The 243,793-nt window shown below is 39.1% G+C and overlaps 2 protein-coding genes across 4 annotated transcripts; one reads left to right on the top strand and one right to left on the bottom strand.

Moving 5' to 3' along the window:
* Window positions 1–79,266: 79,266 nt before the first annotated feature.
* On the bottom strand, window positions 79,267–188,470 carry OTOG (otogelin). The gene is made up of 56 exons (XM_040559560.1): window positions 188,360–188,470; window positions 188,216–188,276; window positions 188,030–188,084; window positions 184,168–184,258; window positions 175,577–175,669; window positions 175,209–175,363; window positions 174,703–174,821; window positions 174,100–174,305; window positions 172,359–172,489; window positions 171,411–171,517; window positions 170,414–170,523; window positions 169,466–169,591; window positions 168,377–168,485; window positions 167,488–167,534; window positions 166,417–166,562; window positions 161,589–161,721; window positions 160,435–160,612; window positions 158,826–158,950; window positions 157,189–157,401; window positions 155,548–155,713; window positions 155,017–155,091; window positions 152,677–152,720; window positions 151,116–151,269; window positions 138,480–138,587; window positions 132,984–133,122; window positions 132,592–132,726; window positions 131,415–131,561; window positions 130,666–130,785; window positions 129,731–129,847; window positions 128,121–128,277; window positions 127,013–127,039; window positions 123,434–123,592; window positions 120,983–121,261; window positions 111,419–111,536; window positions 110,451–110,530; window positions 106,179–110,029; window positions 105,396–105,564; window positions 104,252–104,388; window positions 102,716–102,805; window positions 102,140–102,323; window positions 99,093–99,313; window positions 98,037–98,175; window positions 96,250–96,444; window positions 95,171–95,383; window positions 94,316–94,420; window positions 93,845–93,955; window positions 92,504–92,605; window positions 91,966–92,064; window positions 91,269–91,309; window positions 90,047–90,122; window positions 88,929–89,107; window positions 87,711–87,815; window positions 87,168–87,287; window positions 85,561–85,606; window positions 80,796–80,875; window positions 79,267–79,506 (listed from the first exon to the last, which is right to left on the bottom strand). The coding sequence occupies exons 1-56, from the start codon at window positions 188,409–188,411 to the stop codon at window positions 79,306–79,308; spliced, it is 10,746 nt and encodes a 3,581-aa protein (XP_040415494.1). The 5' UTR covers window positions 188,412–188,470; the 3' UTR covers window positions 79,267–79,305.
* A 5,579-nt stretch (window positions 188,471–194,049) lies between these two features.
* Window positions 194,050–239,272, top strand: USH1C (USH1 protein network component harmonin). 3 transcript variants are annotated; one of them, XM_040559476.1, is made up of 24 exons: window positions 194,050–194,190; window positions 199,124–199,191; window positions 201,181–201,324; window positions 201,758–201,896; window positions 208,563–208,671; window positions 208,776–208,800; window positions 209,413–209,470; window positions 210,216–210,319; window positions 211,374–211,458; window positions 211,885–211,944; window positions 212,224–212,280; window positions 213,416–213,558; window positions 214,144–214,209; window positions 215,686–215,810; window positions 216,230–216,306; window positions 222,762–222,998; window positions 224,948–225,004; window positions 226,538–226,657; window positions 233,274–233,315; window positions 233,625–233,678; window positions 233,825–233,924; window positions 235,255–235,364; window positions 236,060–236,115; window positions 237,866–239,272. In XM_040559476.1, exons 1-24 carry the CDS (start codon window positions 194,155–194,157, stop codon window positions 237,876–237,878), a joined length of 2,085 nt encoding a protein of 694 aa, XP_040415410.1. In that variant the 5' UTR covers window positions 194,050–194,154; the 3' UTR covers window positions 237,879–239,272. The 3 variants fall into 3 exon arrangements, with proteins under 3 accessions (XP_040415410.1, XP_040415411.1, XP_040415412.1); XM_040559477.1 differs by lacking the exons at window positions 222,762–222,998; window positions 224,948–225,004; XM_040559478.1 differs by lacking the exons at window positions 222,762–222,998; window positions 224,948–225,004; window positions 226,538–226,657.
* The last annotated feature ends 4,521 nt before the right edge of the window (window positions 239,273–243,793 follow it).

Below are 243,793 nucleotides of genomic sequence, written 5' to 3' on the forward strand. Positions count from 1 at the left end.
CTTACACTTCATTTTAATGAACACCATGAGGTTCTTACTGTGTTATGAGCTTTACACTTCCCATACTAGAATAATTCTTGACTAGGTCCCTGGTGGACTTGACAAAAATATCTATTTTACTGTTGACTTCACGCTAGTCTTTTTCATAGGGTATTCTCTGAAGCCTTCCTGTTAAATTGCTGGAAGAAAGTAAGCCTCTGACAGGAATGACTAGGATGCTAAGCCACTGGGAGTCTCCTGTTGCACTTACTGATAATTAAGCTGATAGTAGTCTGCTGACAGTACTGATGAGCCCAAAGGACATGTGTTGGGGATGTGACAGTGCTGTGCACCTGTTTGGCTGGGGGGCGTTGGGTCTTCCCCTCCCTGGCTGTGCTAATCACTGAGTGACACTTGCTGTGCTTGCCCCACGGACTGAGGCACTTAGCAGGGTGTCCCGAGTCCAAATACACAGCTGCTTCTCCACTTGTAATGCCAAGGTTCAGAGGTCAGTGCAGTAAAAGCAGGTAAAATTTTGCTTCCTGCCACATCAAAATGCTACACTGTTTGTTTTATAGTAGGTCTGACAAGCTATTTGTCTCTAGCAAACATGAAATACCTTTAGATTAGTTTTAGTGCTTTGAAAAATAAAGGGTTTGTGTTTCTAAATATCATGTTAGAGAGATCTCTGGCTGCTGCTGGAGAACCAGACTTCTTAGGCTTCCATGCACTTGCTGTACAGCCAGCCTGGAGCAGGGCTGATAATTTTGAGGTCTGGGGCTGGCAGTGCCATGGGGTCTGTCCCCTGCAGCTGTGCTCTGTATGGGCATGGCAGCCTGTGGGCTCTCCCTCAAGTATCTGGGGCTTGAAGCTGAGCTGTGGACAGATGGTTGTACATGTAATAAGCTATCTAGGTTAATTACCAGGGCAGTGACGTCAGCAATTCCGTGCACAGCTATGGCTTTAGGATCCTTCTCCCCCGCTTCTGTTTAGCAAATAGGGCAGACCTTTATCACGCGTGCAGCATCCTTTCACTTTTCTCAGAGTTGAATGTTTCTGTTTCCAGGCACACCTGCTAGCCCTCTGCCTCTGCACTCCCCTGTCGTTTTCAGGGGAGCTGCGTGTCTCTCTTCTTCCAAACTGAATTGCAAAATTAAGGTGCTTTCTTCCAGAGCAAGTGGTCCTGAGGCAACTGGGCGATGCTTCTTGTAGATTCAAGGTGGTGCTCTGTGTCAGGCAGGGCCCAGAGTAACTTCTGAACCTCTTGATCTTAGGTATTTGTCCAAGGTGGCTCTGTTTGAGCATGCATATCTTGGGACAGTCCTTGTCCAAGCTGGTGTCTGTATCCTGTGGTGTTATTTGTGTGAGGAGCTGAGACTCAACGTGAGCCCAGGCTGCCTGCAGATCACACCTGCTCCTCTGAGGAGCACGTGGGGATGCTTGTCAAACCGAGATGGGAGATAGCTGGAGTCAAGATAGGATGCTTAGGGGTGCTTTAATCCTGGGAGTCCTTGGACGTCCCCCAGCAAGCTTCAGCAGGTGAGAGGGTGAGGATGCCTGCTTTTTCCTGGCTGGTCTAGGGGGCAGTGTAGATATAGCCAGAAAATTGAAATAAGCTTAGTCAAACCACCTAGAACTACTTGTTTAGCTACTCTGTCTGGAAACTCAAGGGAAGAGCCTCTCATGTGTCACTTCCACTCTGGAACGGGTGATGAACAAGGGATGGGGCTTAAACAAAAAACCCTCCGAGGGAAGAGTGAAAACCAGTTGGAAAACATAGGAATACAAATGCATAAAGTGATGGTTTTTATAGATCCCTGTTTTTGTGACTTTTGGTTCCTTTTTATTGTGAATTACTTGTTAATTTTTTGTTAAACTTTGTTTAACCATAGCTGTGACCAAAGAGGAATGCATTTGACAAGTGTAATAAAGCAACTGTTCCATGTTTATGGCAAGTGCTATACTTTTATGCTATTAATTTAAGTTGCCTGGATTCTTATAAAACTGGGACAGTGTAGGGTTACCTACCTTGCTTGGAACATGGTTGAAATGGATCATACTACAAAGTAGCACATATCTCCCTATCAAGTCTTAGAGGAAAATCTTGAAATAATAGGGTAGGAGTGTCTCTGGAGTGCGGCTGTTTTGGATGCACTTTGTATCCAGCAACTGTTGGAGACATCCACAGGGAAATAATTCAAAAGAAAAAAACTTTAATAGAGTAGCTGAGTGGGGGGAAAAAACCACAAAACAAACAAACAATTGAAGTGCATGGAAAGTAGTGGCAGTTGCTGTGATAAAGACATCTTCAAAAGATGTATTTTATTCCAGTATTGTAAATAAGCAGTGAAGACAGCTGAATTAAGTAGTCATTCCCTCTTAAAGAAGAGAAGTATCAAGAGAAACGTGTAGGGAAGCTCTTGTGGTGGGCAGAAAAGGCTACTGCTGAAAGTAAAGTGGTGAAACCGCCTTTGACCAGACTCCTGCTAAAAATCAGCTGTGTGAATAATTGTCCAGCCACCAAACCGCAGAAAACAAAGGCTGCCAAAGGAAAAAACTACTGGGGGCCAGTCAGACCTGTTAGACAATGAAGAGAGCATTCTTGTGTTCCAAGACTATGATGCTCACTTCAAGGACTTCTAAATCTTTGTCTAAACAAAAGCAAGTTTCTGCTCTTACAGGGCAAAATTCAGAAGCTGTGGGAGGGCACGGGGTCTTTTACTGCCCTGCATGCAGCTGGGAGGGTACCTCAGTACCCAAGTTCCCCCAGACAAGTTGGAGAGGTTCTCCTAGTTAAACCTTGCACAACATTACTTGAGTTTAGGGTGAGCTCAGGTAAGTCTCATTCCTCAAAAAAAACATTCGGTTAAAAATTGGCACAACTCTGAATCAAATGAAGGAAGCTTTTTAGACTAAAGGTCTTAAATATAAGTCTTGCTGTATAACGAACTGTGGAATTGGCACATAGCTATGTCTGCTGTGCATGTTAATTCTCTGAAGCCTGGCCCTAAATATTACTTTTGGTACTGAAACAAAGATAAGCTGCTGTGCTGTCAGTGTCTCCTTCCAGGGAAGGAATACATGCTCTCTTCTACTTGATCTTGCTGTCTGTGGCTGTCACTTCTGCTCACAGTTGAAAATAGATACTAAGGACTTAGTATGCAAATGCACAAGAGGCTTATTTAACTGCAGTATTTAAGACTTAACTTGACCTTGAGGTCAGCAGGCCTCATTGTCCATCTTAGCCAGACATGTTACCAAACTCCTGTTTGGGAAATGCTGTCATGTTCCTTGCTGTCACCCTCCCTGGTGACAATTGTGAGGCAACCAAGTGGGGTTTGTCTCTAATCCTGTGAAACTTCATAATGTTGTTGATCGCTGAACAAGTAAACAGCTGGGAAGGTAGTGTAAAATACCTTTGTGTGGCTTGTGGCCACTGTCTCCTATTAACAAATTCATTTTCTCTTATGATACTGTTCTTGAACTCTAACACTTCATACCACCATCTTAATCACTTCAGTGCCATGGTATTGGCTCAAGACTTCAGGTGGTTTTTAGCACTAGTGGCACAAAACAAACCTGTTAAGTACTTTGTAAGCACAAACCTGAGGTTACCAGAAAGGTCTGTGGTATGTGTTAGCCTCAACCAGAGAGTATCATTCCCTGTTTGTCATTGAATTGCCATTGTGCATGAGAAACAGGCTTATCTTTAAGGCTTTGAACTTGCACTTGCATCCCCTCTTCTGAAAGCAATGTCCCTGCCAATATTTAGCAGTTCCCAAAGAAACTTTCTTCCAAGATCTCTCTTGATCTTTTTGTCTTGTGCTTTTTTGAGATCTATCTTCTGCTTGTGCAGACTTCCTTCCATATGTGCTTTCCTTTGAGTCTGCTGTTAAATGCCCTGTGGAGCCTGGGATGAGCAGGTTATCAAATGCTGTGCATTATTCTGTAGCTAACGCCGACTACAATCTCATGTTCTCCACACTAATCTCTTCCCCTCACGCATTACTTCCTGGTGCAACATTAGCAAGCCCCATGCTGATCCACTGTTACTTCATGGATTTAGAAAATAATCTGCAGCCCCACCATGATGTAAAACATTAAATATTGTTTTAAGTATTGGAGGCGCCATCCTGCCTACACGGTGCTTAGGGTGGGCAGCGTGCCAGCGCGTTTGCTGGCATGTGGCTGAGAAGCTGAGCATGCCCGCTCACAGCGAACGAAGCAAAGCCCAGGACAATAAGGCAAGAATGATGACAGACAAAAGAAGGCTGGTATATGGGTTGTGTTATTTGGCTGTAATATCAGCTTTGGAGACGATACCGTCTGGAGGGCTAAGAGTTTCTTTCTGCACTCCTGCCTTACTGCCTGCACCTGCCCATCCAAGGGCAAGAATGAAAGGATGCTTGACAGATCTTCCATGAGCTCGCTGGAGTTGCTTATTGCATGCTAGTTCTGCACTAAGTTCTTAATACATGTGCTCTCACTCCTGGCTTTGCCAAGCACTGGGCTGAATGCATTTCTTATTTTGCTTCTCTCTTTTCACAACAGCAAAAATACTGTGTGCCTGGCGTGAGCTGGGGAAGCCTGTGCTGTGTGTGACTGATGCAGGGGAAGCCACAGGCTAGGGTGAGCATAACCATGGGACTTGTGCTGTCTCACCCCATCTTGGGGAAGGCTGCTTCAAGGCTCCGTGGTCTGCAGGAAGCACAGGCAGGGTATCCGTGCCGAGGCTCCCCTGCCAGGTAGGACCAGCTGCAAGGGGATGCCTTGTCTTTGCCTTGTGATAACTTGGACCACGGAGATCTGAGTGCACACAAGGAGTCATCCTGCTCCCATACTTGAGAGCTGTGGTCCCACTATATCACCTGAAGCATTGCAGAACCTCTGACAGTGGCAGGTGTGTGGTGCTGCTCACCCTCCATGTACAGCCTGCCTGCCCAGGCACATCCTTCAGGTTGTGGGGTTTTGTGCCATGCCGACTGCCTGAGCACTGCTGACTGATCCCTACCTGGTGTTTCAGAGGTAAGAAACTATCAGTCACTCTTAACCTCCTCATTACAGGAGCTCCTGGCTTAGCTCCTAAATTTCTTGGGAGGCAGAATACTGGGCCTTAGCAAGGTGGTCCTGCACTTCTGAACTCAGCACAGGGATATTTTGAAAGGGAAAAGCTTCAGCTACTCTGGTGGAAGCATCTGCCTATAGACTAAACTTTAGTACGGCTCAGTATGTTGCACCATAGAAGAGATTGGAGAAAAGGGTTGCCTGTGAACGCTACTGGTACTAATGAGCATGGTATTAATGCAGCCAAAGATAGGCTCTATTTATACATCCACCCGTTTAATGCATGTGGATGTGTTAATTCTGTGAGAATGTGCAAAGCCATGAGCTATATGAACTTGGATACTATGCTCTTCTTAATGTGTTACTTCTCCTTTTGTCTGTAGGTCCTTCTAATGCCAAATGGCCCAAGAGTTTCAGGCCTAACGAACTTAAATGTCTGTAATGCTTTCACTTTGCTTTGCTGCAGGGAGATATTGAACAATCTTGTCACTGGCTCTAGATTCAGGCTTTTAAATATAAGCCTGGCCCATCTGGGCTAGAAACAGGCACATTTTCTCATTAGAAAAGCAGGCATCTCTCCTGAACTCAAGCCCTCTTAGCCTTGAAGAATTTCACTGCCCCTTCCCGCCAGGTTACAGCTTACATGGCCCAACCTGTTAGCCCTTATTTCCAGGAGCTGCTACATCTCAGAGGGCATCTAAATTGCTTACAGGTATGACTGTAGTAGAGGTAAGGTACCTGGCCTGATTTCCATGTTTTCAGCCCAGTTAGTTGCTGAAGCTGCTGTCTCTGCTAAGAGAGGAAAGCAAGCCTTGCAGGGTGTAGGTGTGCAGTCCTGGAGCACTTCCAGGACACAGATGACTCTTGAATCTTTCTCCTCACTAACACAGAGGTGTTAGTCTGTACTTGCAAGACTGGAGGGTTGCTCTCTCCAGTTAGGAGATGAAACAAATGCAATTTATTTAGCTACAAATCATTAAGCGCAATACTTTTAATTTCTAACCAAGCTGCCTGGTCAAGGAAGCAGGTATGTGAGCAGTTTTTGGCACTTCTGGCTGTCCCAGCGTGCTCTTCCTTTCCTTGCTGGTCAGCAGCAGGCAATGGACTCCTGCTATGGTCAGGTGTGTGCTGGGTTTATAACCTGAACTGCAGAGCTCAAAGAGATGAGCTCTGAGTTTATGCAGTAGGTTTCACAAAACAGGAAGGAAGACATTGGTGTAAGGCAACGTATGTTGTCTGTAAGCATAGAGCGCAGAGCCACTCACCTCTCTCCCTTTAGCTGAGCTGTGAGCAATCAAGATCCGTGCCGTTGGAAAATGTGGTTGTGTGTATAATTGCAAACTATACGGGAAAGACAAGAAGATGCACAAAATGATGAAATTCCATGGGTAGAAGGATTGTGTTAAAACAGACTTAAACTTTCATCAATATCCACATTCTCACGTGGTTTGGTCCCCCCATGTCCTATTCACATGATAACAAGATGTTTGTTCCACCAACAAAACAGAGCGTGAACTTAGAGTGCTGCATTACTCACGGCAGAAACATGGCTGCTATGTGCAAGCTTCCTGTGCTCTGCCAAGGTCAGTCTGTGGGGGCTGAGGTGAAACAGTTTCCTCAACTGTGAAAACGATCCCGGGTGCTCAGCTGCCTGGAATGTGGGGGGTTCACGGGCTCCTTCTCCTGTAAGCCCACCGGCGGCACGTGGGCAGCACAGGGGCTATTCCTGCCTGCCTCACTCCTGAGACGACTCCTAAAGGATAGCACGGTGTTGTTCGGTCTCTTCATTTTGCTTTCTGCCTCCTCACACGCCCGCCCCCCGCCCAGAAGGATTGTTAGAACAGCCTTCACGTAGATAACTAAGACAAAAGGGACTTCAGGTATTGGAGAAGATGAACGCAACCAGCTCACGTTTGAACGTGACACCAAACCCATGGTGGGCATTGAAGGGTGTTGGTTACACTTACATCTACTCTTGCAGCACCTCTCCTGGGTGTGATGTGCTGGCAGCACCTTGGTGGTGGTGCTGCCCTGGGTGAGTACCTCACACAAGGTCCATGGTGCCCAGGGGCCCAAGGGGACATGGGGTGGCCAGGCCCAGGGAGCCCAGCTGCCTGTGACCGTGTCTTGGCAGTGACAGGCTTGTGAGCCTGTAGCCATGCCGAGAGGCACCTATCTTTTGCTTTGTGTGAAGTAACCCCTTAAGGTCTCTTAATGCAGCTCCTTGATGTTGGCTAGGAACTAGCTGGACTTCAGTCCATGACTTGCATGCTGTAAAATGTGAAAACCATGGGGAATTTTACACTTCTTAGGACAGTGCAGGAACAATCCTTCTCTGTGGGGGAAGGAAGGACTGGGCACGCAGAGATGGTCCTGGTGATGTGGCATGAGAGTTGTCTGTGTGATTTTCATTGATTAGAGGGAGCCTAGATAATAGAGATACTGGTCCTCCAAGGGCAGGACTCACCAGTGGATCTTAGGTGGTGGTCTTAGCCAGAGAACCAGCTCATCTTGGTTTACAAGGCAGGTAAAGCTGGAAGCATGTGCTGAGGATGAAGTGGGTGGAATCTTGCCTGATGTGTAAGACACATTTGGACTTGTACGCTTCATTTATCTACCTATTTTAAGTAAGTCATTCGTTGCCTGTGGTATACAAGATGTTTATTCAGACCTTAAAACCTAGGGGATGTCTGGCTCTATAATTCCTGGGCTTTCAAAATGTAGGCGGCAGACCCGAATCTCTGCTCTGCCATAGGTGAGGACCTGAAGATGAATCTTCTGTGTAAGCATAGAAAATATTGCAAAGTTTCAATTAGATCCAGGAAAAAAAGACTAATCTCAAGGAGACCCAAAGCTAATATCTGAAAAAAAAACAGCCCATTAATTTGAGGGCTATTATTCTCAGTTTGGGGATCCAGAATGCAGCCTGGGCAGCAAGCTAATGAGAAGAGCAGAGCTGTGCAGGCTTGGGGGGAGCGGAGAAGAAAACAGAACAAATGTTTCTTGTAACTTGGAGCTAAGGGGATTCAGCCAAAGGTTAATTGCTTTCTACCCTTAGATGCTGTGAAGTGTTGGTGCATGGTGTCATACAGCTGCTCTGTTCCAGCCTAGAGGTGTCTGTTTCAGTGGTGGGTGGCATGAGCCAATGCCCTTTTCTTAGCTGCATGGGGGTGTTACGGTTTCTTGAGTTAAGACTTTGAAAAAAATCTGCTAGAGCTCTGGTATTGTTTGGGATGTTAGTGCACCATGGAGGCAGTGAGCAAAAATTCCAGGCAAGCAGCCCCTCTGTCTCCTTGATTCTCCCTTGCTGGCAGGAATGTGGAAATAAGTGGTAAGTCCCTGATGGGGGAGTCCTGCTCAGCCAGGAGGAGCTGGGGACTCAAGGAAAGGGGCAGGTGTGCTGGTCACCAGCTCCATTGTGCAGTGAGCATGTTGGCTGCCTTCACAGCCAGCTAATTCTGGGAACCTCAGAGATGAGGGAATGATCCCTTTGGGTCCTGACCTTAGGTACAATCCATCCTCTTCTTCCCAAGACTTCTTTCTGCATACAACCCCATCTGTCATGAAGCTTTCACACTGCATGTTACTTAAAGCAATAAAATAACTTTTCCCTGCATTACAGCTAGGAAGTTCCCTGCTCTTGGTGGGAAGCCTAAGTTTAAAACCCAGGAAGATAGATACAGTAAAAGAGGAGGGAGAAGTTGCCCCATACTGATAGTCACTGGTACAAGACCACAGAGGTTTCCCGGTGCAGGGATCATGCTGGAGGAAGAGAACTGAAATGGCAATGTTACTGACCCCTGATACAGTGGTGGAGTGAGCAAATCTTTGACTTCAGTGTGTGTAGGTTAAGCACCAACATTGCAAATGATTCTGCCAGTATCGCTTCTGTGACCTGCTTGTTGCTCATTCACCTGGCCATTCGGCTCATTTCCTTGTGTGTAAAACCAATGTAGCTGAGAACTACAAGCCTGAGCTTCAGTTCTGCTACAATGCTGCATGGGTGGGGAGGATGCACTGCAGCTCGGTGGGAAGGGATTTTAACTTCCACTGTCCTTGCTGTGCAGGTGTGAGCACAGTGCCGGTGTTTGTCCTGGCAGCAGCAGGAGCTCCCTTCCCTGGGGTGGCCGGGAGCCCCTCGGCTGGGCACAGCACCCCCTGGCTCCCTGCTGCTGTGGGGGTGGTGAAGTGTCCCCCCGTCTGCAACCAGAGGTAGGAACACCTCTCTGTAAAGGTCTAAAATCTTAATGTTGTCTAGTCAGAATAGCATTACCAACAGCTGCTCTGCGTGAAATTCCACGTGGCACCCTATTCAGTTGTTTCTGATAATGTCACAGATGACCATATCAAATGAGTTTGGATATTATAACATTTAACTCTGTATTAGAAGTCTTGTGCAAAGACTTGGGGTATTCAGATGGCACTTACAATTGGCAAGAGGCATTGCTTGGAAGAATCAGCCTTCTACTGAGAAAACCTGTTTTTGGTCCCTCTCACTGTGGCTGAACCTGCCTTGAACAAAGGAGTACAAATTTTCCTAACACACCTCCAGCTTGGTAACTGTAAAACATACTTTCTTCTCTGGTCTTGCTAGCTTTTTCCAACTGAAACTGGGTGCCAATATAATGACCACCTGGCCTACTTCTGTGCTACTAACTTTGTGCCCAGGCAAGTGTTTGTTAATTTAATGTTGGAGCTTGACTGACCACTTTGAGTGCCCAGCTCAGGTAAGTGGGCTGTTTGCTCTGTGATGCTTACGCTGGGTGACAGGTTGCGCTGAGAAAGCCCTGGGGGCTGCAGCAGCGTCTCTTCCTATCTCCGTCATGTCCTCACAGCTCACCTCACAGCGCCGTATGCCCTGCTTCCACCTGGCTGCAGACAAGCGTGGGATCGCAGCACAGCTCCAGTTTTTGCAGCATCTTCTTTCCCTGCAGTAAGGGGAGGATGCAGACAGTGAGGGAACTGGTCGTAGGTTTGCTTTAGACTCTCATTTGTCCTCTGTGTAGAGTACCCCTCTCTTTACTGACAGCGGGGGGGAAAAATGTGGCAGAGTTGGTCTGCTTCTAGAGAATGGTCTTGGTGTGGTGCTCAGGCAGCAAACGATCAAACGTAGAGCACAGACTGCGCTTACCTTTTAGCAGATGGGATAAATTGCTGTGGGAAGCTGCTGTTTTCCTGACAGCAGTGTGCCTTGAAGCCTGTATATGCGTGTCCTGATGCAGTGCAGAGCTGCTGGTCTCCCTGCTGTGTGTGTAATCCCTGGGAAGGCTCCCAAGAGCTGCCTCAGTGAGGGCTGCACCTCTGGCTGGTATGGGGAGGAAGGGCCAGGGCCAGCAGGTGCTGGGCTGACTGGGGATGCTTGCAGGTGCTGGGTCTTGGGGAGCTTTGTCTTCAGGCTGGTGCTCAAACCCCTCTCTCCCTGTCCGAAGTGGGGTTGAAGTGAATTGGTCTCTGCAGGTTCTGCGTGTGAACGGGATAAAGGATCCCCGACAAGGTTCTGGTCTGTGTTCTGCCTCTGAAGTCTCCTGTTGCAAATGGGCTGCTGTGCATTGTGCTTTTTCCCTTGGTGGAGCTGGGTAGTGCAAATAGGATGGGCTGTGTACTGCATGTCAGTGTGACTGACTCTTTGTTGGCAATCCCCAACCAGCAGCCCTAGAAGCTTGTGGCTGTCTGCAGGATTGCCTGGGCTTGAGCAGCTCTCAACAGGGCTGTAACTTTATCTACTGATGGTCAAGTTGTATGGTATCTATCGCATCCTGGTTTTCCTCTTCCTTCTTGCCTTCTGGCCTTGCTGAGGGAACTGAAGCTGTCTTGTTCACATGCAACACAAACAGCCGCTGAATTTGTAGCAGGACTTGGGAGGGGTTAGGCTGTAGTATTACTTTTATAGCTCTATCAGCAGCACTTACGGTGGGTTGGATAGTGTTGCTCACAGCCCGAAAATGTGCTTTAAAGTCAGTTCTAGCAGCTTTGTGCAACAGAACTTGTTTGTTCCCAAATGGAGCATGAAGTACCAGCACCCCGGATCTCCTCAAAGTGTGTGGGAAGCCTGAAAGACTCCTGCAGGGTGTAAGAGCTCCAAAGTAGCTTCAGACTCCTACAGATATTTCATGGGAAACTTCTGTACTTGCCATCCTTTTTCCACTCAGTAGTACTGTTAAATTCATTTTCTGCACACCTGATTTCAACTGTTTGGCTAACTTCTACTGGAAGTAATGGGACACACCTAACAAAGTGTGGTGGAATTTTGCCATGACCTGCAATGCTCTCTTCAAGTCACCTGTCTCTTCCATTAGATAACTGTTGTAACAGCAGTTACCTTACTTAACTTCCCATTCCTGTGGCTAAAGCTTAAAAGAAGCTCACTAAACTGGCTATTCTCTAAAGCTTTCTTACCAAAATAACACTTGTTTCTTGATATCTTGCTCTCTAACACTGGGCTGCTGCCCAGGAAGGGTTCAGAGCTCTCACTGGAGTTGTGAACCATGGCAAGGGCTTTCCATGACTCAGAGCTGCTGCTTATCAAGGGGATAATTAATGGGGATCGTGTTGGTTTTGACTGCAGTCCCCTGGTACAGAGACTGTGGTCATCTACTCATACTTCTGTATTATATTAATGTGTGTATCTGCTTCTCTGTGCTGGGATCATGGTCCTTGTCCAGAGCTGTAATGTTTATGAGCGATAATGGTACTTGGCTATTCCAGCCACAGCTCTCTTCCTAACGTGGCAGGTACCATGTCTGTAGCGCAGTCAGTTCTCTCCACCATTTCACAGGGCTCGCTGAATACTGGTGCTGTGCTTTATGAGGGGGGCCTTGGTCATGTATTTCTTTCCAGCCTTCTGCTAGGCTGTGGTGACATGTTGAAGCCCATGGGTGGCTCTTGAGCACAGGAGGCATGGCAGAGCTGGCTGAGCATGTGCTACCTCGCAGGTGGCAGTGACAGGGAACGCCTGCCGTGTGCAGTGAGTGCCGTAGGCTCGTCCCAGGCTGTGTGGAGACATGCCTGCCTGGGGCCTGTTCTCTGCACTGGGTTCCTTCTGGTCTCCGAGGCTCCCACTGGGGTGTGTGTCTGTCCATCTGTCCATCCCCTGCCTACTTGGTAAAGGCTCTCAAGGCCGAAGCATCTGAACACTCAGTACAGAGCTGTCTGCTAGGATTTTGTCCAAAAGAATCTTTGCTCTACTTCGCTATGAGTTCTTGGTGTCTCTGAAATGTACAGCAAGTCTTTGAAGCTGATGGGAGAATCTGAGGCTGTAGCTAGGTCTGACAGCGGCTTGCCAGGCGGTGGGGCCAAGTACCTGCACTGTACTTAGGTGTAACCATGGTGAGGGTGCTGCTCAGCTCTTGCCTGGCTGGGGGAGCACATGCAAACACCTGACAGCCTGTCTCAGGCTGCCACCCCCTGCTCATGCCAAAGCAAAAGCTCAAGGGTAGACCTAGCTCTGGAGGATTGCTTACAGCAAGTCAGCCCTTATAGTGTAGGAAGTGACTGCCTGTCACATGCTCAGCCCTGCCAGCAGTCTGCGCAGGGCCTGCATTGGGACCTCCCCATGGCTGGCCTCTCACTAAAAGGAACAGTGAGGAGATGACGCTTCTGAAGAAACATGTTGTCTACCTTCAGAGGTGGGAACTTGGTCCTTGACATTCCTCTTCCATGCAGTTGGTTTGCTCCCCGCATGTGGCCGGTGTTGGTTTCCCAGTTCAGGAGGCAGCTGAAGCAGGGCTGACACTAGCTGAAGGAGCTTCTGGTCTCAAGAATCAGACTTGGGAAGGAAACAGATGCCCAAACTCACCTCTTGACAGAGAAACCAACTTTGTCTATAAGTATGTGTAAAAAGAAAATGTGTATGTAGTTTTGGTGTGATTTTTTTTTTTTTTTTTTTTAAACCTGTCCCTAGCTAACATAAAATCTTATGGGGCAGACTTCCTTATGCTGAAGGGGCTGGTCCCAGCAGGCTTTTCAAGCCATGCAGAGGGCTGGAAGGGATGTGGGATGTGGGCTGCTGCAGTGCAGCCTGCTCCCAGCAAGAGCTTCTGTTCCATGCTCTGTCCAGTGAGGCTCATAACCCATCTTGGAGAAGACATGTAATGGTATGAATGATTTCTTATGGAAATCTAGCTATTGTGCCTATTGGGTTTACAGGAGCTTTTTGTCTGCTTTTAATGTATTCATGTTGGTGGGGATTCTGATTTGGAATTACACACCCAGGCTTTCAGATGACTGCTGTAAACACAAATCCACTCTACACTCTCTTACTTCACAGTGGCAGCTGCTGTGGTGTTACAGGAACTTCATAGCCTTGACTGCGTCTTATTAGTTCAACATGCTATTAATATCCCAGAAGCTTTTTGTATTACTTTCCACATTTCATGTTGCTGCTTCTTTTCCCCCCCCCTCTCCCCATGTTCATCCACATGTGGTGTTGAAACGAAAGCTGCATCTTGGGGCAGGGGCGGTGTCACTTACGGTGCTGTAGCTGCCCACCCCAAAGAAGGGAGGCAGACTGGAAGGAAGACACTAGCGCTAATAGTCCCAGGTATATTTAGCGGTGTCATCTGACCCGTTTATGGGTCAGAACTAGTGTCTTTCTGCTTCCATACGGAGTGTTGGTAGTGCAGGGAAAGATTTTTCCAGAGAAACAGCTGCTGATTGGCTCTTCTTGTCTAGGAACTATTTGGGGAAGGATCCATCCTTAAATACTTATTCCATGTGCTAAAAATGGCATTGAGTACTTGGCACTATTGGGATGGACTTGAAACTTTACTGGGATGTACTGGCTGCACTGCACCAAAGCCTCGCAAACCCATAGCTCCCTGGAGCAAGAAAACGAGTGGGTGTAGGTGCTTCTTGGGCAAGGCACTGCGTGGGGCTCCAAGATGTGAATAACCTCCCCTAGCAGGTCTTAAAAGAACAGATACTGTTTTTGTAGCTAAGTGGTAATGTTGAGAAGCATGCAAGACAGAGGTGCGTCTCGGCTACTCTTTCTCATTAACATGAATAAATTGTGTCCCGGGTTGTGTCAATGCCTGCATAGGTTGTCCTCTGAGTAGAGTGGGAGCCAACTTACCTTGGCCAGTCTACTAACGGAGCAGGAAGGTAGTCTTCATCCAGCACCTGGCACGACTTCCCCAGACCCTGACCCGAGTACAAATTGGTCTGACAGGTAACTCTGGGGCACAGCTCCTGGAGAATTTGCCAAGGAGAGGAAAATTAGTCTCTTCCTGTTCTTGATGATAGGCAATTGCCACTTGTCAGGAAAAAAGTGACATCCAGACAGCTGGCAGAGTATGGAGGGATGGGTCTTAACCCCCAAGCCCAGGTGGCTTGCTTACCTCAGAGATCTTGCTGTGATGCTTGACCCAACTGATGGGTGAGTGAACTCATAAAATATCACCTTGAAACAGAGGCTGGTGTAGGGCAGTCCAAGGGCCTAGGGCACTGAAATACCTTCCTGCCCAAAATAGTTGGAATTAGTTGATCTGCACGGCGTGCCGCCAGCCTTCAAGGAGAACTAGAGAGGCCTGGCTACTGGTCAGCAAGCCGTGCTGGGCAGTCGGAAGGTATTAATAGCTGCTCTGCTGTGGAAAGAATGAGTTTGGCTCAGGTGGAAGTCAAGGCTGCTAGCCGATAGGGCAAGGGGATGCTGGACTCTGGTTATTGTTATTAACACCTGAAGGAGTTATGCCCTATGCCTGAGGTCTCTGGGTATTGCCTTGGCTCTGAGCTGTATGCTTGTGCTGTATAGGTGCGGGCCTTCAGGGGCCTCAGCAAGAGCAAGAGAGGCTTCCAGCTCTCAGTTGGCCTCCGGGTGCAGTGGGTGTTTGGTCTGTTCCTCAACAAATGCAGCTTCCCTCAAGTTCCCCTGTGCTCCCGTTCTCAGCTGTGAGAGATGGTGCTGTGCCTCTGAGGTCACTTGATTTAAGGGCAGAAGAAGGATGCTTTTCCACACACACAAACTTAAGCCAATAAGGTTTATCTAGATGAAAAGCCAAACCCAAATGTGACAAGGGTGGTGAGGCTGAAGAACTGCCATAAATAAGAATTCCCCTCTACCTCCGGTGTAATGGCAGTAAGGGATTCCATTCAGAGCGAGGAGTCAGCTGGATCAAAACTTAAAGTAAAGCACACATTTTTAATTCATTCGTGTTTCTAAGAGGCATGCATATCAGCACAGCGTGAATACATGTACCTGCTATGAATTGCTTAAACTCATTGGAAGAGCAACAAAACTTTGCAGCCATCAAGGTCTGGAAAAGCTGCTCTTAATGAAATCTGAGCCCAGTTTTCAGGTTGCTTTGGGCATGATCTATGTAGGACTTGCCTTGGCGTGTGATGTGGAAAATGCTGTAAGGTGTCTGTCCAGGTAGAAATCCACCTCTGGCAGCGTGCAGTCACCACAGCCTCCAAGAGCTGCTCTTGCCATGCTTTGGGGACAGCTGAAGCCACGTAACGGCTCCTGGTGCACAGCAGACAGCACACCCTGCCCAGCTGGGATGGGACCGGCTCCCCTTGAATGGAGAGAGTGGTACAGCACTTCACAGAGGTGCTTGGCAAGCTTCTTAGTCACAAGCTGCATCAAGACATTGCTTCCTTGGTTTCCTTTAAATGGCTTTTGGGCAAGTGATCATCAGAATAGCTTTATTGATATTGTCGGTATCTGTTGGGTTCCCTCTTGTGTCCCTGAGTGGAGTTTGCTGCTTTTTTATGATAAACCAGAAAGAAGTAAGGACACTAGGAAAGTAGAAATTGTATTGTCTTCTGACGCTTGTATTTCCTGTCATGTCCTTCATCCTTCGCTTCTCATCCCTTATTTCCCTTCAGGAATAGCTGTCACTTGCACAAAACTAAGGCTCAGGCTTAATACAGAGGTCTCCAGGCCAAGCCCTGTTCCACTGGGACTTGTTCCATTGTTCCATGCCTCTTGTAATAACCGGTGCTAGTTACAGGAGCTGCCGTGTCCCAGAAGAACTCTAGACTGAGTTTTGGCATCTTCCTCATGAGAGCATCTCCCTCATGAGACATTCACACCTAAACTGTCCTGTTTAGAAAGCAGGCTGCCAGCAGAAGATGAGGGCTGATGAGCAGAACTGATGCAATACCCATTTCCTATTCTGAAAAACGGTTCTTGTCCAGAGTCTTGTAGACAATCTGTTTCTTTGGTGCTGGTTCCTAATTTGTGGTGGTGTCTGTTTGACTTCCATCCTGGAAAACAGGTGTAGAGATGCTATAAGTAGCAAGAAGTCTAATGCTTGCAGGGAGTTCAGTTCCTCACAGACTCTAAATTACAGTTTTGCTTCCTGTGCCATGACCTCAGGTCCCTGACCCGCAACTGCAGCATATTTTCTGTGACTAACAGCTGTAATTCCCCAATTATCATGCTCTGTTCTCCTGCTGGGCTGTAGATTTGGTTACCAAGGAGGCAAACCAAGTTTCCTCATTCCTATCCTTGCTCTGCACACTTCCAACTGTTTTAAATCCACCATTTGATGCAGCCTATAAAGACAAACGATTATCTCTTGTTTCAAGTACTCATAGGCACCAGAACATATTATGTATCTATGTGTGGGGAAGGAAGAGGGCAAAGTAAATCTTCCAGCTTTTCTTTTAGCAAAAGCAGCTGGTCCAAAGCTATTCCTAGGTCAGGAAAAGTACCTTTACTAGCCACAACACAAAGCATTGGACTAAAAGCGGTCTTGCAGATGGTGGACCAAGGTACGTGCTAGCTTAGTTGACCAAACAGCAAAACTCGTGTACACCCTGGAAGAACAAGGTGCATTTAAAGCTCTGAAAGCAGGCTCTGTGTGTGCTGTATAAACATCTCAATGTGTATGTGACACCTCATTAGAAGAAATGCCAAATAGAAGTCCAACATCTTATTGCATCAACAGCTGTAATGCTTCGGCTAACTTAGTACCTCAAGTTAAAGAAATACTTTCACAAGGGCACTGGGCGTGAGATGTGATCCTCTAATGAGGGGGTGGAGGTTTGTGGGTGTTGCTGCATGCACCTTAGGTACCGGTGAGGCTCAAAGGCTTTGGGGAGCTGGTACTGAGGGACAGCAGGCTGCGGTGGGTCTGTTGGGAGGGGGTCTTGGGAAAGGGAGTCACCAGTGCAGGGGGTTTACTCCTTCAGTGAATACCCTTCACCAGCAAGATGTCAGGCCCCCACGAGCACCATCATTCTGGCTCAGATGTCCTGCCTAAACCCAGAGCTGGGGCTTAGCTTATAACTTCCTTTCCAGGTAAGATAAATGCTCCAAGGTGTTGGTTATTTTCTTCCCCTGTCCTCAACACAGCTTAGGGGAAATGACCTTGTCCTGCTGTATTACTGTAATGTGGGTTTAACTTGTAACTGTACTGCTATGGCGTGGAGGTAGTCTCAGGCACTGAAGCATGTACTCCTTACGGGGCAGCTGGTAGTTGTTCAGTGAGTCGGTTTTGGGGCTCCCTAAGTGAGGGCCTGGGCTTTCCCCCACCTGCAGCTCCTATCAACAGGGCCTGCCGGTGCCTCAAGCTGTGAGTGAGCAGCTGCTTAGGGACAGGGCCTAGTGGTGGACTGGGTCGTGCTAAGCTGAGGGGTGGACTTGAGGAGGGGGAATTTCTCTGACAACCTCAAGGATGTTACGATTCTGGACACGTGCTGGGGACTAGAGCAGCTTTATGATGAACTTGCAGATGGGAGAACGGTGAACTCTAATACTGAGGTGAGACGATGAAAAGAAAGTGGGCGTAGACCTGGTGTAGGAAAAAGAGTAGGCTGATAAATGAGATGGGTGATGGTATTATTGTGACAAAGGTGGTAGTGTACTTAGCTTGTGTTAGGTAGGCTAAGCAACTTCTTAATGGACCAGGACCAGTGTGATGGCCTTGACTGGGATGACTCAATTGGGGATGCAGGCTGCAGAAATGGGATGAGAGCAGAGAAGAAAGCATCCAGGCAGCAGCTCCTGCTCGAAAATTAAGATGTGGACATCAGCTGGGGGATGATATTTCCCAGGGCCTATTCCTCAGTCTGCTGCCTTCAGGCATGTTTTGTCACATGTGTACCTCAGACCAGGCAAACAGAGTACAGCAGGCAACTTGTGTGATGCTTGGGTAAGTACAGAGTTAGCTTTGCAAGTACAGATGGTTCTGGTCACTCTGACCACAGTACATCAGGGCCCAGGCCTGCACCCTCCTGCAGAACACCCAGAAGCATATATTAATTAGGGTGCTTGCCTGGTTTTATTCCTACAGCCTATCCTATGGAATTGAATGTTTTAGGCTATGGGTCACAACACCATTCTTGTGCCAAGCTTACTTTGTCAATAACCCTGACAGAAAAATCTGGGGGTTTGGGCGCTTTGTCTGCTACGTGCATGTGCCCAGCAGCAGTGTGAAGATGTTACGTGACCAGCCTCTGAATCGAAGCTATTCTTAGCAAGAATCCTGCACCACCGACCTCCTGGCGGCTACAGCACATTTGCAGCTGAAATAGCTGAGCTTTGTCACCAGGGAGTAAGGTTACACACTCAACTTGGACTTGACTTCCAGAGCTGACCATGTGCTGCTCAATAGTGTGAGTGCAAGGGGAGACACCTCATGCCTTGGGTGACGTGGGCCAACGGCTGGCATGGCGTCTGCTAGGCGTTGCTGGATTGCAGCTCAGGTTGGCCTGAAACGGTGGGTTGAAACCAGGCGTGACTGAACTTGGGAAGTACTCAACCCTGATCAATAAAAGTGGGAGCAGAAAACTGACACATGTTTAGGCAAAGCACCAACTGCACAGTGGGGTTGGATATACAATCAGTGTTGGGGGTATACAAAACTCCTCAGGGAAGCAAGTCTATGAGTAACAAGCTTTATTTTTGATAACTACAAAATAAAAGAGAGAGGGTGGGGGAGTAGGAAACAGAGTTGTCAGTATCCAGCTTGGTCCAGAACACGATTCAAGTTTGAGGGTATATATCTATGTGTAAAGAGTAAAGTGAACTGAACTATTCTCTCAGAAGATAACATGAGCTGCTTGTGTCACAGGACTAAATTTCTCTGGAAAGTTAAGAGAGTCTAGAGCCAACAGTTTAAGAATAGTACTTGCTATACCCATGAAAACAAACAAATGACGGGATGAAAGCTAAAGAATATAAACTATGATTATGTATACTGCTTCCTACTATGACAAACAGCAAGGTGGTAATATGTTAAACAGATGTCAGCGATGGCTGGTTTTATTCTTGGAGGATGTAAATAAATTGAGGAAAATGATGCTGGGAATAGAAAATACGTGTACTGATGACAGGAAATTTTCACAAGTATAGATGAGGATTGACATGGGTCAGTGGGTAAAACTGCTGACAGATGACTGTACAAAGTGTGTGAAATTGTAAAACTAGAAAGAAGACGGAAAGGAAATGACAAAGGAAAAAATAACATAATGCAGAAATAAATATGTACCCATATTTGAATGTGGTTGAGATGTGACACATGAGCTGGTAAGTAACTAGCACAAGGCACACAGGGGGTGCACAAGGGGCACGGCACCCCTCCCATGCCCATGTGTCTCATGTCTGCCACATGTCATGAGTGCTTCATGTGTCTTCCAGTCCTGTGCATCCAGTTGTGTCATATGTTGTTTGTGGGATGGTGCAGTGTGTCCTGTGTCTGTATTACGTGGCCTTTCAGTGTTCCACACCTGGGTGTAGGATGATGTGACGTGTGGTACTTTGGGTGGCATCCCACATACCATGGCATCATACATTTCTCATGACATGGGTGGTATCAGGCATCATGCATGTCAGGGCATCACACGTTTGGTGCTGTGGGTCAGCATCCTGTGTCTGGTGGCATCATGCATGTCTCATGGCATCAGATGTGGGGTGGCATCATGCATGTGGTGTCATATGTGTGGGCTGTGTCACACATCAGGCACCACGTGTTGCAGTATCAGACCTGTCTGGCAGTGTATGCATGAGCTCTGGGTGTTTCTCTCAACTTTGCACTGTGTCACGTCTATGGGCTGTGCATCATTGGTTAGGGCATCACCGGTGTGTGGCACAGTACCTGTGGGATGCTGCCCTGTGTGTACCATGTATGGTTCATCATTTCTGTCACACCCATGGTGGCATGTGTCACATGCCTGCAGTGCACAGCTCAGGGGTACAGGCTCACGCTGTGTCACACACATGGTGGGGCAGGTGTGCACCCCATGGCTGATAGGTGGGACACGTGTGTTACATGTCCTGGGTGTGCCCCTTGGGGGCTGCTATGTGGCATGCTACTTCTGTGGGGTGTGTTACACATGGTTGGGGTCACTTTCTGGCTGAGGTGGCTTAGTTTTTGCACAGCTCCATGCTGCATTACTCCTCTTTTCCTCCTGCTCTTTCTCTGTACTCTGCCCCCAGCCCACCTTCTCCCCTGCAGATGGGGCCACCCCAGCTCCCTGCAGGCCCTGGCCGTGGCTGCAGCCCACAACCCACTGGTACAGTGTGTGCTGTCCCTGGGGGGGCTGTGTGCTGTCCCTGTTGTGCTGGCTGCTGGGTGCTGGCAGCCCTCCACCGGGGCTCTGTGGCTGCTCCCCTCCAGCCCCCTTGTGCCTGGCTGCGTGTGCCGGCGCAGCCTTGCTGCAGCTGTCCGCAGGATGAAGAAGCCCCTTCTGGGGTGCCAGCCAGTCTGACTGCTCTGCAACAGGAGCCTGCCCAGATCCCTGGTGGCTTTTTGGACGACTGGAGTGGTGTTGTTTGTCCCGTTTGTCCCCCTCCCCCCCGTACCGTACTGCAATTTGCGAGCTGAGAGGTCATTAGTGGAGGTGGTGGGGTGTTGTCCTGCAACTACTTCATCTGGACGCCTTTGCACGTGTTGTTGCTATGGCCTGACCCAAACCCTCAGCCACACTTCTGCAATTCAGGCTGGGGGCAGGGCTGGCCTCAGCACTCTGCTGAGCATGGTGCCAGCTGGGGGTGAGCCTCAGGCCGTGCAGAACCAGGGCTGAAGTGGTCGAAGGGAACCGCAGCACAGCTGCACGCTGTCTCATGGTCACATCACCTCCTACAGAGCACCTTGGTGGCAGCATGGCTGTAACAGCCTACATGCACAAGGGTGATAGCTGCAACCTTCCCTCGGGTGTTTATACCCCAGTGGAGACAGAGGCCAGCCTTGCCCTGACTGTCTTCCTCCCCACACCCAGAGGCCCCCTGCTGCTCCCCCGTCACAAGGATCACATATGATTGCAGTAGCCCATCTTGTCCTGAAGCTGTCATTTTTATTTGACCTAGAAGTAAGATTTATTACCTTTTGAGTGTAAGCAACTAAAACCGTTTACAAAAGCATGAATAAATCATCATGGTCGTGTTCAGCTGCGAGCTAGCTTGGGGACAAGTCCTGAACACATCTAAGCCAGTCAGGAGCCCAGGCCTCACAGGCACTTTGGCTCAACTTGCTTGGACACTTTTGATTTTAATATAATCAACTATAATAGCAGTTGATGTAAAGACAGGGACAGATTGTCGGGAAGCATGAGGGGTTTTCAGCCCTATCTCATCCATGTGCCCGTTTAAGTGGTAAAATACCACTTAAACGTCTGGCCCGCACTGCCCTCTCCATTTTGGCCATTTTTAACTTGGACAAAAGAAAACCAATACATATTACAATATGCTGCATCTCAAACTGTCTGCTGTTTAATTAACAGAGCAGCTCTTGCCATCTGTGACCAGTAATAACATTTACTTCAAATACTCACAATAAATCCAAAACCAAAGGCACCTGTGCTGCTGTTATTCATGCCCCTCTCAGACAGCAAGACAAACCACTTGCTCACACCTTCCTTACCTTCTTTACAGTCCTTCAAAGCTGTGTCAGTGCTGCAGCATCCACCAGAAGCAGCTGATTTGGGCTACTGCATCCCTGCAGAGGGGATTTCTTCAGACAAAATCCCAGCAGAGGCCGTGGGCTCAGCTGCCACCTGAAACAGAGTCCAACGTCAGGTAAGCTGCTAAGCAGGGGCTGTTGGGCCAAAGCATCTTCCGTGTCTACTGAAAGCACCACAGCCCTTTCCCAACCTTGCAAGACAGTCAAGCTTTTTTATTTTTTTATTTTTTATTTTTAAATATATGCACATCTATGCCTATATAAATGCTTTTTCAAACCTATATACAGAGAGATGAAGTGTGTACGTACATACATGCATAGATAGAAGGATGGAGATAGATGCTTGACTGCAGAGAAGATGCTTGGAGTAACCAGTTAACAACTGAGAGCTTCATTTTCCAGTTCAGCAGTGGGTGTTTAGGACAAGCTGCCACCCTTAGTGCCCCAGAATCCTGGCTAGTAAACCAAAATACAACGGTATTTTGTTTACAGTCAGAAGACCAAGGACACAGGAGCTCAAGCTACAGGCTGCTGGCAGCGTGCAGCCAGGCACCAAGCACCGTTCAGAGACATGTTTCTGCCTCAGCAGTTGAAACCAGAGCCCAAGGTCCTCGTTTCACAATTTTTAAACAAGGAATAAAGTGAGGCTGGGAGACAAGACAGCAGGAATGAGCAAAGGGAGCCCAGAAGGGATGCCTTGAGGGGAGCCCAGGCGCTTCCCAGTGGCAGATGAGAGATTTTGCTCCCACTCTGTGGCATTAATTCAGGGTGCCAGGCTCCACCGCCTCTCAGGGATGTAGGACATGATTTACATGATTTGTGCCACCCAGCTGAAGCCTGGGTCCACGGCCCAGTGTTTCTTCCTATGGCTCACCCCATCCCAGCATCTTCCTTTCCTTGACACCGTCTCAGCTTCTTAGCCCCTCTGTGAGACACAGGTATTAGGTAGGTTGCCAGGTACTGGTGGATGAAGCATGTTCAACATCTGCTGAAACTACTACAGCCCTTCCTCAATCAGGAACCGGAGAAGCACCTTTTACCAATGTGTGTTTGTCTATATATCTGTATAAAATACCTATTCTGACCTGTATGAAGACATCTGCCATAACCAACTGACCACCCAGTCTTTCCCTACACCATTCTGTCACCTGTGAGTAACTGCAGTGCCATGTCACCAACTGACCCAGATCGAAACGAAGAGGCACCAAGAAGGCCCCCTCCACATGCACACCAAATGGTGTGAAGCACGTCCTTGCACACACGGCAAGTGTGCGCACACCATGGCTATGCTTGTTAGTCTGTTTCTTGGAAGTGAAAGTATAGGATAAATTAATCTGCAACATGTGTCTCTTCACAAGAGAGGAAGGCATTCAGCATTTACAAAAAAATTCTGTAACAGGATCTTGTACTGTACGTGATATTTACAGCACTCTTTTACCAGACTCATACTATAGAGACCTCACTGTTATCTGCAGAGGACGTTGTCTAACTGGGTATTTTATGCATCAGCCTTTGCATTCCTCTTATTTTTACTAACGGTCCCTTCCAAACAAAGACTCTTTTTTCAGGAGAATTAAGGCACAAATCTTCATATCTGTTCCAAGGGTGGAGTGTATCGGCCTTATTTACTTTGCTAGGACCACTGGCATTCATGGGACACCAACAGCTGGATCTGAGCATTTCCTTTAATTGAACAGGTTTACAGTCTTTCTGCACCGAAGCAATTCTCCACATCACACAAGGCTGCATACCAGAAGAAAATGAAAATTTAAGAGCGCTGGCTAACAAGACCTATAAGCTCATTGTTTAAACAAGAGGCCGATTGTCTGGGCACTTGAGCGCTCTGCTCCTCGAACATTAAACCCACAAGAGGGACAACAGTCTAATCCACAGCTTGCCGCCAGGTGGTATAGAAATTAATCTTCCACTTACCCAGGCTATTAGTCGCGGTATTTATAAAGGTTTGCAAGCAAATGAGGCGAGCGACTGAAATTTTCTCCCTGTCATGGAGGGTTGTGGCAGCGTGGTGAAATGAAATATCAGCCTTCAGGGATGGTCCTAGCAGGAAGGAAAGCACGAACAAAGTGCCCTTCCTGGGGAGTCGGGGAATGGGCAGTTCTTGCTTCGTGACCTGAGCCTGGGGCTGCACACCAAGTGTGCTGGGGGGGGCAGCGGGTGGGTGGGGAATAGCCACAGACCCGGGAACCCTCCAGCACCCATAGGCGCAGGGCTGAGCTCATTCTCACGTAGGGGAACGGCCCTGAGCTCGGTCCCTGCCAAAGCTGCCCGAAAGCTCATGCCCAGCCCTGGAGGTGAGTGATACCAGCTTGCTACCCAAGTAACGAGGTATCAAACCCAAGGTTTAGCTCCTCCATGAGCCACTGCAGGGTGTTTAACTCACACCTTCCTAAAGGGCTATCATCAGCACTGATGGGGAGAGGAGACAGATGACTTTATCAGACTGCTGCTCCGTTACAGCTGAAGAAGCACAGGAAAAACACCCAGCAGAAAACAGGCCATCAAAATAGGGACAGATGCACAGTGAGACTTCGGCACAAAACACCAACAGGCCCAAATGAGCATTTGCGACAGTAAAATCTCATCCATGTTCAGCACGATCCCTTCCAGCTTTCCTTCCCTCCCTTCTCACTGCAGACCTCCCTCCTGGCAAAACCACGTCAAAGCTTCCCGTGATGTTAAGGCACGTTCAGCCTGGCAAAGGCAATAATATTTCTAACTCCTTTTCCCCATTCTTCCCTTGTGTCTTCCCAGCCGCTTACAGACCTGTCTGGCTATGACTTGTTAAGCTGAGGCAGGGGAAGTTTAGGCTGGACATCAGGAAGTGGTTCTTCACTGAGAGGGTGGTCACACACTGGAACAGGCTCCCCAGTGAAGTAGTCACTGCACCAAGCCTGTCTGAATTTAAGAAGCGATTGGACTGTGCACTTAGTCACATGGTCTAAAAGTTTGGATAGACCTGTGTGCTGCCAGGAGTTGGACTTGATGATCCTTATGGGTCCCTTCCAACTCAGGATATTCTATGATTCTATGATTTTCCTAACCATCTTTCCACCACTTCCCTGGCCTCAGGATCTCGGGGCTGACCGAGGGAGGCCAGCCATGAACCTGCCAGCACGGGGCCCACAAACATGCTGTGCAAGTGGAAAAGGGAAGTGCTGAGGCCAAGCACGAGCCAGCTCCTCGCCGCGTGTCCGCACCTGACTCCGACCTGGCACCCAGCTGCGTCTCCAGGGCACCCCAGGTCACTCCTCAGCATGGGGAATGCTCTGCAAAAGGCTTTTCCCAAACTCTAACATCGCAGTCACCTTTCACTTCAAGCAGCCCTTCCTGGCAGTGTCTGAGTGACAGCAATCTCACCGCCTGTATGCCATCCTCCATCCTCCTCCGACACGGGCAGCATCCTTCGCCTTGCTGCCCTACGAGGCATTTACATCTGAAGTTTCCTGGGGGTGGAAGGTTCTGGGTTCCCACTACACCAAATTCTTATTTTTCCTTGGTTAAATTAGACTAAAAGTCCAAATTCTGCAAGACAAAGGAAGAATGGAGCAGATCTGAAAGGTGTTAATTATTATTATTTTTTTTAATGGATCCCATGAATAGTAGCAGAGCTTGGGCTTAGAGGAACTTGAATCCGAATTATTTTTGTTCCCCATTTGGCTTGCTTTATGAAACATACAGCCAATAATTCCACGGCCTCAGTCAAACTCCTTACTATAAATAACATTTTGCCATTGAAAAGAAATGTAAGGGGTCAGAGCTGTTCTCAGGGATTCATGTATCACCCACAAAAGGAACTTCTGAGTGGAGTGGACACAGACTCAAAAGTAAATTTCCCAAAATGGGAAACAATGGGAACTATGAACAAATAAGGTGTTTAATTCCTTCTGGCCCCATGTTTTTACTTAATCCCATGCTAATCCCACCTGTAACCAGTGCCCCAGAGAGTGTCACTAGACAGCCACACACTGAGACCCAGCCTTTGCCTGATCCTGAAAGGCAGGGCAAAGGGCAGAAGCGAGTCTGCAGTCCCACTCCTGACCAGCATCGGTAGCTGTTGCTGCACCTATCCTTCAGTAACGCCGTCTTGAATCAGAACTAGAAAACCAGTTATCTGGACCAGGTGGAGTCCTGGTATCTGGAGCTGCAAGGCCAGCAATAAACCTAACCCACAAGTCTGACCCAAAGTCAGACATGACAACTTTAGGCTCTGTCATGACATCTCAGCTCCATCCATAAACATTTTACCTCTTACCAGTACTAGCCTTGGTAAGGACAAGAATTCCTGCCTGCTAATTTCACCAGATTTTGCCCTTGCCACAGATACAATGCAGGGTCCACTAACAACACTGAGGCAATCACAAATACATGCCCTCTACGTGCATTAACTCCTACCTTACCTCCCCAAAATGTCAAGTATCGGGAAATGAGTTTACAGTTCAGGTTCTGCTTTCTTGCATCCTGAAACTAATCCCCCCACCCCAATAGTGCTAGCCTGGTAGTTAGATCCCACTCACTCAGAAGGCAAACTAACAAAAAAATATATTTTAGTTAAACTGTCAACCTCTCTTCTCCAGGGCTCACACGACCCAGCAAGTGGTTTGTTTCTTAAACCTCTGGTTTCCTGAGCGAGGTGCTAGCCACAAGGTGCTGATGTGATCCTACTTTGTCTCTGGTTTTCTGAACTACAATGTTAATCCCATGCTAATGTTAATTGAAGACTAAATTTCATTTAGAAGCCTTGCCCAACTCAAGACTTCCCAGTGCTCTGTCAAGCTCTACCTTACTGTAAAGTAATGACGAGGCATCAGCCTTCCTAGCTCTGTCCCTCATCCAGTCTCTCGGAGACTCCAGCAATGAACTTGACTCCTCCATATAGAGTGCTCCCAGTGACACCGGGTTCAAGGGTGTTCAAGGGTGCACTCCTGGTTTTAATGCCTCAGTACTAGCAAAGTGTTTAATTCAGTTTAGGAAGGCTAAAACTTAGCCGTGCTTCAAAGTGGAGTGGGTTCTTACAAAAAGAATTAGTGTTAGGGCTATGGCTAATAACATGGGATTGTAAATACAACCATAAACAGTAGCACCCCCATGAAAAAGCTCAAAACAATCCTCTCCATTCCTCAGTCCTAGCCCCCGTCTTAATGCCAGACCTAGTCGCAATCATCACAGGTATTTCTGGCAAATGCTCAACAGAAGCACGTCCCTCTGCGAAGGTTAGCCTTTAGTTTGTTGCTGCACATATTAAGAGACATGCTAGTTATGTAGGCTCAACTGCCTCTGTTTTTGTGAAACAACCTTTTCTCTCAACTAATCTAAAATCAACGGCAGCCTACAGACAAGAGGGGAGGCCCACACACGTAGCAGTTGATGTCTGCTCTTCAACTCCCTGACCAAAGCAGGGCTGAGGCAGCAGACTCACAACTGGCTTTCACCTCAACCACCCTAAGCAAGCCCCAGCCCAGCAGACAGAGACAGCCGATTGTCCCTCAGCTGTTTTGAAACAGCAAGAAGGCATTTAGCGATGCTGACGCCAGCTCTTGTTTCAGAAGGATTAGCTTTGTCACGTGTCCTTTTATTTGGGGGAAATAAGCTCTGCATTTCCAAACCAAACTTCATCCCCAAACAGCAACCAAAGGCTGCTCTCAATTCCTCCTCACTAAACGTGTGGAAAATGGTGTCTTAACTACCATCCCTTCTCCCCATGACCAACATCAACTGTAAATAATGAGGCTTCTTTATTTCTCAAATCAGACCTAAGCAAAGCCCTAACCCCAGACTTCACCTTATAAAGCAATAGTCATTGATACTTGGTATTGTTTTTGTTAAGGTTAAGAAGGTATTATTTTACAATATCAGCATTCACCACAGAAGAATTAGTATTACCAAATACACAATACATCTGCTTCTTGGCCAAAGAAGGTCTCTTCTCTTAAACCCTAATCTAAAGCAAACTCAACATTTATCTTAGAACAAGTTTTTTCACTTTTACTGGGTGAAAATGCAGAGAAAAAAATCTGAGTGAGGCAGCTAGCACTGGAGTGTCTTGGCTGGAGGCAGGCTTTGTTTTCGAGATCATTTTTTGCCCGTGCAACAGACCAAGCTCAGTGCAGCCAAAACCCTACTTAGGACTTGTGCACATGCTATGGGATGCTGGATAGGCGGGGTTGGCATTCGCACCAGGGGAGGAACACACAAAAGAGAGACATGGGAAACCAAACTGCCACCAATTCACCATTTACTGAGACAGAAGGGTGACGCCACGTGTGACTTCATTTGGGGGTCAGAGAGCTAGCAATGGGTTCAGCATAAAGTGAGGGCTGAGGTGAGGGATCCCCCATTGCATGAGGCATGGCAATATACCTTTTAACATGCAGTAAACTCAGAGTGTGAAGCCAATGCCTTTCTCCATATTAGGATGGTTTCAGAGCGACTCTGATGAATATGACACAGGTAAGAGCTCAGTTTAGGGCTGGAAAACTGAGGCCTGAGTTATCGCTAATTCACAGGCTCTGGGTTGGATGGGAAGGAGGCTGAAGGCAGCCGGAGCATCTGCCTTCCCTTCCATCACCAAAACTGGAGCGAGTGGCAGCGCTGGCTCTGGCACGAGGCTAAGGGTTAGAAGTTTAGTTTTGCTATAAGAGAACATATTTCTTTTCCCGATACTTAATCTTGCAGGAAGCTGCCTGGGATTAGTAAAGCTGAATCCCTGCCTTGGCTGAGCTCTTGGGACAAGCTGCAACAAATGCAAATATGTCCAAGGCTAGAATATGTGTGAGGGTTGCTAAAGAGAGGGGCTGGAGAGCCTTCAGCATTTCTGAGCTGTTTTCCAAAAGAGAAAAGTGAGGCTGGAGGGCAGTCCTGTTTGCTTTTCATTTTTCATCAGACTGGGATCAGATCACCAGCATTTGAGTTGGATTTTGGCACTAGGACATGTTTTGGGGTCGAAGATCACATTTTGCCAGAATTGCTACTCTATTTCATCAAGTCTTATCCAGAAAGAGAACAAGACTACCCAATAACTTCTCTGTATTTTTTCTGTTACTTGGAGACATTTGGGGAACACTATGGTAAAGAAGAGCACCAGGGTTAAGTAAACAAAACAGAAGGGTGGAGAACGCCAGATAATCAGTAATTTGTGTTGCTCCAGCAGAGTGCTGGAAACGGCGGGAAGAGGTGCCTTCATGGGGTTCAGCACACTGGGATGGAGAGAGAATCATTAACCTCCACTTTTTTTTTTTTTTTTTTTTTGGTCAAAACAAAATCTCTGAACCACACAACTTATTCCAAACCTAAGGGTCCTGCATTTAGGAAGGTTTGTCCTTGCTTCAGTGGAAGCTGACCCAGCTCTGTGTTGCCAGGGTGTTTGGAGCAGGATGTCAAGGGCTAATACAGAGAACAGAGAAGCAGGAAAACAGATTGCTGCAGGTTTATCTCCATCCTTGTATTTCAGCTGGCAACATTCAGAGAAGAGGCTTAACATTGAAATTGCTAAAAATCTTTCTCCAGCCCTAATCTAACTCCAGTGCTACTCCAAAACCCAAATTTTCACTAAATTTATAAACACCTCCATATTCAGTGTATAATACACATTTCTCCAGGAAAATGTGAGACAAACATTCATAGGAGAATAGTGAGTTACATTTGATAACAGCTATTAAATGAAGGGAAGTACTTTTGGGAAAAAATACCTTACAACTTAGAGGAAGACAACCGCAAACTTTTGTCCTGACTGTACTTCCTGTACCAGGAAGACACTGACAATAAATTTGTTACTCATCCTAGATATGTTGTAGAGTACAGGCAGAAATGAGCCCTCAGCCCACCGCAGCCCTGAAACTATTTCATCTTATGTGCAACGGATGGGGATGGCATGATTAATACAACCATACCTGTATCTAGCAGCACACCAAAGTAGCTTACCACAGTAAATTTGCATACTTGCAATCCTACTAATTTAACATCCTTGAGAGGATGCTAAAATATCCGAACAAACATTCCTCTACACGTTCCACTGCTGAAAGCATGAGGTGCAAGTGGAGCACATGGATGAGAGGGGAAGATGCAACGGGCAGGAGCTGATTAGAGGCAGCAGCCCTAGATTTCAGTTTTGGTAGAAGTAGGAACTTGGAGTATGCCTACTCCTAAACATGCACCCCTGTCATGCCAACCAGCAAGGAGTTCTTTCTCTTTTAAAACAGATTGATCTCCAATTGTTTCCACCACTCTTTTTATACACTGACTGCTTGAGATAGGATGACAGCTTCTTTGAAGTAGCCATCCCTGACACTGTTACCTTACAGTTTCCTGTTACCTTACAATATTCCCCTTACACAGCCTGTCTTCAGCAGACTACAGTGTCACTGCAAGCTGTTTGCTCCTGGAGAAGTTTTTCACTCAGTATTAGAAAAACATTTTGTTTGATACTAAACTTTACCTTTTCAGGTAGCTGTGTTATAAGCACCAAGAAATTAAAAAGTTGTCTCTCCCTATCAGAAATATATTATTACTAACCAACATTTTACAGCTGGTGGTGGAATAACACATGCCACTCATGGGCTTTACCCAGTCATTTGCTATCAGATACAACTGAGCAGAGGACGACTTACTTTGTTCACAGAGCATTTTCACACCACAGTTAAAACACAGCCCTATGAGGGCTACAGGCAACACAGCCTAGGAGAAATACTTAGAGCCAAATTCTGCCTTTTCAGAAATCCACTTGCTTAAGTCTGAAGTTTTTAGGGCCACCTGTTGAGCACACACCAGCATCACTTGCTAGGTCCACTGCCCCAGCTCCCTGGAAGACACAGCCTGGCAAACATTTCCCCTTGTGCACGCTGCTGTGATTCACTGTGGTCTGTTATGTTTTTCCACACTCAGTCTCCCTTGCTCTGCTCACACTTACACACCAACACTTCCTGATCTTATCTTCCAAAATACAGTTCCAGTCTTGCAGATATGAACTCCTGTCTGCACACACTTGGTGCGCATGTGATGAGCTCTTCATAGGGGACTACCCCACTGCCATCACGGCCAGAGCCTCCCTTCTCTCAAAACGAGTTTTGAAAATGCAGCACTATCTTGCAGGCAGCTCTCCTTTAGGCAGGAGAAGCCAGGAAAATCTTTGAAGCACATTGTCACCATTAACTTTTTGGTCAAAGGGAACAACCACCAGTAGATGGCATGCAACCCAACACCCATCCACAGACACAAGGACATCCAACTACCATTAATTCATTTCTGCGGTCCGCAACACATCATCCAACCTACTGGAGATACCTGTTTCAGGAACAGATTGATTTTTATTTCTGTTCACTGACTACCGAGTAGCTCTGAGGTCGATACCTCGAGTTGTTTATCAGAAGTAGGTACCACAAATTGTTTAGGAGAGCTCCCCCTACCCCACCACACACACCCCTGAAGAGGAATCAGTACTTCAGTAGGGCTGTTTAGCACTACTATAAGCAAAATATCCATTAACAGTTACCCAAAGCTGACTATCCCCAAGTACTAAGGCATTAGTGGAAGTGGATTATGCATTGAAGACTGAATTTTGCTCATGCTTCTAATGAGAAATAGGAAGCTCTTTGTGCCTGATACCTTGTGCTTCATGTCTAGATTTGTCATGTTCAGGGGGATTGCTGGGATAGGGGAGAAGTGGGAGAAGTGAGTCTTGGTTTTCTCATAACATATCCGTTTGGGTATACCAGAAAAAAAAATAATAAAATAAAATTTGGCAGAGCCTGTTCAGTCCTCTAGAAAGGAGGGAGGCAGAAAGCTTCCAAAATGATCCATCCTTGACATTCCACCCAATAACATACGCAATGCATTTTTCATGGGAATGTTACAAAGTCAGCTACTAAATGGAAATGTTTTGTCTTAAAGCGCAGAAGAACTTTAAAAGTCTCTCTGGTGAATCTGATTATAGCTGCTTTGGACTGTTTAAGATGTACTATACTAGAAAAGAATTATATTAATTTTCAGGACACTACAAATAATGAGAGAAATAAACAAAAATGAAATGCAATTTAAGGCTCAAGATTTCTTTCTGCAATGGTTCTCCATTGCAGAATATTCTTTATGTCCTTCATCAGTCTTGTACTTGGTTACAGATGGAAAATATTAGCTCTGGTTTACAAAACATGGCCCCGTTTCCTGTAACACGGCACAGGTTGGACAAATCTGTCATTTGAGTAGTGTGTCTATTCTGTGGCCAATTCTGTAATCTACAAGCAATGTGATCCTAAACAAGGAATCTCATGTTAGCAGCCAAGATTGGAAAATCCCTGTTTAGTGTGATTGCTGCCAAAACCATCTCACTTGCTAAGGACAAACTAATTTTCAATCTGCAGTATGGAAGCTGTTGCTTTTCTTTTTTAGATTTTATTTTTAAATGAAAACATCTCACTAAGATGACATACAATTGATTTTAAGATGTGTAAAACAGATTTTGAAAAAGTTTCTAAGGTCCATGAAAAATATCATATTGTCTGTAAGAAAAAGTAGTCCATTTTGCATACAGTTTGAACAAATGCCATTCTGCAAATTTGAAAATTATCTTGGAAAAAACAGCAGCAAGACTACTGTGTAAAAATAAGAGAACCCAGGGAGGGAGGGAGCAAAAAAAAAAAGGGGGTGTGTGCCATACAATACAGATAGGACACAGATTGAGGATGATCTAGGTACAGCTTTAAATGAGAATTTGATGTGAGTTTTCAAGATGAAACAGGTTGATATAGATAACAATGAGGATATGGGATGATCACAACTAAGATGGCAGCAGAACTCAGAGGATTAAATATATCGAGGCTGGCAGAAGCAGAAACAAAAGAAAGAAGAAGCTGTCAAGTTGCGGATGACTCCAGCTGACCAGAGACCAAGAACATAGTGCCAATATTTAAAAATAGCAATCAGAGAAATTACTCCAAACAGTTACATTTAGGTAATTACTACTTGAAAAGAAATCTTGAAGGAAAGGAAAGAATGAAAAACTTGAGGAAAATGGAAAGCAAGTTTATATCCTAGACAAACTTAACAGGTATTGCGTGTGCCCAATGAAATTACTTTTTCTTCTAGAAAAAGTATCAAAGAAGGTTGATGTAATAGATCTCTCATGGCTGGACATTAATAAACCATCTGAAATAGTAACACCAGAGAAATGTTACTCAGAAGATTAAAGATTAGCAGGGAAACTGCATTGTACGTTGCATGAGAGGTTGAGCCAAGACAAAATGGAAATAAGTATTCCCGAGGAGTGCAATACCAAGTTGGAGAAAAGTTGCTAGCAGAAATTGTAAAGAAAAGGCACAAGACAGTTTTTTCTAAGTGTTTTAGTTCATTATCTTGAGACACAAAAACTAAATACTCCAATTAATTAAGATGAAGAGTAACACAAAGGAAACTGAGTGGCCCCTGTATGTAAGGAATTAACCAAACTTCAGAAAAACATGGAAAAGATTATGACCTTTTCATAACATTAAATGCTATGTTATATGTATGAGACTAATTGAAAGGGTTTTTCTTTACAATTTGATAGCTCATTACAAGCTGCTAACAATTGAGAAGCTGTTGTGTGCCTGAGCTGATCCTGTGATAGCTATCAGCATATAGCAGAGTATCACAGAAGGTGTACTCAAGCAGGCATGGGGAAGTAATCATGCTGCTATGCAAGCATCAACGATATTTCATGTAGCACACTGTGCAGTGTTCAACTCTCTCAGAAAGAGGAATTGAATCGGAAAGATGTGCAGAGAACAGTCACAAAAATGATCCCAAGCCAGACCTGGCTTCGTACAGTCTCACATGCCAGTTTTCCAGGGTTCAAATTCCATTTCTTTGCCCTGTAGCTTTCTGTATGAAGAGCTTCATTTTGTTTTAATGAAGCTGGGGCAAAAGTTTTTTTTTTTTTTTTTTTTTTTTTAACACCACTAGTGTAATTTTTCTTGCCTTGTCACTCCTTGCAGGAACTTGAATTTGAGTGCACTGCAATATCTCATGCTTGCTGCCAGCCTACTGAGCTCATGGGGATGATGGCTTGAGGTAGGAAACAAGCGGTCAAAAAAGAGGAGGTGGGGGAGGTCACGCTGTCAGACTAAGCAGTGTCTGGAGCAGTTACAGGACAGAAACCCTGATTTTCCACATTATCAGTGTGGCATCCTCTGAGCAGAGAATCCTGTGCAATCTTCAAGGCCTGTCCAGCAGGTCTTGTACTTAGCGACATGCCATCAAACAGACACTCACCTCCTGCCCAATTTGATAAACACAGCACACAGAATGTTCAGTTTTCATCCTCCAAGCTGCTTCAACACAGCAGAGCCTGGTGGGAATGCCAGCCCTGAGAGCCAGCCTGTGGGAGAGGGGTATGGGAGGCTCCGGGAAACTTCCTCGGCCTCCTAACGAGCTTCTCGCATTCCCTGGATCTTCCCTAGCAGAGTGCAGGAGCTAATAATATCCCTTTGCTTCTGTAATATAGCATTTCCTCTTCTTTATTTTAACTTTTATTGGTCACATTTTCAGCTGCTCCTCTGCTGCTTGACTGGGTCAAAAGAAGATATAAATCAACTTTTGCTGTTTGCTGAATAATGAAATTGGTGCTTTCTCCCCTTATGAAGGATGAAAATTTTAAAACACAACTTTTATATTTACTTTAAGATGTGATTATTTTAGTTAATATTTAAAAGATTTTTACAAGACAACATAAATCCAGCTTTTCTTGGAGGAGGCAAGCACTTTCCTTAAGAGAGTCACAGTCACCAATAGGCATGAGAGGGACAAATCCAGAATTCTTGGTCAGGGATGGGCTGGGGACAAGGGTAACTGCCACAACAAGCGCAATCATTCCCTGAGCCCAGGAGCCTCAACACGAGACAACCACCAGGAAAACAAGGGATTTCCAAACAACCCGGGAGCTGCTGCACTTTTTGCTTTCAATAGCAATTTCTAATAAAACACACAAAGTATTGATTACACTCAATCCTAGGCTTCTTGAACAAGTGCGGAAATTGCACATTAAAACAAAACATACAATTCTGAATATATAAGATGTATTCCTCTTAATTTGATAAATAATTGTGCTCTTAATATAAATATTAGAAGGCTTTGTCCAGATAGGTTCCTGAAATATTTTCTCAGCAGCAATAAATAGGTATCAAAAGATAGATAGCAGCAATGAGTGATTGGCGAAGGAAAAAACTTGACCTGAACATTTTTCTGATTCAGCAACTAATTTTGAACAACCGAAATTTAAGCTGCTTGTTCATCTAGGAAATACTATTAGCAGTACTTATTTGCTCTCTACTAGCAATCCATCTTTAGTTTCTCGTGAATGATAATCCAGGCTGCTTTTGCCTTAGGAACCACGGGTTATGTTTCCCACTGACCTTCTCCAGACATCCAAAAATAGGGAACCAGGAGAGGGATGGCTCCGAGTGCCTGCAGAGCCTGGGGGCACTGGCTGCTTTGCACAAGAACTGCAAAGGAGGATTTCAGTTTTCCTTTTCTTGAATGCTTTTTCACCATTTCTGTACAAAGTTGACCATGAAAACATGCACTAAGTCAAATGTTTTTTTGTCAAACAATTTCTCTCTTTTCTTCTAAGGGAATTGTTTCAATAGATTCCCACAAATACTCAGGAAAGATATTTGGAGTTGTCAACTAAAAGAACCTTCTTTTTTACCTTCTCCCTTTCTCAAGGTACATATAAACTTTTTTCCTTTGGTTGGTTGGTCTTGGTTTTCCTTTAACACAGAATTTAATGACATCCATTGAATATGAAAGTGTAGAACTGAAGTGACCAACACAGAGCATTTTTTCCCCTTTGGATAATCAGAAGGAACACCTACACAGCAAGGACAGGACAAAGTGAACTATATATTTAATATAAAAACATGAATGGAATCCCCTCTTATATGCTTTCTTTCAGCTAGAACATAAGTAGAAATACAGACAAGCTATCCATTTTTAAGATGACTTTTAACCCCATGCTACTTATTTTCCATTTTCAACCAGAAGACCAAACTTTTTTTTTTTTTTTTTTAAACAAGCAAAACCACAGCTCCCTGTTACCATTCTTTGAAAGCAAAAGCCTTTTACAAGGAATATTATGATAAATTCAGCCTTGCAAATGCCACTCACTCACAAACTTACTCAATATTTAATTTCTGGAATGAAAAGATGTGTCAGAAAATCTGACAGTACATTTTCCATTATCGCACGTTCTGTTTTACCACATTTGCTTTCACTCCTGCAATAAGCTTTTTGCTAAAACACAACAGACATCTTCTGTTCAGAAAGAAATATTAATTGTTTTAATTGTTTGGAATTTCATACCCTGTGCAGGTGTGAAAGGCTCCAGTGACTATTCCTCCAAGTGGTGTACATTTCAGTGGTAAACCACCACTAATTATCTAGGCATAAGTTACACTTTTCCCTTATTCTTTTTAAAAACAGTCCTGCAGGGGTTTTATGTAGCACTGCCATTTTTGTCATTTTATACAGCAAGTTCTGGTTTTCGTTTTATTATTTCCACAAAGAAAGCTTCACAAGGAATTTTACTCAGATGCCCACTTCTTTAGGACGTTTTCATACTACAGCCCCATTCCTTCCCACAAGTAATGGATTTGAACAACATAAAACCACTAAGAGCATGAGATGCAAGGCACTAGGAGCCACTCGGAAGTCATAGCTCAGCTACAGCACAGCTGTCTGTCGAAAACTACGCCAGTACATAAATTACTCAAAACTCTTTAAGCATGCTCTTTATTACAGCCTTATTAAACCACTCTTTGTCTTACCCTACAGATTCACTTAAGAGGAGTACAAACTATGTTGAATCCCAACTGCAGGTTTGGCACCACAGGTGAGCCACATAAGAGAAATCTTGTCTAGAGAGATAGAGGCACAAACCCATTACCATTTCCTCCCCAAATGAGGGGATGTTTTTGTCCTGCTACCCCAGCACAGTATTCATGGAAATGCTTGTTCAACTATCTATCAAACTTGCATATGGTACCAACACAGACATTTTCCCAATAAGAATGCATGCTAAAAATCAGTTGCCTCCAAATATGTTGATTAGACACAGCCAACTGAACCACCCTGGGTATGCGACAAAGGCTGCTGATAGGGAAAAATGACTGCACAGTAAGAATTACAAGAAAGGCTTCAATTTTTTCCAATTAATTTACAAACACGTGTAGAGATTCATATTAAAGAGAAACCTGCTTTTAAATCACTAAATCCATTTCAAGATTATGTGAATATCTTTCCTTACCTAATGCTTATCACAATTTAATAGGGAAATTTGCCATTCTGGTGAAAGATGCAAACACTGTTTTGGTTCAAAACATTTTGGATAAGGTGTTTTCTGTATTTGTCTGAGAGCTGTTGGGCACTGGGGGTTATTCCAATTCTAATGTTATCCAGATGTTGAAAGTACTGGGACCAAGAAGGTGCACGTGAACACCAGCATGTATAATGGTATTTCAAGGTGATGGAAGAAAGCTTCAAAATTAAAACAGCAAATTTAATTAAATTCCTTGTTTGTCTAAAATAGACCTGAACATACAATATCAGAGTATTCAGGACTGCAGGCTTGAAAGAACATTAATCCAAGCAGAGGATGATACCCACGGGATTTCTGCAGGAAAGGTCACTGACAATATGTAAGGGATAACTTCACATGTACGTGATCTCCAAGAATCATTGATATTGTGAAAACAGAGCTTGATTCAAAGTTAGTCTATCTAATAGCATCTCCCTAAAAATAAAGTAATACAAACGTGAACCGGTAGAAGAGCAAAGCAATTTAATTTCCATGTTTTGAGACTCATGTAGAAAAGTAATTTTGCTTTTCCTGATGGAAGCTTGAGATATTTTCATGAATCTTATCTCCTAATGGGCGGCAGGGGGACTTTGTCACACTGCAGAGCGACTGTAGCAGTGCAATGAGAGGATGCTCTTAAAGAGGGAAAGAGTCGTATGAGTTGCTGCTGGGTTGTTAAACTTGCTGGTACTAACTGATAGGACTTAATGAAGGTCTTCTCTTAAAAAAATAAATGTTGCTTAAAAACCACTGCAATGAGTTATGTTTACAGAATTTCACCAGCCTAGATCTTGCCATTACACTTATAATCTGGGTTGCCTGTAGCAATGTTATTTTGCTAGAAGTATTACTCCTTCTGCCTAAAGAGGTGCAAGAAGCCCCTATAACAACAGTATGGGTCTAGACTAGGCCTAAAACTTTATTTATCTTCCAGGTTGCCTCCAACCCTTCACCCAACCACCGCACCACACCAGCAGCATGGGTCAAGGACAGGGGGATGTCGCAAGCTGCAAACCGTCACGAGCTGTCAACAGCCTCAGCAAATCTCACAGACATCTGTGGCTTATCAAGCCAGCAGCATTTTTCCTACATTAATCTCCACTAGGCCTGCCCCAGCTTTCATTTCAAAAGGCTTGGCATGGTATCTTCAAAAAAAAAATTAAAAAAATTTGCTCAATTTCTTCACATGCAGCTGGTTCGGAGGACCGCCTTTGAAATCTGAGCACATCGCAGAGATGTCGATATGCTCCTTGCAGGCAGCTTGCAGCACAGGGGACAGCACTAAGGGCTGCAAAAGGCTTTTTGGGGCTGCCCTTGTGCAAGCGCTCTCTGGTAGCCGGCGGGCTGGGGGCTCACCCAGCGGCAGCACGCACGTGCCAGACGCCCTCCTCCAGCTCCCAAAGCCCAGGGAGGATGGTCACAGCAGCCTCTTGCCAGTTGCCGTCAAGGCTGGCACACTCCTTCCACAATGCTTGCGTTGGGTGTGGTGCCCAGAGCAAGGTGACAGCCTTTGCTGCCACTACACAATGGAAGCCCAGGAAACCACTCCACCGCCCCACATGTGCCCGCCCCATGCAACCCCCCCACCCCACTGGCTACCCCCTCCTTTCCATGGTCCTCGTTGTGTGGCTGTGCCCTGCTGATCCAGAGCCTCCCAAGGGCACATCTCCCCCTCCTCGCTGCCCCAGAGATGCTCCTGGTTACCACCGCGCCATATTTTAAAAGGCAAAAGAAACCCATCACACCACATCTGCTCGACACCGAAATTTGTCTTTGGCCAACAAAAGTGAATTATTAAAGGTTAAGCTCCTGTTAGGACCAGACAGCAACAATCTGGCCTAATAAAGCCCCTAGATTTTTTTTGAGCTTCATGAAGCAAATGGCAGCAACAAGGTCTTTGTTCCCACCCACCCTGCTTTTCTCAATAATAACCTGAAGGCTCTCTCACAACCTTTTCACAAGGATCTTATGGTGTGAGTGTTCATTTAACACTTGCACAGCCAGAAAATATTAATGCAACCTTAGACATGAAAGCCTAGCTGCCCCAGTTTGCCTGACACCTTTCCATGCTCTGTCACTTGCAGGTGGGGCAGGTAGACCTTACAGGTCTGAAAGCACAGGAGGAAGGGGGGCTGTGATCCACACAGATGGAAAGAAAAAGGACTAATGGTGTTTATAGTTACAGCCTGTCTTCGGTTCCAGCTGTCTCAAAGCAGAGTGACATAAAACACGTAAGTTCATTGTATTTCACAGGAGGATATCCATATGCTTTCATATCACATTAAAAATGTCAAAATATCTTTCTGGCCAGAGCATGCATGCCAGGAAAGGATCGGAGCAGTATTTTCAAAGTTGAGCATGCAGGGCCTGTCACCAGGCTGGCTCCTCTCTGCCAAAACCATCTCAGAAAAATTATCAATAGCTGTCCTCCTCCCCCTCTACAGCAAAGAAATTTGAAAGCAGAATACTTAACAACATATATGCGAAATTATTCAAGTCTAAATACATTTTAAAATCTAATGCAAACACATTGCCTTCTTTGGTCAAGAGAATGCTAAAAATTAAGTTGAATTCCTGGAGCCATTGAAAATAAACTCAACAAGCAGACTGTTAGCACATTCAAGAAGAGAACTGGTAGCTCACGTTCATCTCTTTTTAATGGTCTAAATACATCCAAGGCTAGGTTTATCACATTGTGGGCTTGAAGTTACCCACGCTGAAGCTTAAGGACAGCTTTCAGTGTCAACGTCCAACAGCTGCCGTTAGAATGAACAGGACAGCAAGATACTTAGGCAGCAGGAATTGTGGCTAAATACAGACAAACTTGAAACATGTCTTTAGGTGGAAATTTTCAGCCAATTCATCCCAGTTCTGAAGCAGCTGAACTTTTATAGCTCACTTATTACCTCAGGCGGAGTTATAGTAAGGAGAGGTTGGAGGCCCATCAGCTTTGACAAAGGAATAAATTACACTAGAAGGTCAGAAATTGAATAATCCCAAGGATTTACGAAGAGGACTGCCAGAAACTAACAACCAATAACTCAGAAGAAACCTGGTCCAGGCTCAACTAAACAGCAGTCACTAAAATATAATTCCACACTAATTATTTATCAGTAAACAAAGCAAATCTTGAAGAGGGTTTACACTGCACAACAAACATGTTTCTTTAAACTAGATTTCAATGCAACAACTTTAATGAAATTAAGCTTCAAACAGGCAAGGGACTTTAGCCCCCTGCACTGAATTTACCACGTGTCCCACCTCTTGTGGGTGATAGTTTCAAAGCCTTGGGATACTGGAACCGCTGTCCCAGGATCCCATGCTCTCCTCCAAATTCCATAACAACAAAAAAAATCATTAAAATCTGACAAAGCCCTATGTTGCATCTTAAGCCATAGATAAATAATGCCTAAAATAAATAGTGTCTAAATTAAAGACTCACTTCCCTCAGCTAGATAGTAGCTCCCCACTGACAAACCCTAAGAAAAAAGTCTACTCTTGACAAATTCAAAGGATCGACACTGAAATCAGCAGAATTAAATTAGCACAAGTGAAGTGGCATTGACTATTCGGGGTTTAAAACCCTTGCCAATGGTTAGCAGCTTCTGTCTCTCAGTGCTCCTGCTACTGAACACCAGCACTAGCACAGCCCTGACCTTGGCAGCTTTCCTTGCTGCTGGGTTTGTCTGAACCAATGAAACCCTAGGAGAAATAAACAGGTTTAATTTACATCTCATCTGTTCTCAAGCCTGGTTTTGGAAAACTGTTTAGTATGTTTGCTTCTCATTCATAATACCTCTTCTATATAAACCAGCACCATGTTAGTGTTGTATTCATGCTTTCTCCAGGCTTCAAGTTGACTGGTAATAGTTTCAGGCCCAGCATAAGGGTCTATAAGGGTCTGCTTTTGTGTCCCTAACTCAGGGCACTCCTCAGGGCATCCAACGCTGCTCTTCAAGCTCTGCTGCACTCACAGCACTCTGGAGTTACTCTGACATTACTCAGCTTTATTGACGGGATGGCTGCAAACCCAATGTCACCAAACAGCAGCTCCCACACATAACCAGCAGTTTCATCTTTTGTTTAGTTGTCCCATGTCCTTTAAAGCGACTTTGCTATTCTTAAAGTTAGCTTGTTATCCTATGCATTCATATCACTGCTGGTGTAGAAAGCTCTTTTTCAAGCCCCAGCTCTCAGAAGTGGAGTAGTGAAAAACATTTGCAGGGGCTTCGTACCAACAGTCCCAGGATGTCTTTTTATTTTAAGTTGTATTTTAGCAGAGAGGTATCAGCTTTGTAATGACACAACTGAGGATCAAGAAGCTTACAGTGTTAGGAACACCCAGAGCTGCATCTTACATTTCAGCAGAGCCTGTATAGGTATTGGGGTAAGTGGCATTCAGTATCTTTATAAGGCAAAGGCAAGGCAGTCTCTAAGAACAGTGTTATTGTCCTTCCTGTCCCCCTACACCTTCCCCCACCCCCTCAAAAAAAAGAAAAAAAAAAAAAAAAGAAAAAAGGTTTCCTTCCCCATGTTATATCCCAGAAGACCTGGTACGCCCAACACCACCAAGATCAACTTCAAAGCAGGCTCCTGTTGACGTATTAATGCCACATCACCCCAGAGACTTCATGTGCCAATTTCTACAATAATTAGACTCTGCTAGCAAATAAGTGAAATTATTATTTTAATATTAGGCTTCCTTTTATCTTTGAAAAAGAGCATTTGTTTTGGCACTATCAAGACAAACCTTAATAAACTGACTGGCAAACAGTATGTTTAGCAATGAAAATGATACCCAGGCAGGGATTATAATATAAGTAATAAGAGGGAATAGAGAGATTTAGGAAAGGATGTGATTTATAATGACTTTAAGGAGGATAAGCTTCTACATCTGTGATCGCCTGATTGTATAATATTTTAATTGATTATCAGAGCGAACAGGTTTATTTTTTCATGTGAATAAAAGCTGTTTTACTTGAGCCTTCGTTTGCATTTATTTTACAGTCTGTATTAGCACAGATATTTTTCCATAAATTTTGGCTCCATCATGTTGTATTCATTCCACAGGCTTAGAAACCTAAATTAGTTTGGGCCGGGGGTGGCAGCGGGGAAAGCCTGTGGTTACACCTGTTACTCTACACAGTAGTGGAGGGGGGGATTTCAGGATTTTAGACCAAAAACAGTATCACTCTGCTGACTCAGCCTCCTTTTCTTTACTCTTAGCAGACAGGTCCCCCAGCAATTACTGCTCTCAGCAGTGCTGAGAAATTCACTACTAAAAAATTCACTATTAAAAAGAAAAAAATCTCCCTCCAACTCAGGGAGGCACCTGAAGCCATCCCAACACCCGCTTTTGCACCACCTTGCTGAAGGCAAGAGGTCCTAAGCAGGTAACTCACCCTCCATGCTCTTTGCTGAAAGAACCATAGAATGGCTCGTGCTGGAAGGGACATTAAAGATCATCTAGTTCCAGCCCCCAAGAAGTAGGGGTTTTGGTTGCTTTATCTGTATACTGACCAGTCACACACCGGCTCAAAACTCAGGCAACTCCATAGGCGCTGGTAAATGGACAGGTATGCGCAGTGCCTCTCAGACTGGGCTGCTGCAAGCAGTGACTTAACACGTTTATGACAAAAGAAGGCATTCGGAAATATTTTCATGAAAGCTCTATTTGTAGAATAAATTGCTTGCCCATACATACAAACTGGGTGCAGGAGCAGGGAGGGGAGCACACCCTGGGCTGTGCCTCCTGCCCTCAGCGAGCTGCTCAGGGGGCCGGGAGTGCCTATGCAGCAGCTGCACACTTACAGCATCGGACAGACACATCGGAGGGAGGCATGTGCACCCACTTTTTGTTCAGCATGGATCAGGCACCCTGCAAACAGGCAAGTGACTAACCTTTGCCATTGCAATCACACGCAAAAACTGCCTCTACCCTCTGATTACAAGCTAGCTTAGATACATATTGTCTAGTGTTAGGCAGGATGAATCCCAAGCTATATCCTCTAAGGCAATTAAAAAGCTCTGGATTATTATTATTATTTTTTAATTAAATATTCCAAATCTAGCTCAGAATTAAGGACTTTGCCACCCTGCTGCCCATTTCCCTGAGTTCTGTCGTTACCCCATGAGATAAAGCTACACGGTAAGGCCAGAAGGTTGCTCAGTTCCAGCCCCTGCCTGGACAGCCAGCAGCATGAGTATTCAGCACCTGCTTCTGAGGCTGACAAAAGAATTTAGGATTTGTACACTCCACCAACCTCATTCAGCACATGGGGACAGAGGCAATACAACAGTACAAAGTTTCAGGGTTCCTGAAGGTACAAGACCTGGGAGTATTGGTTGATACTCGGCTGAATATGAGCCAGCAGTGTGCTCAGGTGGCCAAGAAGGCCAACAGCATCCTGGCTTGTATAAGAAGCAGTGAGGCCAGCAGGGCTAGGGAAGTGATTGTCCCCCTGTACTCGGCTCTGGTGAGGCCGCACCTCGAGTGCTGTGTTCAGTTTTGGGCCCCTCGCTACAGGAAGGACATGGAGGTGCTCGAGAGAGTCCAGAGAAGGGCAACGAAGCTGGTGAGGGGTCTGAAGAACAAGGCTTACGAGGAGCGGCTGAGGGAGCTGGGATTGTTCAGCCTGGAGAAGAGGAGGCTCAGGGGCGACCTCATCGCTCTCTACAGGTACCTTAAAGGAGGCTGTAGTGAGGTGGGGGTTGGTCTATTCTCCCACGTGCCTGGTGACAGGACGAGGGGGAATGGGATAAATTTGCACCAGGGGAGGTTTAGGTTGGATATTAGGAAGAACTTCTTTACTGAAGGGGTTGTTAGGCATTGGAATGGGCTGCCCAGGGAAGTGGTTGAGTCACCATCCTTGGAGGTCTTTAAAAGATGTTTAGATGTAGAGCTTAGTGATATGGTTTAGTGGAGGACTTGTTAGTGTTAGGTCAGAGGTTGGACTAGATGATCTTGGAGGTCTCTTCCAACCTAGACGATTCTGTGATTCTGTGAAGTCCTGGGCAGCCACTGGGAAGCGGGCAGAAGCAGGCAAATATTGAATGACTTCAAGCAAAAATAGTAGGAAAAAAATTACATATTATCTGTCACACAGCTAAAAATCTCTATCAGCAATAGCTTTTAAAGCTAAACAATGATAATATTCTGAAGAAATTTTATTTATGACATTAAAAAATTAGAAGAGCTCTTTACTCATAGCAGTTTGGTTTTTTTTGTTTGTTTTGTTTTGTTTTGTTTTTTCAGAAAAATCAGGTCATAATTTCAAGTTATTCCTGAACATTTCCTAGCTGACATTTCCAGCAAGTTTTTTTTTTTTTTTTAACAAATGCTTTATTTTCTTTTTTTATTTTTCTTTTATTTTACAAAACATAGTATAGTTTCTCAGCACAAAACCCTAGAAGTCAAAAGCTTTCAAAGAAAAAAACATTTCATTGGATTTAATTAGCTACTTGAGAGTCAACTCATTTTGATAAAAGCTAAGGGCTATACATGGATGCTGAACTTTTCCTAAGAGGAGAGCAATGCAAATAAGCCAAACGAATAAGTGAAACATTGGCTCTGATTTCCATGACAGAAGAATGCAAAGTCTGCAATATCTAAGGCTATAAATTATTTCAGGGACATTCACACGTGTAGACCAGCCTTAAATCTATCAAGATTTAAGAGAATACTCCTAATATTCAAGGTGAAATGACCGCTTACTCTTCTCTCCCTACAAATCTTACAACCTTTATTGTGCAATTTCAAAGGAAAGCATGTAAATCCCTAACTTATGTTGAACAAGATCTGCAAGCACACAAAATATTTGCTTTTATTAGAACTGTTGGACAAGAAAAAGATGAGCCTTGAACTTGCCACTCCACTTGGTTTTCACTTGGTTTTTAGTTTTTAAGGGAGTGAACATCAAATTAAAATGAAGACCATCCATAAAACATTACACAGCGCTGAGTGAAATCTGTTCCTAGGAAGACCAGTAGGGATTTTGCATGTTTCACCTGTATGAGCTGCTTGTAGAGCACTTTGCTCCTGGCCTAAGGAACATTTTAAAGTCTTCCTTAGCTGCAGTGCCAGTTTTACCTTTCAACACTTGATGGAGCAATTTCCCTGAATTTCCCCTTTGCCTGGATCACGCTTCAGTTTACCTTTGTGCTACCTCAGTAGGTCAGAAGTGTTTCCTATCAGCTTGCTCCCTTGGTGGTCTTAAAAACAACAACAACAACAACAACAACAACAACAAAACTAAAACAACAATGCACAAAACATCTTTCATAGAGCCCTGCAGAAAGTTTTCCAACCAAGCCTTTACTTTTTTGTTGTAAGGCTATGCAAGAGCTTAACGTTCGACTCCTCATATTCCCACTTAATTTTTAAAAATGTGGAATTCCACTGTTGTTGAAGTAGAATCACTACAACATAGTCTGAATTTCAGAGAAAAAAAGGAAATCAACTAGGGATTTAGAGTACAAGTGTTAGGGCTTGTCTGGAAAGTCATCCTCATCCAGAAAAGAATTTGGATCACAGGCAGGCAGTGCACTTCTAGTATCCTAAGAAAAGGAGACCGGGAAGTTTGTTCTTGCCCCACTATGAGAAAGAACAGACTTCAGCACAGGTTCCTCTGCTCATAGTAACACAAGTCTGGTTTTCCCTCCCACAGAAAACATTATGGAAAAAAATGGATTCACAGACAGCTACAGAAGTGGACCAAACTAACAGGTTACATATCAGCAATAGGAGACCTCACATTTCTTATGAAACATGGTCTCCATTTTATTAAAGATATACAGTTACAAGCTAGCATAGAAATAAGGATACAGGATGCTCTGCTGAAGGCTTAAAATCCACTGTAATCAATATACTGGCAAATTACAACTTTAGCAGCAGCAGTTTGGTATCTGGCTTGCTTCCTAATCCTTTAATCTCGCCTGCTACAACCAAGCTGATACTGTCAACAAATGCCATGCCATAAAAGGTGGGTATTCTCACATACTTTCCTATGCTTTGCATGATTAGAGCTTAAATCTACTCATCATGAACTTCCTGAGTGATAATGGGATTTGGGCAAACAGTCAAGATTTCATGGTGACACTCAAACTGTAGTCAAGTCTTCATCTAAGAAGCATCCCTTTAAGCATGTCAAGAATCAGAATTCCCCTTTTTCCTTCCCTTTTCCAGTTTGCAAAATTTAGCTGTCTCACTTTGCAATGAGTGATTCCTGTTCTATATTATTTATGCAATGCTTTGTGCAGCTAATAGAGCTGAGGCTGCGAGCGAGCAGTCAGAGAACTGGGGTGACCCACACGTAAGATGACCAACTGCTTGCCTAGATCTATTTTAAAGAAATCTGCAACAACTTTCTCATATCCTTGTCCTGCAAGGTATCAATTACATATTTTGTTTAAGAGGAAAGACATCCTAGGAACAGGCTACTGTCAGTTCATGCCTCAGGAGCTGAGCCAAAGCTTCTTGTATTTCCACTGGAATTGACATTCAAAAGGAAAACAAGTTGGGAACAAAAAAAAAAATCCCCTTTGATTTAATCTGATGCAATTCCAAAGCTGAGAAACAAAACGTACAAGGGAAGTAGGAGAGATGGGGGGAAAATAGAGAGGCAGAACAAACACAGATCCAGAGCTGTCAGATTTAAGAACCTTTGAATATAAAATTGAGAGAGACTTCCTATCAACATTTCAGCCTGCCATCTTGGACCAAATCCCCAAGTGGCACAGATCAGTGTAGCTTTGCTGAAGTCAGCACCTATTTATAACAGACCGGGGCCTGGCGCTGCAGTCACGCAGAAATTAAGAGCTGGTTTGTACCAACATGGCTTCTACTGATCCCACAGCCGAGAAGGGGACAGGAGGCAGACTTCACATACTGTCATGGTGTCAAAAACCCTTCTCTACTTCTTCCTAAACCACTGTAGCAAACTGTCTGGGATAATCCAGAGAAGCATATCATTTCCTCCTTCACCTCTTTCTCCTACAGCCTGCATACTTGCAAGGACGTTTTCGGAACAACTTCCCAACTGACTGAAGATTAGAAATTGCTCTTACCCAGCAGCAGGAAGATAGATGCATCTCCTTTTCCTCTGGCGCATGGTTTGACTATGAACACAATCATTTGTTCCATCTCTCCAGGGCTAGGCTGGGCACAATACAGTCTGTCCCACTTTAAGTCAGAAGACATTCCATAAACTTGCTTAGCATATTTGCTTTTGTTATGTGGCTTTAAAGAAAAACACTGTGTGGGAACAACAGACCAGTGGAGTTTAAGGTAAACAAGCAAGTTTCTTCCCCCAGCACTACCCAGACACCATCAGGACAGTGGAAACTCAGCCCCTTGAAACTACTTGGCTTCAAGGGTTGTAGTGAAACACAAACCCAGCACTGCAGTCTTGGAGTGCACCTTGTTCCTCTTCATACAGCTGATCATCTGAAAATTGTGCTGTCATAACCAAACACTATTGTTCCCAACTTTACATCCTATGCTACTATACTATGCTACTTTACATCCTATGCTACTTTATGGCATTTTTCCCCATGTTGCTAATGGATTCCCCTTTTCCAACCAGAAATGGCTTCCTAAGCTCATGACCCAGTAAGACCTTATTTAAAAGGAGGCCCTGGGGAATGTATGGAAGAACACAAAAAAATTCACAACAAAAGCTATATCTGGAAACTTCCCAAGTGATGAGCTGAAACTTAGTTACAGGAAACATGCTGCTCCCATTCAGCAACAACCTTGGCACATTTAGATTTTTTTTTCCAGAAATCAAGTCTCATGTTGCTGTGAGACTGAAGTAAATAATGACTCATTAAGTGATCCTAGGAAGAAAAGCGAAGGCTTGCTCCACTCAAAGGTATTTGCACTAGGAAATCTGATAATGTCACCAATCACAGCCGCAAACATGACTTTTCTAGGTGCACCCACATCACTGAATCAGCAGGCGGCATGCTGAAATCACCCCCCTACATGCACAGTCACCTTCATGACAAAGCTTTGTTTTTGCTTCCTCAGAGAAGGATCAATACAGAAAAAGGTATACATCAGAGAGGCTGTGTGAAACAGCATTGAAGCAGTGCCACTGCTAGTCTCACCAACACCAGGGACGCTGAGCCTCACAGACCAACTCTCACTGGAAGCCTTCTTCTAATTCTTCTTCATTTGGAAGAGATAGTACAAACAATTCTTTAAACACCCCTTATCATTGTACTCACAGCTCGTTCCCTACTAAAAACTTAGGCAAGACTCTCAAAGACAAGATGCACCATATTCATTTAACAAATAGAAAAGCACAACACATGAAGCATGATACAGAGAATAGATGAGAAATGTCTGGTTTTACACAGCAAGCCTGTCACAGAGAGGGAGCTGAAGCCAGATCCAAAGCCAGAATTAAAATTAAATCTTCCCTTCATTTTGGAAACAGTGGCAAGACTGATTTGTGCACTGGCACAGGTTAAGCAGGCAATGCATTTATTCTCCCTCTGCTGCCTCACGCCTAGGATGTTGGCTTGGTTGGGATTTCAGGGGGAAAGACGCTAACACCTCTGCAGTAATACTGTTCTTAGCAGCCTCTTTAGTACCTGCAAGAATGGTGTCCTGACCTTTGACAGACTATGGTAACAAAAAGTCATATATACTAGACTCAGAACTAGGAAAGTTCAATTTAAGAACAAAAGAGACCCTTCTATGCATTTTTGCAGCTACTGATTTGTGGCATATTCAAACCATAACCTGGAGGTTTAGGCAGGTCATTAAAATGCATAATACTACTACTAATAATAGAGAGAGATGTAGCTGTCTACAGTATTTGGGATATTTGTAGATTGGCTCTTAACTGCCTTTAGATTTATTACTTTTCTTCCAACTTAGACAGTCCATCCACAATCTTCCTGCAATGATTCCTTCTCACTGCAGGTCTACAACTACATTATTTTTTCTTTTAATGGTCGTATTTTCCTGTGGGTGTTCCTCAGGCACGCACTGGCACTACAAGGTGCCATGTTGTCCAGGCCTTGAGCAGTACATTTGCCAAATGCAAAACCTGGCTTTTATCTGATTTTCATAAAAACATGAGATATTTAGATTTAGGACTGATCCTACATAATAAGGATGTTTTTTGCTTTCATATGCCTTTAGGTTTCTAAACTTTCTGAAATACTTTAAATCCCATGCCCAAAGAGTGATCTTGGGCTGGAGCTTTTGGTTTTCTCTTCTCAAGACCAAACTGCTCATCTTCTCTGTGTGGCTGCCTTGGGGACGTTTAACATGTGTTTGTACACTGTGTTTACTGCAAAAACTAAGTGGTGAGGTATTCATTGGATTATAAATACGGACATGCTCTTTAAAAGCTTTTTACCTTTAAAAAATCTGATCAACAAGCACCATGGTGTCACACACAAACAGATTTTCTGGACTCGCTCAACCAACTGCTTGTCAGCCCTACAAGTGGCTGCACTTTCTTGCAATTTTTTCCCTAACTCTTCCCCGTTTTACAGTCACTAGATCACAAAAGTCCTCCTGATAATTTAAGTGACTAAGCACTGAATGTTGCCAGTGCTGTGACCTTATCTATAAACCAAGTTGCTGCTCTTTTATGGCTCCCTGACACTTTTGCAAGCTGACTTTATCACCACTGCAACCTCTTGAACATATTTTTGCTCAAATCTGCTACTGTCAGTAGTGCAGACAGTAGTAGTTCCTTCTTTAATCCAACGTTTAAACTTGGAGAAGCTCTGGTACTACCTTCTCTTAAGGATGTAGGCAGCCATTTACAGAGAAGAAATGCTCTGCCATTATCAGCGGCTTCAAAGCAGTGCATTTTGTGGCTGTTTCCATCTCAGCAAATATTTTCTTTAAAAAAGCTGCATAAGAAATATTTGTGATATTTTTGTCCTGTTTAGGTTGGATAACATCAGTGGCGTTTTTCTCATCAGTTGCGTGCACAGGGTTTGAAGGCAATATTGTGGGCATCACTTGGCTTTGAATGTTTCTTCTAAATGAATTCCATTGCTTTTTCTCTTTTCTACTCCCCAACTTCTTCCCCATGGCCCACCTCCTGCTTTCTCACACCTGGCTGACAGGCACTCAGTATTCTGGTAAGGGGAAAATTTTGGTAATGGGAAAAAAAAAGTAAAGTTTGAAGAGGCCCTGAATGTCAGAAACATTTTCCTGACATACAAGACTTGTCTGCCAAGACAGTATGTCTTGTGGATAGCATAGCATTCTGAATAGCATTTCCTGTCAAAACAGGTTGTGCCCAGATCCACATTCCTGTCTCACTTCTAACCCCATCCTTCCAGCCAGGCTAGCGAAAGCTGGAAGATGCTGTCCTTCCCTCCCTGCACATGAAGGGCAATGCCAAGCACCTCCAGCTGGCTCCTTGTACTGCAGCCATTTCGTACCCCATGCCACAAGTAATCCATGATTGTTAGAGGACAACCTTCCAAGGGGAAATAAATGGGTGGCTGTGCCTGCTGCTGTTGCAATCATGCTCAACAGGTACCATACACTGCACAATCCCTAACACAACACCAAGCCACAGTGAAAGAGTCTTCAACCATGCTAGTCATCTCCACTGAGGTGCATGGGTTGGTGACAATTATCTCCACCTGAGAACCTGCTTCAAAGGACATCCTGCTGGAACAAATGAGCTGCTCCAAGCTAACATCAGCAAATACATTTCAACCCCTGTACAGCCAAAAGAAATGACTCAAATTCTCATCGGGGGCTGCTCTGGCTAGAAATACCTGGTCAGGAAAGGTTAGAAGGAGGCACGCGGCCATCTCTGACAAAGACGCTACCAGCAGTACTATTAAAAGTTTAACAACTGATCTTTCCGCTTCGTAATCCCTCACTTTCATCTGCAGAACGCTGTTTGAGTGGATTTTTCCTAAGCAGTTCAGGCACGCCCCTGCACTGCCCTTCTCCCAGCGAGCTGTTGTCCACGGCGGCGTAAGGGAAACCAGCTCGGCCCACAGCAGGGTGGAACTATTTTAAGTAATTGTGTCTGATACTGGAGGAGCATGAAATTCAGTCCTGTCATAGCTGAGATGCCTAAGCCCCCCTTGGAAAGGAAAAAAAAATATTGCAAAATCCCTCCCAGAGGCTCATAAACTGAACGCTGGAAATTGCTCTCAAGCTGTAAGCCAGTAAGAGTTTAGTTCTGTGTCTCATAACTTACTGTTTAAAAAAATAATAATAATAGTAAAGCCACAGCTATCCACAGCAACAGTTGCACAGACATTTATACATCTATTGCTTAATGATTTGGTGGTGAGATGAGTTTTCTTGTCTCTATTTCAAGACCTGGTGTGTGCACGAAAGCAGCCCCCACAGCCACAACGTGCACTCAGCAGTACTCCTGGCTGATTTTCCAGTGCAGCAAAAAAGGCAGGGAGAAAAATGCTCAGTCACAGCAAGTATCTGCAGGCATACAGCCCTACACTCCCCCCTCCCCATTCTCTAGTACAAAATCTAGGACCAAAGAGTGCCATTGACTCAGTTTTAGTCAAATCCTAAGATACAGCGTTCCTTCTAGGGAAATTAAATTCAACTAAACCATAAAGGAAGAATAAGATCCATAATTGCTCGATACCATCTTCGGCATCCCACATAAGCAATGAGAAAAACCTCTAGTAAGAAACACTCTATGTCTGCACAGTTTCCCACCAGTAATCTTCCCCCTCCCAAGAAAGCCAGAGACAAAGCAGCCACGGGCAGTCCAGATCATCCCAGCTTTGGTGTATTCTTTTAATTTTTGTTAAACCATCACAGAATTGAACAACCAAACTAAAATGGTGCTATCAGGCCAAGGCAATGATGAAGAAAAAAATATATCATTTGCTTCATCAGGATAAACCCAGCACTGAAGTACCCCAGAACAATAATCAAGCCTATGGCTGGCACAAGACCAGGTATTTTTGTGCGTGGCCCCTTTCTCCAGCTTCTTGCATCATTCTTCCTGATTTAACATGCAATTTTAGGTTCCTGTGTCATGGATTATTGGCACACTCAGCCATTGTTTAATATTCTAAGTGATCTTTACCCTCTGTCCTAGCTTACTAATTTCCTTAACAGATATCCTAAAATATCCAATTAAACACATTTCTCATTCACTGAAAATAAGACAAGTGAAAATATGATTGAAGCTTTTTTTTTTCAGAGCTGCATTCAGCTGATGTTACTAATCCTAATTTGCTGCACTTTTCTGTTGCAAACAAAATGCTTGGTCAATGTAATCTGAGAGTTGTGGAGGAAAGGGCAGGCCCTTTGCTGGGATAAGCAGTCAGAAATCCACTGAAAGACATAGAACTGTAGAGAGACACACCAGCTGAGGATTTGCCCTTAAACACCACCTCATCCATAAGCATAGAAGCAAAATCCTTCTACTGAACGTGTCTTTGCATAATACTGTTCCCAGTCTTCAATATTAATAAAATAGAAGCAGACCGGGCACGTTTTGGAACATTATGGAGAAGCAGGGACACTGCTGTGGTTCAGTGGATATTTAGCAAACACACTGCAATTCGGAACAGGAGGGAAAGACAATTCCTTCCATCAGTCAGGGGTATAAACTTCTACTCCCAGTGACAACCTCAGCTGTCAGTTCGCAGAAGAACAGACCTGAAAATTCTACAACCACGTGAGAAATGGGGAACATCATTTCCTGGGACACTTATTCCTCTTTTGAAAAGCTTACATGATGTCTAACACACTCAGAGGCAGATGTGTTCACAAAGGCAGTGGCAGAGAAGAGCAGCACTGCTGTAACTCCAAGCTGCTGAAAACATTTTCATATCTTCGTCTTAGTATACAAGTTTAAGTACCTGTAACACTGTTGTTCATACTCAAATTTAAAATACCTCGGTTTAAACTTTGCAGTTGTTTTAAAGATAAGGAAAGGCAGAAATACTGGTAGTAGCTAATGGGAGAGGACGAGTATTATTTCGAGTATTATTTCTAAACGTTACTGTAAGGAGGTACGTTGCTACTCCAGTCATAAAACCAATAGCATGATAAAAACAATAGCATGTATTGCTGTTATTCACTGCAACCGAGGCACAACTGAAGGCAGGTTAAGGCAGTAACACCATGCTTAGCTTTTAAAAACTTTTTAAAAACTTTTAGATTAGTATTCCATTTTTGCTATTTCTTGCTTATAAGTCTTGACACATGAGCAGCTCTCTCCTCCCACACCCAGCATTTACCCTCCTCACCACGTTCAAGGGTCAGGCAAAGGCAAAAGAGGCCACCAGCAGAAGAGCAAAATGCACAGCTCCAAGGACCCATGTTAGCACAACAGCAAAGAGTCATTTTGCAGTCCACAGGCTGTGTGTAATATTTTGGGATTTCTGCCCCTATATGCCAGCACAGACTTTAAAACTTCCATGTTTAATGGAAGAACGATGAACACAGGCACCTCAAAAGGTCACGAGGGAGAAAAGCCACCTTCTTCAAAGCGTAAAACAAGCTGCTCTCCCTGCTCCATCAAAGTGAACCTAAATACTGGTGGCTCCTACCCACCCAGAAAGGGATCAGGGGACTGCTTTGCCAGACGCTGTACAGACATGCTTTCCTTATATTTCTTATGAATGAAGAAGCCCTGTTTAAAAAAAGCAAGAGCAGCTGTTAAGCTGAACACTAGGCTCTTTGAGAGTTATGTGACATCTTTAGAAGGAAAAGGCTATAACTACATCCACAGAAATGTGCTGCATATGTAAGTGATGAAATAGAGAAAAGAGTTGGAGGATTTTTTTTTAATTGTTTACACTTTGACAAATGCAAGTCCCTTTTTAGTTACTTTCCACTGAAACAGAGTGTAAAAATCTTATCCACCTATTTGGTGTCTGTTGGAGTAAGTCACTTTGCCTGTGCCACACTATAAATATTAGTGGCAAGAAGTCAACTGCTCGAATCCTAACAGACCCCCAGCACTTCACTTGCTTCGGCAAGGAAACACCAACTCCACACATCTTTTGAAAGAGCAATTGCTGGACACTAAATATTACATTAATAATTTTTGTGGTTTTGGTTTAAGAGTTTTTCAATAATGCAGAGGGAAGAAGAGAATTTCCCATAAGTTTTTTTTAACCAATTCATTTTCTTTCTGAAAGCTTCCCTCCAGCTTTCTCATTCTGTTTTGTTTCATAATACTTTTGCAACTTGATCATAGATTGAAATAATTTATTGTTCCAAGCCTGTAATAAGAAACTCTAGAGTGTTAGTACTATGAGCACAACCAGGTCAAGTCCTATGGAACTAGGAAATGTTGAAAAAAACATTTTAGGAACTGCCTACTGTTGGCCAGTTCTCTTATAGTGAGGGAATATAAAGGAAAAAAAGGTTTTGAAGGTGTCATGCATAGCCCAGTGTTCACTGAAGCTACATGTTTAACTAAGATATTACCTGGATTAAGATAAATAATGGTGCACTCATTTGCAAAACTAACTCGACAATGTTTTTGCCAAGAGCTGCAACATGACCCTTTTCTCTATCTGGAAAGATATGTTAAGTGAGAGCTTTAGGCCCCTGGGGCATTTCTGTGCTTCTGCTTTGAAGCAGAGAAGACACTGAGAAGCCGCAGAGCGCTGGGCAGCACCAGTAGTGAGCAACAGCGGCCCCTGGCATCAGCCAGAAGAGTGCTCTGCCACCAGACACCTTCAGTCAAGTTTCTCCTCCGGTCCCCCAAGTGCTTTTTTCTACCCAACCACATAATACAGGTGCCACAAAAAAAAACAGGGCCTTTGCTGCTTTCTGAGCCTGTATTTTATCTTAACCTGCATCTGTGCTGAGCAGCTGTGTGATAGTAGCCACCGCGAGCCTCTGCTCTACTTACAGCTGTGCTCTGCCACCAGCTGCGCACCCTTATCCGCAGGAGACCCGACTTGGTGCTGGTTTTCCACAGTGCTCCCAGACAAACATTTCATAACACGGATGCAGTTCTTCATAAACTGATGATCTGCCACAGCCAACTGTGGGATGCAGTTAGATTGTTGTTAGACAACAATTATAAATCAATATATATATATATTCTAAAATCTGTATATATATTTTAGTGACGCTTTGAGTTACATAAACCACTTTGGATTACAAGCCTCTGGACGCTAATCCTTCACAGAAGGAAAGGTGCCACATTTGACTGGTCTAATATGTACACTTCCCTTTGCCACAGGTGAGGATGCATTTACACTGCACAGCCTTGAAACTGTCACCACTCCTTGACTAACAGAAAAGTTTCTTTTTCAGGCTTCACCATTTAAATAACTTTTTTTTCAAAAAGGATTTCTTTTTTCTTTTTTTCTTTCTATGTAGCAGCTTGGCTACCTAAAATGCTATAAGTGGGAGGAATAACATGCTTGAATGGCACATACATCCACTTCATACTTAGATTCCCCCCACCCCGACTCATGCAAACAGAAGGAGACTTCACACTGCCTTTGGCTAGTCCCTTTCTGTAGTCCCTGCATTTGGCTCTGAATCCCTAACCTAAGAAAACCTCTTAATACCACAATTTCACATTTCACCTCCATCATTGCTCATTATAACAGAAATAAAAAAAAAAAATCAGAAACACAGGAAACCCATAAAAACAAAACAAACAAAATGCACAAACCAAGCAACCACAAAACCACACACACAGGAAAACTAGCTTCTGTCCAAAGAAGTGACCTAACCTTAATAGTGATTTATCTGAAGCTGCATTAATTCGCAGGGATCAGTTTCATAAAGCTCATCGTTTTAGATGGTACTAGTCTTTTGGAAGAAAGAGTGAAATATGGCTATTTTTCTCCTTCAAGCTGCAGAAAGGGAATTATGGGAGCAGATTAAAAAGTGATCTCAGCGAAAGTAGTTTTAGTTTTCATATTGAACTCAAACTGCTGTCTTCATTGTTTAAACATCACTTATGAAAATCTGAGCAGGCAGACTTGAGGTGAAGTTGCCACTCACCCATATTAGCTATGTTTCTCACGTGTTCATTTATTTTTCCATTTCAGAAGAGATTTTAGATATGTCACTATCTGACGTCCTAAACAATGTATCTGTATTTATAAACAAATCCAATGGATTTTTTAAAATTAAAGGATTGCTTTACATATCTGAAGGATCACGAAAAAACACTGCAAAGTGCGATAATATTCATTTTGCCTACTAATGGATAATACGGTGGTCTGAAGTTTCACCATGCCTCAGGATAAATTAAAAATAAATCCATTGGTTTCTAAATCCATTGGTTTCGGCCTACAACCACACGTCTCCTGCATTTCAGAAGTGCCTCCCCCTAGTCAAGAGGAATTAAACATTTTTGTGGAAAACAATCTGAAGTCAGCCTCGGCCCCATCTATCTAGCAAAGCGCAACACACACCCATGCCACCTTCTGGAAATGTAACCAGAGAGCTTTGCTGGGGCAAGGAGCGGCAGTGTTTCGCCGTCCGTGGTGTGTGGAGGCACCACTCTCTCCTTGCAGCCACAGGGAGGCCCCAGCAGGGAAGCAGTTCCTTTGCAGGGCTGACACGGAGACAGAGCTGTGTACTTTCCAACAAGTACACCCTTTCCCATCAGCCTGTGTTCAAGTCCATAATACCTTCCACGGGTTGAGCTCCCTTTTTCACAAGGCAAAGTTAGGAGACATCTCGTTAGGTAGACATCTCATCATTAGATAGACATCTCATGGTGATAGCCATGAACTCTCCTGTCATTCACAACCAGCCTCCACCCCTCGCACTACCGCTGAGCACTCAACTGCGAGGCACTGCCACTCGCCGAGCACTGATCAGCTCCACCAAGAGTACAGCCCAGCTTCCTGCCACAGGGCCACCTGCTGCTCCCTGCTCAGCGCCCATCGGGGGCCCGCCAGGCTCCACAGTGTTTCACAAACACTTACAAAATGAATAGAGTGAATTAAGAACTTCAGGCAAAAAATCGAGGCTTTTTCTATCCCCAGACTTCTGAAAATTGTATTTTGACCAGAGGTTTGTAACCAAATCCTGGAGGCTGCATGTTAGGCGATGCTCAGAAAAAAAGACCTGAGAGCATCTGAAGTAGTGCTAGGAGAGGTACAAATTTACATCAAGAAAAAAAGTAAAATAAAACAAGTGTTATTCTCAGACTAGCTGCAAGGCCAGTAAATCCTTCACCCACATGTTTGCAGAGATCACCCAACTGGACATACAGACACAAATAACAATGGACTGAGAATTATTCAGCCTAGTTTTTTCCACCTCACTTTTTATACTTAGGTCAACTAAACAAAAGCTCTTTTCAGAGAGTATTTCTAAAACTTCTGCCACTTCCCAGTCAAGCTCCAGTAAGAACTGAAGGTGTGGACAACTTTTATTTTGTATGTCTATCTTGCAGACCATGAGCATTCATGTAAGCTCCTTCTTGCATTCATGATTTAGCTATTTCCACTCAACAACAAAGACCTGTAATTCTAGCTCTCACATAGCTGAAGGCATACAAAGGAAGCAATGGTCAAATAGGAGAGTATAAAAATGTTGCGCGAGTTTGAGTTTTAGTCTTGAATATAATGGAAACCTGATATGTGAATGTGTACACAGTGTAGCTTTCTATACATAACTTTTCACACCTAGAAATCTAATTACGTGGAAAGGAATTCTGAGAAGGCCGTATGTATTCTAGCAGTTACAGGACCATGGTGCCAATACGCCTCTGTGCTTTTTGGTAAACGTGGAGCATGCTAGTAGTTCTGCATAAACAGTCAAGGAAGGAAGGTACAAATAAGTAAATGGATTTTACCAGGTGGAAAACGTTAACATTGTTATGACTTCTATTGAAAGATTAACCTTGACTCTCAAGGGAACGTTTCAGCAACATAGCCTTTCACTCCAGCACAAAGCTGTAAAAGACTACTCTCAACCTGAACATTTTAAACTACCTCAGCACTAGTTTATGCCCCATCTGGGCATAGGAACAGTAACAACTTAATTCTACAACATCATCATAAACACTGGTTACTATTCTAGCAGTTAGCTGGAATAGCATCTCCATAGACATAAGAAGTACTACTGATGTGAATGCCTGGGAGATTACTGCTTCCTTCATTCAAAAACCCTGCCGTCAGGAAAGCCCAGCACACACCCCAGGTCACTGCCACATGGTAAAGGAAGGACACCAATGCTGCCACCACATGAGCTGCCACAGGCTCAGCTGGAGGTGTCCTGACCACAGCCCATACGCCCTCCAGGCAGCCATGTTGCCTGAAGATGGTCCTCTGCCGTAGAGGTTCAAGGGGCATTTGTAGGGGAAAAGACAACACCTGAGCTCTGCAGGCAACAGAGCAGGTGAACGGGCCTGTTCTCAGGAGATTTTTTAGTGGGTGAAGTGAGAGAGGACCTTGCAGGCTCAGTTGGTGAGGAATTAAGCACCATCACTTGGGGAAAGCGCCATGACATTACCAAGAGGGTTTAGGAGTATCCAGAAGCACCAACGGTGAATGTATTTGCATAAATGCATTACTAAAAATTGCTTAATTTCAAGCTATGAACAAACCAAGAGCTACCACAGAGCTTCTGTGACCACGCTGCCAGACCCAGGTAATGGCTAAATACGACAGTGTAACCACTATCCAGGGTAACAACAATTTCCTGGAAGACAGTGAGTATATCATTACTTCCCCCCCAAAGAAAAAAAATGATTGGGGATTTAAAAAGATAAAGAAATCAGTAACAAAGAATAAAATTATTACTTCTCAGTATTTGCTAGTGTACAGCATTATGATAAAAAAAGTGTCCTTTTTAAAAAAAGGAGAGTATGAGGGGTAGTTGCATCTCAAGTGAACACCAGTGATCTGCAACATCAGCTTAGTTTTACTTTTCATACATTCTCATTTCTTCCCAGTGGTGAGACTGCAGGCACATACGGAGGAAACAAACAGAACCCCTTCCCTAACTTACGAAATCTAACCCCCCTTCCCCAAAATCTAGGGCACACCAGATCAAGTCAAGAGCACAAGTCAATTACAGCACTGCCTGATCCAAAAAGCACCGACTAACCCAAAATAACAAAAATACCAGAAACATTACAGCATGATTTTTACCATTTGTTCCTCAGGTCTATCGGGAACCGGCATAGGGGAAGGAGTAGCTTTAACAAGTACAGTGCACCTTTAGCTATTCCTTTGACTTGTGTGTTACAAATAATTAGATTTGTTCTTCTATTGATGTTAATCCTAAGGATATTAACTATCATGTATTAACTAAAAATTAAGAAGGGATATTAAACATTAGTTAAGTATTAATTTTCCAACAATAAAATCTGTATTACCCTTAATTTAATTTACCCAAAATAATAAAATCCAAGAGCCTTATTTTGGCAGTATACCATACTTTGGAATAATTTAATTAATCTGGTCTTAGTAAAATTTAGAATCAAAGTACAGCTGTTGAGCCATAATGATTCCCGAATCCCTGGTATAACGGTGAAAACTCCTCCTTTCTCGCATTACTACAAGACGGTCCGACATTGCAAAGTTTAAACAAAAAAGAAAACAGCAGTCAATATTTGTCAAGTCCCGTTGCTCTTTAACACTGATAATCAGGACTGGAATATGCTGCCTTCCCCAGTCAGACACTCCAGCAATCGAAGCAGTCCCCTTCAATTGAAGCAGTTTCTTTTAGCGGGCACCCAGACAGCAACTTCTAGTGCTAAGAGCTTTGAAGGGGCATTTCAGTCAATGGTCCCTGATTCTCTTCCCCTCCCTGTTCCCTCTTCCTGCTGCTGTTTGCTTGTGCCTGATGCCCATGTTCCACACCACCGCCAAAGACCCACGCTGGAAACTAAAAATCACCCACAGCACACCCAAGTGCCGAATGCCTGTGTTTGGCACTTAAATCCTCTCTGCACAACCCCTGCATTACAAGTCCATGCAGCAATGTGTTTCCTTCACAGCGGCTTTGAAACAGCCTTCACAGTTTATCTTTACGCTCAATTCTTCGCAGCTGTTGGGGCCGGCAGCGCGCAGCAGCCACGGCTGCACGCGGGACCCGGTGCTGCAGAACCCTTCTGGCATCTCTGCCTGTCCCCGCCTAATCCCCTTTGCTGGCCGCAATCCGACGAGCGCCTCGTGAAAAAACAGATGGCAGTAACCGATATGGTCCGTAATTGTGGCTGGTTAATAGCAGAGGATAAGAGTGAGATAAGGACCAAGCCTTGTGGCCAGCTGCTGCTGCATTAACCCTTCACAGAATCGCCTCAACAGGGCTCAGCTGCTTGCAAAATCCAGGGGTGAATTGTAGTAATATCCACACACACACCCCTTTTAACTTGTTTGTTCATTTCAGGGCTTTCGCGCACATCAGGATAATGATACTTAATTCCTCCCTCCCATCTTCCAGTACAGGATCGACAGCCCCTACCACTTCCAAATTCCTTAGGGGTGCAGGTAGCCCTCCTTCCATCTCAAAGAAGGGAGCTCGGGAACAGATTTATGCTGACATATGCCCAGCAGAACCCAGTTTGAAACACAGAGCAAACTACTGTGTTTAATCACAAAATTCAGCCCTCTAAGTAATTAAATATATAAACAGACCTTCCTTATTCCATGCTGTGAAGGCCAGGCTGAAAAAAAAATACTGGAAAATAAAGCTTAACACTGAGCTAAGATACATGAAGCTCAACCATTTACTGCAAAAGCAAGCTCTACCCTAAGTCAAGAGACTGGGCTATTGCAACTTCAGTTTCTAGTCATGTATTCCCACCCAACAAACATGTACAAAACCTTACCAGGTCCTCATCGTGCACTGCTCATTTTGTCAGCTTCTCACTCCAACGACAAAAGCAGCAACAGACCAGCTATTGCTAAAATTTATTCAAAAACAGTGTGTCTATCTCCCATTTAAACTCACAGATACTTTAAAGTCAAAACTTTTGGAGAATCTTACTCAAAAACAGCACAGACAAGGTGCTGAAAATCTGATCACAAAATCTTGTTTCAACTTCCTGAGAAGGAGAGATATCTAGTTTTATGTGAGAGTTACTTCCAGTGTTACTGATATATATGGTGCAAACAAAAAAACATTACTTAAAATACAGTTCTTTATTTTTCCTAAAACAATATGGTTTTAGTATCTAATTGGAAATTGTCCTTCCCAGGAAGTTGAATTATTTTATTTCACTAAATTAAAACAGCGATTTTCCAAGACCTTTAGTCTATAAAAAAGAGAAACCCTACTGAATTTCCATATTATAATACAAGTCCACAATAGTCCTATTTCAGTCATGCAAAAGGGCAGTGCTGACCACATTCAGTGGGAGACTGCTACATACAGCTTGTAACCATAAACATACAGAGGTTTACAGATTTGATATTCTAATTAAGAAAAATTTTTCTGTTAAAAGAAAGAGAAAGAAGTAGATATGAAGTCATTTCATCATATGACAATGTCACCATTTTAGTCTAAAGCCTGCCATTTATCAAACTTCTTCACCTTTTATAACAAATGAGATTGAAGTATCTCACTTGTACATAGCCCCTGGGCACCCACAGACTGCATTCCAGTAGTTCCACTGTATATTTTTGTTTGCTACTGTGCATATTCTCCCCAAAACTATTTTTCTCAAATACTTGAATGCAGCCTGCTACTGCCATTTTCCTGAGTTCCTGCTGAAAATGCTGTTTGATCTCTCCACTGCAGAAAACATCATGCAGAAAAAGTCTAATGTTACTACCATGTGAGAAAGACTTTCAGAATATTTTACAGTAGCGTTGAACACTACTCAGTGATTTTAAACTAGTAAAGCAACCATATTGTACTAGTTGGTGATAAGGACTGAGCACTCATGCTACCTCTGTCCCTACTGTGGGCCTACTCTCATCTCCTCCTGCACACTAAATGCCCCCAAGCTGTCAGACAGCATTTGGTGCACTCCTACAGAGCATTTTCCCTTTCAATTTGTCTGAAAGGAAACCAGGCGGTGCACTCTGTGACTACACCCTTTCACAACCAAGACAGTATATGGGGACAGTCAAGAGATTTGCTCTAGAGGCACATTCCCAATCCCACCACAGTTAGTACACTAAGGTAGGTGCACCCCTTATGCAGGCAACATCACCTTCAGAGTTATCTTGTTTCTGAGCACGCCTTAAAAGGGATTAGAAAATCCTTTCCCCTGTACTACAAACACTAATAGATGAATCCCTTCATATCTTCTCATGTGGTCTGTATCTCCCTACAAGTGAGCAGCACTCACTGTTTTTGAACATCAAGAGCAAAACCCAAACATCAGACCATGTGGACTTCCTATGGCTGCTCTTTGGGACGTATAGGGCACGTACAGCCTCCCATCTCAGCAACAGTATATGCAGTGACATATCCTATTATTATTACCACCAGCATTCAGGAAGAAAACAGGCCCCAGCTCAAGCACAACAGACAGTGTGTTTGTTGTAATACAGGTCAAAGGAGAAATGACAACACAGAGAGAACCACTGCAAAAAGTACCACCTACAATTTTACCCAACATCTTACCAGTCTAATGTTCCACCAAACATTTTCACTCACATCACTGAAGCACTCTGAAAGCATTTCAAAGATTTCAACCACTCCTGCTTAATAGGAAATTCCCAGAGGGTTTTTGTCTATTAAGCCAGCCTTTTACTGATTAATTAGATTTTAGTTAATACCGAGAATCAGCTCCCAGAACATAATTTTTGCACTTGCCTTGTGCACCGTGGTGGCTCTCTGCAGCAACACAAAGTAGCTCCTGAAAATTACTGAGCTAATTTCTGCAGTGCCATAGAGGTGTTTCTTGGGTATAACATCCCAATGACTATGGTATGAGCCACATGGAGCACACAAAGATTTTGCCCAAGCACTCAGTTGGTGGGATTAGGCCAACTATGAGCCACACGAGCAATAGGAGAGCAACCGTCACTTGAAGCTTTATACTGCAGGGATTGTAACGATTATACATTTTCTAATCCTGCTTCCTTCTGGCGAAACAATAGATTTACTATGACTTTATAGCCACCGTATGTCAATCAGTTGGGTTTCCATCACCAGCATTCCTCCCTTACCGCTGACATGTTGCTTCCACTTGGCTGTAAGCCGCACACTAAACCTTTTCGTGCCTTGGAGTTTGATTCAGGCAGGATGAACAGCCCAGGTCACGTGCCCCTCTTGCAAGTGCAGAAGGCTGCGGCTGAACATCTTGTTTTTTCATTTGCTACAGACATTTGTTCTTGCAGCTGACCATGTGCAGGAGAATTTGCTCATGTTCCAGAAAAGGACAGCTGCACCACAAATTACCTTAAACCTCCTTACTCCAGGGATTATCTGGGTACAGTGAAGTGTGTGTATCCAAGGGCAGGGGTCTTTTCTTACTATAAACAGAGTTATTAACCTCTTATTTACCAAAAGCACTTATAAACTGAGTAATGGAGACCGTTTTGATATCACTTATCACTGCTGCCTGGTGGTGTTTGTTAGGACTGTCCATCAGTCTATGCTCAAGAACTGATTTTCTTGTCTACTTTTTTAGTTTTCCCTCATGAAATGAGTCTTCTGCTAGCTACCTGTACTTAGGGGACAACACACACCTCTTTGGTCTGTGGACATGTGTCCTTCTTTACCACATCCTCTCCTTCATGAGAAAAACCGTGTTACAGTAATCTGTCTGAGCTCTTCCACCACCATTCCTGAGCAATCTCTATGGCAGTTACACCAGCCTTGGCTCCCAGCACACGTCACCTTGGTATTTACAGGGGGAACTACAGGGGGACCTCAGGAACAGAGGTAGTGTCACTAAACCCAACAAACATGTCCGTCTCTAAATTTGTAAGCATCACTTCAGCAATGCTATAGAAGAAAAACTGAGTGCAGGCGGCCTGCTCTGTGGTCAGCAGGATATTGCTCAGCCTCAGGTGAGAAGCCAGATGGGGGCAGTCAAAAAACAAAGCCACTGATGTGGGTCCAAAGAGACTACCAATTTCAACTTCTGACAAGTTGGAATAATAATGAAAATATAAATGTATGGACCTCCAAGAAGTAGCAACGTGCTGACTACTCAAAATTAATTCTTTTAGTCTTGGGTTTTATTTTTTCCTTTTATGTTTTCCATTCATGCCAAAGTTTTCCATATAAGGAGACTTTACATGTGTTTTACATCAAAGTGTTCATACTCCCTCTGGCTGAGATCAGCCTACTACCTCTTGACTCCTGCTCTAAAACCAATACCTGCACTTTGACACTGCAGCAAATTCTCCGCTACTGCAAATAGCTGCAGTGAAGCCCTATCCATTTCTACCAACAGAGGTCTTGGCTCACTCCCCTGCCAACTCGCAGCTCTTCTTCTTGCTATTCAAAGGTTCACAATGGACAAGGCTGACATATTTAACAGATGTCTGCTTTACAAAATGTCAATTTGCAAGTAATGAAGCTAAAACAAGAATGAAAAATAAGTTAGAAATGGAGCTTAATGAGACCCCTCATATAGAGCTCTGTTTTTAACATCAACAATGCAAACGTGTGCAACAAAAAATGTGTCTTCAGTCTAACTTCAGACAGGACTCAAACAAAAATCCTGTACATTCCCCAACTCTTCATTTGTAACTGGATGCCAGCTAAGAGGTGTGGAAACCAAAAACTTGGACCATCAGAGATAACATGCAAATAAGAATAATATAAAAAAAATACCCAAAAGCACACTGCCGTGTAACTGCTTTCTCCAATTAAAGAGTTCCTGCTTTGTTAAGCACAGCAGCCCAGATGACACAGCACCCACTGACAAGCTATGAGGCCCAGTGGCTTCCAGCTCTTGTCACTAGCAGCCAAGTGGCTACGTCGTGGCTTCAGTGCGCGGCTTGGCATTAGCCTACCTGCAACACTATTTTCTGCTGCGCTTCCCAGGTGTTGAACCTCTATGCATGAGGCAGGGAATATACCTGCAATTCCACGAGGCACCATGAACCCCCAGGCCCTGACCCAACAGGAGGGCACTGTCTCTTGAGACAATTCTCAAGGGAAAACTAAAATTTTGACTTGATCCAAAATTTTCCCATGTTTCTAGAAAATAGCTTCCAATTTGAGGCATCCATCTTAGTGTTCACATTAAGAAAAGTCAGGTTTTTATTTCTTATGACAGGATCTCACATGTAGATCCAACAGATTTGGACATGGATTATATTTAGAGAGACATTTTTTACATATAACAAAACCAGTATTGTCCTCAATTAACTTATTATGTTCCAATAGTCGAACAATTCACCACAGTTTTTTAAATTTGTTTTTTAGTTTCATTTTTTTAAAGGTACTCAGCCTCTCACCAATAGAATAAGCTCTCAAATAGTGGTTTTCAACAGTCTCTTAATCAAACCACTCTGACACAAGATCTGTGACCCTCCATCTTCCATGTCATGATGTGATATGGCAATGCACTGGCTGTTACTTCTCAAGCCAGTTAATCACCATATATTTTTATGCCACCTCACAATACTTGGTAGCCACAACTTCAAGCTCTTTACATATATATATAGTTTGAAGATCTTCTCTAATGAAGATATGAATAATATCTCTATATATTAAATATTCATCAAAGCTTTTTCAAGTACATACTGTAGCATCTTTCTAAGAAATGATACCATCTATGCCAAAACTTCGAATCTGAATCCAAGTAGCATTATCACTGTGAGGCTTTTATCAAGGACATAGATTGTATTACACTTCTAGAAGTCAAGGGTTAGATATTGCTGGGAAAACTATGCAACATGAATTCCTGAAGTGTATTAGCAGCCCACAGCCACATCAAGACCAGTCTAAAAATAAGTTAATTTGCTCTGGTCCAGAAAGCAGAGTAGCAACACTGGCTCCTTGAAATCGTCCTCCTTCTGCTGTTACCAAATAAGCCAGAATCACTGTCAAACAAAGAAATCCTGGTAGGAAACACAAACCACTGTTCCTTCATTATGGTAGTAAGTTATGAGCTTCAAGGTACAGTTGAAAAAGAAAATGTCAATGGTGCTTCTGAAATTAGATTTCCAGGCTGTTTTCATTTCATCACACTGACCGTTCTCCCTCCCAGCATCTTGTAGACCTAGAAGAGCGTCTTTAGGCTACATATAAATTTCAACCTTAAGAGGTCGTAAAAGTGCTCTAGCAAGCAAAGAGAAAACAGAAAAGACACCAAGAAATTTGCACATTTGTATCCAAGGCTAGCATTCTTCACTGATTTGTGCTGGAGAAAAAGCTCCAATTTTTCTATCACTACTTTCCACTGTGGCATTTAGACAAGTCTAAGATAACAGAAGCTCACAACCTTGCTACCATTTCTTTCTAATAGCTTCCTTTTCGCTGAGTTTATAACACCAGTTCTTCTGACCTAGTGCGCACACCCCCATGACAAATCTGCCAACTCATTTCTTCTAACAAGGCAGAACACTGCCACAGGAAAGCGAACTGTATCTTATTCTGGCTTTCACCTTTTTAAGCCTTTTTCTCCTCAGTGGAGTTTCAGTGATGTAACATGGAAGAGCCATTGTTTCTGCACCTTTTCCTCAAAAAAAGCCTATTCCTTACTTATTTATTATAAGCCAGCACCTGGGGATGGGGAGGAGAGTAACTGCAACCTGCCAATCCTGCCTTGGTGGGTATGACAATTAGGAGGGGGAAGAAAGAAAAAGCAATGTTTTATACTATGGATACATCTGAACTGGAATTGATAGGAACTGCCAAAGAAAGTGGATGTTGTTTGTAATGTATATTTTTGGACTATAAAAGTTTTTATGAAGCTTAGAAGCCAGGAAAAGGCCCCATTTTGGCAGCAAACACACTATTTCCTCCACCCAATCCAGAAAGGGAGAAGAGCTCAGCAACCATGGGCAAGTCCTTGAGACTGAAAGACAGACAAACCTAATGGGAACGGACGGTTTTCCCCAGAAAGTCTTGTGGGTTGGGCAGGGAGAAGAAGTAGCTCATTTTTCTTCTTTCCTAGAAACTGGGGAGGTAAGAAAAAAAAAGAGTTCAACTGGGATGCTAAACAGTCCTAAGTAGAGACTGCAGGTGCATTTATTTCATTAACAGGCAATTTCACGGTTTAAGGAATAGAAGTTACAGGATGTGCATTGGCTTTTGTTCCCAGGAAGGAGCCAGGTGGTACCAGGATGCTTATGTCCCACATAGATACTGCCAGTGCAAAGAGGTGGTGGAGACTTTTCCCACATGAACCTGTGCCCAGGTGCCCACACCATGTCCCCACACTTAACCAGGTCAGCCAAGGACAGACTTTGCCCCTCTAATCCACCCTGTGGTTGCAGCAAAGCAGAAGATGTGGCATTTATTGCTTCCAAAAGAGCCATTTGAAGGCAACCTGAAGCACAGCTTAAAGCTCATTATAAAATATCTTTCTACATGCAGTCACACCATTGCCACAAGCACCAGCCAGGACCTTCTCAACTGTGGGACCTTTACGCAGAGCATCACAAGGTGTCATCCCAAAGTTTCAGAGCACATCCAGTGCATTCCAGCAAGAGAGACTGGCTGAGGCTCTTCCCCAGCACTCTTAAAGGGTTAAAAAACTAAAATGAAAGCTCACACTTCTACAGTACAACTACACTGTTTGATACCAAAAGAATAAAATACACCCCACTTGCTTTCAGTCTTAACACGTGTTACTTAAGGAAAGAAGGCAACATTTCTGAAATAAGTAACTAGTTTTTACACAAAGAAAAAAAAAAACACCAAACATTCCAACCTGGATGTCTTTTCATCTATGGATGCCAAAAAAATGTCTTGGATTTTTTTTTTGGAGCATCCTCATTTTTCACCTGGGGAAACTGAGGCAAAGAAAAAATGACAGTCAAGCATCAGGAAAGGTGCACAGAGTGGACCATGGTTTTCCTGGCATCTCAAGTCATGCTCCATATTGTTCAATGACTGACAGCACCTTTGTGTTTGTATATCCTCAACAAAGCACTTGAAACCACAAGCATATTTGTATCTAAATATTCTCAGCATAAATCTTCCTGCCAGCATTAGGTCTAAAGCTAAGGTCCATTTTTGTGTTAGATTCTCTGAAGAAAAAAGAATAGGGCTGAAAGAGTTAAAGAGTTTATTGTGCTTTTACACATTTTAAGAGATCATCTTTCAACAATGGCAGTAAAATCAGCATGTAGTCTTAATTTTCTATGGTTGAACCTTGAACGTGAATCATTATATTACAATGTACTTATTGATTTCAACAGGAAGAGGATTAAGCCCAGAAAATCAGGTTAGGAACCTGAAACTGGACTGAGGAAAATGGAATTTTTCTGGTACTAAAAATCTCTTATGTTATGTAAAATACATTAGAATTTTAAATATGAGATTTGACCATTCAGAAAATATTCTTAACATCTTGAAATCCAGAGATGCGACAAGGTCAATGAACTGAAAATCTAATTAGTAACTAGTGCTTTGAATAAAATTGAATAAAAAACCTGCATTATATCACATTATACAGTGATATCTGGCTTGACCTACTTGTATAAACAGATGCATATATAAAATGAAAGGTGTTTTAATGAAACATTCAACAGGTACAAGGAGAAAATATCTGTGACTACTGAGCGGTGTTTGTTGGCCACCAGTACCACTTCTCCCTTGTGTGCCTATACATATACATACATTGTACTACACATAGTGCACACACACTTGCAGTATAATCAGAATATCAAGCGAAAGCTGTTCCAGTTACCTGTTGACTGGAAGCTGACCAGGCTGACCTAGCCCAGGGTGTGGGCACTTGCTCCTGCTCCCTCCCACCATCACTTGCTCTTTGTGGAGCAAGTAACAGGTTTCAGCTAATTTTTTCCTAACTTTGGAATTTTATGGTTTTGACAAGTAATTCAGACAGCAGTTTCCTGTAAGGGAGATATGCCTCTCTGAATTTACTGTGAGTGCTGTCGAAGATCTCAGCTGAAACAGTTATTTGCATGTCCTATATTAAAAAAAAAAAAAAGAAATCTGAGTCATTTCCCTGGGAATTTCTAACACTTATAAGGCTTTGGAACAGAAACTTGGCAAAGGCCAGCCAGAGGACAAAGATGGTCCCTTCAGCCTGTAAAAGTTCCCCTGGTTTGCCTAGATCTAGTTGCTCCCCTACAATCCAGTTCATCCAAGCTCCACCATTGTGTAGCTACTACGTGCCAGCTGGATGATGGAATAAACAAAGGCATAGAGGACAAAGAAGGAGAGGGGGCAGAAGCAGAGAAAGCTGGTGGAGGAAAGCTGTTGTGATTACATGGGGGCTTTTTCATTATTGTCTGTACTGCAGAAGCTTTCAGACTACCCACAAAGGAGACTGGCACATTGTGGCACCACAGACAAAAAAAAATATTATATTCCCTCCACCTTGTCTGTGTTTGTCTAGCCTCTGCTGACAGTGGGGGTCCAGCCGCCTGGAGATGGGGCGCATGGCTTCAGTGGATCTGCACACTGGCACAGCCTGGCTCCATTTCCCAGCCAGTCCCCAACCACCTCTCATTCAAATTATTCAGATGAGATTTTATTTGAATTCCACATCCTATAAACACTTCTTAAGACATTCTGGATGAGCATTTTTTTTCACAGAGAACAGCAGCATCTTATTTTAAAGAATATGTTGCAAACATCACCTACTTGGGACTTCAAATGGCACGGTAACAACAACAGGCTCAGTGAGCAATGAGCAGGTCACATACTTCAGTGAGAAGCATTCAACTCACTGAAATTTCCAGCTTATTACAAATACCCAGGTCAGAATCAGTTGGGTCAGAAAAGAGGGAAATGAATACATTCAACTTTCACAGGAGATCAGGGATGCTGCTAACAAACAGGTGAAAAACATTCCTGTGGTGCTACTACTCATGTTTATTTGAAGAATCTTAGAACAAACAAAAGAGGTTAATATTTTTTTTTGTCTGTGCCAGGTGGACTGAACTAGAATATGGAAGTAATTAAGTGACAAACATTTCATCAAGAAAAAAACAAACAGCAGAAAGGGTGGGAGAAACTTAGGGTAAAAAATAAGTACAATCTATACGATCTATTTTGTTCAATTCCACATCAGTAGGTTTTATTAAAAAATATTACTATTAAAGTATTAAAGTCAGGATTTTTTCTTTGTTTCGCTAAAGCCAAATATGAAAAGAAATGCATCTATAAGAAACGTATGGCCTAAAAAAAAAAAATAAATAAAAAAAGGGAATGGTGCAAGCCCAAAGAAAATGACACTACTGGATCGCTCCCTCCCTGTTACAAGGAAAAGGGGAGATTTCTTGCTAAGCTGCAAATCTTATCTTGTAAGTGACCAGATGGCACTAAGCTGGCGCAGATGACATGGAATTGTTTAGGCTGAATTGCAATCTAAGGTAACTCTGGGCAAATACTTCAATTCTGTTTTAAATAGTTCAGTTGTTATTGGAGTTAATGGTTTCATGATCACTTGGGAATAAGCCCTTTGCACTGAAGTCTAAGGTTAAAAAAAATCCCCTTGTTGAAATAAACACACCATTTCACCAGTCATTTCTGCCAAGCCATACTCTAAGTTTTTCCAACGTTATAATGACAGCATAACCAACAAAAATGCATTTTTCATTAGATTTTGGGTCTCCAAGTGTAATGCGGCATGTTCCAATGCTCTAACACACCACATCTCCCTTGGGAGCCGACACTGGGCAGCACAGGAGGAACATCAGAGAAGCACACCAGGACCTGACACCTCTGTCTTAGCTCCAGTGTGGCCAAGAGCAAGAGCAACAGAGCAAGAAAATGGGTGAAGATCAGGAGCGTTGTGTCTGACCTGGGACAAAAGTCATCAAAATGAAGCTTGGTATAGACAGTCGAATGTTCAAGCTCCACAAAGGTATGCCCTGGGTGCAACATGGCCATCCAGCCTTTGAGCTTTCCAGCATGCATTACCTACCAACAGCATGGCTTCCACTTAAAGTAAAAGAAAGCAATAATGGAGTTTGCCACCAATTATTCAGTCATGCATGAAGCAGAGCATCTGAAAAAAGTTGCTGTGTTCTGGAAACACACTGCCTTACTTGATATTGCTGTATAAGCAAACTATTTTGTTTTAAAAGCCATGGTAAATTTATGAATGAAACTGTGCAAGAGGGATTTCATAAGAGATCCATAGCAAGTGTTCAGTGGTCTGGACATTGCCTGCCACCAGGGTAGCATGAAATCATTTGATAATTAGGCCATGGCTACGCAGGATTAGCATACCATAAAACTATAGGGCTGCCTTATTTTTATTTATATAACAGATGGATCTTTAAAAAGGTTGTGCATTTTTAATGAATGCAACGTCACGCCAGTGTTGACAGAAGATTTAGAAGTGCTATGGTACAGCCAAACAAAGCCTAAGGAATCTACCTTCCCTCCTTCCTGCCCTCCTCCCCCTCACCCTCCCTCCCATTCCTTCTCTCCTGCCAGCCATGGAGCTGAGAAACAAATGTGAAACAGTTCTATGAGTTTAATTCCAGAGATTAGTTTAAGTACAATACTTACAGAGTACTAGGTCTAGGGACATAATTTCTTTTCATGTCCATCATAGGTAATTACAGGACTCCCACTACCAAAGCTACCTGAAGGTCCCATACTCCTTATTTAAGCCCACAACATATGGATGGGACAGTGGCAAGACTACCAACTCCTACTGAACATGCAATGAAGTGCTAAAACTGTATTTTGAAAGCAAAGCAGCATTTGGAGAGCTTTCCATTAAAAACAGGTTTGGAAAGTATTTCTCCCCTTCAAAAATAAAATCTGATAATGAAAGAATCAGTTTGTGATTCCTTAAGTGACATGATGGAAATCACATCTTCTAACTGTAGCCTACAACTCTATTTCGGTGGGCAGCTCAAAGCTTCTCACCCAGGCTGCTATAGATATTGAACTTTGTGGGTGCCCGCAGCCACACAGACGAGTCCCAAACCACATCCCCAAGAAAGCACAGACACAGCCAGATTTAATTCTGGCTATATCTGGCAGAAATAATTCAGAGCCAGAACTCTACATCAAGAATTCCAGAGGCATTCACTGGGGGAGAACAGCAGGAGTCTCCAGCCGCTTCCTTTCTGACTTGATCTGACCAGTTGCATCTTATCCTGGTGGCACCAGCTAAGCACATGGACAGCAGGGACTGGATACACATGGTAAACCCACATCAGTATTACAGTAAGGGCTGCACTCAGGCCCATTGCTACCAGAAATACACATATGTTGCTTTACCTCCATTATCAAGGGAATTTTTACCCCTCTCTCTCTGATGCTCAAACTCACAACAGACCCTTTAGACGCTGATTCTGACTTTTCCCTGTATAACATGTTCATGGGAATTGGACTTGCCAGTCCCCTTTGAAAAGATGAACTTGAAAAGTTTGCCTCAAAATCTCACACCTCATCTTCTTCCTTCCCCTGTTCCAAAGAGAGGGAAAAGGGAGAGGGTGCCATGATCTAAAAATACTGGTATTCCAACAAGATAAGGGAGTTGTTGGAAAATTGTTGGAAAACCACCTTTTTATTTAAATTAAATAAAGTGATAAATTGCAGATGAAGCTGCAAGCCTGGAGAGGCAGACAGTATGACAGGGAGCCTGTGCCACATGCTGCTGCATAGATGGAGTGAAGCTGAAGAGCTCCTCTAGGCTGGCGAATGTCTCCCTGTGGTTATCATAGTTGCTTTGGAAGAGAATGGGAGAAGATATTCCCCATTAGAGAACACCAGAAATTCTATCTGTACCATCATGGCCATCACTTTCAAATATAAGGACAGACCACAGTGACAGTATCCAGTTACACATCAGAAAAGGAGTGTGGAAATTAAGCTCTCAAATCACACTACTGTCCATATGGCAAGGTGAGACAGCAGGTCTACTAAGCTTCTTGATCCCCCCCCAGTTCAGTAAAATAAAAAAAAATAAAAAGTCAACATGGAGCTCAATAGGGAACTTGGTCCAGAAGAGACTGGGAGGATTAAAAGCAAGTGATCAAGAGCAGGCATGCTCGTGACATTAAGCATTACTCCAGCTATTCTGCCTTTAATGTTTCATGCTTAAGATCAGACTTCTGCATTATTAATCAAAAAGAAATCTTAATAAAGTGCTTAGGCTCTGCTATAGTTTTTTTTTCTCCCATCTTTCCGGTTTTCTACTATACAAAGCACATTTTTGACAAATCTTACATATTCAGTTTATGAACTAACATCAGTCTTTAAAAAAACAAACACCAAAACTGATGTTCCTTTCAAGCATGTAACTGAGATCTGAAACTGCTCCTTGGCAACCGTATAAATGAAATGGTCAGTAAAGGCCTGGGTATAGAAAAGCCCTCCTGCTACCTAGAACTCAATTCCAGACACTCTGAAGAGCTAGAACACAAAGACACTTTGTAAACAGGTTTCATAACTTTATAAAAAATCACATTAGTTTAAACATATTGGAAAACACAAGTTGAGAATGCAAGATTGCAAATAATTTCTCAAGATTCAAGACAACACCTACACAACAAAAGGTCTCTAAAACAGAAGTTCTTTAAACTTCACTCACCTCAGAGATCTCTTTCAGCTAGTATAACACCTTGTGATGGTGATAAATGCATCACATCTTCACAAACATATCTGGACAGGTAATGAATACAGCTAGCTGTACCTTCCCATCTTGAAGATTTGGCATCAATGACATCTTTCATGGATGTCGTTTTTCTTCAGCAATATAGACACAGGTACAGTTTAGGTACAGCTGTCATAATAAATGAGCATAGTTAAAGACATACAGGAAAAACTACAGAAAGCACATTACATTATATTCATATTTATGCAATTCAAGTATTTTCATTCCTCACCACCCATCAGGAGGGCAGATAAGATACATCATATATACTTTGAGACTGACTTATGAGCCTACCATGTCATCTCGGACCATTAAGAATGAATTTCATTCCATCTAATTTTAATGACCTAAAAATAAGGTGCCTAACTACATCTTGCCATCCAAGTTCTCTCTACAGCAAAAAGGAAAGTTGGTACATCTGAAGGATGATTCACTAAATCCATCTTAGACCCTTATTTTAGGATGGGATGAGTCATTCCCTGGAAGCACCTCTCTTTATTTGGTGATGGATGGAACCTAGACAACTGAGTTAATTCAGATATCTATTTTTTAAACAGCTGAAGTCAGCTGACATGATCAAAGCCTCAGTCAAAAGTCTGCACAGAAAGCAGACCTGAGGGGATGTCAGTCTGTCAGGTACAATTTCTAAAGAGGTTAGATGTCTTCATAACACTGAGAGGGGACTTTTCCCCAAAATCACCATCTGCATAGCAGCTGTTACCTCATTTTAATTATTCATGGATAGCCACTTGCACTGGGGAAAGAGATGATGATGTGGGCAGAGATAAAAGTAAAGATGATTTTTTTTGAATGTTATTTGTCTGACTTCATGGACTGCATACTTGCAAGGCCATCTGAGGAGAATCAAGTTATTTAACTTGTGACTAACAGTTCACATTAAACTGCAGACCAACAGATGCCAATATTCTAGGTTAATCAATTTACCAGGCAGCAGTATCACTAATTACAGAAAGCATTACTCAAGAGGCTGTTACTCTAAGACCAGATCATGTACTAATAACCCAGACAATGAGAGTTTAGATAGCACAATTGATATCATTATATTTCTTTTTAAAAGGTCTTTCTTAATGGCCAATATTCATCATACTCAAAGTTCCAGCTGCCAAATCATTTATATTGTCCTGTGATTCATGGCTGAGTAAGCTTGCTCGAGGTAATGCAAGTAAAGTATTTTTTAAAGGAGGTACAAATGAGCAATCAGCACCAGAACAAACAAGCTATGTTTTCATATGCAAATCACTGTTAAACAGAAAGTTCTTTATTATTATGCTAGAGATCAAGAAGAAAACAAAACCAAAAAATACTGCTGCCAACTTTTATACCCCACCCCTTCCAGAAAAAGAGTCCACTGCCTACCTTTTTGTTTGTTTCCCTTGTTCAGGACAAACAACTTTCCAGCACACCTAGTTGTATCTGTCAGAAGCCAAAAAAATGTTAAGAAATCATTTGTTCAGAGCAATCACTTGAGCTTCGTTTCTGAGTTAAAGCTAAATTAAGCTGACTCTAGAAATCCATTTCTGCAGATAGCCTTAAAAATCAAAGCTCTACAAGAAAACCAGAGGACACCAGGGGCTGGCAACTGTCCTCGCATAGTAGCTACCACAGCTCCAGACTTACAAAAGCAAGTAAGTCTGCTCTCCCACCGAGACTGACCTCTCCTAGAAGATTTAAGAACCTAAGAAGCTACACCAACATAAGAAGCTACACCAACAAGCTAGTAAAATTCGGTACAGTTTTAAAAGCAGACTTCACAACACCAACAGCATTTTCATTTACTTACTGCTTTCACCTCTTGAAGTTAGCTTTTACAGCATGTTACCTTCTCAAATCTTTCTCCCAGTCCCAACAGGATGGACCAACCCTGAGGAAAGCCCTTAAAACCCCCACCAGAGCCTTCTAAGGCCACACTCCTCCTCTCCCCAGCTTTACATCCCCCTGGCCCCATATCAACAGTCCACTCGTTCGCTTCCAAAAATAGGGTTAGCTCAAGAAAGTAACCCCCACACAGCACCCTCTATTCTTCTCTTGATCACAACACAGCACCCACCACCTCCACCCTTTTTGTGGCATCAGAAGCAGGCTTCATCTAGTGTAGATCAGCATTTTGGGAAGAGGCAGGCCCTTCCAGGCCACAGCCATCAGCGCCTACCTCTCTGAAAGGTGGCAAGTCTATTATAGCAGCACAAAGATGTAATCCCACTTTATCCTGCCATTTGTGAGGGAGCAAGCTCCTTCTCACAGCAGTGTGCTCTGCTTGAGCCTTTGTCCTCATTGCTATCCCAGTAGTCACCCAGATGAGGTGGCTCACCAAACTACCTAGTATCTGCTGGACAGACACCTGGTGGATTAGTACTTTTTTTTTTCTTTTTGAAGTCCAGTGCCCCTCCCTACAGAATCACTTGGTACCAATGCACAGTGCTGCTCCCTCACAGAGGCAAGGCAAGGCTACAGCCAAGGTAGAAAGCCCTGTGGGTGGAAACCCCAGTGGCAGGCACGACTAGCCTGGAAAGCACAGGCACCGCTTCCCTGGAGCAGTCCAAAAGCTCAGAGGGTGCAGACACACCTCCTGGTGAAACCTTCCTCAAGTCCACTGCCAGCAGGGCTGTGCAGGGCTGGCCACAGCAGAGGCAGCCCAAGCCTTTTAAAGCCAAGCTTGCTTTTTCTTTATTATTTTATTTTCTTTTATTTTTTCTTTTAGATCCCTAAGGAGACACTGTTCTTCTACAAAATATTACAGGGCATTTTTGCTGAATTCACTGGAGGACCCAGTTATGGTTTCATCTCTGAATAGCATGCAGCACCCTGCTGTAACACAAACAACTCTAACAATGCAGTATGTTGCTGTAGCAATACTTTTAGAAAGTGATTTTCCTTCCACTGACTTTTTTATGTGCCAAATGCAGGATTAACTTTCATCACTGTGAGAACTTATGTAGAGGCTTTGGTATTTTATTACAGTCAAGTGCTTCCTTGCCTTTAAGAGTAATACAGCCAAGACTAATAGCATGATGGTAGAATGTATTTATCCTAAAGAGCAAAATTTCAGTGCTATATATCTTTTATATTTCACCTACATAACCAAACAGAAGGCAATTGACTTGTAAGAAGGAAAACTAAAGTTGTTCTAGGACTCAGATTTTGGTGCAATCCAAGTGCCTCCTGCAGGGAAGGTCAGATGAAATCGACAGAAAGTTACGGCCTCCTTGGCTTCTGAAGATGTGGAAGTGCAAATAAGGCCAAATCCTTCTCCAGCTGAGTTGCTTTGTGCAAACAGAGAGTAAGGTAAATACACAACAAGGGCTTGGATTGCTTTGAACTAACCACAGACAGACAGGCTAAGCATCTGTGAAGGAATTCAACACCAATCACGGGATAAAAGTGGCTTCCTCTGTCATAGGCAGTCTGGATCTTTCCTCCTGTTTCTCTCCGCATAAGCCTAATGTTTACAAAACCAGAAGCAGGGACTTAACACAATGTTTATTATTTTACTCCTGAAGTAGAAACATATCAGTATTTGATTATAGTTACTGGATATGCCATACTCTTCTTCCTGTTCTCGCTGCATGATAGAAATCGGTATTAACTTGCTCTTAAAACCACGAGTTGAAAGTCTGGAACTTAAATGGCTTTTGAAGTAACTGCCTTGTGCTGCTGGAAGCAATGAGCATTTTCACATTAGCATGAGTGGCAAGAGCAGGGAACATGGCCTCAGCTGAGAGTAGCATAGCTGTGCTAATTCCTGTCTTGTTCAGTCCCTTAATACGGTGGTTGGCACTTTGCACTGAAAACCATCTTGCCTGAAAGCAAAAGAAACAGCTTTCTATTAATTCCTCCTCTCTTGGATGACATCTGCCAGCTGGTATAAAGTGCAGCTGAAGTTCACCTTTGCAAATACAAAAGCTTGCATTTTAGGCACTTGAAGACTTAGCTCGGCTCAATGTCTTGTAAATAGCACTTTTTTTTTTTTTTTCTGCTCCTCAGTTTGTAGTTTTCTGAAGCATATGCACTGCTGAAAAACAAATTAGTACACATCATGCATGGAATCACATGACAGTAAGCTGCTTCGACAATGACAGCAAAATTAATTGTAACAAAATAAGACTCCCTGGTGTTTATTAGATATTGTAAGAATGTAATGTACAGTATACAAAATTAGTATCAAAACTGTTCATGGCTGATTTTAACAACACGTTTTTCTTTGGATTAACTGCACACAAGCAACTTTCAAACAAGTTATGCCAAGAACTATTTTTATATTTTAGGGCCTTAAGCATATATCACTGCTATCTTTAGTTTTGATCTACAAAATTAAAGCGGCAATTTTCGCTGCACCTTGGCATTAGTGAGGAAAGAAAAGGACAGCAACATTAGTTTAGAGGAGAAAAAGTATTAGTTCATTGCAACAAAACGTTAATTAAGTTCATAAACAAAATTGCTTTTGAAATTCCAAACCTTGCAATTGTACATTGTCAATATCAAATGCTTGACATAAGAAGTTACATTCTCTTATATGGATGACAAAGATTTTCAACTTACGTTTTTCTTTATACAGATTCATAATCCTGGTTTTGTTTATTCCTAATGAATTTTCACATCTTTAGTAACAGTGTAAAACAAGGTTCATTCTGCTAAAGAAACAGTTTAACTATGGTGCATTTCATAAGATGACTGTTCATATTATCTATATAAAGGAGTGTAAAGTGGTTTTCATTTGTTAGATCACTGTATTGTCAGTTCATTACATACTGTTTAGCAGAAAGAAGTTACTATTAATGACTAACCTAAAGCAGTCTATCTGTCCCACACATTGCATGTTGGCCATAATGCTTTTCAATACAATATAAAATACACTACAAAAGCCGAAATTATTACCAGGGAGTATTACATACAGTCATTAGTATTGACAATGCTTCCCTGATTAAAAAAAATAATAATAATGTGTAACTTAATTTCCCATTCATATTCAGCTTTTCTATAGGAAGAAGATTTAAACTGAAAATTCTCATATTGTCCAAACATTTTTTCTTAATAGACCCCAAATGTATTTGCACAATTACAATACATTCAAAATAATAGACTGCATTGATACATCTGTGTATCAATGATTTAAAGGAGGAATGGGTTCCTGACAAAGACAGAGAACAATGAGATGGTGTGCTTTCTTTTGTGGTGTGTCAAACATAAATCATGCTTTAAGCTGCCACACATCACAAAAAGTTTTAAAACAATCCCTGTGAAATAAACAGGAAGACAAACCACAATAAAAACAATGCAAAGCCATTCTTTAGAAATTTAGAAGAGTCCAAAAATATTTTTGTTCCTTTATCTTTTAACATTAAGCTATTAAAATTCAGTGGGTTGGATGTTTTATTTTTAACAGATAAAGTATTCAAATTATCTTATGCTGGGAACAGCTGGGCTTGCTGTTTTCTTTCCTTGTATTTATTTATTCTTAAGACCACTGGCAAGAACAGTCTGTAGGCTCTTGGATTGTATAGCTGACCCAGGTTGAATTACTGGTGCAATACAATTGCACAGTTCGTCTCTGTAGTCCGAGCTCCCTGCAGCATTTGCAGAATCTTGCGTATGTGTTGATGTTGTAGTTATAAATGCTTGCAGATGGGCACTTTCCATCACAAGAAACAATGTTCACCTGGTAACAAATATGAAGAATAACCGGCAAATTTAAGCAATTATGAAAGAAAGTTAGGAGAGTCTAAAGAAATTAGACACCCAAATCCAATTGCAAAGCAATTAAAAATGTGGGGATATTTATTCTAGCCCCTTACAAAATTCCACTATGTTTGAATAATAAACACTAAAATATGTTGCCTAGATAAGCTTCAGTTGTTATCTTACTGAGCTTAATGATGACTTTCCATTTTCTCTTCAATAACACAGCAGGTTTTCAGTATTAATAGACACACAGAAACAATTTTGGGTTTGAATTTTCAGGTATTCTTAGCAACCTTGACTTGAACATAACACTGAATGTTCCAACAATAACTCTCTAGTATTAATTTCAGTGGTATACCAATGCAGTGCTACTATACTGGCAACAATAATATATTATTGGAAGAAAATAAAGAAAAAATCCTTTGGAAAGCCAAGGATTGTTATTAATAATTATACACAAAAACTAATACAGACTGTAACAGAAACAGGCACAGAAACTGATAATTTTTTCAAGTCAGGTTTTGCATTGTTTGATGCATTTCTTATTGCTGAAGCTAAATTTTCTGGCTGCACAACAATTCACCCTACAAAACGTACTCAGTGTCATTTTGCAGGTTACAGCTGTTTCCCTATACTCTTCTATTACAGCTTTTTCAGGTGCTCTTAGACATCTCACACCAGACATCTGCACTGTTCTTGCTGCTCACACTGTCTTACTGCCCAGCAGGACATTGCTGGTGTCTTCCTAACGTAAATCATTCAGCAGACATACAGATAGTGTCTCATTCTTCTTACACATTTCAACATTATCCTGCTGCTGTCTAAAGACAAATTTCTGGACCCACGATTATTTTCATGTTGGCATTTAAATACTTTCCCTACACAGACGGAAAATTAAACACATCTACCGTAGTTTTAGCTGCAGTATACCGTTGGCAAGTGTCTGTCATATCAAAGTTAATTTGGATATAATAATTGCACTGTAGGGTGAACTAAGAGCTTGGATTTGCACTAAATTAACACGAGCCTAAATGCATTCAAAAGCAGGAGTCGCATCCTCATCTATCTTATTATTTGAAAAGATGATTGCTGAGAATATAGGGAAACATTTAAACAGTTCTATGAAGCACAGAGACTTCCATCTCCGGGAGAAAAAGAGAAATGCAGACAATACCATTGTGGAATTTTTGTTCTCTTTCTTCCTTTTTCTTTTTCTTTTTCTTTTTTTTTTTCTATTAAAATAAATTGTGGTAATTGTTTACTTACTGGTGTGTTACTCCTGCAGTCATTCTTGCGAATAGTCATCCGAACAGTCACCTTTTTACAGAATTTTCCATCTTCCTTGCCTGCAAAATGGGCATTGATTGAAAAATATCAGTTCAAAACTCTAAACATTTCAGAGGCAAGAACATTCCTGAATGTTTTATGGGGTCAAGAGGCAAAGAAGAATACACCCAATACCATCAATAAATACACAAATCGTCTTTGGCAAAGTGACATTTGCTATACGATCCATTTAAGTGAAAACATTCTTTTAAAACATTCTATTTCATGCATTAAAGTATCTGTCTCCTTGTATCTCCAATAACAATTCTAAAAGGTTCATTCTTCATTCAGAAGCTTTTTAAGAGTAAGCCCCCTCTACCTTTCATAAAATTTTGTAAAACTGATCAACCACTTTGGTGAGACAGCTTGTTAAAAATGTGTAAAATGTATTTTCTATTAAATAACTGTAACAAACATTAATAGTAATAACTGAATTCCAGTTGTATAAGTACTTTTTAAAATGAACACAACACCAGGATCTGTAGAAAACTAGACCTGGGGGGGAACGACGACTTTGTATTTCTGTACAGCTTTATTCGATAAGAAAAAGAACACAAATAAACAATATAAAATGTTTTATTTACATTTTCATTACCTTTATGCCCACATTTTTTTCTCAGAAAAGTATGTACAAAGTATATGGATGAAATAAAAACGATAAAAAATAATTCATGAAATAAAGTAAAAGCAGTTAAACTTGATTTAGGGAGAAAATCCTGGGCATTTTGATGAAAAGCAACAAAGGTCAGTCCAAAGTTCAGTTGTTAGAGGTCAGAATGCACAGTTTCTTCTCAAGATGATCCTCTGTATGCTGAAGAAAACACACCACATTGAAGATCTGTAAGAAAACCAAACCATTCGTTCCATTATAACTGCTTCCACAGTTTCACGGATTTTACGCACAATGATGCAGTCCCACATGACTCTCCACTTACAGAACTGCATTTTCTTTTAGCCAAGAAATCCAAAGATGTCTACAAAAGGTGAATAATGTTAGCTCCCAAAAAGGACAACGAAAGACTTACTGTTTTGACCAGTATCTAACACTGAATTGTGACAGAGGTTTATTACATCTTAATGCTCAATATCCACTTCCCTGTTTTAATTGCTGTCGAACTTCCCTAAAAGAAGCTTTTTTTTTTTTTTTTTTTTTTTAAACAACATAAGAGTCTGCTACTGACTCTGGCATAGCAGAAGTTTCTAGAATATGAAAGAAAGGACAGCAATGAATCTGCTTGTAAGCAAATAAAAATCTACAGTTAGAAATAGCTGGCTATTGCTTAACTATTATTGAATTATGTTTGCTTAGGGAAAAAATAAATTGAGAAAAGAAGAAAAGATCGCTTTTGAAAATAAAAATACTCACCATTCTTTCGTGTTTCTCACAGTCTTATTCATGTTCTTTCTTCTTTTACACAACGTGTAGGATGGGGAATTCAGTGCAACTGTGGCTATGACGTCATCTGGGCTACATTGAAAGCACATCACATCTCATAAAGAAATGAATATATGAAGTATTTCCATGTATGTACTTTAATGTCCAGTGGCTTTTAATGAGCTCTACAACATGGTGTGCTTTGCCCTGAACAGCCTTACAAAGCATGCGAGCATCTTATATTGGCCACGTTATAATGAGATTCTTTTTCACGTTCTCCATGGTCAAAAATCCTTGTGGTTTTTGTGTCGACTCACAACACCCCTGTCACTTGAAGTGATGTCAGTATGAAGGAGCAATCTAGACTTCATAGTAGTATTCCTAGAGTCAGGAGTGAAATTTAATGATGGATGCATCACTCAGCAATGTACAACACTACAGTCAACATTATTTCTCTTATAGAAACATGGAGAGGTGTTTTCACAAAATAAATGCCAAAACAACTGCATTCATACAATGTTACAACTGCAAAAGTTATCATGCTTGATTAAAAAGAACAAAGAAAATCTCAAATTTTCATGGAGTAAACACAGGCTTGCTATTTTCAGTATACTGTCCTAACTATAGCAGGGAAGGGAAAGAGCCACTTCTACTGAATATGCCACTGGAAGCAAAACTATACGATACAGCATTTGCAAAAACACTATTTATTAAATAAGCTGCAACAAGCAAAGCTATTAGTCTCTATGTTCTACAGCATTGTAAACATCATGGAATTAGCTTACATTTTTTAAACACAGCAATTTTACACATGCAGCAAGCTAAAGACTACACAGGTGCTTACTACCAACAGTATATTGTTGGCTAACAACAATGCACTGCCCACGCAGTGCAAAATGAAAAATAAAACCAAACCACAAAGTGAGTCATTCTGAACCATGAGCAAGTTGTACTACACTGCAGCTTTTGGCAGAACTGGACAACATAAAGCCTGATGCTCCTATCAGGGAGTACATTGTTGAAAATCAACAATGATGCTGTTTGGGTTGATCCTACTTATTTACAGAAAATGTACCTGTGTTACAGTTAGCATAGGCTGTAGGAGTGACTGGGCTAACAAGGAATGGGAGGAACATTGACACTGAAGAACCTGGTAAGAATATTACATATTGAACAGTGTGTTACAGAGTATTCCCTATCACTATGAAACATTTTGGAGCTATTGGATTTCAACATACTTGAGAAATGAATTCAACCTAAAAAAGTCTATATTACTTGCATTGCATAATGTCAAAATCAGGAAGAATTCAAACATACTGCTTAGGATGCTGCATTAGATTTTGGGCCAATTATTTTAGTCATTCTTTAATTGGTTCAATCACAGATGTTTTCAGAAAATTATTTCTAACATTGATATAACTAAGACAATCTGGTACCCTAAATTCAAGTTGTTCTTTTGGTCTGAAAGAAAGAAATAGTATAATTTTTTTCTCTGAGCAGTGCAGGTAAAAACTCTCTGGATTTTCAAGGAACTCCTGGGGCTTACACAGAGGACTTCATTTTAAAAAATAAAGCAAAAATCACAACTGTTTCCAATGATAAAGTAAAAAAGAAAAGTTCAAAAGAAAATGACATGCTGATAACTGTTCTCATAAAATGTCTCACACAAATTACAATTGACCGATAGCTCTCACGCCAGATTTGTTCTGAGTCAGACTGAACTACATGATTCACTGACCATGCTATCTATAAAGAGCTGTGAAATCAATGACATGAATGTACTTGTAAATGCAAATTGCAGAAGTCATTGGGTATTTTTAAGTGTTTAATTGTATTCTGCGGTGCATGTCCTACGTTAATAATTTTATTTTGTCTTGAATAATTAAGAGTGTGATTATGATCTTTCTCTAAATATAGAAGCAGTATTCTGCCTTGCTGAAGAGGAGCTTAATAGATTTTAAAGCATCTTAATAAAAATTTGTTCAGAAACTGGCTTATATGGCTGTTAAGGCATTGAACAATAATGTCAGATAATCTCAAAAACCAATCTCAAAGAGCCAATGCAGAATTGGCTACAGAACTAGCAACAAGTGTTTATAACACAGGTCCATTAGAGTGAAAAAAATCATGAAGATATTACCATTCCCTCACAGTGACAGGGAGAAGAAGAAAAAAAAAAAAAAAAGAAAAAAAAAAACAGATCTTCCACAGTTTCAAGAACCTTTGTACTAAAATGTGTAGTAAGTAATGCATAAAAAAATAAAAGTTACATCCTGGCTGGCAATTTATATCGCACTGCAGTAACTCTACAAATGATACCGTATCTGATAGTCATGATTGTTCAAGTGCCATCCCACCCATCAGGAAATACCTGCACCTTTCTCCTGCTCTCTTCCCTACATATATCTCCTACTATCAATAGCTTTTAGCTCACTGCTGCACCCACTTATGCAAAGAGAGTGACATTTTTGCACCTTTTTGTCTTAGATAATATGATACTGCCCAGTAAATTCTCCTTTTCAATTGCTTGTAATGTTCTCAACTTCAGGTATTTGAGCATAAATTTTTCAGGTTAGGTGTCTGCCTTAGGCTAAGTTCTTCACTGAATCAGCCAAAATGTTTCAGCTAAGTACCAGGATCTTAAGAAAAAAAATGTACTTAGCTCATGATGTATGTTAAGAATTAGCATATTTAGAACATATTCTGTAGAGAATTATTTTATTTTTTTCCAGAGCACCTTTACTAGCTCTCACAGATGTCAAAACACATCTTGGTAATCAAGTAAAAGTGGATGTTTTCTTTATAAGTTATTTTAAAAGAAGTTTCCTGAAAGCTTTTTAACTATGTTTATAAAGAGAACCCAAGATAATATTACAATTAGTTAAGTATTTATGGCATTCACTTACAAACTGCATAGATCAATCTCCATTTTTATCAAATACAAAGATATGAATGTAACTGAAGCATGTTTTAAGGCACCTTCCAAAACACAGTAGCTTTTACTATATTAAATGCAGTAATTAATATTTTGAGGAGACTTACATGAGAACTACACCATTCTTAAGGTAGCAATGTTAGTGACTTTGACAGCCACAATCTGTATCAGTGTAGTAAAACCGTCAATGTTAAATCACTTTTTTTCTGGTTTAACTCCATTAGCTTCACTAGCATTCACGTAAGTGAGACTGAAAAGAACATGTCCTTTGAGATCAGTGAGGTCAGAATCAAGCTTCCATGCAGTAAAGCATTAAACTTATTTCTAAGGTAAAAACCAATCAGACAGACCTGTTTTGATGAGTGGAAACTTGTGAATTTCATTTAATCACTTACATGTTTTGCAGCATCCTTCCAGGAATGGTACAACATAGCCTCCAACCTGACCAAGATACAAATAAAAAAAGAGGAAAAAACACTTTTTTTTTTTTTTCAAATATCGATTCCTACATATCTGCACTATTAGAAAAATCTTCCAGATAAAGCTCTGCAATTTACGGTTACATCTTTATAACTTTATTCAGGCAAATGCAACACACCAGTGCATTGATGAAGGTTTACATGTAAATGAACTAACTTGCCAGTTTTAAATACAAATCAGTTATTAAGTAGCTGTCACTTAATACCACTATACGTCACTAGCTAACAAAATGCCAAATTTGGAAAGGGAATTACTTAGTTAAGTTTGACACCATGGTGCTTAGAGCAAAACCTTGACTTCTTGCAGAGGCTATATCAGCAATCACAAAAAAAAATGATTCTGAATTCTAAACAGAAGTCTCATCTAAATGAGAGGCCATTCGCTTCTCATTGTGGAGTGTCATGGCTGTCTTCTGTGCTGTAGCATTAAGCACTTGACAGAGTACTGCAGGAAGAATAGCAGTAGTCTTTGTAAAACTCTCTTGGGATTACATTGAAGAAGAGTCCGATTTTTGATGTCCAACTCAGTATCTCAAGCCATGATGATCACTTTGCTTTAACTCTTCACCATGTCTTTCCTATGCAGAACAAAGAATAATTGCCTATTGTGCCTCAAAGGACAGCTATTCAATTTATTATCATTATTATTTTTTTTTTGATACGTATCTACCTTATTGCAACAAAGAAGGAACAAACTTTTACTGAGCTACTGGGTCCCAGCAGTACACATTACTGGATTCTGGGACAGGAACAAACATGAGAAACTTTATGAGAAGACAGCAGAAACTTTTCTTTTTTAATTTGCCTAGAACAGGAATAAAAAGCATTTAAGCCAGCTGTGTGACTGAGACTCTCCGAAGAACCAACACATTTTTATCAGTGAGGAAGAACTACAGCTGCCTAGTTATTTTAGAACTGTTCCCTGCTTGTGTACCGTCGTTCATTAAGGAAAGTATACTCCCACCTGCATGAAAACGTAGAACTAGACAGAAGAATATGAGATATGCTTCTTGCATACATTCGCTGGTACTTTGTCTAACTTCATTTTACAAATTCAAAGCAACAGAACCTTTGCTTTTCCTGCAAAACTAGTCCACAAAGCCTTATGTCTCACTGTTGAAAAGATTTTTCTGACATTTGGACAATCTTTCATTTTCTTCAATGTTTTTGACCATCATGATAAATCAAATTGCCATACACAGAACTCAGTTATAAAGATGTTATTCAACCCAGAAAATCTTCCAAGTTCAGACAGCTGCTTAAGGAACTATCTTGATATTACAAGCCTCCAGGAAAAGAGAAAATATTTTCTGAGAATAAGAAGTGGCCTCTTCATCTGTGTAACTGGGCAGTCTTGGTGGCACACTGTACATGTGTAGGTAGAGCTTTTCATCTTCAAAGATCAGGCACTGCAAGAATTTGTAATTTCTCCTTCTTGAGGTCAGAAAGTATTTGGTCAATGTCAATCTTTTCATGCAATCATAAATCGTAGGTGGAATGTAAACAATGTATTAAGCACTGACCTTCACACATTCTGTTTCGTTAAAGGGTGGGCAGCCAATTGAAGATGCAACTAGAACTGGTTCTATTGCTGTGTTAATGCATTCATATCTGATGCAGTTTGAAATCCATATAGTACCAGGCTGTTAAGAATTGTAAAACAGAATCTTTACACAGCAACTCAGGAAAAACAATACTACAAATATTTGTTATACAATTCCCTTGAATGCAATCTTGTTTGTAATACTTAGAGCAAAACATGATTTAGATGCAGCTTGAAGTTCTGTTTAAGTACAAAGCTTAAAGTCCACTAAATCACATAAAGAGGTTATAAAATAGTCAGGTTTACTATTATTCTCTGGTATGTCAAAATCCTTTAATCCTCGTAGACAGCTATATAATTGGCTCTCCAAAAAACAATGTTGTATAAATGCAAAACAATTCCTAGTATTTGGCCAAATAAAGATCTTACTTGAACAATTTATACAGCAATGTATGTAGAGTTTTACATGATTTTTTCCTTTACTTCTGAATATTTTGACAGAATAAGACATTTACAAATTTACCTTAAAATTGGCAACTGTCCCATTGTTGAAAGTGTGGAGACATGACACGTTCTTACAGCTACCACAGCAAGTTGTTAAATCTTTTGGAGGTTGATAGACTTGGTTCTGCCAAAATCAAATATATTAATCCTTGTATGACACCATTGTGCAACTTGACATTTTATTAGTGTAATGGGAATTTTTTTTTTTTTTTTTTTTGGGGGGGGTATCTGATTTTAGGGACAGTTTTTAAGTAACTTTCAAAAACACGTAACTAGCTTTTTGTGTGCTCTGTATGTTCAGGAACCTTTTATAAAATACCTTTTATCTTGATTGAAGTAAATGGGAAGGAAGCTCCAACTTGGAGAATGAACTGGTCTTTCTATCATTTTCAAATGTTAGCCTGACAGGTTATATCAACAACCACTGAAATTTTGACTTTTTTACACATTAGACAACACATACATAATTTAGAAAGTAAACCATATCATATTCCTATGATTATGTATCATATTTTCTAGAAAGACACCATTTTCTTATTTAATTAATCTGTTTTCTCTTCCCAGTTCTTACTGACCTCTTATTGAGTCTACCATGTCTGGCACTTGTGCCGGTTTACAGTACAATGCAGCTAAAGCTACAGATGCAAAGTGGCAGTATGCTATTGGTCCTTTAAGGATTAGCACTGTACTCTGTATGGGATCCTGCTGAGCACTGGCTCCCTTCAGTAGATGGTTCAAATGCATGAGATGGTACCGCAACTTGCAATCTGATGCACTGTAGGGGAGAACAAATCTGTCCAGCCCTTCAAACCATCTCTCTATCAAGCTAGTGCAAAACCCTCCCTAAACATGATCTCAACTTCAAAAAATTTAGATCAAATAAGGTCCACTTGTCTTTCTAAAGGGAAGCAATAGTAGGGTTATTACTGACTTTACTGTCAGTAATACTGTTCTGTGTAATACAGTAAACTGTTCTGTGCTCCAGTCACCCAAATTCAACCTTGTATTTTCACAGCAAAATGAGTAATTTTTAGGGAGAATAGATCACACAGTGAAATACTTATGAATTTAAGGCTTTACGAAGAGAGGTAGCACATCATTAGAGGGGGGTCTCATAGTTCCTTTTTCTATCTTGTTCCCATGACTATAGTCTACTAAGGAAAAAAAAAAAAAGAAAACAAAATGTAATGAAGACCAGCAATCACAATATATATGTCTAAAATCCTGAATTTCTTACAGCTTTGCACTTGACAGCACAGGCTACTGATGATGTGTTTATTTGGTAGTATTTAGTAGAAGGATCAATCACATTTGTACAAGAAGAAATACGGCAAATGCCATCTGGACTGTGTTCCACAATTTTCTGTCCAGGTAGCAGCACACCTCTCTCATTACTCAGGCAAACTTTGTCTCTCACTACAAGAAAAAAAAATACATAAAAAAATAAACAGCTCACTCAGGACAATTAGCTTGGTATCAAAATATTTTAAAAATATTTCAAACAGTAAAATGGGAATGGAAAAATCTACTCTAACTCTTCAAGAAATATAAGTCAGATTTTCAAATGTAAACTGTTAATAATAATGAACTAATGCTTCATTACAACTGTCAAATTACTTCAAAGATAACCATGGATGATGAAATCTAAGTAAATAAAATTCTATCAGCAGTACCACAAAAATGACAGTGCAGACTTCAGCTGATTTGAATTGTGCCTAAGGATAAGAAGTGTGCCTGAGAATGGCTATTGCTCCCCATCGATTTCTGAGGGAGCAGAGGATAAATAGCTCAGAAGTATATACCTTTGCTGTAGAAATCTATGCAAAGACAATCCCAACTTCATTGGCCAACTGAGTGCCCCCCAGGAATTATTTTTTCCTGAATTTTCTCAGACACTACTGGGTCAAGATGAATTCTGCATGGTGCTCAATGCTACCTCCTTGATCACGTAAAACACGTAAGCATATCTACCAGCTCCTGAGTAGTCTCATAATGGGTTAGTGGGACTATTCCTGGACATCAAGTATGGGTTTTAGTTTCTTGCTGGAGTCTTCCTTCCAACTCATTAAGGCTTAGGCTGTTTAGTCAACACTTACCAACTTCTCCTAAACTCTGTCTTCTATTTCCCTGCACAGACCTCCTGTTGTAGGAAATAACAGAATCCAAGGACAAGCTATAATCAACCAAATATTTAGAGAGCAGTCCTGTTCTCCTGTCTTTTCATATGCTATCTGTGAATTATCAGTCTTATCCTCTTATGTACCACGTTCAAAGCTCAAATGTACAATTTATAGTTAATTACAATTACCTTGCCAAAAAGGGTGTTTCTTTCAATCAAATTGTTTTCAGACTTACCACATTTGTATTTAACACAGTTACAGATATTTTCTGTACTGTTCTGAAACTGTTCATCTACCTGAAGTTTCTGCCCCTATGGGTATAAAACCAGAAAAAAAAAAAAAAGAAAAAAAAAAGATAAGTAAAATGACAGTGCTTGCTCATTTATATTGATCTTTTTTTTTTTTGTAAACACCTTTCCTCCAGGATTCAAATAACAGTATCTCTTGCCCCTAGAAGTCTACTTTGGTTTCTATTTTGATCACCCACAGTGGCATTAAATTTAGTAATGACAACAAAATGGGATTTTTTTTTTACACCTGAAAAATAGCAGCAGTTGTTGGTGTCAGTACAGGAGACACGTAGAACAAAGAAGACTATGGCAGGCCAACAACATGATGCAATGGCTTGCCTTTATACAGAACTCTCCATACAGTGTGGAGTGTATTTTTTCATGGAGTAACTTAATGGATGTAAATAGTATTGCAACAGTATAGATGTACTTTTTAATTTTTCCTTTCACAGTTTACATGCATGCGATTGAAGACTTTCCTCCCATTCCTGATTCCTTGTGCCTAAGTTTCTTCATCTATAAAATGAATTAACAACTGCAGTTGCAAAGCCATTTGAAGTTTACTGACTAAAAAATCCTCAATGAAAACTGAGTACTATTTTCAGTTCCTTCCTAGGGTTTCAAATTAGAATTTTTATTGATTATTCCCACTGCAGTATTATTTTCTGGATAAAACATCCAGTCCTGACCGAGAACCTAATCCAGCAATGCTAATAAGCATTTTTGCAATGCAGAACAAATCACAGTGGAATACAATTTAAAAAGTTTTGCTGAGTCAATGGTCTGGGTGCATAATACAGATTAACATATGCACTATGACAAATAATATTAACTAAACACTAAGCTTTAAAGCATTTAGTTCTGACAATTGAACAAAATTCTGTCCTCGGATTCATGAAAGTAGTTCTACTCTATGAATACTCCGGGCAGCATATAGTCATAAAAAATTAAGAAATATCAATACCATACAGTCATTTTATTCTACAAGACATTAAAACTTAAATGGCTTCATAAAAACTGAAATAATTTCTTGTAAAACAATTAAAAAAAAAAAGAGAATGACATGCCAATCCATATTTTACTGATAAAACTATTAGTAAGATACTAACAAATATTTTTATTAACAAAATAATAAAAGCATAATGACAAATACAAGGGATTCCATACCAGTTTACACTGAGGTTTAGGGATTGTTTCGCATGCACATTCTAAAACAAAATACAATTACAGAAACAATGAATTAGAAAGTTATATACAATTTCTTTAAAACAGAGCATCACAGAGAACAGAAGTTCCACATTTTCAGGTCATCACTGAAGAAGCCTTGCAGGTAGGTATTTGAAATACACCAGCCTGGGAAGTCCAGAATTATATCTGATTTTTAATCCATCCTGAAAACTATTACCAGCTTCTGTGACCACCTTTACATATCAGAACAATTTACAGCATTTTATCATCTGCAGTCCATCTGAACATGTTGAAAAAAATACGATTATTCTAGCCTCTAGCTATTTTGAAGCAATGATAATCATTATAATCAACATAAAGAAATGGAGAATTGTGTTTAAGGCATCACAGAGAGATGTATGATATACTACCACTTTTGTAAACTGTCAAATTCCTGACTTGTGAACATCTCACAATTTTTTTTTAAAGCCATAAATAATTTACTAACTGTGACTTTACAATGTCTGTTCGTAAGATGTTCACCCTGGTAGAGCTGGCTTGTATGCATGGCAGATAACTATTTGCACAACTTAGAGTCTATGTCTTTCTTAATTTTTAAGACTTAACCCCAGGAAGCCATAGCTCTTGTCAGTGTCTTATTTTCTAAGTCAACTAAAATAAAAAAAAGTCATTTTACCACATGTCCGAAATGGGCAGCACTTCTCTGGGCTCCATACCTCCACCAAAGACATGCCTAGCATACACTTGAATTCGGGACAACGATGTATTTCACAAACTAAAATTAAGGGGGAAAAAAATCCAGTAAACAGAAGGTCGTCATATTTTGTTGAGCGGTAATATGAATCAAGAGATACTAAATGGCTTATTTGTACTGAATACTTTTAGAAAACATCTTACTTGAAAAGACAGATGATCAAAATTTAACTGTTAGCCATCAGGTAATAGTAGTGTTGAGTACAGCTATCCTACGCAAATATTTAAAACAGTTTTAAATCTCCAGAATTTGGGGCCTGAAATTTATCTCCATGATACATATATTCAGATAATGCTTTAGGCACGTCAAGATTTAAAAGGAAAGAGTAAACAGATTATAGTTTGCTTATATACACAGTGGAGCTGTCTCTCTAATACACCATTTTTGGCACTGAACATCCACACTACAAAATTTGCTATGTTCTCTGTTACTTAAAATATCAAAATCAAGTCAAACTTACTACACTGGTATGTAGGGCAACATCTCTCTGTGGTGTTGTCATCCACAATAAGAACTTCTCCTTCTTGGCATTTGGGTATTTGATCAGAGCAAGCCCCGCATGCTGGAGAAAACAATTATTTAAAACTAAAACACGGGAAGAAATTTTACTACTGCCAAGGAAACACATACCCATAAGTTTCTCACAGACATATGAAAGAGAGCAGAGGTACTCTGAAGTCATTCCTTCCCTACACAAGAGGCTAATATTCAGTGCAGCTTGCCTTTTATTTGTCCCTTCTATTAAATGGAATGAATGCAATAACTCTTTGTGAATCAGATCATACCAAACAGGATTTTCTCTCAATTTCTTTTGTTATGATTTTTTTTTCCTAGTTTTTCCCTGCTGCCAAGTCACCCTGTTGTTTTCAGGAATGCTTCTTCTGCTAGGACTATAGAATACCTTTGATCCACAATTAAAGGCATTTCCTGTGAGCCCAGCATTGTCCTCCCACTTAAACACATAGCAAAACCACAGTAGGTACATTCTGGTATTTACTCAAAGACTCATCAAATCAAAAAAGAGACAGAAGGATGTTGTGCGGATAGAGAGAAAAACCAAGTGCAGCGTGCTGCTATCACATGCTCAAAGTGACTCCCTGAATACTGTAAATAACAGAAGTGTATTTAAAGTTTTCTTTGAAGGTTCAAACTATTGCACATGGAAATGCTACTCAACATGACAGCCTATGATTCATAGAAATCTACATGCAAAAATGGAGTCCATTCAAAAGAAGCCTACAGGACATATCATTATCACATTATTATCATACAGAAAACAACTCTATGGTAACAAACAGAGCTCCTAAACTGATACCAAAAGTGCAATTTCATTACTGAATTAAGTTGTTCAGGGTCAACCCCAAGGAAACTGAATAAATTTGCATAATACTCTCATATGTTATATTTCCCATCAAATAAGATTGGCCACACCTGATACAATACCAGGATATAGGGAACAAAAGCACATACAATTTCAGTCTTCTTTCAGATAAAACAGTCTTACAGCCAGTCCACACACTGTGCATGGACAGGCTCTCAAAAGCCCTCAGTTGCTTCACCCATGGACTCCACCATCACTCCTCTACATTACCCAAGAACATTACTCAGTTGCACAAAACCACCCTATGTTTTTCGGTGATTGTTGCCATTTCCTATGTCCTGTAAACCTAAATGCCACTTTCAAGCCTTACTATGCTTGGAGAGCTGTAGAAAGTACAAAGAACCTTAGCTGAGAAGTTATTAGCAGGCATCATTGCATATGCAAAAACACTTAAAGACTCAGCAAGCCAGGATTCCATACCACATATATAGGACATGCAGCAGGTACTCTCCACCCGAGCAGCAATTAATGTTTGATCCTCTTGACAGCTTGGCATCTGCTCCATTGGTTCACATTTTGCTGGATCACATTCTGAAACAAGCACAACAGATTATTTCTTTATGTAAAGTACACCATTCCTCTTTAGTTATGCTATATGTGTAAGAAATGACAACGTAGAGCAGAGAAATATTACAAGACCCTTTAGAAATCCTTTTATTTTGTATCACAAAGTGATACACACATCCTTCCTTGCCTGAACATTAAACAAAATATTCGTTTATGTCCGCACTAAGGCGTAGTCCAACCCTGAGCTTTTAGATGAAAGAAATTTTTTTTAAATTGACATATTAACAATGATGTCTATGCTAACTTTCTTTTGCTAAAAAGTTGATCTATTAGTTTACTGTCTTTTACACACTGAACTGTGTTACCTTTTCAAAAGAAACCTACCGCAAACATAGTTGGGACAACAGGATTCTTCACTGTAGTAAGTGACCAGCTTTTCCAAGCCATTACATTCTGGGATTAGGGATTCACAAAGGCTCTGATTGCAAACTATTTCATAAAGGGAAAGAAAAAAAAAAGAAAACTTCTAAACTACTTTATGCATTTATAAGTTGAGTAGTGTAAAGCAGTATTTGCAGAGCAGTATTTGCAGTTTGATACCCCCACTACAAACTAGCAAAAAAAAAACAAGACCAAGATCAGAAGTGTCCAGTATTTGCCACACTCTCTGTGGAGGCAAAATTAAACAAGAGCTTAATTCTTGTGAAATCTCCACTTAAAAAAATATATATATATATTTCTTGTGGAAAATTCATTGGAACAATATCAACCCAGGTGGCCAAAACAGGAAAACTTGCAACTTGTTTTGAAGATGGCCTTTTTAAGCTAAATATGAATTAAGAAAATATAAAATAAAAGCTTTTAACCTTTTTTTTTTGTTAGTGCTGACTTTGTAAAGTCATCTGATATCTTTTTCTAATAATTAGTTATATCATTGATTTGTGTTTGGACGTTAAAATATATCATTAGACTGTACAACTGCGAGGAACACAATACATACCAAATAATCACAGCTTTTTCAGTTCTTAGAACACTTCTCACCTCCCTCTCCCTTTCCCCCAAATCCCACTAGACATTGAGCCAATGGTGCAAAGATTTTACAGTTTTCTGCACAATCTATAAATTCAAATAATTACCATACACTTCAAAAATAGGATGTGTAACAGGAAAATAAACCACAGGGAAAGGTTATTTGCATATTTCAGTGGGTAATATTTGTAAACATTAAAGAATACTTACTACAGATCTTCTGAGGACAACATGTCTGATCACCAGGAACAAGCAAGGCCACTTCTGCAAATCGCTGACAGTCTAAATTATGGATATCTGAACAGTTGTACTCCATTGGAATAATAGTCTCACTGTCAACACATTTTTCCATACAGCATCCACTCAAAGAAGTTTTCCAGATCTCACCAACAGCATGAGGTGTTCCTGAGCTGTCTGTACAAGCTAGATCAGGACAAGAGAAGATAGAAGCGATTCCTTTTTACTTCCAGTTTTCACCACCATTTTCTTCCACAGAGGGTACAGAACTATAAAAGTTCCAGAGTTTTTAAGGCATCACTTATCCATATTACCCCAACAAAAAAGTTAAAGAGGAGACAGTCTGAGACTGAGTTTGTATGGGAATGCAAGACACTCAATACCCTCCTGAGGATCAGGATCTCCACTTTGTTTTGAGTCTCCACTGCAAAGCTAGGCATTTAAGATCCCAGTCTGAACCTTTGTTTTTAAACCTGTGATCTGAAAAGAACTTGCTTTTGTATTTCATACATGACAAAACTTTTATTAATTTACAGTGCTTTACGCAATCTGTTTTTAAAATTGCATCTTTCAGATTTGTGTTGTTAGTGTTAAGTATTGGTCCACAATTTGGTGTCCTCAGGCAGAAATGTAATGAAAAGAATTATCAATGCTGGCAGACAGAAGATAGGACTTATATAATCCAAAACGTGTAATTAACTGTTGCTGCATGACTTTTGAATTCCATTTAGTATCAATAGGTTGGACTCCTTGGCAAAGGGCAAGGTGAAAAGGAGGCCAAGACTAACATACTTCAAATAATGGAACACATAAGCTTAAGTAAAACCTACCATTTTTAAGGGCATCCTCCAGCTGAGAGAAGTTGAGCAAAGTCATATGCCACAAGGACATTTCTTGCTTGCCCACCTGTAAAGTTAATGTTTACTGAATCCCCAGAGGCCTCAACTGAACAACATATGCAAAGCCTATGCAACATCAGACCAGGCCTGGATAATGAAGCATCTGACCACCAGCTTGCAGACAATAAAGAAGAAAATCACATCAAAACATACCACATTTTTCTTCAGGAATACAGACAGCAGTGTGAGCTCGGTGCAGGATGGTCCCTCCAGCACAGACACAGCCTTCTGTCAACACTGAACAGGTGTTTGAGTCCAGAGAAGCAACTTCGTTATTCTGACAACTATCTGGAACCTCACAGGCAGCTATACAAGCCTGGTAGGAGAAGTTTTCAGAGCAGGGGAAGGCTAGAAATGAAATAAATCAGTTATCTGAAGACCTAATCACATGAGGGTGTACTACCTAAGAGAAGACATGGTTGTCTTCTTGTCAACTTGTTGTTTGCCAACTCAGTAGGATCTACCAATCTAAAACACTGTTACACATCTTCTACATGACAAATTCAAACAAAAAGAAATTTCACAAGCACTTCACTTCTTTGTGGTAACGTTTGTATCAGGCTTTGTTTTGCATTTTGGTGGTAGAGATAAAAAACCATGCAAAAGTGTTGACACAAAATAATTCATACTTGAAAAACATTTACAAATACCAGATTTATAATGGTACACAGATTAATAATGCACAGATTAATACACAGATTAATAATGCAGTGTTTTGAAACACATCAAGTACTTTGCAGTGGATAAAGAAAACAGTGATAACTAAAGAGCAAAGTATAGTCTGTTACAAAAAGATATATGTAAAGGCAAATTCAGCCTTGTTTTATTTGGAACAAAAAAGAATGGCATGAATTCATTACTATATTTAATAGATATTCACATTAATCACTCTCTTGGATGAGGTGTGTTATTTTAAAGTCCATGGACACAATTAAACTTAACATTCTTTATACTATTAATGCAAATTCATTGGTATGTAATGAGTGCATGCTGGAATAGATTGATTTAACCTTTGCTGTCAAAAACTTAACATGATGGATCAAAACTGCTTAAATGTGGGTTACATACAAGCTGCATATGTATGGCAGAAAGAGAATGGCTACGAATGCCAACACTGTGGTTCTGTGAACAGCCAGTAGGATCCTTACCATGTAATGGTAATGGAATGATGGTAATGAGATGACGCCCAATTCACAAAGGGACTGTCTGCTCAATAATAAAGAAGGTTCCAGTTTAGACTTAATTAACTTAAAAGCTAATTGGGAGAGGAGGTTGATTCTGTTCAGCTCCACGCTACTAAAAATGGCTATAGTGCCCCACAGGAAATATCTAGTGGAGCCCTGTAAATAGAGGAACTCAGGCTTTTAAAAAACAGTCCACAGCATGTTAATGCGTAGTGACCACAAAATCCAGCTAGGACTTCATTGTTCTTCCCTCCTAGGTGTGTACCACCAGATACACTGTGGTATAAAACCAAGAGAGTATGCATCCCGTCATGATGGATGGAGTAGTTAACTATATTTACAGATATATTTTGTAAGGTCTCTTTTTAAACGTATATTTGCAATTGAAATTCACACAAACTTGAATATATATATTTTTAAATCTGACTAATTTTAAGCTTTAGACTCCATGACTATTGGTTTTATTTGCAGCACATTATGACATGCCCAGGCCCTGCTGACAAGTATAGGTCCCATTTGGCCATACATTTTAATATGCTTAACTTTTCAATCTGTGAAATGGATATAATGAGCCTGATTCCTTTTGCACACTGCTTTCAATTTAAGGTTAAAACCTGCTGAATTTATTATCTCAATAATAATTTCCAAGGTACCTGAAAACCCCAGGAGCAGTGACATTTTCAACTTACACTGTTATTACTAGGCAGGTTTTGTCTCAGCAAACACTAGAGGTACGCATACATGGAGAATACTTACGGCAGTAATCAGAGCTCCTCCATTCTATACAAATATTAAATTTGTTGCACATTGCCACATAGGCAGCTAGTGAGATGCATGGATTTTGAATGTACTTGGTGTCTTGAACCCATATATCACAGAATAGCTGAGGTGGAACCTAAGAAGGAAAAAATCAAAAATATTGTACTTTGTAGAGACCCTGCTATGTAGCAAAAAGATTGACTTTTTAAAATATCAGCTACAAACAACTACAAACAAAGGCAAAAGTTCTTGGTTCACAGGAAAAAGGGACCATCTGACTTTATTGGTCTACAGAGTGTCTACTGGTATTTAAGGGAAGGTTTCCTGAACATGTTTAAAAAAAAAGAGAGAGAGAGAGATGTGAGAGATGTCCTTATACTCTTCAGTTTCATCTATTATAAATGCCAAGGCAAAAGCTAATATAATTTTTCTAACAGAAGACATAATTACTAACTGGACTCCATTCTTTCTTCCTATGTGCTTTTGTTTGGTTTTGACCTCCTCTTCATCAAACCCAACGATATACAAAAGTTGAAATGGTAAATGAACTCACAGGAGCACAAATAAATGTTTTGTTTGCACAGTTTTCTACTTATGCTTACTTTAAGGGGTCCCTCTCCTCACTGTAAGCTGGAATTCCTGCTCTTTACAGCCCTTTACAGCAGGCCTTTACATTATGCATTGTGATCTGGAATTTGTTAAATTACTGAACACTTAAATATGAAATAAGTCCTAAAATTATTTTACTTTGCTGTACATCCTATTGATTCAATTGAATTATCTGGGACTGATTTATAAATTAGATGCTATTACCAAAACTAACAGAGATATATTAGGAATTCTGAAATTGTCAGTTGCTTATTGCAACTCTCCTATCAATTTGCTGCACTCTTCAGTTATTTTTATCTTGCAACCGAAGATACAAAAAAGTATATATCTCATTCCATAAATGTGGTTACATGTAGTTCCACATTAATGAAACTATCAAGTATACAAAATTCTATCACAACAGCATCTCTCCCAAAATGTAAGCTTCCAAAATAGTTAACATACATAAGGGTGACAGCTGCTGAAGGTCTGGTTCAAAACCAGTCTTAAGCACTCTGAGCAGTCCATGACTGAGCAATTAGTTTCCCGGTGCCTGTCTTCTCCAACATACTTTAATGTGTCTGGCACTTGCCAGCTGTCTATAAAAGTAGATGGAGCATCACTTTTGCTTAACACTGTCCTGTTGGGTAGCATCAGGTCATTTTCCAAGCTTCTATCACAAAGACCTATGTATTACCAAAAGAAAAGAGCAGGTTAACACTGGACAGTTCATTGTCAAGTATGTTTGAAGTGGCATATTCAAACAAGTAAATTGCTTTTAAAAAACTTAAAGTAAATTTAAAAAGTACACATTTTTTCTAAAAAATGTACACAACATGACAGTATCACAACCCACAACAAACATGCAAAGTTTTGCAGGATAAAGATATAGGAACTTCACACAAAGTGAAGTAAAGATGTATCTGTGAATTGCACGTACATTAAACAAGAACTATCACATGTAAATGTGCTGTTCAGAGCCCAGCGATGACATGCAAGCTTCACTGCTGAGTTGCACAAGCACTAAAGAAAAAAAATACTTTTTTTTAAAAAAAGAAAGGTTTAAAAAAAAAAAAAGGTTACAAAGCACCTCCACGTATAGCAACAAATGAAAACTGCAAATATTATTGGAAAAGGCAACTCCCATTAAATGTCAAGATGCCTATCTGATACCGTACTTCAAAAGTGTAACACCTTCTTTTACTTATGCTTCTGGGCAGTGTTGAACATCTTTTGGCTTAAGAGCTAACATAAAAGTGCAGCTTTTGGCACTTCCCGGTACATTTATATTACCACTCAGCAGGAAGAAAGCAATCTTTTATTTAGTTTCTTCACAGAATGCAGCATCACATCTTGTTTCTGTTTAAACTAAGGTAGCTGGCATTTTCAAAACACTGGGGAACAAAGGAAGCAACATAGAGCACATGGAGAGCAATTTGGTTAACACAGAACATCCAAGTATTACAACAGTCTCTGCTGGAAAGTCTTTTAAGAGCCAGCCGGTACAAAAGCAGAATGACAAATCAGTCTACCATTTTTTCTTCCTAATCACAATTTCTGATGTTTTTGTATCAGATTTCTAGAAAGCATTCTTCTGATGTTTCAAGAAACTTTCATAATAATTCTAAAGATATCTGTTCAGCAATTACTGGTGAATTTAACCCTTTTCTAGAAAATTGGTGTTTTAGTATTTTTCACTATGAGCAAGCCACTGAAAATCAGTGATATCGCAATAAGCATTCAAGAGTAAAACAGCTTTTGAAGCTGTAAATATTAATTGACCAAAAATGTTTCTGGTTGAATATTCAGAGGTTGTGAGTCTATGCAACACAAACAGAAAGTACTGACTTGACTTCTGAGAGCTCTGAAAGGGCTGCTACCCTGTCTGACTTAACTTTTTCCAGTTTTCTTGTACATTGACAAGAAAACACAGCAAAACTAAGGTTTCACGTTTGACTTGGCTGGACCTGGCTGCACCTACAATGACATGCTTGCACTGTTTCACCAGTGTTGTTACAGAGATGTCCATAATCCCTTGTGACATCCCTCATATCCCATACCAGCTCTTCACCACTTGCCATGTTTGCCTGATCCACTCACTGTTAAAGGCACTGCTGTCTGATGCAGATACTTCCAAGGGATACTCGCTGCTACAAAACTGTAATGGTGCCTTCAGTTCCATGTTTTACCTGAAGCTGAGAAATTAGGATCTACTGGTACTGCAGATCAGCCTAAAGGCATTCTGAGAAAGCTCAAGAACAAGAAGCAAACAAACACAGAAAGCACGATAGCTCAGTGTAGACTAATTTACCCTGAAAAGGTGCAGGGCAACCTTAAAGCGGGTTCTGGTGAGTCACAACAGACAGCAACGTGCACGCAGGTTTATACAGAGAATCCCAATCAGAGATGAATACCAGAAATACATGGCACATTCTCCAGAGAAGTTGTGCATGGAACACCAGCCACAGGGACATGTTGTCATCTTGCTAATGGGCCATGTAAACCAGGAATGTAATGTTCCTAATTCTCCCTATCACAATAATCAAACAGGTAAAGGCAAAAGAGACTTTCGAGTATAACTTGAATCAGGCCTACTAAAAAATATTATCTTTACATTCTTATTTCTGTTTGATCTAATTACAATTAGCCGTACAGAGAAAGAATGATATTAAAAACAAAGGTCAGAGCAAATTACAGATAATAACCCAATTTCAAAATGGCAGTAAATTCAAACTCTCTTCCTTTGCAAGAAGCATTACTGTCCAGAGGACTTGGAACTTGACTGAGCTATCACTGGTATTTGATACTGATCTACAGCCATTTGCCCTTTCTGAAACTGGCAAGATTTCCACTGTAATTATGAACTCCATAACCCTGGTTTCCAGCTCCAAATTACAGCAGATAAATTTACAGATTCAGGTGTCAGAGCAAGGATATAGAACAACACAAAAACATGCTTGCAAAAAAAAAAGTAACTACATGAAACGATTGAGCAGACCTAATGGAGTGCACTATTGTGGTTATTTAACCCATTACTATTAAAAAATTCCCCCTGAACTATTTCCTCTAACAGATAAATTAAGATAGATTCTCTCAAGTTAACAGTTCCTGTGAATTCTGATCTTTAGAAACTGAAAATAGCACAGATCACTTCCTATCAGATGGACAGCAAACACTAAATCTGTAAATGACCTTATTTGACATTACAGATTCATGTCTGACTTACTTATTTGGGTTTGATTACAGCAATTGTACTTGTGATTCAAATGGGCTACATTCAGAAGCAAAACTGTCAGTAAAAAGTGCTTACATTGATAGGTATTAAACGTTATTTCAACAACCAACCAACTTATTAATCATTTCATGTTAATAGATTTTTGTTTGTTTGTTTAATTTGCAGTGATCTGCAATAACTCTTTTAAACAAGATTCTACAAAAGATGTAATTAGGAAAATGTGGTTCCTTATCAAAGCATCTGAATATCTTTATTTCTAGCAGTACTCTATACTTACCACATAGTCCCAAAGCTTTTGGTTCTCTGGTAGTATTGAACTCTATGATCATCACACCTGTGTTGTGAAACCACTGAATTCTGATTTTTGTTGGGGTCTCAACAGCATACTTGAAGCCTGAATCCTCTATCTTGTATCCATATTTTCTAACAGTAGGCCAAGCAAATCTTGAATTTACTGTTATCTAAAATGCACACAGAGAAGGGTTTAAATGTCAGGCACCAAATGCTGTAGGTAGAAGAACTAAAGTCAGATTTTCAACAGTTTAAGAATCTATCTCCTAACTAATTTAAAAAGAAGCTAGGCTCATCTTCACAAAAATATCTAAGCACTAAAGAGAAAAACAATCACTTTAACTGCCTTACTCTGTGACTTACCTCATTAACTGTCCCTTTATCACAGTTTGACTCTTTGAATTTAAAAGGAGTTTACTAAATTCCCAAGTCCTAACAATAAAATATATTATCTATTGTGTCTTATGCTAAACTTCCATATCCACATGAGAAGATAGCTGATGACTACAGAAATAAGATGCTATCTAGAAGGCAGAGAAAATTAAAACCTCGAAGTACTTACTTTTCTACTTAAACGATTGATAATAATTTGGTTTGATACATAGGTTAAATTCAACATTGCAAGGCACAGGGAAGTTGAATTTGAATTATTCTGTGGAGAAAGCAAAATATATAAACCAGAGTGATAATGTGCAAAAGCTTTATACATTAGCTGTTCATTATTTTTAGATACCAGGACATTAAGGATTGTTTGTGTATATTTTTAAGACAGGAAAGCTGCTGCTGTTTGTACTTTAAAGTTTGGACTACAAAGTTCATCTGGATAGCATTCTTGCAAAATACACAAACAAAATATTATTGTGGTTAGGAACTGTGTTGTATCAAAAAAAAAAGAAAAAGTACAGCAGAATAACTGTTTGGACATTGAAAAATAGGAACTACATATCTGAAGGTAAGCAAAAAGAGGACTGGGAATGATGAATTTATATGAACAATGAACAGTACAGAAGAAATGGATCAGAAATACATGCACACTTATAGAGCTACAAGGTGTTGAACAAAAAAGAAATAGCATTTAATATAACAAAGCAAAAATACGAAAGTCAGAAACAGATCTGCTTTGTCATACCAATCATATTGAACTTGTAGAACTAACTTCGATAAGGTACTACACTATTCATGACCAAACCTTGTGTGAATATTCATATGGATGTCAACATTACCTAGCTTTCACAGAAGAGTCTGGAGTTAAAAGAATTTTGTAAAGGCAATTATTCCACACTCATGAGCACTTAACTCTTCATGACATAAAGCCAATCTCTACACTAGGCAAGATATTCTGTATTTGCTTCTTGTAGGGTTTTTCTCTTCCCTCTCTGAAACAGCAAATACTTGCCCCTGTCCAAGACCTAGAAATGTACAAGGTGGTCTATTTTTTTCTGACAATACTACATTCTTTTAGGGATCTCAAGATTGGTGTTTCCAGTGCAAATTTTTCCACGTGTAAATATATGAAAAGTGATACAATGAAATACATTGCTAGGCTGTGCTAGCCTGCATTCCTTAAAACAAAATTAGGGTTGAATGAAACTTAATAAGGAATTCAAGTGTGTTAATCCTCACTCCGCAAGGCAGTGCCTGATGAAATGCCAAGTGGGCTAATGCAGCTTCAGAAAGTTCTTTCAAATTCTACATATCTTCTCTTTCATGCAGTAAAGTCAAATGAAGCTAGATACAAAAAAAAAGCACTCTGCAATGGTACAATTTACATGCTGGTGGGAGTGACTAATAAATGAATGTCCATTTTATCTCTCACAACATTGCCTGTTTTACACATAAAATAAGATAATATGGATCTACCTCTCACCTTCCAGCTGTTTCAGAATAAACTATGCCCATACAATTCTTGCAAAGTGTTGCAAAGTACAAGTACAATTCATAGATATTGCATAGGATTGAATAATTAAACACAATTGCATACAAATATTATAACCTGTTATTTAGAAAGATGTGCATTAGAGGAATATATAACTCATTCCCAAGATACATCTTATTACCAGTACTGAACATCCTTTGTTAGCTGATAAACATTAGTTACCATTCTACAGTCAAGGACATGGATGCTTATAGTTTCATCTTGAGTTTGACTAACAACGTAGGATGCTTCTTTGAATAAAGCCAAATTATTTCCATCATAGGTTACAACGCTCAGATCAGAGAAAATTGTGCAACGACCTACGAAAAATAAAAATAAAATAAATGTATTTTCTGACTTAATAATGTATTTTCTAATTTATGTTACTTTCTGTAAATACTACAAAATAGGAAGATAAAATAGTGAGTTATATAAGATTAACTTCTTTGCTGTACAGTTTAACATATACAGCACATTTTCAGCTATATGTCATCACCTTTGCTTGCATCTCTGTAAAGGGACAGCAGAGTCAAATCCTTCATATTCTACTGGAACAATCTGCAGTCCTCTGCAATCAGTTACTTTCTTACTGTTCTTGCCAGCACAGTTTTATAATTTTTACAAGCCCTAAACTAACAAAAACATGGATGGCAGTGGATCATGCCAGATCCTTAGTTCCCCTTTAGTCTTGTTCCTGAGGGAGCTCTTGTTGCACGTTCCCTTCTTTCCAGGCTTACTGCTAAAGCTTTTATGTTTCAGATGGTTTGGAGTTCTACTCTTAGTTATTTCGTATTCTAGATTGTAAGTGGAAATTTGCATTGTTTATCTCTTCATTCTTTCTTTGCCATTATGGATTAAATTTGATTTTCTTTAAGGTTTGGATACATCCTGCCTAATTCTATGTAATTGAAGGGAGTGACTACAGTACTGCTATGCTTCTAGAGTCCCCAGGCTGTTAACAGTGATTGTTAATGTACTCTAGGAGTCTTCTCATCCTGAAGTATATATACAATCAACCATAAAATCCACTGGCTATATTGACTATGTCTCCTCTGATTAGACAGAACACAGGTCTAAGTCAGGCAAGTCCACTGCAGATTCCTAAAGCTGGATAAGATATTCATCTCACATTAAAGGAGTATTTTGATTTCATTTAATTGGGTGTAGAACTACATTTGCAAATCACATTTGACAACAAATAACCTGCACAATATGGATCTTCTTTTTCTATGCCATGGTTATAGAAGTGTTAGTTCTTAGCCTTCTTACATATGCGTTAAAATGTTACTTAAGTTCATTTGAAAAGTACTGCAAAATTAAAACTTACATGCACATTCCCACTTTGGGCAGCATTTGTCCCCATTCATTTGAGTAGCAAATCCTAAAACTCCACAGCTGGGTTGAGTTGCATTGTATGGGCAGTTCTGCGACTTATTAACTTGGATCAGCTGTCCATCCAAGCAAATGTATTTTATGCACTCATTCTGTGTGATTGGCTAAGGCATATTTAAAAGACATAGGTTACCATTCTTATCAAGCTAACATTACAATATTGCAGAGTATTTGCTCAAAAAGGGGCTCACATTCTTCAGGTACAGAATACTTATGGTGGAAGATTTAAGTGAAAAGCATCTTTGAAAATCTGACCATTCTGAGGACAGTTTAAAATTCAGTCCTGTTGTAAAGGGCAGAACAGATTTTCTTTTTTAACTTTAAAATAAAAGGAGTTGAGAATAAAAAGTATGGAAGAGCAGAAGTAGGAAGAGTAGGATCTGTGGGAAGGAGGGCTACATGACAGAAAAATATTATTGAACAACATAAAGAACCATATTTGGCAAAAATATTCTTGTAACAATCATACTCAGAAAACTGAGGCCCAAAAGTGCATTATAGCACTTATGCACATTTGAAGCATTATAGCACTTATGCACAATTGAAGTTACCCAGACTTAAAGATATAACTGTGAAAATAACAGCTTGCCCTGTTTAATGCCGATATTTCATATCCTAAAGATCAAAACATGTCTCACAAATAATGATTTTATCAGTGTGTAAAAGTAAGCTAGATATATTCAAAACCAAACAGATAAATATGTGTAATGTTACTCACTGTACAAGTCTGAAGAGTTGCTGTTGCTCTAGGCAGCATAGAAGTTGATGTTGTGACTCCTAACATGGCTTCAGCTGTTGACAATCCATCAGAAAATGTTGTAGTCAAACCATAAAGTGGTTTGGTAGATAAATAGGCAAATGAGGAAACTGACGGAGCTGTTGTGACATTTGAATGGTCAGGTATCATTAACAGTGAACTCACAGAAAGTGTTTGTATCTCAGATGTTATTCCAAGTTTTGAAGTTTGTGTAGTACTGGCCAATGATGCAGTTATAGAAGAAGGTTTTGGTTCAGAGGATGAATGTATGGTGGACAGTACTGATACACTTACATTAGAAGGAGCTGCCGTTATGTTTGTGAAATATGGAGAATAAAATGTCTGAGGTATTTCTGAGGTAATGGTAACACCTTGAGTATGGACCGGTTGCATTTCTGTCACTAATTCCAGCTCTTCAGATTTTTCTGTGTCAGGGGACATAGGCTCTTTTGCTTTTGAAGTAACAGAAAAATAGGTTGGCTTCACAGAGGTTGTGATGGATTCTGTTACAGCTTTTGCTTTGTCTGAGGTTGCTGATATAATAGTGATGTTTTGCTCTGTACTGCTCATCACTGAAGAGGCTGAAGCTGCAGCTGATGTATGGACTGCAGCTGAAAACACTGTACTTGCTAGAGAAGTGGAGCTGTAGGCAGTGGTTGAATGTGTGACTTGCTTTGGCAACACTGCAGTTTTCTCTGTAGCATTTTTACCCATTGATGTGGATGCTGTTGAAATCACAGGGGTGAAAAAGGCACCTATGGATGACTCACTGCCCATCACGATGGGAATTTCTGTTGTCTCTGGTAACAAAAGCGAAGAGGTCGGCTTAAATTCTGGTGAAACTGTTGTTGTTTCAGGTGTTTGACTTGAAACAAGTGATTCAGTAACTGAGGACTGCCATGTGAATTTTACACCAGTATCTGCCTTCTGTGTGGAAAATGAAGGAAAGGCGTCTTTTTGAATGGTTGAAGAGGAAGTTGCAAGCACTTCTGGTGAAGAAGGGAGAATTCTGGTACCAAAAGTCAAGTCAGCTCTTTTTCTAGCTGGGACTGTAGACTGTAAAACAGAAGTTTTTGGCACATACAGCTGTGTAACTGAATCAGTTAAATGTAACTCTTTTTCAGTTTGTAAAATAACTTGTGTAGGACCTAATGAGGTAGGTAACACACTTGAATGAATGCCTTTAGGTAGGAAGGTAGTTAAGGGGGATGAGGAAGTCAATTCTACCACAGCTTCAGTTGTGCTTAATAGAATTTGAGGCTGATCAGTGGATTTTGCTAGAGTTTCTGCAGGATGCTGGTAAATTGGGGTACTGCTTAGGCCTGTCAAGGAAGGCTTAGAAGTCTGATGAGCAAGTTTTGTATCTATTTCAGTCAAAAAATGCGGTATAGTCACAGCCTTTGTGCTCTGTGCTGGAAGTTTATCTCCTGAAGATGTTTGTTGAGGGAAGGAGCCCACTGAAGATGGAGTAAAGGATTTCTGAGTTGTAGAAGCAGTAGATTTTACTGTATCTGTTATACTTTTGACTGTAGACTTCAATGCTGTAGAAACTACTTTAGTTTCTACAGGGTATTTTGGTGTGGTTGTTACTTCCAGTATTATTTGTGTTAAAGAAGGTGAAGAAACTGATTTATCTGCTAGATACTGAGAGGTGGAGAAAGTGTGAGACTTTGTTGATGGAAGTACAGCAGAAGTGGATAGAGCTGATTTTTCTTTGTCTGTCATTGCTTTGGTTGTTCTATGCTGAATGCTGAATTCAGAGGATGGAGAGAACGTAGCGTAAGTGGTATTTAAAATGGCTCTGCCTGGCAATTTGTCATATGATACTGTTATTGCACTTGAATGTTCTGCTATAGTGGATAAAGTAGAGAAAGCCAGGAGTGAGGAGGTCTTTTCTGTTCCTAACATGGATTTTGTTATAGTTGTTCTTGGATATAAAGAGATGGGTTCATGGGATGTACGTATTGGACTGAGAGCTGTCAGTGATGCTTCTTTTCCATATGTGGGTAGTGAAGGAAGAGAAAGATTTAAAGCGATTAGAGAGCTTGATGGTGAAGAAGGGAAAGCAGATGGCTTTCTAGTGGAGATGCTAGCGATTCTTTCCGCTTCTGATTCTTCAGGCTGTGTGGTTAACAATGTGGTTTCAGTTGCACTAAGGAGAGTACGTGGAGATCCAGTGAAGGACGTTGTTTCATCTGACTCTCTTTTTGTAGGTATGAAAGGAACTGTAGTGGTTTCTTTTGATGAGATAAAGGTTTTCTTTGCTGACGTGGTAACATTACCTAAATATGTTGAAGTGCTTGTCTTCACTGTACTTAAAACCAAAGGTGATGTGTATTCAGTAAATGTTTTTCCAGAAAACACAGTTGATTTTGCTACTAATTCAAAAGGCGATGTTATTTTGGATGTTACCTCAATAGACAAAGGTGTCACTCTGGTAGTCTCAGGCAAAGCAGGGTATTTAGTGTACAGTGTAGTCAAGTGCTCTGTTATGTTTAGAACTATGTGTGAGGGATACCCTGTTGTTGACACGGTTTTAAATGTTTTTTTTAATTCACCTAAAGCTGGAGAAGCGGGAGTAGGAACAGACACTGAAGGTCCTTTTGTAGAAAGAGTGGTGGGTTTTTCAGTTTTAGAACTAGGATGCAGTGAATATGGAGGCAAATAGGAACTAGATGTATGCTCCACACAAGATGCTGTTTTGAGAGTTTCCTTTCCATGAGTTGTAAATGGTAACAAAGTTGTTTCTAATGATTTCTCTGGAGTTTGCAGAGTTGTTGTCTTTGGACCTAAGGCTGTAGTGAAAAGTACCCCCGCAGTATCTGTCAGGTGATGAACCATTTCAATAGGAGGTTCTGTAATCGTCTTTCCTAATGAAACAGGCAGTGTGGATGTTGGCAAAAATACAGTCTTTGCACTTTGTTCTGTTGAAGCATGTGCTGCTTTGGTTGTTTCTGAAGACGCTGGTTTTAGCAAAGACAGAGTAGTGATCACAGGAGAAAATGATGTTACTATAACTTTACCTACTGTGGTAGAAGACTGTCCTATGCTTACTTTTGTCCTTTCTGAAGTTCCTGTTAGGTTCACTGATGATGTATAGGAAGGCAGAACCAGAAGAGGTAATGCGGAATATCGGGGCTGATGTGCAGTAGTTTTTTCTGTTCTTGGTTCAAATGAAGGAAGTGTAAATGTTGTCAGCCCTTCTGTTTTTACTTGTGCTTCTTTTGTGGGAAGTGTCCTTGTGGCTATTTCTGATATTTCCATTATTTTAGTTTTGACTGGCAATTCTGTTGTTCTAAGTGTAACTGGTGTCCCAGTAAAAATAAAAGTAGAAATTGGTTTGCCTTCTGATCCTGTGCTTCTAGTCACTGCATGTGTAGCAGTTACTGTGTAAGGTTCTGTAGCCCTTAATAGCTTAGTGGAACCACTGCTGATCACTTGTATCTTTGTGGAGGTTTCTGAAGTGGCAACAAGAGAAGACAAGCTTACATTAGATTTTGCTGTCGCAGACATTCCTGTAGTTCTTCTCCCAAATGATGTCATTTCTGCTGTCTGTGAAGAAATATATGATGATAAAGTTATGTCTGGAAGCGTTATATTAGTTGTTACAGCTGAAAATTTAGTTTTCCCTGCAGTTGCAGTGAATTTCAATTTTGAAGCAAGTGTTGTTTCTATGTCCTTTGTTTCAGGTACAGGAAATGAAGTTACCACTTCACTGATCACTGCCGAAGTTGTACTTGATGTTACGTGTGAAACTGCTGGTGTTTGAATGATGGGTGGCAAGGGTGGACTATCATCTGCAGGTTCAATGCCTGAAATAAGACACAAATAAATGACGGTCTGATATTTATAAATAAATTACAGACATAAAGCCAGTGGAGCTAGAAGGAGTTTACATTAACTCATTTAGCTCTGATTTTTTCACCTGCCTTTAAACTTCTAAACATCATAAAATTCAAAAATTAGTTAATTCAATCATTTTCTCCACAGCTAATAATACTGAAATGTTTTATGAAGAAAGAACATTTTTCTTATTTTAAAAGTACTCCAGTTTTAGAGGAGTGAAACTCTTTCTAAACCAAAATAGATGTTCAGTGAAAACTCAAACTTTGTATAATTAAGGTCATAATTACACAAATTTAAACACCTATATTTGAAAAATTGACAAAAACATAACCTCAGACATTAATAAGCTAAATATCATACATAATATACATAATTTTTCAAACATACAGTCTTCAAAATACACGCATCTTTGAGTGATTTCATCCAGCAACATATTGAGAGGACACACAGGGATGCATCCTTCCACTCTAGAAGAAAAACAATCATTATTAACTAGTTGAAGAGTATCGTCAACTATCAAGCATTTAATTTTATGCAAACACTATTAATTTATAAAGTAGTTTTGAGTAGAGAGACTTGTTCTATCTAAATCTCATCTCAGTGTACTCCTTCAAAACATCATTACCATGGCTTACATTCTCACACAGACCTAAGCTAAAGCATGAACTCAGTGATACTCAGCCTGAATGTTCACGGGTTCAATGGTAACTATTATCACCTAAGAAATGCCAAAGCTTTTTTGCACACCAAAATCTACATGCCACTTTTGCAAAACTTAGTACAACTTAGTACAACAGAAAAGAAAAATGCAAGGACAGACATGGTTGCTGAAATGCCATAATTGAGTGTGGTGAGGCACTGGAACAGGTTGCTCAGGGAAGTTGTGAAACACAACCGGCCCTGGAGGTTTTCAAGGTTAGGTTGTTTGGGGCTTTGGGCAACCTGATCTAGTGCAAGGAATCCCTGCCCATAGCAAGGGGGTTGGAACTAGACGATCTTTAAAGCTCCTTCCAACCAAACCATTCTATGACTCTATGATAATGAAAACACAGGGGTACAACTATCTGAAACAACGTTAACAGCACTTCTTTTTACTAATACACTATAATACCCTCCGGCATGAAAGTTACAAATATACTTGTAATTCCAAACTCTGGCAATACTCATCTAACAACTGCTGTCTAGAGACATCACTTTCATGCAGCTGCCACAGCAATTTTTATATCACTTCTTTTCTCCTTCACTCATCTCCTTCTACACGAACACAGATCTGCTGTACTAAGCCTACGTCTGGTCACTCATATGCTTATTATGCTGTGTATTACACAAATTACATAATTTTCCATTAAACTTACTTTGGTACTGCCTGACAGTTTTTTCCCAAAGGATCCCTGCATGTTTTGAAACAAGGACTTGCACAGGCATCATAATGCCATTCACATGCAGAACGTGATAGATGTTTGTATTTGGCATCTGAAAAACAACCAAGATCTGTTAATCTCATATATTTCTACAAACACACACACATATATATCACTAAGAAGCACAGCTAGTTCACTGCAGCTCTAAAACTTCTACTGTTTCTACCTGTATTCCCTACAAATAAAATTGTTAATATTTTTTGACTGTTTAGGTCTTTGTGAAACATAGAGATACAGTATATGGCAGAGTACTGGCTCTGCAACCTGTTTTGCTCTTTGCAATATAAAAACATGCCATGTTTACTGCATTTACAATCACTTGAAAATAAAGCCAGGTAAGTCAGAGCTGTTGTTTTGAAAAGCTTTTGAAAACCATAACAACAATGTGGTTATTCAATTAAAATGCAAATATAGGATAAAGATTCAGTACAATTATTGCTGTTATGATCAAAAGAAAAAGCACCAGTTGGATACACTGATATAATTTATAACACAATGTGTCATAACTATGGTTTGCCTGGTGTTAAAATTATCTCAGATAGGTGTACTAACTTGTATGATACAATTGCATTTTAAAAGCTAAAATGAACACAAATAACCAAAGCAAATAATCTGGTATTAGACCAATTTAGTCTCTTTACGACAATGCATCTTAAAGTTGATCTTCTCAGAAGCACTTTAAGATAGGCATTCCAAGAAAATAATTGAAACCTAAATCATTTTGAACCTGAAATTCTAACTGGTGATCAAAGCAACTGAGAAATGATCATATTTTGTCTTGGAAATTTTAGCTGAAAATATATATTTCAGCAAACAAAATGCTACCAAAAAATAAAACACACTATGGCAAACTGAAACCCAACAAAACCAACCAACCAACCCACCCACCCACTCAGCCAACTTGCCTTCAGAATATCTATGCAGATAATGTTTATTGAAATGCTTCAAATCTGGATAATTGAAACCCAAAGTACAAATACAGGTAAAGGAAGAGTTAAACTTCAAAGTGAAAATAAACATAAGTAAGGATCAGCTATACAATGATTATTAAATTATGCAATAACTTTACAGAATGAATGTAAAGATGACAAATCAATGGACTCAGTCATAGACTGAATATAAAACATTGGAGAAACAAAGTTTCAGCAATCATACGGGTGGCACACATGGGGGCATATACTTGCATGTTCAAATGCATTACATGCTTTCCTTTTCACTACATCTCTGTCCCATCTACCTGCAGAATGGTTTCCCATATCAATGCTGGATGTACTCCAGTGGCTCTTCCAAGTCTGTGACTTATGCAATCCATCTGGATTTTGGTACCTGAACTACAACAGCCCACCTCAGCTCCTTCCTGTAGCAGCCAGGGTAGGGCATTGGCACTTCCCTTGCATCTATACCTAGAGAAAAACTCCACCATGACATATTTGTCCCCTCTAGACTGCTAAACGTGGTCTGAAACCTATGTGGTTCAGAGCCTGTGAACACTAGCTGCACTTGAACAATGTTTATATTAATGACCAGAAAGAGAATGCTTACTGCTTAGGAAGACTTTCAGTTTTGGGTCCTTGTAAATCTTTTGGCTTTTAAGTTTTGCTGATCTTTACTGATACAGAGACTAGTTGTTTTACACCTTCCTGGTGACACTCATCTTTCCCAGAAGATCCTAAGAAAACATTTTTCCTGCAATTTAGCAGCATCTGCACTTATGGGTAGTTACTCTTCTGCAATTATTAACCATAAATGTCTTCCTTTTTAGTACAAATAATTCTCTTAAATCAAAGGTATAAATCAAACTCAGACATCCACACCCTTATTAGAGTAAGAGTGTGTATGTTGCCATCTAGTGTTTTAACACTTTTAACAATGTTGTCCTACCCAGGGACATGGTGCTGCTTTCAAAAACATGACTCCTAATGACAATAACAAATGTATTTACAAAGTTACTGTCCTATACAGAACTAAGAACACTTCCCTGAATTAATCTGTGAACCCTTCTTGTGAAACTAACTTAAATTATGTAAATCTAATGGAGGAAAGGAATTATTTCCATACATTTTGGAATGTATGAATGACTGATGCATGGGGTTTTGCATTCACTGACAGGTCAGAGTAAAAAGGTTTAAGGACAAATGTATATATGACAAAAAGAACGTATCTGAGACCTACTGGAACAAGCAATCACTACCCATAGTAACAACCAGCTATCACACTATATTCTAGCACAGTCTGGGAAATCTCATTCATCAGACTACCTTAGACCAGGTACGGAGACAGATCTGTAGCTTTTAACTCACCAGTAATCATAACAGAAGTTTCAAACACAGTAAAGGCACAAGCTTGGTAGAACTTATCTGACAACCTGATGAAGAATACCAGTTTCTCAATTTAGCAGAACAATGATCTTGAATTAACACTTACAACTGCTGGGCTTAACATCTTTTCTCTCATTCTTCATATGAACTTCATCTTTTATGAAGTAATTGCCCCATTTCCCTCAAGCATTCCTAGAGATTACATTCAAAGAGTTTGCAGGTGTTGCATGCCTTAATAGGAAATAGCGGGGAACTTGTATATAAAGGCATATAGCATTTGCTGAGTGCATCATGAACATTGCTTTCCATAAGGAACTAACAGAATCATGCTTTTCTGCAAAATTTCTCCCTGATTCTGCAGAACAAAGGACAGACAATAGATGAATTCATGAACCTTGTCATAAAAATGGTTTTCAAAGGAGAGCTGTAGAACCAATGGGCGCTTAATTTTCTATTCAATGGATGTAAACGTACTCAACATGCCATACAAAGCTCTATTAGTTTTTTGTAGTGTGTAAATTGCACAAAAGAACAGACCGGATCACCACAGCAAGAGCTGAACATATTCCATGAATTGGTTTCCAGTATCTCCAAAGTTTTCAGTACATCTCAAGTAAACCCATCAGATAAAGTGAAATACATGCCTTATGAATTATGGGAAAATGCCTCTACATCATTAGACAATTTTCAGCTTATATTAATTTATTTTTATTCATCATATTTTAACCTTTCACTATTGACAACATCACTTCTGGAATGTCTATGCAGCTCAAGGACCTAGCTGATCAACTGTGCTAGCCACCATGAAAAACACACAGCAAGACACAGTTCCTGCTTACAAAGTTTATGCTAAATAGAGATAAGGCAGAAAATGAACATGAGATGAAACAGGCAGTCTTGTTCTGAATTACAATGAATTCAAGACTAAGCCAAAAGAATAATAAAGTATCCCTAAACCAAGGTAACATAATAGATATTTTTGCCTCTTTTCACTACCTTTGTATATAAACTATGACCCTAATACTTACAGTCACTGGGGTAAAAGGAAAAGTAGCAACAATGGGCTCTAAAGCCATTTAAAAATGCCTCTTCCTAAACTGAGGGTAATACTCGTTTCACTCTCTGTATTGATTTTAGACATTAACTTTAATGCCAGACAGAACTAGAGTACTGCTCTTCCCATCACAGAAAATACCATTGCTCAGAAACTGGATTTCACCAGCGCAGGGCATGAATGCTTTATACTACTCAGGAGGCTAATCAGCCACCTCCACTACGTTTCCCATTTTTTTAATACTCAAATTCCCCCAACCAGCAAGCAGTAACACGAGCTTACTGTACTCTGTGCAACTGTACTGTTCACTCACAACAAAAGAATGATACACAGTTTACAGACAATGAGTCAAGATTCTTGTATCAGGTGTGATTGCCTCAAAAGGATTTGCTATGGCATTTGAAAATAACCATGTACCTCCTGGTGAAGTCTCTCAGCATTTGTCTTCTATTTGGTGACAGAGCAAATCCTTAACAAAATGACGAAGTATGCCCTGGATGGCAGTCGTTCCAGTCAACATGCCAGCTGAGCCTACATTTATAGAATCTCAGAATCACAGCATGATTTGGGTTGGAAGGGACCTTAAAGCTCACCCAGTTCCAACCCCCTGCCATGGGAAGGGATACCACCCACCAGACCAGGCTGTCCAAAGCGCCATCCAGCCTGGCCTTGAACACCTCCAGGATGGGGCATCCGCAGCTTCTCTGGGCAACCTGTTCCAGTGCCTCAGCACCCTCAGAGTAAAAAAATCCCTTCCAAATATCTAATCTAAACCCACCCTCTTTTAGTTTAAAACCATTCTTCTTGTCCTCTTAATCCCTGACAAAGAGTGCCTCCCCAGCTTCCCTGTAGGCCCCCTATACGGTCTCACCAGAGCCTTTTCTTCTTCAGGCTGAACAATGCCAACTCCCTCGGCCTGTCTTCATAGAAGAGGTGCTCCAGTGATCTGATCATCATTGTGGCCTTCCTCTGGACATGTTCTATTACTTCCACATCCTTCTTGTGCTGGGGACCCCAGAACTGAAGGCAGGGCTCCAAGTGGGGTCTCACAAGAGCAGAGCAGAGGGGGAGAATCCCCTCTCTTGCTCTGCTGGCCACGCTTTTGGTGCTGGCTCATGTCATCATCATTTTTTTTATCATCAATTTATTCTCATCATTTGTTATTCTCTCATTTATTATTCTAATAATTTATTTAATGGCTTTAAACTAAAAAAGGGTATATTTAGACTGGATATTCAGAAGAAATTCTTTACTCTGAAGGTGCTGAGGCAGTGGAACAGGTTGCCAGAGAAGCTGTGGATGCCCCATCCCTGGAAGTGTTCTAGGCCAGATTGGATGGAGCTTTGAGCAACCATTTTTGGTCTAGTGGGATATGTCCCTGCCTACGGCAGGCTGGTTGGAATTAGATGATCTTTAAAGTCCCTTCCAAACCAAAACATTCTATGATCCTATTTTACCTAACAGGAGCTGAGCATATAAATTGTTATGGTACTGTAGAAAGCTTTTGTATGAATGTGCCTATACACTTTGCCAACCACATATGTATTTCTCTCACATGCTTGGACTTCAGAGAAGCATTTATGATCTTCATTCTCTGTGGCTTTCAAATTTAATTCTGTGGTAATAAGAACAGTTAGTACTGTAGTAGAACTACTACTGTAATCCAATGAAGAATTTTAATTTTATTTTTCACCACTGACAGATTGTGGTGTTCTGTTGAGTCACAATTACCTTTCTTAGTACCTTGGCCACTTTGTGTGTGTGTGTGTGTGTATTGACAGTACCTACTGGTCACAAATCCATCCTGCCATTTTTTAATCCTGCCCACAAGAACAACATTTGCCATTGTCAGAATAATTTCTTGCTATGTTCAAAAAAAATCTGTTTACTTAAAAAGAAAAAAAAAAAGTTTAATTGTACTGACTTCAATAGAAGGTTGTATTTAAAATAAAGGTTTTTAAAACTATGAAAAAATAAAAGTATTTAAACTTTCCTTCTCATCTTGTACCTTTTTATTCTGTTACTTTTCCCAAAGATTTCAAACAATTTAGAAGGAAGAAAAAAATTCTTTAGAATTCACTCTATTTATAACAGCAGCAAAACTCTGCTTAGTAACTCAGATTGCCTATCTCCTCAGTTACAAGTTTAGTAACATGAAATACTATCTACCCACTTAACACATACAAACTACCAATAAACTCTGCCCATGACTTTCAAGTTTCTGCAATGAGAAATATAAGCAAGTATCACTGAAAAGAATGAACTTTGTGCCTAGCCAAAACATCACTGAAAGCAAAATATAATTATCTACTTTTCAAATACTTTAGCTTTAGTTTACTATTATGCTGGTGGATGAATATAATCCTGTTAACGTAACTATCTAATCTCCTCCTATTTATTCACTCAAAAGCAGGAGGTCAAACATTTGTCTTTGTGGTATAAATGGGAAAGATGTTATAATTCTCCAGGAACCTCAGTTTAATTCCAAGAGCTACTCAGCAGATGTGTTTAGGGACATACCCGGAATTTGCAGGTAGAACAGCAGGTGCTCAGCATTATCCAGTCCCAAGCCCTAGGTCATGATATTTGGGACTGGCAAAGCATACAAGCTCAAATTAAACTTAAGAGCAATTCAGCGTAAGTAAAAGAGGGCATTAAAAAAAAAAAAAAAAAGAATTTTATTGATGGAAATGGGTATGAGTAAACTGAAGGTAACTAGTCAACTATATCATGTACAAATCTGACTAAAGACGTAAGAGACTTTTGTAAAAAAAACAATAAAGAATTTTATTTTCAGTTTTGCACTATGTTTCTGTACCATATTATATCTGTATAAGATACATACACTGAAAACCAGCAAAATGCCCTGTATCAAACATTGATAAATACCTCTGTGTGCAGTGTGCATATATCTACTGCATCTTGAGATTTTAATTTTATCTGAAAATTCTGAGACAGCCCTTACACTTAGAGCAAGTTAGTTTTTTTAAGTACATAGCTAACCTTATTAAGAACTTCACCACAGGATTTACATAGTGCAAGTTACTTACATTTTTATAGTATATATAATATTAACCCACAGTGATATTGAAAGAGTAACACATCTTATGATAATTCTGTGAATGGTAAAGGCAACCAGCTTCAGAACACGATTTTTAAAAAAAAAAGTAAGGAAACTGTAGCTATATCCATAAAAAGATCAATTCCTTACTTCCTCTAATTTCTCAATGATTTCAAATGTGAATTTGAAACTTGACATCTCTGTCTCTATTGTTCTGGTCAGACTAAGTGTATTCTTTCAACTGAATGCATAACAAAGCAACCTACTGGCAGTAAAAATTCCTGCAAAGAATGTAAAATCTATTTTCTTGTGACTATAAATATTTCCTTGTTACTATACGTACTCTAGATACTCAAATTCAGTTATCAACTCAAACCCCCAAATGTTTGTGGGAACAGGAGAGCAAACAAATCTAACTATAATGAAACAACTCAATTTAAAAACTGAGGTGACTATTCATGGAAATACTTCACAGTATTAGCCCATCCTATCTGTGTAATTTATAGTCAACGTATTTGAATGTGACAATATTTATTGCTATGAAACTGGAAAAAGTGACTCGTCAGCTGACTTTAAACAACCACGTATCTATTGCTGTGGTGATCAGGTCATTTAAAATTCTTCCTTTTGAATGTGCGTCACAGAGCATGAAGAAGACTCATGAGGAACTTTCTGGCCAAGGGGATTTACTGGGCCTATTATTCTGCTCCCGATATTTATCCTCTGATTCCGCAGGAATAGCTGTTCCCGGTTCAAGAGTTTCTGATCTAATATGCAAAGCATTTACAACAGTCAGCAGGAAATCCAATATGCTTTTGCCTGTGCTCTCTGGAGCTGGTGTAACTTTTCCATTAACTTAAACAAATGCTGCTGTATTTTTAGACCGTGTAATTACCCTACATCAGCAGGCTGGGCCTTGTGAAAGTACACTGGAGAAAGATTCGAGCCCTGTGTTTCTCTGCTTATAAAACTCTGAAACCCAAGCCCTCGGATGTGGTGATTAATGAAATGCCTCTAGATAATTTGATCTGATCCCACTTGCTGAGGTAAATTGTTTTAGTTTTCCATTGGCATAGATAGGATTTTTTGGTATAATGACTGGAAGGTAAAGACTTCACACTTGAAAAGACGTACCACCCTGTGTTAATGGATGACCACTGAGAATTGGAACATGTTTTAACCTTCTTCATTCCTTCCTCAAAGATAAAAGACTAAGGAGATATTTTTGTTATGTCCAAAAAAAGTTCTTTGCCTGAAATACTGTATGAACGCCCTGGTAACAGCATTAGCTCTGTAATTCTGCTGTTCAAAAACCTCAACAGCTCTGCAATTACAAGCATTTGTCAAGAGGCAACAGGCATTTGGCAATGACAAAATCTGTCATTTTTTCTGAAGTCGGAGTGTGCCAGTCAACAGCTGCATTAGGCTGTCATCATAATGCACCACAAAACATCAGCAGATTCACAATGCTACCATTAACACTTTAATTCAGTGTTTTGATAACAAGAAGCTCCACGAGGCATACAGTTGGCCTCTTCTGTCACAGAAGTCAACGCCTGCTTCAGATTTGACTATGCCAAGAGATTCAAAATGGTCACTATAAAACATGGCCAGGCCATGCTTCGTCTGTTACAACATCACGTTTTCTTTTTTTGCTTGTAAAACAAAATTTTGGTTTCAGAGAATGAAGAACTGGTTTATGAAAATTGTGTTACCAAGAATACCTATTAAAACACTTTTGCTACACCAATAAATGAGGTACCGATATATTTAAAGTTACAGCACAGTACAAAGTATTAGAACATAAAAATAATAACACTTATAGTGATTTGGGAATTTTATATACTGCACAAAGGCCAGTAGGTTTCAGCAATTAGTTGTCACTGAGGTTCATAATAAAGTCACATAGATGCTTTAGAAGTATCTGATATATCAAGACAAACTGATAATGCAATAAATCATTAAATAAATCATTAACTAATAAAGCAAATGATAGTTTCATGATCAACCTGCTTTCTTTTATTTTACAGTCCAATATAACTTCTTGTATCTCATTCCTGATCTGTAAGGCCATCTTCATTTCAGCACATGGCTCTCGAGTTTGAGAGTATGTGAAAAGAGTTATTTCCTGTTATTTGTTTCTGTTACTAATCTAAATGAGACAGAGTTTGATTAATTATGGACTTTTTAATGCATGGTGTTTGTCACCAGTCCTTATGGCAGCAGATTCTACATCCTACAGTGTCCTAAGAATGTTGCCAACATTTATGTTCCTTACATCTCTGTGGAATGTGACTACCGTTAGGGAACAGGAATCTCTCAAGAAGGTAGAAACAGCCTCACAGCAGTCTACATTGCATAATCAGAAGCTGCAACTGTCCAAGAAACTTTAGAGAAACAGACATCTGGATCCCCAAGAACAGGCATCTATCACCACTTACATGGCACCTGAAACTCTAGGGGATAACATCACAGAAGGCACAGCCTCTGTGAGTGGGTACATGGATAAGGTCAAGGTGTTTTTCAGGTGAAACAAGGTTTGAGAGGTGTAATCTATAGGCATGTCCTTAGCACTGGATAGCATGACTTATAAGGCCGCAAAGCTTACAATGAGAATGCACTGTACAGAAAACACAGTCAGAAGGAAGGGAAGAGAAAACATCATCCATAGACCTTAACTTATAGACACACATTCAGTTTTTTTTTCTATTCCTTTTGTGAATCCATTATTCATCAGCACGAATTTTCCTTAAGAATTTCCTCACAACCCACAAAGCAAGTATTGCACAGAAACTTTGCTATAGTCTATGCATTTCCAAAACCAGTTGGCAAATACAGTGAAGTTGTGTGGGTATTTAATGGCTTGTGACAAGAAAACAGAATCTCTTCCTTACTACATAGCTCAAAGAAGATTTTGAGCCTGTCACAAACAAATTATCCACAGCTTCCAGTGATGCTGGGGAGAAGTAAGAAATGTAGTCACCTCTGAAAATATCAGTACCAGTTAGCTTATATTTCCATGGGGAACAAACTGATGTTCATAAAATACAACTTTAATTACCTACCTACTAGTTTAAAAAGGATTGACAGTCTGAATTCCTCTGAATGATGGTACTTCAGAAGCTCAACTGAAGATGCAGAAATGTGGATGAAGTATCCTGGTTTTGCAAATGATTCAAAGGAACTGTAACCAGAAAGCCATGTATTCTTGTGAATAACAAATGTCGATTTGTTGTGAAACTCTTCGCTTTTTTCCCATTTAGAAAGAACGAGGGTATTGTTGGAGGACAACTGAAGAAAATAGTTAGGTCTCTCAGCTGTTTCAAATGAAACCAAGTTGGAATCTGAAAAAGACACACAGAACTCATTTATATGCCATAACATACTAAAGTCACTCTGATGTAACATACTGCTATCAGTAGCATGGGCAATGAAAACTGGCAATGGCCTTATCAGTGAAAATGCCCTGAATCTTTTAAGAAAATATAATTATATATGGATTTTAGAGTCCTAGATTCTGATGAACACTTGGTTTTCCAAATACACTACACATTAAAACAGGATTACAAGCAGATTAGGACATTTGCCTACACCAGGACAAAGGAATATAGCCCAGCAGTCAATTAGAACTTCAGTTTACAGCCTTTGCTAACCATTTATTTAATAAAAATGTAAACTTCACCTAATTAGCTTTGCAAGTTATGCTTGCTATGAGGAATTGATAGCTCAAGAGCTCAGCTTTTCATTAAAAATAAATTACAAAAATGTATTTTGCATTCAGCTTACAGATTTATGTATTCATTTCTAAGCAGTCAGCTCTCCAGCCCTTCCCCCAAGAAGGTTTACAGCAAAGCCTGTTTTTTGGCAAATGTATCCACATGATACCTTACCCTTAAAACAGTACTGCTGATTTCAAGCAAGCCCCTGTACGATCAATTGCAGAGAGGCAGATTTTGAGCCTGTTATAGGCATCTGTTTCTTACAAAATTACTTCGTTCTGTTTTGCTGTAAACTCTTCTATTCTGTTGAAAAAAGCCATTAAACTACTGTAAAATCAACTAACCCTCCAGACCTGGATAGCATTTCTTGGAAGAAAAAAAAAAAAAAACGCACAGAAAACAAATGATCTCTATTAAACAGATACTCTACCAGGTTCTTTTATAACACGTACGGAAGATCAGCTTGGTTTTTGAGCATAAAAAATTTGACTTATTTGAAAAACATAGTTGCACTTGTATCTTTTTAATAATTGCCCGTAGCAAGTAGCTATTTGTTAAGTAATGACAGACACTCAGTATGATTTATAATACCTGCCATACAGCCAATCAGTTTCAAGATCTAATACCTGCCATACAGCCAATCAGTTTCAAGATCCAAAATTTTCACTGTCTATGATTTGTCTGAAATTGATGAAACATATCCATTTTTCTGAGGTAGTGAAGAACCAACAGCAAAGATACATAAATGAAGACATGGGTATGAAAAATACAGCATTGATTTTACAAACTCCTCCATGGCCAAATGATGAAACACCATTCTCTTAAATTGAACTATAAGGCACAAATTCCACTTGCCAGGTTCAATTTTAAGACAAAGATTTTATACAGGACTAGAACAGTAGGACTGACCTTCCCTTTCCAAACCTAAAATGAATGCAATGTACAAGTCTCAAAACTATGACTAATACAAGCAATCTGGCCCTGGATATTCTGTTACATGAGTTCTTGTGTCAGTTCTATAGACAACAGTTACATGCTTCTCAGTTTTTCAACTGACCCCTACCCCTTGTTTTTTTTTTTTTGATTACACAAAGACAGACACCTTCAGGCTGTCCAAAGACATGATCAGTAGACTATAAGCAGTAAAATTATATTGAGGCTTCAGTGCTCTGTGGGCAGTAAAATTGGGTGTGCAGACAGCTATAGCATTTAATCAATGTCACAAAGTGCCGAATATATTCTTGTAAGTCTTCTCAACCTGTCTAAAGGTGTGCAAGACTTATTTTGTCTGCTGAATAAACAACAGATTCTTTCACTGGGAAACTTAATTCAGGACAGGAAGACACATTCACAGCACACACCTTCAGCTCAAGTTGGAGCCAATGGCCGTCTCTGTACAAGACAATAAGTGATGGTGGCAGACTGAGTGAATTAGAGAATACTTTTCATATATCACCTCTTTCCCATTCTCTTCCACGTCCCAGTTCTGCCTGGGGAAAGGTGGAAGGAGCAACACGTATCTGAAGCACTGGGCTACAATACTTGTTTGGGGGCTTCTGAAGGTTGGGGTTAGGGAAGGATTGTTAGTTTTTCAACTAAAAGTATCTGTTTCTAAAGCTAACATCATGTAATTAACACCAGCCAAATCAAAACTTTGGCAGTCAACATTAAGGTGCAGAATCAGCTGACATGAAGAGAAAAGATTTTTTGACCCAGGTCTGTAATTAGACATAGGCTAGTATTCAAGGAGAGAATGTGCTCTGCCTTACTTAAGCCTCTACATTACAGGGACTTTACCGTGGGATTTGGGTTTATAAAGTCCTGAAGTAAGCATAAAGCTCACTGCATGTCCATCTTCTTCTCTCACAGGGAAAACAAAACCATCCACCAGTTTCACTGCCAGTACAAATTCCCCACCCAAGTAGCTGACCAGTTTGTATGGGCCCTTTCCCAGAGCTGTGGAGAAAAAAAAAGACAGAATTACCTTTCATGCCAAATATCACACATGCTTGAGTTCTACATAACAATACAGCACATGAAGAGAAATACATCTCTCTACTCTGAAAACTCTAGGTGCTATATGCTAAACTGTAATGACAACCAAAACAAAGTCACACTCTTTTAGAAAATACCCGTTCTCAAAACTATACAAATTACCTAGACTCAGGACTGAAGAGTTGATTCAAGACTCAAGACTTGAAGACTCAAGACTTTTAGACTCAAAACTTGAGACCTGAAGACTCAAGACTTCTCAAGACTCACCATTAGCTTCTCCTTTTTCTCCTTCTCATCCACTTCACTTTCTAAGTTAACTGAGTCATCCGTTAATTGATTTAGAAGTAAACAGTGTTCTACAGACCATCCTGTGATGTAAATTGTTTACTTGTATGTCTCTACCAATTCTTGCTATTATTTAAAACCAATTTTATTAGTGTCCACAGTGTGAGGCATTTTGCAGGAAATAGTTTGTTGCTGTCAAATATCAAAGAACTCCTTGAACAAAAAGCTTGACATGAGTCAGCAGTGCGCACTTGCAGCCCAGAAGGCCAACTGCAGCCTGGGCTGCATCAAAAGAGGAGTGACCAGCAGGTCAAGGGAAGAGTTTGTCCCCTCTACTCTGCCCTTTTGAGACCTCACTTGGAGTGCTGCATCCAGGTCTGGGGCCCCCAGCACAGGAAGAATGTGGAGCTCTTGGAACGGGTCCAGAGGAGGGTCACTAAAATGATGGCTGGAGCACCTCTCCTATGAAGAAAGGCTGGGAGAATTGGGGCTGTTTAGCCTAAAGAAGAGAAGACTCTGGGGTGACTTTATTGCAGCTTTTCAGTACTTAAAGGTGGCTTATAAAAAAGATGGTGAGCAACTTTTTACTCAATCAGATAATGACAGGACAAGGGGGAATGGTTTTAAACTAAAAGAGGGGAGATTTAGATTAGAGGTTAGGAGGAAACTCTTCACTCAGAGGGTGATGAGGCACTGCAACAGGCTGCCCAGAGAAGCTGTGGATGCCCCATCCCTGAAGATGTTCAAGGTCAGATTGGATGAGGCTCTGGGCAACCTGATCTAGTGGGTGGCATCCCTGCCTATGGCAGGGGGGATGGAACTAGATGATCTTTAAGGTCCCTTCCAAGCTGAGCCATTCTATGATTCTATGATAACACTGGGAAGCATGACAGGAAGAAATCAGCATTGCAAGTAAAGGAAAGGGCAAATTTTACCTATAAGTAAAAAAGACAAAAGCATGTGAGGTTATCATTTCACAAATCTCACAATGCCACACTCCTTCAGTTAGTTCCAAGTTCACAGTATTTTGAAATGATTTTTGTAAACTCCTCTGTTAAAACCAGGCATTTTAGACCACACTTGAGCAATTTATCGCACTACTGTTTTACCCACAAACCAGGACACGGCAAGCATCCATCTAAGTTAGACGTCTCCTAGAACTTCTCAGCTGATAGTTGCAGTTAATACCATTGACCCTCAAAATCTGTTCAAACAGGTTAAAAATATGAACTGCAATTTGCAGCTTGCTCTTGTATTCTGTCTCTCCCTACTCTTAAAAGATATTATGAGTTTTGAAATGCTAAGGAAGCTGCATGTGGTATGAACATGTGGCCCATTAGGACACAAGCCCATGCATACATAAATGTGTACAGTGATATTTGGTTACCTTTAGTGCAGGGAGCTGAAAATTATTTTTAAAATTACTTAAAACATATATTATTCTGGATACGTTAATATAAAGTTAATTTAAAATTTAAGTTTTAGATCTCTATTCTGTTCAAAACTTGAGAAAAAGCTACCACCTGAGAATTTCCCCTTATCAAAGACAAAAGCTCCTGCTTCTAGATTCATGAAAAAAAGAGTTACAAAAAATTACATAGACAAAACCTCTCTCTAAAAGAGTTTCTTAACCTTCCTGTCTCCAAAACTAAGTAATTTTTGGCAATGCTACGGTATTTGAGGTAGAGAAGAAATTTTTTTAGCGCAATATTTTTTTTTTCCCACTGGCAGCTCTGGAACATCCTATGTTGAGTATTTATGAGCTGGATTAGCAAACTGTGGGAAGATGAGAAGAAATAAATACATGTTAAGCATGTTTATTGTAAACTTTTCCAATGTACAACCCTCCAGTATTCCAAGTAATTTGTCAGTGAGAATTCAGCAACAAATAAAAATAATACCACACTTCAGAAGTGTATGTTATCATCTAGCTTCACTACTAGCACACGCTACTGCCACAGATGTTAGAGGCACTGCCATTTCCATCTGTTACAACTGCAAGATTACCTCGTCTCAGACTGTATTTCATTTATAAAACAGAACAGAACAGAAACTTAAAACTGCAATCATCTCCTATTCAACTGAACTTTATTTAAATTAATTTAACAGCTTAAATAGTGGTTTAGCTAAAATTCCACTGCATTATCAACTTGAACCTACTAAAATCTTTTCAACAGTATATGTATCAGAAACGGTAACTGCTTGGCCAGGTAGCTTGGGGCTGATATGTTGCATAAGTCTCTCCTAACTTAGACTCAGTTCTTCTCCAAGATCTTTTTTGAAGTAAGCTGCTGCAATATGGAGTCTAATAGAAGACCAGAATATCCTGATAGACATGCTTCTATGTGAGCATGATAAAAAGAGCTATAGAATAAATAGCCGCAGTCCTGATCATTCCTTGTATCAGGCTGGCTTGCAGTGCTTACATCTATGCCATGTCTAACAATGCAGACACTCTCAATATAACTTTAAAATAGTCTGCATAGAGATTCCAGTGCTACCACAGTAGTACAGAAGCACAAACTGTATCCAGTACAAATTAACCACTGAAGTTTTACTCAAGCACCTTGTATCAGTTTTGCACCTCTCTCTGAGATCCATCATAATACACCAGCAATACTTGTTGCTCAGGAATTTAAAGCTAAGTCAGGAATACCTAAATAGATAGTTCAACATTTAGTCACAAAAAGTTGAGTTATATTAATAACTAGCTCTCTCTGGTGGCTGCACAGGGGATGACCATTGGTTTAACAGAAACAACAGGTATCAAGTTTTTGACTGCAGTATGCCTTAAGCAAGGAGTGACACTAGTACTATGGGGCTGAATATTCTATTAATTACTTAATTGTTATCCATAAACACAGAGCAACTGAGATAAACAGACATGGGAAAGACCCATGATCTACATTAAAAGGATCATGAAATTAAAAGCCTTTGGAAAAGCAAAATTAATGGGTAAAACAGATTATTTGTTACTTTAATAATATATCATTTGCAACTGTTTTCATCAACACAGTATTTTTAAACAAAATACCAAGAGTAATATAAAGAAACCAAATATTCTATATTCTTATTATCAGCTCCTTTAGGACTTACCTTTGTTGAAATATTCACAATCATAAGCTAAAAAATAGAAAGAAAAGAAAGAGCAATTGCACGCATTCTGCAGATAAACAGGTTTTCCATTACCCTTTATTTATTGAGTTGTAAATCAACTATTTGGCCAAGCTAGATCACACATAAGCATTTATTCAAACATTTATTATTGCTAAATATTTATTTCACTACACTGATTTAAATAAAACATTACTTTCTATCAGAAATCCTAAGCTTACGTATCTATAGCTGGCTTTTTGCGACCTCTAGTGGCTAAGGCTAAACTTTGCTGTCTTTTCATGCTCGCTTTAAAACACACGCACGCATCATTTCTATCAAAAATTGAGTAATCCTCTTGCTCTACAACAAATTTCATGTGACTCTGAGAAAGCTGCATATTCTCTCTGTGCCACTGCAAAGCCAGAAAGATGGTTGTTTGTTTCCTTCCAGTCTTTCTTTCTTGCCCTCTTCCATTACATCTTTGCAGAAATGACTGTTTTGTGTTAGGCATTTGCACCAGGTGCCATAGAAAAATGTCTCAGATTTTTATTTATTTATTTATTTATTTTACAACCTCTCAGCACTGCTGAATGGGGATAGTAAGGTAATTACAAAATCTTGCTTAAAATCGTTTATTTTATTTTTTTTTTTCCTTCGAAAGACTTATCTTCCACATTTGTGCTGGGGGCAGCACTAAGGCACAGCTATGTTTCCTGGACTCTGTTAATAGTGCAGCCCTCCTGAAGATGAAAATTACATGAACTATTAGCTGCAAAAGTTCAGTTTGAGGAATGTCCTGCATGCCATATCCTAATATCCATTTACCATGACCTCTCTGTTCACATCATGGGACAAGGAAGAAAAGCTAGAAGTGCATCACCCACCAATATGGAAAGAAATATGCAATCCAGCTAGACAAAAATGAGCATGGAGATCAGTGAGAGGCACACACTCATCTTTCTACCCCACAGCCACTCATGCTGTAGCTCTGCTAATTTGTCTTAAGAGTTTCATTCCTGGTTTTAGGGAACTCAGTGTGTTTGATTTTTCAATAAGGGTCTCATGAATACAGTGGCAGCCACTGGCCATGCTTGTTAAGTAAACTTACGACACACTCTAGGGGACCTCCAGTCTACAGAAACTCCATGCTGGCAGCACTGATGGGCATATGCTGACACACTTGTACAGAAACACTCACAGTCACCTCCTTGGTTACAACCACATGTATCTGTCAAGCAGTTTGCGTAAAACCAGGTGACGTCAATCTGGAAATATAAATATCACTAATTAAAAATATTCATACAGACACTGGCAACAATCAGCACAAAGCTGCAATTCCTTCAAAATTTAACAAATAAGACTTCTATTAAAGATTTTAACTTACAAGTCTTCTTGAAATACAAGAAAAACAGTGTATTAGAACGTATCATAAAATCTTGTATAGTACTCAGTAATAATTAAATCAAAGACCCACTACAAACATGCAGGCTGAGATGTTAATGTGAGCTCATTTTGCATGGCTTTGTAGTATTTAAACCATAATAAACTATACAGAAGCTTATGAAATAAGAGAAACTCTTTCTAAACTGACCACAAATAAATATATCCCAGAAGTGTTAATAAAGCTAGATACATGTAAAATGTAAGAACTAATAAAAGAGATGGAAAACTTTTCCCATGAGAGTGGTTCATTCTCTTCATGTAATTAGGCAATTTTATGGGACAGCTTGTGATTTTCCCCTGATTACTCTGAAGTCTTGTCTTAAGGGAAAAAATTTCAAAGAAAACTGTCAATGTTAATTTCTTTATTGAACTGTTATACATTCTACATGGATTTACACTTAAATATTTATAGTCATGTGGAACACAACTGATACCTTTTACAGTGAACTAAACCAATGTTTCATTAATACAACTTTAACATTGCCTTCCCTTTTCCTCCAAAATAATATTGTACAAAACAACCCTGCAAGATTCCTTGTTGTCTTTCATGAAGAATCTCCTTTCTCCCTAGGAACCCCTTTGACACTTACAGTTTCTACACTATGCACACAGTTTCAACACCTGAACATCTTGGGATACGTCACTCTCCATATAACACCTAGCCCTGGAAATCAGATCCCCCCATTCTTGAACTGAGCCTGAGCCTGTTGACTGTCTGAGCAAGTTGCACGGTTTTTTTACTTAGGTGGTTGTCTGAGTGAGGAGATGTATGCAGTTTTTTTCTAGGAATGAGTTCTTCACATATAATACTGTCTAGAAAAAGCTATGAATTTATTTAAACATGCCTTAAAAATGTGCATGTTATGTAATACACTTGAGCAAACTAAAGCGAGTTGTCACAATTACGCAAATTTTTGTGCTTAGAATGAAAAAAAAAGGTAATACAAATCGGGTATAATCTTGTCTCCACTAATTGTAAAGGTGACTAATAGTACTAACCACATTGTAAAAAAGCTAAACAGTGCCGAAGTGGTATTATATGGCACTAACACATGGCTTACTGTCTAAGTTAGCTAAGTGCAGATAGTCCTTGTTACAGGCCCAGTTAAACATTCCCATTTTAGAATCAGGATAAGTATGGGTTAGACTTTCTTCATGTCCTCTTTTGCTACAGTAGTAAAAATTACTCTGTTATGGAAGACATGAGCTGAAGAGTAAGGTTATCACTACTGAGATGTTCACTTTCACATCTTTTTACATGTGACCCCAACTCACCACTGGATGGCAAGCTTCAAATGCTTCACTTAACAGTATTCCACATTCCTTCTTGGCAAATGGCTCTCTAAGTGGATTCAAACTGCATGGATTTCGAATGTCAGAGCTGTCAACACACTTAACAAGAAAGCAAAATGAAGGGGAGAAACTTGTTTCATTAGAACATTTGAACTTACAAAATACAGTTTTGTGTGTTTTTTGTTTTTTGTTTTTTTTTTATTATTTATTTTAAGAAATGTAAAGCACAAAAAATGCATCATTTGAGAAACTTAAGAGAGAATAAGATATGGAATTAAAAGGGTATGCTAATCAGCAGAAATGAAAAACACATAGTTTCATTTGTCTGACAGCAGCAGGAAAACACATATACACTTACAGCTTTAAAAAGGGTTGCTACAAAGTCTGAATCTGTAGTCTTTACTTACCTGAGCGGTCAGTTTAAATAAATAGCAAAGATCATTTAAATAACTTTCATTAGAAGGGTCAGAAATCAGGTCTTTTTACGCTAGCTACGATGAATTTATTTTGCAAGATATTCTAAGTAACAACTTCAGAATTCATGTACATTTCACAACATACTGCTTCACTATTCAAACATCAATATTCATTATTTATGTAAAATATACATTTATATAGATAATGGATTTCAAACTATATTTGCTGATCTGTTACTTAAATAATGGTTATGTTGAATAACTGTGGAACTGTTTATTTTATGTTTTCTCTACAACACAATACTGTTTAGAAACAAAGGCAATTACTTTGTTCTGCTTAATGGATTATGATATCTCTAAGAACCATATATATACTGTCTTTTGCATTGCTGCCTAATTGAGACTTTGTTGAATGAATGTCTTAATTTATTCTAGATATGTTGTATGATGAAACAACATCATATATAGATCTACTATCAAATACATTATTTTTCCGAGCACCTCTACAGATGTCCAGCTGTTTCCAAATTCTTGTGAGTTTGTTAGTTCAAAATTATCTGGAGTCCTCAATTCATTTATTGTTTTCAGATCAAAATTTCCACATAATCCAGTCAATTCACCCTGAAACAACAAAAAACAACAAATATATTTCTTTCTACAAGATATAAAACACTACCAGTCACAACTGCTTTCAAAAGTTGCTTCATACATGTCCGTCTTCTGTTGTTCCGTTATAAATTTGTCAGGATTCAATCCTTTTCAGCTGAATTTCTGCCAAAAAAGTTCAGCTGTTTGTGATAATAAAATTGTGAAAGATACTTTATTTTGACATCAGTATTATTCCCTTTAAACTATGTATCTCTAAGTCTTTGAGAAGAGAGCTGATCTTTTGTTCAGAGAAGTGACCTGCTTGCTAGGAATTTGTTTTTTCACATTTCAGCAAAACACCACCTGCTCCAGTCACACAGGGAATGAGTAATGTAGGAGAATGTTGCCCCAGGAGGTTTATTTCTGCTGTTATAGAAGTTAGACAGTAAACAGTGAATAGGGGGTAAAAGAGATTGTAAATGAGAATGATTAATTTAATTGACAAGGTAGTTGAATACCTTTCTTCTTGACACTGCTATTGAGTTCCTACAGGCTTCATGACATATTGTCTGTTCTCTGAACAACGATGACATAAATTTACTTAATAAGACTTACACAAATATTTCAAAGAAATGGCATTAAGAGTGTTGACTTCCACTTACCTGCCACTGATGACCCATCTGTACGTGAACTGTTGTTCTCTGATCCCAAAGAACAGTGATGTGCTCATCAGGCAAATGAACAACAGTGAAAAACCCAGCTTTCCATAACTGTATTTTTTGTAATTTGTCCATGTAACTAGATGAGCTCTATTCAAAATAAAACAAGATAGCTTATAATGTAAATAATGTCTCCACAAAATGTTCACTTGATAGGAACATGTAAGTAAAACGAATAACACAAATGGTTCTTAGACAGAAGTCCCAAAACTGAAAAAAGACCACACAGGAATCAATGTTTAACCAAAAGTGGTCTGGATTTTGACTGTGAACAGTGTTGGATTTTTATGAATTTATTATTTTAAAAGTTGATTTTATATCAAATTTACAGTATGAGTAATGACAATTAAGATAAAAATGTTAATGGTTCATCAGGAAGGTATAAAATTCACTTAGGTATACAGCACTGCATTCAGAAGGTCTTAGCCAGCTGCTTTTTTGAATATGTATAAGTATAGGTGTGCATGGAGCATCCTCTTGAAATAAGTGATTGTCTAAATATGCACAAAGACTGCCATCTTCCTTACATAAAGCATTTTTACCTGCATACAATATCATTCAGATGCCAAATTATTTGTAGCACAGACTAAGATGTCTGTTTTAATTACAAAATACCTCACACAAAGACACACCACTTTCTTTGTGTAGCTGGTTTGTAAACTATCAGTAGTATTACTTATACTAAAATTACTATAAATACTAAAGATTACAGCAACACAGTTTGCAGTTTGGCCATAACAAAAATGAAATTTTTGTTTTGGAGCATATACCAGGAACTGCAATTTAATTTTTTGCTGAAGTATAAGAATATTCCTTCTATACAACTATACTCCAGAACTAATTAAAATCTTAGTTCTAGTGGAATTAATAGCAAGACACCCACTGACTTCAAAATATCTGTATTTTTCCATAGACGCATCGAGGCTAAACAGAAGAATTACAATTGTCTAGCATTTTCATGAAATATAGCCAAGATTTTGTTTAAGGTTTTCATTCAACAATACAGGTTTGATAAGCATTCACTGTGAAGATGTTTACACCTTGGCTACATAAAAGAAAGAAAAAATACTCAGAGAGGTACATATTCTGCCTTTTAGCAGTATTAAAGACTGACACTTACTGGATTCCCAGTTTCATCATCAAATATTAGAAAAGATTTTCCAACATTAATGAAAATGTGTTTTCTGCAGATGATTCCAGTATTAAAACAGTTAATATTCTCTATAATAACTGAGAAACTGGTTGAAGAAGTACCCTGCAAAGAAAAAAAAAATAGGCACTTTTAAATATACTAATATAATGATATATATTGTTACATAGTTGAAATTAGCAGAAACCTCTGTACATTATTATTATGTTATGTATGACTTAAAGTCTAAGCAACACCAAAGCTTAAATACATGTAGTACTCAGTATAATGTACAAACAGGACACAAGTACAAGGGTAGTTTTTAACAGGTAGTTTTTAAATCCAGTTTTACAAAGGCTTAAAAAAAAAAAAAAAAGTCTCACCTTAACTAGATAAACCTTACAAGCTCCAACAAAGTCAAATGTAAGTCCATCAAACGTTCTGTAATGTCGATCACCATATGCAGTACACATGGAAGGGCAAGGATGGAAGGTGCATTGGAATGATCCATGCTGGCAAATGCTGCAAAATGTATGACCAACAGTGGTAATATCAGTCATAACCACAGACAAATGATTATACCTACTGCATTAAGAAGCAGAACTACTAAGGACGTGTGAGTATGAGGACTATGGACAGAACCATTTTGAAACTTTAACTAGAAGCAGCATAAATAAATCAATTCCCTTTTTTTTATTTATCAGGTATTGAACACACACAGCCTGTGTGTCTTCCTGTTAGACTTTATAGGTTCCAGAACATACACACATTGAAAGGACATTTCTTCTGTCGTAACGAGAAAAGAAAATGCCACCCAAGGTAACATCATTTATTCCTCAGTTACTCATACCAACAACGTGCTACAAGGATAAAGCTATCTCTATCACCTTCTCACAGTACATTTGTTTCTATACTAGCTGATTCTTAAATCCAACAAGCAATGTGTCCTACTACTACCATCCTTATTCACTCTATGATTGAATGGGAATTTTGCGTAAGTAAAGAACAAAGAAAAAAAAAAAACAGTAGTACTCTCCTGTTAGGTTCCTTGAAAGAACCTTTTTGTTTGTTTGTTTTGTTTTGTTTGTTTTGTTTTCCTGATACATTGGTATTGTCACACCTTAGCCTAAGAATAGCTCAGTCAGGTTCTGCCTATGGCTACCTTAAGCATTAAAATGCTTTCACCACACATACAGTAAGTGACTTTCAGGACCTTTCTGAATTACTTTTGCTTTGTAACTACCTAACAGCAAGGCTTTGCAGCACTTAACAGCAAGGCTTTGCAGCACTGAGTACTGTGTCTCCCTGTGCATCAACCCATTGGCATCTGATTAACATTTCCAGAAATGTCATATTTATAAATAATGGATAAAATTTCATTTCCAGTTTCCACAAGTAATTTTTTAAAATGTTATTTTTTTTAAATCACTTGTACACTTAAAAAAAAGTTCCTTGATAAAGGCAGCAAAGTTGGGACCCTGGTAACTTTATTACAGCTATAACAAGATGTATGTTATAAATATAGGTTAAACTAAATAGAGAACATGACATAATTTCAGCACATACGTAAGTTTATTTTCAAAATATTAAATGATGAATTACCTGATTAAATGAATGTTTCATATTTTACAACTAACGTATGAACCTGACTTATGGAAATAATTGATAAATCACTGATGTTTGACATCTCATACTAAAGCACCAATAAAATATTAAGTTTCATATCAGTATAACTTTTCCTTTTCTACTCATATTGCTATGAGATGTGACAGTTTTAGAACACCGTTGTTTGTATAAAGACACCAACAATCAAGCAAATAAAGGTAGCTGCAGTTACCAGCAGCACCATGCTTCCTTCTGCTCCTTTACTACATAACTTGTACCGACCTGAAGTCATTTTCCAGGTTTTCCAACACTCCACTCGGAAGCAAGCTTATATTCCGTATAACTATCTATATACCTACATGAAGCACTTGGTTAGATTAAGTTAAAAGTACATGTTAAAAGTGTTTGCCATAACAAAGCACAAGTAGAGTGCAGTGGGACTCACCCAGCTAAGTCCAGTCATTTTAAAGCACTGCCTAAGGCAGGCACCCAAGCTGATGGAGAGAGAAAGGCAAATGAAGGAAAGTACACATGGATGGAAAGAGTAACTGCGGGTTCTCATGCTCTCTGTGAGACATTCGGTTTCAGTTATACTCTGGTGAAGAAACATTTCTTAACATGTAAAGAGTAGGAAACTCCTTTGCAAGTATTCTCTTTCAGGAAACCTAATATATTTACAGTCCTAAGGAAGAGCTTAAGAGATATACTAGGTCTTCAATGTCCTCTGCTCCAGTCTTTTTGCATATTAAGTAAACTAACATTTCATTATCAGAACCTAGAGAGTCCTATTTGGAAAAGCAGAGCTACTAGCTGCTTTCAGACTTTGACTAGCCTTTTTTAATATGTATTTTTGTGAAGTATTTGTTTAAGAACACAGAAAGCCCAATTGAGCAGCCCATAGAGACTAAACCAGCCCAGCTACCTACACCATCCATCTCACCTGGCACAACACAGCACCCAAATGCTACGCTGGTATGTTCAGTTAGTACCACAACCATTTCTGTTTAATCTCAGAATCATAGAATGACAGGTTGGAAGTGATCTTCAAGGTCATTTATAGTTTTAACACCATCTTCCACTGGACCAAGTTTCTGAAAGCCCCATCCAACCTGGTCTTGAACACCTCCAGGGATGCGGCATCTACAGCTTCTCTGGGCTGCCTAAGCCAGTGCCTCACCACCCTCTGAATGAAAAATTTCTTCCTTATATCTAATCTAAACACACCCTCTTTTTTGCTTAAAGCCATTATCCCTTGTCCTAACCCTGCACTTCCTGATAAAGAGTCTCTCTCCATCTTTCTTGTCCCCTTTAGGTACTAGAAGGCCAATATAAGGTCTCCCCAGTGCCTTCTCTTCTCCAGGCTGAACTCTCTCAGCCCATCTTCACAGGAGGGGTGCTCCAGCCCTCTGATCACCGTGTTGGACCTCCTCTGGACTCACTCCAACAGGTCCATGTCTTTATTATTTTGAGGGCCCCAGAGCTGAACGCAGTACTCAACATGAGGTCTCACAAGCGACAAGTAGAGGGTGATGATCACCTCCCTTGGCCTGCTGGCCACACTTCTTTTGATGCAGCCCAGGGTACGTACAGTTGGCATTCTGAGCTGCAAGAACACATTGCTAGAACACATCAAGTCATTGACTGCAACTCTTGGAGTGCAACCATCCAGCCTATTCTTTATCCGCCACGTGGTCCACCTGTCAAATCCCTGTCTCTCCAATTTAGAGACAAGGATGTCATATGGGAAAGGATGTCATTGGGGAAAGCAGCAAAAGCTTTGCACAAGTCCACGTAGATGACATCAGTTGCTCTTCCCTTACACACCAGTGCTGTAGCCCCATCATAGAAAGCCAACAAAAATGTCCAGCACAATTTGCCCTTAGTAAAGTCATGTTGACTGTCACCAATCTCTTTGTTTTCCATGTCCCTTAGCAGAGTTTCCAGGGGGATCTGTTCCATGATCTTGCCAGGCACAGAGGTCAGACTGACTGGCCTGTAGTTTCCCAGGTCTTCCTTTTTTGCCTTTCTAAAAAGGGGATTTTTATGTCCCCTTTTGTAGACAGTGGTAACTTCACTACACTGCCAAAACTTCTCAAGTATGATGGTTAGTAGCTTAGCAACTTCGTCCTCCATTTCCCTCAGGACCCTTGGATACATCTCATCAGGTCCCATGGACTTATGCATCTTCAGGTTCCTTAGATGGTCTCAAACTTGATAAGCTTGATAACTTGATAAGATGTTTAATCTAGCCGGTATATGTTCTGGCTGTAGCACTGAAAACCAAATTAGTCCACCTCAAAAAATGGCAAATACAGAACTGCAGTTCAGCCATACCCCTGTGATAGATTTGAAAGTCCCTGGGATTCCACTGGTACTTTTTCAATTTAAGAAATTACTTAATTTGCCATTTTACTGTTGGACAAGTCAGATTAATAGTTATGTTGCTCATACTAAATGAGATATGAATGATAATTAACACCAGCATACACTATTTCCGTGCACTAAATAACATTATTGTCATTGTAATTGTTATGACTGTTTAAATGGTCTTGCTGAGTGTTCTCATGCTTTGCACAAGCAAAAATGCACCTTTCCTTTGACATATCAAATATACTCGAGCATACATACACAGCAGTCTCAAAGACCTTCTGCACTTTGTATCAAATGTGTCACTTCTGTAGAAAGCAGAGCTGGTTGCAGACTGCCTGTCAGTGGACAAATGATTGCCAAAAAGTCATTATCACTTCACATGTCTTTGCTTCTTGGATGTGGAAGACTTGAAAACCCATGAGGTTTATACAGGAATTAATGGGCCTGGCCTCAGAAAAAAAGACAGAAGGCTTAATATCCAGTCTTTCCACCTGCACTGCTGCTGCCTTTGGTGAAGTCTCATACAGGTTAAATGGAATATAATAGTTCTTTCTGATGCAAGCAATCACACCAGGTCCAATTGGAGAGGCCTTTGGAAATAAGGGGGTGAATAACCCGGGTCGCTTTACCTGCCTGCCCAGTGGAGATGGCTTGTAAGTCGTTTCACCAGTCGACCAAAGGACTACAAATATCTTCTAGAGCAGATACTGAGGACCTGACGAGAGGCAGAGGTAGGCAGTCAGCACAAGGCTGGAGGGGGCAACGATATCCAGACAAGGCAGTGTCTAGCGCTGACTGGACAAGCCTTCACTGTGCGAAGCTATAGAGAGCTGCACAGGCCAGGAGCAATAGTTTACCAGGTGAGACCAGTTAAATGTTCCTGGTAAGCTAATAAAAGGGGACAAAAGGAAGGAACTGCTCTGCTGATAAGCTGAAGGCTACAGCACTACTACAGGATCTTGATACTTGGCAGTATAGTTGATTTTTCTGAGGCTCTGAACAAACACTTAGTGCCAGGTTGAAGCATTCGACAGTAAACAAAGAAAACAGGTGGCTCCATCAGGAAACAAGTTTGTATGGGGATCATGCAGATGTGGTATGTTTTCACATCTTAGCTTTAGTGAAGCTTATTGAAATGTTGTACCGTGTTCTACTGAGAGCACTCAAGGAAACTGCAGAGTAACATAGCTACAGAGAATGAGCTGTATTTACGACACTGGACAGTGAAAGGAACAGGTCTCTGCATATCACTGAGTGGTCCTATCAACCAAAGTCTAGTGGAACACTTCCTCTAAATGCCAATTCATTCATCAGTTATCTTACCCACACGCAAAGCCAAACAATTTATGTTACTATGCTCAGAAAATGGTATTGCTCAATACTGTCCTGAATTCATCATTGTAGCAGTCTACAGGCTTATATTTTGGGCTCTTAGAATGCTTAGATTCTATGATAAATGTTAAAATGCAGAAGAAGGAAGTTTTGATTTAACAAATGTCACACGGGTGTAATATTTGAAGAATTTTTCCTGTACTCTAGGAACACTGGACAAGGAATATTCATTTAGATTATCTTGACAGAATGACAATCAAAACAGTGATTTTTCTAAATCACGCTTTTTCCAAATGGAAAATTTCCAATTTTTTTTTTCTTTTACAAATTTCCATTCCCAAACAACATATTGCTTTTTTTTTTTTTAATGTAAAAGTTTCCTGAAACAACAAACCCTAAAAAAAGACATTTTAATAGTTCTTTGAATGAGCATAAATACCAAATTAGGGTGGATCATTTATTAGAATCTAGTGTGAAAAGATTACAAAACATGAAGATAAAAAATAGAGCAATAATCAAGTCAGAGCTAAACAACTAAAATGAAATAAACACATAAATAGATCTGTACTTACCATGTATGACAGGAAGAAATCACTTTGTCACCTGGAAAGTATTCCTTTCCTTTCCATGAACATGGACATTCATCTGCTTCCAAGCACACATCCCCATGCTTAACAAGACTAATAAATAATAATTAAAAAAAGATATACATTCAATAGAAGTAAACCTGATATCTACATGCAAAAGTATTTTCCTAAACTTTACAATAATTTTACAATTATAATTGAGAAATAAGCCATTTAAAATCTGATATTGAAAAGGCACACTTTTATTAATATTTATGTATGTGTAATTTGGTAATTTTCTTTCACAGGTATCTGCATATCGTATCTTTAGTAACTACTAGCACTTGGGACATCCAACCCTCCAACCAGCAATCTCACTAAGCTTTTCCAGATCTCCTCCAAACTTTTCCAGATTTCTTTTAACTTAGTCTATTAAGGGTTCAAGGGCAGGTTGGATGGGACCTTGAGCAACCTGACACAGTTGAAGGTGTCCCTGCCCATGGCAGGGGCCTTGGAACTAAATGAAGTTTAAAGGTCCCTTCCAACTCAAACTATTCCATGCTTCTATGGTTCTAACTGAAGCAGGGTTTCCAAGAGATGGAAGAGTCATCACAGGCTTTGCTCTAGTGGTAGACGCCCAACAAAAATCAGTAAGTTATTTATTCTAAGAATCTTTGTTAATTAAATGCATATTAATTAATTAAATGCATGTTTCTTATTCCTTACTAGAACTAGAGAGCTTTCATTTGCTGCATAGTTTTCCTGTATCCATTGTTAACCTCTTGCTTTGTGAATAATCTAATAACTAACAAAAGAGCTATCCCAGATGCATGAAATGAATTAAGTATATATTACTGTATGAATGGCATCTTACCTTCAAGCAAGAAATCATGAATATACTTAGCTTTATTAACACAAATATCCCCACAGACTTCAAAGGAAATTTTCATGATAACACAGAGAACCATATGCATAGCTTTTTGCAGTTCAAGACAAAAAATTTGCAGTTCAAGCTATACATCTGTGTTCATAATTACATCTCCTAAGGTACCAGATAAAAGCTGAAATTAAAAAAAAAAGTGTGGAAAACAATTCCATTAGCAGAGAAAGAATAGAGGAATTCTTGTCCAGCAAGACAACATAAAGCGACTAGTCTAAATTCTAAAGTAATATATTTTTTGCTTTTAATGATACCCAGAGAAATTGAAATATCAGAGTTTGATAAAACACAGATCTCATACAGATTCTACAAATAAATCTCAGGAAATATGCCAGAAATACTGAATGTTTTTATTTAAAAAGCTTTTTTTTTTTTTTTTTTTTTCACTGAGCCTAACAACACAGTTGTACTTCTTCCAAAGCTTGATTCATTTCTCTAAAATATTTTAATGCTATTTGTTAGGCAAGCAGATATCAGGATCAGGTGCAATAACTGACAGAACACTTTTGATGACAAATTTATCTGCCAAACGAAAACTCTGACTTTTACGAATGCGAACTCTTAAAAGCTTACAGCAGTGACTTCAACTTCTGTAGCTCCAACTTATTTTGTGTTCTGTATCTGTTCCTACACAGGATCCTGTTTGATACAACATAAAAAGCTGGAGTAAGTTGCTATATACCATGCTAATTACATAGTAAAAGGATTTCTTAAAGGTGACATACAATCTAAAATTATCCTTGCTTTTAAATGACAAGTTTTGAAATGTATTTCTATTGGAAAATAAACAATCTCTTTAAGTGTTGCTATTAGGTTGATAATCTTTTTTTCTTTTTCAAGCTAAATTCGTTTGGAATTACAGTACCTCTCAGGAATAATATAAATTCTATGCAAGGTCTCCTGTGCTCCTACAGTTTTCTGAAGAAAACAAATTAGACCTCTCTGACACTTAGCACTGCAATTTTGGCAAGACACTGCACCGAGGACAACAGATCACAGGTGCAAGGCAAATCTTTGACAACCAGAGCAATGATGCTGTTTTGTTTCCATGGTGTCCAAAAGGAAAGATCTAAAATTGCATTCAACACAGAACTTTTTATTTACTCATATTAATGAATTTCTGTTTTGTGAACTATGATTTAGATGCTTCTTCAGTGTTTTATTTATATCTGATGGAAACTTACAACTCCATAGCTCTTCTTAATGGGAACAGACAAACATAATTAAGAAAATAAAACTACATTAAACTTAAAAACATCCTCCCAGATATGTGAAGTGTTTCTTGTAATCCATGCTTATTTCAACTGTTGTGCCACTTGAAGACAATCAACTGGGAGACTGAAATTCCCACCAGTTTAAAGGTCAGAACTGAAGAGAGCACATTCAGACACAAAGAGCATCATACTGACAAGGTAACATTAAATACAGTTTCTGCTTCTGGGTGGTTAAAACAGGTGATAACAGCTTTCTCTCTTGTGAAGCCAATCAAGTGGATAGATTTCAGTGATCTAAGAATTCACCACAATTAAATGGCAGGCCTCACATTGCTCTACTTTGAAGTATCAGACATTTTTCTTGACACACTTACTGTCCAACCTGCAGTGAACTGCAAAGATACAAGGACAGCTATCGTATTGCACCATCCTTAGCCAATATTCAGTTTCATTACTATTTCATTATTGTCTGTAGTTTTGTTCATCCACATACACACAAATATTTAAATACTCTCAGTAAAGGCATCATTAGAAGCAACGCGTCTCCTGGGGATGAGCAAAAATCTCTTTGCTTCTGCAAGGCCCATAGATTTGGGCCAGAATTGTAAAAAAAAAAAAAAAAAAAAAAAAAAAGAACTCTTCAACAGCCTCTGCCAGAGCAGTTTTTAACAGGTTGTGCATCATGCAGCTCTTTACCCTAGGGCAATAGCCCACTGCCAACTGATTTATGCAGCCACGAACACTTTTGCCCCACCAAAAAATCTGCTCTCTGAGTGTTCCACAAATCATTCTACAAAGGTCAGTAATACTATACAGGGTAAACAGAATGAAATAAGCAGCAGGACATTTCTAATACCAGAAAGCCACCCCCACACGACTTCCCTAACAAGAAAACTTGATAAACAAACAATGACAACAACAAAAGCAGGTGCTGGGTGCTTTCTTAATTGTTTGGGGAGGTATTTAAAGTATACGAATTCTTATATTTTATTTTTAAATAAAGAAATATTGAGTAACTTCACCAAGCACCAGACATTTTGCAGAATGCTTAAGCGTTTTTATCATACCCTTGCTGTACCTTTCTGAGTTACCCAACTCATTTTGGTGCTTCAGTTAAGATGGTCAGGCACCCGCACTTCTGCAGTTTCATCCTGTGCTGGTAGGACCCCTGCATGCAGCTTCACCACCAGCATCATACTGGTGTTAAGCAGAGGGGGCCATAAAAAGAAATTCAAAGAAACGGAAGTAACAGCTTAAAGACAGAAGGTAGGTGAGAGCAAGAACATGAGAGAGAAGTCGAATGATCAAGATTCATCTAGACTCCTGTATTCTGCAACCTCTTTTGCAGAACCTCCCCCCCCTCCCCTTCAGCTCTTTCTAGAGGCTTCTGAATATTTGGCTCATCCAGTTGCCTGTGTCTACTCTGAAAAATTCTCAAGCAAAACATAGCTCCTGCCTCCATTTGCCTTCTACTGATAACTGTGGATAGAGGAGGGCAAAATTACCTCACAAGTCACCACTGTAATACTCTCAGAACCATAAAAATTGGGTACTGCTTTTGGAAAGAATGCTGTAACTTCAGAGCATGGCAAGAAAGGGATTTGGTGTCAACATCTCTCATTCTAACTAGAAAAATATTACAGGCATTAAGCAGGGTGACTGAAAGAATGAGGGCAGGAACACTTCTATTGGCACTGACTTTTCTTTTTTTAAGCTTGAGTTGTGGAGAAAGAATACAAGAAGAGGGCAGAAAGTGAAGACTATCAGAGAAAACAGACGGTTCAAAGCAGGCATCTCCCCTGCCCTGCTCACAGTTTCTGCAGCGTGATAAGGTGGGACTCATCTCAGAGAGCACCGCAGGAGAAAGCAGTTATACACTTTCTTTTTCAAGTAAAGCATACCCCAAGCAAAGACTGAATGAAAGGAAGCATATTGTCCCAGCATATTTCACAGGTAAGTCAGCCGTGGACTGTGATGGTATTGTTGTGATGTCTGATACCTTTCTACATCATTTCAGCTGTACCTCACCTCTACTAACATCACTTCAGGGCTATGTCCCAATTTTTTTCCAAGTATCTGGAAAACTATAGGTGCAATTCAGTGCTAAATATCATGTAAGACAGGACTCAGGTGAAAGGTGAGATTTTTTATATACATATATATGTGTATATATATATATATATATATATGGAAATGACTAAACTGGTAATATTAGCTGTCCTTGATCTGCCATCACTGGCTGAAGCTTCTTTAGACACACATTGCTTCTGATAAGAAGTAAACTCTTCTACAGGATGAAGGTTTTATTTATTTTTTAAATATATAGTTTTTGAGCATAAATCTGTATTTGAAGATATGTGTCAAAGTATATTCCTGGTTTCTGAGTTCTTAATCTGTAGCAAAAAACATGCTAAGTTAAGTGCCAGAAGACTAACAGTTTTACAGCTGAAGCAGTTTTCAACATGGAAGAGCTGGTGGCTCAGTGGATTTACCTATCTTCCCAGTAAGTACTGGCATCAGCTTTTTAAGAGTCAGATCAAGTACCTCCCTGAATGGTACTGGAAATTAAAAATAAAGCAAAACAAAAAGACAAAGATGGCTTTACTGATTCATGATCTTCTCTTCCTCTCAATGAAACAAATAAGAACAGAAATACTCCACTACTATTTTAATGGTATTTTACTATGCAGTTTTTCTGATATAATGAACAAGTTGAAATAGATAATGCATTTTTGGTAACAAAAGGAATTCAGAAACTTCGAGTGTAACAGAAATCTTCCTTTCAAAGCAGGTGACAAAGTTCAATGAGTGCCTGCTTAAATACATGTGAAAAAAACAAAGTCTATATGAAAAGGTACTCAAGAATCTGAATGATACCAGTAAAGAAATTCTACTGTCAAGTAATTAAAAGTACAGTGAGAAAAAAAATACTTGTTTGCAGCTAATGAACTAGAAAGTGGCAGGACCAAGAGGGTTTTGGAAACATTGCAAGAGGAAATACGGCGCAATGAAATACATTAAGGAAAGCAGCAAGTCTGTCTAACAGAACAGAATAGAAAAAGAACTGGGTTTGCTTGTTATGGCACTGCAACATAGGTACATATACCCTTTGGAAGTGAATTCTGACCCAATACATTTAGCATGCTGCAATTCTATGGCCACCAGAAATACAAGTCAGCATGAAAAACAATGTGGATAAGCATCAGTTTCTGAAGCACCCAAACACAGGAATGTTGATGCAGTCTTTGCAATTGTATTTTCATGAGCAAATAGCAGAGTGCAAAGCCATGACGGTATCCCCACAGGGGTAATCCCTTTATCCTGAAAAACATTAAGTCTTCCTGAGAGATTTCTCTAAAACTCTGCTGAAACCATAAAAAGGAAAAGATTAAAAACATTTCTCACGATGGCACTGCCATCCAGAAGAGAAGGATGAGCAGGACACTCCTTTTTTCATGTTAAGAATAATAAATTGTGAACTTTACTTCTTAAAGTAAGAACCAGTAAGCCTTTTGAAAAAGACTGTTACACATTCCAAAATGAAATAACTTTGAAATCAGGTAAGAAGACATTTTAAAACAAAAAATGGATGCAACAATTTCTTCTAATAAAAGTTAGTTTTCTTACTACCTAGTTCAGTTTGTATTTGAACCTGAATTGCATTCTTCCCTCATTGTTACGTTGGTTTGTCTACAGATGTTTATAAGATGACAAAATTCACTGTTTTCTTTCTGCAAATAAGAAAATGATGATTGTTCTTTTAGAAGAAAACCTTTTGAGAATGTGTTTAAGCTCCTTACGTATTATTCGATACAGCACACCACCTCAGAAATACAGTGACAATTCAGACATTTTGGAAGAAAAACAATACGTCACAGTATCCCTTCCTCAATTACAAAACCTCATTACAACTACAGGACATTAAAGCTTTCAGTTTACTATCTTCTCATAGCTTTGTTTCATGGGAGCAACAACTGATGGAAAAAGAAACAGACCTATTAATTCCCATCAAGTTAAAATAGCCGAAGTGTAATACTGTCTGTGATATGTGAATGACCATAACTCAGTGTGCCAACACTGGTGTGATTGGAATTTAGGAGGGGAAAAAAAAAAGGAAAAAAACCATATAATTTGGCACCAAAACAATGAAAATACAAGCCAACTTCTATTTTTTGATGTGCTAACCACAAATCAAGCCTATAGAGATCCATGGTTGTAAACTTGGTGAAAGGAGAACTCAGGGTTTTGTTTCTTCTTTTTTTTTTTTTTTAATATGGAAAAAAACACCTCTCCACACACATCCTGCTTAAAATATGGCTCACACATTTGTAGATACTTAAACTATAAGGAGTAGTAAAAATACTGATGCTGTCTTATTTTGAGATTCAAAATAAATACATAGACCATGAAAATAAATATACATACATCCAAACATGGAGCACATTACTTCAAAATAGGATATGTGTGCCTTTCACTCATAAAATTATGATCCCCAAATCAGTCTCCAGGTTCTTTTACAATTATGTTGCTTTCTTTTTATATACAGTCTGATGAGACTCTTCATGAACACAGACTTCAGCACTGGATGTTGCCAAGGTATGAGAAGTTAAGATGTGACCATATCTGTACCTACTAATAACCCTACTGCTACCGGCAGTACTTAAGAATTAATTTCTAATTCTCTAACATTAATGACATTGGAAAAAATAAATGTTTTTTAAAAAGGAAGAAAAGGAAGGAGATTGTTACTGAAACAAGAAAGCGACAGCTAATTAACCATGAATAGGAAGAGAATCATACAGTGGTTTTGGTTGGAAGGGACCTTAAAGAACATCTAGTTCCAAAACCCTGCCATGGGCAGGGATACCACCCACCAGACCAGGCTGTCCAAAGCCCCATCCAGCCTGGCCTTAAACACTGCCAGGCACGGGGCATCCACAGCTTCTATGTACAACCTATACCAGTGCCTCATCACCCTCTGAGTGAAGAATTTCTTCCTTACATCTAATGTAAACCTACCCTCTTTTTGTTTAAAGCCATTATCCCTTTTCCCATCACTGCACTCCCTGATAAAGAGACAAGAATGTTGTGTGGGACATTATCAAATGCTTTGCACAAGTCCAGGTAGATGATACCAGTTGCTCTTCCCTTATCCACTACTTCTGTAACCCCATCATAGAAAGCCATCAAATATGTCCAGCACAATTTGCCCTTAGTAAAGCCATGTTGGCTGTCACCAATCACTTCTTTGTTTTCCATGTCCCTTAGCATAGTTTCCAGGGGGATCTGTTCCATGATCTTGCCAGGCACAGAGGTGAGACTGACTGGCCTATAGTTCCTTGGATCTTTCTTTTTTCCCTTTCTAAAAATGGGGCTTGGGTGTCCCCTTTTGTAGTCAGTGGGAACTTCACTAGACTCTCAAAACTTCTCAAATATGATAGATAGTTGCTTAGCAACTTCATCCTCCAGTTGCTTGAGGACCCTCAGGGGTCTCATGAGGTCCCATGGACTTCTGCACCTTCAGATTGCACAGATGGTCTTAAACCTGATCTTCTCCCACAGGGGGCAGTTCTCCATTCTCCCAGTCCTCGCCTTCACCTTCTGTGACTTCAGTGGTGAAGTATGGTTATAGATTATAGTTAAAAGAAAGTGAAATTAATCCTGACCAAGATTTCAAAGAAGTTTAAAAATACTGAAAAGTTAGTAGAGACTCCTCTGTTCAGACGAATTGCATGGCAGTTGGTTTGATTAACACAGATTATAGAGGGGACAAAACCATGAAAGACCCATGAAAGGGAAAGATGTGGAAGATCTAATAGGTAACTAAAACCATGGAGTAGGAACAGAAGTAGTAAAAATAATTACTCTGCATTTGGTGCTGTGTGTATTGCTAGCCATTGACAAAACCCTCGGAATGTGTAGTGGAGGGTCTCCTCATCTCCATAGTAAAATTGATTCAATGAATATTTATGGAAAACATTATTAAATATTTCAGTTCATGGGAATACAGATAGGTAACCCTCAGAAATAAACAGTAATGTATATTATTAAACAACTTAGTTGAATCAGTCCAAATAAAAATATCTGTCTTCAAAAAGAAGTCTTTTTCTTCTGGTGGCTTTTCAATAATGAGATGCTTGATAATGAATGGATAACAAAAACATACAGCACGTGTAGTTCTAATGTTCAGTTTTCTTCTTCTGGGATGGAGATTTAAAAGGATGAATTTAAGAAGCCCAGTTATATACTAAAAAAATAAAAACTCACAGGAAGTAAGAAAATTCCCTTTACAGAAAAATCTGTGAATACCAACTCTTGTAATTTTTTCTTCTTTTTTTAAAGATGCGTAATCAGTTTTAACCCCAAAGTGCTATTACAACATGGTGTACATAAAATAAATCCCTCAGGAAAAAAAAAAAAAAAAGATAAAAAATAGAATACCATAGGTATCAGATGTCACTGGTTAAATTCAAGGTGTGCAGCCTAACTAGACTGAACCAATATTGTTTAATGTTTAAAATATCTTGACAAATCCACTCTGTGACGAGGTAAAGCCATTCATATTACTCCATGTTACAAGTTCTGTAATTTCTAATATTTTTTTATACAACAAATAATAATAATAAAATAGACTCCTATAGTTGTTCAGAAGTGCCCTCTAAGAGGTGTGTAAAATGGCTTTTTACAAGATATAGAATCTCTTCTTCCATGAATTGTCTTTCTTTCATTACATCTAGTATAGCCTGCATGTTTGTTATCATGAATCATGAGACAGATAAACCTGTAATATTGTCACATTCAATCTCTGACCAATTAAAAAATGTTTCAGAAGTGTTATAAGGTAATCCTTAACATGCAACAAAACCTGTCTTAGGTTTTCAGTTCTTTGTCATTTCTTTGTGGCTCCTGGGACAATTCACAGGGAACATCTGTAAATCTGTGCCAGGGATTCTCAGCATTACAGTATTGAGATTGGTTGGCTCCGGCAGACCCAAGAATGATATGTATCCTTTACTACTGCTGGGTCACACAAGTAGCTTAGAACCTGCTCAAAAATGTCGCTGAAGTAGGGTTTCATCACCTTTCTTAAATTTCTGTTCCCATCCATCTTCTAGGAACAGCTGCTTGGTAGGGAGAATGAAGAGAGGGTAGAAGAAAAATTATTTTTTGCTGCACTTGGGTCTTGCTTGCTAGACCCTTGCTTTTTGCCAGGGTTTCACAGACCACTATTGAAACAAGCAGTGAAACAGACACAGATAATCATGTATTAACATGGAAGAACACCAGATTTATAATCTATTCAGAGCAAATATACAGAGAGAAAGACTGCATGTACACATAAACAGCATAGGGTGGATCCCTCCCTTTTACATGCAACTGATCAGTCATCTGTTACTGCTTTTGAACAGTAAGTTTTATTTACATTAACAAAAGATGGAAAAAGGTCTACAAAGCATAAGCAGTGAAGATGGCAAGAGAACTGCACACTTCAGAATCCTGATATTTACAATTTGCTTTATTTTAAGCACAAGATGAGACCATGAAACAAAAGTATATGTCCAAAAAGAAGTCAAAATAGTATTGTAAAAAATAAATTCAGCTTCCCCAAAGTTGCATTCACCACATGCTATGTGGGAGGTGTACCTGAAAGGTAATACCCCTGCTTTGTACAGAAAACTGAGTAGGGAGAGAGGAAAAAGAAAAAAAAAGCAGATCAAATTTCCTTGTAGAGTTTTAGATGCGAGGCAAGTGTGTTTCAGAAAGAAAATAATTACATATGCAACATGACTGCAGCCTCTTTGATGCTGTGATATTGTTAATAAATCTCAGGACATGTAACCACATAAAACATTTACCTTTTTATGGTCTTTAGAACAGTACCACCAAAAATTCCAGTTAGCCTTTAACTATCAGTTTGAAGAGCTATATACAGTGCATATAGTACAGTATTTGAAACTGTAGACTTTATAAGGTATAAAACAGCCAAATCCAACTCTTGATGCAGTCCCAGGTAAAATAATGTCAAGGAGGGAAAGGAGAAAACAGTTAAGTTTTTTTTCATTCACAATAAAAATGACTGTTATCAGCAACACTAAGAGCAGATTATAAACAGATTATAGAAATAATGAATGAAAAGCTGGTGGTTTCAGAGTTCATTATTGGTCTGACTCAAGGACGTGGAAAACTAATAGAAAAGGACAGGCACAAAACAGCATACGTTCAAGCTATGCTTTTTGATACGCATGCCCTTATGCAATGACACTACTGTTTTTTCCTCTTTGCAGACCAATTAAAGACTCTTGTCTTCATATCAGAAGAAGGATAAGTCATTTGAATCATAGCAACCCAGAAACAGAAAATGCAACACCAAGGTTGAACTTACACAAACTGTGTTGTGAACAGAACATTACTTAGTTTTCTGGAATGCAGAAAAATACATATATGTATTATTTAAACCGAGAGGTGAGAAATAATGAGAAAACCACAAATTAAATGCTTATTTTAAAATGCACTGTAGCTCTAAAAATGTTAGCAAAGCAGAGTATAGTAATACTAGAATGTGTCTTTCAGGAGATTTAATGTTCTATCTCAATTGCTTCTAAAACAGAAGAAAACTACATGATCATAATTTTTACATCATAAGAACAGTAACTCAGGAATTATCTTCCATAAATTGAAGTATTTACAGCATAATTACTTGTGTCTGATTTATCCACTATTGATTAAAATGGGGTCATGTGAATGACACTCACAAAGATAACTGCTACTTTACACTATGATATGTTTATTTCGTATTTAATTTCTATTTCATACAAGTTCCACTAGAACATACTCTAAGCACAACAAATGAGTACTGTTGGAAGTATTCTGAAATATTTGAAAGAATATTTCAGACTCCAGACACTTGATAGACTAAAGATAAAAACACTGCCCTGTTGAAATCTTAACACCAAGTTCAGCAAAAACAGGACCTTTCTCCTTCTGTGGATGTATGTGTTAAGTATTTTTCAGGGTACCATGATACAATAATCACCTCACTACACTTCTGAAAAAAAGTGTAGCTTCCTTTAAATGTTTCTTAACTGTGATATATCCACTTTTCTGCACAATGTTTTTCATTAGTTTACCTAAATCAAATAAAGAATAAAACATGCTAAACTGACCCAACTACTGCTTAAGTCATGTTAGCTTACAGATAAATGAATGAGGCTAAACTGATACAAGATCTCAGAAAAGGAACAAAAGCATGAACAAAGGAATGAAACTAATGATTTCAGCTCATGAACTAATGTTAAGATCAAAGAAATTCCATGGCTATTTTTCTCTTGTAAAGTTGACAATGTCAGCTCAGTTTTATATTTAACCAGTAAGAACCAGTTGCCTAGAAAGATAAGTAGAAACAGATACTTGGTCGTTTCTAATTCATCAGTACCAACTGGTATTTCCAGTCCAAATCCTAAGCTTGTGGTACCATTTCCTAGTTCTGCCCTAAGTGATGAGGATAAGGTCCTACACTCATACACCTACTCAGACTTACATTGGCAGAAGTCACAGTAAACTGTAAATACTGTAAATGTCTGCCTCAACTTAATTTCAAAATCTTAGCACTGCACCTTTTCACTATGGTACCATACTTTGAGTTGGACTGAATTACAGGTTCCACTTCATGTGAACAGTTTGAAATTTCATGGTTTTGAACGTTAAAATGAAATACAACAGCGTGCATAGCAATTTTTTAGCAGAGCGCAGAAAAATTTACATGTAAATGAGTGTAGGCCCACAGACTTCACCTGAGCTGTTTCAATTCAGTTTGACTGAGAATCTGGCTTTTATTCTTTGTTTTTGGGATGCTCTCAAGTTATCAATGTTAATTTTAGAGTGACAATAGTCAAAAACTTGAAACTATGTTCTTATAGGACTAAATACCATCCAAAACAGGACAAATACATAATTATTACTTTTATCTTTAAAAATCTCTCAACAATAGTGTTTGATTCCAAAAAACAAACAAAAAAACCAGCTCATTTACACATTTTCAGCATAAATTCCTGAGACTGATTAAATACCCCTCCAAGGGAGACTACACTGCAAACAATGTCTAGGGATGAAGAAATATATCTCCTTTAGTGAAATATTCAAAAACCAAGTTAGAGAAACATCTACAAAATATTATGTAATTCATATGAATCTGCTGTAGTACAAGGCTTGAATCAAATAGTTTCAAAACCCTTTCTATATTCCTGCTGTGTTGTTTTTATTATTGTGAGGTATTAGATCTTTGACTCCCCGTCTTTTAGATTATCATTTCTTACACATTCAATAGCCTGTACCTTTTCTGGTAAGCCTTCACGAGCAGAATGCTCACTCCTTGACACCTCAAATTCTCCAAGTAGTAATGTGGCACATCTTCAGCAGCATTAACTACTCAACCACTACTGAAGTTAGTCATCTATGTTTGTACACTAACATACAACACAAAATACTCACCCTGGTGGGCATACACAACCTGAAACGCACGGAAGGTGTGCTGAGAAAGTGAGGTTTAGCAGTTGATTCTCACAAGTTCTCTCTCTGCTGAGTTCAGCATCAACTTGTGGGTTACTACAGTTAATATAAATCTGTCCAACTGGGCAGCTGCGTGCTGCAGGAAAACAAAAAAAAGACAAACACATTAGTCTTCACATCTGAAATTTTGTATCCAATACAGGTATGAGATAAATTATTTAAACAGATAACTTTATTGCATGATTGCTTTTGCGTTGTGCTTAGCATTATGTGCAACAGGAATATCCAAAGCAGTTGTGGAGCATTAAAGGAGTTTTGATTTGTTGTGGTTTTATTATTAAGATTTCTTAAGGAGAGGGGTTCTGGATAATTGCCAATCAGCACGACTACCACAATTGCGTGGGGGAAGAAATTTCAGCTAATGGCCAAAGACTTGGCAATTCTGGAACTGAAAACAAATAAAAGCCTTTCTCATTGAAGCATAAGGACCACCATCACCATAGTCTAGACAATAGTATGTAACAACATACAAAATATGCTGTAATAGAGAAAGTATTTGTTACATTCTTTTTCTTATGTATGACTTTTTTATATATTTGTTCGGGGTTTGTAGAGGTAAAGAAAATTTTCTGTGAAAAATTACTGCCAGTGTTCAGTTCCTAAAACCATATTTAATTTCATATACATTACAAAAAAAAAAAAAAAAAAGAAAGAAAATTGCTCACATTTAACAGGATTTCGGACAGTTATGCTGCTGCTTGATACCAGCCTTGCTTTCAAGTTAAACATATAACTTCTAAATCAGGGATCCCATCCTGCTAATTACTCATTTGTATATATTGCACAATCTTCTACTACACTGTGTTGGGTCTGTCTAGGATGAAGTCACCTTTCCCTGCAACAGCCCACACAGTGCTGTGCTCTGCACTCGTTGCTGGAACAGCACTGGTATCACTCCAGTGTTGTGTCTATTGCTGCATAGTGCTGGCACAGCATCAGGACTCCCTCCAAGCCCCCAAGAGCCAGCAGGCTGGGGGTGGGCAAGTGATGGGGAGGGGACATCGCCAGGGCAGCTGACCTAAACCAACCAAAGGGATATTCCATAACACCTGATGTAACACTCAGCAATAAAATGGGGGGCTCTCGTGGGGGAGTAGGCTGTCCTCCTGAACAACCGCTACGCGTTTTGAGGCCCTGCTTCCCAGGACGTGGCTGAACATCGCTTGTTGATGGGAAGTAGAGAATAACTTTTTTTTTTTCTTCCTCTCTGTGCTTCCGCGTGGCCTTATTGTTTCTTTTGTTTCTTTTTCTCCCCATTCCCTTTCCCTTGAATTAAATCATTCTCATCTCAAACCTCGAGCTCTTTGTGTTGTATTTTCTCCCCCTTCCTCTTTGAGGAGGGGGGGAGTGAGAGAGCAGTTGTGGTGGAGCTTGGCTGCCCACCCGAGTAAAACCACCACGTACACATAAAGAGTTTCACAGAGATTAGCAGATATATGTTCAGTACACCTAAAGTAATTTCTCCCTCTACTTCTTCACTCACCAATTATGTTGTTATCACAATTCATTACTCCATCCCTGCAATGGCTGCAATAAAAATACATGAAGATGTAATGAGAGCCAGAAAGATGTGAAGTATTGTTGTCTTCTGTATAATAATGAAGCGTGCAGTACAAATCAATTAAAAAAGACTACATGTTTTCACTGAAACTTAGAACCAAGAAGAAAGTACATATTGCATAAGGGTAATTAATTATGTTTCAATCTTTTGCTTTCTGTGCAACATAAGATGCAGGACAAGGCCTAAAAATAGCAACAGTCGCGTAGTATAAGTGTTATTATGAGCAGTTAAAATACTAGGATTGACACAAAAATACCTACAGAAATTAATCACTATACTGCTCCCAAACAGATTGGTGCAGTAATAGCAAACCAAGCCCTGTTCATAATGGGATTGTCATAATCTAGAAAGAAAATGCAGCAATTAATAGAAAAAAAACATATTTATATAGTTACAGCAAGGTACCCTGTTCTGGGCATACACTCTTACGTGAACATTCATGATACTGTTGTAACCATTCAATATTTTTTCTTCACCAGCAGCTTAGAACTCTGCTGGAAAGCAAGCTATTAGCTTAGGTGAAAATGTTGACAATAACAACAGTTGTACATACCCACAGGTAAAACCCCAGTGCTGAATATAATACATTCACAAGCTATTGAGACTGCAACAAATTTTTTGTACTGAACTGGGCTGACTTTTCTCAAAGCAAAACACAGTAAGAGCATTTTGATACTATTGGCTTTTCTCAGCCACTCCTATCACGAATCATTAACAAACTACCCATGTGGAAACATCTTACAGTATCATTAATTTTTATCTCATTTGTAATGAAGTCATTTGAAGAAATTTGCTTCAATTGTTTTAGAATTCTTGGCTCCCAAGAGGAAACTGAATTGCACTTGTTAATTTTTATACACGTCCCAAACTGATCTTGATTCTGTAATATGATAGGAATCTAGAGGAGCAAGTTACTGTGATTTTCTTACCAGAAATAACCAGAACCATCTGTTCATAATCAGAAACCAAAACAACCCCAACAATTCTATGCTAATGAAAATTACAAATAGAAAAAGTAAGTTAGTGTATTATGAAGCTTGTAATAACATATCTTTTACATTGCAAAATATTGCACAGATGAGAACAGACAACAAGTTTTCCCTACACGAGATGCTACAGCAAAGAGAACAAGTGAACTACATAAAACTCAAGCCTTCTAATAAGATATTGTATGCAAGGAAGCATTAAATAACATAATATGGCCCACTCCTGTCTGATTACAGCCACACTAGTTTTTAGTTATACAAAACAGTAGCAAATCTGATAGCAACTACTAGGGAAAAACACAGTAGTAGTGGCCTCAGTTCAGGTCCTATGCTTCACTAGAAGAGGACCTGAGCCAACCAACTTCAACACTATTCTTCCTTTTTTTTTTTTTTTTTTTTTTTTTCCCCCCAATAGTGAAGATGCCTCCAGTACACCTGCTGCTAGTCAGCTAACAAATCCTGAATTAGATTCTGCATGTACTACAGACACTCTGTTGTTACATTCAGGGTTGTGTGCACGCTACAAAGAATTGCAGGTAAAGTGTTCTAGCTCAAGGGCTTGGATGTAACTCAGCCAAAAGACAAAGCAGTACCAAAGGGACCAACAGGGAGGCAACACAAATGCTAGCATGTCAGCATCGCAGTCAAGATGTTTTTAAAACAACTGATTGAAAACAGTCAAACAGAAAGGCTACTCCATAGACAAACAGAAGAGGAAATGACATTTTTAAAGTGGAAGTTCCAGAGCAGAGGCACTTGAGAAGAAAAATGAAGATCATAATTGTTTCTAACAAAATCACTGTGTTTGAAAGCTTTCTTCTCAACGAACCTATATACAACCTGGTTAAAAACATTGCAAGTAAAAGTCATGACTGAATAGATAGAGATTTCTTGTTCTATCTTAAAGCCCAGTAGCTGTATGTATCAGTAGATGTATTTTAATAAACATGTGAAACATAACCTGCAAAATACCAATATAACTCCACTGAAATCAATGCAAAGATAATTTTTGCTTGCAGTCATTTCTTAAAAAAATCCATTTGTGGACAATCGCATGATCAGGGTGCACTCAGACAAATATTCACCACAGCATAATTAATTAGCATAATTAAATCTCAGAAAGTGCTGGAGTTTTCTGTGTCTCTTCATGTTAGCATGGATGCACATAATAGCAGTAGCTTTTCTTTCTACTCTGCACTTCAGTATATCGGACTGTAAGCACAGCAACCTGAAAACATAAGTCCTCAAGAAGTTCTGTCCAAAACAGCTTTCTTACCATTTGCCCAAAGATGTGATAACATTATCTCCAGGGGGATAGTCAATTCCTTGAAAATAACAAGGACATTCATTTCTGGAGTAGAAGAAAAAAAAACAACCAAAAAACTGTTGTGATTACCTCATAAATTGAAAGTAGAAAATTCCCCTTGACTTAATAATTGCTATTCAAATTATTTTTTTTTTTTAGCTGCAATAAATTGACCTAGATAACTGCCAATATATACTGCCATATATCTCATGGCATATCAATTAATAACAAAGCAGAACCTCCGTTATCAATGGACATCTTTGTATTTCTCACATACAGAGGTAGTATGTAACAATTAGGTTTGGTGGCATTGGATGAGTTTCAGTATTACAATAGAACAATTTTTGATCAACATAAAGGTTCTATGTAATTCTAAGATCCTGACAATTTTGCAAATGCGCAGCATCTACAGGTTACACGTTTATTAACTTTTCACTCTGAATTGTAAACGCAGTGGTGTGAAATAGCGACTATGACTATCAGAATTGCAACTTCACCTACCTCTCTACACATCTTTCAGTCTTGGAATTCAAGTACATTCCAGAGGGACAAGCACAGCCTTCAATACAATCACTGCTGCATGTTTCTGGCACAGACAGTGCTTGGCAGGTTCTGCCACAGGTAGATACACAAGTACTGTACTCCTTTGTATTTTCACATGAAAGAGCTGTCCAAATGAAACAACGCTCTCAAATTACTGTGCAAGAGACTCAAATACCTCCCAACTGTTTTCTGATAAACATCTCTACTCTTTCATTCGCAACTACATTAAATTCCACTGAAATTGCTATCTTGGCACCATGCTGTGTAAACTAAACAGATGTAAATCCACAGTAATAACAAGTACAATGAAGTCTGTGCAGTTAATCCAGATTTATACTGGGGAAACTGGACAATTCAAGGTTTTTGTCTCTGACTCTGAAAATGCGTAGTTCTCATGCACAGGCTTTGGAAAACTCACAACATCTTAAAGGGAACATTACAAGCAATAAATAAAATGTTTGCAGCTGTTGCACAGTACCATCATATGTTTTCTTATCTATCCTATAAAGCCCTACTTAAAATAAATTCAAGAGCTTGAAATATTAATAAGAAAACATTTTAAACCCCACAAGCTTGACTTTTTACATATGTTCTTATAAATATCTACTTTTTTTTTAAAGCAAAAGAAAATTAAATGTTTTGAAACAGATTCATTTAGTAACAGTGAACACAACCATTCATGCCACAATGAACTCAAGCAAGCTGTTTTTCTTTTTTTTTCTTTTTTCTTTTTTTTTCCCAGATATATAAACAGATCAGCCAGCTCGGATGAACTTCCCAACTTCCTCTTTATCATGCATTATGACATGGATAATTACACAATGCGATGAAAATTATCAGATGTCAAATTGCTGAACATTCTTTAGAAAAGATTTTCAGCCTTGCTTTTGGAGCCAAGCCTACCAACACATCAGGGGGTTCAGTTAAGGGCTGCTTTACAGGTTCCCTAATTTTATAATTTTTAAAAATGCATAACAGCACTACATCTCCTATCAACATCTTTTGCATCACTTAAAAAGTTCATATAAACTGAAAAATAATATATTCTACTCCTCTACTGGTTATTCATTACAAAGCAGATAACAGAAGTCAGCTTTGGCTATCTCCATAGTATCTGTTGTCCTCCATTCATCTTCAATTAAAAATCAGCAGTTCTCTACGTGTATTTTCAGCACTTTATACTCACCTTAGTTTCACAGACAATGAGAAAATAACCTCTTGGAGATGGTCAGAAAGAGTGGAAATTGAAAACAATACAGAGAGAATTGCTATATACACCAACATAGCCTTTCATCTCTGTCAAGGGTTCATTTAAAGAATTAGATAAACCTAACATCTACAAAAAAAAAAAAAAAGAACAAATGTATTTACGCAGCTAGTGACTAATGGAAATGTGGGTAGGAGAAGACATTTAAAGACATGTTTCTTTGCAAGAAAAAGAGCCTTATCCTACTGTGATAGAATTATCTTATCTTACTGTGATAGAATGACAATCAGAAGATAACATTAGAATTAATCCACTTCTCTCATTTCAAAGTTGATATTAATTCAAAGACTCCAAAAAATAATTATTAAGAGTACAAGTGAAAGGCAACTCACCACAGTCTGGGACACCTCCTCTGAAATCTATTATAACTCCAAATCTTTGGCAATGATGAGCATAATGGGCCAGAGCAGAGCAAAAACAATTCTGTCCACATTTGCACGTGTCTCTTCTGCACTGCTCAAAATAGGGAATGGGACTCAAATAGGGGTAGCATGGAGCAAAAAGTTCTTTCGTAAGGATGCTACAAGCCTCCGCTGCATAAGAAGCTACACAAATAACAGATTAAACACTTTCAGTGGGGGAGTTTAAAAAGACTTGGAAGAGAAAGTGTTTTCTATGCAATGCAATTGTTATTAGTTATGTTAATAGTTATCTACTATTGCCATATATACATCGCTACCTTTCATATCAATACAACTATACAACAGGACAGAAAAAGTTAGCTGCTCATAGCTTTGAGTTTGTTCTTGGAATGATTTTAAGCCATTTGGAAAACTTACAATATGCAGACAGTGCCTAGGTACAGACTCCTATCTTTAAACTGACTCAGTGATGAGGGTTAGGCACAAGATGCCAGATACTAACCACTGTATTTCATAAACACACAGAAGATATTTCTCGTTTCAGTAATTCCCAGTAACTACTTCAAGTATGTCAACATTTTAAAGAATAATCTGTTGTTACCCATTGTTTCACATTGGCTAAGGCTGCAACCACTTTAACTTGTTACACCAACTCCAAACAACACTCATCTTAGTATTTCAATTCTGAATGCATTTCATGCTTGTGCAATAGTGGTCAGGATAATCAGAATGATACATTAACGTACCCAGAAAAAGAAAAATTGACACCTTCTACAATAAAAGGGAAATGAATAAACTAAGACCTCAAAATTTCCTTTCCAGAACTTCTGACTTCCTATACTGACCACTGTTTTTTCTATGCTCGTGTCCAAACCATTAAGAATTTTTGATTCTTAGCACTGCACATTGTATAAATACTCAGAAGATTGGACGATTTCCTAGCAGGAAATACGATGATTTCCTATCACAACTGAAGTTGCAGGCAAAATTGTAATGACCATTTTACTCCTGTATCTTGTCTAGAAGCGTGTACAGTCCAAGATGACAAGTGGTAGTAATTCTGAGAGGAATATAACTGATGATCTACCAAGTTCATCATTATTAAATAATGTTTTTAATGGCTAGATATGGTTTTCATTGCATCAGCCACTATATCATGCTTCCCCAGTCAAACCCTTTCAGCCGAATGTAAAGGCTGGCAGAACATATTGTTCTATTACTTTTTCTCCTCCATAAAACACAACTGGAGTGTTTCATTTTCTCAGTATTTTAAAAATAAGTACTGTAATACTTTTGAGTCTCCATCCCAACTAGCAGCATCACCAATATTAGACATACTACCAACCTTTAATGTCTAGCTTTGCACACTGCAACTGCAAACTAGAAATAAACAGGGTATTTCAAGTGCTTATGCAAGTAGCAGAACATTCTTAAGCAATGCACTACATAATTTGTTAGGGGATTGAGATAAATAAATATTACTCCATTTTTCAGCAGGGAGGACTGGTGGTTACTTTTCCTGATCGAAAAAGGAAACCCAGCACAGATGTAATAAGTAGAAATGCATTTGTCAACAATATTAACAATATTTGACCATCACTGCCCACCTGCCTGTAGATGAATATCACATGGATCCATTTGTGAGCTATCGTGCACAAGCATGCATGCTGATGAAGTTTTCCATGCGTTTCCAAACAGCTGTGGAGTGCTTTCAGTTACTCCAACTGGAGATCTTTTACAAAACAGAAGTCAGTCACAAAAGATACAGTGAATTTACAGAATAGTCTCATTTCTACTACCTTCCTCACCAGAGCTGATTGAAGCTCCCCTTCCACTGCACTTTTCCCCAAAGCACCGTCAGCTAATGTTTCAGGGCTCCTCGCTCTCTTTCCAGGCAAAGGCCCAGAAAAGAAAGAGAAGATATGCTTCAGAACCATTAGATATTCTGTATGAAAGGATGGATCAAAACAGACCTAGTTCCATTTTCACAAGAGAGCGAAATAAAACACTGTTGTCCTCAAAGTCTGCACTCTCTTATTCATAATTCTGCCTCCTAAGTGATACCTGATCTATTCTGATCTCTCCTGTACCTACAAATTCCTGTCTGTTCCTGGTAGCTGACTTCCCAGGTTCTCTACTCCCTGCAAGAAAGAGGAGGGGGTAGAAATCCAAGGGTCCAGAGATATAACTACAAAAGCAATTAGATACCATTAGGCCCGGGTAAGCAGAGGTGCAGCAGAAACTGAACACAGAGACTTTGATCGAAATAACTAAAGGACGGTAATATTCTGTACAGAGAATGATCAAAACTCTGCACTTAAATATGGTGTATCACACACTAGATAAAAGATGCTATTAGACATAAAACCAGTAATACTATTGGTGGATGTGTTGCACAAGACACCACTGTCTGTGGAAAGTCTTTTTAACTTTAAGAAATTGTTAATATATATACATATATATATATATATATTTTAATATGTGGAACTACTATGGAAATTTTTGCCATTTTTCTATCAGTTCTGACAAATTCCAACTTTGAGACACTATCTCTCCTGCTTCTCCTGCTTTTTTTTTTCCCCCGTTGTTAACAAAGTATTCTGTCATGCTCTAAATTCACATTCTCCTTCTCCCCCTTCCATTAGGCTGCTTCATCCTCTGGAGGCCAATTTATTTAGTATCTGCAGGACATGTGCTGCTAGGAAGCTGGGCATAAACTCTAAGATTGATTGTGATGCTCAGGCAGCTCTGACCACCTTTCAATGCATTACAAGTGAAGCTCAGGCAACAGCCAATTCCTGTTGATGGCCTGCAGGCACCGAACAATGGAGGCTCTGTTGGAGAGAGCAGATTATAGCTTGTAGCAGAGAACTGGAGCTGGACAGACAGAGGCTTTCAGGGAGGGGGGATAAAGTTCCTTATATAAACCAGTCCATCTTTTGGACAAAAACAATCAGATAAACTAGTCCTCAGTAACGGTATATATTTCACTGTATTTTTATATTCAAATACTCTAAACAAAACATGTTTTGAAATTGTTTGAAGGTACACATTTTCTTTTAGCGAACCATAACCTACTATCTAACCCACTAACACCAAACTTCAAAATAAGGTATTTTTGTTATCCCCCTATTCAGCTTCAGCATATATTTGATCTACCACTCTAACTGCAAATATTCATGTATTTGCAAATAAAAATCTTGGAATTATTCATACAAAAAGTCATCTTCCATATTTCCATTGAAGGTTCCACAAAGGCCAACAGTATCATCCTTCCACCGTCCATCAGCTTGAAGATAAAGCCTCAGTCCTTCTCTGTCATACAGTATCTGTAATCCAATGTTTGTCTTTACTTGAAGAAATATAGAGGAGAGTTTCCGTATTTCAAATAAATCTAGTGAATAAGAACAGAGATTGTTGAAGGGCAAAGGAAACCTGTCTATAGTTTGCATTTTCTTTCTTGTCACATCACTTTTTTTTTTAATGTCATTCTTATATACGGCACATTTTGTCCTACCCTGGCCCCATTCTCCCCAAATTGTTCATTTATCCCAAAAGGTTATATGGGATTCAGACTTTAAAAGAGAAAACGAGAAACTAATGATAGTAAAACTCTTTGACAAAGCCAAGATACTCCAAAGGTTAACTAAAAGTAAATCAATTTAAACATGCAAACACTGCAGATAATATTCTCATTCACTTTTAGACAACCTACTCCTAGCAGCAGCAATTTTCTTCCTGGATTAAATCCCTTTTGGGGAATTCTCAAGGAGCCAAGTCTCAAAGGACATCAAATAAACTAGAGATTTGCATATATCACACTCACTAAAGCTAACATTGATCCTCACAGAACACAGTCCCATATTCATATGTAGAACACTTGATATAATCTTCCAGAGGGAGAAATTTAAAAACTCAATGAAGAAAAAAATAAAAAAGTTCTTTTCTGAACATCTGCAGATTACATGCAAAGGGTAAGAGAGGGCTCCTTCCACTTATATTCACTCAAGTTGTTTACAAAAAAGGGAAGAGAAATTAGTCAGGAATCAGAAAATTTCCCCTCAGAAAAGAATTAACCAGTCTTATAAATGTGAAGGATGGCATTTGGGCTCGTTAGAAACACAAAATATTCAATCTTAACATAAGAGACACTAGCTCAGTATATGCACAACAATTAACATCAAAGCACCAAGTACATCAGCAGGTAATTTGTGAAACATTTGGTCAAAGATTAACAATGTTAATATTAACAATATATCACTTAGCTTTAGTATGTTAGCAATACCGATGACATCACAACATATACACATGGCATTAAAATACTACTTCAGTGCTTGATAGGCATTATATGCTCATATATTATTCCTTACCATCTGCATAAGGCAGGTTAATTTTGTACTGGTCATATACCAAAACATCTCCTGAATGAGTCAGAGTAACTTGCCTCTTGGGGTCCTGTTTAAGAATAATGCTGATTGATTGGATACATGATCCATCCTGGTTCTACAAAATAAGGTAATTAAAAATATATTTGATTTTAAGTAGGATGCATGTTAATAAGAGTGCATGTAAAGTTACTAGGGAGAAATTAAAACTTATAAGCTTTATGTTGGTTCTTAGCAGAGTGCACTTGTAAAACATACAGCTTTGCAGCTAAGATAAACAAACAAACAAATTTCTGTATTTCAAAAGTATATTTAAATACAACTCTACTATGTTATGCTAACACAGCTCAAGTGGGATTAGGAGAGAGATTTAAACAACTCTTCCATAGCTTAGTACAAATACACCTGCGAATTGCAGGCGAATGAGACCCACTGAAACAAGACCCACTGAGGGTGAGGTCCTACTCACAAACAAGGCTGCATTATCCACATGGCAGTGCACAGAAGTGTGAATTTGTACTTCTCCTTAATTTAAAACATGCACAGATTCTTTTAAAGCACATTTAAGGTGTACTTGTTTTTTAAAGGCAAACAGTAATGGAAGACAGAAGCATCTTATAAATCATTATTTAAAAACAGCATTTAAGTTAATTATTTCTAGGGAAGAGTTGTGGAGTACGCTCATAAGTTCCCTGGATGAATACTGAGTTAAAGAAAGGCAGCATCATATCACAGTATCCAACTGGCCTGACTTGCTTATTTTTATTACCATTGCTTATTCCTACCACCATATCAATTCTCTAAGTCAGTCAAAAACATCATTTAGGAAAACCATGAGAAGGAATACTGTATTTCAGTCAGCATGAAACATTCAGAAAAAAGAATCCTAGATCAACCTCATATACCTTACCTACGCTCATCTTCTTCATTGGCACTCAGTTGTCAGCATTACCAAAACCAGCTAGTCAACTGAAATCCTAAAAGCAAAGTATTGGGACTTACATCCTAAGGTCTCAAAACAGAAAGAAGCTAAATGGCCTACACAGGAAAGTTTCACAAGAGCTTAAAGATCAAGAATCAAATTCAGGTTAAGCGTTTTCATCAAAACTCAAGTCAACTACGGTACGTGTTCTGTGTGAAAATAGATTTCTTTCCATTCACAATTTTAGTGCATTATTTTCACATTTCTAAGGAACTTTAATACCTATGATGGCATACAGACAGATTTTTTTATTTATTTATAAACCTTCAGCTATTTGTTTTAACTTCAAGAATAAGTGTACTTTGGCCTAAAACCACTGAAATTATTTTTGGAGGTGGATAATTCCCAGGATGAAAGCAAGACATGAAAGTCTAATACAGCCAAAAATTTCTAAACTTTAGCAGAGAGAAACATCCAAATAAACAGTCAGAATTGCCTATGAGACAGCCTACGAAAAATCCTAAAGCAAGTCCTGAAACTGGCTGGTACCTAAATGAAATCTCAAGCTACTTAGTATTCCTGCACGTTTCATGTTACAGGAGTGATCTTCAAGTAGACGCCACACAGGTGGGAAGCAGCACAGGTCTGAGGCCTATTGAGTACTGAATGTTTCCAATGTATCACAACAACAAATACACCTGTACTAAATAACATGGCAACTAGCCAGAGAGATGATTAGCACCAGTCCATTCCTATCAGAGTTTCTAGGTCAGGACTTCCACCTTTCAGAATAATTATCTGTACTTGGGCTTTTAGTACCTCTGGGAAAAGAATGCTTATTAATCACAGAAGACCATCAGAAGTTTTTTATTAGAATGAATTTAATCACTCAACAATTTCATGAGAAAAATGTTCTGTCACAGAGGATCAGGCACAGAAGTAGACAGAGATGTCTTGATGTCACCTCAGCATGCTGTAATTTACCTTGCTACATCCTGAAAGACATCAGAATCATTGTCCACCCTTACTTTCTCTTTGCTCCAGGAACAAACTAAATTTCTGCTAGTCCTGTTATATTCTTACCTCTTTGTTCTGGATTCAGAGGCATCATCTTATTTACATTGGCTTAGTCGTTTTGGGGTAGACAAAGTCTGCCTGTTCCCACAAAGCAAAGGGGACAGCACTCAGCTGCTGTTTTGTCTGTTCCAGCTGCCATCACAAGGTCTTGTACCCATTCAAAAGGTATTCAAGAACAGTGACAAAACAAGGCCCCATCACTTTTGGCATGCTATTAGCTCATTTTACTCTAATCTTGATAATCTATCTTTAATGTCTCATAATGTCTTATGTATCAAAACACATGCAGACACATGTGAAACCACTCAAAGAGTGACCTAGGTCTTTCTGCTGGAAATTGTTCATTGGTTAGTTTCCAGTCCTGAGCTGCATTCCAGAAACATCCAGCAGAGCTGCAGGAGGTTGTGCTTCTCAGTCTCACTGCCTGCCATGAAGATGCAACTGTTGATGAAATAGTAAGATGCCAAGCATCTTCAGTACTGAAAAAGGCACTGAGCAAGACTTCCTTAAAAAATCCCTGCCTTTGGACAGTCAAGATAGCAACAAAACTATATTGTGATTAGCACCATTAACAGCACAAACTGAGATAAAGGTTTTCATTTCAAAGATTTACACTCCCACTGACTTGCACTGAGACTTGCATGACATAGGGCAAATCTTGTCCCACTTGAAAACAATCACTACAGCTGCCAGGGTCTCTGAACAATACTAGGTGGCTCAGAGATGCTGAATGAGAACAGAGATCATCTGTCAGTCCTTCAAGTACCACGGGCACAAAATTACACACAGTGGATAGCGAAGAATAAAAATCATTCAAAAATTCCATGTCTCTAAATACTAATGCAATAATGGTCTTTCATCAACAGTTGTAATTATAGAATGAAACTTAAAAATATTGAATTCTAAGAGTACAAAGCTATTTCATCAGCTCAGCCAACTCTCCTAGACTAATGGCAAAGACAACATCTGCACTGTGAAGCCATGCTCTGGCATCTTATCTTGTTGCAGCTTATTTAATTTCTGTGCATATCATTTAGCTGCAGTAACTATAAATTCATAATTTTGCCTACCTTTTAGGCCGAAAATAAAACATACCAGCTCCTACCCACAAACCAGGGCCAAGAGAACAACTCTCCATAGGATATACATTGCTGCACGCTATCGACAAAAGCTTTATTATTCCTTCACACTGAAACTGAAGGAGATATTCCACCTGACAATTATTCTGTGTTCCAATGAACTGCTCCTTTCACAGCAGTGCCCCTGCCAACTTTCAGCAGGTGTTTCCACAGGAACGGACATTTCTCTCACTAGACTTGAAAAAAAAAAAAAAGGCACAACAACAACAAAAAAAATATCTTCAGAAGACTTTCTCATCATACAGACTACAAAGCCAGTGAGGTTGTCACCTGAAACTCAGATAAAGTTAAGCTGTGCTGATCACTTGACCAATTCTCCTTCCAAAAAGTGCTTAAACAAAATTTCACATCGTTTTCAAATCACTTGTTGCCTGATGACTGTTTATGTCATCAGCTCTAAGGTACTAGATGACTGGGTTCTTTGTGATTCAAAGAGCTAAAAATCTCCTCAGCTATTTTCTTTCTGGGTTTTTAATCTTCTTGAATGAGATGGGACTGATAACTTAAAAGAATTTTAAAAGCATACAAATCTCAAACCATCAAGAAATATGAGGTTCTACATTACAAGTCTTTTAGCTTCCCATTTCAATTCATTCATTTTTATAAATGGGAAAAACACATGGGATGGTGCCTAGGGAACTGTGAAGCAGCTCCTCTGCCAAGTGGTTCCAGATATCTGATAGATAGACACTCGAACTGCTGCACTGAAGCCCCACACTCCTGCATTACAGTACACACAAAACTTACTACCCTCTTAACACTCTCACATTGATAACTGAATTAGCAGTATTTAACCCTGGAACAAACCACATAAGCCTCTGATCACCCACCTGGCTGTAACATTCACAATGCTTCAATCAAAGCTCTGTAAAAGTCTGTGCTTACTACAGGTTGACCAGGATAACTTCGTTAAAGGATAGGGAAAATATGAAGCCCAACATGTAACAAAAGCCAAAAGAAGTTTATTTTTTTCCCACCTGCAAGCCACCTGAACACTTTGTCAAAGTCCCTCAGTCAGGACAAAGAACATGCATGCAAGAGCTATTCCGAGACGCTTTGTGTCAGGAGTGCTGCATAAAGCCAACTAATCTGATTGTCACTTTCCTCAACAGAAGCATCACCACAACTAAGCCAAAAGGAAAATTTCTGTCTATTTTGGATAGGTATAAGTAGTTTCTAACAGAAAAGTGAATGAGGCCTACAACACATATCTTGCACGTTGTCATAGCAGACATTTGCTTCAGACCTCTGCTGTCCATTGACAGACTTAAATGTCAGGCTAAAGGTAGGACTGGGCATCTGAAAGAAGTCAGTTGCCTCATCTTTCATTTGAAAAATAAATTGCTTAGAGTGTTGTTGCTTTGTTTTTATTTTAAGGATCCTGTTTTGCTGGTTTTTACCCATGTAAGTAGAGGACACAAACTTAATATACAACCTTCACATGCTTCAAGGACTTTGCAAAGTTTGGAGAATTCTAAGCTGACAGAACATAAGCTGCCGATGTTTATTCTTTGTTTCACAGCTCTTCTATTTGTGTTTCCTTCAGGCTATGATATATAACGTGGTTGCCTCTGAGCCTTCTTTTCTCCAGGCTAGACAACTCAAGTATCATCAGCCTCTGCTTATCAGACATGCCTTCAGGATACAAACATAACAAGAAGGTTCTAAGCCTTACCTGTCCACAAGGAGTATTTTGCAAGGATATGGTAAACTCTCCAGACGTACGGCTTTTTGCTAGAATATATTGGCAGGTAGCTTGGAAAGTGTATTTGCGCCCATCAAAGGTCATGAAATGAATGTCTCCTGAAACTGAACATTCAGCTGGAAAATATAACAAATAATGGATTTAAATATGTTGAAAAGATATTATGCATTCTCAAGAGATATTGCTGTAGAGTTCATACACTGATACATACTATAATTTTTAAAAATGTGCTTGCACTATAACTACGTACTAGGAAAATGGTTAGGAACTGTACCCCATCTTTGCTTTTGTCGAGTTCTTATGTGACACCAGGCCAAGATATCAAAGCAATTCTCCCCCGTCTATAAGGCAATAATACATGTGCTCCTTACTTTCTGGGTGTGATGTGTGGCTCGAAAAATGGATTCGCAGAAATATCAAGCACTCTCTCAGTTTAGTAACAACTCTGAGACCAGTGCTTAAATCTATCCACAGCTATAAGAACAATGAAGCCATGGGTTCCTCTAACTTGCAAAATCCTTTAGACTAATTTCTGTAGTTTAGTTTCCTGTTGGTGAAGTGGGAATTAAACCCCCCCCCATTCCACAGGCAAATTGAGAAAATAATTAACTGACATTTGTGTAATACCTAGATATGACATTGCTAGCCAGCAATACTGTGAGGAAAAACCAAACAACAAAAAGCAATCTTGCACTTAAAAACTCTTGCATGAAACATATCAGTAAGTCTGTCAAGTGAAGACTGAAGAGGAAACTTTAGATGAATGCCAGGAACAATCAGATAGTGCCATCTATCAGAGACGTTACAGCAACCCAAGGGAGACAAATTACTGAGCTAAATCAAAAAGGCAGACATGCCTGCTATTCAGTTCACTTTAATACTTACTCTACTTTGTGGGTAAATGTGTTTATATAGAGATGCAAACAAAAATGTAAATTATACAGTGAAAATATAGTTTAAAATGTTAATATTAACAGCAATATTTTACCCCAATAAAGATTCATAGATATTTAAAAAGTATCTGAGACTTTTTCTACATACCTGGACATGTAAGATTTGTACAAATCCATTTTCCTCCAATGCAAGTGCTGAAATAAAAACAAAAAGGTTTCTTATTTAGATTTTAGTTTGAAACATATATGGCTGTTCCTCAGTAGTTTTTCCTGGACTCCTACTCCATGAAGCGAGCACTAGATGTCTAGAGTCTGACAAAATGGCACAGCAGAGCTATCACATTCACTAGAACGTCTAGCAGCTGTGGCAAGATCTTGTCATGAAGATATATCGAATGAACTCTCACCCACGCATCCAACACTTCTCTTTTTAGCTCCTTGATAACAATTGTAAAATCTTAAGGATTCTTAATACTAGGAAGAATAAATGCATGCCATTTGAATCTTATTACTTAAAAAAAAAACTGTTGAAGAAGGCGTTGCATGTCTGCAAATGCATCCATTTTCTCCAATTGAGTTGATTCAATAAGAGACATTATCTCTTCCTACAAACCTTTCTGACTGAAGTATAAAATTAACTTAAAAATTCCCAGAACAGCAACTTCATGACAAAGATATTAGGCTCTCATGTCCAAGTGAAACAACAAGAGGACAGAAACAGAAGTCAAATAAATTCTCCTGTTAAGGTTTTGAATTCCGTATTCCTTTCAGTCTGGGGAAGAGTTCAAGATGAAAAGAGTACTAAACATTTCAGCATTCTGTAATATGCATGATTTTATCTTCTTTCCCATTAACAGCTCTATAGTTTCTTTAAATTTCTCTTAGTAACATGTCTGTAGAACAATAGTTTTTGTATGTAGAAACTGTAACGACTTGTTAACTTCATTCAATTTTAAGTGAAATAGGCCTTAAATAACTTCTCTGTCTTGTGAATATGAAAGGATTAAGTCCACAGCATTAAAAGAAAAATTACTAACCAGTTATTACATTCCTCATAAACCACAGAGCCTATGTCAAAAAAGCTTCCATGGTAGTCACAAGGACAGTCCATAGGCTTGACACACAATTCATTTTCATAAATTAAACCTACAAGAAATAAAATATCAAGAAAAAATTAAAAATATTTACAAAGAGCTGACAGAGAACTAACAAGCATACCAAAGAACACCACAAATGGACACAAACAATAATAAAAGCGTAGGGTATTTGGAAGTAATTTTAGTAGAAAAAATACACGTCGATTTTATTACATAAATATTACATGACCAAGTTCCTAAATTGCTTGAGATACAGTGAGTGAATAATAGCATGAATCATTAGTGTTTAATATAGTGGGGAAAAAAAACTGCTGTTTTATTTGGGTACCCTTCGCTTCTTTTTTGACACCTTTACAATTCTTTGTCTGTATGTTTTAAGGCATTGTTTGTCCTTATTATACTGTAGTAGTTTTTTTGTTTTCTTTGTTTTATTTTTCAATGATTCCATGATTTAAGAACCAGAAGCTAAAAGAGATTACTATCCCATACAAGATGAAATGTATGACAATGATGACCATACTTTTAAGTTGTGAGTGTATATATAAGAGGCAGGACTTGAAGATCCATGGCGTATCATTTTCTCTAGAATGAACAGATAGGATTACGTACCCAAGGGAAGCCAGTAACAAAAGGAAAATGAGACAAAAATGTTCATATGCACCTGACCTTGCAGACATTCTTCAGGGAAAAAAAAAAAAAAAAAACAGCAACTGTGGGAATCAAGAGGCTGGCTCCCTCTTCTGTAAAACTAACAACAGAGCATAACAAGTTTTTCACTGCACTGCAGAGCTCTACAGCTAGAATACAGATCTGTGCTGAAACCTATTCCTACTTGTTAGATTGATGAAAAGGCTCTTGTCACTGAGGAAAACACGGTCATTCATCCACACCCTGTTTGCACTGTATTTATAAAGAGTTCCTGTTAATGCCTTAATCTAGCCAGGCCATGTAGATATGTAAACCTGAGGGAAAATGATCAGAAAGTTAAATGGAATCAAATAATTCATATTTGAGAATCAAAACTGTTACCATCTGGACAATAGCATCCATCAATGCAGGGAAGCTCACTGCCAACACACTGTGATTGCTGGTGACATGAAACAGGGCAACAGCTGATGCATTCATTGTAAGTCAAGGGTTCAAGACAGGTAATCACTACAAAACAGAAAAAGATAGAGAAATGAAGAGCTCTCAGGCTGCTGCCCACAGTCATAAATAGATTGCACATGTTGATTTTAGATATTTACTCTTTGGTAACTCAATTGAGTATCCTTTTTCTCTAATGATGAAACAATGGCTTTCATAACACACACAGGATAGATGTACATTCATAGTCTGTCCAGTGCAAGTGCATCAAGAAGTAATAATCTTAAATTACTTAATGGGAGGTGTGGGGAAACTTTCTCACAGCAAAACCATTTAAATTCTGAGACCAGCATAAGAAATCATAGAATATCCATTAACCAACATTTTTGGAAACACGTAGAAAATATTCCTGTCATGAATGACAAATCAATTTTGTTTCTGTCTCCAGACTGGTGGACAAAGTAGGTTCTCTCCTTCAAAATTACCTTCTGTGACTTCTAAGATGAGGACTTTTTCAACTGTAACTCAAATAGATATTTGAACACCCACAATACATTTTATATGTCAGAAATCTATGAAGTCTTGGCTAATATTTGAGAGAGTAGCTCCATGAAAAAAACATGATGGTTAATCATCTTAAAGAATCTCTGATGTTTCAGTTAGAAGGTTCTTCAAATCTCCAAGCTTATTAAAATGTGTTTGATATGCTCAGCACAGATCACACTTAAAAAAAAATCTAACCCTTACGTAGCATTGGAGTCCTCGGTTATGCTTTTACTGATAACTGTATTAGTTCTTAATAGGAGGAAGGACAAAGTAAAACTATGAAGAGCAGTCTTTTCAAAATATAACCACTACGCAGTATTTCCAAATATGAAAGCGTCTGCATACCACACTGCTGAAAGTGCTTTCGCCATCCCTGCAGTGGCTTTCCTGCTTGGGCACATGCTCTGGCATATTCAGTTAATGCTCGACACCAAGTTGCATTATCAACTGCTGACCTTACACAAATAAAAAATTACATATTATTTTCTCCCTACATTCAAACACGCAGTCATAACCTCATGAATGCTTCTGCACTGCATACATCACATTGTTTGTATTTACATTAATAATATTTTAATGTACTGTGTTGCTTGAATAGCTTAAAAGCCTTAAATGGATATGACATTCTGCGACACTTGAAGACAGCTGATCAATATATTTGAAATCTGATGCTAATTTCCTGAATAAAAACATGAAAACCAGTGATGCAGCAATGTAAAGAGATTTTCATAGAGATCTTGATTTTTACAAGAGGAGTAGCATCCAACAGGAGACTTGCAAGAAGAAAGCATAAGATTTCCACATCATGGTACAGGAAATTGAAATTTTTTTCAGACCCGTCTGTTAGACAGTCAAAACTGCTTTGACAAGCATTATTCCAGATTGTGAAATGATAGCATAAATTCAAATAGTTTCTGTGCATGCAGGTAATCCATTTCTTCTTTTTGTTATGTTACTGTATACTGTTTAGAGATGCCCAATTCATCTATTCACTATTACTTTTCATTAAGATTAGAAACACTAATGATGTCACACGTTCAGCATGAAAACTGATGTCATATTCAAAGGAATGTAAACTGACAAAGTTATTATGAAAATAGCTGAGCCTGGTTTTGGCCATCCTTACACCAAGGAAAACAAGCAACTCCACAGAAGTCTCTGCCAGTAAAACTAAAACAAGTGAGAAAATCAAGGCATTCTACATTATTACAGGAATTTTAGATATCAGCTGGCATGTAGAAAAAGAATCACATCACTTTTGTTTATCATGAGAATGAATTGTACACGTTAAGGACAATGTTTATTCTAATAGCTTTGGAATTACTCAAAAACATTCACTTACATGCAAAGATCACTGGTACAGCTTGCCATAAAAGGAAGAGGACTCACATATTCATGACATTGTTCAAACGGAGGATGTAACAGAATATTACACAGAGTGTATGCCCTCTGAAATTAAAGAGATTGCTGTTGTGAAAATGCTTTCAAAAAGTAAATCTAAGCAGAAAAATATATTATGCAAAAACAGAACAGACACCTCTCAGGATATGGCTAGGAATTCCTTCCCTCTTATCAGCTAGAAACAGTGGCTAGCAGCGTATTACTGTCCATGACAGAGTAATCTTAACACTGAACCCTTTATCCAAGGTTGTGCCAATGCTACTAAAACATCCCTTCCTAAAAAAGGGCAGACAGTGTTGCAGCTAAGCCTAGATGACCTGAAATAGTCTTTATTTTAGTTAAATCACATAGTAAAAGGCAACAGAGATAAAACACGTCTTGCATCAGCTTTAGCTTCAAAGCATTTCATTTCAGGGTTGTTAACTTCAAAATATTACTTACAAGGAAAACTACTTTGATATGGCAGACTAAAGTAACAAAAATATTTTTTGAACACTAGCAAATAAAACATGCTCTCATTCTGGTTTCAGATGCCTACTTCTTCCTATCCTTCCTAAGAGGAAGCAGTGGGAACCAGCAAAAGAATGAATTCCTAACTTGATAACTTTTCACTCATTTAACCCCAGATTCAAACGCTTCTTTTGGCTGCTATCCAGAGAGTATAACATCTCCAAAACATCAAAAATTAAATTATGAACTCATACAGAAAACTACTTGGGGAGGAAAGAGGGAACAAGGTAAACACTTTTAGCAGCCATCTCAATCCAACTCTCCAAAGGAGAACTGAGAATACTTCCAGTCTCCTTCAAAGCACTGAGTCAAATTCTGGTTCTAATAAGAATCTAATCTACTAAGAATGCTGTAATAATCCTTTTGTGCAGATCCAAACCTGTAAAGATTCATGGCTTTGTGTCAGGCAGGGTGGTTCACTGAGAAAAGAGTTATCCCAACTGGGTGTTCCTTGTGGAGGATTTTCCTGCCAACTCTCTACAAACTCTGTTACATCATCTGTCAGTTTTCCTAAACAAGACACACATACAGTCAACAGTGATTTGGCAGAACATTTCTATAGGCTTTACCAGGGAAATATATCAATAATCATAACACTATATTAAGTAGAGAAAGCCAAACCCTATCTAAAACTAAATGAATCAGGTGCAAGTCTGAAGATGATCTGGTCTTTTAAGACACAGAAAATCCTTTTGAAGTAAATATAGGAGAAGGTTTTAGAATAGCAGAAAGAAACAAACTCAAGTCACGTGATTTGGCAAAAAAAAAGGCTTTACGAAGTTGGACTGTGCCTGTTGTAGTCCTTGAATGAAAGAAAGGAAAGAAAAGTTGTAATAACCTGTATATGCACAGTTCTATGCTGCTCCTTTATATGGAACTTTTGATAGATAGCCTAAAGCCACAAGAATAATGAGGTATCCCTAGGTCACTGCAAGGGTACAATATAATGAACTATATTAACCAAATAAAAGTGTGACCTTTTCATACGAGTAGAAATGACCATGCTAGCTTTAAACAAGTTAAGAAGGGTATTATCCATCATAGAGATGTGGTGACATTGATTAGTATTCAGATTACCCATGAATGCTATCATGCCTTTTCTGTGTTACTACTACTCCCCAACATAGTTGGATAAAGGCAGTAGTATGCAGTGCATCTACTTGTGGTCCAATTACAGCTTTATGCAACTGAGATATCCTCAGAAGGGTGAGAGGGTAGGGAAAAGTCTGATGGCAATGAGCACAACAAGCTATTGATCTTGGTATTAATTTAAGCATTTTGTTATAGTGAGTAAGCTGTTCAGTAGAGCTAAGGTCGATGCTAGTGCAGGGCTGATGCTTTACAAAATTGAGTGGCATGCTTAAACAACAAAGGAAACCTACCATATATTGTACTTTAAGCTTTAAAATAGTACTCTATAGAAATATTCTAATTTTAAAGAGCAGGAGCAAAAAGTTAATCATTCCAAAGCAATCATTTCCAGAAGTTTTTATTGCCTCATTTGAGACACCTTTTAAGGGGCCTGATTTCTTCCCCTGGTTCTTTCTAATTTTATAGAGGTCATCACTCAGAATTTTTTGAAAGCCAAGACTCTTGTAAGTGTCTGAGGTTGGCATCCAAGGAACAGGGACTCCAAGAATCACTGGTCACTTCTGAAAGCATTAACATAATTGAAATGCCAGATCAAAAAGGGATTTGGCAGTCTTCACTAATTAAAATTATTCATTTTTTTTTTCCACTAGTAGCATCATAGGCTTCCACAGGCTGCTATATAAAATTGCTTAGAGGGCAATGAACATTTAAAAGTATAATTTTATCTTTTAGGTCCCAGCAATTTGAAGTATAAATACCACTGTAAGTAACAGAGTACCCAGCTATAAGCATGCTTTAAAGATGACCCCCCCTCAAGAGTCCCATCCGTACTGATATCAGCCCTCTTCATCAACGTTATCATCTACCAGAAGTATTTCCATATCATATTTTTCATTTCAAAAATTCCAAGTATTAAATTCAATTAGCATTGCAATTAAAACCTAAGTAAAATAACATTTAGTTCACCTGGGGAAAAACAAACAAAAAACCCACGGTATTACACAACAGGGATTAGTTCAAATACTCACCATAACTAGTTTCAAGATCATCATGCAGGATAGCATTATTGTTTCCACACAGTCCATGTGTTTTGCCCAGGTACTCTGGTGCCATTTTGATATACACTGCAGATGTACCGTCCCAAGCCAGAGTAAAGGCATATTGGTGCCTGACTAGAAAGTACCCAGCTAGTTTCTGGATGTGTAAGTTTCCAATAATATAAGGTAACCGTAGTCTGTGAAACAGGACAGAATCAAAAAAACAAACAAACAGCTTTTAATGAAGCAATAACACTGTTAAAAATGTTACTTGGCAATTTAATGACTTCTTCATACATCTTAAAACCGCTAATGTAAATATTGAGTAACTGAACTAAAAACGATGAAGTTGCAAATAAGAGCCAAAAAAAATCAAAGGGTGAATGTCAATAGTTGTATTTCTTGATAATGCCTGCTGCTTACTTAGACATTGCCTTCCATCTACTCTGTAGATGGGGAGTGCTTATTACAGCTGTGGTCTGGAAAGTTTTTAAGCTACCAACAAATAAGTCACCTTGTTTACATCTCTGTTATCAAAACTGTATCATGATATTAATTCTATCATTACTGCCTCGGAAACGCAAGTATGATTACCCAAATCCTTTATAGGTCACTTCACTGCTCATCTTTATCTGCTCATCTCCAGAAAAGAATAAACTAATGGACCGCTTGCAAGAATAAGGAGAAGAATGGCATTCAGGATCATTATTCACCTGTCAAATAAAATTATTAGTGTCAAAGTTAAGATTTAATTAAATTATTCATAATCCACATGCTACACAACTAATGCTCACAATCCCACCCTCCGCATGTGAGCAAATAATCCTACTCTTCCCAAAAACATGAGTAAAATTTTCCATCCTTTTGGAGCAGTCTTTTCACAGCAGCAGCAGGTTTAGAAAGTACACATAACAGTTTTCTTCCAGTTATTTATATTTTGTGTAAGATTAATTGGTAGCATATATTACTTTAGAATTGGATCTAGGTTACATTCCAGACTGCCAGACTATCATCTAAAATTATTTTTAATCTCATAAAATTATTGCATTATTTGCATGTTTAATAACAGTAAAAGAGAATCTAGAAGTGCAGTCCCCTACCTGTATAGAAAAACTCTGTTCATCTAATTCAGTATGTCTCACAAGTGCATATGTAGATTTCCCAGAAAAATAGTAATACAGTCCATCAAAAGTTTCAAAATGATATTGACCCCATGTTCTGCATATATGATCTCTTTCAGCACCTGTGTTATAAACTAACAAAAAGAGAGTCACTTGAGAAGTACCGCTGGCTTTTAGATTTAATCTGTAGTTGCAATGTAGCTACACTGTGATGTATCATCACAGAAAAGAGAGGGTAGAAAAAACAGCGGAGGATGAAGTAACGTTTAGGAAAAGGGTAGTCATTCTCACAGCTGTTGGAACCTGCATGCAATCCCAGAAGCCCACTCTGTTTTCTTTCTACACACCTGTCTGACATCTTGGTCCAGTTGCATTAAATCGACTGCAGTTGCAGAGTTCTCTGTAGACACACTCACCTCCATTAAAACATGTAAATGAACCTGAGTGGAAAACCAAGGCACATTAAAAATAAATGATAATCTTCATTCTCAAGACACGGTTCAGCTACTGATTTTAACTCCCAGAATGCCAGATGTTAGCTTAGAATTTAAATGCTGTGCTAGCCCAGGAGAATCCCGCAGGTCACCACAAATAAGAAACATACTTAAAAAGCTTCACCATAAGACACATAACCAGATACTGCAAATTCATTGCATGTTTACAGAAGGCCAAATCAAAATGGCTATGATACCTTTTTGTTAGTTTGACATATTTTTAGTCCATTTATTTAGTTAATAAATAAAGTCAACAGGTATCACAAAACAAAACAGCATGGTGCTTATAGCCCTACATAAAAGAATGCTGCAAACGTTGCATGGGTAAACTCTACCAGAATAAGACCATGCTACCCTAGAAACACAGATGTCCAGATCCCAGCTGCAAATCTTTCAACTGTCTGCCCTCCCTCCAGGTCGCAACTTTTAGGTACGCTAACCACAAACACTCTCCATAAATGCACATGCCTGTACTTGTTTCTAATTTTATTAGACACAAACTTTTAAGAAAATAAAAGAAAAAAACTTCTATTACAGTGAAACTGCTGTAGAGAGAGTAAACTTTGAGTTGCAATGGCAGGTGTGAGCGAGGAGAGAGGCAGGTATCTGTTTTATTGCAGGGAAGGTGGTACAAGGGGGCAAGGTATACGTTTTTTTTCTTTCCCCGGGAAGATCCCCACAAGTCAGCCAAGTCAAGTTTTCACAGTGCAAAGAAAGGTGCACACAAGCAGAAAAAAGCTTCTTGCTACCAAGTTCAGATGTGGTGATGAAATGATTTTCTAATCATTATCATATACTCACTTATTTTGCTAACACTTGACCTTTTAAAGTTTGCTTGGGAAAGCATTTGTATTTTAATAATTGCATATTATGCAAAAAAAAAAAAAACAAAAAAAACAAAACAAACAAAAAAAAACACAAAACTATAGTCCTTCTTAATTTGGAAAATAAATATACTAATATTTAAGGACTAGAACTAAGCACACAAGTTAAAAAAATATTTCAGGAAGAAAAACTGAAGTTTCATCCTTTTTGTTTTTTTTGGCTTTAGAAATACAATATTCTTAAAAATAATCTGAGATATGAATTGTGTTAATGATGTCCTGAAAACCAGAATTTACAGAAAAGGACTTTTTCTTCCACTTCAGTAAAACGCTGACTTACGGAATATTTAATCAACAAAGGTGTACAAAGAAGGCCTAACATTACCTTCAGGGTTTTGAGAAAGCTATACTAAATAGGGTTTAAAGCTTTGTTGATGCAGGCAAACTCATGCAAGCTCCACTTCCGACAAACACTACAAAATCTGCAATTTAAACAGAATTAGGAGGAAAGCCTGCTAGAATACAGACCACTCTTTTATGATTGCGTGGCTCACCACACCTTTAAGTTTTATTCTCAGTTTTGTCTTTCACTAAATATACAAACATCAAAAGTAGATTCTAAACTGCTTTATAGAATGGTTGACATGTTTTTTCCATAAACTGATTGTAAGGTAACAAATGCTTTCAAACAAGGCAAGAGCTGAACACTGACATCCTACTGCTATTGAGTGGACGCTGAATTCCCCACCTCAGCAGGAACAATATAAATCAAAGTGGCTTTTCCTCCCTACTTTTTCTGTCCTCTTGTAGAAATCTTATTTTATTGACGGATTAACAATACCAATATCCTATCAACATATTTTATAGCAAATATTTAGTTTGTCTTGCCAGCATTAGAGAACTTGAGTAGAGACACCATTACAGTAGCCAGTGAGGAGGTCTAAATAAATCTGAAAGCAAGATGCATATGAATAATATCCTGTGAGAGCAACCAACCCTTTAACAACAGTCAGAATTGGAATTTATTTTTAATGAAAACAGGAAAAAAAATGTTATGAACAATCTTGAGTTTCATTTTAAGCCCCTAATTTAGCTTGCACAAGACTTTCAAATGCATCTTTAAAAACTCCCATGATTTGTGTATGTATCTACCACACACAAATCGCTTTCAGATGTACACACCATGTAATTGCGCACCCAACATCTAATTCACACCTTAACTTGTCAGTATTTATGAACTCAAAGCTACTAAAACATTTTCCAAGGCTGCCTCAAACCTCATCATCACGTATTTTACAGAAGTATTACAAGTGCAGAAATTTCATGGGGAAAAAGGTCATATTTAAAGTTTCTTCTGCTTTGTGAGATTGTGTGCTCACAGATGGTTGTAAAGCTAAAATGTGGAAGACTTCAAGAAACTTACATCATTAAGTAAAAAGAAAAAAAAAATCTTTCATGCTCATCTACTTCAGGCTAAACGTTTCTACGTACTATCACCTTCAGTTTCAACCTTACAGAATTCTTGCTTACTGAAGTCTGCCACAATTTGTCAGTACAGGATTTTCTTTTTGGTATTTCCTACAACCATTCTTATTTGCAAAAACATAAATACAATAACTTTCATATGAAGACTTCTTAGATATCCAAATGATTAATTTTGATTCCTTTGTTTTCAACAATCCTGCTGCAACCCCCTCCCCCCCCCCACCTGGCCAGTGTGAGTTCTGTTAAAAAAAATAATGCAAGCACTGTGTATAAAAGTCCCTACTTATTCTGACTGAGCCAACTCATTTACAGACTCGCGGTGACCAATCTTGTCACTAATGCAAGAACCTTACTCCTCTTGTCAAGGAAGGCAGACATTGATCTCTTTCATCTAGAGTGTTGTGAGACCTGTGTAATCAGAGCTCAGGTCTCTGTTCTTTGCTTCTCTAAGATTATGCCCTAGTGCCTGTCCAGCTACAATAATCTGCCATTAGACTGCAAGTCATGTTCCTCTTAGCTGTAGACAAAGTTAGCCCCCTTTTGATGTTTCAGGTTGAATGATTCCCCTTTAAGCACAGCTCAGGTAACCTGCTTCAAGCTACACTTATTTCAATTGTGCATACAGTTAGCTGATGTGGAGACGTTTGCCGCAACCAGGAAGGATGCCTCATGCTCTCTTTCAAAGAGAAAAAGGGAGTTATTCAAATCCAAATTAGAAATCAAATAACTCCGTAGGAGCATTTTTTTTCCTTATGAAGTCATCTTCTATCTGTGCATGTACAATTCTACAAACATGATAAATATAGCTGTTGTATCTACTTATATCCCTTTTTACATCACTGCAGAGTATCTTTCTTTCCACATCATGGAAGGGCTCTGTGTACAAAGATGGGTAATTCTTTAGCAGGTAATAACAGAAACATAGTGTTGTTTCCAATCATATCCACTGATCTTGCTGCTACAAACAGCGTGGCCTCCTTTAATCAGGAACTGGGTGCATCAATTTCTGCTCAATTAACAGAGCTGAGGAAGTATTTCTATCAGCGATAAACATCCCATAACAAAGGGCTCACTTAGATCTTTTTCATTAAAGGAAAATAAGCTCCCTAAACAAGACCACCCATACGATCTCTCTATCACAAGTTGACGTCTCTCTTACAAGGAGATGAAAAGCATTGTACCACCTGCAGAAAGGGAATAAACATCAAGCTTAAGCCAATGTTAAAAATAGGGGAGATTACAGAAGATTTTTGTATCCTTGGTTTACTGGAAAATAACTGCTATCAAGTCTTTAGCACCTTCTTTTTTTTCCTTTGACATTATGCCAGTTGAGCTCGTTGAGTTGGAATCTGAAAATCAGTGAGACTGGTCTCGCATAAAGTGGTAAGCCCCAGTAATAGGATTCTACTCCAAACAACAGGGTGATTTCTAACCAATGAGGCCACTACAACCTCCAGGTCACCCTGATAGCATGGCCATCATCAGCACAAGGAATGTGTCGTAAACTCCTTTATCAATCAGGGTGAAGATGAAGAATTATCTTTTAAAGAAGGTCTGAGCTCTTATCTGCTCTTCTCATTCCTTCAATACTCCCGCGGTCTCATAACTACTGAACAGGCTGCATCCCCACTCAGTATGTGAAATAAGGTCACTTTAGTACCTTGAGTACCTGGGTCTCTTCTTTTAGTTCATCCCACTTCTTATTGTTTCAATGGCAAGCAATTAGTCTCAAAGAGAAGTGAGACTGTAATTTAGCCTATTTGCACTGTGTTTCCTGGAGATCAGTGCCCAAGCTTCAGAGGTGACTGCTCTAAAAAAAAAGATCTCTAAAAAAAGATGCTTGAATGGAATCACACAGACCCGACAACAGTAAGTTCTAAATTCCTTTTTGAAATACTGTATAATCCTTCCCAACTCTGGCTGACTTTTCAAGGGTTCTTCACCTATGCTCTGATGGCAAGTTCTGCTGATTTTATATGATAACCGATTAATGACAGCTTGCATCTTTGTCAAAATAAGCATTTACTTTGCAATATTATTATTGAGCCTATTTATTTTGTGGCTGTGTATATGATACTGTGCCCAGTTAGTTTATTATAGTTTCTTATGCTACTGCTACTCTGATGAGCACACTTTGGTTGCCAGCCAATTATATGTCCGGGTTTTCTCACCCAAGGTTAGTTCTTCTGATTTATTAATACACTTATAGAGAGGAAAAGGATAGCTGAAAGTAATTTATATTATGTAAAGTCCTTTACCATGAAGTGGTATTCATCCAATAAAGAATAGCTCTCTTCTCAGAGCACAAAGATATCGGCAAAGAAAGTTATCTGTGTCTCATGCAAAAGATAAGATACTAACTCAAGGAGACATGCAAATTAAAGCTTGCACAAGTGTAAAAGCAAGCCAAAACATTCAAGAAAATGTCTGACATTCACATTAACAAGCAAATCAACTTTAAAATGCTTTATTTTTAACTATGACAGAGCAACTGGGTTCCTACCATCCACATTTTGACCTCACCATAATACACCATTATCATCACTATACTCTTGATTCTTAAGTTCTTGATTGCTGTGGACCTCCATTTGTCTGCCCTCCCCCCCCACCCCCCCAAAAAAAAAAAACACATTAGAAAGCAGAATTCCAACATGAGCAAGTGCTTGTTACTGTTATTTCTAAGACATGGCATGAAAACTGTTTAATGCAAATCAGATTCACTTCAAAAAATTTAAATATGGAACATTTATTTGGAGGAGATCTCAAAATGAACAAGTTTTACTTAAGCTAGGTAAGGTAAAAGGTCCAGCCTGTTCCTTCACGTTCTTCTAAGTCTGCCTGTTTACAAACTTTGGTCCAAAGATGGCTTAAGAGTCTTCAGAGTCTTCTCTTCAGAGTCACTTGCAGAAATTGTCTAGACAAAGACTATACAGTTTTGGGGATCCTTTGAAATATGACTTAAAAATTCTTATGCAATTGTAGAGAACTGGAATGGACAAAAAACACAGCAGGCTGAGATCAAAAGAAGCATCAACTAAGACCTACTCTCATATCACAAAAAAATAGAAGGCATGCTTAGAATCGAGTACTTTAGCAGTCAATATTCTTGAAACTTCATATTTTGTAACTGCATAATTTCCACTGCACACTTTCTCTAGAATACTTTCAGGTGCCTATGACTATGGGGAACTCTTTCATGCAGTATCTTTTATCCTTCAACAGAATAGTCTTTGAAAGCATCTACCAGTAATGACACAAGTTTCCTGAAGCATATAGGCTTCAGTAGGATGCAATGCAGCCTTGGAATGAGGACAAAGATCTCATTACACTAGGAAGTACAGTTTTCTTCAAGATTCTGAGGTGATTGAGTAGGATGTAATTTTCATCTTTCACTACTCAAAGCCTTCCAGTTAGCTGCAGGTTTTCTGTTACATTACATCTCTCGACATCAGTTTTGGAGCACACATAAGGAACAAGTATCTTCTACAGAAATGGTGACCTTCAACATTAAAGACTCATGCCTCCTGCAGCATTTCAACACAAGAATGTTTGCAGCATTTAACTCATTAGGAGTTTTCAGCAGTAGTTTCAAAGTTACTCCAGAAATAATTTGTGTTGCTCTTTCCAAGGTCTTCATAGGGTTTTTTTGTTTTTGTGGTGCTTGTTTGTTGTGGTTTGGTTTGTTTCATTTAGAATGAAAAACAGATTCATGTGGAAGGTAGTTCCAGCTTTAGCAGCTATGTAAGCTGCATGTTAACTGCTGTCAATTACTATGATTAACATTTGAGAAGACCAATCCCATATTCTTTGGGTACAAGAAACTAACAATTTATCTCTTGATATTTACTTGTACTATACCTTTTTTTGTTCCATTGACAAAAAAAAACATGAGATTACTTCCTAAATTGCCCATATCTGACTAATAGAACACAATAGTAAAGAGACTTAGTGTATAATCAATCATGCACCCATCATACAAAAAGTTCATATGAAACATTCAGTTTTATCTACACAGACAGTTGAAGGAAGCAAGAACGATGTTAATGTAAGAGTGACTCCAACAGGATTAAATAAATCTGGCAATCAGTTTTCCAAGTATGCTGCAGACTGATTTTCAGAGACATCACAAAACTAGAGAAAGAAGATAACTTACCTTGCTGGTTTAAAAATGAAAGAAAAAAAGCTTTACTATTTCATATATCTCCAAATTGGTGCAAATACCAGTCCATGGCCAAAGCTATAGCAGCTTGTATCTCTCTTCAAACTGGAAGAACCAAGATTGATCTACTGTTCTAAGCATTTAGAACACTTTATCAAAATTCTTTCAAAAAAGTAGAATGGATTGTTCTTGGGTTCTGTTTTTCGTATGTGCCTTTCACAAACATGCAACAGAGAATTTACTTGGATTTTAAAAAGTAAACAGTGGAATACCTACACTCAGAAGATTATCAAGTGTAATAATCCTGATTTTCTTTGCCTGCAATTATGGACAATCATCAGTTTTTAAAGCATGCTTAACGTTTTATTGCCAAAGCAAGAACATCAGAAACAAAGTCTTTATGAAATATTTTGACCCATAGAAATATGTTGGAGAGAAGACAAAGTTCATTCCATTGCATTTACAGAGGGCAACAAAACTTAATTCTTTCTGTTGTAACCACATCTTCCTTTAAAAGCCCAGACATGATGATTTAGCATGAAATACTTGCTACTCTTTTCATTCTCCCTACTTTTAGATTTGTTCTTTACTTGCTTAAATATTAGGTCTACTTAAGAAGTGATTTAAACTCACACATGGACCTCCTGCAAGAGTTCTGTTAAAGTAGCATAGCGCATCTTGAAAATCTTTTCTCCAGCTGGTTTGTCTGAAGCAGAACATCAAATCCACTTGTGCCATTAAAAGAATTTTTCACACAGCAAGAAATACAACAAACCAAGTAATTCTACACTTATTCAATTATTGTAGTAACACATCTGGACATTATTTGCACATCTCTTTGGAAGCTGCTTTATTTGCTTTGAAAACACAAACAAAGAAGTAAGCAAGAACTTAACAGAGGCAAGGAAAAAGCTACTTTCTGGTCAACAAGCTGGTGCAATTCAAAGGCAGAGGGAGTTTTACTAGTGTAGACTGCCGTATTTCTAGAGCAATTTTATCATTGCAGATGCATGTACATACAGTATTTGCTCATTGACTATACAGGTTCCAAAGTAACAATCGTTATTCAAATAAGATTATCCTTCTTTAAACCATTCTATTATTCCCCCACATTCCAATACGTGCTTCACAAAAACTTCTGAGAATAGTATTAATTAAGGACAGATATTGAAGCTTTTGGAGATGACAACCCTAATCACAGCTGGTAAGAATCCAGTCCATCCAGTCTTCATAGCATTTTGCACTATAAAGCCTGCAGATGCAAATCCAGATGATACACTACTAGGTAGGTTCTACATCCAGTACAACCAACCAGGATTGCTGAAGAGAAACCTGAGGTTTCTCAGCTAAAGAAAACTACTAAGCTACTCTGAATTGCTGTGAATCATCTTTCTCCTTTGTGCAGGACAAGCATGAAAAAGCTGTACTGAAGAGCTAACACAAAGGATATTTACCCCTGAGCAGAGATATTTAAGCCTGTCCACTTTACTGCTGAAAATAAAATGAACCAAACAAGCAAAATGCAAATTCTTCAAGTGCTCACCACCTGGTGGCTTAGAGGACCTCATCCTGCTGACCTATAGATTGCACACACAAAAAACACCCATAGATTACATCAGCCAAAATATAACAAGAAACCTCGGAGCAGGCAACAGACACAAGACAAGTGATTTAACAGCACCTAGGCAGCAAAATCCACACTTTTAGGTATATCAGTACAAGAGCAGATTGCCATGCTAGAAGCTTTGTCAGAAAACACAGCAACTACAGACAGCCTTTTAAATGATCAAACAAGAAGCACCTGTTAACTTATCACGAGGCTTGACCTAGCTTTAAATGGCCATACTTCTGTAGCCTTTTGAGACCAATCAAGGTAGAGCCTGGTTATGCAGAGCTTTGTTAGTTTTTCTTCATAGGAGTAATTAAGTCATGCAGAATATACATTGAATTTGTTTCATGTAAAAACTTTAACTTACTAGATGGTCCACATTTCATACTGTGAAATCTTCTGTTCTGAGACAAGGATATTGTAGTAGATGAAGCATTATGAACTGCCATTCCAGGCTCCTTTCAGAAAGAACAAGAGAGCTATTTAAGCAGCTATAACCAAGAGTTTAAAAGTCTCTTCATAGTCTACCAATCAATTGACCATTTTTAGTAAGCTCACTACTTGATATCAACTTAACAAAAATTCATGAAAAAACCATATGGTATACTTAAAAGTACAGTCACCCTGTAATGACTCCAGTAAAATAGTATCAAAGTACATTATGCCTGAAGACAGCATGCAGATTCTAAGCCAGTTAAGCCAAAATACCCAAAATTGCCTATAAACTTTCTTCTGTACCCCCTCCATATTCCTTTCCACCCCCAACAGATAAAGGCTCTATACCAGCACACATACTTACCATTATTCTCAATGTTAACATTCTGCTGTTTTGAAAATTCATCCACTCTGTTACCGTTATTTAGAATCATTTACAATATAGGCATGCACAAATCACTAAACATTCTCATTCTAAATTTTTTAGACATTCTTAGACAACACCCAAATTCTTTAGACAACACCCAAATAAGTTTTCAAAAATGTTTCCTACCATCATATTAAACTTTCCAAGTTGTTCTAACACTCCAAAAAATATATGACAAAAAAAAAAAAAATCTCATTTTCTTTCTCCAATGCCTTCAAACTTCAGCAGCAGGGCATCTCAAATTTTCTCGTATGAATTATCAACATTGTGGTGAATAAGCTTTCTTTCTCCAATAAATCACCCCTTCGGAATCCTAATGCTTATAGCCCACTTCACTTTGGAATCACTTCCATAAGTTGTCACGTGACAATACTTGGATTCTGTTCCCACCAACCTCTCCAATACCTCCACTCTTGCCATATTCATCTATTAATCCAACTTCCATTTCATCCTTTCATCTTCCACCTATCAGTGGTGTCAATCACAGTCCCATCACTTTCAAAACTCAAATTATTTACAGTGGCACTTGTATCACTTCTGAAGCAGGAATAGGCTTAATCTCAACCAAGTCCCATGGCAGGAACTTGCATTAATACCTAGGGATAAGAGGGATGAGAGAGAACCCACAGGACAGCTGTCAACAGCTTAACAGTCAGTCATGGTCACTATGCATCTAACAGGTAAATTAGAGGAACAACATTTTTGTTAGACAGCTTTACCCAAGGACAGCTCACAGCAAATGGCATGGCATGGGAAGGTAACAGTATCTTCTTCTCTTCTTACAGGGGCAAAGTTCTAGCACTGTACTTCAAATTTATGACCCTGGCTACTCCACTTACAGAGAAGCAGCACTACATTAAAAGCTAAATATTTATACACAGAGGTGATGTTGATATGACTTTGGAAGGACCTTTGAACATCCATGGTCAAGGAAACTTGTAAACAAAAACAACCCATCTTAAAGGAAACAATTTAACAATGGAAAGAAATAGGACAAAACACAACTATGTAGACATTGTTTTCCTACTTTCAACAACTTTTTTTTTTGGGGGGGGGGGGACACAGAGGGGGAGGAAACTGTATCTGAGAATTGGCACACTACTCCAAACATATTTGAATATCAGCTCTTGTAGAAAATGTGTTCTAAGGAAATAATGTGTTTATTATGCACATAATCACTCCTGCAAAATTTACTAGCCATCATGCAGAATGGAAAGCAGTAACAGCATGGATCTTGCTTCCAAATTTCTTTAAAGAGTTTCTCATAACTTAAATATTTACATCTCCTTTTTAGAAAAAGAAAAAAAAGGACAGGAATACATCAGATTACAGAAGACAATTCAGCCTATATAATCTACTCAGTAAAATGGATGAGCAGATCTACTTAGGTTACACATAATCCTATAATATTCTTGTCATTATTATACTGCCGTGCTCATTACAGGTAAAAGTATGCCTTTGAATTATCATTCCTTAATTAAAAATGCATTACTTATCTTCACAATAACCTCCCATGTTTTTTCTAGAATTGCCTACATCTAGGGCAAGCACCATGTTTCTCAAGTCAATGTGACCATTTCTATCCCTGGAAGATTAAGATAAGACTTAACTTATTAGAGATGCATTTAATTACATTTGTGTAGCTTATTTACTGCAGTAACAAATGTTACTGACATGTCATTTCATTTCTTCGTCTATTTCGCCTGGGAATTTTAAAGAGCAACAGCTACATCCGCACAATGGTTATATTTCAGTGATGTGGTAGTTTATTGAGTACAGATATCATTAACATATTCATCACTAAGTTTTCTTTACCTATTAGTATAGAGCATTAACTGATGTAAAGAGTGATACAAGTAACCAAGCAAATATTTCCAATGAAATCATAAACACCAGCTGTGCCTATGTAACTTCATCTGAGGATGTTAGATTTATTGCATTTAATTTTCACATCCTGAAGTTTCATCACAGTTTCTCAGTCCTGTGCATGACTCTGCAAAGCACTTGTAACACATCAAGCATTTTACATTTTAAATATTCATTTACGTCTTTGACTGAGAACTGATCTTAGAAACTATATCATCAAATACGTCTTCATGAACATGAACTCTGCAGAAGTTGTAACCAACACTTAGTGCTGCTGTGCCTCTTCCTCTCAAGAAAGTTTATGGAATGCAAAATCATGTAAAAACGTGTGAAAATGTCTTACTCTTAGTTTCAGACAGTTCAAATGGCTAGAAAACTACTCTTCATTGTCACTATTATTTTTCCTCTCTCCTAAACGTATTTCTTACAGAAGATTAATTGAAAGATTTATCCTCAGCAGCCCAGCACAGAACAAAAACAGAGTCTACTGCTATATGTTGAATTCTTGGGGGTCCCTCAATCTGTAAGCACTCAGTCTTATCAGTGGTTGATTCTGTTACCCATTTGCAATTATGTGGCACGTTTTTCTCTCCATTGAGGTTTTTCCCTAAAACAGAGGGGAGAAAGCAGAAACAAAAGAGATTCCTCTGCAGAGCCATGAACAAGGGCTACAAAGCAAACTTTCCTTTTCCCACCCTCAAACAAGGGAGTGGGAACCACACACCCTAATTACATTTCAGCAACATACCATGAATGATACAGTTGGGTTGCCAAGATAAACCACATCCAAAAACCAGTACCTGGTTGTAGCGACCCGATACCACCAGCTCATTTACTTTTACAGGGAACTGAAAAGGCTCACACAAAGTAACCCCTGCTGGATGAGCCAAATCAGACCTCAGCTTTCCTCAGAGCAAGAATACATGCTGTGACACACAACTATTTCTGAATGGACTGAAGCTCTAGCTACCTTCTTCCCTCGCTACTTAGCACTTGAAAGCTTAAGTTTTGTTCTGTTCATGACTGACATTCCTTACGGCAGAGATAAAAGATGTTCAATGCTGCTTGAACAAGTCCTGAAGAACCACAAATGGTGAAACAGTCACCAGAAACACTGGAAGCATCATGGTAACGTACATATCTGTCCAGGTAAGATATGAGGAACTTTATCCAGATGAAAACCCAGACATCTCTCAGAGCAGCACTAGTAATCACTCCTCACAGGAGCCTCACTTCACACCAGCGCTAGGTGGGAAATGCAAGGCACCATCTTGGGCAACAAACAACAGCATCACATCACCCCTTGGGCCCTGGTCCCCCTTTGGTTCAAAGCCACCAACCACAAGAGAAGGTTGCTCTATTCCCAGGTGACTTCACAGAGAAAAGCCAGACACCCTAGCAGCCTCAGCTCCCCTGAGGGGCACCGCAGCCCGCTCCCCACCGCCTGACCCCATCATGCCCGCCTGCCGCCCCCTCACGACGCCCGGCCCATACTCCCTACCTGCGTGGCCGCGACGAGGCCGTCCCCCCTCCGAGGCCCAGCAGCGCTGCCTGTGCTGAGGGCAGGAGAAGAGGGCACCGTTTGCTCGGCTCGGACAGCCCACCCCGCCCCGGGCTGCCACCCCCTCGGCCGCGCACAGCGGCGGAGGCGAGAAGGGAGCCCCGCTCCACCCAGGCTGGCTCTTACCTGAGGAGCGGCAGGTGCCCGCCGGGAGGGAGCTGCGCCCTGGCTCCCCACGGGGACAGAGCTGGAAGGCAAAGGCACTGGGTTAGACGCTAGCGATGGCCGGGGTCGCCCCGTCCTCCCTCCTGCCCCCCGCTCGACGCTCACCCGGCGGCAGCCAGGTGCACAGCAGCGCCCCGACGAGGAGCTGAGCCTCCATATGAACAACAGCAGTGGCCTCCCCAGAGCCGTAGCCCTCAGCACCAGCCGCTACCGGCACCCAGGGCTGAGCCCTACCGGGAGGGGCGGCCGGGGGTTTATCAGCCGCCCCCGGCCCGCCCTCCGGCCCCGGCCCTTCCCTGGGCAGCCAGCCCGGTCGCCGCCCCTCGCCCCGTACCGGGGCCTGGCTGAGCGGCTCCGGCCCCGCAGAGCCCGGCCTCTCACGTCTCTTTTCTCTTTCTTGGCTTTTTGGGTTTAGGAGGCACTCGGTGCCTTGGCAGGAGCTGTGAGCGCCGCGGTGGGGTGCGGCTCGGGGCGTCTGCACCACCGCTAGCGCGGACAAAAAGGGGACTCGACACTGCTGCTGGAGGGAATGTCTCATAGCTTAAAGCCCTCGGCTTCCACACAGCTGTCTGCATGTGCAGGGAAGCCAGCAAACCGTGTTAGTACCTAACACACTGAGCATTGGCCCCGGTTCACTGAAAGTCGTGCTAGAACTTGAATAACCACACGAGTGAGACATGGAATGGAGCATGCCGCTAAGGCATAGTGATAATTTCTTTGGCTTCCGATAACTCTTTACTACTACAAATTCAGTCTTGAATGTGGAGCTTTCTGTAGACTTTTTTCCAGGTTTATTCTTTTTCCTTTTTCTAGTGACTTAATTTCTGTCATTGCTAACCTTCCTTCAGCTATTTTTCTTCCCCCTTTCCCTCTTCCCGTCTCTGTTGCCTTGTTTGTTCTTTTCCCTTTCCCATCTGCTGCTGTCTCTCCCCGTCATTCTTCAGGTTTGCATATCTTATAACAGAAGCTTTAGAAGCTGCCCATACCAGGTGAGAAACTGTCTCAGATGAAAAGGAGCCTTTTCTGACTGCTTTGGGAAGTCTGTTAACAGCAAGTCATTAAAAAGATCTCTTTTCTGCCTTTGTAATTTGTCCCTGTGGATTGTATTTCTTGCTGCAACAAGTGTTTCATTTCTAATGAAATGATGGAAAACTAGCAACGTTTTCACTGAGAGTTCTCTTCTCTTCTGCAAAGGCTGGAGGGAGTGCATGTATGAGAGATGAAAAGGGAGACAGAAAAGATATTCTTTAACTCCAGCACAGCATTTTGCAAATAACCTCAAACAGATTTTGCAGATTTTTTCTCTACCCTCACCTCAGAGCAGAGTCTATCTACACTGAATGCACTATGCGCTTGGCTTTGGTGCACTCTCTCTGTTCCAGATTACACTAATGGAAGTAGAGAAAGTAGATCAAAAGCAACAGGAGTCAGTTTACACAACAAACATTTTAATGTATTTCTTCACCTTGTAAATGGGCTGCCCACTGTATTCATTTTCCTTCAGTGACACAAGTAGCAACTAAGAAATTGAACTAGTTTAAACCTAATTTAGATGTAATTTAATTTCTCAACATGATGGATTTCATGACCAAAACTAATAAGCAGTGTAATTGTACCATCTTTTAATATGACATGTTTGAAACAATGGAAATTCAGAACCATCTCATACGTTTTCTGATTATTAAGCTTGCTGTTTTGAAGCACGGGGTAGCTTTGTGGGTTTGTTTGCTTTGTATTTATGCATTAGAGTTCAGGGGGTTGTGTAACAGTAGACCAATAGCTCGTCACATTTGTCATTCTTTCTGTGATGTATCCTTTACCTGATGGTCCCGTGCAGCTCTCACATCTCCACATGAAGTCAATTCCACAATATTTTACTACACGGAGGAGTTTCTGACTCCTGCAAAATGTAGCTATATGTTTAAAAAGTCACTTTCTTTCAAATGTACATAACTTCCAGCTGATAAAAGATCTATTTCTGTAGAAGTCTTCTAGAAGTGCTTGTCTAGCAGTGACTTAAAGTTTGGATGTAAATTTGAAGGAAACATACATGAAATTTAAAAGATGTAAAACACTTTGTATCTCTTTCCTTCTGTTTTCAAATATAAAACAATTTTGTTTACTCCTGCAGGGAAGCAGTAATATAGTGGTGTGTATGAAGCTTGGATAGAATAGCTTTTCAATACTGTGTGGTACTGCAACTTACCTTAGGTAGCAGACAAGTGATTTATGTACTAGTTGTACTTCTGATTTTGTTCCCTGAAAACAGCTGGTGAATGTGTAAGAACACAGGCTTATAAAGCATTCCTCTCTTTCTTGTTCCTGGCACCTTTATGAGAAATGGGTAGTGAATACCATTGACATGTTTCTTTACAGCAAAGCCATCTTCTCAAAGGGGCAGGAGCAAATTCTAAAGGAGCTGGTGTAGCTGAAGAAGGTTTTCACATGGAAATAATATAACAGATTCCAGTTTGCATTTGGCAGTCTGGATTCATTTATTTTTGTCATGGCTTTATATGCATTCATACAAGTTTGCACCCCATTGGAAGGAGGAGCAGGGAAGCTACCTGTGCTTATGTAAACCGTGTTCTCTCCAGTTATGGAGGTAAAGCTGATACTGATGTGAGACTGAGGGACATGGGTTAGCTGATCTCCTCCTCTTGCTTCCAGCCTGAGTTGTACAAGTCTGTATTATCGTGTTAGATTATGGAAAGTAGGAGGGGAACCAGCTCAAGAGAAAATTACCTAAATGACATTAGTCTGAAAGAGGCTTCTTTCAGGCACTCTAAGTTTGGTTCTTATTCATTTACACAAAGCAGGCACTTCAGGGCCTACAGGTGTAAGCAACGCTGGTGTTTTCATGGGAAAGGCTGGTAGAAACAAATCAGCCTTGAACACCCAACCAGCACAAATCAGTCTCACTCAGCTTACCTAAAAATAAAATAAAAAAATGAAAAAATGAGATTATTTGTGGTAGAACAATCCATTGAAGCAAATTCTTTTTTTTCCCCCATCAGATGTTAGCACGCTTTAAATTTCACATCTTCATGTTCTTCTTAAATAGCAGGGCCAGAGACATGTATGTACCTACAGACACAAGAGGGATGTTTGGATGCGAGCTCCTGCTGTACGAGAAGAACCAGGAGTGAATTCACCCCAAAGAGCCACTTAAGAGAGCGGTGTTCTTTTTCTCTTCCTTTTTTTTTTTATTTTCTTTTTTTCTCTTTCTCCTCCTTTTTCTTCCTCCTCCTTTTTCTCCTCCTCCTCTTTTTTCTCCTCCTCTCTCTCCTCCTTTTCCTCTTTCTCCTCCTTTTTCTTCTTTTTCCTCTCTCTCCTCCTTTTCCTCTTTCTCCTCCTTTTTCTTCTTTTTCCTCTCTCTCCTCCTTTTCCTCTTTCTCCTCCTTTTTCTTCTTTTTCCTCTCTCTCCTCCTTTTCCTCTTTCTCCTCCTTTTTCTTCTTTCTCCTCCTCTCTCTCCTCCTTTTCCTCTTTCTCCTCCTTTTTCTTCTTTTTCCTCTCTCTCCTCCTTTTCCTCTTTCTCCTCCTTTTTCTTTTTTTCCTCTCTCTCCTCCTTTTCCTCTTTCTCCTCCTTTTTCTTTTTTTCCTCTCTCTCCTCCTTTTCCTCTTTCTCCTCCTTTTTCTTTTTTTTTCCTCTCTCTCCTCCTTTTCCTCTTTCTCCTCCTTTTTCTTTTTTTTCCTCTCTCTCCTCCTTTTCCTCTTTCTCCTCCTTTTTCTTTTTTTCCTCTCTCTCCTCCTTTTCCTCTTTATCCTCCTTTTTCTTTTTTTTCCTCTCTCTCCTCCTTTTCCTCTTTCTCCTCCTTTTTCTTTTTTTTTCCTCTCTCCTCCTTTTCCTCTTTCTCCTCCTTTTTCTTTTTTTTCCTCTCTCCTCCTTTTCCTCTCTCTCCTCCTTTTTCTTTTTTTCCTCTCTCTCCTCCTTTTCCTCTTTCTCCTCCTTTTTCTTTTTTTTCCTCTCTCTCCTCCTTTTCCTCTTTCTCCTCCTTTTTCTCCTCCTTTTTCTTTTTTTCCTCTTTCTCCTCCTTTTACTTTTTTTCCTCTCTCTCCTCCTTTTCCTCTTTCTCCTCCTTTTTCTTTTTTTCCTCTCTCTCCTCCTTTTCCTCTTTCTCCTCCTTTTTCTTTTTTTCCTCTCTCTCCTCCTTTTCCTTTTTCTCCTCCTTTTTCTTTTTTTCCTCTTTCTCCTCCTTTTCCTCTTTCTCCTCCGTTTTCTTTTTTTCCTCTCTCTCCTCCTTTTCCTTTTTCTCCTCCTTTTTCTTTTTTTCCTCTTTCTCCTCCTTTTTCTTTTTTTTCCTCTCTCTCCTCCTTTTCCTCTTTCTCCTCCTTTTTCTTTTTTTCCTCTCTCTCCTCCTTTTCCTCTTTCTCCTCCTTTTTCTTTTTTTCCTCTCTCTCCTCCTTTTCCTCTTTCTCCTCCTTTTTCTTTTTTTCCTCTCTCTCCTCCTTTTCCTCTTTCTCCTCCTTTTTCTTTTTTTCCTCTCTCCTCCTTTCCTCTTTCTCCTCCTTTTTCTTTTTTTCCTCTCTCCTCCTCCTTTTCCTCTTTCTCCTCCTTTTTCTTTTTTTCCTCTCTCTCCTCCTTTTCCTCTTCTCCTCCTTTTTCTTTTTTTCCTCTCTCTCCTCCTTTTCCTCTTTCTCCTCCTTTTTCTTTTTTTCCTCTCTCTCCTCCTTTTCCTCTTTCTCCTCCTTTTTCTTTTTTTCCTCTCTCTCCTCCTTTTCCTCTTTCTCCTCCTTTTTCTTTTTTTTCCTCTCTCTCCTCCTTTCCTCTTTCTCCTCCTTTTTCTTTTTTTTCCTCTCTCTCCTCCTTTTCCTCTTTCTCCTCCTTTTTCTTTTTTTTTCCTCTCTCTCCTCCTTTTCCTCTTTCTCCTCCTTTTTCTTTTTTTTCCTCTCTCTCCTCCTTTTCCTCTTTCTCCTCCTTTTTCTTTTTTTTCCTCTCTCTCCTCCTTTTCCTCTTTCTCCTCCTTTTTCTTTTTTTTCCTCTCTCCTCCTTTTCCTCTTTCTCCTCCTTTTTCTTTTTTTCCTCTCTCTCCTCCTTTTCCTCTTTCTCCTCCTTTTTCTTTTTTTCCTCTCTCTCCTCCTTTTCCTTTTTCTCCTCCTTTTTCTTTTTTTCCTCTTTCTCCTCCTTTTTCTTTTTTTTCCTCTCTCTCCTCCTTTTCCTCTTTCTCCTCCTTTTTCTTTTTTTTCCTCTCTCTCCTCCTTTTCCTTTCTCCTCCTTTTTCTTTTTTTCCTCTCTCTCCTCCTTTTCCTCTTTCTCCTCCTTTTTCTTTTTTTTCCTCTCTCTCCTCCTTTTCCTCTTTCTCCTCCTTTTTCTTTTTTTTCCTCTCTCCTCCTTTTCCTCTTTCTCCTCCTTTTTCTTTTTTTCCTCTCTCTCCTCCTTTTCCTCTTTCTCCTCCTTTTTCCTCTTTCTCCTCCTTTTTCTCCTCCTTTTTCTTTTTTTTCTCTTTCTCCTCCTTTTTTGTTCTCCTCCTTTTTCTCTTCCTTTTTCTTTCTTTTTCTTTTTTTTCTCTTCCTTATTCTCTTCCTTATTCTTTTTCTTTTTCTCTTCCTTTTTCTTTTCCCCTTTCCTTTCCCCTTTCCTTTCCCCTCCTCTTTTTCTTTTCTCTTTTCGTTTCTCTTTCCCATTTTTCTCTTTCTTTCCCCTTTTCTTTTTCTTTTCTCTCTCCCCTCTTCTTCCCCCCCCCCCCCCTTTTTCTTTTTCCTTCCCCTTTCCTTTTGCCTTAACCAGCCCAAGCCTGGTGCCGCCGGGAGCTCGGTGCAGGGCTGACCGCAGCAGGGCGGGGATGTTGGAGGCGGCGGGCAGCGGGCGCGCCTCCCACCACCCCGGGGCGCGGCCTCGACGGCGGCACGGCCGCTCCGCACCCGCACCCGCACCCGCACCCTCGTCCTTCCCCGCAGCATGGAGCGCCGTGTGGCCCGGGAGTTCCGCCACAAGGTAAGGGGACGGGCCGGGGGCGCTGCGCAGAGTGACAGCGGGCTGGCTCGGGCTCTGCTGCCGGCTCCGAGCTTGGTGGTCCTGTGCCGCAGCCTGCTGCGGGAGGGGCTTGTAGAACTTAGACTCCCCTGAAGAGGGGAAGGAGAGAAGGGAAAACGAGAACATTCCGCGATGCATGAGCTTTTTAGGGTTTCTTAGAAGTGTTGTGGGATTTTAATAAAGTCATGGTAGAAGCGTTGCAGTCAGTAGGGAAGGAAAAAGCGCAGGTGCTGAAGTCCAGGCCGAGGCAGTTCACGTTTGCAGTTCCGTGTGTTACCAGCCCGTGTTCGGCGGCCTTCAAGCCGACCTCAACGTTCCCGAGTGCAATTGTGCCTGGGCAGTCATGTGCAAGTGCACTTGATTCATGGAGCGACTCGATCTGCCTGGCACATCGTTTTATCATGTTTATGCCTGGTTAAATACGTGCTCAGCAGAGCTCAAAATTGTGTGAGAGTAAGCTCCAAAGGCTCCATTTAAGGAAAGGAAGAGAAAAATGATTAACATGTTTAAGTAGTGTTTTTTGTTTGTTTGTTTGTTTGTTTGTTTTCATAGCAGTTTAGTTTCACTCTAGTGAAACTGAAGTTTTCAGTACTGTTTTCAGGGGGTACTGGTTTTGTTTTGTTTTCTTGTTTTCCTAGGGTGTAGAGTTTCTTTTAAGTAGCTCCTGAAAACACAGTTGTATAATGTGTTCTGTAGAAATACCACCTGGTAATAAACCATTAACTAAAGCATTGTTAGAATGAAGTAGGGGGGCTGCAAAGAACCAAAATGAATTCCAAAAACATGAAGGACTTGGATACTGCATAACGATGACTGCAGCTATCTAGCAAGTTATTTCTGTCTTGTTACCTATTACTGTATAACTCACCAATGGGTTGTGCAACATACCAATAAAGACTCTGGTTTCTAGGCAGATGGTTACCACTTTGAACTTTAAACTTCTTCCCTTTAGCTGCTGCTGTAAGTCATAAATTATCCTAGTCCCACCCCTGATAACGTAAGAAAGTCTTATTGTCAGCATTTGTTGGTGTAAATAAGTAGGATGCATAGACAAGTGAAAACCATTTCTCTAAGTAATAAGATACTTGAGCAGATCTTTTCTTTAAATTGGTTTGCATTATCCAGCTTTCAGTGGCCTCTGTGGGGATTTTTACGTCTTGGCTACTTCCTTTTTCTTTGTCAAAACAAGAAAAATGACCTGCCACAGGATCTGAGTTATTTGCCACTCAGGTATTTCCTGCTTTCATTTGATTATTTTTTTTCCCTTGGTAACTTTAATCAATTCTCCCCATCAACCAAGCAGTAGCACAAAATACATAATATATGCAAATATATTATATGGCCTGTTCTTCAATTTCCCTTAATAGTTTTCAAAGCTTAGATAGAAATTGATACTGTTCTGCAAAAGCTGACAGGTTGGGCTGCTGCTACAGCAGTGCATCACTGTAGTCTGAAAGTTACACAGTTACTGTGAAGATTCCCTTAAATAATCAGTCACAGGAAGGTTGAGGTTGGAAGGTACCCCTGGAGGTCATCTCGTCCAACCCTAGTGCTTCAGCAGGGCCACCCAGAATAGGGTGCCCACGACCATGTCCAAGAGGCTTCTGAAAATCTCTAAGGAGGAGACCCCACAGCCTCCCTGGGCAGCCTGTGCCAGTGCCCCATCACGGCACAGTGAGGGGCACACAGTGCTTCCTGAGGGTCAGAGGGAGCCACACGTGTTCTGTTGTTCTCACACTGGGCAGCACTGGAAAGAGCCTGGCTCTGTCTTCTTTACACCCTTCCTTCAGGCGTTTATACACATTGATAAGATCCCTCCTGAGCCTTTTCTTCTCAGGGCCGAACAGTCCCAGCTCTCTCAGCATTTCCTCATATGAAATAATGAGCATATAATACCTCTGTATTGTGTGTCTAACCAGTTAACGTATTCCTTCTTAATGGAAGTTGTCTTCAGCTGTTCTTCACAGCATTTCTGTTACTGCTTCAACGTATGATTCCATAAGACACAGTAACATGAGACTTGACATTTTATATAACAGACAGCAAATACTGGGGACAGTTCTAATTCCTTATGCTAAGTGGTCAGGACACATTTTTGCTTTTTGAATGCTCTTGAGAACTGATTTATTTTTCAGTTGATAGATTCTGCCACGTTCTAAAAGGGCAGCAGAAGTTAGGTAGTTCACATCGTTGTCTTGTGTATCAAGTTCAATGGTGCATATATTGAAGCTCATTCAGGAAACAGTGAACTGGTATACACATTTCTGCACATTCATTTTTGCTTACAAAATCTATCTGTATCAGTTTTCATAAAACCATGTTTGAACCTGAAGTTTGTAATAATTTTGCAGACAGTAAAAGAAAGTAGTAGACTTCATTAGTTGTCTGCAGTCAGCTCTGTGTTTTTCAGTTGCCGGTAGCAAGACATTTCTGCACCTAGTGAAATAAACCCGTAACAGGTAACTTTGTCATAACTAGCTTCTTAAAGTTGTTCCCCTCTTACAGTTGAGAGGGTTTTTATCAGTTGCAGTCTCTATTTTAATCTCAGGTGTTACCTTTTTTTTTTTTTCCAGATAATTGCCTGTTGAATGCTTCTTTATTTTTTATTAAGCTTGCTAGTATGGTATCAGTGTAAGTCTAATGATATCACTACTTTGATTTTGTGTCCTGACAGAATATAAGAAAAAATATGAAGAATTTAGAAAGAAGTCTCTAAAATTCATTGTGTTCAAGTGGGAGATTAGGAGTCTACTTGTTAACCTCATCAAACCCTGGTCATAGTTAGTATGTTAATAGACAAGTTTACAGAGTGCATATGCATATACTTGTGTGACACTGAGTACTAGATCCTCTGCACTCATCGTGCAAATAGCCTTTTTATGTGTGAAAATGACCTTTATGTGTTATCTGTCCAACACAGAGATACATCGGGTGGGCTCTTAACCACTTAGAATCTGTCAAGGTCAGATATAATTAATTTTCAAAAGAGATAGTACAGTTCAACCAGAAGCCATGACCTTGGTGCACAGATCTGTTGATTTATTGAGAGATAAACTAAAATACTTCACTGGTCCAAGCCACTGCACATCACAATAATTTATTTTTTCTTAATATGTGGAGGCATGATCTTTAAGGATTTATGACATTAAAGTCATGTTAGAAGCTGTTGACAAGCCTAGGTAACTATATATCTATAGTAAGGCTCTGTCTCAAGGAGCTCATGATTTTAGGTAAATGGTAAGGTGGCTACAATGAAACGACAGTTGGTGGAATAGAAGGTAGAAGGAGAAGAATGACTTAAGTAGAGTGATGGTCTGGGAAGATTATCCCTGGTGTAGCACTATGAATATTGAAGTAATCACTTGGTTTTGTTAAGGGAGGGGGAAGTTTTTGGTGTTGGGTGAGAATTGTAGGAACCAAACAGGATGGTTAGTCTGAATGTTCTGCAAGAAGTGGTAGAGTTTGGACATGGTTCTCTAGTGTCTGAGAAGTGGTGGGAGACATATCTACCAGCTAGCCTGTCAGGAGAAAAATGTAATGTTGTCACTACTTGCTTTCCTATCCAGGAGAAAAGATGGGGTCTTTGCTGTGTAGTGGTAATGCACTCAAATATTCAGTGCTCTTCATGAGACAATGTAAGCAGGCTCGTACAGTACCTTAGCTAGCAGGAGAGGGTGAGTCTTATATCGCCTTGACTTGAGTCTGTGTGTGGTACTGGTGAACCAGTCAGTTACAACTCTAACCATGTTGTTCCCTGTTAAGGCAGACTTCTTTGGTGTTTTGAAATTTGCTGTAAAAAAAATGGTTTACTTGCTATTGTTACTCAGTGAAACAGTCTTGTCCTGCGTGCAGTGTTTTTTAGCCTTTATATGTTTTACAAGTGTCTTATTCCAGAGACAAGTAATGGAAAACTATCTATATGTAGAGACTTGCTGGATTTAGAGGGTGAAAAGAGACAAAGGGAACATGAAGCATGTATTTAGTTTAGAATACAATGCAAAGCATTGCAAACCTGGAAAGCAAAGACCTTTCTTTAAGTATGCAAATTGGTCCTCAGACTTCACGTCACAGTAATATTAGCCTTTAGGTCAGTTGTAAATTGTTTTCCTAAACGTTAAGGTTGTCCAAACGTAAAACTACTGTGATGTGATCTCTCACTGCAATTAAGATCAGTGGGGGTCTTACCAGTGTCACTGAATATAAGTTGAATTCCTCATATGAGAATTCTGAGTGGTTGTTTTTTTTTTGTTTGTTCGTTTGTTTGTTGTTTTTTTTTTTACTTTATTTTACTGCAAGTATCCAAGAGCAGGCATTGTAATGTGACACTGGTTTAAGTAAACGTACTGTTACCGGGGGAGGAAAGAATAACTGGCAAGTTCTATCAGTTAAGAGCTGGAGCAAAGACGAACAGGAGTGTGGCTGTTTACGTAATGTTACAAATGAGCTACTGCTTGAAATCAGTGGTTTGGAACCACAGAACATAGATTATAATTATCTCAGTGGGGTGTGTTTATCTGTGGCAACATGTGTTATATTAATGAGTGGCCAAAAATGTTTCTGAAAACATTTATTCAACAGTACAGTGATTATCAGGTAAGACTAATGTGCTATTATTTTAAGACTATTACGCTGCTAAGAAGGAATCTAGCATACAGAGTATGAGACTTTAGTATTTACTATTTTGTCTAATTGTAATGATAATAATTAAAAAGAAGTCTTGTTGTAAATTTCACATTGTGAAATATTCTCTGCTGCAAAAACTGGTTAATTAAAAAAAATCAAAACTTTCCCTGTTGAAATATTTGATCTGTGACTTAAGATTTTGTGAAAGTTTTGTACATTAAATGTTTGTGGCTATTTAGTCAGATTTACAGTAATGTCCTTGGATTTTCAGGTTAATCTGCTAATTGACAATGAAGCAGAGAAGGATTACCTTTATGATGTGCTGCGGATGTACCACCAGTAAGAGCTAGTTATATATATATACATCTATAGAGTTTTACTTACTTTTTGCAATTCTAAGAGTGGGTATTCAAGACTTTTTTGCTCTTTCCATAGCTTCCTGGAAAATCAGTTGAAATAATAATTTTTAATTCTTTTTCCTGAAGTCTTACATTTTCACAGTTTCACAGTTTCTGTGGCCAATAAAGGGGTATGTCTTTTGTCAATAGTAAAGTTACTTTGTTTTTACAATTTGACTGTTTTGTAAACTAATTTGGTGGATTCTTTGTGGGGAAAAAAGCACATGGATGTTCTTAGGAAACAGGAAGAGAGTGTTGATCAAATTCATTATTATTTCCAAATGATATTGCTGTATTTCCAGATGATGCGTATTTACTTTCAACAGAGGTTTTCGCTCAGTTTGCTTTTTAAAGATTTTTGCATACTACTCAGATTAAGACTTACTTTCAACTGTTTTATCTGGAAGCTGGGAATCCATTTGGCATGTTTAACAACTGACATATTCCAACATAATGGAAAAAAAATGGTAAAGTGATAGGCCAATCACCAGTCCTTTACTGAAGTGATTTAAACCGTAGTTGCTTAGGACCTATATCATTGCACATGGGATCAGCATCTCATCCATTGTTTCTCAAAGAAAATGAGAGTGTATTTTCCACTGAGCATAGATGAGTGGCTCTAATAGGCATTGTTTCCATTCATATCTTAATTAATAGCATCTCAGCTAAGTGTAATGTAGATATTTTGATCTGATGTTTGCACTGAGCTCTAGTTTGGGGTGTATTCAGCTGCATATCTGATTCAGTTTCACTCAGGTCTGTCTAATTGCTTCTCCATTCATAAAGCCTGTTGTTTGGAAAGGAGGTTGAATCAGTAGCTCTTAATTATTTAAAATCTTCTTGCAGTTACAAAATTAACAATGCATATAGTAACTTTTCCTTGATTTCCAAAGTTGCAATGGCTTAAGCAAAATTTCCGTGATCTCTAGGATTATATATTGATGAAGTATCACTTCTTAAAAATCCTCAATGAAGGGTTCCAGGGAAAAAATATACACAATTGCTATTGGAGATAACATTTAATTTCTGCTTCTTCGCGAAAAGCACTTCTAAATTTAAGTATTTGACCTCTAATGCCATTCAATATGCATCCCTGATATGTATTTTTGGTGGATATGCCTCAGCGATAGTGCATGTCAGGAAATGTAAATGATAAAAGAGGGATCAGTAGTTACTATACACCAAGTTAGGTGGATGTTGTGTAGGAATAGCTCCACTGAACCTTATTGGACTGTTGCACTCTTGCAGCTGGCCATCAAAGAACACTTTCTAGGCCTATAACTACCTCAGTGCTGACAGTATCAAGGGATACTTTGTCTAGCTGTCATTCAACCAAATGTTCATGGTGGTTTCAGTTGTGTAGGTTATTTTTTTCATTGGTTAGTGGCCCTTCAGTTTTTATTTCTGTTCTGGTTTGAAATGAATTTTAAAACTTAAGTAGTCTGTGCTCTAATTACTTAGCGATGTGATTTTTCTGGCTCTGAATGATTCATCCATCCCTTGAGCTCAGCTCAGGAGAAGAGTTTGCAGCCTAGATTCAATAAGAAGGATTGCTAACTAGGAAGGAAACAAAAATCTAGTTGGCAGGTGTGTCTGGTCTGTAAAGTTAATTCCAAACAGTACCATAAATATCTGGAAAGCTCCAAGCATTTAATTACACACCCTCTATAAAAGTGATGTGCATGACCTTAAAAAATAAAAGCAGTGTATAGGATATTTCAGTTGTTTTGAAGGAGGTATTCTTCTTGTTTGCTTACAGAAAGTTTGCTTTCTCAGATGTTATTTTGCTTTGGTTAAACCAAGATTTGCATAAATAACTTTCTTAGAAGGTTGAAGGGGCACACAAATATTTAAGACACATGTACAGCAAGTTATTAAATAGTGCTTTGTGTTGATTACCTGTGCCCATTTTCTCACTGTGTTTTTGTAGATCTATGAATCTTCCAGTGCTTGTGGGGGATCTAAAACTCGTGATTAACGAACCAAGCAGGTTGCCTCTATTTGATGCTATCCGCCCACTTATTCCATTAAAACACCAGGTGGAGTATGATCAGCTTACACCCAAAAGATCAAGGTAAGGGAATATAGAATAACATATAGAATAACTTCAGGAAATACAACCAAGTAATACTGACTGAGTTTTCAGATAAACTCCAAGTAAAATACGAATTATCTGCATAGAGCTGAGCACATTTTTTGACTCTTGCTGTATTTGCTGGAAGTATAGTTTTGAACTACGTGAAATTTATTGCAAGGTAGTTAATCTAGTAAAAGAAGTGTATGGGAATCCAAAAACAACAATTCCCTGTTGAAACAGTCTTTTCTCGTTCTTCCTGCATTTAATAATAATAATAAATTCTTATGGCTCTATTAGTCAACTGTGTTGTTGGTGGTTTTTTTTCATGCCTGAATGCTATGAGAGAAATATAATGCACAACTTGCATATGAAACGCTATTGCAACAAAACTTTATGCAGCTGAACAGTCAGGTATCTTCCACTTTTGCAGAAAGCTGAAAGAAGTGAGATTGGATCGCTTGCATCCTGAAGGACTTGGGCTAAGTGTGAGAGGTGGAGTGGAATTTAGCTGTGGCCTCTTTATCTCCCAGTTAGTTAAAGGAGGACAAGCAGACAGTGTTGGACTTCAGGTAAGACGACTATATTCATGGCTACTGTGCTGCAAAATGCTTTTTGCTCCAATGTTAGGGAAGCAGGCGGTAAGAAATGTCCTTCAGTGTTTAGAGATAGTTGTAGCAAAGGTGCTTTTTGTCTTTTCTAATGAAATTCGTAACATATGTAAGTCTATGCCATAGCAGATACCATTGGTGAATGAAGTTATTAAAATGGTTTACTTATAATTAAAATTAAGTAAGAGAACAGTTTTTTCATGTTTGGGATATGATGATTTGTGAAGATTAAAGGGCTTTCTGGAATCTGTACTTCATGAATAGCCATAGTTCAGTGTAAGCTGATAGAACAAAGTCTTCTCTAACTTTGCCAAAGTCTGATTAAAGGTAGGACGGAGCACATAAATACTAAGAATGTCAATTTCACATTGCATTGATAAGATTTGTGTAATGGTGTGTTTATTTGAACTTCATGTGTAGATCATTTGTGTTGTTTTGTTTTTTTCCCAATGGAAGCACAGAAAATGGGCAAAAAAAAAGGTCATGTCTTCAGTGTCTTTTCTACTGCATAGTACTGCTCTTTCAGTGATTAAATTCTAGCTGCGTGAACTGTAACAAGGCTGGCAAAAACAATTACGTGTAGAAACACTTCTTTTTCCTAAATTGATTCCTCCAATTTGTATTAATGAAGGTTTGTGGGTTTTGTTGGTTTGTGTGTGTGTCCTTTCTTCATATATTTCCTGGTGAAGAAAGAAGTGAGCAATTGCTGTGACAAATGTCTGCATCTTTCTAAGACCGTAGTTGATAAGGTGTATTAAAGGTCTGTATTTCTGAGTAGAAAAGCTGATATGCCTGGCTAATTTCAATTTGTGGAGCATGAGTAGTTGTTGCAAGTGTTGATATTTAAGGATTATATTTAATAATAGTCCAAAATTTGTCAATTATCATGATTCAATACAATGTTTAATTAATCTATGTTCTGTAGATAAGCTTCACTGTAGCCCTTTTCCACAAGGCAGTCATAGTTAGGGATCAATGTTTGCTTATTACACGGAGAGTTTTCTAAAATTTCAATGTTCCTCTCTGTATTTGCTTATATGTACACATGCCCTTTTGGTTGTGCATTCACGCCTAGATATCCCATTCACTAATTCAGAATCAGCATTGAATTAGTCCCATCTTTTGGCAGCATGCTCTGAACAGGCACATGACGAGCTCTCTGGACACTTTTAGAAGCTCCCTCTTAAAACAAAACCACAAACTCAGGGAATACACACCCACAAATTCTGAATTTAGTTAGAATTGTGAGGGAGGCATAGGACACCACAAATGTTGAGCTGTATGTGTCAGCAGGCTACTCATAAGCATGGGATTTGCTGGTGGGTGACTCCAGAAAGGGGCACTGATGTACCTTCCCAGGGTTTGTATTACAAAAGCTCGTGGGCCTTGTGCATTATGTTTGTCTACCCCCTTCCCATTCTCACTGGGTAAAAAGACATACTTGGGTTATGATGAGCTCATTAGAGAGATCCCAGTGCATTCTTCCTCCACTGCTAGAAAACTTAAAAAAAAAAAATTGCTTTTTAAAGCATCTCCTTAAAAATACTGGAAGGCATTAGTGATGCTGAGCAGTAAAGGATGTAACGGCCATTGTCTTATGTTGTCAGGCTAGTATATTCATCTCAGTACTATGTTGCAGCTCTTGTTCTCTGCTTATTTGACTAATGTTTTGACACGACAGATAAGGTTGTGCTCAGTTGTCATGCTACTGTAAAGATGCCAATACTTTGTTTTTTCATAGCATGCAAAAGATACTCCTGGCTTTCTGTAACGAGCTGTTGCGCTACATGTTGGTGATAGTGAATGGGAATGCACAGGATCTTTGGGCTGGGCTTATGACTGTACTGCAACTCAGCTTGGTTGGAGTTCAGCAGACAAAGTAGGGGCAACGAGGGCAAAAAGAAAAATCCACGAGACTGTGAATTTGTTAGGGTTAGATTATATATATGTTAATATGAACAGCTAGCATGACTGTCTGACTTGTGCTTGTTGATGGGGGGTGTTAAAGAGCAGCTTGAAATGCCTTCATAATAGGTGGCACTAGGCACTTTCTAAACCCAAGTGGATAAGCGGAGTTGACAGGCAGCTCATTGTTCTAAATTGCTGTCTCGTAGTAAAGCCAACTGCTTCTGAAATTTCATCCACTTGTTATTTAACTAAATCTCTACACTTTTTCTATCCCAAAAATGCTGTCTGAGAAAGGTATAATGATCTATTATAACATCAGTTTATTATCCCGCTGCCTTTTTTTTTTTTGTAATCTTGTTAATTTTGTATGCTTTTCTCCTTGAAGTAGTTCCCAAGCTACATTAAAATGACTGAGTAATCAGGAAACTTCACTGAGGTATTTGTAGTTTTGGCCCTTTAACTACAATTTCTCTAAAAGACGAGTATATATCTCTTTCATGACAAAATGTACTTAATCTTTTTTTTTCCCCACTTTGCTTTCTCATATACTTTTATCTGTGGAGATTCTGTTGAATACAAAGAGATTGAGATTGGAATGAATGATGAAAGTGGAAGAAGTATACCAAATGAAAAATTTGAAACAGTAATGTCATTATATAAAAACCCTTCAATTTCCTGGAAGCACTAAATACTATATTTCCCATGTTAAAAGTTGAAAATGAGAGGCATTTCACTTGGGAAAAGTTAAGTTTGCAGCTTCTCTTTTAAAAGTCTGTTTTCTCCCTGTTCGTAGGGAAATGGTGATATATAATAACAAAGAAAGCATTACTGTTGTACTCTGCTCATCCTGCAGACTTTTACCTTTACTGCTTCTGATTCAACAGCTTGATATAGAATGACACTAGTACAAAAGCAACAAAACGTATGAAAACAGCTATCAATTACTTCAGTATATGGACACTTTCCAGAAAAAAACAGTTGAAGTGTACTAAAAAGAAGTGATTCATTACATGCCCATGATGTCTGCAGTAGTTTTGGCCTAGACAGGCATCATTATAAAGCAACATCAGTTTTCATTGTCAGCAACAGAAATGTCTTTAGGATAAGTTCAGAGTGCTGAGCAGCTTCAGAAATGAAATGACTACCTGGTAAAGGTGAGCAGTGAAAATATCTGAAAGGGAAACGTTCATTCCTTTATGGGCAGGGAAAATAAAATACGTTCTTGGCTGAAATTATGATTATGTAAACGTGTGCCTGTTAGGGAGATAATATAATGATATAACAGATATGACTAGCTTAGTGAATAATGACATCGTCAGAGCAACACTAGTCTCCTGATACAAAAACTACACGAAGACTCACAAACAACACTGCCATTTGCAGTCTTAAAATGGGGGTGCTTTTGTAAGTTAGAGCGTTGCAATTGATCCCAGTTGGTTGGGGTGCTGAGTTGCATGCAGGCCATTGCCATGGGTGAGATATCGGCTGCCCAGCAGGTGGAGGAGCAGTCTCACATTTAAGAGCTGTGGACAGCAGTTGTTCTGCCTCTGCAAAATGTTCTCTACTTCGGGAGAGTCCCATATTATTATTTTTTTTTTCACTTTGTTAGTCTTTTGAAGCTATGTGGCGTCAGCTGAACTTTACAATCTCTAGTGGATACCACACTGCATGTGATATGCTGGTACAGTAGACATATTTGTAGTGTTTTGTATAGTGTTGCACACCATACGGCACTTCTCAGCGTAGAAGTTCGTGAAAGAAGTGCAAAAGTACAGTGTGGGTTTTGGTGCCTTTTTTCCACCTGAACAGAGCACCGTAGAAAAACTTGATATTTTTTCCATGCAAATAAGAGTGGAGGCAGTGGGTAATGGCATGTTCAATGTCCCATCATCTAAGGGTAAAGGTATCACAATCCAGGTGACAGTCTCTAAGGTACAGGCTGTACTGAGGAATTCATGCTTCCAGTTCCACTTGCTCCTCCAACATGAATGCGGCAAGGCAAATTGTAGCATTTGGTGCTGAGATGCGCAGAACCAGAGCAGGAGTCTCTAGCTATGCTAATTTTTTCCCTAAAATTTTCAGCAAGATACAGGGAAGCTAGTCCTCAGTGAGCTACACTGTGACTTCTTCGCTTGTGAAAAGCCTCTTCAGGTGCAGATACTGTCATTGAACTTGCGTGATGGAAAAAACAGTAGATAGACTGCATGATTTAATCTATGTGGCCACAGTAGATCACTTTCTTGGTATGACTAAGAATGGTGGTGTTACCTTCTGTCTTTCTAGTGACAGTAAAGTTGCCAAGTCTCTGTGGGGGAGACTTGTAGAATTTGGCTGAAAAGAGAAATAGTAGTGTTCTGTAGAAAAACATTTGTATCATAGTTAACTAAGGTAGTGGTTGCTTGCACTGTCTTAATGAACATTGTGTTAAAAATTACAGTGTTTATTGTAATATTTACACAACAGTATTACAATGAAGTCTTTAGGGATGTAAGCAGATAGTGAGGAAACGCGATTGTGCAAAAATGACTTTGTGGTTAAGGCTGAATGAAACTTCTCGTTACTTTCTATTCCCATGGAGACTCTTTGGCCCCCTGGATTCCAGCCAACTTCTTTGCTCTGCAAATATGTTCACAGCTGATCTTCGTACCAAGCAACTGGATGAAAGGGAAGTTTCCCCCAGACCAGAGTTAGCATGGGCGGAGTCATCACATTAACTAACTTTCATTAAATCTGTTACGATGAGCCTGCCTCTCCTCCTAAATATTTTGGGTCAATGATGATGTTCACTAAGACTTCATGTTCTTAATATTCAATCTGTAGCATAAGGACCTTTTCTAAACCTACAGTGAAAGCACAGACCCTCTCAACAAAGTGATTGTAGATATGGTGGGTTTTGTGTTTTTTTTCTGTTGTTCTTTTTCTTTAATGAATGCAAGAATTCATTCCACCCAAGTTTTGTTGTTTAGAACTTGTTCCTTTAGCTTTGCCAAAGTTTAAAATCAGCCTAAAGAGGACACTAGCATGGAGAACTTAAGCCTAAGCAAACAAAATTTTGCAGCTTGAAACTTGAGTCTTAATTGGAAAATGTAGGCAATCATTAACTAGGAATAATGCTGTCATGAAAGCAGATTTATATGCAAGGGACCACACAAAATTTCATTAATTAAGAACAAAATCCTGTTAATATTAATGAGAAAGATCCTGTCAACTACTCATGTGGCATTCTGATATGTTTTACATATAAATATTCACAGTAGAAAATGTTCCTGGAGAACAGTAAAGTCAAGGTATTTGGCATTGTGCTTGTGAAGATCAAAGTACAGAGACAGATGAGGGTAGCATTGATGGTTTGTTTCAGCCATTTCCTGGTAAGCATTTACCTATCCTTCTGTGCAGAGGATTAATTTGGGTTGATTTGCCTAATGGGGGAGAGTTGGCACTAGTTTTCACACAGTCACATCACATGATTCTTATCAGGCAAAAGTGCTTATAATGCTCTGGCCAAGGCCTTGCATTTTTCAGTGTCATCTCAAGCAGCTAGTAAGATATACCTTTAAATGATGTAGGCAGTGTCTAAATCCCTGATTCCTTCTTAGGCTACCTACCTAAGGGGACCATTAGGCAGAGTTCAGAGAAAATAGAAGACGTCCAAGTTGCCATGTATCAAATATGGGTATAAATTAAAGGAGAAGAAGCCTTTTTAAATTAAAGCTTTGCATCCATATACTGTCATTTTATCACCAAATAGGCATGAGCTGCAGCTGAAGCTACTTCTGCTTACACTTGAGTTTGCCTTAGGGATGACCCTAGTATTGTCTCTGCTATTCAGAGTACCCATTCTTGGTCTTTTCTGATCATGCTTTGTTATCCATGGAGCCCAAATATACAGTTGGTGCACACAGAAACCTGAGTAAGCTTGGTAATAAGTGATTGGTTTGCCTTCTGTCTGCTGGGAACTTCCTTGTATGGTTTTTGCCCCAAGTTTTCCCACTTTATTTTTCCATGTTAGGGGCCTAGGGGCCACAATAGTGTGGCAGTACTGTCTCACCAGCCATAGTCTATGAAGGAGAACGGATGGGTTGCTGCTGTGAAAACACCTGAAAAAGCTGTCATATTAACAGCACTCAATTTTGTAACTCATGTAGATGATCCAAGAAGACTAAAACTACTGCACCCCAAAATAAATATTCATTATGCTAGTGCATGACTATTGTAAATAATAAGATATTGCATTTGAAATTGAGCTAAATTCATTAAAACAATGCAGTACTCTGATCAAGAATCTGGCAAGTTAATAAGATCAAGATTAATTTCCTATTGATCAGAAGAGTTAGGAAAGTATTTTAGAGAACATGTGGTAAAAACTTGAATTGCTAATGCATAAAGAAGGAAAATTGCTCCAAAGTTGTTCGAATTGAAATATGGATACCTGTATATAAGATAATCTGTGGGGTTGAAGTCCGGCTCCTCTTTCTGCTTTCCACCATATGTTATTTGTAAAACTGTTATTCTGGACATTTATCTATACTGTTGGTGTTGAGAATTGGTTTCAGGCAAATACAGGTAAATCTTATCTGGCATTTACTTGAAATCCCCAAAATATTGAGAAATCAATGTCATCAAACCTCTGCATCTAAATAATTGCCAGATCACATCATTGCTTAGAAACTTTTTTTTAACCTTATTTTACATTTTTTCCTTCTATTTTTCATTTCTGAGGTTGGAGATGAGATAGTTCGTATAAATGGATATTCCATCTCGTCATGCACACATGAGGAAGTCATAAACCTCATTCGCACAAAGAAAATAGTGTCCATAAAAGTAAGACGTAAGTAACTTCAAAAATCTCTTGTATTGCTAAAGGTTGTTGCTAATCGATAGCTAGTGATCTGTTGAAATGCTGTTACTTAACACTGCATTTTTCTTTTTCAGATATTGGAATGATACCTGTCAAAAGGTAATAATATTTAGTTTTCACACAGACTTTTCAATATTCAAAGAACCACTGTGTTTATCTGTATGTTGGAAAACTTGTGAACAGGCATCTCCTTACCTAGTTAAAATGGTATGTCTAGTGTGATGAGCAGGTAGATGGGGTGTTTAAAATATCTGAGTTGTTAGGCCAGTTGCCTACTTAAATGAACCATTTTCTATGTCTTCTATCTTAGTGGATGCAACCTGGAAATTTCATTACCAATGCACCTTGCTTAATAGATCTCTGCTGCTACTGCAAGCATACAATATCTGAGAACTGCTTCAGAGCTCATAAAAAAAAAAGAGTTCAAACTATTGTCCTTTGTCCAATTTGTTTGAAAAGGCAAACCTTTAAGCGGAATGGTGGACAAATGTTAACGATGATAGGTGTGTCTCTGCATAGACATTTGTATAAGCTGTTTCAGTTTTTAAGATTATTTTCCTGGTTATTCTTAGAGTTTCCCAATATTGTTTCACTTGAGGAGGTTTATTCAATTTTAAGTTTGACCAGCTTTACTAGCCTAAAGAATTGAACGCTTATTCAATGTTCCATTTAAATAGCTCACCATTATTTTTAATCACTTTTTCCTTCCAGTTCAGCAGATGAACCCCTTAAGTGGCAATATGTGGACCAGTTTGTGTCGGAATCTGGGGTAAGAGATCAATATTTTATTAAGACATTTTCTGGGAAGTCTGTAATTGTTCTGAGCCACTCTACCCTCTGAGCTTATCACATTAGTCATTTTATTTATTTTTAAGGTGCAATATCTTGTTACAAGTGTTCTGGGAGAAACATCTTTTGTGATATGAAATGATTCTAGAATCACTAGAAAAGGGCCTGATACAAATGGAGTATCTTGTACTCATGAAATAGTACCCTGTTTTGTTTGAGCCTATTAATTTACCAGGCCAATCTTTATCTATATAAATCTTTAACAGATTATTTGGTCTATCTTTGTTATATTGGTGGAAGAAAGACAGGTATGAATGCAAACGACTTCAATGGGTTGCAGCAATGAAGAGAAGGCCACAATTATCAATCTTTTGCTTTCAGAAAGAAAGGCTTAGTTAAATAGTAATCATTATCAGCTATTTTTCCAGCTCTTTTGTCAAGGAAGATTTAAATGATTATTTTGCCATATCACTTTCTTCTAATTTTCCTCATCCTTTACTGGATAGAAGTTTGATTATTTAAACAATTTTCTCCAAATAGATAAGTTCAGTCTTTCACCTCAGTCAAATTGTTCCACTGTACTTCACATTCATTGCTGGTAGGTCCATCGAGGAATCTTACCTTGATATTGTCAGGGTTTGGTCCTGGCTTTATGATATTTGCAGTAGTCTTGATAGAACTTCAACACAGAATAATGTCTGCAGCATTTTTTAATCCTTCTGCAGGAAGGAAAGGGCAGTGTCGCTGGTCTTGCTTCTTCTGGAGGGAGAGACAATAAAGAGAAGAAAGTCTTCATTAGCTTGATTGGTACAAAAGGCATGGGATGCAGGTGGGTGCTTGGTTCTTACTTAGTATCACTGATTTGTTAAATGAGACATCCAAGGCAGTCATTTCCTTCATTCACTGGTATGATATCAGGGACGTGGAGAACCACACAGGATAAGGAAGACTAACAGCAGGACATCTGTGACACATGATATATTATTACACAAAGTATAACACCTGTGTCCCAAGTTCTGACTTAAAATCAAAATAGTTCTCTATAGTCTTGCTCTTATTGTTAAGTTTGAGTTACATAACACAAGTTGTGTCGTGGAACTCGACCTTTTAAATGCTTTTAAATTTTTAAAATTGTAAATACTTCTAAGTGCTGCTCTGTGACATAGCAGGCTCCAGCATTGCCTATTGTTAGATTGATTCCCTGAACTTAGACTGCTTTCTGTGAAACTTTTCTGAACTGAAAGGCCATTGCCCATCTATATCCATTTCCTAAAATTAATGTTGAATTTTCAACATTTTTAGAAATACAAACAGAAGTTTCTCAGACTCATGTCCTTGCATCTAGTTATGGAGGCTTTATTAGACATGTAGGTACATTCAGTAGTTGAAATTAGCAAGATTGGACTGAACAGAATATTTTCTAAGGCAAGTTTTCTTTTATATTGTGTGGAAGATATCAAGTTTAAAAATATATTTACAAACCTGTAAGGGTGGTTCTGTATCACCTGCTGGAAATATTACCCTCACAAATAATTGCTGTGTTGGCAGCCAACATAGGTTGCATCTCAGTGTTTCCTCGCTAGATGTTGGACCCTGGTTGCAACATCTTTTTTGCTTCTAAATACATAATGAATTGCAGTTTATAACTATGCAAGAAATTACTAATTCATCATTGTATTACATGCTGGCTTTTCAATACCACTAGTGTCCCAGGAACTTAGTGTAGGTCAGTGTACTATGTTAGTTTCAGCATCTAAAGCAGTATTTACAAGCTTGGATGATTTTCTTTTAGGTTTTAGCAGTCTAAGTTCAAGCCTTCTTGCTTACTTTGTGTTAGTGTGTAAATATTATTGATTTATTTTTTTTTTTTAATCTTACACCAGTATTTCCAGTGGTCCAACACAAAAACCAGGCATTTTTATCAGCAACGTTAAGCCAGGTTCTCTTTCAGCAGAGGTGGGCTTAGAGGTATGTATGCCATGTTCCAAGGGAGGTACTACAAGGAAATCTTATTTGGCATTTATATCTTCATGGTTTCTGGATCACTGTAGAATCACTAGCTGTGATTTCCTTCCATAGGAAACAAATGTTGTGTATTACATTTCCAGTCAAGCAAGTTCCCTACATTTTAACAACAAGATGACATCCTGGGTCAGACCAATATTCCACCTAGCTCAGTATTTAGTCTCAAACAGTGGCAGTAAGAAATGCCTATGGGAGGACATGCAAACCTGGCCAGTTTTCCCCTTATACCCTGTCAGTACTGGTAATTATTGTATTTAGAATGTTAGATAGAGTCTCTCTCTCTCTTTCTCTCTCTCTCTCTCCCTCCAAATCTGGTTAGTATATGTATTAAGTCAGCATCCGTACTAAAATATGGATTAACTCCTTTAGGTTGGTGACCAGATTGTTGAGGTAAATGGAGTGGACTTTTCTAATGTGGATCATAAAGAGGTAAGAAATAAGAATTCCTAATTCCATGAATACATAGCTGACAATTTTTAAGCTTCTATCCCATTTTCCTGGCTGCAAAAGCATGTTTTGATACTGGGCTACTTAACGAAAGAGTATATTGAACATGAGAAACTAGAGATCTGAATTGCTACCACCTTTTTTCAGTTCATGTAGGTCTCTTGGTAATTCCAGCCTTAACAATGAACATCTTTCATTGTTTGTATACAGGATGTTTATCATTAAATGCAGACTGGTTTTTTCATTTGTTTTAATTTGCAGGCTGTCAGAGTGCTCAAAAGCAGCCGTACTTTGACTATCTCTGTGGTAGCAGGCGCCGTAAGTAGTATACTTGCAAAAGCACAATGTTTGTGAAAACTACTGTATGGGCAAATAAATAGTAAAAATAAATAAGACGTAAAGCCGCATTTCATTATAATGTTTACACTGCCAAATTCAGTCAAACCAAGGCAGTTCAGAGTGGCTTTTCATTATTTCATTGATAGGATGTTCTACCCAGACATGTTACCGGCCATTAGAAAAGGTGGCAACTGCTCCAGTGTTTACCACTGGCATCCTTAAAATGGTTAATTGTTGCTTTGGAGCTCCTCTGCTCCACCCTACTTTACCTCATTTGCTTCTCCTTTCCTCAGTACACATCTCTGTACTGAAGAAGGGATTGTAATAGAGAAACTATTTGTTTCTTTACTCCTGTTTACTGGTCAAGCAAAGACCTTAATGCAAAGGCATTCTTCACTGCCTGTTTTTGTTCAAGAGCTCTACACTTTGAGCCTCAGAGATGTGAAAAATTCTGCCTTCATAATTAATGGGATTTTAATTTCAGTAATGAAAACTAGGTAGATGTTTTCAAAATGTTCCACAAGCAGCACCACTGAAATATCTTCCTTGAATAGAAAATAGTGCTGGTGTCTTCATTATAAAGCAAATCAAATAGAAACAAAAGCAACTGAAACACATCAGCTAATATAATCTTTTGCAATCTATATTCCCTGCTTTCGTTTTTCCTAAATGATGGTACACTTCCACAGCAGCCAGGCACAGGAGCATTAAAGCACAGTGACTGTGTAGTTGTCTTCACCATCGGGATTCATTCAATGTGCTGCTCTCTAGCATTGCATTGCTCAGTTAGGTTCCAAGAAAGCATAATGTGGAGTTTGTTCTGGGTGACATACTGAGTGTGTCTTTGGCATGACCACTACACTACTGCTGCTGATTTTAGTGGTTGCTTGCCTCTTCTAAGATGTTTAGCACATCATAAATTGGAACAAAACTGGAGTATCTCTTTGGAGTGAAATTACCAGGTCTTTTGGGGGTCTTTCACAAAGCATTGCTCACTGAAAGTTATGTGAGGAAATGACGGATGTGCTGTTACATAATTGGTTTTGAATTATTCCCCAGAAAAACGTTAATGAGACCCTTTCATGACTGATTTGTGTTGGGGTGCTGATTGCAGGGAAAAGAGCTGTTTATGACTGAAGACGAGAGGCAGAGGGAAGCACATCTTCATGAGCAGGAACGCCAGGAGTTAATGCATCAGAAGCGGCTTGCGCTGGAAACTAACAAAATCATCAAAGAGCAGCAAGAGAAAGAGAGATTGTAAGGACTCTGTAGGAGGGTCTGAAAAATGTAGCTTGGATTTGAAAAGGGCATGTAAGACAGGAATAATTGTGAGGAGATTCCCAACTTAGGTTAAATCATGCTTGCCTTTGTGGAGTCTCTGTTCATAATTCCTTATCCCATTGATGCTCTGGGCTTTCCAAGCCAACATTATTCAAATGCATGTCTTCAGTACGAGAGTCGCTGTTCCCTGACTGTCATACCCCTATGGTTTAATGTCATATTTTGTATCTTCTTGGTGACATTCCCCCATCCGTTATTTTTAGCGGAACAGTTACAAATTCATACTCTCACAATAACATGCTGTGGAACTGTCTCAGAAGGAGATAGTGACTCACAGAGTTAAACAGATATCCTTCTTAAGCAGATGGGCTTGAATGTCCTCAGGTTTTAAATAATAGCATGTTGAACTCTTGGTATCTTAAAGACTTTTTAAAGGAGCTTTTTTTTCTAATGTGCATGTGTTTACTGTTTGTATATTAACTATATGCTGACACACTTTATGGAAGTTCTTACTCAGAAAATATTATTTGTATTGTGATGTCCTAATTCATGATGTTATAGAAGAAAAATTGAGATTTCCCAGAAGGCTGCAGAGGAAGAAGAGAGATATCGCAGAGAAATAGAGCAGTAAGTAACAACCTGCATAGGCGATATGCTGCCTCCCAAAAAAAAAGGTGCTTATGTATTGGATCTGTCTGAAAACGTTCTCTATATGGTTTTCTAATAAATTTGTATATTTAGCTAAGCATAGGGCCCAGTGCATCCTGGAAGTATACCACAGAGTTGCAGAATAGGAAACGGATCAGAAAAGCAGCACCTGGAAAACGCAAGGGTTATAGTGATAATAAATTCAAAGTGAGCTTGAAGTTGAATGTTTATTTTAAGAGTATGTTATACTGTGTATATAGTATAGTTAAATAGTATGTATAGAGTAATTTAAGATTGAAGAAGTTCTGTGTCTCTGAACTTGTTTGCTCTACTGGCTACTACATGTAATTTTAACAGAAAAGAAATGTATCCTGGAAGGAAACACATCAAGGACGAAACAGAAGAATAACTAAAGGGATGGAAAATATGCATATACTCAGGCACTTAATGACATATCCACTTAGTTTATTTTTTTAAAAAAAGGCAAAAAACAACAACAACAAAAAACAACAGGTAGCTCGTTCAGCCTGTGAGAGGTACACAGTGTAGTAATAGCCTTTTCAGCCTATCATAGTTCTGAAAACCAAAGCTGAGTGGATTTAGACTAAACTAAGGCTTATGTTTTTAGCATGTGATATTAGTTGTCTTGAGTAGAAATTTTACTCATAAATTTTAAGTAAGCTTTTGCTTTTTGAGGAGAGATTTAATTAAGTGTTGCATTGAAAACAGTAAGTTTTATAACCTATCCTATGCAGGAAATCAGATTTTTATTAAATAGTGCTTTGACCACGTGTGGATATTTTTAAAATTTATCTTAGCTAAACTAAGGATTAACAAGAAAATCCCCATATAAATAGTCATATATATCTAAGACCTGGTAAATTTTGGCACCATATGTCAATATACCAGTTCAGGACTAGCTAGAGCCAAGAACAGGCCTTAGGCCACTTAAAGGCACCATATGTGAAGCTCCGAGTTAATAAATTACATGGCAGTACTGGTGTGACATACCTGGGATTTTCTGAATTTTCCTTCAGACTGCCCTTTTTTTTGGATCATGGTGCTTTTCTAGGTACTTTCTGGGTAATTGTCTTGCTCTATGAACTTCTTTGTCCTGAAGTGTGATAATTTCTCTTTTTCTAGAATACTGAATTTAATGTGTTTTGTGTATCAACTATATTTATACTTCTTTTTCAGGGGAGTCACTTTTTAGTGTAGCCTAGGGCTGTGAATGCTCATTTTAGTGTTTGAACTTATTTCCAATACATCGGAAACAAGTGGTTAAGTTGGTCAGTAAAATGACACTTCATGAAAGGAATATGGTTTGGGAGAAGGGCATTTTATGATGCTTTATCTTAAAGAATAAAATAATTAAAAGTAAACAATTGTAATGATTTTACATTAATGTTGTTATTTATATACTTAGAATTCGTAACTGCATTTTTTTCCTTATAGGATAACAGCAGAGGAAGAAAAATTTAAAAAGGAGTGGGAAGAAGACTGGGGGCCTAAAGAGCCTCCCAAATCTCTAAAAACTGTAACTGCAGAAGTGCACTCTGCCCCTCATTCTAAACACAAAAGTAAGTAATTTATTTCAGTCTGCTTTTTTGGTATTTATTTCAGACACAACATCAATGAGCTGTATGGAATATATCACTATTTTATGTCCAAGCCAGCTAGAGATGATTTAATGATTGTCAAGACTGGAAGCATGTGGATACGTGTGATAAACGCATGTAATGGCTCTTAGTTAGCAAGTACCTGGCTCAAAACAGCTACACCTGCTCTAACTGATGCTTTTTAACAAGAAAGTTGGAAGTTGATTTGATTCAAGCAGGACCTCAGTTCTTTTCAATTATGTGGAAAAGTATCACATTACTAACTTCTTTTATTTCATGGAAACTCCTAGTCGCACATTGCGGATCTCTTTATTTCATGGGAACCTCCAGTTAGACTGTCGTTTCTATCTCCTCACTCCTTTCCTCCTTTGTTTCTCTAGAAGATTTAAAGGGAGTTGCACATGACCAACTTGACACAGATGACATGGATGAAGTGATCATGAAGCAGGACAAACAGGTTTGCTGTTCAGCCTTAACTTCCTATCCTGATTCAGATTCTTCCTGTGTTTCACTTCCTCCTGACAGTCAGTCTTGATGCTGAACCCATCATTTGTATTTGCTAGGTAGGGCAATATGTGTGGTCCTTTGGTAAATGATGAAATGTTACAATACTGTTGCTGTCACTGCTTTCTAGAGATACCTTGACAAGAATACAAAACATGTCAATCCTAAGAAAAGATGGATTATACTTGGAACTGTGTGTGTTGTTAGTGTTTATTATGTAAAATTGTGGTAATGGATTATTTTGTATGATTTTCCTTAGCTTATTCTAGGGAATGGAGCTTTTCTTTTCTACTCAAATGCCACTGTGTTCTGCCACAAGCTTGAATGAGTTTGAATACCTGTTTGATTTTGAGGCAGCTTGTTACAACTAGTGTAAAGTAAGACTGTGACCATAGAGCTGTCAGCAATGCATATGGCTGTATAGTTCTATACGAAGCTTGCTTACTGCATTTTTTTCACTTAACATAAGGTATGTGTATCAGTAAATAAGGATTATTTGTGACTAAGTGTACTAGCACAATTGATCAAGAAGTGATTTAAGATCTTGTCATGTAATATTGAACCTTTGTTGTGCATTCAAATAAATTTTAATCAGTTGTGTATCAGCAGGGATTGATACGAACCAGTCCTTGACTTTTTTTTTTTTTTAAAGAAGAAAAACAAAAACTTTTCCTTTACCTTTTTGTAGCTTTTGGATGGTTTTATCGGTATGAAGGAAAATTTCCCACAATCCGCAAGGTACAAAGTTTGATAAGTAAACTTGTTTGCTGTGCATTTGAATTTTAATTCCTTTTTTCTTCTTTCTCCTCTTCCATTAGAATATATCAGACATTATTTAGAGATAGATGCTTCTTCATTTCATGTGCACACACAAGTTAAGACGCTTTTTGGAATTTTTTCTTCTGAATACTTTGACCTTCTTAAGTCCTGCCAGCTGCAATGGGAATTGTGTGTACTTTGCAGGAGGTGTTCAGCACAAGTGCGCATTGCATTTCTTATGTTTTCCACAAATCCTCAGAATAATGTTCAAAAGAAAAAAGCCTCAATAAGAGGCAAAAATTCAATGGGAGTGAAGTATGTGGTTCCCAATTATACAAATATCCCAGTGAGAGGAGGGCTGAAGGCAAAAGACTTTCAGGCATGTGCATCACACACAGTGAGCAAAAGCAACAGAAAAGCTTTAAGCTTGATCGAATACCTCTCATCTAAAGAGTTGCCTCTAAAACATTGTGATTTCACACTACTTCAATTCCAAATAATAAATTCCTGCTGTTGCTATATTCTCTTTATTTCTTTCAGTGCATCTTATAGACTTTATTATTTATTATTTTGACATTAATAGAGCATAGGAAATGGCAGTGTACTCTGACATTTTGTGCTGCTAGTGACTGTAAATCATCCTGGGTCTGTAATGTGTAAAATTCAGTACACTTAGGAATTATATCTGAAAAATATAAATATATATTATGAAAATTCAGCCTCTTCACACAAATAGGTGATCTTCTCAATGGCTGCTGGCAAACATGGTTTACAGAGCCTCCAAATAACTTTTCATATAGTAATGAAGATCGATCACAGTTCCTGTTGAGCTATACTACACTGTATCGACTAGAAACTTGAAGATTTATTTTTAATCTTTTGCTTTTAGAAATATTTTTAAATATGGAAAAGGTGAATTTTCATCCTACTGCAAATTACTGATCAATTTTTTTCTGTGCACCTATGAAAAACAAAATTTTACTCCCAACTTAAAATGTCTTTGGGACGTGAACAGAATCCATGGGGAAAATGGATAGAAAGGATGACTCATCCTGTAGTAGCTGAATGCAGTGAATGCAACTAAGATTTGTCTCATAAACATTAATGTTCTGAAACATTTTGACACATGTACTGCTTTGTGAGCATTTACATAAAGTAATTTTTCAAATGTTGATAACTAGCAGGTTGACCTGCCAGGTGTTATGTTTCATAGACAGTCCTAAATGTATCTTATAACTCTTTAGAGGATAAAATGATATCAAAAATTACTACTAAAGTATAAACTAATTAGCTCTAAGACATGCCAGCAGAATGATGTTCATGTTAAAACATTAGTGTGAAAAGATGAAAGTGTGACAATTTTAGTTTATCTCCAAAGATTATTGGTTTTCAACAATAGCAACACTTAACCACAAAGCAATAGACAGCATATCCCTGAACTCTATACTACAAAGTTCTAATTACTTTCTTGACTGAAAGAAACTTTTGTAGCTGCCAGGAAAAATGTTTGCTTTGTTATTAATGTTACACATAGAAGGCGGGAGGAAGACGAATAATGGTATATAAGGTAAAGCATGGTCATGCTTTGAATTCCTAAAAACCCCTTTGAAAAGTCATTAGCTGATGATAATGAGCAGAGCAAGATCAAACCTGAATCTTAGCCTCTTTGGGCACTAGCAGTAATTGACAATAAGTGGCCAGGCTTGTTGCCCTTCTGTATTTTTTTCAGTAGAACAAAGAGAACATGGGCTTTTCAACATGAATTAGACCCTAATAGTACAAGTTGGAGAGGGTAGCTGAAATGTGACATCGTTAAAGTAGAAATAAGGAGCAGGGTATATTTCAAAAACAACAGGAACACAGGCTCCTAAAAGACTATGAAGAAGTTTTGCCATTTGGTTGCATTAGACATGTAAAATTTTAGAGTTGCGTTGCGCTATATTAGTTATGCACGAGTAGATTTTATGTATTGGATATAGGGACTGTTTGGTCTTCATGATGCAGGGTTCTTTCCTGGGAGTGATCTAGTTGCTCCACTGATTGAAGCCTTTCCTTTCCATCTAATTTTTTGCATGAAGGCATGCAATGCTGTGTTTAGGATGTATGAAGCATGAAGGTTTTTTAATCATAGAACGGTCACATCTGTGCATACATGAGCATCTGTCACGTGAAAGCAGTCAGTCTTGTATTAATGTAAAAGTGACTGAACAGAGAGATGATAAATCAAGATCTAACCAAAACTATTTGACTATTTGAAGTTTTGTAGTGGACCTATCTGCCCTACTGTTGTAGCTTTGCAGAGGAAAAGTTGAACTGTCTGATCTTGTGTAACTTTAATGACTGTGTACAAGCCCTCCAAATAAGGTTGAAATTCCAGCAAATTGCTGGGGAAATTGAGTTAAGATTTGCTTCTAAAAGACTAGCCCCATACTTGCAGTGTAATTCAGTTTTCAAGGCAGGCACTCATGTACTGAGCTTGAAGTTTGCTGTGTTTTTAGTTTATGTAAAAATTTAATTTAAAAAAAAAAAAAATCCCAGAAAGGGAAAGAGGAAAAGAAGTCAAAAAGTGACAGTTTTTGTGAACAAAAGAAGAATAAAAAGGAAATGGAGTTTGAGCAAAGACTTGCCAAGGAAAAGGAAGGAATGCTGGAGAAGGAAAAGCAACTGAAAATAAATCGTCTTGTGCAGGAGGTATGTTGTATTCTCCTATCAAGTGCGAAATTCTATTGAAAGAAAATGAGCTGCCTCTTTAGTGGAAGTATCTGAGTAGGACATTCATTTAAATTATGTTGTTGTGGTTTAACCCGGCTAGCAGCTAAACACCACACAGCCGTTCGCTCACCCTCCCCCCTCCCTCTCTGGGATGGGGGAGAGTAAACGGGAAAGTGAAGCCTGTGAGTTGAGATAAAGACAGTTTATTAAGACAGGAAAATAATAATAACAATAATAATAATAATGATAATCATATTACTACTAATAATGTGTATGAAACAAGTGGTGCACAATGCAATTGCTCACCACCCGCTGACAGATGCCCAGCCTATCCCCGAGCAGCTGGCCCCCCACCCCAGCTAGCCACCCCTCTATATTGTTTAGCTTGATGTCAGATGGTATGGAATACCCCTTTGGCCAGTTTGGGTCAGCTGTCCTGGGTCTGTCCCCTCCCAGCTCCTGCTGCACCCCTAGCCTGCTCGCTGGCAGGACAGAGCGAGAAGCTGACAAGTCCTTGGCTTTGTGTAAGCACTGCTCTGCAACAATTAAAACATCAGCATGTTATCAGCACTCTTCTCATCCTTATCCAAAACATAGCACCCTACCAGCTACTAGGAGGAAAATTAACTCTGCCCTAACTGAAACCAGGACATATATCAAAGATGATAAAGAGTAGAAAAAATGCATTTCTTGGGAACAGAGTTTTTGAAATGTTTGTTTGTTGCTGTGGTCAATTTTTGTCTCAGTGAGGATACTTTTTATTGAGTGTCTGTGTAGTAATGAGCTTAACGAAAGACAGCATAAGAGGAAATCATTCTTAAAAGCACAATTAATTTTTAAAATAATTTAAATGGCATCTCATACTTTTGAAACATTTGTATTGTAACTACACCTCTAATCTCTTTTTGTGAACTGATGATGTGGTTAAGGTATCTGAAACAGAACGAGAAGACCTGGAAGAATCAGAAAAGGTGCAGCATTGGGTGGAAAGACTTTGTCAGACACGGTTAGAACAGATTTCCTCTGTGGAGAATGAGTCTCCTGAGGTAAAAAAAAGTTGGCTTTCTATATATTGTGTAATCTCAAAGTAACTCACTAGTTTTCTCTTAAAAACAACAGCTTTTACTGGACAGAACTGAGCCAAAACCTGTCTTCCTCTTTCCCTCTCAGCCTTCATTCTAAGAGGGAGGAAAAAAAAAAAAACAACCTGTCAGCAACTGGTGTTCCCATAGCTTACAGGGATGATGTTATTTGATAAAGGTCAGTATACTAGCGTTTTTAGTTTGTCCATTTGAGTATGTTATCACCACAGAATTAACAACTTCATCAGTTTGTGAGCACTGTTAGGGCTTGGTGGGACGTGCCACCAAACAACCTAGAATTCCCGGCTGTGTTTTTTCAGTGCTATATGCAAATAAGAACATTAATAATGACGAGTTCTTGAATGCCTGCTTGTATTGCATGCAATCATAACTAATAAAGGGACAGGTTAAGAGAGTGATAAGAAAAAAAAAAAAGTCCCAAAGAATAGGGGTGCATTTGTTTGTTTTGTTTTGTTTTTATTTTGTGTTTTAAATAGTCCCTTCGAATGAAGGAAGTGGCATATAGTGATTGTGCTTTAGAGCCACGTGACTCTACATGTGGAGAGAGGCTTTCCCACTGTCCTTCTGCATTGGCTTTTTTCCAAGCACAGATGCTTCCAAGAGGAACACTGCAATCTGGTGAATTCCCCCAGGACCCCCAGGCAATTGTAACCACAAAGGGGACCCTTTGGGAACACTCTTAGACAAATTTCCTTCAGGTCAATATGGAGCAGCCCTGAAAAAGCAGATGGTCCTGTGTTCTTCCTGGACTTAGGCTTCAATCCATTTGGTTCTTCGGTGCAGGTCACCAGGACAGTGAAATGTTAACGGTGATTTTTTTCTCACTGCTTAACTTTGTCTGCCTGGGTTGTACCAGATCTTTGTCCTTCTTGAGAAGGAAGAGATAATATTGTAGATTAAAGTCATTGTTCAGAGCTCTACCTTGATTTCAGACAAACACTGTATTTGCTCCATCAATTCTTCTTTATATTACATATTTTTCAATTGCAATTCTCCTACAAAACTATCCAAGCAGTTAAACATGAAGTAAAGCATAAAGATGTAATGCTTCTGAGGGGTAAATACAACTAGACTACCTTTGGGCCTGATCTGCATCTTGGGTACAACAGCACTCCAGATCTGTTGTACTCTGCCAAAGAAATGTGTATGCTTTTTAACACCAAAGGGTGAGTATGACGGATGAGATCTAAATGTCAGCAGAGAGATCCACTTGGGGGAAGTATTGTCAGATGAGACTAAGATGCATGTATCTGTAGAACAGCTCATCTTTAATATTTCCCAAGCTGAGTCTACACAATAGCAAATGAGAGACTGTCAATTGGATTTTCCTAAATACCTAAGTCTGGTCACTAATAGGCATCTAAAGAAAATGTTAGCAACTCTAATATGTACAACAAACGTTAGCAACTCTAATATGTACAACCCTTCCTTAGCCCTGCAGACACTTTCTTCTAACTTTTTTTGGGGGTGAGCTACTTGTTCTGTTCAAACTGTGGAATTTGCTAGCCTCACTGTGAGTCTGGTGTTAACAGAAATTAGAAGGTTCAGACTCTCCTGACAATCTGAACTCCATAGCACCCAAAACTGTATTTGATAACTGCTTAGATTTAGTTGCCCTTCTTCTCTTAAGATCTGGTTATGCTTATTGTAGACTGATCCCCTTTCCTCTCCTTTCACAGGAAAACTTTTAAGTATATTCTGTGTGCAAGAAGGCAAGAGCTTTTGGTGCAGGATCAGTTAGGCTGAGTGGTGTTCTAGGATTTGTCATTAATTTCTTCAGAGCTATTGCAGGCAGATGAACTGTTAAGGCAGATTTCTGTTCTCTTGAGAGCAGTTGGCAAGTGGACGTCCTTCGGCATCTCCCTCTGCCACATCAATGCGGCGGTTTGCCGGTGGCCTGCAGCTTCATACTACAGATCTTGATGACATAAATTTAGATGAAGTTGACAAACAAGTGGCACCACCTCCACCCCCGCCTGCTGTTACTCCAGTATCACCAGGTCATCCACTTCCCACATCCAGTGTTCCACTTTCAAGAGGTCCGGCGCTGGCAGTACCACCAGCTTCCCAGGTGACCTCACTATCTGTTCGGATGCATGTGCCTCTACCCTTCCCTGCTCCATCACTCACTTGGTCCATTGGATCTGCCCATCTGCCATATGCAATGTTAAAAGGAGGGAGGTGGTTTCCTTATTTCCTACTTACTGAATGCACTTCAGAGGCAGTTTTATTAATACTTATAATTCAAGTCCAGAGGGGTTTGCTCTATCCTCCCTGCATGCGTTGCAACCCCACCACATGCAAGTATATTTGGCAGAATGTATTGGTTAAAAAGACTATTCGGACTTGCATGTCCCATTCTACGCACCACCCCCCCCACCCCCCCCACCCCAAATAAAAAAAGCAATGGCATGCAGCAAATCTGACTCATACTTAAATTTGAGAAAATTATCTTTGTGGTGAAAAATCACTATTGTGAAAGTGTTTTAAATGTTATCAAATAGCTTTGTTAGGTGAAAAGATTGGACCAAGGAAATTAGGTTGAAATTGCAAGCACAAACTTTTAAAACCTCAACAAAATAAATCAGTAAAATACTTTTTAATGAACTAGTGTTACTAATCTTTCTGCAATTCAGGTTTGCTGACTTTTTATGGACACAAGAGTTTTGGATTTCTTTGAAAAAACACCTTTCTTTGTATTACAGTCTCAGTCCAAAAAAGAATCAAATATAAGAAATCTGGTGCCAGATCTTGTTTTAGGAGAGAAATGGCAGCTGATGCTTCATACTTCCCTTTGCTGAGCACTGTAGTGGGATTCATATACTCCAGTTTGTGTAGCAAAAGATTCTTATGATTGTTTCAAACAGCAGAAGAGAGTTGCATATGGCAACTTCTTTCCTGCATGTTTTTCTGCATGGGTTGATTGACTGGATTGGATTTAAATATATATATATATTTATTTATTTTTGCATGTTTATTTGGAAATACTAGACTTGGCTCTTGCAATATTTTGTTTGTGGTGGGAAAGGATATTCAGATTATTCACTTTTTAGGGGAAACTGGCAGATTATTTTTGTGCATAATTGCCCTGACATGAACTATGTATCTTTCCTTATAAACCTAAGTAGACCTCTGATAGTGCTTCATCTTATGTGGTTTACATGTCTGAAGTGCCAAGAATATGCTAGCTCCATTGAAATGGAGATGTCAGATGCTCTTAAAGATAACAGGTTTTCCTAGTTATTTTAAAAATAAAAATAAATGTCTGTGATACCACACAAAAGTGTACAAAACACTAGTATTCAGAGGAGAAATGTTCTCCTAATGCTAACAGAAAATGCTAAGATTTGTAGAAGTAATATAGGAACTGCCATACTGGATCTGACCTCAAGCCCATATATTCCAATATATGTTTCTGATAGTTTTTCATTGCCAGCTGTTTTAAAGGTAAATAATTGGAGAATAATTAATAAAAATATAAAATAATAAAAAACTAGCCTTCAATAATGATAAGCTAGTTTTCACTAAATATAACTAGCAGTGTATATGAGGAAAGAACTAAGTTCTTAATAAAGTATTAATACTGAGCCAGAGTTGCTTTGTTTATAAGCAAGTATCAGATGTAGTAGTAAAATCAGAAGGTGGACAATTTCTACTTGCTGCTTTTTAAAAGTCAGTTTTTAACAGCACAGAAACAGTTTATCTGACTTCAGCAATAAAAGATCTTGTATTTATGCCTGCCAAAGTGAACACTGAAGAAGACTTGTTGTCCTACAAAAGAGACTTTTCTAATATTACTCAAATTGTAAATCTTTATGGTGCTAACTTTTTTTTTCCCCTAGATCATTTTATTTCAAATTCAACTCTTAACAGATACCTGACAAAATGAATGAAATTTCTTGTCAAGTATTTTCTTGGCAACTAGCTACTAAAATATCTGGTGTAAAGCGATCTGTTTCTCAAAATTATTGGCAGCTATATATTGTATCTGAACCCAGTACTAAGTCTGCTACTGTTTAGGTTGTAAGAAACACCTCCCATGTCGGAAAAGGATCTTCTGTGTCAAGCAGTCCGCTGGTATGTCACGTACTGTTAATTATGAATGTAGTTTTATGAACTTCCCATGTAATGCTAATGTAAAGGAAATGTCAAGGTTCTCACTCTGCATGGCTAATTTATTTCAAATTCAGCACTTGCATTCATATAAGTGGATCCACTGCTGTTTTACAAGATGCCTAGTACCAGCTAGTGTAAACAACTCATAATGATCTGAAGACTTCATATTTCAGCCCTTTGGCCATATGCAGTCAAAGTTTGCATGTTGCATGCTAAGTCTGTATGTTTCAGAGCATAAACATGTAAGCCTTCTTCTGTCAAGACATACAAAGGGAGCTAGACTGACCTTTATTCTAGGTGCTACAAAGCAGACTTTTTTTTCTGAGGAGAAGAAGAATCATTTGCTTGATAACCATTTGCAGTGACTTTGATTCAGGATTGCCAGATGTCAGTTTTCCTCATTCTGAGGCACTCTAGAAGTCTCTCTCTAAATTGTGCGACTGCAGGAGAAAGCATCCAGTTCCAGTGTGACTTGAACAAAGTTGATATCTGTGAACCTTCTTGTTCTTCCGAGATCAAAAAGTTTAACAATATATTTTGCACGGGAGAACAACGTTAATTGAGGGATGTCCACAGGGACTTCCAAAGACCTGGTTCCAAAACTTTTTTTCTTCAATTTGTTGAAACAAACAAAACACACACGAACAAAACAACAACAAAAAAACCAACCACACACATTCCCCTGTTTAAAAAATGGTTTAACCAATTTACTGGAAGTGATTCAAATACTTTCAGAAGATACAGCTTGTACTATATGAATGATATCTGGAACAGATAACATTTCCTATGAGAAACATTGACAGGAGTGTGCTGAGAGTTGCTGGGGTTAAGTCAGAAACTAAACCCACAGGGTTCAGTTTTGAACTCTTTACTTGAATACAACTATGCTTGACGTCAGTGGGAGTTTTGACTGAGTAAGAAGTATGGAATCAGACTCATGGCTAGTACGTGATGCATAGTGAGATCTCAAATGGCTCTGGATAGCTTTACTTTGCAGAGTCAAAGGGAAGTAATTAGCATAGCTAGCCCTTATTCTTAACTCCAAGCAAGTTATCTTGAAGATACTTACGTGGAAAGATGATTACTACAGTCCTGGTGAATTTCACATTAAATAAATCCATTTAGACACTGGTTACAATTTCATTTCAGGTTCACTCTCTTCTTACTCTCAGTTTTAGCATTTTTCTGCAGTTTCTCATTTAGTTCATTGCCTTTATGGGATAAATGCCAAAAGCAGGGACGAGAGTTTTCCATAATCTTGCTGGTGAAGCCAGAGTTTAAGGGGAAAAAGCTACTGTTTGGATGCAAGAGAAATTATGTTTTCATTTGCTAACTTTGTAAGTCTCTTAGTTAAAAAATTCCTGTAAGTCTTTTGTTGTTTTAGTACCATTAAATTCATTACAATAAATTATTTATATTGGAGCATCTTGGTGAAATGTTGTTTTTGCACAAATTAAGATGTGAATTGTAATTTTCTTAAATTAACCCCTATAGCAACTTGCTCCAAGTCCACCCACCCAACGATATCCAGGGGTACCAATAGTCTCTAAACCAGTCATGCTGCATCCTGACCCAAACTTTATGGTCAGGCCAACAATCAAATCTGAAGCCCTGGTAAGCCTTTTAGTCCTGGTAAGCCTTTTAGTGTGTGGTTTTGTTTTTCTGAATGCTACAGTACTGTGGGATTTGTTGTTGACTTCTCAAAGAGGCAGTGCTTGTCTCATTTTCTGCTAGCTGACATTCATCTAGATTTTCAAGTGATCACTTATGGTAAGTACAAAAGGTTGTCTTTCATTCTTTTCGTGATATAAAAGTCAATCTAAGTGACAGTATTTGTTCTGGGGTGCATAATTCTAGAGCAGTATTAGAATCTTACTCTCCATAGGAGAGTCTGCACATTTTATTTTTTTCATTTGTGAGCTGGTTTGCATTTCTATAAATCATGGATTCATTTGTCAGAAGTGAAATAGTAAAAAGTTTATGGAGTTGAATTTGTCGTTTGTAAATAGTCATGAATGTACTTGAAATGTATCTGTGGATCTCATTCTTTTCTTTCCAGAGAGAAAACTTATGTCATTATATCTTATATCAGTATCAATAAACTTGTAATATAAGTTATATCAAGAAACTCATCATGTAGTGTTACTGCAAAGTTGACTTACAGTCAGATTCTGTCTTCTTTTTTTCCCATATCTGTTTCAAATGTAAGTGAATAAGAAACTCTTAGGCTAAATATTCTTGGACCAACCATATAGCATTTTCAATAATTTTTTTATGAGGGAAGGTGAGCTGTGGCTTCCTGAAAAGAAGGAAATACCGCTCTGGCAGGTGATAAGTCCCAAATGACAGCCTGAAAATTCATCTAAGATAACTAATATTTGGTCTATCGGTTATAACATTACTCTTAAGCGTAAACATGACTTACTCTGTTACAATTAGAGTTGTGTATCAGTTATATGCATATGTGTAGACATGTACATACATATATGGTTATAAGAGTAAGGCAGTATATTGTATCATAAGCTTTCTACGTGGTAGAAAACATCACATTTGCATTTCATTTATTTAATTAAAGGCTTGTGCTATATCTGACAATAAACGGTGGGCACAGTATTCCTAGCTGTATTCCATTAAAGTGTGATGGATTTTTTTGTTTATTTAGATAATTGTTGCTCTACTTGCCCAGATAGAGTTTGAAAAGATTCAACCAATATCTAGTTATTGGTTTTTCCACAGACACACTTGTCTTGAAACTTCTCTATTATAAATGGATTGAAAAGATAAATGAAAGCAGGTTCTTTAAGTTGCTTGAGAGAAGGTAGGTACAGGAGCTGAAAAAAATTCAGGATCTATCTAGTTATTTCCTTCAGTTGTGTACATGGAATTCTCATTTTGATTGTAATGAGTAATTCATTATCTCTGCAATTTGGAATTTCTTAGAGGAGGAATAAAAAGAGTAAAAATCATAGTCTACAGTTAATATAACCAAACTTTAGAAAATAAATATCTGATACGCAGGTATTGAATAGTATGGAAAAATTTGGTGAGATGTTTGTGTTTGTTATCAGGTAGTCTTGGTACAAATTGGAATTGTTGCTGTTTATTGTTACTGCTTACAGTTAGTTTGAAAAACTAGCAATAAGATTCATCTCCACAGGGAAATTTCTTTTGATCTGTTATGCATGCACATTTTCCAAACCACAAAACTGCTAAAACGTTTCAGATATCAATCATCTTGGTCATCTTGGTTCCTCACCTGCCTTATGTTAGCTGGAAGATTACAAATTTCACTGGGAGGAATATTCTGTTAGGATTGAGAGAAACATCAGTCTACAATTTGTTTTTTGCAGACCTGTTACCTCTTAACTCCATTTATGACTTAATGTTGTAAAGGTTATTCATTCTGGCTGCAGAGGAAGCCACAGTAGTATGTGGAGTAAGACTTTCATTGATGTTGTTTTGCATGAATCCTCTTTACTATATAATATGCATAAAAATAAAAATACAAGAATAGGTTTAAAAAAAAAAATCCTGTTGTCTGAAAGGTAGTCAGGCCAAACAGAAGCATTGAAGTCTCTGTTGTTACTTAAGTCTTTATATTAACTGATCTCAGGCCAGGATTCTGAGGTCTTCTAACAATTAATTAAAATGAAATTATTCTCACTTATAGATAGGGAAATAATGGGTGAGAATTAAGACTTGTGTGGCCTTGAATGCACAGAGCTCCTCTGGGTCAAAATCAGTGTGAACTGTGTGGCTTTGCAGTATTTGGAGTGACTTGGAATATGCTCATGGCAAAGCTAATTAAGTTTTGGTTCAGAGAACAGGAGAGGATCACTATGATTTCGTGATGGGGTTTTCAGAGAGGCAAAACCAACACGAATACTAGTATCTGCTCTCCCAACTATCACAAATGTCCTGCTGTGTGAATTAGAAGGCTTTGATGCAGCTGCTGCTGCTAAAGTTTCCCTCCTCTCCTCCTTTGTGGTTGGATACAACATTTCTGAAAGGAACAATGAATATTTAAACTTTTCTTGCAAGATATGAAACTTGATTATGCAGGACTGCAGTCAAGGAACATGAGACAGATTCTTAAATACTATGCAGTAAAATGTGGTGATCAGAAATTTCAGTTATTGCCAATAGTTATACCATCTGTGTTGAAAAGGAAATAATTTTTTTTCTGAGTGGGTGGACAGGGGCTGAACAGTGATGTTGGAGATCTTGCCAGACTTGCCCAAACATCCTTCAAGATAAAAACTTGATTCCTAGCTCAGTTTTTAAGTACACACAGACCACAAATTTGTTATTAATTCATGAGTATGCATGTTTTTCCAAGTAATGGTTATGGATACATGCCACTGATAGAATCATGAATGAAAATAATGGATAGTCATTTGTTTTAAAGCGAGTTGAGTCAGGAAATGTAAACACCATAGTTCAGTATGTAAGAAGACATTCTTGTATCAGAAGACTCAAATAAGTTATTAGATTCAATGTAGTGTTTTGAGAGGAGGCCAGAGTGCTCTCTATTTTGTTTCTTTTTGGTTTTCTAGCTTATTTTATTTTTAAAAATCTTTTTAACATGAGGTTCTGTATTTCAAGTGATTCCAAACTATAATACAACCATTTTATTAATAAACATAAAAAAAAGACTCTATGGGATTAAAACTACTAAAGCCCAATACAATAAAATAAGTTGCAGCAATTATTGATATTCTGAACTTTCTTGTAGCTATCCAAATTGAAAGAAATTGAAGTAAGACCACTCATAAATAAATTAGTCAAATAAATTCAGTAGGATAGTTTTTAGTAGAATGAACCTGTTCTAGTAATTGATATTTAAGTAATTGCTTGTTTCAGAATAAACCCAAATACACATAATCTTTTGGCTCATCAACTTCATAAGGAATTTAGTGTATTATAATTCACCCTTCAGTATAGGAAATCTACTAGTAGGAGAAAAAAAAATGTTATTGTTATAACGTACATATATCATGAGGTTTTGATACTTTGGAAATCATTGGTCTAGCATTTTGTCCATATTTTTTCAATTAATTTTTCAGAATCATGCTGCGGAAATCACGGCACAATTCTCTAGAAATTAGGGATAAAATAAGTCATGAAAATTATTTTTAAGAAATCTTGTGGTATGGAAATGAGAATTACTTAGGTAGTTCCTTTAGAATTCTTTCCTCTTTGTATTTGTTATCTTTTCACTATGTGTGTGCTCTCATTTTGAAATGGTGTAGGGAACAAGTACTAAAAAATTCAAGTGTGATTTAGTCCTGAAACAAGAAAAGAAAAGCAGTGAGATTATTTATGATTAGATGTTATTTATTTACAACAGGAACATAATATTTGGTTTGGCAATTTTCTTTCTTTTGCAGCCACAAGAGATGTTTAAAAGGATGGTGGTTTACAATTCGTCATTTAGATCTAACAAAAAACAAGTAAAATAATATTTTCCGTGTTTTGTGTGGTACTTGTGTTTTCACAGAGTGTAGGTTTTCTTCCTAATCCTGTTGCTGAGTTTCTAAAACAGAGGATATAAAACAGCCCTAGTGCATGAAAACTGCTAGTCTTGGTAAACTTTCAGTGTGTGCATGTGGCGCCTGCTAGCCTAGGCGGATGACTAATGAGAGGATAGTAAGTCCTCCAGATTGAACCATCTTGAACCATCTTGAAGCTACTTAGGTGGTTAGTGCAATATTTAAGATCGTAGTATATTATAACCGATCTGAGACTGGGCAATTTTTTCAATATTCCTAGTTTTTTTTGTCTGTTAACTTCCAGTTGCAATGTTTTCTGTAATAAAATAGTTTTAGCTTAACAAATAAAGCTATTATCATAACATAGTAATTGGTAGGAAATCAGAGGAACTGATGGTGGAAAGTACCTATGCACGTAGCCTTTCCTCATGTTGTGTAGGATTTTTCTACCATATTGCTACTTTTATAGCTTTCCTCTATGCAAGTTTGAACAGGCGTAGTGGTGTGCTTTCATCTCTTCCTCTTTGGTTGACTGTTCTGTGGTTTAAGAGATTGTCCCTTGAAGTGAACAGTGTGCCTGATTTCTCTGTTGCTGTTAAATGTGCCAGTTCCTGTGTGAAAGCAAGCTAACCTAGATGCGTTGTCATGTTACGTGAAAATGCTGGGGCACAATTGTGAGCTCACAGTGGTAAAACATGAAGATTAATAATGAATTTTTTCTTCTCTTGCTGTTTAGTTTGAGTTTTTCTTGATATTTAACATTGGTCAAATAATAAAATCATTTTGTAGGCATCTTTTCTAGACAAGTGAAATAGTTATACATAAGAAGGAAAATATAAGATGATTTTTGACAACTTCAAGGTTAACCATAATGTATCCTACTGAAAATCATGAATTAGGCCTGTTTTGTAGGTGTAGTCAAATTAATACAAGAATGCTGGCAAAATGTCAAATATTTAAAACTTCCATTAGTCCACAGAAAACTCCCCCAGACAAACAGATATATGCTGTCTTACTTCAATAGGATCCTTCAAGTGTGCAGGGCTCCATTTGAGAAGGTGGATTTCTATGAACAGATCCACCATTGAGGATTCAAGTAACTCAGGCTGCATAAGCTGGAGGCTTGTGTCAGAAAGGAAAACTAGATTTGACTCAGATAGCAAATCAAACTTGGAGACTATTCAATTGAAACTGAATATTAGTATGTTTTAATTCTTCTTTTTGGTTTATTTTGGTCAGGTCACGTTTGTTATTGACTGTTGATGCCAGAAACTTCAGTAAGCTGTGCCATTGGCTTAGGTGTTTTATTTTCTTTTTGTTTTGTTTCCCACCCCAAAGTATTAGCTTCAGCTTCCATCTAGAAGTCCGGACAGATAGTTGTTTCACTGCAGTCAAATATGTTCCATATTCTACTAATGTGCAGTCCTACGAACGTTATTGTAAATCAGGAGTGTTCTGTACTGTTTCCCTGAGATGTGCTGAGCAGTGGAAAGTCGGATCAGCCCCATGCTTTCCATTCCATGTTGCTTGGTTCATTAGCTGCTGCTTGGTGCATGCTCTATTTTGTGAATTTCTGATGCTCCTTTCTGGGAAGATTTGCTGCCATTCAGAAGACGTGTTCATTCTATTATGGCTGTATTTGTATGCTTACTGGATTCATATCATATCATTTCTTTGCAGGTTTTTTTGTTGTGGGTTTTTTGTTTTTTTCTTGTTTAAAAAACAGTTTTCCCAGGAAAATTTTCTTCAAGGGCAACATCTGTTTTTCATGAGGGTGGCCTGGGACAAAGAGTTCAATGACTTGCTTTAGATTACATAATGAATTAGTGACTTGGCTGAGATTAGAGTTTTTTTTCTCTAAGTTGTTTGCTCTGAGACCATTTATGTCTACTTCAGCCATCATTCCAGAGATCAATACAAATTCATGTATTCAAACTATTAGTTGTTTAGGGTATTCTTTATTGTAAAATGTTTCTCTTGCAGTTGTAGTGACAGTGCTCATATCATTGATATACTTCCCAAATTCATGAATGATTGTTTTTTCCCCCAAGATGAAATTCTACCCTTACTGAAGTCTGTGATGAAATTCCCATTTATTTAGTAACTCAAAGTTAGCAGTTAACAAATGCAGTGCAGGCAAACCTTATTTAAATGCTAAATAAGATGTGGACTCTCAGCTCCCAACAGAACCACATGAAAACAATATCATTTTTTGTCCTTTGCTTGTGGTATGGAGTCAACCTCCTGAAACTCCACAGACAGAAGGCGAGAAGGGTTTCTAAAGAGTCTGGTCCTACAACCTAGACACCATGGAGCAGTGTTGGTGACGTGCCAATCAGAGTCTGTCACTTCTGCCTGTTTTAATAGTACCCAACACATGGTGGTAGTCCCAAGAAAGGTTGCTCAGAAGACCATGGCAGAACATACCTGTCTGTGGTAGATTTGTCCCTTTCTGTCAGGTGTGGAGAGGAACTGCTGAACTGGTAGAGTAGTAAACCATTCCTCAAAATTGCTCCATAGTATGGCCAGTTCAAACTGCTAATGTATTGTAAGGACTTAAAATGTCTTCTGACTGTCAGGATGGACTCTCTGCTACCTTTCTGTGTTTTTCTCCCTTTATAGTCTTCTTTCCTAGCTTACAGATTTATGTTTTCTCACTAATAACTAAAATTGAGCTTTTATGTTAAGCATGTACATGAGCCTAATGTTTCTACAACTGAGTATTGTTTTATTCTCAGGGCTTCCAGAAATATTTGGAAGACTTTGATCCACATTCAATGGTAAGGAGAGAATTAAGATATGTCTCAGTTTAATATAAAATACACTAGGAAAAAGAAACATGTTCTTGATTTTGAGGGCTGGGAGGGGGTAACATTCTTGTTTCTTGTTTTGCTGGGACTTGACCATTTGTTTCTTCTAGCCCTGTTGAAAGGGAGCTTCCTTACATGAAAGGATGAGCTAGTGTTCAGCTCTTCCTCTAACACTATTTTGGAGGAGGGAAAGGTCCCTTTTCACCTGCAATCTACATAGATGAAGTTAATTGTTTTATGTTTCCAAGATGGAAATGAATAACCATTTTCTTTTCACAGTTTACCCCTGAGCAGATTATGGGAAAAGATGTACGGCTATTACGCATTAAAAAGGTAAGTACTATATTATCTATTTATATTTAGAGGGTTGATGTAATCATCTCATGTATGGATACATCTACTGGGAAGAATGAAAGATTAAGTTCCTGTTGATGGAAAGAATTAACAGCCTTTTCTGAACTGAAATTCTTGTTTAATAGGAAGGATCATTAGACCTTGCAGTTGAGGGAGGAATTGATTCTCCCATTGGAAAGATAGTAGTCTCTGCCATCTATGAGGGTGGTGCTGCAGACAAGCATGGTGAGTAACAATGGGGAACTGGAATGCTGCTGCAAAATGGCATCTTCCAGTGGCTGAGTTCTTGGCTGGCTTTGCAGTTGTTGCTGGTACTGGGAAGCACAGTTAGACTGCCCCAGGCAGCCAAGTTCTGTCTCAGCTCTAAGAGCACCTCAAAGAGAGGCTCATGGTTTGAAGAGTGCTGCTTAAATTTATAAAAATTTATGTAATTATTGACAATGTCTAAGAAGAAATACTCAACCCTGCTGTACTTTCATCATAGCCAAAGTTTCAGTAATGTGACCCAAAAATGTAGAGCTGTTCTCTTATTGAGGACTCCCCCTTTTTCAGTCAGATATCAAAAAATGCTGGTTTTGTTAATTCAGGAAACCTAAATCTGGTCTCCATTATTTCTCATTTCCAAAACAATTACATTTGGAGGACTTCCATGTGCAAAGCAGTTACTAGAACATAAGCTATTGCTTAGCTTTGTTCTTAATGCTACTTTCAATAGTAATTTGTTTTGTAAAACATCTGGCTTTACTCACAAAATCTAACTAAAAGCCAGAGCATTCTGGCTTACAGTTTAGCTCTAGAAGCCACGAGAATATGCCAGCACATCCAGGCTTTTCTCCTGGGAGCCAGTCTCATCCTTACCTTGAGAACCCTGGTGATGACTAGGTAGATGGACAGGACAGTATCTCCTTAGGTTGTTTTCTTTGACCTTGTCCCAACCACAGCTAAGTTGAAGTCATTCTTGCTGTGAAAACATCTTAGCCTCAATTTCTTATTCCAATGCTCGGTTTCTCTTTGACTTGTGACTGTTGTGGGCTGTCCCCTTATCATATGTGTTGTCCCCTCCCCAAATCCAGTTCCAGTTACCTGATTCTCCTTCATTCCAGATTAGTTCTCAGAACTGGTTTTGATTTGCTAAATGTTACACATGCTTTTGAAAAGGAATGACAGTCCTGCAAACCCTTGACAAGTGCCACTTAGACATTCAGGTATTTAAGTAACGCTGCCGTTTTCATAGCGGTAACAGACTACAATTAACCACAGTTTATGGGGAATATAGGTGGATTATACGGACTGGCAAACTGCTACTCCAGAAAATCTTACTGAATGTTCTTACAGCTCATAATCAATAAGAGAAGATTAGAGTGACTCGTCCATGCCTACCTAAAAATTCCTTTTGCCTTTGCCTGTAGGAAACCTTCTTGTCTATGTCAAATTTCAGTGTAAGCCTTCACATCTAGTTAAGATGCTTTTCATTATACTCAGTACTGCATCAGAGAAGTCTGTCACAGAACTTATTTTGGTTACATGTACGTATACTGTGTTGGTCTGTCACCAGGAGGCATAGTGAAAGGAGATGAAATACTGGCTGTAAATGGCAAGATATTAATTGACAGCACGCTGGCAGAAGCACAAGCAACTCTAGCAAAGGCTTGGAACATGGGTGGGGTAAGTACACGGGAATACTTTTTCATTCTACCTATAACTTTCGTGATGTACTCTTGTCTTTCATGACATTGTCGCATGAATAGAAACAAGGTTGGAAACATCAGAAGTATGGGTGTGCCACGCCACCCAAGTGAGTTGAAATCTGCAGAAAATGATGGTATACAGCAACTCTGAAAATCATGCCCGTAATTTACTCTGAAAGTTTATGGCATTTAGCCACATGTCAAGATTTGTATTTAAACACATTGCAGTCTGAGTGTGTATAGTACATTTATCTGTAGAATCTCTAATAATGAAACTGACTTGGAAGCTGATAGGAACTTTGATAATAGCTTATCTAATCTTTGATTTCTTAATGTACAAATGACGCTGCACTTCAGCTAGAGTGAGTGTCTTCTCGGCAAGAACTGTATTAATTACTATGATGACCAAATACAGTATGCTACTTAGAATGGTTGTTTTTTTAAAGCTTATTGCAAGATCAGTGGATTTTTCTTTAATTTCAGGATAGAAATCAAACAGCTTAATCTTGAAACTGTGTTCCTATACAAATATTTTATAGAGACCTGTTTCTTGTGGTTTTCCAGGAACAGATTGCTTTTCTGGTTATCTATCTGATATTCCATAGTAGTCCATTAACCACCTCTAAGAGGAACATTTAGCAGCACACATGTGCTTGTGCTTTTTTGTTGCAGGATTGGATTGACTTAGTCATTGCAGTGTCACCTCCAAAGGAATATGATGATGAAATGTAAGTGCATAAGCTTTCTTTGTCTGGTGATCAAAAGGCTAGTAACAGCAGTTTATACAGTTTGCTTTTTATTGGGCAGATAATGCCTTAAGTATTTATTTCCTATGGACTACATAACCTTCTTCATCACATGGTTGTTAATTAGTTAATCATAAGTAGCTATCATGCATTACAGCAGTGGTTCCCAGAGTTCTTAAAATGGTGAATCTCAAATTATTATTATTTTTATTTTTTTTGAGAAATTGGTTATCCTGAGTCTGGATGATATTATGATGCTATGAATCATAACAGGAAGACACAAATGCCCATAAGCATTCTTCATCAAACCCAAACATTTAATTCTGTGATGGGATTTTTTTTTATTTTTGTTGTTGTTTGATTGTTGGGTTTTTGTTCATTTCCTTTTTTTTTTTTTTTGGGGGGGGGGTGGGATTTTAAATTAGATTGCAGTTACTATGCTTGACTAAATCAACGTAAGTGTAAAATTTTCAAAAGGGCTAAGTGACTTGTCTGGCTTGGCAATTGGCGACATTCACGGAGTCTTTATTTTTAAAGATAATCTGCGTAGGTATGAAACAAGACACCAGGACATAGTCTGATATAGGTATCAAGTTGATACAACTTGCCTTACTTTGAATAAAACTTCAAAAGCAAGACCAATGTTGTCTAGTTTGATTGAAAGAAAAGATTTCAAGAAATCCTTACTATGAAGTAAAATGGTAGAGGAAAAGTTTTCTAGTTAACCCCGAATCTTGTTCTGTGTAGAATACCTATTATGAGTTGCTGTAACCCAGTACAGTTTTACTGTCTAATACGGACAGAAGACTGCTGTAAAATTGTTTAAGCTAACGAGTCAGAAAATAACTGTTATTATTTTTTGTTATTATATCTTGTATATTTAGCCCTACTAACCCCTCATCAACAGTCAGTCCGAACACACACAAAAAGGTTTTTGAAGGCAGTGCACCCGTGTACAGACAAGGGTATCTCCTGCAGCTGTAGGCACTGCAGTGTCCCCTCATGGTGAATAGCCAGCCCTGGGTTAACATGATTGTCCATTTTGAGGCTGTATTGTTTTTCCAGCATGTGCCTGCCGATGAATTGCATGCCACACTCTGCTTTTGTTCCTGGCATGCTGGAGTGTTCTTTGGGCTTTTGCCATGCCTGTCCTATTAAAAAAATAAATTAAAAAAAGAGTATTTGTAATATCCCTTGGAGGTCCTCTACAGGATTGGTTTATCATATGCAAGACTATAAAATGAATAGGCCCTGCCTAAGCAATTAGGATTAATCTAGTATTTTTTTCTTATCTGTGGACCACTGCTGTGGCTTTGTGAATTCATAAATAAATAATTACTTCATCGTTAAGGCTTGTCCAAAGAACAAGTTTCCTTTTGTATCATACAACAGTGTGCTTCTGAACAAGTGTTCACAACTCTTTGGTTTTCACTGAAGCTTACCTACACTGATTTGTCACTAAATTCGGGGTTTGTCCTAAAATTATCCTTGCTTTACAAACTCAATTTACTATGTATGTTTTCTCTGTACTTTAATAGCTGTAAGTAGTCATAGATCTCTAGAAAACCAGGGTAAGATATCTTATTTGCATGTGGTATTTGTGGTCTTCTCAGTTGTTACTAACAGTACAAATCAAGATTGTCCAACTGAGATCTAGTTAAATAAAATTGTGCTTGCCAGAAAGACAAAAAAACTGCACTACAGCTAACAGCATCTGTTTTGCTTTTTTTAGGACATTTTTTTAAAGTACGGAAGGTTACACTTAAGAAATGAAGTCTTTCCCCTGCAGACACCTGCTGCTCTGAAAATTAATAGGATATCAACAGCCACATAAAATGCATTTTTATTTGAAAGAAATGTGAACAGTCAGATCTGGAAATTGAACTAGAGACTTCATGTTCTTTAGGTAATTTGAGTAATTTCAAATCATTTTGTAAACATACACAAAGAAATTGTCGTAAGCGCACTGAGAAGGACAGACAGTAAGCATAACTGTATCTGTGAGAACTCAAAATCAATTTTTCTTTATTTTGGGAAGACAAATTTTGGAAATTATCTTCCAGTTTTCCCAAAAATAAATACCAAAATGACAAATGAAGATGGAACACAGATGTCTGTTCCCACATGCAACATTTGTGATTACACATTCACAGGCCAGTTTGGGTGTGAGAAAGCTTATATTTTTACTCTGTACATAGTGATTTTCCATGGGGAAGTGGGGACATATATGAGTAATTTCTGTTCTCACTGATATCCTTGTAGCTCTCTTAATGTCTGTTTCTGTTGCCCAGTTGTGAGTTGTTTTGATTATGAAAATCCTGCCTGTAGAAGGGCTTCTATACCAGTTATACCAGGAGTGTGAGCATTATATGGAGTAATTTTGGTGATGCTTCTATGGTATAAAGAGTCTTCTCTACCAGCAAAGTAAATAGCTAGCAAGTAGTCCAGATAACATCATTATGTGTTGTCAGTTATGATACCAAGTATTGTGTTGGTGGTAAAAATTAATCCCTGATATAGTCAAGGGTGGAAAATTTCGGTCCGATTCACAGTCTGTACTTAAGTACTTCGTCCTCAGTGAGTCTACACACAAATAAATTTGCAGTCAGTAAGAGTAACATTTCACTGTTTGTTACTGTTTTCTGTTTAAGTAACTTCCTCCAGACCATAACATCTATATTAACCTGACTTTAAGTAAGTCTGATTACAGTTGTAGATGTAGTCTTTTCTTTATATTGTCAAGGTGTCTCCTTGGAAATGTAACAGTTCTCCTTCCTTCCTCGGATCTGCCAGTTTGTATACCATTTTTCATAGTGTGTTTAGATTTTTCTTATCTGGACTAATGAGAGCTAAAATCTAAAGTTCTTTAGCATATCAAATTCCTGCTGAAGTCTTGCCATTTCAACATTTGGAAGCCTTCCTTCCTGTAACACAGGAGAATAACAATTACATTCCTGAGAAGTCTGTATTTGTATGGAGATAAACAATTATGTATTATGTTGACTTCCTTTGTTTTATTCACAGTTTTGTTCCAGTATGCCAATGATGTTGTCTGGCAGGGTACACATGTTCAAGTTTTCAACATTCTAACACTGTAACTCTCCCAACTAATCTAGAAATAAAATCATATATGGCAAATGGAAGTCGTCCTCTTTGTTTGCAGGTTTGTACACTGTAATAATAGTTAATCAGCTGAAGTATATAGATTTCAGTTGATCTTTTCATAACAGACCCATTTGCAACAAAATGCCAACTGTGGGGAATTCGAAAGCAAATTTGCTTTGCAGAGGAGGGAATTGTCAGTAGTGTGAGCTGCAGTAACCTTTTACTGGGTTTTTATATGCAAATCTGGTCACTTGGTGGTTGTAATGCTGCCGAGTGCAGCTGCTCCATTGTATTTCCCTTGTTAGATCTTCGGGTGCATCCACCCAGAGCTGTAGACATCCTAACCAAAAGCTTAATCCAAATGCAGCAAGATTAGTACTAGAGGAGAAATAGAAGCAGGATGTACTCCTCCTCCTGCTCTGGCACCCACTTGCCTACATTCTGCGACCATCTGCACTGTATGACAATTCAGAAGAGTGATGCTATCAAATGTTCTCTTAAGGGATGCTCCGATGCTACGTACCAGCAAACAAAGCCACAGTAACGCACCAACAACGAACTGCAGCCTGCCACCAGTGTTCGATAGTGCTAATCACTGTCTTTGCACATAAGAAACAACATGGAAAACTTAGATGGTAGAGATGAGAAATACTTTTCATGACAGGTTTTTTTTCCAGAGAGAAAAGGAGCACAGAAGATTGAGCTGAGAAATCTGTGGGAGTACCAACAGTTGAGTTGTAGCCTTGCTTCTTAGCTTTATTTGCTTGGATACAGCTTAAAATGCATGAGAGGCAGCTGAGGAAATTACTTCACATATATGTAAGAAACTGTTACGTTGCGTGTTTACCCTATGTCAAGATGGCTATGGAAGGAGGTGGTGTTAGAAAAAGAAGGCTGACACTTCTGAAATCTCAAAATGATCTTACGCCATTAGTCAGGTAGTTATTTGCTTTATTTCTGCCTTTTAGTGCCCTGGGACTAAATCACATCTTTCATTTGTCAGCTAGCTCAAAGAGTTGGACAACGCTACACAGATTTGAGGCAACTTCCCTTTTAGTTCCTTCGGCTTTTACGAGGAGAGTGTCCCAGACATAAAACATTAAAACAGCTGCCCATTTGAGTTGCCACTGCATTGTTTTCTGGTGGCTGTAATAGTTGCTGCATGTGCCCATGCCTCACTCCTGTTCAATCAAACCAGCTATGAAAAGATAATTGTAGGGTAAATGGGACTTTCTCTTTTATTCAGCTGATGCTTGGTTTCCTTTGGGAGTATGGAAACTCTGATCTGATGCATAAAGCAGGAAGAAGTCCAAGTGCTTCACTGACAGTATCGTGTGTGCTTCTAACTGCTTTTAACATAAAATGCTGGGGTTTTTTATTATTATTTTTTTTATTTTCTGTAATCTCAGAGGGAATATGTTTAGTTTCTCAGAGCTGTTTGTTTGGTTAAGATGGCTAAGACCCACTGTCTCTCTCTCTATGGGATAATAACCCAGAGGAAGAGTTTCTCAGAACAGTTAACAATCATTCTTATTCTCTCAGGAATTTCTTGGCTGCGTTAGTCACGGACTTGTCTCCAGCATACCCTGACAGTTGCTGAACTGGAGCATGAATTACACTAGAGACTTGTGACTTCACATCTGCTTTGTGAGCCTGTGCGTGCCTGTAGGCAGGCAAAAAAATTCAAGCTTTATGGATCAGAACCATGGCACTCATTACAGAATAGGAAATACCATTGTTTAGTATTCATGGACACTAGTATTGGGAAATCTTTGATCTATTTATTACCGGCACTCCATCAATTTAAGAACTTACAATTTAGCCATTATTTATCACATAACCATGGCATCTAAGCAGAAGTACATTTCAAAGAGGTTATGGTTTTTCTAAAGGCTGTATGCATTTATAAATTTGTATATATGAAAGGGTGTGTATACATACGTGCACACACCAGCAGGATATTTTAATCAGTCTGAGTAGTACACATGTAAATAATCTCAGCACTTCACAAGTATGAGATTTAACCTCTGAATACAAATAAGCTGATAAAAACACTCGTACAGTAAAAACAGAACTGAGAACCATAGTTTCATGTCAAAGTAGGTATACCTGGTTGAAAAGAACTTAGTACACAATACCTGATACATGCTTTTTGTATGCTTTAACTCTGTGTTGCCTTGGAATTGATAAAGCAGTCAGGGTAGTTGCTGTGAAACTCTTAGACACCTTCCACCCCCTGATAACTGTATCAGTGTGAATGAGAGTTTGATTGTGATACTGAAATTTGTCCTCCACTGTTTTTCTGCCACTTTCTTTCACTATTGTTCTTGTTCTCAGGGGATTTTTTTTTATTATTTTTTTATTTTTTCCTATGTATGGGCCTCTGCTGTGGAATACTTCTTCCTCTATTACTACATCTCTGATTCCTGCATTATTGGAGGATACAGCTCTTTGGTGGAACCCAGGGGCCCCATGTGTATTTAAAATAAGGTAACTAGGGTTATTTTTGATCTTTCCTGAAAGCACGTAAGATGAAGGGGAGACAGACACATGTAAAGCAATTGATAAGATTTCTGTTCTCTAGAAAGGAACCATCTGAAACTGGAAGCATGTTCAGCTTTCAGAAGATCATAGTTTAAAAAAAAAAAGTTGAAAACAATAATGTTCTCTGGGCTGTTATACTGGATGATGATGATGTCTAACAAAGGCACTAAACTTGGTGTAACAACCACTGGAATTAAGTTTAAAGGAATTAATTTCTATTAGTACAAGCAGCTAGTGTTCAACTCAGAGTATCTACATGGAAAAAATGTTGTTTGAACTTCAGATAGCTGCTTCACCCGGTATCACAAAACCTGCTGCATGATTAGCACTGGATATCCCTTACCCATTTGAAAGGTAATTGTGCTTGATAGATAATTCCCATGTATAAGGTAACCATAGCCTCAAACAAGCATGGCTCTGATCCAGCAAAGCACTTAAGTACATGCTTAAACTTAAGCATGAGCCAATCCCATTGATATAGGTTGAGTTCAATAATGCTACTCACAGGCTTAAGTACTTTGCTGGATTGGGGCCTGAAGTCAAACTCTAAAGGATGCCTTATCCCTGGAGATGCTTATTATGGAAAGTTTTTATTGTTAATGCTGAGGTTTTAGTATTCATATTGAATTTCAGTCCCTTTTCATTTTCTCAAAAAATCTTCAAAAGCTGTTCCTTCTCCCAACTCCTGCTGCCTATTCTTCTAGCTTGACCTCCTCTTCTCTTTTCTCACCTTTTCTCTTCCAGACATCAGTAGAACTCATTACTTTTAAACAGCTATAGCAGTTTTGTTTATATGGTGCTTAAAAGAAAGTTTGGGAGAAAGAAACCGAGACCATCCCAGCATATGCTGAGTACAGATGGAAATCAGGCAACTTCTCTGAGGTCAAGGACTTTCCTAAACAATAGGGAAGTGAGAAGAAAGATGCTAAGAGTTATTCTTCATGTAGACCTTCTCACTAACCCTCTCAAAAGCTTCAAGTTACTTTTATCTGACTTTGTTCTCTTCCCTTTCTCTTTCCCCTAAGCTGTTGTAGATGCTGTAGCAAGAGGGGTACCGAGATTCAATGTTGATGCTGGCAAACAGCTCGAGGCTTTTGAGTGTTACTGCCACTCAGCAGAGAGAGCATAAATAAGAACAGAGGGAAAATGTACCCACTGTTACTAAGGCACCAAAATTAAGCTTTGATCAAATTCTTGTGGTAACTATTTGCTTGATAGGATGAAATAGCTTTTGAAAGTTATCCTTTGAAACTAAGTTTTTCAAGTAACAGTGTTTGTTTTTTTTTTTTTTTTTTTTTGTAACCCTTATTTCCCAGCATAAAAATTAAAATTTTCAGAGGAGAGAGAACCAAGAACACTGTTGGATCAGTAGCAATTCCAACAGCCAGGGGGAAAAGAGAAAGAGAGAGGAGGAGAGCTGCATTTTCCATTTTCATTATTCAGAAAGAACTGTGGTTAAGCAGATCCCTAAATGTGAAGTTATCAACCAGGTAAGACAGAAGGAATTGCATACTGTTCCTTAGTGAAAGTCAGACAGCTGGGTCTTAGAGCACAGGAGTGACACACACAGCAGGAATGAAGAACTGAAGAGCTCTTCAAGCTGGATGAGATTATTCCAGTTCAAAGCAGTCACTTATAATAGACAGCAAACCCTTCATATAGGTATGGTAGTTGGTTAAGAGAATAGAAGAAACTGAGGTGATTGAGGTGTGTTCATTGTGCTCCTGACTCCGGGTTTCTTTTTCTTCACACAGGGGAAGGCAGCTTCCCCATAACATAGCTCATGCATCTGGGTATGTGCAAATTTTCCATTTTCCAAGAAATAAACATTCTTATAAATAAGTCAGTGCATGTGGCATGCTGTGGTCTGACACTAGCTGTGAATGACAAAGATAAAAATAAAGTCGAGACTGAGAGAGTATCCTCAGAAACAAGTCTATCCAACATAAATCTCAACAGTGATTTCAGTATTAACAGGTGGGTACAATGTGATCTTGTAAGGTTGTTTTTC

The sequence above is a fragment of the Cygnus olor genome, chromosome 5, assembly GCF_009769625.2.
Source record: "Cygnus olor isolate bCygOlo1 chromosome 5, bCygOlo1.pri.v2, whole genome shotgun sequence".
NCBI classification, from domain to species: domain Eukaryota; kingdom Metazoa; phylum Chordata; class Aves; order Anseriformes; family Anatidae; genus Cygnus; species Cygnus olor.

What these genes read in the sequence shown, in the direction of transcription:
- USH1C (XM_040559476.1), top strand. Translation starts at nt 194,155, where the DNA reads ATGGAGCGCCGTGTGGCCCGGGAGTTCCGCCACAAG. An exon ending in GTGCTGCGGATGTACCACCA is followed by an intron (nt 199,192 to 201,180) that starts GTAAGAGCTAGT and finishes GTGTTTTTGTAG; the next exon opens with ATCTATGAATCTTCCAGTGC. An exon ending in AGTGTCCATAAAAGTAAGAC is followed by an intron (nt 208,672 to 208,775) that starts GTAAGTAACTTC and finishes TTTCTTTTTCAG; the next exon opens with ATATTGGAATGATACCTGTC.
- OTOG (XM_040559560.1), bottom strand. Translation starts at nt 188,411, where the DNA reads ATGGAGGCTCAGCTCCTCGTCGGGGCGCTGCTGTGCACCTGGCTGCCG. An exon ending in TTGTCCCAACTATGTTTGCG is followed by an intron (nt 93,956 to 94,315) that starts GTAGGTTTCTTT and finishes TGCTTGTTTCAG; the next exon opens with AATGTGATCCAGCAAAATGT. An exon ending in CTGCATGTCCTATATATGTG is followed by an intron (nt 92,606 to 93,844) that starts GTATGGAATCCT and finishes TGTTTTCTCCAG; the next exon opens with CATGCGGGGCTTGCTCTGAT.